The sequence below is a fragment of the Capricornis sumatraensis genome, chromosome 7, assembly GCF_032405125.1.
Source record: "Capricornis sumatraensis isolate serow.1 chromosome 7, serow.2, whole genome shotgun sequence".
NCBI classification, from domain to species: domain Eukaryota; kingdom Metazoa; phylum Chordata; class Mammalia; order Artiodactyla; family Bovidae; genus Capricornis; species Capricornis sumatraensis.
This window is the reverse complement of record NC_091075.1, coordinates 2,580,517-2,868,874: the sequence shown is the minus strand read 5'-3', so window position 1 is coordinate 2,868,874 and position 288,358 is coordinate 2,580,517. Positions and strand designations below refer to the sequence as shown.

Below are 288,358 nucleotides of genomic sequence, written 5' to 3'. Positions count from 1 at the left end.
ACTCAAATTCAAGAATGGGTGGACAAATTAGGAAATTCTGATGCACAGGCCCATCTCATTGCTCTAGCAGTGGTCATGTCCTCTCAATGACTGACACCAGGTAGAGAGGATAGTACCTATAAAATTCAGAAGGGTAGCTAGGTCTAGGGGAAGGAAACACTGAGAACAGGAAGGAGCAGAAAATGGATTTTGGAGATGATTATCGTGCTCTTTTTCTTGATTCAAGTACAGAGTACAGGTTTATTTCCTTCATAGTTCTGTCTCTCTCTCTCTGTGTTTTTTTTTTTTAATTTCTTTGTGTATTACATGTCATAATGAATATATGAAAAAAATATGTGAGATGCCTTAAAACCATACATAAGTTAGTGAAACTACCCAAGGCAGAGTGTAAGTTTAGATATGTCTTTAAAGAATTAACTTGAAAGCAAATTTAGCTATTTCCTATCTAGTCTTCATGTACAAATATCATAAGTGAATTATTTTTTAAATTCACAGTCAGTCTTAGAATCGCCTCTCTATATAACATAGCAACTGTTTCTTTAAGCTAATATATTTCTAACCACATAAGTCCCTATCAAGTCTCAGTGTGACCAACGGAATTGTCATTTTTCTCATAATTTTTCAGCTCATCATCTTTGAAATTTATAAAGTAAATAATTTGGGCTCTATGATTTGAAAGTTAATTAAGTTCTCTGATTTTCAAGTCCACTTTTACTTCCACATAGAGGTTTTAACACATTGAGGAGGGGAAATTAATTATACTTCTCTTCTGAAAACATCTTTTGGTACCAAATCCTTCATGTGGCCTTTTTCATCTCTGTGTTTCTCAGAGTGTAGATTAAGGGATTGAACATAGGAGAAATTATGGTATAAAAGAGAGAAAATATTTTGTCTTCAGGGAAAGTGGCAGGGTGTCTTACATAGACAAAGATTGATGGTCCAAAAAATAAGACAACCACAGTGATGTGAGACCCACAGGAAGAGAGGGCTTTGTGTCTTCTTCAGCTGAGTGACTTCTTAAGGTGAATAATAAAATGACATAGGACCCAAAGAAGAATACAGAGGTTACTAAGGCAACCATTCCTGAATTGGCAACCACAAGGGCACCAGTAACATATGTATCAGTACAGGCAACTTGCAACAAAAGAAAAATGTCACAATAGTAGTAGTCAGTTTCTTTGGGGCCACAGAAGGGCAAACTGATTATCATAGAGAACTGAGAAAAGGCATGGAGAGCCCCACCAACTCAAGCTGCCAGGATGAGGAGATTGCACCTTGTTCTGTTCATGATAATCATGTATTGGAGACGCTTGCAGATGACAACCTAGTCGTCAAAGGCCATGAGTGTAAGGATGCAGATTTCAATCATTCCTAAGAAGTGCAAGGAAAAGACGTGTAACATGCATTACCATAAGAGATGGTTTTTCTTCCCAGGAGCAGGTCACTGATCCGTTTAGGTGTCACACAAGAGGTATAGCAGATGTCCATAGAGGATAAGTGGCTGAGAAAATAGTACATTTGTTGGTGAAAAAAACGACCACATCGGATGAAGACAAGGATCAGAAGGTTTCCCACCAAGATGGCAATGTAACAAAATAAGAAGAACACAAAGCAAAATATTTGTATGTTTTGGTTGTAGGAAAGTCCCCCCAAAATAAATTCTGAGATGTTCCTCTGACTTTCTACATATTGTATGCTATCTGCAAATAATTGAGTATCTTTAAAAAATAAAATGAAAGAAAATATTTACAATATGATCACAATCATATAAAAGCTGCTAACAAGCCATTAAAGTTAATTTTAACAAATTACCAAAGCTTTTTAATAAATTAATGATATTATATTTTTCTTAGGAATCATAGATCATTTCTTCAGCATTGTTTTCAAATATTCTGTTACATAGGTAATAATAAAAAAAAAATATTAAATTTTCAAAATATAATTGTTTAGGCTTCCCAGGTGGCTCTAGAGGTAAAGAACCCATCTGCCAATGCAGAAGACACAAGAGACATGGGTTTGATCTTTGGGTCGATAATATCCCCTGTAGTAGGAAATGGCAACCCGATGCAGACTTCTTGCCTGGAAAATTCCATGGACAAAAGAACCTGGAGGGCTGTGAGTCCATGGGTCCACAGTGAGTCGATTGAGCACATGGTTTACAGTACAGAACAAGCATTACAGACATTCTTTGACTCATGGTGGTTCATGTTGCAACTTTATTGACTTTATGATAGTATGAGAATAGTAAGCATCAAGAAGAAACTCTACTTGAATTTTGATCTTTTCCCTGAGCTAGCTATAGGTGATATGATACTATGTTATAATGCTGGGCCTAAGCAGTGAGTCACAGTAGCCTCCAGTCAGCCTGGTGATTATATAGGTAAAGGACTGATGCACTTACAACCATTTCGTACCAGACAGCCATTTTGTTTTTCACTTTTAGTGAAGTGTTCAATAACTTACATGAGATAGGCTTTGTGTTAGAAATAGGCCTTGTGTTACATTGTTAAAAATAGGCGTTTTGTTAGATTGCTGTTGTTGTTCAATTGCTAAGTCATATCCAATTCATTAGGACCCCATGAACTTCAGCACTCCAGGCTCTCCTGTCCTTCACTATCTCCCTGAGTTTCCTCAAACTCATTTCCAGTGAGTCAGTGATGCCATCTGATCATCTCATCCTGTTTTCCCCTTTTTCTCTTGCCCTCAATCTTTCCCAGCATCAGAGACTTTTCCAGTGGGTTGGCTCTTTGCATTAGGGAGTCAAAGTATTAGAGATGATTTTGCTCAATTGCAGGCTAATGTAAGTATTCTGAGTATGTTTAAGGTAAGCTGGACTAAACTATGATGTCCAGTAGGTTAGATGTATTCAATTCACTTTCAACTTGTATTTTCAGGTTATGATGAATTTATTGGGATGTAATCTCATTGAACCTCATGAAGATCTGAACTATTTCCCAGAGATAAATTATACCATTATTACTTTTAACACTTAAACAACAGTGCTATTAATGCAATTTAATAAAGGACTTTTTTTACTTATACTTTTCAAATGTGTCCTTCAGAAAGGTAATTTTTTTTTTAATTACATGATGCTTCATTCCACTACCATGATATAGAACATTTTCGTGGATTTGTTTGTAGTCATATGATCATGGAATACAGTGCATGTAATAAAAGTCACCTAAATTCTGAGCTGTTGTGTTTAGGATTATAAGTGTTGTCCTTTGAAATATGAGTGAGGGTAGAGTAAGTACTGCGTATTAAACTTGGGAAACCAATCTTGCTAGCTATCTTATAAGACTAAAATTATTTGAAAATATAGTAAAATTGTCAGTGATTGACATTTTAAAAGAGAAAATTATATCTCATATTTAAATTTAATGTAAAATAATGATAAGGTGAATTTTATAGTCATTAAAATTAACAGTGCAAATAAAGAGATACACTAATTGAAATGAACAAATAATTTGAATTTGGTACTTGTGTTCTCTGCTGGAATAAATTATGGACAGCAAAAATCAGAAAATGATGTCACTTCGATGTAAATGTAAGGCAAACTTTGTGGTCAAGACATGCTCGGTTGTTTTCTGTTGCATGGCTTTTTAATGGATTTGCATGTAATATATTCTTTTTGATCAAGGTAGGACTTAACACTAAGGTGACAAAAAAATGTCCTACTGAGAACACACACTTCTCAGTTTTATTCCAGTCACTCATGAAGAATTAGGTAGTATGCAGGTAGTTGTTTACCTGACTCCTCTGTCAGATGTAGTAGCCATGCTGGGCTCCATAGGTAGATTTTTAATAATACATAACTTTTGATGTAACAAAATGAATAGGTTAACATGTTCACTATTTTCCAAATTGTGTAGCTGTATTGCTAGTGATATTTAATATTATCTTACCTGATAAACAGAGGTGGCTTTAAAGCACATTGCAAAATATGTTGAGAGTAATTCTTTTTTTGAACGTTAGCTCAATATCTTTGTCTACATTAAAAAGGGAAGTATCAACTTAATCATATTGTGTCATTATATCCCTAAGATGCTTTTTTTTAACATGAAGACATTATATCCATAGTCTCCTTTTTGTTAACATGAAGACAACAGGGTTGTATCTTTAAAATTATGTACCATTTATACCATATACTCCATAAAATGGCAATTTATACCATAAACTCCATAAAATTTAATGTTTTGTTATATCTTTAAGTGTATCATCACAATTGCAATTAATAACTAATTTATGAAAAAATATTATATTGCATTCCTTTGAGTGAAAGTACAAGAAACTAAAGTGCTTAAAATTTATTAAAAATAAATAAGTCTAATTATTATGTAGCCTAAAAGTACTCATCTAATTCAACCATATTAATTTCAGTATTGAATGAATTGATTTAAAATAAAGTAAGTGAATATCCCAAACCGAAGAACCAGTAAACTGTAGCATTTATAAACTAGATCTTCCAAGTCTTACTATGTATATCATTGCCTTCCACAGGAAAGGGGCACATATTAGAAAAGAAAGCAGTAAAGGAATTATCATTGTTTTCATCTCATGAAAGGTGACAGACTCCCAGATCACTTTAAAACATACTATGATAATTATAAGAATACATGCATGATGTAGCATGTCTGTGCTTTGAAATCACTTCACAACATCAAGCTTTCAATCTAAACACTACAGATATTAATGCTTTGATCTTATAAAAATAGGTTATCAGCTCTCTTGAAGGCACTAGCAGAATAATGATCTTCATGAAGGTTAAGACATTGAACACATAAGTGAAGAAAATAAAACATTATTAAGTCAAAAATCAAGTGATGATGCAAAAGCGATAAGGTCAAAATTAGATATGATGAAGATAACAAAATAAAATCGAGAACAAACCACTTTTATCCAAGCATTGGTAAACTTTTGATGTTAGAGAGAGGATATTGGTCATCTAGATGTTTCTGATATTCAGATGTTTAATATCAAGTGAAATAATGTAAACTGAAAGTTAATACTGTTTTGCTTCAGTATATATATGATATATATTTGTACTTTACATAGAAGAGGGCATTTAAATCTAAAAAGACCTTCCAGTTTAGATTGCATAATCAATCATTCTTTATGAATCTGGGCAATTGTCACACCTTATTCTTGATGCTTTATATGTTTTACTTTCTTTTACTATTTGTAATGCAATCTTAAGTATAAAAATGATTGTTTTGGATTTATTCATTCACACAAGTTGTTCTTAGTTGTATAGCACAATGTACTTTAAACATGAATTGCAACAACTGCACCTATGATATAGACACATCTTTCCAGGAAACAATGAGAAAAGAACACATGACTTTATAAAACAAAATCCATATATAACAATACTATATCTTTCCTTTACATTCTTCTTTCTCTGAATAAGGGCACAGACATACAGTTCAATGAAATCCCTTGAAATAAACAAAACCCAAACAAAACCCAAATTGAACTTCTGTTGGAAAATTAAAGTCAACTTGGCTATATCACTGGTTACTTGCAAAATGTCTTGATATTTAATTTTAAATAAGGAGTCCATTATTTCATGCTACCAATATTAAGTTAAAAAGTTAATTGCACCTGCTGTAGTACTGCTTAACTGTCCCATTCACCCTTCATGAGGTACTATCAGTGTCGTGAAACTATTCTTCAGGAAGTCAAGTATGTATGTATGTATGTATGTATGTATGTATGTATGTATGTATGTATAATCAGCCGGTGGCTAGCCGTACATTTGCTTAATCTGAGTCTGAAGAACCTAGACAATTCTAGGCAACTGATATTAAAAATATATATATATATAGGAGTTTCTTCAAATATTAGAGTTTGGAGGATCACTGACAATCTGAAAATGTCATCATTTTAAAATATATTATCCAAAGCACACATGCTGTTTGTAATATACTAGCAAAACAGAACTCATTTTAACACTTACTAAAATGTTTTATATACCACATCAGAATATATGCCCTTAAAGTAACACAGTTAATGCCAAATAGAGATGATGAGCCTAAAACAAGTACTGTAAAGATGATTACCTGCACATAATTTGCAGATGGTCTTCAAGTTAGTTTTAATTTATTCAGGAAAATGTCTTGGTCACACAACTACCCACCCCTCTCTTGCATTTACACAGTTTGCTAACCATTCACTAGCATTTACATATAGACTTAAAATTAAATGTAAGTCTAAAAAGCAGTGATTCAGACAAATCTAGATCAATTCTCTAAAAATATCTTCAAATATTGCTTGAATTTTCGGGAAGAAATATCCTACCATTATACAAAGTGAGTGGTGATTTGAATACCCCTGAAAACTATTCTGTGTTCACGGAGAAACATTTGTTCATTCCACAAGAAGGTGATCTAGGATTTTCAGTACTGATGACTCACCAACACCTGCTCATACTCAAGAGTAAATAAGAACTTTTTTGAAATATCTGCTAAGGCAGCATTCACATCCATGACTTCAGAGTCATCTTTTTGATGCCTGTGCCTGAAAGAAACTTGTTCTACACGAGCTAAATATAATCTGAGAGGAAGCCATAAGAATATTTTGACATAAAAAGTTAAAGAAATTGTTTTCCCAAAAGCATTTCTTAAAGATTCTAACCAAGGAACACTAATCAGTTGTCCAAGATTACATTTCACAGCCTTCTGGGAATTCTCAGAATATAAATGCATTTAACTTTTTGTGTTAGCCAAGCTCTGGGCACTGTCTCTAGAGGTCAGTACTGTTACTCAGATCCAAAGAAGCTCAGTAAATTCTGCCAGTTCTGTCTAATATCCTCCTGTGAAGAGCAGAAAGGAACCTAGGTAACCCTTTGGGAGCACCGAGTTTGCTTTGAAGAAGGCCTCTATTTCCAGACCAAAGAAGAAAAGAAGTTAAAGGAAAATCAGGTAGAGCTATTCAGAGTCCCAAAATTTTTTATGAACAAAAGGAGCATAAGATACATTTGAGTCAGTTAACAAATCAATCACCTGTCACTTCACTACTTTCTGGGACCAGCAGCAGCAACCAAAAACAATACAGTACCATGGCTGCAAGGAAGCATTGAGCTGTGAGAGACAAAGGAAAAAGAATAATCTGTGGGACTTCCCTGGAAGTTCACTGGTTAAGACTCTGTGCTGCCAATGCAGGAGACAGGGGTTCAATCCCTGATCAGGGAAATAAGATCCCACAAGTTTCATGGTGTGGCCAAAAATGAAAGTAAATAAATATTTAAGGAGAAGAATATTGTCAAAATAATTGAAATTAAAAACAAAGTTACTGTTCTTGTTGATAGGTTGGAATAAGCTCCACACTTGTTTACTGAAGTTTTAAATAGCTTAATGAAGTTAGAAACCAACAAAATATATGTATTTTTATTCTCATTACTATTGAGCACTTTCCATTCAGTAGTTTTAGTCCTGCAGGGTTTATACACTCAGAATCATCTGCACAAATGGACCCCAAGGGCAAAGAAGAAGTCAAAAGGAGTTTATGAAGTAGTTTTATATGAATTAAAATAAAAATAAAATATATCAAAGTCTATGCAATGCTGGTAAAGCATGAATTATAGGGAGATTTGTTGCACCAAACATCTATAATGGAAAAAAAAAAAAAAAGTATTCTCACATTTGTCCTCAATTTCTCTCTTAAAAGTAGAAAGAACAAATAAACAAAGAAATAAAGATCAAAGTGAAAAATCAATAAAAGTAAAGCACAAGAAAAAAGCAAAATCAGTTATTTGAGAAATACTCTAAAACTGATAACATCTAGCAAGTTGAATCAGGAGCAAAGGAGAAATGACACATATTATCAATATCAAAAGTGAAATATGATAGCACTATAAATATACAGATACAAAAATGCTAATAAGTAAATAATATAAGTAATTTTATGCCTAAAATTTCAACAATCTGGATAAAAATTTTAAAAATTAGCAGATGATTTGAAAAGACACTTCACCAAAAAAGATATTTGAATGTCAAATTAATGGGTGAAAATTTGCTTAACACCATTAGTTATTTATGAATGCAAATTAAAGCCATAATGAGATAGCAGTTCACCATTCTAATAATGGCTAAAATAGAGAAATGTGACGTATCAAGTATTGAAGAGCATCTTGAACACTCATAAACTTCTTGTGGGGAAGTAAACTGGTACAATCACTCACTTGGCAAACCAATACAATATTGTAAAGTAATTAGCCTCCAATTAAAATAAATAAATTTAAATTAAAAAAAATAAAGTAGCTTGCAGTTTCCTAAAATGTTAAGTGTGCATAAGACCAGCCATTTCACTCCTACATATTTACCTTTCAAGACTATATGCCAAATCAGTAACTTGTACGTGAATGAATGTAGCAGCATTATTTGTAATAGGCAAAAACTGGACCTAACCCAAATGTCTATCAGGAACACAGTGAAGAAACAAATTGTAAAATTTACTTTCATAGGATTTGCATTCATTTCCTCATCAATCAAAAGGGATGAACAATTGATGCATGCAACAATATGGATTAATCTGTAAATAATTATTATGAAAGAAACTAGGAAACACAGAATTTGTACTGTATGATTAAATGTATACAAATACCTAGAGAATGGAAACTTATCTATAGAGACAGAAAGCAAATCAACAGTTCCCAGAGAAAAGGGGTCCAGTAAAGGACAAGAGGGAAGGCTATGAGCACAAGGAAACTCTTTGGAGTGATGGACACTCATTATTTTGATTGTGGGGATGGTTTCAGAGGTGTATACATTTGTCAAAACTGATCAAATTGTGCAGTTTAAATATGTTCAACTTGTGATATGCCATTAGAAGTATTGAAAGTAACCTAAGATTGAGGGTTAGTAATTAAAGAATGAATATAGAGGAGATCTCTCCACAAAATTGGGAGTCAGCATTGGCACAATTCAAAATTGGAGCACGTTCTGTTGTAGCTGCAGCCAGAACTGCCGCCATCACAGAACAAGCAGGAAGTGTCTCTAGAGAGTAGAAAGGCTAAGGTTGGCCAGAGGATATGCAGAGAATGAATACAGAGAACAAGCTGGATACCGGGTGTCTGTGGTCTGAGGTGTGTATAAACTTTAAATAAACTAGAAAAACAACAACAACAACAACAACTTGGACCTAGACTGGAAGCTGTTGATTGGTGAATGCTCAGATAGAGCACATGGGTTGGAGCTTTGTCATGGACAGGCAGGCACAAGGCTGGGGATGCAAATGTCTGCTCCAATAGAGTCTAACGGTGCAGCAAGGTGATGGCCAAGTTTGTCCTGGGGGCTGTGAACTTGCTGAGAAACTGCACACTTGGAAACAGTTTCGGGAAGTGGAGAAGAAAACAAAACAAACAAATAATTAGTGGTAATAAGAGGACAATGGAGGATGAGATGGTTGGATGGCAAAATTGACGTGATGAAAATGAGTTTGAGTAAGCTCTGGGAGTCGGTGATGGACAGAGAACCCTGGTGTGTTGCACTCCATCAGGTTGCAAATGGTTGGACACAACTGAGTAATCATTTTAGTTCAGTCACTCAGTAGAGTCAGACTCTTTGCAATCCCATGGAATGAGGCACACCAGGCCTCCCTGTCCATCACCAACTCCCAGAGTCCACCCGAAACCATGTCCATTGAGTTGATGATGCCATTCAACCATCTCATCCTCTGTGGTCCCCTACTCATCCTGCCCTCAATCTTTCACAGCATCAGGGTCTTTTCAAACGAGTCAGCTCTTCACATCAGGTGGCCAAAGTATTGGAGTTTCAGCTTCAACATCAGTCCTTCCAATGAGCACCCAGGACTGATCTCCTTTAGAATGGACTGGTTGGATCTCCTTGCATTCTAAGGGACTCACAAGAGTCTTCTTCACAACCACAGTTCAAAAGCATCAATTCTTTGGCACTCAGCTCTCTTTGTAGTCCAACTCTCACATCCATACATGACCACTGGAAAAACCATAGCGTTGACTAGAAGGACCTTTGTTGGCAATGTAATGTATCTGCTTTTAATCTGCTGTCTAGGTAAGTCATAATTTTCCTTCCAAGGAATAAGTGTCTTTTAATTTCATGGCTGCAATCACCATCTGCAGTGATTTCAGAGCCCCCGAAAATGAAATCAGCCACTGTTTCCACTGTTTCCCCATCTATTTGCCAGGAAGTGATGGGATCGGATGCCATGATCTTCGTTTTCTGAATGTTGAGCTTTAAGCCAACTTTTTCGCTCTCCTCTTTCACCTTCATCAAAAGGCTATTTAGTTTTTCTTCACTTTCTGCCATAAGGGTGGTGTCATCTGCATATCTGAGGTTATTGATATTTCTCCCGGCAATCTTGATTCCAGCTTGTGTTTCTTCCAGCCCAGTGTTTCTCATGATGTAGTCTGCATAGAAGTTAAATAAGCAGGGTGACAATATACAGCCTTGACATACTCCTTTTCCTATTCGAAACCAGTCTATTGTTCCATGCCCAGTTCTAACTGTTGCTTCCTGACCTACATATAGGTTTCTCAAGAGGCAGGTCAGGTGGTCTGATATTCCCATCTCATTCAGAATTTTCCAGTTTATTGTGATCCACACAGTCAAAGGCTTTGGCATAGTCAATAAAGCAGAAATAGATGTTTTTCTGGAACTCTCTTGCTTTTTCCATGATCCAGCAGATGTTGGCAATTTGATCTCTGGTTCCTCTGCCTTTTCTAAAACCAGCTGTAACATCTAGAATTTCACGGTTCACACATTGCTGAAGCCTGGCTTGGAGAATTTTGAGCATTACTTTACTAGTGTGTGAGATGAGTGCAATTGTGTGGTAGTTTGAGTATTCTTTGGCATTGCCTTTCTTTGGGATTGGAATGAAAACTGACCTTTTCCAGTCCTGTGGCCACTGGTGAGTTTTCCCAATTTTCTGGCACATTGAGTGCAGCAGTTTCACAGCATCATCTTTCAGGATTTAAAATAGCTCAATTGGAATTCCATCACCTTCCCTAGCTTTGTTCGTAGTGATGCTTTCTAAGGCCCATTTGACCTCACATTCCAGGATGTCTGGCTCTAGATGAGTGATCACACCATCGTGATTATCTGGGTGATGAAGATGTTTTTTGTACAGTTCTTCTGTGTATTCTTGCCACCTCTTCTTAATATCTTCTGCTTCTTTTAGGTCCCTACCATTTCTCTCCTTTATTGAGCCCATCTTTGCCTAAAATATTCCCTTGGTATCTCTAATTTTCTTGAAGAGATCTCTTGTCTTTCCCACTCTGTTATTTTCTTCTGTTTCTTTGCATTGATTACTGAGGAAGGGTTTTGTATTTTTCCTTGTTATTCTTTGGAACTCTGCATTTAAATGGGTATATCCTTTCTTTTCTCTTTGCTTTTTGTTTCCCTTATTTTCACAGCTATTTGTAAGGCCTCCTTAGACAGCCATTTTGTTTTTGTGCATTTCTTTTTCATGGGGATGGTCTTGATCCCTGTCTCCTGTACAATGTCATGAACCTCCACCCATAGTTCATCAGGCACTCTGTCTGTCAGATCTAGTCCCTTATCTATTTCTCACTTCCACTCTATATTCATAAGGGATTTGATTTAGGTCATACCTGAATGGTCTAGTGGTTTTCTCCACTTTCTTTAATTTCTAACTATTTCACCAAACAGAGCTCAAAACTGAAAATTAATGTCTCCTTTATGAACTTGTGGTGGTTTAGTCACTCAGTTGGTCCCGACTCTTCCAACCACATAGACTGTAACCTGCCAGGCTCCTCTGTTTATGCAGTTTTCCAGGCAAGAATATTTGAGGGGTTGCCATTTTCTTCTCCAGGGAATGTTCCCAACCCAGGGATCCAAACCTGTATCTCCAGCATTGCAGGTGGTTTCTATACTGCTGAGCCACCAGAGAAGAGATTTATGACCTTACATGTTTTTTTCTTTTAATTTTCAATGTGTGTACAGAGAATATAAGCAATTTGACTTGTTCCTGAGTTTACATGTGAATGATTATGAAAATTCTCTTTAGCTTCATAGTTCACTTTGGGTTAGAGAAATTGACACTTGCATTTATTCATTTCAACACCTCTGACATTTATAAAGTGGACAATTTGTGTTCAAATCATTCTCAAAGCCATAGAACTCTATGATTCCAAGCACTCATTTACCCTTACATAAAGTTTTTAACATATAGAGTCCAGTTCAGTTCAGTCACTCAGTAATGTCCAACTCTTAATGATCCCATGAACCGCAGCATACCATGCCTCCCTGTCCATCACCAATTCCCAGAGTACACCCAAACCCAGGTCCATTGAGTCGGTGATGCTATCCAACCTTCTCATCCTCAGTCTTCCCCTTCTTCTTCCCTCAATCTTTCCCAGCATCAGGGTCTTTTCAGATGAGTCAGCTCTTCACATCACGTGGCCAAAGTATTAGAGTTTCAGCTTCACCATCAGTCCTTCCAATGAACACCCAGGACTGATTGAGTAGAAGAAATCAATTATGTTTTTCTTCTGAAAATATCTTTTGACAACAAACTTTTCTAATAGCCTTTTTCATTTCTGTGTTTCTCAGAGTGTAGATTAAGGGATTGAACATAGGAACAATGATAGTATAAAAGAGAGAAAATATTTTGTCCTCAGGGAAAGTGGGAGGTGGTCTGAGGTAGGCAAAGATTGAAGGACCAAAAAATAAGACAACCACAGTGATGTGAGACCCACAGGTAAACAGGGCTTTGAGCCTTCCTTCCAGCTGAGTGACTTCTTAAGGTGAATAATATAATGACATAGGACCCAAACAAGAGAACAGAGGCTACTAAGGCAACCATTCCTGAATTGGCAACCACAAGGACACTAGTGACATAGGTATCAGTACAGGAAACTTGCAGTAAAGGAAAAATGACACAATAGTAGTGGCGAATTTCCTTGGGACCACAGAAGGGCAAACAGATTATCAGAGAGAACTGAGAAAAGGCATGGGCAGCCCCACCAGCCCAAGCTGCCAGAATGAGGAGATTGCACCTTGTCCTGTTCATGATAATCATGTAGTAGAGAGGCTTACAGATAGGAAAGCAGTGGTCAAAGGCCGTGACTGTAAGGACAAAGACCTCGATGATGCCAAAAAGGTGCATGGTGAAGACCTGCAGAATGCAGTTGCCATAAGAGATGGTTTTCCTTCCCAGGAGCAGGTCACTGATCTGTTTGGGTGTCACACAACAGGTATTACAGACGTCCATGAAGGATAAGTGGCTGAGGAAATAATACATTGGTTGGTGAAAAAGGACACTGCATCGGATAGAGACAGGATCAGAAGATTTCCCACCAACAGCGCAACATAACAGAATAAGAAGAATACAAAGCAAAACATCTGTATATTCTGGTCAGAGGAAAGCTCCACAAAAGTGAATTCTGATACATTCCTCTGATTTTCCATATGGTGAATTTAATGTGTATTATTCAAAAATTGTTGAGTACCTGAAAGAAAAATCAGCACATGCATTTGGCTGAAACTCTTACAATAAAATTATAGCAAGTTTACTATAAAATTATAACCATTAACATATCATTGAAGTAAATTCATAAGGTATTTACTGGATTTGTTATGGGAAATTATAGACTTTTTTGCCCCACAGCTTCCTTTTGTATCAAAATATTCTATTCTATTGATGGAATTAAATATGTATTCTCTTAAGTATTCCTCAGTTTTTAAATTTAATGATTAACATATTGCTATTTCCTAAAGAAGAAAGGAACAATTATGGAGAAGGGAATGACTACCCATTCCTGTATTCTTCCCTAGAGAATCTCATGAGAAGAGGAGCCTGGCAGGCTGCAGTCCATAGGGTCACACAGAGTCGGACACACCTGAAGCGATTAAGCAGCAACAGCATAATATTTAGGGAAAAATAAATATTTATTTACTCATTTCTGGGTATGTGACATATTGATATATTAAACATGTGTTTTTTGGTATTATTTTATATAATGTTTCTTTCTCCAACAGGATATTGTCTACCGCCTGCATTTTCTTCATGCATAACTGCATAAACAAATTTATGACATCTTTTTCTGAATTTTGAAATGCTTAAGTGGACAATTTATTTGCAAAACAGCTTTTTTTTGCCACTAGTGAAAGAAACATAATCTTATAAGTCAAATAAGTCTTATAAGTCAAATAACTGGGATACATGATCATAAACACTGGAAGGCTGTCAATGATTGACATCCTAAAAATAACTGTAAAATATATGCCTCTCTTTTTTTAACCTTTAAGTGTTAAAGTCACTGCTTTTGTAGTAACCTGTACATTTGTTAAAATTAATGGTTTAATAAGTAAAGGAAAAAGAAAATTGCTTATAATTACACAGGTATGTTTAATTCCTGCAACTTTTATGTGTTTTATATATTTATATTTTACTGTTTAATCACTTAAATTCAGTAAAAGATGATGTTATAAAATGATAAAGCATACTTTATGGTCAGTAAGTATTCTACTATTATGTGTTGATTAAGTGAGGGATTGATTCATGAATCTGCTTGTATCACATTTCTGCATGATTTTTAAGACATAAAATATAGGAGTGGAAAAATATGCCCTACATACAGTAGAACTCATCTAAATGCTGCTCTCCACCATGGTAAATCCAGAAGGTATTCCTACCTTACTTCTAGATCAGGTGTGAAGACCATATACAGCCATCACAGACATATTTTTAAAATATATATTTTTTGTTGCAGAATTATATAGAAATTAACAACTTCATCATTAACTGCACTGTGTAGCTATATTACTGGTAATAGTTACAGTGATTTTAACTAGCGAATAGATAAGACAATAAAACACATTTGGTATCATCATAGTTTAATCTATTTAATTCCATGAGGAAGGAGTTTTTGATTTGGTCATATTATATCCTTAACATCTCTCCTTGCTAATCTCCATTTAAAATATATATTTATTTTAATTGGAGGTTAATTACTTTACAATGTTGTATCGGTTTTGCCATACATCAACATGAATCCGCCACAGGTATACACGTGTTCCACATCCTGAACCCCCCTTCCTCCTCTCTCCCCGTACCATCCCTCTGGGTCGTCCCAGTGCACCAGCCCCAAGCATCCAGTATCATGCATCGAACCTGGACTGGGAATTCATTTCATATATGATATTATACATGTTTCGATGCCATTCTCCCAAATCATCCCACCTTCTCCCCCTCCCACAGAGTACAAAAGACTGTTCTTTTGTGTCGCTTTTGCTGTCTCACATACAGGGTTATATCTACCATATATATGTGTTAGTATACTTTATTGGTGTTTTTCTTTCTGGCTTACTTCACTCTGAATAATAGGCTCTAGTTTCATCCACCTCATCATAACTGATTCAAACGTATTCTTTTGAATGGCTGAGTAATACTCCATTATGTATATGTACCACCACTTTCTTATCCATTCATCCACTGATGGACATCTAGGTTGCTTCTGCTAAGTCACTTCAGTCGTGTCCTACTCTGTGAGACCCCATAGACGGTAGCCTACCAAGTTCCCCCGTCCCTGGGATTCTCCAGGCAAGAACACTGGAGTGGGTTGTCATTTCCTTCTCCAGTGCATGAAAGTGAAAGGGAAGTCACTCAGTCGGGTATAACTCTTTGCGACCCCATGGACTGCAGCCCACCAGGCTCCTCTGCCCATGGGATTTTCCAGCCAAGAGTACTGGAGTGGGGTGCCATTGCCTTCTCCTGTTCTGGCTATTATAAACAGTCCTGCAATGAACATTGGGGTACACATGTCTCTTTCAATTCTGGTTTCCTTGGTGTGTATGCCCAGCAGTGGGATTGCCGGGTCATAAGGCAGTTCTATTTCCAGTTTTTTAAGGAATCTCCACACTGTTCTCCATAGTGGCTGTATTAGTTTGCATTCCCACCAACAGTGTAAGAGGGTTCCCTTTTCTCCACACCCTCTCCAGCATTAATTCCTTGTAGACTTTTGGATCGCAGCCATTCTGACTGGTGTGAAATGGTACCTCATAGTGGTTTTGATTTTTATTTCTCTGACAATGAGTGATGTTGAGCATCTTTTCATGTGTTTGTTAGGCATCTGTATGTCTTCTTTGGAGAAATGTCTATTTAGTTCTTTGGCCCATTTTTTGATAGGGTCTTTTTTTTGTTTTTTGTTTTGTTTTGTTTTGTTTTTTTCCTTTTTCTGGAATTGAGCTACAGGAGTTGCTTGTGTATTTTTGAGATTAGTTGTTTGTCAGTTACTTCATTTGCTATTATTTTCTACCACTCTGAAGACTGTCTTTTCACCTTGCTTATAGTTTCCTTTGTTGTGCAGAAGCTTTTAATTTTAATTAGGTCCCATTTGTTTATTTTTGCTTTTATTTCCAATATTCAGGGAGGTGGGTCATAGAGGATCCTGCTGTGATGTATGTCGAAGAGTGTTTTGCCTATGTTCTCCTCTAGGAGTTTTGTAATTTCTGGTCTTACGTTTAGATCTTTAATCCATTTTGAGTTTATTTTTGTGTATGGTGTTAGAAAGCGTTCTAGTTTCATTCTTTTACAAGTGGTTGACCAGTTTTCCAAGCGCCACTTGTTAAAGAGATTGTCTCTAATCCATTGTATATTCTTGCCTCCTTTGTCAAAGATAAGGTGTCCATAGGTGTGTGGATTTATCTCTGGGCTTTCTATTTTGTTCCATTGATCTATATTTCTGTCTTTGTGCCAGTACCATACTGTCTTAATGACTGCGGCTTTGTAGTAAAGCCTGAAGTCAGGCAGGTTGATCCCTCCAGTTCCATTCTTCTTTCTCAAGATTGCTTTGGTTATTTGAGGTTTTATGTATTTCCATACAAATTGTGAAATTATTTGTTCTAGCTCTGTGAAAAATACCGTTGGTAGCTTGATAGGGATTGCACTGCATCTATAGATTGCTTTGGGTAGTATACTCATTTTCAAGATATTGATTCTTCCGATCCATGAATATGGTACATTTCTACATCTATTAGTGTCCTCTTTGATTTCTTTCACCAGTGTTTTTATAGTTTTCTTTATATAGGTCTTTAGTTTCTTTGTGTAGATATATACCTAAGTATTTTATTCTTTTCATTGCAATGGTGAATGGAATTGTTTCCTTAATTTCTCTTTCTATTTTCTCATTATTAGTGTATAGGAGTGCAAGGGATATCTGTGTGTTGATTTTATATCCTGCAACTGTTCTATATTCATTGATTAGCTCTAGTAATTTTCTGGTGGAGTCTTTAGGGTTTTCTATGTAGAGGATCATGTCATCTGCAAACAGTGAGAGTTTTACTTCTTCTTTTCCAATCTGGATTCCTTTTATTTCTTTTTTCTGTTCTGATTGCTGTGGCCAAATCTTCCAGAGCTATGTTGAATAGTAGTGGTGAAAGTGGGCACCGTTGGCTTGTTCCTGACTTTAGGGGAAATGCTTTCAATTTTTCACCATTGAGGATAATGTTTGCTGTGGGTTTGTCATATATAGTTTTTATTATGTTGAGGTATGTTCCTTCTATTCCTGCTTTCTGGAGACTTTTTATCATAAATGGATGTTGAATTTTGTCAAAGGCTTTCCCTGCATCTATTGAGATAATCATATGGCTTTTATTTTTTGATTTGTTAATGTGGTGTTCTATATTAATTGAGTTGTGGATATTGAAGAATCTTTGCATCCCTGGGATAAAGCCCTCTTGGTCATGATGTATGATCTTTTTAATGTGCTGTTGGATTCTGATTACTAGAATTTTGTTAAGGCTTTTGGCATCTATGTTCATCAGTGTTATTGGCCTGTAGATTTCTTTTTTGGGGGCATCTTTGTCAGGTTTTGGTATTAGGGTGATGGTGGCCTCATAGAATGAGTTTGGAAGTTCACCTTCCTCTGCAATTTTCTGGAAGATTTTGAGTAAGATAGGTGTTAGCTTTTCTCTAAAATTTTGGTAGAATTCAGCTGTGAAGCCGTCTGGACCTGGGCTTTTGTTTGCTAGAAGATTCCTGATTACAGTTTCAATTTCCATGCTTGTGATGAGTCTTTCAAGATTTTCTATTTCTCCCTGGTTCAGTTTTGGAAAGTTGTACTTTTCTTTCTTTCTTTCTTTCTTTTTTAAATTTTCTAAGAATTTGTCCATTTCTCCCACGTTGTCCATTTTATTGGCATACACTTGCTGACAGTAGTCTCTTATGATCCTTTGTATTTCTGTGTTGTCTGATGTGATCTCTCCATTTTCATTTCTAATTTTGTTGATTTGATTTTTCTCCCTTTGTTTCTTGATGAGTCTGGCTAATGGTTTGTCAATTTTATTTATCCTCTCAAAGAACCAGCTTTTGGCTTTGTTAATTTTTGCTATGATCTCTTTTGTTTCTTCTGCATTTATTTCTGCCCTAATTTTTAAGATTTATTTCTTTCTACCAAGCCTGGGGTTCATCATTTCTTCCTTTTCTAGTTGCTTTAGGTGTAGAGTTAGGTTATTTTTTGACTTTTTTCTTGTTTCTTGAGGTATGCCTGTATTGTTATGAACTTTCCCCTTAGCATTGCTTTTACAATGTGCCACTGGTTCTGGGTTGTTGTGTTTTCAGTTTCATCCATTTCTATGCATATTTTGATTTCTTTTTTTATTTCTTCTGTGATTTGTTGGTTATTCAGCAGTGTGTTGTTCAGCCTCCATATGTTGGAAGTTTTAATATTTTTTCTCCAGTAATTGTCATCTAATCTTACTATATTGTGGTCAGAAAAGACACTTGGAATGATTTCTTTTTTTTTTTTTTTTCTTTTAATTTACCAAGGCTAGATTTATGGCCCAGGATGTGATCTATCCTGGAGAAGGTTTCATGTGCACTTGAGAAAAAGGTGTAACTCCTTGTTTTGGGGTGAAATGTCCTATAGATATCAATTAGGTCTAACTGGTCTATTGTATCATTTAAGGTTTGTGTTTCTTTGTTAATTTTCTTTTTAGTTGATCTATGCATAGATGTGAGTGGGGTATTAAAGTCTCCCACTAATATTCTGTTATTGTTACCTCCATTTTTTTAAAAAATGACAGCAGATCATTTTGTTAAAAATGAAGAGACAGCATGAGCTCTTCCACTGATCATGGTGGTTAAATAGCATGTATTAATGTTGTATGGTTCATTTTTAAAAATGTCACAATTATAGTCTTATGTTATGTCTATTATAGAGCAATAAAATGAAAACTTACATTTTAAATAAATTTAAGTACATTGTTATAAAGAAAACTATTAAATAAGAAGGAGCTTAGTAATTAGAATGGCTTAATCATGGGAACATGGTCCCTTTGTTTCATTACAAAAGAATCTGATAAAAATTAACTGAATGAATTTCCCAAATCAGAAGGTTAATAAACAGTAACTCATAGAAATAATCTGGTTTACAGTTAGACTGCTGATGCCTCTTCTGGATGGAAGAAGAACAGACAAGGAATCACAAAGGACAGCAGTGGTGGAATTATTTGAATCTATATTTCAAATTCTTTGCAATATAGATGACAGATGATATGGCAAGTCATTCTAAAAATACATCTTTGACGTTACAAGAATTAAGATGTAGATTAACTATGATTTCAAACCCATTTACAACATCTTTGCTTACAATTTTACCACAGTAGTTTTCAGTGTCCCAATTTGTACAGTTAAAGGATTAGCTATGTGCTGTTGATTGAATGCTGTTAAGGAAATTATGGTGAAATATCAAGTATTTCTACAGAGACTGCCAATAACAAAATTAATCTAATGAATAAATTGAGGGAATAAAATTATAGCCATGGAAAAATTAACCTTTCTTTGACTGAAGAAAAAATTTCAAAATGTTAAACTCATATTACATTTATGCTAGTATAAATAGTTTTTAATAAAGACAATAGCAAAATAATTAGAAAAGCTGAGGAATATAAAATAAAGAAGACAACTAATTACATTGATTAAAACTCTGTGCATAACAGTAAATTCCATCAAGATTGTCAAGCCCTTATATGTTTTCAACACACACATATTTGCCATTAGATGAAATAGTAGATCCTTATGCCTGGCCAATTTATTACCCAATTTTTCAATATTAGTGTTTGAATAAATGTTACCATTGTGTCAAATATTTATTTCTGAATTAGTGGAAGACAAACAACTGTCATCCTGCATAAGCTTAGAGACTGCCAATTTTACTCTCCAAAATTATTTTAAATATTTTGCTTTCCATAAAATTGTTATTAAGAACTTATAACAGGAACAAAGTGTACTCTTTTGAGATTCTTTGGGAAGGATGCTTAATCTACCTAAACTTCAGAATCCTTATATGTGAAACTGCAATACTGATATATTCTTAAAGATAATATTGAGACGTACATAAAATTATAATGTGAAGCTTCCTAGTATGGTACCTAGTGCATAACAACTAGATAGGATTCCTTTCCCTACCATTGACTTATCTTCACCAATTTCAATCAATCTAATTTATTTTAGGAAAATCATCATTTGATCTCTGTAGATTAGATGCTCAAAAGTCATAGCCGACATAAACATTGCAAAATTTTAATGTTATTTCCCCTACTTCAATTCAGCCTGCAATATACAATTAAGGCTAAACATCACCAAAGCATGTACTCTTATTGCTATACCACAATTAAATATAAAACCTTACAAAAACAGTTAAGGAGAACAAAAAGCAAATAGCATGCCATTAGCCTAATACAAGCAAAAACATCAGGATAATTTTTGAGTTGCCTTCAGGTTAGTTTCTAGTTCTTCAGGAAAATATCTGCTTGGTACATACTCCACTTTGGTAAGCGCTGTGCTAACACTTTTCAATCACATAAACCCAAAATAAAATGGGAGACTACAAATCCGTGATGCAAACAAAGTTATATTAATTCTCTGCAAATGTCTTCAGGATTGTTTTTCTGGGAGAAGCTTTGTTGTTTTGCAAAGGAAATCAAGAGTTAGATGCCCTTGAATCCATCCTGAACTCACAGAGAAATATGAATTCTTTCCACAGGGATGTGGTCTGGTCTTTTGATTAGACATAATTTGTTTACACCTGCTCTGAATTGCAAGTAAACCGGAGACATTTTTCTATACCTGCTAAAGCAATGTGCATATGCATTCTGTAGTAGCCACCTGCTTTACGTTTGTGCCTGGAGGAAATGATATCTGCAAGAACCAAATATAAATAGGGCATTATAAAAATTCATTCTTTGAAAGCTAGGGGCATTTGTTTTCCTAAAACTGTTTCTAAAGCAATCTTGCTATAATCACTAACCAGTTGTCCAATGTTATATTTCTCAGGTCTCCTGGGAATTTTCAGTCTGTAAATTTGCTCTTCACTTTGCTTTAGCAAGGCTCTGGGCACTGGGTCTCTAGAAGGTAGTATTCTTATTCAGACCTGAGGATGGTCAGAAAATTCTGCCATTTTTAGCTAATGCTCTTGTTTGAAAAGCAGGAGGGAGACTTAGTAGCCCTGAGGAAGCATGAGGTTTCTTTGGAGGAGGTCTCTACTTCTTGAGAGGGGAACAACAAAGAGAATCAAAGGGGAAACATACAGAGCTTGAATAATTTTTATGAACAAAGCAATATGGATACAGGAGTCACTTAATAAAAATACCAACCAGCTGGCACTCTATTCCTCTCAGTAGTAGGTTATTTACTGTCACATTTATTTCCATTTCTCAAATGGGAGATTGGGTTTTGCATATAAAAGGAAAAGAAAATAATGAAACCAAATGAACTTTCCTTTCCTTTTGGCAAAAGGGAAAAGATACACACACAACTATGAATCATCAGTTGGGAGTCAATATTACAGGTTATTACAATATATTGAATATAATTGCCTGTGCTATAATGAATTCTTATTGCTTCTCAGTTTTACATATATAGTTTGTATCTGTTAACCCCATACTCCTAATTTGTCCTCCCTCCCCTTTCTCTCTCCTTTGATAATCATGGGTTTGTTTTCTATTTCTGTAAGTCTGCTTGTGTTTTGTATATGATTCATTTGTATTGTTTATTAGATTCCACATTTAAGTGATATCATATCATAATTGTCTTTGATTTATTTCACTAAGCATAATACTCTCTAGGACTATCAATGTGGCTGAAAAAGGCAATATTTCATTCTTTCAAAATTATCATCAATCTGGAAAATTTTCAATAATCAGCACTTTAATTTTTTTTCTCATTGTTATCCAAACCTTAGAGTTTGATAAACACTGGTTTTTCACTTTTATTTTACTTCATTGATAATGAATAAAATATTCTCTATCTTCTTGTATTTCTAATTCTATGTTCTGGTAATTTGTTAATAACTGCATTTCTATTTACTGTTGCTTTCTTAAGATAAGATAAACTTCTTAAGATATTTACTGTTTCTTTCCTTTTTGTTTTATCCATCAAATTTCAAATTAAAATATTAGTTTTATTCAATTTTTTAAACACCCTGCAAAATTTTGAGATTCATATATCGTTTTGAAAATTATTATTTTTATATAATAAATATTTTTACATTATATTTTTGTCCAACGACCTCAATACAGAAAGTCATTGTGTGACATACTCTGCAATATCTATTTTCAATATAATTTTCCTCTATATTCAAGGTTATTTTTTTAAATGTGGTCATAACCTTTAGGAAAAAATTAAATATTTTCTCTTTTAGTTTGATTCTGAATTCAAGAATGTTTATCTCATTTATGCTATAATAGAAGTTCCTGGAAAGTTGTAATTGTCTATATTTTGTGTTTGTGTACATGTAAGTGTTTTTGTGTGCATTGCAAACCAGCATTAGCATTTGTTGTTGTTCAATTGCTCAATCATGTCCAACTCTTTGCGACCCCATGGACTGCTTCCCTGTCCTTCACTAACTCCTGGGGCTCACTCAAACTCATGTCCATTGAGTCTGTGATGCCGTAAAATCATCTCATCCTCTGTTGTTCCCTTCTCTTCCTGCCTTCAATCTTTCCCAACATCAGGATCTTTTCCAATGAGCCGGCTCTTTGCAGCAGGTGACCAAAGTATTGGAGCTTCAGTTTTAGCATCAGTCCTTCCAATGGATATTCAAGATTGCTTTCCTTTAGGATTGACTGGTTTGACTCCTTGCAGTCCGAGGATCTCTCATGTTCTCCAGCACCACAGTTTGAAGGCATCAATATTTGGTGCTCAGCTTTCTTTACTGTCCAGCTCTCACATCCTTACATGACTACTGGAAAACCAAAGCTTTGAACATACAGACCTTTGGCAAAGTAATATCTCTACTTTTTAATACAGTGTAGACTTGTCATTGCTTTTCTTTCAGGGAGCAAGTGTCTTTTAATTTCATGGCTGCAGTCACCATTCACAGTGATTTTGGAGCCCAAGAAAATAAAATTTGTCACAATTTCCATTGTTTCCTCATTTATTTGCCATGAAGTGATGGGACCGGATACCATGATCTTTGTTTTTTGTGTGTTGAGTTTTAAGCCAGCTTTTTCACTCTCCTTTTTCACCATTATCAAGAGGCTTTTTAATTCCTCTTCATTTTCTGTGCTAAGGGTGGCATCATCTGCTTATACCTTCTTTACCTGAAACCACTGCCCCTATTTAGAGGGCGTTGAAATGCATTTTTTCTTTTTACTCAGAATCTAAGTAAATAATTTTCCAGCTTTACTTATGATAAGCAACTCCATATCCTCTAGTAAATATCTTATTTGTAAATATTGCCCAGTGATGATTACCTAAATGTTAATCTTGTAAACATTACCTGACACTCCATTCTGGGAATTTTTCCTAAGCTCCATTGTACAAGCTAGCTTTCTAACAGTCTTATTCTTTATATCTGTGATTGATATCTTGATTGGCATTGATTAATATACCCCAGACCCCAGTAATGAATTATAAAAGAGTTAGAACTTTCACATATTTCTAAACTTCTTATTGGATCCACCTTAATGTCTTTCTAGTTACATTTAAAAATTTAATATATTTTAGTCTATCTCAGTAATATATTAGCAAAGATTATTAATACAAGGGTGTACCACTATCTTAAAATTTTAAGTATTAAAATTTACAATGTAAAACATATTAAAAAGAAACAATAGAAGACATATATACACCAAAAGCCATTCCAAAATGTTTAAAGCAGTACTACTCTTAATAGCTCTAAGTGAGAAATGACCCAAATGCCTAGCACCAAAAGAATGGATAAATTAATGGTCACATATTCATTCAATGAGATGCTGTAGATCAATGAAAGCAATCAGAGAAGTCAATACATAATGAATGAGTATTACAAAGACAATAATAGAGAACTGGATACAAGAGTATGATCTCTATTGCTATCTTTTCCATAGAATATAAAAATAGATACAAATTGATTTTAAAGATAAAAATAGTGATTTTGTGGGGAAATTGTAATTATACAGGGATACAAGGTGGAGTTCTGGTGTATTGATAATTTCTGACTCAATCTGGCTGCTGCTCAGTTTTTGAGCAGTTTGTTGAGCAATTTTTGAGCATGGTATTGCTCAGTTTTTGACCGTTCATGAACTATACATGAGTGATGTGCATGTATAGTCAAATAAAAGTTTGAAAATGGAAGGTAATGTCTTATTCAGTTTCTCAACATTTTAAGGCATATAATGTGCATGATTTATTTTATCTTTTTTCAATAGGATGCTAAATATGTGATGTAACTTTTTGTTTTTAATCACAGAGTCTGGCTAGTTTGCATAAACATAGTCCTTAATTGTTAAGACAGATGAAGGAGGGTGAGAATAAGAATAATGCTTAAAATTATGTAAGCTGCCAGTGTAAAAACATAGAACAGACAGGATATGCTGTTGTTGTTGTTGTTGTTGTTGTTGTTTTCACTTATCTCTCCAAGCAGAGGTGATGAGAATTGATCTTATTTGCAGCCATGGTCTCAGGGAACCTCGTCATTAAATGCAGAAAAGCTTCAGAAAATTTACTTTCTTTCCAGAAGTACATGAGGATGCCAAACTTTCCTCAAGGCATTACTCATCTCCGTGTTTCTCAGCATGTAGATCAGAGGCTTGAATATCCGGGCAATGATGGTGTAAAAAAGAGCAAACATTTTATCTTCTGGGAAAGTTGTGGCTGGTCTGATGTAAGTGAATGACTCAGGTGTGAAAAACAGGGCTACAACAGTGATATAAGAACTGCCAGTGGAGAGAGCTTTGCTGTGGCTCTCCACAGAATATGCCCTGATGATGAACAATATAAAAAAGTTAGACAGCATCAAGACAGTAAAAGTCACCAAAACAACTAGGCCTGAAACAGCAATAACTAATCTGAGCGCCGAAGAATTGATGCTTTTGAAGTGTGGTTTTGGAGAAGACTCTTGAGAGTCCCTTGGACTGCAAGGAGTCCATTCTAAAGGAGATCAGTCCTGAGTGTTCATTGGAAGGACTGATACTGAAGCTGAAACTCCAAATTCTTTGGCCACCTCATGCGAACAGTTGACTCGTTGGAAAAGACCCTGATGCTGGCAGGGATTGGGGGCAGAAGGAGAAGGGGATGACCGAGGATGAGATGGCTGAATGGCATCACCAACTCGATGGAGGTGAATTTGAGTAAACTCCGGGAGTTGGTGATAGATAGGGAGGCCTGGCGTGCTGGGATTCATGGGGTCGCAAAGAGTCAGACACGACTGAGAGACTGAACTGGAACTGGAAGAAACCTATCATGCCTGTATTTGAGCAGGCCAGTTTCAGCAAAGGCTACACATCACAGAAGTAGTGATCTACTACTGGGGCCACAGAAGGGTTAGAAGATGATGAGAAGAAACTGACTGGCAGAGTGTATAAATACCCCAGTACAGCAGGCAATGATAATGGCATTATACCTCTGCCTGCTCATGACGACGGTGTAGTGCAGGGGCTTGCAGATGACCATGTAATGGGCATAGGCCATCCCTGTGAGGATAAAGATCTCAATGCCTCCAAGAAATGCATGCTAAAGAGCTGTGCCATGCAGTTCCTATAGGAAATGATCTTCCTTTCTGCCAGTAAGTCAGTTATTAGCTTAAGTGTCACAGTAGATGTGGAGCAAAGGTCACAGAGTGAAAGGTAATTAAAGAAAAAATACATGGGTTGCTCAATGAGCTGACTGCAGGTGATAGAAATCATGATGAGCACATTTGCTATCTAAATAGCAATGTAGCAAAATAAAAATAAGATGAAGCGAAGGATTTCAGTGATCTTGTTTTTGGAAAGTCCCAAAAGAACAAATACAGTGACATTATTGCATTTTTTCCATGATTAGTGTAGATGGAACATATAAATCACCTGCAATAATTCATGAACCAATATTTAGAAATGCTTATTGAGAAGAGTAATGATCCTATGATTTTAAAGACACTAATTATTAACAGGTTTAATAGGACTCATTTACGTGTCTCTGAATAAAAATCAGGTAATCAAAATACTCTCTAATAAGAATCTGTATTAATATATACTTAATGATTTCTGTTAGTTCTTCTAGCAAATTGTGATCAGCATCTGTGTTAGTTGACACGAATGTCTTTTATCAATCCACAATAGAGTTTTTAATGCTTCTGAAAATATGACAGTGATTGGTTAACAATGTTCTCTGTCAAAAACTTTTAAAATAATGAATAATAAAAATAAACTAGGATAAATTCTTTTCAGATGTCTTCATGGTGTTGGCATTTTCATACTATATGTTTTCATAATCAACCTCATACTTGGCTTCTTGATCAATTTCTGTTTAGACTTCCTGTTCAATTCTTCCTATTATTGTTTAAGTTACATTGTTACCTACATGGTGAATAACTGCATTGTAATAGAGATAGAATTTTAAAATAAATAAAATTTGTTTCCATAGCAGAATTTTAAGAGCTTTTGCTAAATTAAAATAAACTAATTTTAGGAATTTGTTTAAAGACAAATTTATTGAGAAGTAGCTTTTGATCAGTCCCCAGATCAGACCATGGTTATTAGCCAGTAAATAGAAAGGCTGTTCATTTCAATTTGAATAAAATAATAATGTTGAATATACTACTGGCTTGAAGCATTCACTATATACTTCAAAAATGTCCTTTATCACGACTAAAGCATATTTAAGCATTTATATAATTTTAAATTTCTATCAAAAGGAAAATTAGGAATAATCTCAGAAAAGCCAATTCATCAATTTGAATTTATTACAAGTTTACTAAAAAATTTCCTTGAAGGTTTGCTGTCTTTTTATCCAGAAAGCTACAGCTATGCTTAATTTCTTACCTGATGTTCTTCCTTGATTCACTTTCCTCTTTGACATAGGAGTACTATGACTAACTTCATATCTTTTGATGTCTTTAAAAATAATGATTACAATCTAATCATTCATTATATTTTTGGGGTATCCCTCATTATATGTCTTAACTAAGACACTAAATTCAGACATAAATTTTGCAGGGTAGTTAATATATTTAATATTTTTTCTTTTTTTAAACCCCCAAGAAATATTCTTTAAAATTCAGATTGACTCTGGGTCAATTTTGATTACAGGTGAGAAAGATTAAAAAAAAAAAAAGCATAAAGTAGTGTACACATGGCAAGATGATTGTGTTGAAATAAATGTACACAAAAATAAATTATGTTCAGAGGTTAAATAATTTGTATATAATAACATATCTAGTATGCAGAAAACTAAGGTTTATAGCTTAAAATTTCTGACTCCATTGCCTGTTTTACAACGTTTCAAAAAAGATAAATAAAAAAAAAAAGCAAAGCAACAAGATAGATTTAACATTAACCCCACTTCACCCAACTCTGAAATTTGCATAGATTTCTTAAACCTTCTAGATAAAACTATGATGCCTTCTGAATCAATCATTGTTCCATTCTAGTCACAAAAACTTTAATTAAAAAAAATGTGTAAATGGAACACAGAACATAGTTAGGCTAAAGTCTCTATGAGAAACCACAAACCAAGTCAGCTCTGAATTGTCATAAATAAGCCTCTCAAAAATGTAACAATCATACAGTTCATCTTCTTCTGTAGGAAGCAATTTCATATTATTTCAAGTGTGAGCACTAAGTGCATCTCAACTCTTAACCATGCAAATAATAGGCAGGAGAAATGTATTTAGGAGCATGTCCTAACATTGCCACTTCTTATACTGTTAAGTTGAAAACACCTGGCTCTGTGAAATGAAGAAATTATCTTCATTGTTCTCATAGTCCTTTCCACTATTATGTCTTTTCAGAATAAAAATTAGCTTAATATTGCTTAATATTTTACTGACCTTCTCCCTTGAGATATAACAACATGTACTTTTTTATATATATGCAGTCATCCTGCAGTATTATTTTATGACTTTGATCTTATTTTTGCAGAATCTGTTATTCCACCCTCAGTTTACTCTCAAATCTTCCTTGAATTTCCTTATCCTTTAATAAAAAAATTTCCTAGGCTATAGAATTTACAATAAAGCATATTTTAAAAGCAACAGTCAATTAATATTTTCTTAACCCAGTAGTTAAAAACATATTGCAAGAAATACCACATGTTTATGGAAACTCCTGGCAAGGAAGAAAAAGACGTAATTTACTCATATTTTCCTCAGCACTTATTTTGAATCTATTCTTCTTGTATAGTTCTGTCCTGTCTTCATTGAAATGAAAGTCATCCTTTAACTGCTCAAGTGATTTCCTTTCAAGTTTCTAACTTGAATGCTACTGCTGAGTTTCATTTTCTAATTTCCCCCTATCTGTAAATAAATAGTACAACATTTACATAATCTTAGTAACTACTGTCCCCTAAACACCATCAAATCAAATAAATAATGGGGGTTTATTCCACAGAAAAAAGCTTGAGGGTAAGAAGAGTATTATTTTATCCAAAACTAATCAAATGGAGTTTTATAGACTCTGTGTTTATATTACCACATCATTCCTTAGGGGTTTAGGCAAAAATTCTGTAAAGTTTTAAGTAAACTTTATATCCTAAAGGTACCTATATTTCTTCCCAAAAGGTTGCTTACTTAGTTCAAGTTAATTATGTATATTGGGTTTCCCAGGTGGCTCAGTGGTAAAGAATCCACCTGCCAATGCAGGAGATGTAGGTTTGATTTCTGGGTCAGGAAGATCCCCTGGAGAAGGAAATGACAACCCAGTCCAGAATTCTTGCCTGGAAATCCCATGGAAAGAGGAGCTTAACAGGCTACAGTCCATGGGGTCGCAAAGATTCAGACATGGCTTAGCGACTAAACAGCAAAAATAATTATGTGTATGTTCCCAAATAATCCACTCACCAGTGTCCTTTTAGATCTAAGTTATCAGAGCAACTTATAGAACAACTTATAGAGCAACTTATAGTTATCAAGTTATAGAAGTGGACTATAAATGCCCTGCAAAAGAGGTAAACCTGCAGCAAGTTAGAATCCCTTAATGACTGAGATCTGTTATGTATGCAATTTGAGTTTCTTTTCTCCTTGCTGTTACATGAGGAAACCTGTAGTCAGAACTTCTGTTAAGAAATAATTTTCATCCATCCTCATGTAGTGTTTTCATCTTTGTCTCTAGAGGGGCAAAATGAATGTTCTTTAATGTACTTCCAGTTAAGGTGAATTTTTCTGGAAAATTACACATATATAGTACTTTCTTTCATATCTTTCTAGGTTTACAAAAAACTTATCAGACTAATTTGTCAACAGTGAAGTCGAGCATTGTGTAATTTTTCTCTCATAATTTTTCAACAGCTTTTCCTCTTTTTACATCTACATACAAAGCTAATGCTTGCTTCTGCTCTGCTCTGTGAGCCTCATTAATAATAGCAAATATTTACCATCTGTAAAGTACGAGCCAACTGATGAGATTTAGCTTATTAATCTTTATATCAACCCTAAGAGATAGATAATGCTTATCAGCTCCATTGCACAGATGAAGAAACTGGGGTGTAGAAAAGTATGTTAAGAAGTGATCCTCAAGAGATAGAAGTTACAGTAGTCTTTGATGATGATGATACAGAAAGCACTAAACCTAACTTTCCTCTTATTTTTTTTTCTTTTTTCATTATAGTATTCATTTTAATATAGTAGTGACTTAATTACTATAATCCAGATGATTTTTAGGCATATAAGCCTGATCACATCATCTCAAAATCCAACAAAATTAACTACATTTTCAATTCAATTTTTTTGTAAGTAGAATTGGTGTTTGTTTAGTAGCCATTTTTAATCTAGAAGTCCTATTTATGTCACTTTATAAAACAGTACTGGTGGAATAATTAATCTGTGAAATAACTTATTGTTCTCTGATTCCACATATATCTCATCTAGCTGTCCCTCACCCCAACTTTTTTGTTGTTGTTGTTAAGATGCAGAGAAGGCAATGGCAACCCACTCCAGTATTCTTGCCTGGAGAATCCCAGGGACAGGGGGAGCCTGGTGGGCTGCCGTCTATGAAGACACAGAGTCAGACACGACTGAAGTGACTTAGCAGCAGCAGCAACAGTTGTTACGATGTGATTAGAATGTTTAACACTAAGCTCTTCTTATAGCATTTTTCATCTTTATATCCCTCAGCACACAGATAAAGAGACTGAACACAGGAGCAATAATGATGCAGAGAGAGAAGAATACTAAATGAAACATGGTATGCTGGAATGAATATAAAGAAAATGTGAATGTAATTGCTACATCAAAGAGATATATGATTCCCATTCTCACTGCAGCATTATTCACAATAACCACAACATGAAACTACCTAAGTGTCCACTGTCAGAGGAATGGATAAAGAAAATGTGATATATGCATGTATGTGTATATGCATATATAAAAGAAAGAAATCTTACCATTTTAATGACATAGATGGAACTTGAGAGCATTATAATAAAAGAAGTAAGACAGACACAGAAAGACAAATATAATTTTACTTATATGTGAAATCTTAACAAAAAAAAAAAAAAAGAAAGAAAGAAAAGCAAACAAACCTGAATTCATAGATTCAGAGAATAGATTACTGATTGCCAGAGGTGGGTGGAAGGGGCATGACAAAATGTGTGAAGAGAGTCAAAAGGTCCAAAGTTGCAGTTATCAAATTTATTTATAAAATAGATAAATCCTTCCTGGATATGTGATGTATAGAATGATGGTTTTAGTTAATAATACTATATTTTACATTTGAAAGTTGCTAAGAAAGTAAATATTGGACATTACTATAACAAGAAAAAATTTCAAATTTGTCAGGTGATGAATGGCAATGGCTTATTTTGGTGATCACTTAAATATATATAAGATGTTATGCACTAAAAATTAATTATGTAGTTATATGTCAATATGCTTCAATTTGAAAAATGCTGTCAACCTATTACTCCTGACAGCCACTACAAGAAGTACTAAGTAATTTCTGTGAAATGTTTTCGTAAAGACTCAAGTCTCATTTAGTGGAATATGTGTTTAAAATTGTATCAGAAAATGTTTTTAGTGCTAGGTCAATACTGTTTCAAATAAGAATTTTGATCACTAATAAGGCTCTATAAATATAAATTCATACTATTAAGGGAAATATGACAATGAAAACAAGTACTTACCTTTTAAATATGACAATAAAGGTCCATCCAGTTAAGGCTGTGGTTTTTCCAGTAGTCATTATGGATGTGAGAGTTGGACTGTAAAGAAAACTGAGCACTGAAAAATTAATGCTTTTGAAGTGTGGTGTTTGAGAAGATTTTTGAGAGTCTTTTGGACTGCAAGTAGATCCAACTAGCCCATCCTAAAGGAAATCAAACCTGAATATTCATTGGAAGGACTGGTGCTGAAGCTGAAACTCCAATAGTTTGGCCACTTGATGTGAAGAACTGACTCATTTGAAAAGACCCTGATGCTGGGAAAGATTGGGGGTGGGAGAAGGGGATATCAGAGGACAAGATGGTTGGATGGCATCACTGACTCAATGGACATGAGTTTGAGTAAACTCTGGGAGTTGGTGATGGACAGGGAGGCCTGGTGTGCTGCAGTCCATGGGTTTGCAAAGAGTCTGACATGACTGAGGGTCTGAACTGAGCTGAACAGATAGTCCTTTGAAATGACTCTATTAATTAACTCAACTTCTATTTCACTGTAAGTGACAGTTTTGTTTGGTTCTGTTCAGCTTAGTAAGCACCATGCTAAGTCACTTCAGTCTTGTCCAACTCTATGTGACTCCATAGATGGCAGCCCACCAGGCTCCACCGTCCCTGGGATTCTCCAGGCCAGAAAACTGGAGTGGGCTGCCATTTATTTCTCGAATGCATGAAAGTGAAAAGTAAGCATCATTGAACGTGACTAAAATTAAATTTGGCGATTAAAAAAAAAAAAAAAACAACAATAACACAATTTCCCTAGTGGTACAGTGGATAGGAATCTGCCTGCCAAGGCAGGGTAGCTGGGCTCAATCCTTGGTATGGGACGATTTCACATGCTGCAGAGCAATCAAAGTCCCTATTCTATGACTATTGAACCCACAAGCCCCAGAGCTAGTGCTATACAGCAAGAGAAGTGACCACAATCAGAAGTCTGTGCACCCCAGCAAAGAGTAGCCATACTTACCATAACTGGAGAAAGCCAGGGTGCAGCAGTGAAGACCCAGTGCAGCAAAGTAAAAAAAAAAAATCATTGAAAATTTAAAAATATAGTAATGACAACAATAACACTTTCCTTAAACATTCTTGGATTTGAGATTGTTTATTTTTCTTTAGTTGTTGTTGCTGGCCACACTGCCAGTTTCAGGAATCTTTGTTCTCTGACCAGTGATTGAACTCAGGGACCCGACAGTGAAAATGCTGAGTATTAACCACTGGACTGCCAGTTTTGCCATTGTTTAATCACTAAGTCATTGGACTCCGTAGCCTCATGGACTGTAGCCCGCCAGGCTCCTCTGTCCATGAAATTTCCTAGGTAAGACTACTGGAGTGGGTTGCCATTTCCTTCTCTAGGGGTTCTTCCCAACCAACCCAGAGACTGAATCTGCATCTCCTGTTTGGCAGGTGGATTCTTTACCTGTGAGCCACCAGGGAATTCCCAAATCTGGAGATAATTTGATTATTTATTAGGAATTTTGGGGATGGTAAGTTGTGCAGTTCCTCTCTGCTTTAAAAAATAATACTTAATTTTACCTTTGTTATCATTTTTTCCATCCTTTATAATTCCCTGTGGGCTTCCCCGGTGCTGCCATTGGTAAAGAACCTGCTTGTCAATGCAGGAGATGCAAGAGACACAAGTTGATCCCTGAGTTGGTAAGTCCTCTGGAGGAGGGCATGGCAACTCATTCTACTATTCTTGCCTGGAGAATCCCATAGACAAACGAGCCTGGTCGACTATAGTCTATATGGTCACAAAGAGTCAGACACAACTGAAGCAACTTAGCACACGCATGCATACTTCCTTATATAGCATCTTTAGAATGATTGTGACTCTTGGAATTTTTACTTTTTATACAATTGTAAAGGTTACTTTCATTTACAAAGTCATGGCTATATTCTCCATGTTTTACAATACATACCTTAACCTATCTTGCATCCAATAGTTTATACATCCCATTCCTCCACCCCTATTTTGCCATCCCCCCAAAAAAGTAACTATTAGTTTTCTCTTTATATCTGTGAGTCTACTTTTTTATGCTATTTCACTAGTTTGTCATAGCTTTTAGATTTCACATTTAAGATATATCATAGAGTATTTATCTTTCTCTGTCTGATTTATTTCACTTAGCATAACGCCCTCCAAGTCTTTCCATGTTCCTGAAAGTGGTAATATATATCATTCTCTTTTTATGACTGAGTAGTATTCCTCTGTGCGTGTGTGTGTGTGTGTGTGTGTGTGTGTGTGTGTGCGCACAAGCACCACGTCTTCTTTATCAATTCATCTGGTAATAGACACTTAGGCTGCTTCCTTGGCAATTGTAATAATGCTGCTATTGAACACTGCTGTTGTTGTTCAGTTGCTAAGTCATGTCCAAGTATTTGCAACCATGTGAAATTCAGCACACCAGGCTTTCCTGTCTTTCACTGTCTCCCAGAGTTTGCTCAAATTCATGTCCCTTGAGTCAGTGATGCCATCCAGTCACCTCATCCTCTGGTGTCCACTTCTACTCCTGCCTTTAATCTTTCCCAGTATTAGGGTCTTTGCCAATGAGCTGACTCTTCATATCACATTCACATAGCCAAAGTATCGGTGCTTCAACATCAGGGTTGATCTCATGTAGAATTGACTGCTTTGATCTTCTTGCTGTGCAAGGGACTCTCAAGAGTCTTCTCGAACACCATATTTCAAAAGTATCAATTCATCAGCGTTCAGCTTTCTTTGGAAAAACTATAGCTTTGACTATATGGGTCATTGTTGGCAAAGTGATGTCTCTGGTTTTTAATAAGTTGTCTAGGTTGGTCATAGCTTTTCTTCCAGGGAGCAAGCATCTTTTAATTACATTTCATTTAAAAATGAGGTGAATATTTTTTTTTTCAATTAGTGTGTGTGATTTCTTTTATATATATATGGCAAATATCCTTTAATTTCATGGCTGCAGTCACCATTGCAGTGATTTTGAAGCCCAAGAAAATAAAATCTGTCAGTGTTTTCCATATACATATACATATATATATATATATATATATATACATATGTATATGTTTATGTATATAGATAATTGCTGGATCGTATGGTAGTTTTATTTTTAGTTTTACTGCATTTATACATTCTAAAGTATTTTCAATACTTTATTTTACTTTTCGTAAAAACCTGTTAGTGTTTTCTCTCTAATGATATTTGCTGTTCTTTTTTTTTTTTTTTTTTAAGATCGTTATTTAAATCCTATTAAGCATGCTCAAATGACTTTCATACAATTCTTTTCTGGTTTATCTATAAAATCTTTCTCAGAATTCTCTTCTTCATTCTAGTTTCAAGATAAGTTGATGTATCTATTTGACATAATGCATATTTTTAACTAATGAATTTTACTTTGTAAGGCAATTTTAGTTTTAGTTTGTAAGGAAATTTAGCAAAACCATATACCCTTATCCTCACACAAGGACAACCTCTCCCACTGCAGGGGTGTATTTTTACATTCAAAGGAATCCACATTGACACAACTTCATCACACAAAATTCACAGTTTACATTAGGGTTCATTATAGGTTTTATACAGTTTATGGGTTTTGACATACATCATGACATTAGCTTAGACACAAAATATATCATGGAAAATGCTAGCCTGGATGAAGCACAAGCTGTAATCAAGAATGCTGGGAGAAATATCAGTAACCTCAGATACACAGATGACACCACCCTTATGGCAGAAACCAAAGAGAAACTAAAGAATTTCCTGACGAAGGTGAAAGAGAAGAGTGAAAAAGTTGGCAAAAAATGAAGATCATGGCATATGGTCCCATCACTTCATGGCAAATAGATCAGGAAACAGTGAGATACTTTATTTTCTTGGGCTCCAAAATCAATGCAGATGGTGGCTGCAGCCATGAAATTAAAAGATTCTTACTCCTGGGAAGGAAAGGTTATGACCAAACTAGACAGCATATTAAAAAGCAGAGACATTACTTTGCCAACAAAGGTCTGTCTAGTCAAGGCTATGATTTTTCCCGTAGTCATGTATGGATGTTAGAGTCAGAATATAAAGAAAGATGACCGCCAAAGAATTGATGTTTTTGAACTGTGGTTTTGGAGAAGACTCTTGAGAGTCCCTTGGACTGCAGGGAGATCCAACCAGTCCATCCTAAAGGAAGTCAGTCCTGGGTGTTCATTGGAAGGACTGATTTGAGGCTGAAACTCGAATACTTTGGCCATCTGATGTGAAGAGCTGACTCATTGGAAAAGACCCTGATGCTGGGAAAGATTGAGGGCAGGCGGAAAAGGGGACAATAGAGGATGAGATAGTTGGATGGCATCACCGACTCAATGGACATGAGTTTGGGTAAACTCTGGGAGTTGTTGATGGACAGGGAAGCCTGGCATGCTGTGATTCATGGGGTCACAAAGAGTCTGACATGACTGAGCAACTGAACTGAGTGCATTTAAGTTTCTTGTAGTGATGAATAGTATTCCATTGTCTAGAAGTACCACAGTTTATCTATCCATCTACAGAAGGTCATCCTAGTTACCTACAAGATTTGACAATTAACAATAAAGTTGCTATTAATATCCATGTGCTACAAAAAATGCACTCATTTGTTTCTTTGTTTGATTTTAATTGGATATTATTTGTCTTTTGCTAGCTTTTCCCCCCTCATTGTAGTATGAAAGATCTTCGAGCACCAATCCAATCATGAGCCAATTACTTATCATTTTAGACAATTAAGGGTTTGTTAACACCTACAATTTTTTTATTAATCATTTCTGTAATTTTATGAGAAATGCTTTATATTCTGATCTATAGGTGGAAAATATTAATTGTGGTTTTAATCTTCCTGAATTACTGATTCTTAGTTTGTCTTTACTAGATTTTATTATTTTTTAATGTGAAGTCAAGTGACCATTTGGAAGCAAGTTAAAACTGAGTCTGCTATACTGATCTTTTGTGATATTACTGATTTCTGAATGCTAATAAAAGATATGCATGTGAATATTTTTTCACAAATCTATGGATATAATTTTATCTCATATTTCAACTTTTCTATTGCCATATAATATGAGCCACCATATGGTCTGGCCCAGAAGCCCAGAGTTTTTAAAATAAGCATACTTTAAAATATTTTTATCTTAATATTCAAGGATCAATATAGAATTGTCTTATTTGTTTTGAACCTTTTTTTTTTTTTTTCCCTTTCAGGTAACCATGTCTAAACCACCATAAAACTGCAAAAACTGATCAAACTTCCAGCTATTTTGGTATGCACAAATTTAGTACTGGTTTTGATTTTAAGTTTCTAAACTTCTGTTCTCAATAATTCCATTCAAATGATGATAGAATATAAAATCTATGAGATAATCTTTTTTTTTACATCAATCCCTTTTCTTTTATAAAAATTGCTTACATACAAGTTTCTTCACATTAATCATGTGCTTTCTTTGAAAATAACCTTTGACACCAAATTTTCCTCATAGCATTTTTCATCTCGGTATTTCTCAGTGTATAGATTAAAGGATTGAACACAGGGGCAATGATAGTGTAAAATAGTGCAAATACCTTATCCTCAGGGTAAGGTAAGAGGTCTAAGGTCTAAGGTAACCAAAGTTTGAAGGTACAAAAAATAAGATGACTACTGTAATATGAGACCCACAAGTAGAGAAGGCTTTGCATCTTCCCTCAGCTGAGTAATTTCTTAAGGTAAATAATATGATGACATAAGAAACTAATAAGACAGTAAAATTAAATAAGGAAACCATTCCTGAATTGGCAACCGGAAGGACACCAGTGATGTAGGTATCAGCACAAGCAATTTTAAACATAGGAAAGATATCACAAAAGTAGTGATCATTTTCATTAGAACCACGAAATGCAACTAGATTATCATTGATAACTGAGGAAAAAAATGGACAGCCCCACCAGGCCAAGTAGCCAAGACTAGAAGATTACATTTATCCTGTTCATGATAATCATATAGTGGAGAGGTTTACAAATGGCAATGTAGCAATCAAAAGCCATGGCAGTAAGAATGAAGACCTCAATACTGCCAAAAAAATGCATTGTAAAAATCTGTAACATGCAATTATCATAAGGAATGTTTTTTGTCCCCCCTAGTAGATCACCAATTAGTTTGGTTATAATACTAGAGGTATAGCAAATGTCTATGAATTATAAGTGACTGAGGAAATACTACATTGGTTGATTAAAAAGAGGACTGCCTAGAATGGACACAAGGATCAGAAGATTCCCTACCAACAGGATAACATAGCAGAATAAAAAGAGCACAAAGCAAAATGTTTGTATATTCTGGTCATAAGAAAGTCCCAAGAGGATGAATTCTGAGATGTTTCTCTGGTTTTCTATATATTTGAGTTTGTTATATATTATATACAAATGAATTAGGTATCTGAAAAAAAAATCAGAACAAACAAAACATAAATTTGGTGAAAATTAACAATATGAACACAAAATTATAGACTTTACTAAAAACTAGTTTGACATGAATGTAATATTATTCTCAACTTATTGAATTAACCTGCTTTATTTTTAATTGCTTTTTATTTTATAAATCTACTGTGGAAAATTTTTGTAATTGAAATAATTATTTTACTGAATTTTATTTTTTCAGTAATGATTTTAAATATTTAAATAATATTTTGAAAATCGAAACATATTTGACTATCAATTATATTATCTAGCTAACAAATATTTTTAATTGACCAAAGTAAAAAAGTGCTTTTCCACATATTTTAAATATGTATATATCTATATCAAATACATGAAATTGACCTTCCTTTTTCTAATATATTTGTCCAAATTCTCTGAATTATCTGGGACTGATTCATCAGGAAATGCAAATGTATTTAAGCATCCCGACCTAAACTGGAAAATTCTTACAGAGTGTGCTGTTTATGGCTTATTTGAGAAAATGTTGCAAATGAATCATGCTAAACCAGAGTGATTTCTATAATATTAGAAAGTTAAGAATGTTTGAGTACTACTCAGCATTAGAAAGAATGCATTTAATGATGGATATTGTGAAAAAAATAAGAAATCCATTTATCCTATTTATAATTCAAGTGAAAGGCAATTAAAAATATTACTGTCATTGAAATTTGTGATGGCAATCATTAAAGCATAGATGAAATAAACTGCACACATATTTTTGAATTTAGCATATGCCATGACTGTCACTAGAAACTGGGTATGTTTTATTTACAATCTAAAAAACTGGTGTAAATAAAAAGAAATAATACAGATGACAACTTTAGACAAACTTTGTGGTCAGATACACATGGTGGTATTTGAGGCATTGATATTAATAAATTAATTACTTCATAGTTATACATGTTATGTAACTAACACATACTGTTAAAGTCATTAAACTGAGCAAATAAAGGCTAGAGACAATTCACCATGAGTGTCTCACCCATTGATGATGAATCAGCTGTCCTAAGTAGGTTTGCAAAAGCTAGTACACCTACCTTAGTCTGCATCTGATGTTACAAACAAATCTGTGCCCCAGATGTCTACAAAGAATCCTTTCATAGCAAGGATATATTGAAACCATCAACTCTACTTGGAGAAGGAATTCATAGAGCCTAGACTCCATCTTAGCCCTATTCTTGCTGATCAATCTTGGCCACCTTGCCAATGAACTCTGGACTCTGTGCTTAGTGCCTATGGAAACTACAATAGAAGGATAAGACCCTCTCTGGTCAGGGGAATCTTGAAGATCACATCCAGGTTACTCATTGCCTAAGAGAAAACATACTCTAATCACCCTTGCCTCCGGAGAGGTTATAAATTATTTATGTATCTGTTGGAGTGTAATCTCAGGCTTATTAATTATTAACTGTTTGAACACCTAACACTTGATAAGACTTGAATAATGGGGTTATTGTGATTGTATGTACCCTTCCTTTGTTTTATGTAAGTCCCAAGGAAATTGAGGTGGTGGGTTCGGATATGTACACATGGGGTATAAAAGATTTTCACTAATGCTGGCCAGAGTCCTTGGCCAAGAGGAGACTCTGCCCTGGGCCTACTGGTGTATTAAACTGCACTCCACTATCTGCATTGTCCTTTTGAGTGAGTTTGTTTCCCAGAAAGCGTGGCTATAACATGGTCACTGTCAAAATCAATACCTATGTGTTTTACAGTCTTGGAAACTCTTATACATGCCATAGAATTAACAGGTAGACATTTAAAATATCTGTAATGTGGAACATCAACTCTATTTTAAACTATTCAAAAGTCTAAATTTTCAAAGGAGACATTTTCAGTTTGTTCCTACTTTAAGGGTAATTATCAACCACAGAATGTTTTCCAGTTAAACTTAATTAATGATAATTGAAAAATTTTATGTGGGATAGGATTCTATCTATCTTCAACTTATTGTTACTTAACTGATAAGAGGAAATAATTTTGATTTCCAGATATATTCATTTAGCTAAAACTATTTACTTAAAAAAAGCATTATATAAGTAGACTTTGAACAGTTTTAAAGATAGAATTCACTTCACTAATCTAAATCTCTGATTTTAAATAGAAGAGACTCAGGTCAAGAGAATTTGGGGACTTCCCTGGTGGTCCAGTGGTTAAGAATCTGTCTTCCAATGCAGGAGATGGGTTCATTCCTTGGTAAGGGAACCTAATGCTGCATAGCAACTAAGGCTTCCCACAGCTGCTACTGAACCTGCACACCATAGTGAGAGATACTTGTGTGCCTCAATGAAAAGATCCTGAATGCTGCAGCAAAGTTTACACTGACACAAATAAGATCTGATGTGGCCAAATAAAAAGATAGAAATAAAAATCAACTCTCATACTTTAAACAAACAAACAACAACAACAACAACAACAACAAAACAGAATCTAACTAACTTCTCAGTGTTGAAGAATAATATAATTACATAAGGAACAAATAAGAGAACAAAGGTAGATAAGGGGAAGCCATTCCTGAAGAAACAACCACTATGAATGTTCAGAGACAAATGTTCTGATTATTCCTCATCCGGGGCTTCATGTCATGCTTGAGAGCTGAGAGAAATGCAGGAAAACAGTGAAAGCACTCTTTTGAATTCTCATCTGAGTAGACAAAAACATGCATGGTGATGAGTTATTAGACACCAATTTGTTTTCTGAATATTTACATGTGTAAAGAGAATGGGATAGTTAATGCAAACATGTATTCCATATACATTATTTTTTAAACTGGAAATTTTTCCTGTAGTTATGTATGGGTGTGAGAGTTGACCCACAAAGAAGGCTGAGCACTGAAGAATTGATGCTTCTGAACTGTGATACTAGAGAAGACTTTTGAGAGTCCTTTGGATTGCAGGCGATCCAACCAGTCTATCCTAAAGGAAATCAGTACTGAATATTCATTGGAAGGACTGATATTGAAGCTGAGATTCCAATACTTTGGCCACCTCACGTGAAGAGCTGACTCCTTGGAAAAAAACCCTGATGCTGGGAAAGACTGAAGGCAGGAGGAGAAAGGGACAACAGAGAATGAGATGGTTGGATGTCATCACCGACTCTATGGACATGAGTTTGAGTAAGCTCCAGGAGCTGGTGATGGACAGGGAGGCCTGGCATGCTGCAGTCCATGGAGTTGCAGTTAGACTCTACTGAGTGATTGAATTAACTAACTAACTAATCTGATCTTACTATTAATTGAGGGGAAAAGGGAAAGGGAAAGCTCAGATGAGGAGAATTATTGTCATATAAACTGTGTCCTGACCACAGAGATATTAAGGAAAACTCCCAAGTAGAAATTTGTCAAAATGGATGAAATAAAGAGTATTCGGCAATCTCTGAATACACACAGCAGTGGTGACAGGGAAAGAGGCAGTGATGTTAAGGAATGGCTATAAACAAACAAACACAAAAACTGACCGGTGTCACCCTTGAGCTAACTGCTTACTCCTTTTAAACCTCATCTTATTCATCTTATACCTATGATATCATGCCAGAATTCAGATTTCTAATGAGGAGTGCATGAGGTGATTTGAAATAAACCAGTGACAATGTGATATTTAAAACAGATTTTCCTTTTACAGTCTTTCCTCTTTGTGTGATTGGTTTAGAAACACAGAATTGTCATGTACATTTATGCAAAGTCGAATGGAAAAATAAAGACAAAAATGAAAAAATTCACAACATGCATGTGACAACTATGATGAGGTAAACTTTAATTTTAGCTCTATGTTAGTGAAAACATTTAAGCTAGTTTAATAAGATTGTTTCTCATAAGGAATATTTAATTCTACTCACTAACCTAATTTTTTGGACTATAAAAATATTGTCATCAATTTACTTTACTCTTAGGTAGTATTGAATAAAAATTCTAGTGTCCTTTCTGTTACATAATTAGCATAAGGGTAAGAAGTGGGAAATAGATGGAGAAACAGTGGAAACAGTTTTCAGACTTTATTTTGGGGGCTCCAAAATCGCTGCAGATGATGACTGCAGCCATGAAATTAAAAGACACTACTTGGAAGGAAAGTTATAATGGACTTAGATAGCATATTCAAAAGCAGAGACATTACTTTGCCAACAAAGGTTTGTCTAGTCAAGGCTATGGTTTTTCCAGTGTTCATGTATGGATGTGAGAGTTGGAGTATAAAGAAAGCTGAGAGCTGAAGTATTGATGCTTTTGAACTGCGGTTTAGGAGAAGACTCTTGAGAATCCCTTGGACTGCAAGGAGATCCAACCAGTCCATACTAAAGGAGATTAGCCCTGGGATTTCTTTGGAAGGAATGATGCTAAAGCTGAAACTCCAGTACTTTGGCCACCTCATGCAAAGATTTGACTCATTGGAAAAGACTCTGATGCTGGGAGGGATTGGGGGCAGGAGGAAAAGGGGATGTCAGAGGATAAGATGGCTGGCTGGCATCACCGACTCGATGGACATGAGTTTGAGTGAACTCCAGGATTTGGTGATAGACAGGGAGTCCTTGCATGCTGCGATTCATGGGGTTGCAAAGAGTCAGACATGACTGAGCGACTGAACTAAACTGAACCGAGGAAGTTCTTAAACTTAAAACTTCCACTGCATACTCAAATTTTTCTTTAATGCATCAAAATGTAGCATGGTATAAACTTACCTTAGTTGATTCAGGTCAGACTAGTCTACTGTGAGATGCCAGATTTTGAAATTTTCACTACTGTAGATATTGAAGCATAATCTAGTATATGTCTTAATGGTAATATGAAGGAATGCATATAAACATAGAAATAGTGCAAAATGATATTCACTGCCAATTATTAGAAAATGTTTTAACTATGTATTATTTTAGTAAGAACCTTGTTTACATGTAATGCACCATTAAAATTAAGGCATCATAAATCATTTTATAGTAAACAAATTATCATATACTGCAAAAGAAATTACAGGCTTTAGAATGAAATTATATAGAACAAATACAAAGAAGATATAATTAGCCTAGCACATGTTTGATGGGGCTCAGGTAGTTAAGAATCCACCTGCAATGTGGGAGACCCGGGTTTGACCCCTAGGTCAGAAAGATACCTTGGAGAAGGGATGAAAACCCATTTCAGTATTCTTGCCTGGAGAATTCAATGGACAGAGGAGTCTGGCAGGCTATAGTCCTTGAGTTCACAAAGGGTCAGACAAGACTGAATGACTAACACTTGGACACTTTCCAAAATCCAGGTGCTATGAGTAATAAATTGCCAAAAGTTCTGAGTGGCTATCAGGTTTGTTTTAGTTTGATCAACAATTTTACTGTAGATGCCTACTTGGTCAATCCATCCTTAGGATCAAAAACTGCAATAAACTGTGATAAATTACATTTCATAAATAAATTATAAACTAATAATTCAGACACATCCAAATTAATTCTCTGCAAATATTTTGGAAATTTCAATACATCTCAAAAACTCTACAGGCTTGTAAGGGAAATGAACTGTTAGAACTACCGCGTACATCTTTATGCCCCCAGGAAAGCAGGCTAGGAAGTTCAAATGCCAATTGAACATCTCAATACTAATTCACTAAAAATAAACAAAAAAGTATGTTTAAATCCCTTCAAAAGCTAACACAGGTATTTAGGCCTTATTCATTGCATGCTTATGCCTGAAAAAATTTTGGTTCAAAAGAACAGATTATAAATGAAACTAACAACCATAAATTAACAGGTCCTTGAGAGCTCTAACTGATTATATCCCCAAAGGCATCTTCTAAACAGACCCAAGTCAAATGTTGTTGAGTCACTGTCCTTGGCAATGTCCTTGCTTCCAATGGGAGGAGGACTTTCCATACTTTATCTTGATTCAGACATTTTTTCCCAGGGGTCCTAAAAAGGCTACAGGCAAAACAGTTCAGGAAAACCTGACTGCTCTGCTCTTCCAGCTTTCTGAAGATTAGGAAGAAAACTGATATAGCATGTAATAGTACTAGGCTGGCTTTCAGGAAAATCTGAGCTGAGGTAGGGCAGAGAACCAATTACAGGAATTTTACATTCTAAGTATGGACCATTATCAAGATCCTAGCTGTGCAGAGTAGATAAATAAATACAATTGATGACCTTCAATATCATAACTGGTGCAAAATTATTTGTTTCAAGTGACCAATTTTGCCAGAATAGATTATTTGGGAATGGAAGATGAAAAAATAAAAGAGAAAAGCATAAACAGTCTCTTTCTAAAAAAAAAGAAAAAAGAAAAATTAGAGGAAGGAAATACTCAATATACAGCAAAACATGTATCCTGTTTCCTCTTCAGTTTTTTGTTTGTTTGTTTGTTTTTTCCCCTTGAAACGGAATATTTATAGGTTGTTTATTCAGTCTCATCCTCACACACTAAAGTTTGATTAGTCTCCCTCTGAAACAAACGCATAAGTATATACTTTTTCAGGCATTTAAAACTTAAGAAAATTGCAGTTTATAGTATCAGACTTGATACAATACTGCTAAGACCAAACTATTTAGCAAATTAATAATAGTAAAATAATTTATTGAGAGATTATTGGGTAGTTCATGTTCACTATTTTATTTAATATGAATGAGTGAGTAAAAGTCACTCAGCTGTGTCTAATTCTTTGCAACCCCATGGACTCTATAGTCCATAGAATTCTCCAGGCCAGAATTCTGGAGTGGGTGCCTTTCCCTTCTCCAGGGGATCTTCCTGACCCAGGGATCGAACCCAGGTCTCACACATTGCAGGAGGATTCTTTACCAATTGATCCACAAGGGAAGCCCTTTAATATGCATAAGAATGGATATTTTGACCTAAGTACTGTTAACTCTGCACTTCCCAGATGATGGCTCAGTGGCTTTTTTTGTTTGTTTGTTTTGTTTTTCCACAATGCCAATTCCATTATTTTATTCCTTCACACCACAAACATTTAACTCCCTTTCTGCAACCTGAATTTACAGAAGCACATTGCAAAGGAAAAACAGGCATTTTTTAATCCTCCAAAATGCATGTATGAAATATAACACAAACCCTAGTATTAATACACAAACAGGCTTAGCTGAAGCTTTATGGAAATTTCTTAAAATTAGCATGACAGTTTAAATATTTATGCCTCTAAAGGTTTGCACAATCTCTCACATGCTAGTAAAGTAATACTTATAATTCTCCAAGCCAGGCTTCAGCAATACATGAACCATGCAGTTCCAGATGTTCAAGCTGGTTTTAGAAAAGGCAGAGGAACCAGAGATCAAACTGCCAACATCTGCTGGATCATCATGAAAGCAAGAGAGTTCCAGGAAAAAAAAAAAAAAAAAACACACATCTGTTTCTGTTTTACTGACTATGCCAAAGCCTTTGATTGTATGGATCAGAATAAAGTGTGGAAAATTCTGAAGGAGATGTGAATGCCAGACCACCTGACCTGCCCCTTGAGAAATCTGTATGCAGGCCAAGAAGCAACAGTTAGAACTGGACATGGAACAACAGACTGGTTCCAAATAGGAAAAGCAGTATGTCAAGGCTGTATATTGTCACCCTGCTTATTTAACTTCTATGCAGAATACATCATGACAAACTCTGGGCTGGAGGAAGCACAAGCTGGAATCAAGATTGCTGGGAGAAATATCAATAACTTCAGATATGCAGATGACACCACCCTTATGGCAGAAAGTGAAGAAAAACTAAAGAGCGTCTTGATGAAAGTGAAAGAGGAGACTGGAATAGTTGGCTTAAAGCTCAACATTCAGAAAACTAAGATCATGGCATCTGGTCCCAGTACTTCATGGCAAATAAATGGGGAAACAGTGGAAGCAGTGGCTGACTTTGTTTTTCTGGGCTCCAAATCACTGCAGGTGGTGATTGCAGCCATAAAATTAAAAGATGCTTACTCCTTGGAAGGAAAGTTATGACCAACCTAAACAGCTTATTAAAGAGCAGAGATATTACTTTGCCAACAAAGGTCTGTCTAGTCAAGGCTATGGTTTTTCCAGTCCTGGTCCTTGCCCATGACCGCTGGCCTCAGAGACAGTCTCAGGGCAGATGGTGCTGCCTGCGTGCAAGAATCCCCAGTGCATGACTCAAATGACCCTGGCGCACACACTCGCCCCCCTGGGCACCCCGTGGCTCAGGATGGCCCCTCATGCCCACCCCCTCCATGCAGTCAGACCTTCCCCTTGCTTCACCTTGGGCCTCAGCCCCACATCAGACAAGCCCTGGGGCCCCCAGGCCCTGACCTGCGGGTTATGGCTGCCTCGAATTGTCTTTCCAGGGGCTCATCTTGAAAAAGAAGGATGGTGCCAGTTAGTGGCATCCGTGGCAGCCACGGCCTCCACAAGTGATGACTCAGCTCTCAGAATGCAGGCCACCCTGGGGTCGCCCTCACCCCTACTCCCCTCTGCACAGACCCCAGCCACACGACCATGAAAGGCTTGCCTTGGGCCTGGGGCTCGGCCCCTCCCATCAAGCCACGTCAACAGCCCCCTCCTTGACATTGCCAGATCTTCTTGGAGTGCCTCCTGCTTGCTTCCCCCTGCCCCCCCCCCAAAAAAAAAAAAAACAACTATGGATGTAAGAGTTGGACTATAAGAAAGGTGAGCACTGAAAAATTGATGCTTTTGAATTGTGATGTTGGAGAAGACTCTTGAGAGTCCCTTGGACTGCAAGGAGATCCAACGAGTCCATCCTAAAGGAGATTAGTCTTGAGTGTTCATTGGAAGGACTGATGCTGAAGCTGAAACTCCAGTACTTTGGCTGTCTGATGTGAAGAGCTGACTCACTTGAAAAGATGCTGATGCTCTGATGCGAACAGCAGATGCATTTGAAAAGACGCTGATGCTGGGAAAGATTGAGGGCAGGAGGAGAAGGGGACGACAGAGGATGAGATGGTTGGATGGCATCACCAACTCAATGGAACTGGGTTTGGGTGGACTCCAGAGTTGGTGATGGACAGGGAGGCCTGGCGTGCTGCAGTTCATGGGGTCGCAAAGAGTCAGACATGACTGAGTGACTGAACTGACTGAACTGTCTATACATAGTTATTTCAGAAGCAGTTAAGACATTTAATTAATTGTTGGATTAAAAAAAATCTTCAACAAAAAAGCTCTAACAATTGTGTGAAATTTAAGTTACTTACACTTAAACATTTAGGGTCATGATTCACAAAACTTAGAGCATATCATGATTTATTTATGAGTTTTGGAGAGAAGGTAAGTAGTATAAAGAATATTTCCCAGGTGAAATCTAGAATGAATGACTTTTAGAAGAATATCTGTAATATGCTTACCTGAAATTAGAGAAAAAGTAACAAAACAAAAACTGTAATACAGGAGATGCAGAAGTCAGGAGTTCGAACCCTGGGATGGGAAGATGCCCTGGAGGAAAAAATGAAAATCCACTCCAGTATTCTTGCCTGGGCAAATCCCATGGATGGAGTGAAGGAGGAAATAGACAGAACAGCTCCATCTTGAAAGCAGGACTCCATCTTGGGCCAGACTGTGGACTTTGGGCTGGATGCCCAGTATCTATGGAAAAGACATACCAACTGTAAAACAAGACCCCACCTCCCAACCCACCCCAATTGAAGAGCCCCAGGGCTCATACGTAGACTCTCCAATGCCTAAAAGAATGTCCTAATTATCTGTGTTACTGCATAAAATCATACATTCTATTATGCTTATTGGGATATGACCACAGGCCTATTGATAATTGTCCACTGTTAACTACCTAGGCTTAAGGCATATGAATCACACGTTAACTTTGTTTGTATCTTTCTTTTCATTTGTTCAGACTAGTTTCACGGAATTTGGGGGAGGTGGGTTTGGGCATGTACACTTAGGGTATATAAGGTTTTCACAAAACCTGGTTGGGGTCCTTGGCTAAGAGAAAACTCTGCCCTGGGCCCGCTGGTGTAATAAACTACACTCCACTATCTGCACTGTCCTTCTGAGTGAGTCTTTTTCCCAGACACCATGAAGAAGGAGCCTAAAAGGCTACAGTATATGGGGTCAAGAAGAGTCAGACACGACTGAGCACTCATACAGCACATGCTATTACCTCTATTATGCATATGAGACATCATAGTTTTTAGAGGTTAAATAACAAACTCAACAACCAGGATGCAACAGAATAAAGACCATGGGTATTTGTAAAGTTAATGCTTGCTTCTAGATTTGAAAAATCTAGTAACCCTGAGTAAATAAAATATCCTATCATTAAAAAGAAGTATGTTTTATAGTCAAAAATCTATAAGTATTAAGAATTGAGTTTCAGGAAGAGAAAAGCCAATTAAATCAAAACTATATGGAAATGAGGATATATAAAGTTACAAAATTAATGACATAATTGACAGTTCTAAGTAGAGAATACAAAATGCAAAGGTTTATTCTTGATAGAATTAATCACACAGAAAACTTTATTAAAATGAATTAAGAGAAAATAGAGAAAAAGGAGAAAAACAAACACAAATATTCAATGGAGAAATAGAACTCATATGTTTTTGAAAGTAGTATAAAATTGTACAAAAGTGTTGAAACAATTTGGCAATATCTGCACAAGCTCCATATGCTATGTTCCAACAATTCTGCTTCTAGATATTTATGATAATATGTAATTGAGTGACTAATTTCAAGGTGCCATCATTTAGATGCAGGTATATAATGTCATGAAATCATACCTGAGATTTGGGACACAATATGTTGCATGAGCATGTGGCTCACACTCAGAGCACCCAGGCCTTGTTATAATATGTTTCAAAGAGTAGATAAGCAAATAAACACAAAACAAGCTCAAATAAAATTAAATATCTTTAGACCTACAAGACCTTTTAGAACTAACACCCCCAAAAGATGTCCTTTTCATTATAGGGGACTGGAATGCAAAAGTAGGAAGTCAAGAAACACCTGGAGTAATAGGTAAATTTGGCCTTGGATAATAGAATGAAGCAGGGCAAAAGCTAATAGAGTTTTGCCAAGAGAACACACTGGTCATAACAAACACTGTCTTCCAACAACACAAGAGACAAGTCCACACATGAACATCACCAGATGGTCAACACCAAAATCAGATTGATTATATTCTTTGCAGCCAAAGATGGAGAAGCTCTATACAGTCAACAAAAACAAGACCAGGAGCTGACTGTGGCTCAGATCATGAACTCCTTATTGCCAAATTAGGACTTAAATTGAAGAAAGTGGGGAAAACCATTAGACCATTCAGGTTTGACCTAAATCAAATCCCTTATGATTATACAGTGGAAGTGAGAAATAGGTTTAAGGGACTAGATCTGATAGACAGAGTGCATGATGACCTATGGATGGAGGTTTGTGACCCTGTATAGGAGACACAGATCAAGACCATCCTCATGGAAAATAAACACAAAAAAGCAAAACGGCTGTCTGAGAAAGCCTTACAAATAGCTGCAAAAAGAAGAGAAGTGAAAATCAAGGGAGAAAGGGAAAGATATAAGCGTCTGAATGCAGAGTTCCAAAGAATAGCAAGGAGAGATAAGAAAGCTTTCCTCAGCAATCAGTGTAAAGAAATAGAGGAAAACAACAGAATGGAAAAGACTAGAGATCTCTTCAGGAAAATTAGCGATACCAAGGGAACATTTCATGCAAAGATGGGCTCGATAAAGGACAGAAATCGTATGAACCTAAAGGAAGCAGAATTATTAAGAAGAGGTGGCAAGAATACACAGAAGAACTGTACAAAAAAGAGTGCCACTACCCCAATAATCACGATGGTGTGATCACTCACCTAGAGCCAGACATCCTGGAATGTGAAGTCAGAAAGCATTACTACGAACAACGCTAGGGAAGGTGACGGAATTCCAGTGGAGCTATTTCAAATCCTGAAAGATGATGCTGTGAAAGGGCTGCACTCAATATGCCAGCAAATTTGGAAAACTCAGCAGTGGCCACAGGACTGGAAAAGGTCAGTTTTCATTCCAATCCCAAAGAAAGGCAATGCCAAAGAATGCTCAAACTACCACATAACTGCACTCATCTCACATGCTAATAAATACTCAAAACTCTCCAAGCCAGGCTTCAGCAATACATGAACCGTAAACTTCCAGATGTTCAAGCTGGTTTTAGAAAAGGCAGAGGAACAAGAGATCAAACTGCCAACATCTGCTGGATCATTGCAAAAGCAAGAGATTTCCAGAAAAACAAAACAAAACAAAAACAAAAACAACCATCTATTTCTTCTTTATTGACTATGCCAAAGCCTTTGACTGTGTGGATCATAACAAAGTGTGGAAAATTCTGAAGGAGATGTGAATACCAGATCACAAGACCTACCTTCTGCAAAACCTGTATGCAGGTCAGGAAGCAACAGTTAGAACTGGACATGGAAAACAGACTTGTTCCAAATAAGAAAAGCAGTACGTCAAGGCTGTATATTGTCACCCTGCTTATTTAACTTATATGCAGAGTACACCATGACAAACTCTGGGCTGGAATAAGCACAAGCTGAAATTAAGATTGCCGGGAGAAATATCAATAACTTCAGATATGCAGATGACACCATCCTTATGGCAGAAAGTGAAGAAGAACTGAAGAGCCTCTTGATGAAAGTGAAAGAGGAGAGCGAAAAAGTTGGCTTAAAGCTCAACATTCAGAAAACGAAGATCATGGCATCTTGGTCCCATCACTTCATGGGAAATAGATGGGAACAATGGAAACAGTGTCAGACTTTACTTTTCTGGGTTCCAAAATCATTGCAGATGATGATTGCAGCCATAAAATTAAAAGACGCTTACTCCTTGGAAGGAAAGTTGTGACAAACCTAAATAGCATATTCAAAAGCAGAGACATTACTTTGCCAACTAAGGTCCGTCTAGTCAAGGCTATGGTTTTTCCAGTGGTCATGTATGGATGTGAGAGTTGGACTGTGAAGATGGCTGAGCGCCAAAGAATTGATGCTTTTAAACTGTGGTGTTGGAGAAGACTCCTGAGAGTCCCTTGGACTGCAAGGAGATCCAACCAGTCCTTCCTAAAGGAGATCAGTTCTGGGTGTTCATTGGTAGAACTCATTTTGAAGCTGAAACTCCAATACTCTGGCCACCTGATGCAGAGAGCAGACTCATTTGAAAAGACTCTGATGCTGGGAAAGATTGAGGGCAGGAGGAAAATGGGACAGCAGAGGATGAGATGTTTGGATGGTATCACCGACTCAATGGACGTGGGTTTGGGTGGACTCCGGGTGTTGCTGATGGACAGGGAGCCCTGGCATGATGCAGCTAATGAGGTTGCAAGGAGTTGGACACGACTGAGCAACTGAACTGAACTGACCCTGTGTGTAATGGAGCCCCCTATGATGTACAGGGAAGGCTGACGTGCTGCAGTCCATGGAATCACAGAGTAGGACATTCCTGAGTGAATGAACTGAACTGATGATGGAGTCATTAATATTTGATTTCCATCCAACTGAAATCAGACAAGTACACTATCCTGGCCTCTCTTTGTGGCTGAACTCACTGTTGACCTCTTCCCTCATCTGTTTGTATAAAATAAACACATGGCATCTTCCATATAGCTCACACAACAATTTGCCAGTTCTGTGCAACTGTACCCCTTTATTTGTAAATCAGTTTGCGAAAATTTGTCTAGGTGACTTTTGAATGATATTCAAATAGGCCTTTATCTTATATTTCAATAAAATTTTGTCAGTTTTGATTGACAAATGAGAGAAGAATTTAGGTTTGTCTCTGTCAATTTTTCTGAAACAGCATAATTTATTCTCCTCTAGTGTAACTGCATCCAGAATAACTATATTGCTCTCCTCTAGTATAGTATAACTATAACCTATAACATTACTCTTATAGGATTAAAAAAAGCTCCAGAGGCATCCATACCATGACTCCTTTTTCTCATGATTTTCCTAGAGAGAGGTCAGTCTCAGTAATACAGAGATGCTTTGAAAATACTAATGTCCTGGATTTATGATTTTCTTGTATATTCTTGCCACATGTCTTTGGCTAAGAGATTAATCAACATATTAAGTTGTGGTCATATATTTTAGCCTCTGATCATGCATCTTAAAAGGTTAAATATTTAGAAAGATCACTCTATTAGTTTCCTATTGTTACTTTTAAAAATTTGCCACAAACTTGGTGGCCTATAACAATTCATAATTATTATCTTGGTAGCAAGAAGTCCAAAATGAGTCATGGGGCTTGAGACAGGGAATGGGCACAGCTCTTTCCTTCTGGAGATTCCAGGAACCGTTCATCCTTCTCTTTTTCCTGCTTCTGGTGGCTGCTGGCATTCCTTGACTTACAGCAGGCTCACTCCAGTCTCTGATGTATTGTCACATTTTCATCTCCTCTGTAACAAATCTCCCCCATCTTCTTCTTGTAAAGACCCTTATATTTTGTACTCAGATGATCTTCCTATCTCAAAGTACTTATCACAGCTTTAAAGTCCCTTTATAATAGAAGGTCACTCACAGATTCCAGAGTTTAGAGCCTGAGTGACTTTGGGAGCTATTATTCAGTCCCTCACAGTAATTCTCTAATTTTGTCCTGAGAAGACTTTGTAAGTATGTATGGATTTGTGTGTAGGCACATGAATGTATTTGTGTATTTATATTCTTACACTGTCATGCGTGTATTTATCTATCTTCTTCTTCCACCAAGATACACAAAGTATTGAAGAATGATACTCGTTATGAGGAAATAACCACTCCCGCCCCTCAGGACTTCGCTGCTGTTATAGTCTTCTACTGTATCTGCACTTATTTGAAAATTTTGTCTTCTGTTTGTATCATCTTCTCCATTTAATAAAGAGATGAAATTTGCTGCTTTCTTCTCTTTCCCACTTTTATTGAGGCATACTATTTTCTAGATTTATTAACTTATAACACTATACAATTTTAATGTGTACAATGGGATGATTTGATATACACATGTATTGGGAAACATTACAATAAAGTTAGTTAGCATATCTGTCCTCTCACATAGTTACTAATGTGTGTGTGGTGAGAGCGTTAAGATCAACTTTTTAGAAACTTTCAAGTATACACTAGAGTATTTTTTAACTACAGTCACCATGTTGTACATTGGGTCTTCAGAACTTATTGTCTTCTTTTTTTTTCTGAAAAGCTTATTTATTTATTTATTTTTAATTTATTTATTTTAATTGGAAGCTAGTTACTTTACAATATTGTGGTGGTTTTTGCCATACATTGACATGAATCAGCCATGGATGCACACACGTTCCCCATCCTGAACCTCCCTCCCACCTCCCTTCATCCTTCAGGGTCATCCCAGTGCACCAGCCCTGAGCACCCTGTCTCATGCATCGAACCTGGACTGGCAAACTTATTGTCTTATAACTGGAAGTTGCACCCTTAGACCAGTATCTCCCTGCTTCCCTCACTCCCTAACCCTTGCAAACCACCATTAAACTCTGTTTCTATGAGCTCATATTTTCTGATTCCATATATAAGTGAGATGACATGGCATTTGTCTTTCTTTGTCTTAGTTTATTTAGCATATTGCCCTCAAGATTCATCCATGTTGCTGAAAATGGCAGGATCTCCTTCTTTTCTATACCTGAATAATATTGTATATTATTATACATACTCATAAAATGCTTAATCCTTTCATTTGTCAATGGACACTTATGATACTTGTATGGCTTCCATGTCTTGACTATTGCAAATAATGCTGCAATGAATGTAGGGGTGCAGATATCTCTTCAAGATAAATTGATTTCATTTCTTTTGGACATGTACTCAGAAGTGAGATTACCAATCATACGGTAGTTGTATGTTCATTATTATGCACCATTTTCTATACAGTCACCAACAGTGCACCAAATTCTGTTTTCTCTTCACTAGTAGCAAATTTTCTCTCCTCTCCCTCTTTTTTTTAATTTTTTTGTCTTTCTGTTTAATGTTTGGATAATAACCATTCTTAAAAAGGTGTTGCTGCTGCTGAGTCGCTTCAGTCGTGTCCAACTCTATGCAACTCCATAGACGGCAGCCCACCAGGCTTCTCTGTCCCTGGGATTCTTCAGGCAAGAACACTGGAGTGGGTTGCCACTTCCTTCTCCAAAAGGTGTTAGTGATATTTCATTTGGTGTTTAATTTGTATTTCCCTAATTATCAGTGATGTTGAACATGTCTTCATGTATTTTTGGCTATGTGTATATTTTCTTTGGAAATAAGCTGCTTCTCTTCTGGAAAAAACATTTCATTATGATTATGTTGTAAATCAAGGTGACTCTGCCTTTTGGCTAAAACTTTAGTTTTTCCCATGAGTTAAATATTTCAGAGTACTAAACAAGCAGTTTCATTTTTTAATTTTCTAGAGCCTGCCTTTTTTCTTTACCAATATATCATTTGATAAGAACCATTTACCATTCACAGCTCTTCTAAATCTTCTACATGTGAAATGTTTAAATGGTTTTAGATTTACAACAGAGATTTTTGTCACACTGGTTATAAACAAGAAAACTAAATATGAAGACACGTTGTATTATCTACTCCAAACTCCCTGAACATCAAAAAGTAATTGCTTCCTAGAAAAAGATATTTTGGTACTTTTAATGATCTCCCTTGGGGAAGAAATAAAGAACACTGAGACTTTCCATTGTGACATTTCTTTCCCATTGAAGCACTGAGAGCTCAATCTAAAAAAAAAAAAAAATTGCTTATTTATTTTTTTTTTAGAACACTACATCACAGATCAAAGATCCTTTCATAACTTCCTGGCAGTTCAGTTCTATTCAGTTCATTGCCTCAGTTGTGTCCGACTCTTTCAATCCCATGAACCATGGCACACCAGGCCTCCCTGTCTATCACCAGCTCCTGAAGTTTACCCAAAGTTATGTCTATTGAGTAGGTGATGCCATCCAACCATCTCATCCTCTGTTGTCCCCTTTTCCTCCTGCACTCAATCCCTCCAAGCATCAGGGTCTTTTCCAATGAGTCAGCTCTTTGCTTGAGGTGACCAAAGTAATGGAGTTTCAACCGCAATATCAGTCCTTCCAATGCACACCCAGGACCTATCTCCTTTAGGATAGCAGTTCATTCCCTTCTTATTCCTTGGTGAGTAACTTAATCTATAATTTGGTTATTTTCACTCCCATGATATTGTTTATCTTGTAGTACCTATGTGAATATTTATAATCAAGATATATAGTATTCACTGTACTTTTGATTATAGATGAGATTGAATGATATTTATGCTAACTGGTATACTTTTCTAATGCAATAGTTTTAACTTGTACAGTATTTAATTGTGTGACTATATCATTTTTTAAAAATTTCCATTAAGGCTATTTTCATTTTTTGTTATTGCAATCTATATGCAGCTGAATGTTTCTGCATATCTTTTTGTGCATGTACATTTGAGTTTCTCCAGAGCAGTGATTTGCCATGATTTTTCATGTGATGACATACACAGAAAAAAAAATACCTGTTGGATACACAAGGAAAAACTGAAGATGATTTATTCCACATATTTTCTCAGTTTTATAACTTCTTTATTGTATTTTCCTATTTTGTCATCGATATTGTAATATTGATATTTACTAGATACTTATTGTAGATATTGATCTTCAGCATTTTAAACATATTTATGTTTTTTCTCTCATTCTGAGGCTTCTTTTTAATGTTTCCATGTGCTTCAATATAACATATTTTAATTCTAACATGGTACGTTTATTTTGATTTTTAATATTTACCTACACTGAATTCATAATTTGTTCATTACCTTAAGAGAGACCAACTTTTATAAGAACATTAGCATAACAAGTAAGTATAATTGCTTAAAGAGAGATTTTTACAGACTTTCTACAGGGCTTTTTACATATTTCAGACACATTTTCTTGTGAATCATACAATTTTTCTGGAACCTGAATAATTTTGAGGTGCTGTACTTCAGGAATAGGAATATGAGTGTCACTATTTCAAGCTTTCCAATAAGCACAATTATCACTTGGTAGGTGTCCCAAACTAGTTTAGTCAGAAATATGTGGAATGATCCAGTATCATTCTGGCTTTTAATTCAAGTTATAAACAAATTTCTCCAATTGTGGTGGACCAGAATCAACCTAATCAAAGATATGATTTATCAATTATATCTAGCACCCTACAAGTTTGAATTTCTGGATCCAAGTAATTCAAATGAACTAATATATCTAAAGTATTAACTACATTACTGAATAAACTCTTCAGATTTTCTGAAATCTGTATTACCTTATAAAGGGCAAGATCCCTAAATTGAGCATGACCAGTTTTAATAAACTACATTCAAGGTCTAATTATGAGACACTTTTGATAATGAAAGTGCCATTTCTGTGGTTCTGAAAACTGCAAGAGTCAAATGTTTATAGAAAATGCAACTACAACTAAATACTTAAAATTAGATAAAGAAATATATTTCAGGGTACAGTACTCAGCAATAGAAGCATTTACATAAGTATGGTTATGTTTTTATCTTTGAGTGTATTATTTATATTATTTTACCTTTTTAAATTTCATATGACAACTATATTCATTAAAGAGACATCACCTAGGTGAAGTGTTAATCACTCAGTAATATCCATCTCTTTGTGACCTCATGGACTATAGCCAGGTTACTCTGTCCAGGGGATTCTCCAGACAAGCATACTGGAAGGGGTTGCCATTTCCTTATCCAGGGGAACTTCTCAATCTGGGGATTGAACATGGGTCTTCTGCACTGCAGGAGGATTCTTTACCATCTGAGCCACCAGGGAAGCTCCCTTACCTAGGTGAGCACAGTACTAATTATTATGAATTATTATTATTATAAATCATTATTATTATTACTAATTATTATTTAGTCAGAAATTTTCATTTCTTTTCATCTTTTAGTCATCTGACAAGTATTCACTGAAGGCCAAACATGTTTCTAGGCAATTTTTTAGGCATTAAAGATATAATATACAATAATAATACCAGAAATTTCTGCTCTCTTGGAGTGTATACAAGGAGAAGGAAATAAGAAACAAATAAATTGTTGCATGTATTAAACATATCATCAATTTCTAGGAAAAATATAAATCAAGTTAAGGGAATAAGGAGTGATTATCTCATTATGTTAGGCTTTCAAAAAAGAACTTTCTTGGAAGGTGATAGTTGAATATGCACATACATGATTTAATCGAAATATATTTATTAATGCTGATTGAGTACTAAAATATTTTGTAGTCTATTAACTTCTTTACAAGGTGTTTCATGTTTTTGTATTTCAAGTATTATGTCAGTGAGTATATCAGTATGTATACTATATGTCAGTGAGTTCAGTGTGAGGATTAGTGTGGTATAAAAGAGGGCTTCCCAGGTGGCGCTAGTGATAAGGTACCTGCAGGAGAATAAGCGACTGGGGTTCAATCCCTGCATCCAGAAGATCCCCTGGAGGAGGGCATGGCTACCCACTCCAATATTCTTGCATGGAGAATCCCATGGGCTGAGGAGCCTGGAGGCTACAGTCCAGGGTCTCAAAGAGTCAGACACGAGTGGAGTGACTTAGCACACAGCATGTACATAATATATAGAGAAAGGATGATGATGTGTGGAAGGCACAGGTAGACAGGACTCTGTGATGTCCACAGGTAGAAAGTATCTTTAAAATAGTGACAGAAGGGAAAGCTAGGAAATAATGACTATGAACTTTCTTAGTTCATTGAATTGGCTAAAGTAAAACAAGATCTAAAAGGGCAGCAGATTATTCATATCAAATATGTTAACTATGATGGACTCACAGTAGGGAGTACAACTGAAAGGATGAGTGTAAGAAATAGTCTACGCTCAGCTGTAGCATCAGCCAAAAGGATGGAAAACAGCTTCTGGGGAACAATAGTTGTATAAAGTGCAGGTTTACAAACATCTAGGAAGCAATTATGTACCAACAATACTAAAAATGAGTGTTTTTTTTTTTTTTTTTAGAATTGTGTGTGGTTTAGGAGGAAAGAGAGAGAAGCAGAATTCACACACCCTCCTTCCTGTGTGTCTCTGTATATCTTTTTCTGTATCTTACAAGGACACTCATTAGATTTTGGGTTCACTTTAAGCTCATCTTAACTGTTACCTTAATTACATCTGCAAAGATCTTATTTTCAAATAAGGTGACATTTTGAGGTCTGGGTGACATGGATATTTGGGGGACATTATTCATCCACAGCACTTCCATGGTGGCTCAGAAGGTAAAGAATCTCCCTGAAATGCAGAAAACCCAGATTCAACCCTGGGTCAGGAAGATCCCTTGGAGAAGGCAATGGCTACCCACTCCATTATTGTTTCCTTGAGAATTCCATGGAGAGAGGACCCTGGCAGGCTATAGTCTTTGGGGTGGCAAATAGTCGGACATGACTGAACAACTCACAGTTTCACTTTTCATACACCTACAACACACATCATTTTACACATGTTATACAGCTATTTTATTTGACATTGAACTGAACAGAAACTAAAAGATCAAATAGGCAACTTATGACTCTAAATTTATGATCTAGAGAGTGGACTACATAATTTGAGTCATCATCTCTATAAGAATATTTAATCAACACTATGTAATAGATCAAATTTCTTTTGGACGTACAGATATTCAACCAAATTGTATTAGGTGATTAATTAATTTCCTGACACTCTCTTTCACAACTTTGTTCCTGAGGCTATAGATCAGAGGGTTCAGCATGGGACTCAGTTCAGTTCAGTTCAGTTGGTCAGTCGTGTCCGACTCTGAATCCCATGAATCACAGCACGTCAGACTGCCCTGTCCATCGCCAACGCCTGGAGTTCACTCAGGCTCACGTCCATCGAGTCAGTGATGCCATCCAGCCATCTCATCCTCGGTCGTCCCCTTCTCCTCCTGCCCCAAGCCCCTCCCAGCATCAGAGTATTTTCTAATGAGTCAACATTTCACGTGAGATGGCCAAAGTACTGGAGTTTCAGCTTTAGCATCATTCCTTTCAAAGAAATCCCAGGGCTGATCTCCTTCAGAATGGACTGGTTGGATCTCCTTGCAGTCCAAGGGACTCTCAAGAGTCTTCTCCAACACCACAGTTCAAAAGCACCAATTCTTCAGCGCTCAGCCTTCTTCACAGTTCAACTCTTACATCCATACATGACCACTAGGAAAACCATAGCCTTTACTAGATGGACCTTAGTTGGCAAAGTAATGTCTCTGCTTTTGAATGTGCTATCTAGTTTGGTCATAACTTTCCTTCCAAGGAGTAAGCATCTTTTAATTTCATGGCTGCAGTCACCATCTGCAGTGATTCTGGAGCCCCCCAAAATAAAGTCTGACACCGTTTCCACTATTTCCCCATCTATTTCCCAAGAAATGATGGGACCGGATACCATGACCTTTGTTTTCTGAATGTTGAGCTTTAAGCCAACTTCTTCACTCTCCTCGTTCACTTTCATCAAGAGGCTTTTTAGTTCCTCTTCACTTTCTGCCATAAGGGTGGTGTCATCTGCATATCTGAGTTTCTTGATATTTCTCCCGGCAATCTTGATTCCAGCTTCTGTTTCTTCCAGTCCAGCGTTTCTCATGATGTATTCTGCATAGAAGTTAAATAAGCAGGGTGATAATATACAGCCTTGACATACTCCATTTCCTATTTGGAACCAGTCTGTTGTTCCATGTCCAGTTCTAACTGCTGCTTCTTGGCCTGCATACAGATTTCTCAAGGGGTATGTCAGGTGATCTGGTATTCCCATCTATCTCAGAATTTTCCACAGTTTATTGTAATCCACACAGTCAAAGGCTTTGGCATAGTCAATAAAGCAGAAATAGATGTTTTTCTGGAACTCTCTTGCTTTTTCCATGATCCAGCAGATGTTGGGGATTTAATCTCTGGTTCCTCTGCCTTTTCTAAAACCAGCTTGAATGTCAGGGAGTTCACGGTTCATGTACTGCTGAAGCCTGGTTTGGAGAATTTTGATCATTATTTTACTAGCATGTGAGATGAGTACAATTGTGTGGTAGTTTGAGTATTCTTTGGCATTGCCTTTCTTTGGGATTGGAATGAAAACTGACCTTTCCAGTCCTGTGGCCACTGCTGAGTTTCCCAAATTTGCTGGCATATTGAGTGCAGCATTTTCACAGCATTATCTTTCAGGATTTGAAACAGCTCAACTGGAATTCCATCACCTCTGCTAACTTTGTTCCTAGTGATGCTTTCTAAGGACTCACCACTGTATAAAATATATAACCTACTTTGACCATGAGCCATGAGTTTTTGGAGCTGGCTACATGACAAAGAAACAACAGTCCCATGGAACATGGTGATGGCTGTCAGATGGGAGGCACAAGTAGAGAAGGCTTTTCGGCGAATCCCAGCAGAGGACTTTTTTATGATAGTGACAAAAATAGAAATGTAAGTAGTGAGGATAATTGCCAGGCTGCTCACCTCATTGAATATGGCAATGGCAAAATAGCTCTTGGCTGATGAAGGGATCAGAGCAGAAGATTGAGACAATGACAGAGAGCTCATAGAAGAAATTATTTATGATGTTAGACCCACAGAAGGATAATGTCTGGAGAGGACAGGTGAATGTTAGGGAGGAGACTACACCCCACGTACAGGGACCAGCCACTGACGATGCACAGAGCTCTGGGGACATGACCACTGTATAGAGTAGTGGCTTACAAATGGCCACAAATTGGTCATAGGCCATCAGTGCCAACATGAATGCCTCTGCCACTGCAAACATACAAGCTGAGAAGAATTGCATGATGCATCCTGTGAAAAGATGGTTCTAACTTCCACACCAAGTTATCCAAGAGTTTGGGTGTAACTGTGGTGGAAAGCAGAAATCAACAAAGGACAAGTGACTGCAAAAAATGTACATGGGGGTGTGGAGTTTGGGACTGATCCTGATGATGGTGATCATGCTCATGTTCCCCACTACGGTGACTGCATAGATGGTGAGGAAAACCAGAAACAAGGGAACCTGGAAGTCAGGATATTCTGAAAAGTCCAAGAGGGTGAACATGGTTACAGCACTCTGATTTCCTTCAGCAAACCACATATTTATTGTTGGAGAAAATCTGAAATAGTGATAATAAAATGGTAACAGTGATAATGATGACAGTCCATGGATATCACATTTGTTGTGTGGCAGATATTGTGCTAAAATATTGGTAAGTTTGTTTTGACCACTAAATAAGACTTATGAATTTCAAAACAACCATTCTCATATTTTACAAAAGGAAATGGTAGTATATATGAGTTAAGAAACTTGTTTGAATTAACACAGCCTGCTGCTGATGAGATAGGTTTGAAGTGACCATGAGTGACATAAATTGAATTTAATTTAGAGTCAGAGAGAAATATTTTCTATAGTGTCATAGAAAAACATGTTTTTCACAGTTCTATCATTCTGAAGGTCAGTGTTGTTTAATGGAAGTAACATAACAATAAATGAAATCATAGCACTCAAGTTTATTTTGAAAAGCAGGAGGAATAATATTTTTAGAGGCAGTAGTACTTCTATCATTATGTTCAAACTGAAGATCATCAAAAATGCAGAGGTCATGGGTCACCAAAAGAATTTTCATATTTTGGAAAACATAAATGTACATTGAAGGAAATAAAGCTCTATCTTCAAGTTTTCCACTGATTCCAGTTTTATGCTGAAATTATTGGCTTTGTGTTCAATGCATTGACCTGGTAAAGTAATGATGCCGTATTATAATTTGTAGTGCCCTCACTACTGTTTTCTTTCCTGTTTGACTGTTTATCATTTGTCTCACATATTGTCATTAATGCTGTTGATATAGTCTTTTAAATTATTTGATCAATATCTCTAACTTGCTATCAATATTTTAATATAATAAATTTATTAGGAATATTATAGCATTAGATGCTTATAGAATATCTGAATTACAGAGTAACTTAAAATATATTTTGCTCAGCTCTTCCACATTCTATACTGTTTCTCAAGAAAATCAAAAAATACAGTGATAAATACGAGTGGTTACATTACCACCTTCAAAACTTCTGGTGACAGGACTATTGAGTTTGATTAAAACTACCGGTGATAATCTTGCTTTGAGTCATACAATTATTTGTATAGATTATTTTGGGAAAACAATAGCATCTTGTACTGGTAAGCAGTTTACAACAACAGAAGCATATTTATTTAGCAAAGATTTTATAATAAGCTAACCAATAATAAGCACACATCTGAAATATTCAGATTAATAAAGACTATCAGTTCGACTGTCATAAACACAGATGCAATTTTAGTTTTGTCTGACCATGTGAAGAGAGAAATAATTAATTATTTCTTGAATACATTTATGGTACTTTTGACACTCAAAAAATGTATTTCCTATATGCAGAAAAGGGAATGGGTGGGAAGTGGAAAAGAGTTAGTGACAGACAGACTGGCACAATGAAAGGAGGAGTTGGAAACATCGATTTAAATTCAGTTTCAAGCTTTGGCATTTACTGTATGATCTTTGGTGAATCACTCAGATTTTATGAGCCTCAACTTCTTTATCAGTAATAGTGACATGATAAAGCTGAAACTCCAATACTTTGGCCACCTCATGAGAAGAGTTGACTCACTGGAAAAGACTGATGGTGAGAGGGATTGGGGGCAGGAGGAGAAGGGGACAACAGAGGATGAGATGGCTGGATGGCATCACTGACTCGATGAACGTGAATCTGAGTGAACTCTGGGAGTTGGTGATGGAGAGGGAGGCCTGGCGTGCTGCGATTCATGGGGTCGCAAAGAGTTGGACACGACTGAGCGACTGAACTGAACTGAATATATATTTTATAAGTGTATAAGTATTAAGTTAGAAAATGACATTAATATAATTAGCCCAAAGTCTGACAGTTATGGAGTTCAAAATATATACGTTTTCCCACCCTCATCCCATTTAATTCTTAACACTCTGAATAACTGTTATTATTTTTAAACACATATTATTTTAAACAATGTAAGAAACATGTCAAGGTCCAAAGTTGGCAGCAATAAAAATGAAGGAACAATTTGTAATGTTGAAGAATAGCTCAACTAATTTTTTTTTTTTCCCTGAATTTCCTCTTGGCCCTGTTCATGTTAATTCATCAATCACTACCCTTCAATAAATTGACTCCATTTCCCCTTTGTTTTATCATTATTATCTGACTTTTACTAATCATCTAATTTTAATCTCATGGTCACCTAGGCTCAGCCAACTTGCCTGCAGTGCTGCTACCCTGCATTGTGAGAAAATGAATTTCTTCTTTACTTGGTTACTCTTTTATGACAGTTTCTGACTCTTAAAAACTTTAATTTCTCCCTATTAACTAATTTCTCAAGTCTAAATTTCTCTGCTCAGCTTTACCTAAAGCGTTATCCTAGCTATATTCTTCAATTTTCAATCTTCTTTGAGCGCCAGTATTCTCAGATTATAATGCCTGTAATTTCCTCTTTTCTTACATACTGATACAGCACTTGAATAATATACCAAGCATTTCATGAAAATTGCTATCATAAGGACGATTTTCCCTTTCACTTCAACCATATTTCCTACACCCTTGACATACTTGTGGAAATTACTGTCAGAAAAATGAAATTGTATATTATGGTGTTTATTATTATTATATACATATGATTCTTACCATTTTTGACTCAATTTTGAGGTGTTGAGGAATTCTCAGGCATTATAATATTTTTTAAAATTTCATTGTGACTATTCTGCTAAGCACAGTGTGGATATCCTCAGAGCAAAAATCAAGATAATACCCCAGTGAAGGGGAAAGAGATCAAAGTTCAGCCTTCAGGAAAATGGACTCGGGAAACATCACCACACAAAAACTGACAAAGAGTGTCCACTGCTTCAGAGGTTTCAGGATCTGAGTTCCCCAAAGGAGAGAAAAGAAACACGATAGACCATCCCACCTGAAACCAACTCACCTGAAGATCCTGTTTCTACTATTAAATATCTCCAGGTGAGTTCCCACTCTGAATTCAAATATCATGTAAAATATTAAGGAGTTTGTCAATGTAGCAGGAGCCCACAAAAAATGTAATGGGACTGGAATATAATTCTTTTTTAATATCCAGAAAAACTAGGAGAAAGGAAGAGACAGAAAGAGAGAGAGAAAGAGAGAGAGAGAGAGAGAGAGAGAGAGAGAGAGAGAGAGAGAGAGATTTGGAAGCTGAATCTAATGCCTATAAACAAAATGTAAGGCTTATTTATGCTTCCATGACCATGGGGATTTAGATCCCAGAGAGTATTTTTTGAGCTATTACTTTTTATATCTGACATCCAGAAAATAACTTGAATGTTTTTCTATGTGGCAATTTGCAAGAATGTAATTTCCTTTAAATGACTAGAGCCTCAATACACTATTTCATGGATTTCTTAAAAAAAATATATAGAAAATAACATGGTGACTAAAATAAAACCTCAAATTAAAGATAAATAAGTGACTCATACAGAGATATTAATAACTGCTATTATATATATTTACGTTATGATTTTTCTGTCCCATTCTGTGTATGAAGTGCCATGTGTTTTGAGATGCATGAACAACACAAATTGGTCTCTGGTTTTATTGCCTAACCTAAATGAATATTATTCTCTGAAGAAACAGTGATGTTCTTTGCTGAAACTAAATTGTGTTTCCTTCTAAATATGAGCTATACACACCTCCAAGCTTCAGTTCAGTCGAGTTGCTCAGTCGTGTCCGACTCCATGCGACCCCATGAACTGCAGCACACCAGGTCTCCCTGTCCATCACCAACTTCCAGAGTTCACTCAAACTCATGAGTCATGAGTCGGTGACACCATCCAGCCATCTCATCCTCTGTCATCTCCTTCTCCTCCTGCCCCCAATCCCTCCGAGCATCAGAGTCTTTTCCAATGAGTCAACTCTTCCAATGAGGTGGCCAAAGTACTGGAATTTCAGCTTTACCATCATTCCTTCCAAAGAACAACAAGGGCTGATTTCCTTTATAATGGACCAGTTGGATCTCCTTGCAGTCCAAGGGACTCTCAACAGTCTTCTCCAACACCACAGTTCAAAAGCATCAATTCTTTGGCGCTCAGCCTTCTTCACAGTGCAACTCTCACATCCATACATGACCACTGCAAAAACCACAGCCTTGACTAGACGGACCTTTGTTGGCAAAGTAATGTCTCTGCTTTTGAATATGCTATCTAGATTGGTCATAACTTTCCTTCCAAGGAGTCACAATCTGCAGTGATTTTGGAGCCCCAAAAAATAAAGTCTGCCACTCTTTCCCCATTTATTTGCCATGAAGTGATGGGACGAGATGCCATGATGTTAGTTTTCTGAATGTTGAGCTTTAAGCCAACTTTTTCACTCTTCTCTTTCACTTTCATCAAGAGGCTTTTTAGTTCTTCTTCACTTTCCTCAATAAGGTCAGTGTCATATGCATATATGAGGTTATTGGTATTTCTCCCGGGAATCGTGATTTCAGCTTGTGCTTCATCAAGCCCAGCGTTTCTCATGATGTTTAATATGTATCTGCATAGAAGTTAAATAAGCAGGGTGACAATATACAGCCTTGACATATTACTTTTCCTATTTGGAACCAGTGTTTTTTTCCATGTTCAGTTCTAACTGTTGCTTCCTCTCAAGAGGCAGGTCAGGTGGTCTGGTATTCCCATCTCTTTCAGAATTTTCCACAGTTTATTGTGATCCACACAGTCAAAGGCTTTGGCATAGTCAATAAAGCAGAAATAGATGTTTTTCTGGAACTCTCTTGCTTTTTTGATGATCCAGCAGATGTTGGCAATTTGATCTTTGGCTCCTCTGCCTTTTCTAAAACCAGCTTGCACATCTGGAAGTTCACGGTTCATGTATTGCTGAAGCCTGGCTTGGAGAATTTTGGGCATTACTTTACTAGCATATGAGATGAGTGCAACTGTGCAGTAGTTTGAGAATTCTTTGGAATTGCCTTTCTTTGGGATTCGAATGAAAACTGACCTTTTCCAGTCCTGGGGCCACTGCTGAGTTTTCCAAATTTGCTGGCATATTGAGTGCAGCACTTTCACAGAATCATCTTTCAGGATTTGAAATAGCTCAACTGGAATTCCATCATCTCCACTATCTTTGTTCATAGTGCTGCTTTCTAAGGCCCACTTGACTTCACATTCTAGGATGTCTGGCTCTAAGTGAGTGATCACACCATCATGATTATCTTGGTTATGAAGATCTTTTTTGTACAGTTCTTCTGTGTATTCTTGCCACCTCTTCTTAATATCTTCTGCTTTTGTTATGTCCATACAATTTCTCTCCTTTCTCGAGGCCATTTTGCATCAAATTTTCCCTTGGTATCTCTAATTTTCTTGAAGAGATCTCTAGTCTTTCCCATTCTGTTGTTTTCCTCTATTTCTTTGCATTGATTGCTGAGAAAGGCTTTCTTATCTCTTCTTGCTATTCTTTGGAACTCTGTATTCAGATGCTTATATCTTTCCTTTTCTCCTTTGCTTTTCAGTTCTCTTCTTTCCACAGCTATTTGTAAGGCCTCCTCAGACAGCCATTTGGCTTTTTTACATTCCTTTTCCATGGAGATGGTCTTGATCCCTGTCTCCTGTACAATATCATGAACCTCATTCCATAGTTCATCAGGCACTCTATCAGATATAGGCCCTTAAATCTATTTCTCACTTCCCCTGTATAATCATAAGGGATTTGATTTAGGTCATACCATAATGGTTTAGTGGCTTTCCCTACTTCTTCAATTTAATCTGAATTTGGCAACAAGGAGTTCATGATCTGAGCCACAGTCAGCTCACGATCTTGTTTTTGCTGACTGTATAGAGCTTCTCCATCTTTGGGTGCAAATAATATAATCAATCTGATGATATGGTGTTGACCACCTGGTGATCTCCATGTGTAGAGTCTTCTCTTGTATTGCTGGAAGAAGGTGTTTGCTATGACCAGTGCGTTCTATTGGCAAAACTCCATTAGCCTTTGTCCTGCTTCATTGCATATTCCAAGGCCAAATTTGCCTGTTACTCCAGGAGTTTCTTCTTTTTTATTATTATTATTTTTTAAATTTTTATTTTTACTTAATTTTGCTATACAATACTGTATTGGTTTTGCCATACATTGACATGAACCAGCCACGGGTGTACATGAGTTCCCAATTCTGAACCCCCCTCCCACCTCCCACCCCATAGCATCTCTCTGGATCATCCCCATGCACCAGCCCCTTGATTTCCTACTTTTGGATTCCAGTCCCCTATAATGAAAAGGACATATTTTTTGGGGGTGTTAGTTCTAAAAGGTGTTGTGCGTCTTCATAGAACCATTCAACTTTAGCTTCCTTAGTGTTACTGGTTGTGGCATAGAGTTGGATTACTGTGATATTGAATGGTTTGCCTTGGAGACGAACAGAGATCATTCTGTCGTTTTAGAGATTGCATCCAAGTACTGTATTTCGGACTCTTTTGTTGGCCATGATGGCTATTCCATTTCTTCTAACGGATTCTTGCCCACAGTAGTAGATATAACGGTCATCTGAGTTAAATTCACCCATTCCAGTCCATTTTAGTTCACTGATTCCTAGAATGTCCATGTTCACTCTTGCCATCTCCTGTTTGACCACTTCCAGTTTGCCTTGACTTATGGGCCTAACATTCCAGATTCCTATGCAATATTGCTCTTTACCACATCAGACCTTGCTTCTATCACCAGTCATATCCACAACTGGGTATTGTTTTTGCTTTGGCTCCATCCCTTCATTCTTTCTGGAGTTATTTCTCCACTGATCTCCAGTAGCATATGGGGCACCTACAGACGTGGGGAGTGCCTCTTCCAGTACCCTATCATTTTGCCTTTGCATACTGCTTATATTAATACAATTAAATAATATAACCTCTTAAAAATGGCAAATGCATCTTGGAAACATGTTTAAGTCTCTAAAACCTGAGTGTCAATCAATCCACTGGTTTCACTACACTGAAATATCACACAGGTAGATCCAGTGACTTGCCTGGTGGCTCAGCAGTAAAAAACAAGTTGCCTGCAATGCAGGAGATGTAGTTTTTATCCCTGGGGTCAGGGAGAAACCCCGGAGAAGGAAATGGCTACCCCCTCCAGTATTCTGCCTGGGAAATACATTGGACAGAGGAGCCTGGTGGGCTGCCATCCATGCAGTTGCAAAAGATTTGGACATAACTTAGTGACTAAACAACAACAAATGCTGTCCCTAGCTTCTGAAAACCTGACTAACACTTGTCAGACTCTACCACGAAGCCATAACACACCAGAAGCTGTTTCCCACCAGGCACAGAATTATTGTACACAGCGTGATCTTGATCCAAAATCCCACAAGTCATCATGGCTATTCTTTCACTGAGGTAGGTTTGAGTTCCACAATGCATCTTCCCCCCCATCGCTGACACTTCTGTACCCTGGAGTAACTTTGGAGCCGATATCTACACTCTAGTCATCCAGAGTTAGCAACCTTTTTGGATATTAGTTTTCCATGCTGTACAACAAATTGCCACCAACTTAGAGACTTAAACTGCTATCACAGTTTCTGTAGCATAATAGTCTGGAAAGTGTTTGCATAACTTTATAAGATACTGCTAAACTATTTTAAAAGTTATTTAACCTTGTATTCTTATTTGAAATGCATAAGCATTCAACTTGTTCCACATTTTCACCAAGATCTGAAGCTCTTATTCACTTTAGCTATTCTAAGTAGGGTACAATAGTCTTTTCTTGTGGTTTAAGTTGTACTTTTAATAAGAATGGCATTGATGACTAATGATGCTTAGTATTTTTTCATGTGTTTATAGATGGTTTGTGTGTTTTGTTTTGTCAAATGTGTGCTCAGATAATTCATCAGACCTTTAAGTAGCTTTTTTTCTTGTTGTTTTGACTATAAAGTCTTCTCTGTACAGATAAAATAATTTATCAAATATAAGTTTTGCAAATATTTACTCACAATCTATAGCTTATATTTTCATTTATTAATGGTGTCGTTTATACTTAAGAAACTTTTACCAATTATTTTTAATGGTAATGAAGTTCCTTTTGTTGTTTTTTAAAGATCCATCATTTTTATGTTCATTAAAAAATTCTCACCCCAAGTTTTGAAAGATATTTTATTTTATGCTAAATTTTTTAGTTTTAATTTTTATGTCTACATCTATAATTCATTCATCTATGATTTCTTGAAAGTAAAGCCATGACAGACCTAGACAGTGTATATAGGATGCCTGGGGCTGGTGCACTGGCATGACCCAGAGAGATGGTACGAGGAGGGAGGTGGGAAGGGGCTTCAGGATGGGAAACACATGTACGCCCATGGTGGATTCATGTTGATGTGTGGCAGAACCAATGCAATATTGTAAAGTTAAAAAAAAAAATCCATAAAGCCAAGTCAGGTTAGAGCTTAAAAAATAAAAATAAATAAATAAATAAAAAGTACAGACATAACTTTGCTGACTAAGGTCTGTATAGTCAAAGCTATGGTCTTTTCAGTAGTCATGTTCACGTGTGAGGGTTGGGTCATAAAGAAGGCAGAGTGATGAAAAATTGTTAGTTTTGAATTGTGGTGCTAGAGACTTTTGAGAGTCCCTTGGACAGCAAGGGGATTAAACCAGTCAATCTCAAAAGAGATCAACAATGAATAGTAATTGGAAGGACTGATGCTGAAGCCGAAGCTCCAATACTTTGGCCATCAGATGAGAAGAACCGACTCATTAGAAAATAACCTGATGTTGGGGAAGGTTGAGGACAGGCAAAGGGGGAAACAGAGGATGAGATGGTTGGATAGCATCACTGACTCAATGGACATGAGTTTGAGCAAACTCTGGGAGATGGTGAAGGCTAGAGAAGCCTGATGAGCTGCAATCCATCAGGTGGCAAAGAGTTGGACACGACTTAGTACCTGAACAACAGCAACGATTCATTTTAGTTCATTCATGTTAATAGTTGTATGCTATGAAGTAAAAATAAGAGCTTACTCCTCCATGTGGATACTCAGTTATCTCAGCCTTGTTTATTGAAAATTATCATTTCTCTATTGAATTATAATAGCAGGTATTTTTGTAATTTAAATGACCAGAGACACTTGAGTCCATTTTGGTACCCTATTAGACTAATCTCCTATTGCCTTGATTACTGGAAAAGCTTTTGTAATAAAATAAGAATTTGAACATGGGGAAAGTAGAATGATATTTTAATTTTGTTTGTTGGTCAGCAGGCTTTATATTTCATGAATGGAAATTGACTTCTACCATTTATTATGCAATAATTATTAAATGATTCATTATAAACTACAATATGCTGAAACATTTGCTTAAGCCAGCTCTGGATTATGATTCCTAGTCTAGGGATTTATGTTTGGCTTGCACATATCTGATGAGCTGAGAATCAGTTTTTCTTTGAAAGGGAAAGTTGCTCAGTCATGTCCCACTCTTTGAGACCCCTTTGGAATTCTCCAGACCAGAATATTGGAGTGGATAGCCTTTCCTTCCAGAGTCCAACTCCAGCAGCCAGGGATTCAACCTGAAGGGGTGAGAGGTGTTGGTGAGAAACTGAGGCAGCCTCTCAGTTTTCTTGGACTGCCTATTTATTTCAAGCTTAAGATTCTCTTTTATACCTTTACAAAAGCATTAGGTCAGAGGTTTGACATTTTCAGTTCCCCCTCACCCAGATTTATTATCTCTATAAATCATTGTTGCCCTTCAAACAGAGTTCCTGCTTAAGCGGTTCTCTCAGAATAGTTTTTCCTTTAACTCATGATTACATTGTAACTTGTGCTTCAAATCTGGGCTGCATACCACAAACCTCAGCTTATTTCTTATCTTTCTAAGTCTTGTTTGCCCCTAGTATCCTGAGCTCACTAACTATTAAAAATACTTCCAGCTATTAGTATCTCTAAAATTCCTAACCTCTATAAGCTATAGTAAAATATGCTAACATTACAACGTTCCTTAAATCTTTAACTTCTAACTATTTCAATTATTTCTAAGCCCTAAATTCAGTAAACTCCTTTGCCCTAAACATTTTCCTCATAAATAGGCTTCAGATAGCAATCCCTTCCATGGCCTCAAGCTGCAGCCTATGTGTTCATCCTGGAACATTCTTTTGTAAAAGTCCTTAAACAAATGTCAATGATTAACTTTATGAATTATTCTCTGAACACAGCTGCAGAAGGCTTTGTGCCTTCTCATGCTCCTCTCAAGAGCAATAAGCACCTTAATATTCCTTTTCAGTCAACTCAGCCGAGAAGAGGAAAAAGCAAGTCAGAATTATAAGGCCTAACTCTTTCATCCTGGGTCTGTGCCTGCAGGACAAGGAGAGGGGGTTGGGGCCGTGACTCCATTTTGTCAGTAATACCTAACATGGCTTCTGACGTTTTCCCATCTCCAGGGGATCTTCCCAGCCCAGGGATCAACCCAGGTCTCCAGCATTGCAGGCAGGTTCTTTATCAGCTGATCTGCAAGGGAAGCCCTTTCTTTGGAAACACACATATAAAATTATACTCTTTATGGTAAAGAATTCATAAAGCAACTGTACTCCAATAATAAAATAAAATAAATTAATTAATTAATAACAGTCATTGAAAAGCTTTGATTAACAATTGCTCTTACTATTGTTGACATTTTTATTATCAATAGCAAAACATATGAAGTAAAATTGATTTTCATGGCTGTAAACTCTAACTGATAGTACCTGAATGTTTTCATAAAGTACGAGTTTGAAGCCTAAAAAAATGATAAAGAAACAGGGTTACCAGGGGCCAAGGGGGAAACAAAACCTAATAATTTTCATCAAGCTCTATTCTCCCTGCTGACTCCAAGTGTCTTCTTTTCTAGATTGCTGTCATGCGTGTCTAAACAGTGTAGTCTAAGACAACGTTTGGTCATTGAATGATTAGTATAATTGTGTTGTTGTTTGGTTACTCATATTTTATTGCTATTGGGTGTTCAGTTGATTAGTTGCCCTCCTGTCTTTAATTTTCCCAGACTTGTGTTTTGAAAAGGGAGTTATAGATAGTTTTATGCCTTCTTTGCATGAAACATGAACTTTCTCCTTAGTCATCCTTTTTATGATGTTCATGCCAACTGTCTAAGGCAGAAAAATAGTTTATTTCACCCTGTACCCATAAACTGTTAATAAATTTTGATTCACTCAATTTGTAAAACAATTTACAAATATTACAAAAAAAAACAGTCAAAATTTTGTTTGTTTTGGTTTATATGTTTTTTTTTTAAGTTTTACTTTATTTTCCTTTACAATACTGTATTAATTTTGCCATACATTGACATGAATCCACCGCGGGTTTTTTTTTTTTTTTAATTTTGCAATACTTTATTGGTTTTGCCATACATTGAATGGAATTGGAGGAATCAACCTGCCTGACTTCAGGCTCTACTACAAAGCCACAGTCATCAAGACAATATGGTACTGGCACAAAGACAGAAATATAGATCAATGGAACAAAATAGAAAGCCCAGAGATAAATCCACATACATATGGACAACTTATCTTTGACAAAGGGGGCAAGAATATACAATGGAGAAAAGACAATCTCTTTAACAAGTGGTGCTGGGAAAACTGGTCAACCACTTGTAAAAGAATGAAAGTAGATCACTTTCTAACACTATACACAAAAATAAACTAAAAACAGATTAAAGATCTAAATGTAAGACCAGAAACTATAAAACTTTAGAGGAGAACATAGACAAAACACTCTCTGACATAAATCACAGCAGGATCCTCTATGATCCACCTCCCAGAATACTGGAAATAAAAGCAAAAATAAACAAATGGAATCTAATTAAAATTAAAAGCTTCTGCACAACAAAGGTTTACATGTGTTTTGCAACTATTTTACTAAACATTGATGTATGTAACAATCAATAATCAACTACCAATAAAAAGTTGTCCTGCCATAGATATATTAACTAAAAGTTTATTTATTAAAAGATTTGAATCATCAATTGCACTACAAGAATGGAACAATCTGTAGCATAGTTAGTCAGCTTTTTTCAGAAATAGAATAATGAATGTAAGAATATTAGGGGGCATGACAAAGTGATTTTGTGGAAATTAATCTTATGAATGCATTTTTTACTTCTTTGTTCCCCAGGCTGTAGTTCAAGGGTTTCAGAATAGGAATAATGACTATGTAAAACACAGAAGTCACTTTGACTGTCAGCCCTATCTACCAGTAGGTCTTGTGGAGGCTGTGTGTTTGCACAAGGGCACCGGATAACAGTCGTTTTCTCTCCCCGAAGCTCGACAGGCTGTCACTACAGCCCCAGGAGCAAACCCAGCAGCAGCACCAGCAACCAAGACATGCTGCACAAAGCCCCGAAGAAGAAGGGCATCAAGTCCTCCATCAGCTGCTTGTTTACCAAAAAGGAAAAGGGCCGGCCTGGACACCCCCGCAAGGAGGGGTTACGACTAGGTGGGTGCTTCACTGTTCAGAGGGAGGAAGGCCTGCTGGCATGTCCCTTCTGTGTCTCCTCCATTGTCCCCACGAGGCTTCTGTCACTCACACTGGGGGTCCTCCTAGGAGCAGGAGTGGAGGAGGCATCTGTCTTCTTGGTGGGTCCGAGATGATAGGATGAGTTAATGAGTGGATGGGTGGATGGATGGATGGATTAGTGAGTGGGTAGATGGATGGGTTAGTGAGTGGATGGATGAATGAACATATGACTGGCTGCATGGGTGGATGAACGGGGCATGGAATGAATAAAACAGATGTTTATACTCCAGTGCTAGAAACATATTCTATGAAATTGATTGAGTATGAGCTGGGCAATGATTGTTTCCTCCAGAATAGTGACACGTGTTTGGAAACGGCCTAAGTGCTCATCAGTGAAGGGTGAGGTAAAATCTGTGGACACCCCACAAGGAACAGACCCCTTCCTTCCTGCCACTTTCTGCATCCACAGGAGCTCATCAGGGGTTCTTCCCATGCCCCCCACCACACCCCACCCCACAGCCACACAGGTCCTCCTGGGGTTTCCTCATCACACAGAGTTATCATCAGGCCCCTGTCTCGCTCAGCTTCATCTCCTTGAGGATAGGGTATGTCCCTGCCTCTTCAGCCACAAATTTGTTGAATGTCTTGTCTGTGCTGGGTGTGGGATTTCCAGGGGTAAGTAAAACAGATGTGGTCTGGAGCAGTTAGGTGACAAGAGAGAAAAAGGAGAAGGTGATTAAATGCTATCCCTATTATTAATAAATACAACGCTGACATGGATGGTACATTGATTATATATCAGATGCTGTGTGTGCCCCTTAGGAAGCAGGTGCTGCCACCTTCCAATTTACAGAGGAGGACACATGGTTAGGGAGTGGTGAGGGCAGGTTCACACCCACGTAGTGGGCCCAGGCACTTTGCCAAGCCCCAGCCACCTCTCTGGTAGATGCAACAGGAATGAGGTGGTTCTATGGCATCACTGATTCAATGGACATGAATTGGAGCAAACTCCAGGAGATAGTGAATGACAGGAAAGCCTGGAGTGCTGCAGTCCATGGAGTGGCAAAGAGTCGGACACACCTGAGTGACTTAACTAAAACCTGAGTATGTGCTAAAGTGCTTCACTCGTGTATGACTCTTTGAAACCCCAGGGACTGTAGCCCACTAGCTCCTCTGTCCACTCCAGGCAAGAATACTAGAGTGGGTTACCATGCCCTCCTCCAGGGTACCTTCTTGACCCAGGGATCAAACCCACATCTCTCATTATTTGTTGCAATGGCAAGCATGATCTTCACCGCTAGCACCACCTGGAAAGCCCCAGTGAACGCTGACAACTAGGAAATGCAGAAAATAAGGGCTGCTCCTAAGTTAAACTGGAAGAGCAGCAAGCACAGGTTGTAAAGAGGAAACCACATGATTAGCAACAACAGTGCTGACAGAAACAAGCCTGGATGCGTTCACCCACATAAAGAAAATATCTGTGCCATTCAGAAGAGGAGCCCATCAGCCCTTGGAGGGACAGTTGGAACCGGAATGAAAACTGAGGCCATGGTCACTAGTGCCCACCCACACAGCCCGAGTGGCGTGGTGTCATTCACCGGACTTCCTGCATCCACGAAGCTGCTGGTGGCAACATCTCTGAGTGCTAGGCTGGGCAGCATTCCTGAGTGAGCTAAGTCATCATTGCTCTCCTTCCAGTGCTGCTGCAGGGCCCTCTATGGGCGGCCAGCCTCATCCCCTGCCCTCCCACCCACTGGGGCCTGGCTGTCCCCCTTGGATCCTTTCAGCCCTTGAGTTTGGGTGTTCCCAGCCCTCTGCCACGCCAGACTGGGACGCAACTCAGTACTTGGGCTTGAGATATCGAGGAGACCATGATTCTGGAAGGGAACAGCCCTGGGGCCAGTGAGAGAGCAGGAGATCAAAGCCCCCACTGGGAGGAAGCAGAGCTGAGGAATGTGCCCACAGCCTCCACTGCCGCCTGTACAAGTGCCTTTGCCTCTGCTTGACCTGAAAAAAAAAAAAAAAAACCCTCAGCTGCTGCTGCTCTGCAGGTGATTCCTGAAGATGCACCTCCTGCAAGAGCTATTGTCCTGCTGCTCTGGGGCTGCCTGAGTGTGTTCAGGACCGTCAGACAAGTAGGGCTGCCACACGTCATACTGGAGGTGGGGGGCCTGATACTGGGGAAGGGTCTGAGGCTGGAGGAGGGTCTGATGCTGGGGAAATGTCTGATGCTGGACTAGGGCCTGATGCTAGGAGAAACATCTGATGCTGGGGGATGGCCTGATGCTGGACTAGTGTCTGATGCTGGGTGATGGCCTGATGCTGGAGGGAAGGTCTGATGATGGTGGACAGCCTGTTCCCAGATGTACACGGAGTGTAGGATAAATCTCTATGATAAATCATTTTTTCATACTTTCCTGACCACCTTGCTATGTTCTTTTTAACTTAAGGATAATTGCTGTGCAATATCAGTCTGATTTCTGCCATACATCAACATGAATTAGCCATAGGTGTACATGTGTCCTGTCCCTCTTGAATCTCCCTCCCACTTCCCCTTGCTACAATGTTGTTTCTATGGATATATGAATAATAAAGACTATTGACTAAAATATCATGAAAAGCTCCCACACACAAGCGTGCACACGCACACTCCCTAATGCAGCATTCGGGTCCACGTCAGGGTTGCTGTCGGCCACCCCACCCTGGGACTGACGGTGAGCCTTGACACCTGCACTTTGTTCCCACCCTCTGCCTGCTGCCCATGCCTCAGCAGCACAGGGGCCCTGTCCCCACAGATGGTGAAGTGATGGAACCTCTTTTCTCCAGAACCAAGGGCATGAACACACTGTCGGTCGTCCTTTGAGGACACCTATGCTTCTGCCTTCTGGCCTTTCCATTGTATCCATCTGTTTCTCTTAACAGAATGTCCTTGTGATGACACGGGCTCCTATTGCCAGCTCTGGTTTGTTCTTAGTGAGAGTACAGCTTACTCTCGGCACTCTTTATTGGCAGTGGGAAATTTTGCTTCAGTACTTTATTGAAATAAAGCAATAAATAATACTGTGATAAAAAATAGTTCAAAAGTAGACTGTACATACTTCACATATTCAGGAAGTCCACAAAAGATTAATAGGAAAATAGAACGGTAACAATGAATTGTACAAGTAAATTAAAGGCGGAACCCACATGTAAAGAGACATGCTGTCTCTGTCTACCGAGATACCAGCTGCATAATAAATATTCCACCATGATCTGAATGCATCTCTTGTTGGCTTTTTTAATGTGCCGCTGAAAAAGTAAAAGTTACATTTGCTACTTATACAATCCAGAATGGCTGTCATCACAATCTAAAAATGTATGCCTAGGTCCATTCTTTAAACATGTTTACAAACAGCTGTAAAAACGTGATTTACATAAAAATAAGGCCTTTGTCAGGACTGCACTATGCTGTCTGTCTGTAGGGGACATGGCACCTTCACCGTCCAATGCACCGGAGCCACAGCAGGTGCAGGGCATCACAATTGGTCCCCAAAGAGTCTCACCAGAGAGGAGGGATCCGGGTCTACAGAGACCAGGTTATGGGAGAGATTTTCATAGTCTTCTTCTAGTCATCCTTTCAGCCCAAATTTCATTAGAAGCTCACATTTAACACCCAGTACTTTTAAATCACTTCACGCTGCAGACAAAAAGCATTTCTTGCTAGAAAAGGTACAGTTTAGGTCAGTCGTTAAAACACAAAACACCTGGTTGAAATTAAGTTTGCTCATTTCAGAGTGATTGTTGGAGAGCTCAGTCACATTCTGGAAGGATAATGCACACCGTGTCATGACGATTTTACAATCGCAGGAAAACCCCTTCTCTCATGGCTTAACATTTAAAAATTAAACAGGAATAATTACAATAAGTGCATCATTTACAAAAGTCCTATATTTGTTCATAGGATTTACACAGACAAGCACTGCAGTACATTCATTTGAAAGACTAAAATCAGGTATCAGAACATGAATTGATATGAAAGGATATTTAAGCCTGATTATACAAGAAAAAGTAAGTAATTATATAAATGAAGTCATAAGTTTACATAAATATAAGAAAAATTAAATTCTAAACTATTTTCTTCTATGGTATTCATGAATTCATCACTAACTAAAAACCCTGTAATAAAATATCTTCTGGTCCATATAACAAATATTAACACAGTAAAGATTGCATTTAGTTAAAAATGTAGTTTTTGTCATATTCTGGATGCTGTATAATCACCTGTATAATTAGCGTGGGTAAACTGGAAACAAACACACAGATGAGTCAGTACTGGGATGGTGGCTGGTGCCCGAGCCCCTGCCCCTCCAGACATCCCCCACCCCATTCTGGGTTTCAGCTGCTTTGAGAATTCAGAGAAACATGGAGGACCAAGCAGATCAAGGCGATAACTCTGTGGCTGACTTTATTCTGACATATAGCTAAAAGCTGCTGGTAAAAAACTCAAAACCCAATCCAGCTTTCTAGCTGAGATGTGACTAGGACAGAGCAGACAGCCTCCTGCCCTCAGAGTGGCTCGAGCAGGGCTGGGCCCCCAGGCCGGACCCACCAGAGGACCACCCAGAGCAGCACCTGCAAGGGAGGGTGGCCCCTCAGTGGCGGCAGAAACCCACATGATGGTGCACCTCGGTGTGAAATGCTGGCCTCCGCACAGAGAGGCCCAGGGCAGGGCAGCCTCGTGAACCCTCACGCTCTGGGCTCTGTTCCCTCCGAGAGCGTGCACGCAGCACATGGCCGGCAGCACTGCCACTGTGGGAGGGACACCCATGTGCACGGACGCGAGGGAGCCTCAGGCCGTGCTCTGATCACTCCAGCGACAGCTGGGCGCCAAGGTCACATTCTCTGCACCTGAGGGCTCTCCCCACCGGCCTCCAGAGACCCACTGACCCTCCACTCCCAGGGTGTGGCCTCCATGCCTCCATGGGACTGTAGTGGAATCCAGCCTCTGCATGCCTGCCACTCTGCCTGGTCCCACGAGCGTGGGAGGAAGGGTGCAAACACCTTCCTTGCACTAACCTAATGCGCTTAGTCATGCAACATCACATGGGGCACGGGGACACACACTCACACCCGCAGCAGTGCCCACTCCTACTGAGGGTCTGGGGAAACTTCTAGAGGGTGGATGAGCCAGAGAGAGCGAGCCAGGGGTCTGCCACGTGACAGTCCCAGCCACCTGGGGGGGATGGTGGTCACACTAGAGCAGCAATGGCACATTTGATGACAGAAATGCCATCATGGGGACAGCTACTCCAGGTGAGCAGCTGCCAGTCTCTCCTTAGACCTCCAGACTCACAAGGCTGCTGGACCTCTCTTCCAGCCCTCAAGATTCAATCTGTGAGACTGGATGAGGGGAGGGACCAGCTGCTTGTGGGTCAGCGGCTGGGCACTGGTGGCCTGGAGCCCCACGATTGCTGTCCTGGGGGGCCAGGCCACTCTCCCCAGGCTGCTTTAGGGAAGGCCGAGCACGGGGCTGATCTAAGAAACCAGAAACTCAGTCTCAGCCTCCCTCGGAAATATCACCGCTGACGTTTTCTCATTACAACACAGGCTGTAGGGCCTAATGGGTGAGCCTGGACCCCCGCTCCAAGTTGACTAAGAAATCTCCGTAACGCCCTAGCAGAAACCCACTGCTCCCAATTCAACGTTTTCTGTCTTCCCCTGGGCCCACCAGGAACATATCTGATGAGTCGCTGGCCAGGATTTCAGAGAGGGCTGAAGACAGCAGGGGCTGCTGATGGAGAAGGCCACCCATCCAAGCCCTTCTGATTCTAGGAGCCCCAGACACTTGCTGCACTGTGACTTCAAAAGCCATAAAAACAACCCAGTTACACAATTTATGCCCTGCCTATCTCACACAGTTTGTAAAAGGTCAGATCCTGGACATCATATTCCCAACACCTCTTTCTAGGATTATTTCTGATTTATCTAAACTCTAATGTCTACGTCACCATGTGCATCTGACAGGGAAATGTTGGATTTTTAATGAGGAAAATGGAAAATATAAAAGCAAGCAGTTCGACTCTTCAATTGACTGAAAGCTAAGCTACAGTCAATATTTGTAAAAATGAGCTGCATGCTCCTTGGAAGAAAAATGCTGTTTAAAAAAGGAGAGAGTCACTGGGTTCCCCCCCACCCCGGTAAAGCATATTAGTGAGTTCTGGTGATGAGACAATGCAGCTTCCCCGTAAGTCCCCTTACTGAATGTGCCCAGCTTAGCACAGGCTTTACCTAAATGTACTTTGCTCTGTGAGAGCAAGTGAGAGCAAAGCTTATAAATCTACTCATGGGAAGGGCTAATAACAGGAAAAAAAAAATGGCACCAAAGAGACCCTCCAGGCCCCACTCCCATGGGGTAAGTGCACACTCCCTCTGGGAACCCCCAGTGTGGCTGGCACAGCTAACCAGGGAGAAAGGAGCCACTGAGATGCCCCTGTCATGGATGGGACACTGGGCGGCAGAGGGGGTGGGGGCGTTGGACACATGCACAAGGCATCTCCTGAGCCACAGAGCCTGACCCCAGCCCAGGCTGTCTGGCCATCTATCTTGACATCAAGTGGGGACACAGCGGCCCTGAGCATCCAGCCTGAACTAGCAGTGTTCTCTGGCAGAGTGACTGTCAGAGGGAAAACCAGAGCTGGGTTTGAAAGGACACCTCCTAGGATGGTGTACACTGCCTGGCTGAACTCGGGAGAGGACCTCTCCTGGCCTTAGCTTCTTCCTTTGCCCCATCGACTGACAGTGTGCAAGGGACCAACAATGGTGGAGATGAGGATGGGGGGAGGACAGGAAGGTGGATGCTGCTGTCACTGAATATGGACTCGGCCATCCTCCCAGTGTGGAGAGTCGTTGAGAGGCAGCTGTGTGGCCTGAAAGTGACACTACTATTTTATGAAAGAGCTCTTGAGCACTGCCGGCCACACACACATCTCTACAAGCATGGGGGTCAATCTAATGTTCTGAGAACACACACGAGTCTCATTTTATTAGTTGGAAGAATATGCTAATATTCAACCAGACAAGAATTTGAAAAAACAAAAACAAAAACAAAAAAACCTGACTGTTAAATGTTTATAAACAGATGTTAGGATTCACTGTAGAGCACTGACCCTTGGGCATGCAATGGCACTAAAGAGACCTGTAACCTGAGATGCAGGCCATTCCAGCTCATCTCCATTCTAGCCCAGGGCTGTGCACTATGCCTATCCTGTCACCTACTGTCCGGCTGCTTCTTCTTTGCCTGCATCGAAGGTGAGGGCAGAGAGGACAGAACCCAGAAGTTTGCAGGCAGAGTCTCTGCGCACGCAGCAGCTAAGCCACGGACATCCGTTGGTCTGAATGTTTTCCTCCAAGAAAGTGCCCTCCTAAAGCTTTTATCATTGTGCTTGGAAATTACAGGACAGAAAACAAGACATAATTTAAAACAAAGGACAAAAACAAAAAGCCACCAGCCATTTAAAATGGCTGAGTTTGCTACTGCACTTTTGTCCATGTATATTTGACCCCATTTGTGATGGCTGTGTGACTGATATGCCCAAACTGGGAACAGAGGAGCGTGACACAGGGTGGGGTAAGACACGTACTGGGACCCTGACTGGACCCTAACTGTACCACCCTGCCTAGCCAGGTGGATGTTCCTCCTGACAGTTAGCAGGTTTCACTTCTCATCGTGGAGAAATCACCTCCTGCTATATAATACAACACACTGTCATTTGCCATGGAAATATTTTCAAGCTGTAACCAGTTCTGTCTCACTCTGGGACACAGCCAATGGATGCTTCTTCAGGTGTCCGATTCTTCTTGTCAAACTCAAGTCTCGTTAAGGTCCAATGAAGAGAAGAACTATAGTGTGGGAGTGAATGAGTCATGGTTGTGTGTCAGGGGAAATTAGTGTTTTGTGTGTTTTCAATACACTTATGAAACAGTCCCCCAAAGCACACAGGCCCTAGAATAGGGTAAGGGCATCCAGTTGCTCCCGAAAACACAACTCACAGACACCATTCCTAAGCAGAAACCAACGTTTTAATATGAAATATTTTTGAGTGGGCTAAAACTTAAATAGCAAAAACAAACAAACAAACAAACAGACCCAACCCACCCTCTATCTTACTAGTGAAGACACTAGTTTTTTAATGGCTCATTTGTTGATAAAATTTTAAGAGCAAAGTTTAACTTGTAAGATAAATTTATCTCCACATTTAGAAGGGATACCCTGACTACGTGGCTCATACAAGTGTAGTAAAATGATTTCCATTAAGGCAACTTTAAAAATCATTAAGCTGAAAACTTACTTCATCAAAACTTCTGTCAGTTCCCGTGAAGGACCTGATGCCCTTCTTCGGGGCTTTGTGCAGTAAGTCCTGGCTGCTGGTGCTGCTGCTGGGGTTGCCCCTGGGGCCATCGAGAGCCTGTCAAGCTTCGGGGAGAGAAAATGACCTTTAACCAGCACCTTCATGCAAACACACACCCTCCACAAGACCTACTGATAGAAATGGGCACCCAGCAACACCTGTGCCTCAACCTCACAGCAGACAGTGGAGTCTCCCTCACCAACCACACTCTACACGAGCAACGCAGGCTCCCGGCCACAGATAACCACCCCGGGAAGCTGAAATTCTCTGCCTTGAGCTCTCCGCCTAGGAGGGCTTGACTCCAGGCCAGCTGGTGCAGAGGCGGCTCCGACCCTCCCTCAGGGTCACTGCTCGGCAGGTGACAATGCTCCAGGAGAAGACGAGCTCCCCTGCTCTGGGCATTTCCCCCCACCTCCCGCAGGGTGACCATCCCCAGCCATGACAGGAGAGCGACGGTCACCTTGCAGGGCTGCTGGTCAGGTCGCCCTCCATCGAGTGCTGCCTGGCCCAGGACGGGAGCTCAGCAGGTGGTGGTCTGAATGAGGACAGTGTCAGTCACAGGAGGGGACAGAGTCTCTTGAGAGAAGACCCCTGAGGAAAAGGGAGGGACCCTCAAGAGAGAACCCAAGAGGCACGGGGCGGTCACCGTCAGGAATGCACCCCAGGCCGAGCAGACCACTAGTAAGAGCAGGAAGAAAGCTCCCGCAGGAGTCAATCCGAAGAGACGAAGGTTTTCTAAAATAACTGAGGTCGCGGAATTCTTCTCCCCCAGCACCTGAAGTTCACCACTAAACAGGCACTGAACCCAGTGGGATTCCTTTACGATCATCCTTGCAACTCTTCCAGGACAGGAGGCACAGGGCTCCTGAAACTGACAATGAGGCACCCAGGCCCCTTACTTGTGGGCATTCCTGATGTCCTCGTGGCTGGCTGTGTGCAGCGCCCCAGTGTGCAGCTGGTCCAGCCAAAGGGACCGCAGCGAGGTAGGGGTCGAGGTTTCACATTCGATGGTGCTCTTGTCATCTCGCACCTCTTCCCATAAAGCTGTCACCTGAGTGAGAGAGGTAAGTGTAAACTTGGCTTACAACAGACCGTGTTGAAAAAGCAGTCTCACAGGATTTACATTATAACCAGAAACCTATTTCAAAATCTATTAGCTATGCTATCTGCCAAGTACAAAACAGACAAAAAACAAAACAAAACAAAACAAAACAAAACCTTGTTCTAGCTTAATGCCATCTTAAAGGACTGTCTTGCTCAAGAGAAACGGGGGCATAGGGCAGTAAGAGCATGTGACTGATTGCAAAGAGCCCGGAAGGAAGCCTCCCTGCAGCCGGGCTCCGCCCTCCCTGGCATCCAGCGACCAGATGGCCCCGCCAGGCAGGACAGCAGAGTGACACTGGAACCGTGAACCCTGCATGGCATGAACTGCCCCAATGCAAGGACTGTGCTCATAGCCAGATGTTGCTCAGAAGCACCACAGCTAGAGTAAGAAATCTCTCAGCAAAGTCGTCCAGACCTTTCTGTTTGAAGGAGAAAAGGACACAGCTTGTGTCACCCTCCAAGATCATTTGTAGTGATGATTCAGGTTGCTGGAACCCATTACAACAAGTGAAACACAGAAAAGGTACCGAACCTCTGCATGCGAACACCATGTGTCTGGCACATATTTCTTGGTAACACACAGACTGGGGGCTCCACACTAAAGTGCTTACACGCTGTTTGAGTGCAATTCACTCACTGTGGTTTACATAAAGCACCCCTAGGTCTTCACTAAGAGATGATCTTGTATCAACCTAGAGTGATTGAATAGGGAGGGAGATGGGAGGGAAGTTCCAAAGGGAGGGGATATATGGATACCTATGGCTGATTCATGTTGAGGTTTGACAGAAAAGAACAGAATTCTGTAAAGCAATTATCCTTCAATTTAAAAAATAAACTAATTTAAAAAAAATGATGATTTCTCCTGGATTTTTCTGCTGGTCCTGGGTGTGAAGACCGGAAAGACAGTGGTGGCAACTGTCTGGACCCTCAGGGTCCAGAGAGGTCTCAGTTATACATTTGGGTTTGTGGTTAAGCCAGGAGAGATTTTAGGAAACGTGCACAGCAAGTATTTTTATAAACAATGAGTATGTTGTTTTAACCAACTAACCTGTGCGTTTTTAGTGGGATTCTGTAAAGAACACAGATCCACTGCAGCCCCACAGGAGCTTGGTGACAACAAAGTAACTTAGTGCAAAATACAGCTGAACTCGTTTAACAGCAGCTGGATAAACTGTGCACCCTCTCCTGATCTCTAACAGCAGCCCTCAGAAAATGGAAGGCTAGAAATTGTCCACATGGAACTGAACAGGGATCAATCTCAAATTCCAGTTAAAATAATCATTTAAAAAAATCAGAAAGCAACAAAGAACAGAGCAGGGAAGTGACACACCTGGGTTGACTATGGACTCAATGGAAACAAACACCTGCCTCAAAGTCAGGGACCACGACCACGCCCCTTCCCCCAGGCCTCCTCCTGAGGAAGGCCTCAGGATCCCCAGCCTGGTGGTCCTCCCCCAGAATGGGAACCTGCCCCACCGGTGCCGACTTGTCCTCACTTAACAGGAGGGCAAAGCAGGCACAAAGTGGGTGAGTGGCACACCCAGGTCACCAACCCCAGGGTGACAGAGCTGCTCTGCTGTGCCCAGCAGAAGGGCTCCTGGGCACTGAGCCACCTGAACTGGAACATGGCTGCCCAAGTCCTGCGGGAAGCCCCAGGAGTGCTTGATCAGTGGGCTGGGAGCAGGAGAGGGACGAGGAAGGCCAGCCCTCAGGATACTGGACTCTAACAACAGGGGCTCATCCACGTGACCCGCAGGGAGAGGCAGCGAGCTCCCTCCTGATGCTCCCTCCATCAGGGATGCCATCATGGACACGAGAGCCCCTGGAGGAAACCGGGCTGGATGGCAACATGGTTAAGTGTTCAGCTCTGATCAGACCAGTCTGCACCGTGCTGCTTGGTGTGTGAGCCTGGGCACGATGCCTGGCCTCATTAAGCCTCAGTGTCCATGTCTGCTGAAATGGGATAACAGCAGCTTGGACCTCACCTAGGTGTCTGTGGGATGAGATGACAGACTCGGAAAGCACTCAACACGGTGCCTGGCGCACAGAGTCTCCTGCACACTGCTACCCCCATCATTAACTTGACTTCCCATAAATCTAACATCCATGGCTCTGATTCAATCATTAAAAAAAAAAAAAAAAACTGTAAGTGGAAATTTCATGGTGGTCCAGAGGTTAAGACTTGGCACTTTCACTGCCGGAACACCTGTCTGATTCTCAAATTCCAGTTAAAATAAGCATTAAAAAAAATCAGAAAACAACAAAGAACAAAGCAGGGAAGTGACACACCTGGGTTGACTATGGACTCAATGACTATGCCTCAAATTTGGGGACCACAGCCACGCCCCTTCCCCCCAGGCCTCCTCCTGAGGAAGGCCTCTGGGTCCCCAGCTTGGCCGCCCTCCCCCAGGATGGGAGCCACCCCACTGGGTGCCCACATGTCCTCACTTAACAGGAGGGCAAAGCAGGTGACACAGCAGACAAGTGGCACACCCAGGTCACCAACCCCAGGGTGATGGAGCTGCTCTGCTGTGCCCAGCAGAAGGGCTCCTGGGCACTGAGCTGCCTGAACTGGAGCATGGCTGCCCCAGTCCTGAGGGAGGGCCCCAGGAGTGCTTGATCAGTGGGCTGGGAGCGGGAGAGGGACGAGGAAGGCCAGCCCTCAGGGCACTGGACTCCAACAACAGGGGCTCATCCAAGTGACCCTAAGGGAGAGGCAGCGAGCTCCCTCCTGATGCTCCCTCCATCAGTGATGCTGTGATGGACATGAGAGCCTCTCCAGGAAAGCGGGCTGGACGGCACCATGGTTAAGTGTCCAGGCTCTGATCAGACCCGTCTGCACCACACTGCTGCGTGTGCGAGCCTGGGCAGAGTGCCCAACCTCTCTAAGCCTAGTGTCCATGTCTGCTGAATGGGGATAACAGCAGCCTGGACCTCACATGGGTGTCTGTGGGATTAGATGAAAGGCTTGGAAAGCACTCGACATGGTACCCGGTGCAGAGTCTCCTGCACACTGCTACCCACCATCATTAAATTGGCTTCCTGTAAATCTAACATCTATGGCTTTGATTCAGTCATTTCTTATAAGAAAACACCAAGCAGAGATTCCATGGTGGTCCAGAGGTTAAGACCTGGCACTTTCACTGTCAGGACACTGGTCTGATCCCTGGTTGGGGAACTAGGATCCCATAATCTGTGTAGCATGTAAAGAAAAATTTAAAAATAATAAATAATACTATGTCTATTATAAATAAGCATGAGATGATTCAAAGGAAAACAAATGGCAGAAAGGCAAACTGTTACAATTGTCCCAATGAATGACCTATTTCCAACAGAGCCATCAGCATATTTTAAGTGGTGGGTGAGTTTCATTACTTCCATTAAAATGTCAATTATTCACCAGTACATAAGCACAGAGTGTTCATTCGTGTTAAACATTAAGGACTCTTTAATTCTTCACAGAGAAAAAAGGCATGCTAAATTACTGAATAGTTTACCTTTCAATGCTGCTTCCTTAAATCACTAGGCTGATAGATGCATGCAAAGATGTGAAGAGAAACCAGATTTATTGTTAATTTGAAGTTGAAAATTAAAAAAAAATCATTATAGGCAAATACAGTAAAGCAAAATGATGGCAAACATATAAGTGAGATGAAGATTTAGAGAACATGTGACTGGTAACAGAACATTTTTTTTTGTTTGTTTTTTGACCACAGAAGTTAAATAAGCTATTGAAGATTTACTAGAGAAACACTATAAATTATTACTCAGGAAGATACAATTCTATTACAACATCATGATTTATTAAAGCACAGCATTCTGTACAACAAAGGGCTTTAACAGCTGTCTATTCTCAGCCAATCTCTATAAGTTAGTTTCTCTTAATAAAAACCATGTTATACTTTAAATTAGTAATTTAACTGATGAGGAAGTTACCATAATACCTATTTTAACATTGAACAAATCTAACCACCTATTGGACATTAATGTAAAATCATGACAACCTATTTTAACATTGAACAAATCTAACCACCTATTGGACATTAATGCAAAATCCTGACATATAATTTGATTTAAAACTTCTCAAAATAAATTCATTAAAGCAGGTTCCCTGTGAAAATATGTAAGAAAGAAAGCTTGCATAATAGCAGGTGCAATCTTTACATTTTATTAACCATAGAAGATAGTTTTTGAAAGAGTCTCATAGAAACATTAACTGTGCAAAAGCTGATGGGATTTACAGTCTTAAATATAAGCACCAACATAGAAAGGATATTGTGTCAAAAGTCCATTAATTCTACACTTAAGAGGATCGTTTCTTTATATAAGGATAATCTCATTTATGAATTACACATGATATGTAGTTTAGGATCCATCTACATTATGCTTGTAACTGCAGGCTGCTGCTGCTGCTGCTGCTGCTAAGTTGCTTCAGTTGTGTCTGATTCTGTGTGACCCCATAGACAACAGCCCACCAGGTTCCGCCATCCCTGGGATTCTCCAAGCAAGAAAGAACACTGGAGTGGGTCACCATTTCCTTCTCCAATGCATGAAAGTGAAAAGGAAAAGTGAAGTCACTCAGTCTTGTCCCGACTCTTTGTGACCCCATGGATTGCAGCCTCCCAGACTCCTCCATCCATGAGATTTTTCAGGCAAGAGTACTGGAGTGGGTTGCTTTGCCTTCTCCTGTAACTGCATAGTGATACCCTAATTCAGACTTACTGCTACGGGGAAAAATATTTAATGAGATATGAAGACAAAGCACAAACTCGACTAAGGGGACACACGCTGTGGACCACAGCACTGCTATGACCAGAGCAAGTGGGAGGTTGGGGGAGAGGAGATGGATGGGTAAACTACAGCCTTGGGGGCGGGGGGTAGGGGGGAGAGGAGGGGAGGCTCGGGTCTGGATTGACAATGACTAAACAGAGATCCAACCATCCCATCCTAAAGGAGATCAGTCCTGGGATTCATTGGAAGGACTGATGCTGAAGCTGAAACTCCAATACTTTGGCCACCTCATGCGAAGAGTTGACCCATTGGAAAAGACCCAGATGCTGGGAGGGATTGGGGGCAGAAGGAAAATTGGACGACAGTGGATGAGATGGCTAGATGGCATCTCTGACTCGATGGACATGAATTTGAGTGAACTCCTGGAGTTGGTGATGGACAGGGAGGCCTGGCGTGCTGTAATTCATGGGGTCACAAAGAGTCAGATATGACTGAGCGACTGAACTGAACTGAACTGAACTAAACAGACAACAGGATGAGACAGGAAATCGAAACCAGTGATGAAAGCAGACAAACCGTCAGAGAACTCCAACAACAAGGAAAACATATACAGAACTGTTCTTTTACAAATACTCAGAAAGAAATCAAGCAAGAAGCCACAGAGAAATGGTCAAATAATTTTAAATATCAACTAATTAGCCAATGATGCAAATTATAAAAACAGTGTGTCAAAAGACCACAAAATTGACTAGTTAACATTTCACATGCATCTAAAATGATTCACAGTTAATTTAATTATATGCTGACTAACAATGCAGCTAACATGAAATGGGTGGTAACAGAAAAAAGTGATAATACAAGACCAGTTACAAAGCAGAGTGTTGTACACATGATTTCATGGGGTTAAATAGCAATGCACTCACAAAACCTAAGCTAAACATGCAAGAAAGCTGGAACATGAGCTTTAGAGCCACACACTCTGTCACCAAATGCCCTAGGTCGTCATCCCATTTTTAGACTCAGAAGAGTGAGGAAGCCCGACTTCTTCCTGGGGCCCTGGGGTACCGGGCTTTTAACCTGGTTTCACATGCAGAGCTGGCCTGAGCATGCAGTCAGGCCCATCAGCAAGCTGACCAGTTTAGATTCTTGGTTTTGTTCCCACTGCATGCCCTGCACCCTGCAGCCAGGCATCCCCAATGGAAAATGTGCTGCATGTTTTTCACACACCATGAGAGCTGCCTATGGTTACTTTCACAAAGCTGTCTGCTCCCTGAGAACAGAAACTTCCCTGCAGCTGCTGTGCCCAGCACAGGCCAGGCCCAATGTTACAGAGGCAGGCTCTGGCTGAGTTCATGATGACACGCAAAGCTAGCAGTCCAAATATCATGACGTTTGTCTCTGTGTGATTATGGAATGATTAAAGACTAAGCAGTTTTAAAAAAATTTAGACCTCTGCGTGTAGCAAATATACCTGAGTTTCTCCTGGGTAAAAAGAGAAAAAACTAAGAGGGATGTGGCAGGGAGGAGGCAGACACATACCAGAGTCATAATGCCCAGCTTGTCTACTTCCCACACCGGGCTGTGGTGCCTCCTTTGGGGCATGGAGCGCACACTGCTGGGTGGGCAGGAGCCAGCAAGCGAGGAGGTGGGATACAAGTTGAGGGAGTTTAAGGATTTAAAATGAAGGAGGTTGCCTAAGCTCCCCCTGCCCACCCTGCTCTCAGTCTCCTCGGCTCGCTGCTCCGTGTTCTCCTTCTTGGATCAACCTAAGATAGAATAAAACCCGTCACGTGCCTTTGTCAGCAGAGAAATCTGTCTGGATAACATATTTGGGCTGGCATTCTGTAACACGATTAGCAAATTCCAGGAACAGCTGCTCAGCAAAACGCTTCGACTTTCCCTCTTTTGAATTTTCTCAAACTTAGAATAACTTATCATTGAGTCTTACAAACTGGCCCCTGATCATTCACGTTTGATTTGACTTATTTACTCTAACATTCTGATGGGGCGGCAACCCCTGGGTGGCGACTCTATCCCTGTGAGGAGATACCTGAAGTTGATAATCTTTACCTTCCCTTCCCTCTCAGGGCAGAGATGCATGTCAGTGCCTCAAGTCTTTTCCACTGGAAATTGGGAACTCTGTACAATCGAAACATTGATTCATGAACAAGCTGGAGTTTCTAAACACAAGTCTCCAGACCAGATGAAGTGCCTAGTTGATTTTTTTTTTTTTCCCTTAAGGTTGTATATGTACAAACTCATCACTTGATGAAGTTCTCCACCGGCTTTATGTGAGTTTCTGGATTCATGTCAATGTGCCGCATTAGCCAAGAATTCACGGTTACTGCTCTTCTCCCCTAATGTGTCATGGATGACTATATATAGCAGTTTAAATATACAATTATGCATTTAAAATGATTCTCTTAATAAAATACAAGATTCTTGCAGGTCGTAACCTCTCTGGTTTCACTTCTACTTCTATGTCCTGAAAGTTCTTCACTGGTGATAACAAGTTGATGGAGATAATTTACCATTTACATCAAGTCAACTTGTTGCATAAGGAAAAATCACTTTTACCTAACAACTTGCTGTAAAAATAAAAACATTAATATATAACTGTTCCATATTTCCTGTGGAGATGGAGAAAGACCATCTTTCTGAGCTTGCCTGTGCTCAAGCATGGCCCATAAAGCAGTCTGTCTCAGCGTCAAATGTGTAGGCGGCACCACCTGCATTTGCTGGTTGTGCCATTCAGGCCCTGCCTTTCCCCCAAGCACCCCGTGCTAGGCAAACAGGAATGGGAACCTTGGCCTGGGCTGACGTGATGAGAAGAGTCTGAGCAGCAGCTCTATCTGGTCCTGTGCAGGGTCACCAGCCTGCTGCCACTCTGGACGTGGATTCTGGACAGGGGAACAGCTATGTGGGTGTGGCATCAGGCAGGCCTTGGGGCCCACAGCCACCTGACTGCACCCAGACCCAAGGCCCCATGCTCACCACAAGGCTGGTCTTTTGATTCTATCATGTTTTGTAAACTGTTATAACTGCCAAGGTGGTGTCTAAAGAAAACATCTTAAATATATTTATGAGTTGAGAAAAACTCAAACACATGTCCTTGGGCTACTGTCTTACAACAAGCCAATATTCACACTGTATTAAGTTAAAAAGGAAAATGCAGATTTGAGTGGGAACTTTTCCAACCCCAAAACCCCAGCTTTTCTGTTCCAAGTGGCTTTTCACCAGAACGTGGGAGTCTCCGAGGGACACACAAGGGTGAACTCTCAGTGCTGGAAGGTGCACGGGCTGCAGGGGACACTGCCTCAGCAGCTCACCCACCTTAGGGCTCAGAGATGGGGAGGGACACCCCATAATGCGCCCCCCCCCAAAGTGCTGACACCACACTGTGGACCGAATGCCCTGGCTGACTGCGCTTTATAATCAAGGGCAATCTTGGAACTGAAAATTCTTGAAGCAGACCTGAAGTCAGTTTTCTTACTGTGGAACACTCAGGCTTCTCTAAGGAGAAGACAGCTCCTCAGAGAAACCGAGTTTCCGGGGAGCTGGGATCAGGTGCACCCACTGGATCTCTTTGTTGATGGCGTTCAGCTGCTCCCGAGGCATCAAAGTCAGAGTCTCGGCATTGGCCTGCCTGCTGGGCGACAGCTGAGTGTCCGAGCTGAAGAGAATGACCCTGTCGTCACTCGTCACTCGACAGGCCCTCGTCACTCTTGAATGCCTGGGCCACGTTGGCCAGCACACTGGCTTGCTGCGCACTCCCAGTCCTGTTCCTTCAGGGTCTGCACCTGGGCACGAGAGGACCATGTCTCATCAGCAACATTTTGAGCAGCTCAAGTCTATCAGGAACTGAACACAATTTTACATGGAAGCCCTAACTGGATAAATGGGCCATGCTTATGAGACACTGCCATCTCTTATGCGAGCAGTAATGAACAAACGGGCAGGAGGAGAATCCAGTTCCTAGATGGCCTGGTGACATTCAGGTCTTAGCGTGGATGGAAGGCAATCCTATGAGGTTGTTCACAAGGGTGGGCTGATGGAGGCAGAGACAAAAACTGAAAATTAAAAAAAAAAAATACACCCATGCTTCCATCAGCCAGGCTGAATGAAAATAAGAGAAAATAACCCTTCAGCTCTGCAGCCACTGGGTCCCCCTCACTGGTCATCACGGGTACCAGTTCACCAAGGAGTACTGTCCTCATAGGTTCCCAGCCCTCCGTTTCCCAGTCTGGTCTGAACACCCACAGACAGGAGCGAGCAGGGGCAACCAGGGGATGGGAAGGCCAGCCCCTCATGGCTCTCCTCTTGGGGCACAGCCCCTTGGGTTGTTTTGGGGGATGGCTCCTTGCACCGCAAGTGTGACTCTGTCATCAGAGACACACAGGAGAGTGCCCACGGGGCCCTGTGCTGCCCTCCTGCTCTCACACCTCACATCCTTCTCTCTGTAGTTCTCCCCCTGCCCCACTCTCACCCAGGTCCTGCCTTCTTTTCCCAGACATGACTTCAAAGCAACCAAGGGGTTCTGCCTTGCCGGTTCCCTATCCCCTGTGGCCAATGGCCTCACCCCCTGTCTTTGTCACGACCCCTCCCCAGACCTGGCCTACCCTCTTCGTTGGCTTCAGAACCACCTGCCATCATTCCTGCTCTGCTCCAGCGAACCAGCTGCCTATGGGTTCACTCCCATCAGCCTGGTCAGCATGTCCTCTCCCTTCTCTCGCCTTCAAATTGCACAAGGGGAATCAGCAGATTCCTCCTCCAGGGCTCCCTGTAGCGCCTACTGTGGGTCTCTGAAAGTTCCCTGGGAGCGGCCTATACTGCCCCCCTCCCCACCCAGTCTCCAGCCCTCTGCAAGCAGGCGGTGTGCCCTCCCTCACAAGGCAGCTCCCTGGGGGCTCGAAGATCCCATGTTACCAAGCCCCCTCCTCTCCTTGCCCTCCCCTAAGACCCCTCAGTATGTCTCTCCCTGGGCTCCAGGCCCCGCCCTCCCTGGGGTTATTGCTCAGTCCCTTGTGCCCCTTCTCAGCTTTGGAATGTGGGGTGCCCCACGGCTCTACCCTTGCACCCCATCTGTCTCCACCGGCACCTACCTGGTGACTTTACCGTGCTCATCCCTTTAAATGCCATTTATATGCCCACGACCCCAGGTCCACCCTGAGCTGAGTGAATCCTCTCCTGGATGCAGGCTGGAACACTCAGCTGCTCTCCTGACAAGTCCCCTGGACACACCATGGGCTTGTCCACCTCAACAGGGCTCTTAGCTCCCCACCCTGTCAGCCTTCCTCACCTCAGGAAACAGGCTCTGGCCTCGAGCTGCTCACGCCTGAGCCTGAGGTCCTCCCTGATACAGGCCGCTCTCTCCCTTGTCCCCGCTTATTGACACTACCCTTTTTCTATCTCCAAGTGGCTACTTCTCTTCCTGCCTTCGGGTTTCTGGTTCAAGGTCACCCTCCTGGAGTCACCTTGCTGGCCACCTTGTTCACAAACGATTGTCCCCTCCTCCTCGGACAACTTGGGCACTCTGGTCTCCTTTCCCTGCTCATCACTGTCCAACAGGCTGTGTGGGTTTAAAAATGGCTCCACAAATTCTTCCATCCTCCTCCCTTCAAGAGGCAGAGGGGGCAACTCCTGCTCAGCCCCTGAGCGAGGCAGGACTTCTCAGCTCACTCTCGCAAACAGAAGTGAAGGTGTGTGTCTTCCAAGACTGGGGCGTGCAAGGCCCCGGGGTACACCCCATGCTCTTGCTCTCAGAGAGAGTTCCAAGGAAAGCCAGGCAATGAAGAGGTCCACACGTTAGGGACCTGTGCCTGTCCCCAGCAACTAGGTGAGTCTGAAATCCTGCCATCCAGCCCTGGGGGGCCATCTCATGTCTGCATCCTCAGGAGGCCCTGAACCAGGCCCACCTGCTACAATGCACAGGGACTGTGGACTGTGAGCTGTTCACTGGGAAGTCACTAAGCTTTGCAGTGATTTGTTATGTAGTAGTGGATAAAGAACACACAGTTTTTAATTCAATGCTGGAGTCATACTTCTGACGACGTCTAGCACAGACTAGCTACTCACTGAATATGGAAGCTCAAAACATAGACATGTATGAAAAAATACATGCCATGAATGAGGTGAAAATATAAAGGCACTTAAACTTCCAATGTGAATTCTTCTCACTAAAAGATGATGGATATGTGTATCCACTTACTTGTAGGATACTTTCAAAACTGTGCTAATTTATACCGTGCTTGGCCTCACAGTAGGTCACAAGTTATCAAAACTGGTTCTTTTAAGAAAAAAAAAAAAAAAAAAAGCATGCCGTAAACTAAACTCTTAGCCAGAAAAAGGAAAATGGGAAGACATAAAGTGATCTATCAATGCTTTGCTCCAAACCCATCTCAGGACCACAGTGTGAGGGGGCAGGCGCCTCACGAGGTGCCCACCAGGGATGGGAAGGGGCCAAGGGTCCTTGTCTTAGATGGCTCATCACACAGTGCTGCCAGCTGGCCTTTCTGGGGGTACTGCAGCAGTGCCGTGCTGTTGGAGGAGTCTGCCAGCCAGTCTGCCACAGGGAACCTGAAGTCCGGGTTGCTGCCCAAGTGGGGTCAGCTGAAACACAAGGGAAAGAAGAGCACTGTTAGAAAAAAAGAAGCTCACTCTGTCAGTCAAGCCAGAGCCTGTCAATTTGGAAGATCGGCAATTTCACAGCAAAAGGGTCCCCGGGAGGGCACTGCCCTCCTGGCTCCAATAGCAACAGGCCTCCTGCTTTCCCACAAACACTCAGGGCTCAGCCCCACCAGCTGGAAAACTCCCGTGTGTGGGGAAAGCAGTGCTGAAGCGAGGGTGCGGAGCTGACTAGGACAGGATTAGCTGTCTGGGGTTGGGACGTCTGTAGTCCCCCCGGAGCCCACCGTCAGGTCCAGGGCGGGGCCTGCACCTGCTCTGCTTTCTCCTTGGCACCCCACCTCCCCTCTCGCCGCACCTGTTCTGACCTCCTTTTCCCATGTGAAGTCCATGGATCACAGTCACTTGTCTACCTGGAACACTGTCTGCACCACTCTCAGTGCTTCTAACGGCACCTCAGACAGCCTGCAGCAAGAAAGGCCTCAGACCCACAGCTCGGAGCTGAGCCACATTGGTGTCTCCCATCAAAAGCAGAGATGAGCGTGTCACCAGATTCTGGGCTGAACAAGGCTCAGGACAGATGCTCAGGCTCTGATCACTAAGGCCTGGGCCTGCCTGCGCCAGGAGTTCACCCAGCAGGGGCCTGCTGAGAGGCAGGGCAACCCCTCCTTGACTGTGATCCACTGCACTGCAGGACTGCCTGGGCTCTGCTCAGTCTTGTCTCTGGGAAAACGGTGGCGCCTTCACATGCAGGAGTCCCTAAACCAGGGAGACAGAGCCCTCCTCCGAGGACAGGACACCCCATACATCTGCAGAGTGGCCAGGGCCAACCACCAGCTCAGCCTGTTCAGGTTCACACGCTGCTCTGCTCAATGGTTTTGCGAGGAAAACTGTACTGCACAGGAGATGGAAGTCTGGAATCTCCCCGAACCACACCTGTATCCCTCTCATCTCCCCTCCCTCCTGACAGAACCACTCCTTTCTCTGCTCCACTTCTACCCAAGGGCCTGGGGCCAGAGCATACTTGGGAATTGGGTGGGAGGTATGACACGGTCCTGCCATGGGCTGCAGACCCTCGCAGATGCTCTGAGGGCCACAGAGGCCTCTGGGTTGGGTCGTCCCCCAACTATTACCTCCCAGTCCCCTCGCAGAGTGCAGCCTCCATCTCTCTCCCCCTTCTCACTCGAGGCACTTTCCTCCAGGAGAAGGTCTCAGAGACAAGGTGATCAATTGCACTGGGAGGTCCTGCCAAATACGCCAAACCTGCCCTGCCTGTGAGCCAGGTTTTCAGTACACACTCTCTCCCTCCTGAGACAGCATAGTGGCCCCCACCCAGCCCACACTGCCTGTAAGCCCCACTCCAAGGCCCCCCTGTGCTGCTAAGTTACTGCCATGACCCCTCAAGAACTGCCTCCTGGAGACAGCCCTCCCTTGCACCAGCCACTGTGGCCCACTGTCTTCAGAGCACAGTGGCCCCTCCTGCCCCGTGGCTGCTTCCTCTTCTCGTTTCTCACTCTCACTGACACACAGGGGACTGATGACCAGGTCCCAGGCTTCTCCATCTGAACCCCCTAACCATGCCAGGCCTTCGGGTCCCAGCACCAGCAGCACCCCCATCCTTACCCAGTCCCCCCAAGAGCAGTAGGCCATGTCCACCTCCTCTTCCTCCACTGTCTACACAGTCCTCCTCACATTCACCTCATCCACCCTGGGAGCAGGGGTTCTCCACCTCTGACAGCACCAGCCCCTCACCTTGGAGGAGCTCTGCCAGCAAGTCCGGCCATGTCCCCTATCCCTTCTGCAGGGCCTGTGCTCCCCTTGAACTCCACCCACCATGGATTCAGACACAGGGCCAGTTTCTGACTCTGCCTTTGTCTTGAATGATACCCCCTTACTCCAGAAGATGGCTGGGCAGGGGCCCTGGACCGCAAGGATCCCCTAAGCACACAAACGCATAAATATGCATATGGGCTCCAAATTGCCTCCTAACTCAGGATTCAAGCAGCAGTCGATTTCCTACACATAAATGAATGTCACCAGTTAAGCACTTTAATAACCTTTGCTTAAGTTTATCTCTCACTTGTGACCATATTCCATCAAGAAACCACAGAAACATTTAAATACTTAATAAGAATTACTGCCCCTATAAAACAAGTAAGGAAAAATCAGGATGCTCAGTAATCTGCTGGCCTCATTCACAAGCCAGGCGATTCCTCCCACTGCAGTCAACGGCAAGTCATGTCTCAGTCTCCATTCACATAAAAAAGACTACAGGTCATTAACCTTCTGCAACTCTTAAGAAACATCAGTGTCACAGTCTGTCAGGCCCCTCAAATGAATACACCAAATATCTGGTTGGCCCCCCACTTCCAAACCTCTGCCTGTGGTTGTGAATTTTGTCAATACTGGGACCACCACTTTTCCTGGTACCAAGTTCGACCCTAAGGATCAATGCTTGTCTCTTCCCTCTCGCTGGCCACAGGCTACAGGCTCCTTGAGGTCTAACCATGAGAGACACCCAGTCATACTGTCCACACACAAGACAGGCCCTTGTCACACTTGACAGTGCTGAGGGGAGCTGCCTGGGGGAGCAGCCTACCCGTGGTGGAGGGGAGCCCCTCACAGCCTTGTCTGGTCCAGTTCGGCTCTCAGGGTTTGAAAGTTTAGAATCAGCTGGTCCTACGAAACAGCAAATGACACAGCCTGCACCACTTGCTTTCTGGATGTAAAATGACTTGCATCAAAATGTGCATAACAGGTTACATTAGTAGTTATCAACTTTTAACATTTTAATTTTGAGAAAATGTTCTCTAAGAGTCCCACAGCAAATATAAACACTCAGAACAATATTAACCCTTATAAATCATAATGAGTAAGAAGTTCCATCTCAGGTGTAGCAAAGCTTCTGGAGGAAACATGGCAAGCTGTTAACAACGATGAAGTCTGGAGAGAGAAGCTGGACTTGGGGCGGGGGTTCGGGTGGCAGGGGACAGAACTTGCGCTATTGCCCTTGCTTCTCTCTTTGCTTTAAACTGGCACCATGGAGCTCACCTGCATTCATGGGCATTCCTCACATTAATTCTTCTACACCCCACTTCACTTCCTCACAGGGTAAAACAAGACAAATGGGCCAAGTTTCTGAGTCACTTGACTTAACCTGGCAGCTCTGTGCTGTCGGCCAAGGCAGTCACTTGCCTCATGCAGCACCTGAGTACATGAGACAGGCTGGTGCAAAGCTCGATATGGAAATCACACAGAAGAGTTCAAGACTCGTGGTGAAAGAAGGATGTCAAGCAGCCCACTGGTTTTTAGGAAAGTTTAGATTGTGTATGTGGCTCTTATTATCTTTCTGAAGAATAGCACTGTCCATCTGAAAGGCTCACGCTTTGTCTCAGCCTTCGGGTGAACCCAGAAAGGACTACTCAGAATTCTGAACCACACACAATGGCCACACACACTAAATCCACCTATAATGCAAACACATTCAATGTTCAAAACCAGAAATGCTATACTTGTTACAGCAGTGGATTAGCCATAAGGAAAATGTAACTTGACTTCCGCTAAGCATCTCTAGTGACTGTAACAACAAACCCAGCTCAATTCAGCTCTTAACAAATTTCTAAAGGATTTAGACATTTAAGTACCTTGTCGTTTTGCATTTCTTCTAATTGCTTTTTCGCATTTTCAACTTCCCATAGGAGAGAATTGTGAAAAAGATACACACACTGCTTTAGGGTCAGTTCTTACAGATGCTGCGTGGACTGTGGGATGGCTACTCTTCTGTTTGAAAGCATAAAGCGCCTTGGGAGAAGGGGCGGGCCTCGCGCCCAGAGTGAAGTGCCAGCACGAGGCCGTTTGACAACTTTTAGCACTAACTTATACACAACCATCTCCTCCTTCCCCGACTGATCTTTTAGGCACAAGAAGGCCAGGTCCCTGGGGTAAGTGAAACTGCTTTATACTTGCTTTCAGCTTTTGCAGTTCGGTGGTCACTCAGGAAACTGGTGCAGGTTTCACATGCCAAATTTAAACCTGAGACAAAGCTATCCCCACCTCAGGGCCAGCCCACAGGTCAGGGTGAAGTCAGAGGACAACCCTGTGTGGTCTCTAGTGAAGTGTATGTGTCATCTTGGGTTGTGTGGGGGGGAAATGTGCCACAGTACTTGCAGTGACCATGGGTCTCTCTCAGAAAAGCCGACATCAGGGATGATTCTGGGCCTTGTCTTTAGGGCACTAGTGCAGCTAGGCCATGTTTTCACCAAACCTGAATCAGACTGTTGCCCACTGAGCTGCTCTGATATAGGTTCTCAGACATTTTCCAAAGCAAATGAAAAGAGAGAAGGCTGGAGTTGGAATATAAGAATGCTTGCTTTTACTTGCTTCAATCTTTTCTATCATATTATATAAAAGATCCTGAACTAAACTTCTTAATTTGGCTGTATCAGGCCTTAGCTACATCACACAGGATTCCTTTGATGTGATTGCCGTGTGGTATGTGGGATCTTAGCTCCCCAAGCAGGCATCGAACCTGCATCCCTGACCATGCAAGGCAGACTCTCAACCACTGGACTGCCAGAAAAGCCCCATAAATAAACTTCTAAGAAAAAAATGAAGGGGTGAGGGTGGACCTAGAAGAAAGTTCTAGCACAGCAGCTGGTAACATCGCGGCCATTGGTGGATCCAGCTCACTGATGCTTTCTGTAAGGGTTGCAGGCACATATCTATTGTCTATTCCTTTACACACTGCCACGCTTATTGACTAGCATGAAATGCTGCTACTCGGTTATTCATAACCAGTAAAGGCATTCAATCTGGGGCCCTCTATGGGAACACTTTTCCAACTTCTGGCTTGGAGATTTCCCCCACACACAGACTGGGCCAGGCCAGGCCAGGCCATGCCAGATGTGCCTCTTTCTAAAGGGACTGTGGGGCTGGCTCATCTTACTCTCCAGAGCAGCCATTCTCTCCTTCAGATGAAGCTGAAGCCTCTCCTCTGATTTGGACAGAAGCTTATGCATGGTATCTGATAAGCATTTATTGTGTTCTTCATTCATTTTTTTCTCTCTGCCTTGCCTAAAACAAGAAAAACCCAAAACTCATAAACTTCAAGAGCAAGTACGGTCCTTCTTTTAAAAGCACCCTGTATGCAAGACAGCAAAGGAGACACAGATGTGTAGAGCGGACTTTTGGATTCAGAGAGGGAGAGGGAGAGGGTGGGATGATTTGGGAGAATGGCATTGAAACATGTATGCTATCATGTAAGAAACGAATCGCCAGTCTATGTCCAATGCAGGATACAGCATGCTTGGGGCTGGTGCATGGGGATGACCCAGAGAGATGTTATGGGGAGAGAGGTGGGAAGGGGATTCATGTTTGGGAACACATGTACACCCGTGGTGGATTCATGTCAATGTATGGCAAAACCAATACAGTATTGTAAAGTTAAATGAAGTAAAAATAAATAAAGAAATAAAGAAATAAAGAAATACATAAATAATAAAAGCACCGTGGAGCAGCGATGTGAGCAGCCTGTGCCCTGATTCCCTAGGAGGCCCCCTCCCATGGCCACCTCTGGTGGGCTCTTAGGAATCACCAGAGCAGACCGGTAAGTGCAGAGGGAGGCAGGGACTTCACTTGTCAAAGGTCACTCCCAATGCTTCTCTTTGACAGAGCACCTAGGAGACCTTAGTGTCACCAGCCATTACCTGTCACAGGGGATTGGGGAGCAAGCAGATTTACATTCAGAAACACGGAGACTTTAATGGGGATCAGCTTACACACACATTGGTAGAGGAATTTCCCAGTATATAAACAGAAGCTTGAGTCTGGATTAAGGGGCATATTCAGTTTATAAAGCAAAAGTTGAGAAAATCATTTTGGGATAAAAGCCAGTGGAAATAGACTTTCACATATTTTTCTTTACATGCAACATCACTTGAATTCTTTGTAACGATTGCTGTTGTTCAGTTACTCAGTCATGTCTGACTGTTTGTGACTCCATGGACTGCAGCACAGCAGGCTTCCCTGTCCTTCAGTATCTCCCAGAAGTTTCTCAAACTCACGTCCATAGAGTCTGTTTTACCATCCAACCATCTAGTCCTCTGTCGCACCTTCTCCTCCTGCCTTCAATTTTTCCCAGCATCAGGGTCTTTTCCAATGTGTCAGTACTTCGCATCAGGTGGCCAAAGTATTAAACCTTCAGCCTCAACATCAGTCCTTCCAATGAATATTCAGGACTGATTTCCTCTAGGATTGATTGGTTTGATCTCCATGCAGTCCAGGGGACTCTCAAGAGTCTTCTCCAACACCTCAGTTCAAAAGCAGCGATTCTTTGGTGCTCAGCCTTCTTTACGGTCCAACTCTTACATCCATACGTGATTACTGGAAAAAAACATAGCTTTAACTAGGTGTTCCTTTGATGACAAAGAAATGTCTCTACTTTTAATATGCTGTCTAGGTTGTTCATAGCTTTTCTGTCAATTATAATTCATATTCAGTTCAGTTCACTTGCTCAGTCGTGTCTGACTGTGCAACCCCATGGATTGCAGCATGCTAGGCTTCCCTGTCCATCACCAACTCCCAGAACTTGCTCAAACTCATGTCCATTGAGTTGGTGATGCTGTCCAACCATCTCATCCTCTGTCATCCACTCTATTCCTGCCTTCAATCTTTCCAGCATTAGGGTCTTTTCCAATATGAAAATTTGTATTAAAAATGAAATAATTACCTCAAGCAATTTTAAATGTAATAACAAGGTTGGCAAGTCTGTGTTTTATAAATTGAGCATCAATTTCATGGTTTAAAAAGCTGTTTTAAGACCTACTATATTAAAAAAAAATGGAGAGAAGACAAAAGAATGATCTATTTGAGATTGGCCCTGTGTTAGAAATTGCTGAGGCTAACTGATGGGTCATGGGTATTTATTATACTACTCCATCCACTTTGGGGCATGTTTGAAATTTTCCACCATAAAAAATTAAGCAAACAGGTCATTTTCTGTTAAAACAGAGTCTTCTCCAGCAACACAACTCGAAGGCATCAATTCTTCAGTGCTCAGCCTTCTTTATGGTCCAACTCTCACACCCATACGTGACTACTGGAAAAACCATAGCTTTGACTATGTGGACCTTTGTCAGCAAAGTGATGTCTCTACTTTTCAATATGCTGTCTAGGTTTGTCATAGCTTTCCAATGAGCAAGCATTTTTTAATCTCATGGCTGCAGTCACCATGTCTGCAGTGCTTTTTGAGCCCAAGGAAACAAAACCTGTCACAGCTTCCACAATAAAGCATTGGCATTCAAATATTTTTAAAACAAACCAAAAGTTTACTTTGAATTGGCTTAGTCATAAACAGCATCCCGATCTCAACAGCCTCTGAGCAGCACTTCTGAAAGTAAGGCAGTACACCCTGATGGGGAGGTATTGAGCTCTCTGCCTAAGCGGGGAGGGTGCCTCACCATTGGTCTCACAATGGGAGTCAGAATCACTGTCCCCCAGGATCCCACGTGTGAGACTCTGTGGTCCAGGCCCAAGAGCACAGGCATAGTGGGGACAGTACTGACGTGAGGCTGGACCTGGGATCCCCACTCCATTTCCTGTATTGACGTGTGGCCAGCCCTTCCAGGAAACCTCTCAGGACTTGGTGATGCGAGCCTCTACCATCACCCTTTCCTGACGCGCCTTCTGTCTCAGTGCAACTGTGGTTCTCCTCCTGTCTAGGAGCAGCCATCCTACACACATACTGTGTCTGGACCAGCAGTTTGGCATGTGGGACTCCAGCGCCACGTCCGAGGCAAGCATCACATTCAAGGCAAGCAGGCTCCACACCTGGATGCCATGCCTTCAGTTTCATGGGCCTCGGGCTGGCACCCACAGATTTGTCTGAGGGGCACTCGTGAGGTCCATCTGTATCCCAAGCAGCTCTCTGGACTTGCTGCTCAGAGCAACAAGCAGCCTGTTTGAAAATGGGGACACCCTGGCCTCTGCCCACTGCCTATGGGCTATCACCTCTGGCCCTGCTCCCGAGGAGGTGGGTGCCTGGATTAGCAGATGGGGCCACACACGCACACACTCGGAGGCAAAGATGGGAGCAGCGGAGAATGGCAGCAATGGCCCCTGCCCAAGCTGCGTCTGAACCCAGACGGAGCCTCCCTGTCAGCACACGCACCCACTGCAGCTCCTTGTTCTTCTCCTCCAGTTGGGCCTCCACCTGGCACAGCCTCTCCTCTGTGCTGCCATGTCTCTCTCCCGCCTATAGGTCAAGAACAGTATCAGCTCTGCTGGCAACTAACCTGTTCTGATGGCTCACGGGCTGTGATTGCAGGGGTGGCAAGTGGGCCATGGGGACCACGGGCCCCAGGTTGGCGGGGGGCATGCCCGCATGCCTGCTCACACAGCCTGCACAGCTTCTTGTGTGACACGTGGGTCAGGGAGGGTGCTGGTGCCTGGCTCATGAGAGGAGACGCACTCCCCCATGCCCTGGGCCCTGCACCCACGGCCACTGCACCCCCTCGTAGGACTGCCTGTGGCGAGCCAGCATGGGCAGCAGGCAGTGGCAAGTGTGGGACACACGAAGCACACGTTCTACATTCCTAATCTGGGAGGTAAGTTCGAACCGTTTAGTCTCCTTAGTGGCAGAGCTTCCTGAAGACAAAACGCCGAACTATAAGACTGACTGGGGAGGGACAGCAGAGATGCTAGAGGAAAGAAAGCAAGCCTTTAGAGGAAGATCACAGGTAGAAGGGCTCCCCCCTGGCGGCTGTTATTGACCCTGCTCTGGGAGGGTCTGTGAGCACCCAACACTGCTGGCCACCCGAGACAAGAGGGCCCCTCAGCCGCTCACTCAGCTCCAGGCAATGCACCCGACAGCTGCGCCAACACAGGACCACCAGACTCTCCATGCCCAGCCAGTGCCCACCAGCAGCGCGGGGCAACACCGTTCCCACCAGATGGATGGAGTGGCTGGCTGGATGGCAGTGGGGACGATGCTCCCAACAACGCCACATCCCTGGGACACAGCCTCTCACCCACGGGCTCCTGGGGATGGCGAGCTGGGAGTGGGTCCCTGGGTCTGCACATGCCCCTCTGTGACTTCTTCAACAAGTAAAGAAGTCTTCAATAAAGACTTAAAACTGTGTTCATTACAGAGCTATTTTGGCCATCTCTTAAACAAGAATGGGATTTTTCAAGGTCTCTGTCCTGCTAGGCTTTGAGTGGCTGACTGAACTTTGAGCAGCAGTGACTCGGAGCTGAAGAGTCCTGGGGACACACAGAACACAGGACAAAACTGGAGGGAAATTAATGTAGGGATGACACAGAAGCGGGCACTGTCTGACACTCAGGGAGTGCCCCCATCTCAGACGGGCGGCACAACCCCCATGTCTGCGCTCCTGTGTGGACTAAGCAGCATGGTCAGGGGCACAGAGGGACAGCATGGGAAAAGGCCCTCTCTGCGCCTGCCCAGAGAGCTCAGCCTCCACCTCAGGCAGCGTCTCCCTCTGCAGCATCTGCTGCAGCTTCTCCACCAGCTCCAGGCGCTCCTGCAACTGGCGGTTCTTATCCTCCGTCTCCAAAGGGAGAGCAGAGGATCAAAACAGGCCGAATGGTGTAGCCACTGCCATTTTAAGTAAGCTGAGACAAAACCTAAATGCACGTGTCTACTGGATTAGTTCTGTTTAGGAAGCTGCATCACAATAAATTTTCTCTCAGTGTTCCTGGGTTTGGTCTCAGTAAGCAGAACACCTCCTGTCAGAGTATTTGCTTTTCCTAGATGTTCCCCAAAGAAGTCTTAGAAAAAATTCTTATATATTAAAGAAGATCAGTTTTCTGTAGAATCTTATTCATTCTTATTGGCAAGTTAAGGGAAGAAAGGTTCAGTAGAGACCCTTCTTAAAACATCACTAGAATCATCATTTGAAGAGAACCCTACCGACCGCAGATGGCCATGGGCCTGTAAGCCAAAATATGGCTTTCATTTCCTCTGAAATACAGACCTGATTAGAGTGTGCCTGGTGAAATGCCAGTCAACTAATATTTGTAAATGTACGATTATTCTTTTAATAGATCTTCTTAATCTGAAAAACTTTCAATGTAGAACATTTAGACAAATTATTTTTTAAAAAAGAAAAAATAAATAACTTATCTATAAGTTCAGGTTCCTGAGAGGTTATCATTTGCTTCTAAGCAGCTTTCATATTTTTTCTCTGTGTGTATGACTCTATGTACATACATACACAAACAATACAATATGATTTAAAATCCTCAGAAAACAATAGCATATGGTATGTAGTATTTTCTGATCTGCCTTTTACAGCCATTATTTTGTATATGCTCTTAATTAGCATCCCACATCATACATTTCAATGGCTTTCTAGTATTTTATTTTTGTGGTGGGGACAATGATACACTTTGGCACACACCAGACTGACTCACTTTGTTTTGGAGAAGCCAGATTTGGGTTTCCTGGTTAAGTCCTGATTATCTGAGACCACATGGGAACAGGAGCAAGTAAGTCTCACCAAACCACAGGAAGGATAAACCCTAATCAGACCAGAGCTCTAACCTTGCCTTTTGTCACAGTGACCCAAGTTTCCAGCAGGCAGCCAGCTGCCATGAAGCTCCCTGCTGCTCTCTGCTCTTTCAGGAAAAATGCTAACAAGCCTACAGATTCAAGTCAAGTAAAACAAGAGTCAGGAGTGGAATTCCACAAAATAGTTAAACCAAGTCCCAAATAATTCAAACTTGTAAGTTGCAGTCACCCCCAATTAAAAAAAAAAATGTTATTTCCTTCCAGTACAGCTGATTTACCATGATGTACATCCACACTTATTAATGCAATATTTTAGGGTCATAAGAACATTACACTGGGACTTGATTTCCAACTTGGTAGTCACAGGAAAAGGTCTTTACATTCCTTCTTGAGCAATTCATTACTATAAAAATCAGACACAGTTCAGTAAAGCCCATTACCTGTTGATGCATAGAATCCTTATTGGCAATTTCATTTTCAAGTTTATCATTAAGGTCGTGCACAGAGGTGGCTTTGTGCTGTGCAGTGAGGTAACATTCCTCAAGGGTAGTGATGCTCTTTTCCATGTCCTCCTACTGGGCCATGGCTTACATCTGGCATTGCAGAGGAGAAAAAGTAAGCCATTATCATGGAACACTCCGATACACTTAAGAGTGAAAAAAAAAGCTGGACTAAATCCTAAGTTTCAAATCAAACATAAAGTTAGCATCCTCAAAATGTATACTATCATGTAAGAAATGAATCACCAGTCTATGTTTGATGCAGGATACAGGATGCTTGGGGCTGGTGCACAGGGATGATCCAGAGAGATGATATGGGGTGGGAGGTGGGAGAGGGTTCATGTTTGGGAACTCATGTACGCCCGCGGTGGATTCATGTCAATGTATGGCAAAACCAATACAGTATTGTAAAGTAAAATAAAGTAAAAATAAAAATTAAAAAACAAAAAAAAAAAGTGTTAGACATGGTGATTTTCTTGGACATAGGCCAAAACGTGCCTACCACAAATGTCACATCTGCCACGATTCGCACCGATATGTCTTTACATTCTGTCTGGCCACTCGGTTTACCAAGCTTCTTTTCTACATAATAAACCCAAACAGCAAACAAAAAGTATGCTAAACTACCCTGTTATTGCAAGAATTCCAGGAGGGAAGATCTCTGGCATGAAATCAGGACCTCTGTCTGCTACACCATACAGGCAGGCTTGACCCAGAACAGGGAGTGATCTTCAACAGACCCAACAGGGAGTTCTGAGGCTCATTTCCTCAGGTAAAAGTTGGGAAAATCTCATGCAATTTCCTCAAAATTAAAGTAAGAATATTAACAAGTGGAAACAGAAGTCAAAGTGTAACACAACTGTAAGCAGCCTTCTCAAGCAAGCCTAGTTCTAAAGCAGAGTTACACCACATGTATGAAATGCTCAAACCAGGACCAGAACTTGCTGCTGGTGTGACTCCTATCCGCCAGCTCAAAATCCATTTCAGGTCCCTCCCTGGTCACTAAGTAACCAATGTGGGCAAAATCCTAACATTAAAAGTGAAAGGTCTTAAAAACGCTTTTTCCAGAATTTTCTACATATTAAACTGCCACCTAATCTCCAAAGAGTAGTGTGAATAGGTTATACAAACATGTGTAAATGTTTCTGTTTTGAGTTCTCACACAGAATTACTCACACCAAGCTACTAAACAAGTACTCCTGCTGTACCACATGTTGGAGGGGTTCTGTCTGAGACAGTCTCATGGGGAAGGGTGGGGCATGGTGGGCACTATCTGTCTGCATACAAAGGAGAGGTGAGGCTCACAGGAGGAGGCCTGAACCCCAGCACTCTTCTGTTTTCACAGTTACCATTAGGTAGTTTCTCATAAGTCATGAAACCCGCAGACATGACCACCAGAAACATCACGCTTCCACATGGTCACACAGCTCGGGACTGAGGATCTGAGGGTGAGGAAATGCCACTCGACTTGTCTGCCCACTGATATCACTGTCACACATCCCTTCAAGGAGCGGAACCTCAGAAAACTAGAGATTGCCAAGCAAAGCTGCCTCAGCAGAGCCCACACAGCATGGTCCCATCTCTCCAAGAGAACGGGCTCCACAGACATCACCAGACTCGCCTGAGTGAATCAGAAGGAAATTTCAGCATCATCAGGAACACATTCAACAGGCAGGTGGCGGGGGAGGGGGGATGAACCAGGAGACTGGGGTTGACATATATACAGTACCGATACTATGTATAAAGTCAACGAGTAAGGACATAGTATACAGCATAGGGAAGTCTACTCAGTGCTCTGTGGTGAAGTAAATGGGCAGGAAATCTAAAAGAGAGGGATATATATATATATATATATATATATATATATATATATATATATATATATATATATATATATATATATATTATATGACTGATTCACTTTGCTGTATAGCAGAAATTGACAGCAGTGTAAAGCAACTGTACACCAATAAGTGAATGAATGGATGAATGAATTTTTAAAAAAGGAACACACTGGGCCCCCTAGAACTTGTAGAAATGAGGAGTCCACACCCAGAGGGCAGCACAACGCTAGGGCTGCACTCATGTTGGTCCACTGCCAACAGACCGCCTTGACCAGGCCTCTTCTGCCCCAGAAACCTTGATGCAGAGGCAGGGAGGCAGCCAGTCATGGTCTCACCAGTGCTCTGCTCTTGCTCACGCAGCCATCCCAAGGCTGAGATCACCAGGAGAAAAAGGAACCCACATTCCACCTCAGAACAACAGACACAGCCGCTGTCACTCACTTCATGGACATCCCGCTGCAGTTTCATGTTCACCTCCTCAGACTTGAGGAGGTCCTTCCTGGCCGTGTCCAGGTCCTCCTCCAGCTCCGTCACTTGGACAGAGAGGGCTGCCAGGCACTCCTTCATCTGGTTCTGCTCCTGTGACAGCTTGTCTACGAATTCCTGGAGCTTGATCACCTTAGCCAGGTCTTTCTCATGGCTTAGAGAGCCGTCGGAGGGTCTCTAAGGGGGAAAGGAAGCCTTAGACAGTCTTGTTTTGGGAGGGAGGGAACACAGCACTTCTGGGCAATTGGTGAGGTCAAAACTGCCTTCTGCACTCTGGGAGCTCACAGGAGCCTCATGGCCACTCAGACCTACATGGTGCACTGGTGAGAGGTCCCAACAGCCCCACACAGACTGGATGGTAAGATGAGAACCAGACAGAAAGTGAGACCAAGGACTTGCCTTTCCATTGGCGCTTGGCATGTTTTCTTGCTCATGATTTACATCAAGCACCCCATCCATTAGTATCTTTTCCTGGTTATTCTCTTTAGGAATCATCTGCTAAAACCAAAAAAAATTGAATCAGAGGAAAGAAATTAGGAAAGACAGCAAAACTCCACCTGGAAAAACTCAACTCTAAAACTGAAAATATAACATAAAAAGAAAATACATGGTGATGCTATCCATCCTGAATACAACCAGGTGATTAGAGTCAGAATTTGTCTTCTACTGGACAAAGGGGTACTTAAGAGATCCTGCAGGTCTGAGCCACAAGTCTAGTTTACTAGTTATTAAAATAACCCAGGTGGGCTTGTCCTCAATCAGAAAGATAAATAACATCTAATGTCCACCACTACAGCCTTCATACTTTTTTAAAATGAAAGGATACAAATGACAAACCCTTAACCGAAATTACACGATGACTGATCAAACTTACCTCTTTATGTGTAGCACATAATTCTTCTTCTAACAAACTACACCTTTTGATTGCTACTCATAATCGTTCTCTCAACTGAAATAAAAGGGGTTGAGTCACCGTGTGTTGATGTGTGTATATATGTTAATGCACGTCTGACTGTATACTCACCCTAATACATGGCTGCTGTAACAGAATACCTTTAATGTCTCTCATTGATCTTAACGTCAAGAAAATCTGCTTGTTAACAGCTTTAAATTCTAAGTTTGAGGGAACAAAATGTTATCCTAAATTAATTTTATTACCAAGTTTTTTAACTGCAAATTAATATACAGAATATAATAAATCTTGAGATATTTATGTCAACTAATACTTTTTAACTGGAGGCTTCCCAGGTGGCTCAGTGGTAAAGAATCTGCCTGCCATTGCAAGAGGCAGGTTTGATCCCTGGGTCGGGAAGATCCCCTGGCTTAGAAGATGGCCACCCACTCCAGTATTCTTGTCTAGGAAATCCCAAGAAGAGAGGAGCGTGGTGGGCTATAGTCCACAGGGTCACAAAGACTGGGACATGACTGAGCATATACACAGCCAACACTTTTTAACCATATAAAACTCTGACTTCTTATGGGAAAAAAATGTATTTACAAAAATTCAAGAAGCTCAAAAGTCAACTAGTTACATAAATACATGCCTCATCCACCTAACAAGGCAGCAAGTGTACAAATCCAGGACAGCCGGGTGGCTGGTACTTTCTCATCCAGGACCTTGTGGTGCTCGAACAGATTTCAGTGCCCTGAGCACCTCCACCTTACTGGTCATGCTGGCTGGGGACTGCACCTGCTGCTTGCCCGCCGTCATCCGGAGGGATGGCACATACCAGGAAACCAGGCACTTCAGGTGATCCAGCAGCAGGTGCACGGCAGGGCCAAAGGAACACCTTCAACTTCATATTTGAATTCAGGGCAGATAACCCCTCTCAGCCTCATGCTATAGCCGAAAACATGCTAAGACACATTGGAATCCTGCCAGTTCAGTCTAAAGTTAGAGTGGACTTCCCCAGTGGCCCAGTAGTTAAGACTCCACACTTCTGCATGGGTCATGAGTTTTAATCCCTGCTCGGGGAACTAAGATCCCACATAAAGTGTATCTTGGATAAAAATGTAAGTTGAGAGAACTCCCCCCTCAAATGTACTAAAATTACATTAGCTCTCACCATAAATTTGAAGCAAGGTATGAGAAACCCGAACTGATCCACCCTGGTCTGCTCAGTGGGAAGATGCAAAAAGTGACTTGAAAATCAGACAGACTTTAAAGACAACAACACGGAGTCCAGTGGTGATCCCTGCGGGGCAAATGTCAACACGTAAGAATCCCCCTACTGACCCTGGTGTTGCTCCTTTCCACTTTGAGCACAGCTATTTCTTCTTCTCTTTTAAGAAGCTGCTCCTTGCATATATTTAGTTCTTCAGTACGAGTTGGACACTCCTAGAAAACAGTTAAACGTGTAACTAAATGCAAACACAAATTTAAAATAGAGTGAGACTTTGAAGACTTGCCCTGACATGTCTCTCCAGGCTCCACACAAAGGATCTCCTTGCCCCTCCAGAGAAGAGGGGGTCCGCTGACACCAAGACCACACAGACCACCACAACTCAGACTGGCCTTAAGCCTCCACCTCGACCTGGCAGGCATGCAGCACGGGAGAACCCGGAATCCAAGCCTGCCTTCTCAAGAACGTCCAGGGACGTCTAAGAAACTTTCCTAAACATAAACCTAACAACAAAGTGGATAAAGAAATTCTTAAACAACACATAGGCAAGTGACCTAGAACCACTGGGGAGAGTGAAGAAAAAAGGTAAGGTCTACAAGGCCACCAGGCTTTGGAGTGTTCCTCTGGGGAAAAGACTGATGGGTCCCCAAGGCCATCTATTAGACTGACTCCACTGAAGTCACTCAGTTGTTCAATAAACTGGTTAAAATGTTAAATTCATGTTATATGTCCAGTTCAATTCAGTTGTTCAGTCGTGTCCAAAACTCTCTGCAACCACATTAATTGCAGCATGCCATGTCTCCCTGTCCCTCACTAACTCCTGGAGTTTACCCAAACTCATGTCAACGAGTCAGTGATGCCATCCAGCCATCTCATCCTCTGTCGTCCCCTTCTCCTCCTGCCCCTAATCCTTCCCAGGATAAGGGTCTTTTCCAGTGAGTCAACACTTCGCATGAGGTGGCCAAAGTATTGGAGCTTCAACTTCAACATCAGTCCTTCCAATGAACACCCAGGACTGATCTCCTTTAGGATGGACTGGTTGGATCTCCTTGCAGTCCAAGGGACTCTCAAGAGTCTTCTCCAACACTACAGTTCAAAAGCGTCAATAATTCAGTGCTCAGCTTTCCTCACAGTCCAACTCTCACATCCATATGTGACCACTGGAAAAACCATAGCCTTGACTAAACAGACCTTTGTTGGCAAAGTAATGTCTCTGCTTTTCAATATACTATCTAGGTTGGTCATAACTTTCCTTCCAAGGAGTAAGAGTCTTTAATTTCATGCCTGCAATCACCATCTGCAGTGATTTTGGAACCCAAAAAAATACAGTCTGACACTGTTTCCACTGTTTCCCCATCTATTTGCCAAGAAGTGATGGGACCAGATGCCATGATCTTAGTTTTCTGAATGTTGAGCTTTAAGCCAACTTTTTCACTCTCCTATCTAAGTTTCATCAAGAGGCTTTCTAGTTCCTCTTCATTCTCTGCCATAAGGATGGTTTCATCTTCATATCTGTTAGTTAGTTTAGTCGCTCAGTCATGTCTGACTCTTTGCAACACCATGAAGCGCAGCATGCCAGGCCTCCCTGTCCATCACCAACTCCCAGAGTTCACTAAGACTCACATCCATCGAGTCAGTGATGCCATCCAGCCATCTCATCCTCAGTCGTCCCCTTCTCCTCCTGCCCCCAATCCCTCCCAGCATCAAATTCTTTTCCAATGGGTCAACCCTTCTCATGAGGTGGCCAAAGTACTGAAGCTTCAGCTTTAGCATCATTCCTTCCAAAGAAATCCCATAGTTGATCTCCTTCAGAATGGACTGGTTGGATCTCCTTGCAGTCCAAGGAACTCTCAAGAGTCTTGTCCAACACCACAGTTCAAAAGCATCAATTCTTCTGTGCTCAGCCTTCTTCACAGTCCAACTCTCACAGTCATACATGACTACTTGAAAAGCCATATCTGAATATCTGAGGTTATTGATATTTCTTCCATTAATCTTGATTCCAGCTTGTGCTTCTTCCACTCCAGCTTTTCTCATGATGTACTCTGTGTATAAATTAAATAAGCAGGGTGACAATGTACAGCTTTGACATTCTCCTTTGCCTATTTGGAACCAGTGTGTTGTTTCATGTCCAGTTCTAACTGTTGCTTCCCTACCTGCATACAAGTTTTTCAAGAGGCAGGTCAGGTGGTCTGGTATTCCCATCTCTTTCAGATTTTTCCAGTTTATTGTGATCCACATATTCAAAGGCTTTGGCATAATCAATAAAACAGAAATATATGTTTTTTTCTGGAACTCTCTTGCCTTTTTGATGATCCATCGGATGTTTGCAATTTGATCTCTGGTTCCTCTGCCCTTTCTAGAACCAGTTTGAACATCAGGAAGTTCACAGTTCATGTATTGCTGAAGCCTGGCTTGGAGGATTTGAGCATTACTTTACTTGCATGTGAAATGAGTGCAATTGTGTGGCAGTTTGAGCATTCTTTGGAATTGCCTTTCTTTGGGATTCAAATGAAAACAGACCTTTTCCAGTCCTGTGGCCACTGCTGAGTTTTCCAAATTTGCTGGCATATTGAGTGCAGCACTTTCACAGCATCATCTTTCAGGGTTTGAAATAGCTCAACTGGAATTCCATCACCTCCACTAGCTTAGAATAGTGATGCTTTCTAAGGCCCAGTTGACTTCACATTCCAGGATGTCTGGCTCTAGATGAGTGATCACACCATCGTGATTATCTGGGTTGTGTATTTTACCACAATTTGCGTGCACCTGGGGTCATCCACGTGGTGAACTTGCTCAAACTGAACCACTGAGTCTTTCATTCTTCTATTTTTCTTAGCACAGATTAAAAACAAAACAAAACAAAACAAAACATCCTGGGCTACGTATCCCCTACTACACACTGAGTATTCAGCACCCAAAACAGTGCCCAGCACCTGTAAGAGGCATGTAGTAGATATTTGAAGCTATGAGGGTGTATGTTATACATGTAAGCAATAGGTACTCATCATTAAAATCTTGGACACACTGGTCTGTGCTTTGTAGGATAGAGAACATTAAGATGCTTAGCCTTACTGCTTCAAGGACTGACTCTCTAGCTCAATCTCATGCCCCAGAGACTCCTCCAGGTAGTGTTTCCCTTCTTGTGGGGCCTTCGCCTATCCTCCATGCAGCACCTGCACAACCTCGTACAAGGTCAACCTCCTGGGGTTGATCCTACCCACTAAGGCCAAAATGCCCTGGCAGCCAGGGCCCACAACCATGGAAACAAAATGAAACACAACCCCAATGCTTCATGGGGTGAGGACCAATCTGACCGGTCCAGCCCCCAGCTGCTCTCACCTCAGGCCACTCTGCTTCCAGGACATGGGCAAAGGCCAAGTTCTTCCTTGTCTTGGCCTTTGCCTTGGGGTTGCAGCACTGAAAAAGAGCTCACAGGCAGGCTTTTCTGTGACCCATCGTCACGAATGGGGGCAGCCCTCCACTCAGGAGCAACTGCTGTTTCACAGTCTCATACATCAGCGCCCGAGCTATCACCACCGATCTCACACTATGACAACCGTTATTCACACTACGGCCACTGCTCTCACATACACCACTTTCACTTCTGATCTCAAAAGCACCGCTCTCACATACCACTCTCACACACACCGCTCTCACACTATGACCACTGCTCTCACCCTATGACCACCAGCACCACTGTCTCAAGAAGAAATGGCACTAAGGCTCTGCCAGAAGCACATCTCCCAGGAGCCAGAAACCCAGAACCCACTCAGTCACAAGGGGCTCCGTGGTAACAGGGGGGCTGGGCTCAGGCCCACTGTCAAGGATGCAGAGGGGGGAGGGGCTGCCAAAAAGATGGCAGCTGACTGTGGGTGTGGGAGAAGGAAGGCCATGCCCACAGCTCACGCCCACCATCAAACATGACCTTGCAAGATACTGGGTCACAGTCGAACTGAACAGTTTAAACTGCTTCAGAAACCACCACTGCTAGGAATGAGCACGTCTTCTAAGTGGGCTTCTTCCCCCTCCAACACCTAAACAAGCCTCCAGTGAGGCTACTGAAGGGGCACCCCTGAACTCAAGGGTATCCCCAGAACCCACCCAGCTGAGGTGGACTCACCAAGCTAGCTGCCCCACACTCTCACCCTGAGCTCGGTCCTCCCTGACTGACTGTCTCACTCGAGCTCAACAAGGGCTTGACCAACCTCCCTCCAGGCACTTAAAATGAACCCACAGTGGGTACAGGGGTTCATTCAACCTGCTGCAAACTCACCCTCTTAACTTCGACCCTGGGCTGCCAGACGACTCTGCCCCATGGGGGCTGCATGGTGGAGGCTCAGGGGTGTCCCTGCCTTGAGCCATGACAGCCAGTGCCTTCCAGACCCCACCAGGTGCTGCCCCACCCTCCAACCCCAAGTCTCCCACCCATCTCTTGGCCCCACTCCTACCCTCGTGGCTCTCCACTCACCAGGGCACAGGCCACACCATCCCTGGATCAGCCAGGACCCCTGCTGTCACTTGAGGACCTCAGTCCCCAGGGTGCTTGGGGTTCTATATCCACCCATCTCAGCAATTACACACTCTGGGAGAGACAGAGTACAGTTTGGGGTCCCGCCCACTGTTCACCCTGTTCACATTCTCTTTTTTTAACATTATCTACTAGAGTTCTCTGATATCTCTTTTTAAAATCTCAACTGTTGCTTTCAAAGAGACTGAAAAATCACTGTGCTCAATTTTAAGAATAAAATCTTCATTTTCAACCTTAAAGTGAAACTGACTAAAAGAAGTCATTTTTTAAACTGAAAAAAAAAAACAAAAAAAAAAAACAAAGCCCACAATGTGATCATGTCACAGAATACAGGTCAGGTAACCCCTCCCTCCTCAGCCTTCTCCTCCACCACCAGCAGCCTGTCATCGCAAGGCCTGGGCTGGCAGGGTCAGGGGAAGAGGGCAGACCAGCTCCTCTGTCTCCAGGCCATGTGGGCTGCTTGCTCCACCTTCTTCCCAAGTTCACGTGGCACTGAAACAGCCCAGGCAAGCTGGGGATTCTGATCAGAAATACAACCGTGGGTACTAAGCAAGGACCCCTGGTTCTTGTTTTCCCTGGTATCAAATAAAGATGATCAATACAATTACTGTGACTGTTACATGTGGCTTCAGATGACTGAAGACACCCAGGGCACCCCCACTTCCAGTGACAGATGCAAGCAGCTTGTAGGTCAGCCTATCAAGAGCTAGAAATACATTTTAAAAGAGGTCCTTAGGCAGCCACAATAAAAAATTTCAAATGAAATGGAAGCCCAGTGAGGGAGTTGGAGACTGAGAGGGCCACTCCTTCCCTCGGGGCATCTGAACAAAGCTGACTCTGTGAAGAAAAGGCAGAGAAAAAGTCAAGAGGAGGGGGCTGGCTAACACAGCTCTGGATGGTTCCTTGGGCTTGGAAGACAAAAATTCGAGCACAGGCCAGACAAGACAGTCCGGATGTCAGAAAATGTACACAACACTCTGCCTAAACCAGCTAAGTGCTGAGTATCAGTCACCTCATGGTGCTCAGGAGACAGACGGTGGGTCAGGACCTGCCAAGAAGGAGGGGCCTGAGAGGCAGCCCAGGCTTCCAGACGGAGATTCAGGAAGGCTCCTCCCTGGGGTCGGGGGGAAGGTAGGTGAAGGCTGCTGAGACTGAGCTTACAAGGATCCTCCAGCCTCAAGGTCCTGAGGGACAGACAGCTCTGTGAAGAAGACAGCATCACCAGAACCTCTAGAGTTTTCCAAACATAATGTCCAACATGCAATGAAAAAAACAAAAGAGGTTGTAACAACCAACAGGACCAAGAAAAAGAGAACTGAACCAGATCCAGAGGTATCAGATGTATATCAACATATCAGAGGTATGCTAGAGGCATCAGGTGCAAACGTCACCTGTTCAAAAATATACTTGCAAAAGGAAAAAAAAATTCTGAGAACCAAAACCGGTTCCAGAACTTTACAATAACAGTGACTGAATTTAAAAACTCATTCTCTGGGCTTAACATCAAATTGGACGTAGCTGGAGAGAGGTTCAGTGAACTGAAGGATGGGTTAGTTAAAAAATATATATAAGAGGGAAAAAAGTATAGAATATTTTGAAGGAGCTCCTTGTTAAACTACGTTGTTAAAAACTATAAATGGGGACCCTCATGGAGAAACAGTGGAAACAGTGTCAGACTTTATTTTTGGGGGCTCCAAAATCACTGCAGATGGTGATTGGAGCCATGAAATTAAAAGATGCTTACTCCTTGGAAGAAAAGTTATGACCAAACTAGATAGCATATTCAAAAGCAGAGACATTACTTTGCTGACTAAGGTCTGCCTAGTCAAGGCTATGGTTTTTCCAGTAGTCATGTATGGATTTGAGAGTTGGACAGTGAAGAAGGCTGAGTGCTGAAGAATTGATGCTTTTGAACTGTGGTGTTGGACAAGACTCTTGAGAGTTCTTTGGACTGCAAGGAGATCCAACCAGTCCATTCTAAAGGAGATCAACCCTGGGGTTTCTTTGGATGGAATGATACTAAAGCTGAAACTCCAGTACTTTGGCCACCTCATGCGAAGAGTTGACTCGTTGGAAAAGCCTTTGATGCTGGGAGGGTTTGGGGGCAGGAGGAGAATGGGATGACCGAGGATGAGAAGGCTGGATGGCATCACTGATTCAATGGATGCAAGTCTGAGTGAACTCTGGGAGTTGGTGACGAACAGGGAGCCCTGCTGCAATTCATGGGCTCGCAAAGTGTCAGACACGACTGAGCGACTGAACTGAACTGAACTGAACTGAACTCATGGTGGAGAAAAGACAGAAAGGGGAAAAAGAAATACCTCCAGGGGTTGAAACTAAAGAGCTTCTTAATGAAAGTGAAAGAGGAGAGTGGAAAAGCTGGCATAAGACTCATATTGAAAAAATGGAGATCATGGCATCCAGCCCCATCACTTCATGGCAAATAAACAGGGAAATAATGGAAACAGTGACAGACTTTATTTTCTTGGGCTCCAAAATTACTGCAGATGGTGAAATTAAAAGTTGCTTGCTCCTTAGAAGGAAAGCTAGACAGCTTATTAAAAAACAGACATTACTTTGCCAACAAACGCTTATTGTGTCAAAGTTATGGTTTATCCAGTAATCATGTATGGATGTGAGTGTTGGCCCATGAAGTAGGCCGAATGCCAAAGAATCGATGCTTCTGAACTGGGGGGTTGGAGAAGACTCTTGAAAGCCCTGTAGACTGGTAAGAGATCCATCCAGTCAATCCTAAAGCAAATCAGACCTGAATATTAACTGGAAAGACTGATGCTGAAGCTCTAAGAATTTGGCCACCTGATGCGAAGAACTGACTCATTAGAAAAGAACCTGATGCTGGGGAAGACTGAAGGCAGGAGGAGAAGGGGACGACAGAGGATGAGATGGTTGGATGGCATCACCGACTCAATGGACATGAGCTTGAGCAAGCTCCGGGAGTTGGTGATGGACAGAGAAGCCTGGCATGCTGCAGTCCATGGGATTGGGTTGCAATGGCTCAGACACTGAGTGACTGAACTGACTGACAGGGACAGTAGCAAGAGTTGGTTCAAGAATCAGACCATTGACTCAAAAATGAAAACCACACATTGGTTTCAGTTTCTCTGCGGTGCCTAAGGCAAGAAGAAAATGTTCAAGCACTCAGAGGAAAAAGGGTGTGGCTTTTAATGGCACAACAACACCAAGAGCTGACTTTTCAAGAACAAGGAAGTCAGAAGATAATGGACTGGCATCTGTAAAATGCTGAAAAACAAATAACCACCAACCTGGAATTCTATGCCCAAGAAAAACACTCTTCAAAAGTGAAAGCAAAATAAGGACTTTTAGGCAAATGGAAATGAGACCACTCATCACACACAGACATGAACTAACAAAATATTGTGGAAAAAAAAAGTAGTCTCTGATGGAAATATAAAAAAAAACTAGTAAAGACCAACAACGAGGTAACTGTGAGGGTAAATACTAACTTTACAAAACAATGATGTTAATGCCAAAAATATATCTAACAATTTAAAGTGTAACAGTGACAAAGAGGAAACAGTCATGCCAAGGAAGCAGTAAAAGTACTAAGTTAGACTTGAATGTAAAACACACGCTGAATCTGCAAATGTATACCCAACAACCTGATAGGAGTACAGAACTAGAAAAACACTTCATACTTTTAAAAGAAGGCAAGAGAAAAGAACACAGAATAGGTGGGACAAACAGAAAACAAACAGTCACGTGGTATCTACACAATGAAATATCAGCATGATAAATAGAGCAAATACTCTCAAAAGATAAAGTGTCAAACTGATTACAATGAAAACTATACACTATTCACAGAGGTACATGTTAAGATGGAAGGTCTTTTAGAAAGCTCAAAGTAAGAGATATGCAGGCAAACAAGGACAGAAAACTGATGTGGCAATATCACTGGCAAATTGTGTCTAAAGAAAGAAGCATTACTAGAGATAAAAAGGAGCATCTCATACTGATACAAGTTCAATCTAGCAAGAAGATGAGGATTCTAAATTTGAATGTACCTGAAAGTGAAAGAGGAGAGTGAAAAAATTGGCTTAAAGCTCAACATTCAGAAAACAAAGATCATGGCATCTGGTCCCATCACTTCATGGGAAATAGATGGGAAAACAGTGGAAACAGTGTCAGACTTTATTTTTTGGGGCTCCAAAATCACTGCAGATGGTGACTGCAGTCATGAAATTAAAAGACACTTACTCCTTGGAAGAAAAGTTATGACCAAACTAGATAGCATATTCAAAAGCAGAGACAGTACTTTGCTGACTAAGGTCTGTCTAGTCAAGGCTATGGTTTTTCCAGTAGTCATGTATAGATGTGAAAGTTGGACTGTGAAGAAGGCTGAGCATCAGAGAATTGATGCTTTTGAACTGTGGTATTGGAGAAGACTCTTGAGAGTCCCTTGGACTGCAAGGAGATCCAACCAGTCCATTCTGAAGGAGATCAGCCCTGAGATTTCTTTGGAAGGAATGATGCTAAAGCTGAAACTCCAGTACTTTGGCCACCTCTTGCAAAGAGTTGACTCACTGGAAAAGACTTTGGTGCTGGGAGGGATTGGGGGCAGGAGGAGAAGTGTACGACAGAGGATAAGATGTCTGGATGGCATCATTGACTCGATGGACATGAATCTGAGTGAACTTGGGAGTTGGTGATGGACAGGGAGGCCTGGTGTGCTGTGATTCATGGGGTTGCAATGAGTCGGACAAGACTGAGTGACTGAACTGAAGTGAACTGAACTGAATAACATAACCTCAAAATATCAATACATAAAAACTGACAGAAATAGAAAAGGAGTAATAGTCAAGTTCATAATCGCAGTGGGAGATGTTAAAGACACATGTCAATGTATGGCAAAACCAATACAGCATTGTAAAGTAAAATAAAGTAAAAATAAAAATTTAAATTAAAAAAAAAAAGTAAAAAAAAAAAAAGACACATCTCTCATGGAACTGGGCTCCCTGGTATGTAGTCACCTGCAGCCATGAAGTACCTAAAATGTGGCTGGCTCTAAAATGAGATGTGCTGCAAACATGAAACACACACTGGATTTTAAGACATAGCATGAAAAAAAGAACATGAAATATTTCATTAGGTTTTATCATGCTGATTACACACTGAAATGATATATTTTGGTTGTGCTAAAATAAAATATATTACAGGTAATTTCACCTATTTCTGTTTTACTTAACGTGGCTACTGAAATCTGAATTACATGAGTGACAAACCTGATCTAACCGATACACATAGAACATTGCATTCCCATTGATACATATAATTTTCAAGAGCCCAGGGAGCATATAACAAAGTGAATATATATTGGGCCATTAGGAAAGCTCAAATTATTTCAAAGGACTGAAATAATGCAGGGTATACTTAGGAATTGCAACAGGCTGACGGTTTATGTGCCCTGAAAGTTCACCCAGCATGTGGTGATGATCCTAGGAGGTAGGCACTCTGGGCAGGGTCAGGTCAGGAAGGAATGAGCTTCCATGCTTCAAGGACAGGGAGAATCAGCAGGCAGTCTAGGAAGTAGGAAACAGGCTTCACCAGACGTGGCACCTGCTGGTGATCTTGATACTCCCCAGCCTCCAGGACTATAAGAAACAACTTTCTGTTGTTTATCAGCTAGTCTATGGTATTTATAACAGTAGCCCAAAAAGACAAAGACTGGCCTTTTCATGGAATTAAACTAGAACTTTAAAAAGGGTCATTAGAAAAACCTCCCCAAACATTGGGAAGTTAAATGACATATTGCTTGAAGAATTTCATGAATAATAATTTTAAAAAACACAAAGAAAATTAGAAAATACTTTTCCATAAAAGATAATGAAAATCTGGCTTATTCCACCTTGTGGGACGGAGTGAACTGTGTTTAGAGGGTAACTTAAAGCCTTAAACACATATATTGGAAAAGGAGGAAGGGTAAAAATCAATTAAGCGTCTATCTCTAGAAACCAGAAAAAAAGCAAAGCAAAAGAAACACAAGACAGATGGGAAAAAATGAGCAGAAAATAAGGAAACAGAAAGCAAATATGAAATTAAAAAAAAAAAAAAGCCAAAAGTTGGCTCTTTGAAAGGACGAATAAAACTAATAAACCCCTAGAGAGACTGATTAAGAAAAAGAGACAAAGCACAAATCACCAGTATCAAGGATTTTTAAAAAGGGAGACAACACATTTGGCAGATAAGACAGATATTATGAACCACAGTTCACTTACTAATTGGAGAGTCTGCTGGCCTCAATAAATTCCTAGTAGGGGGGAAATGCTTTACTTAAATAGACCCAAGAATACATACAAAATCAGAAAATTTTATTTGCATGAAAAAAATGACATCTGAAATTTAAAGATTCCCTACAGTGAAACCAACTGGTTTTGCCAATCAATTCTTCCAAAACTCTAGGAAAGAAAACAGTAATCTTACAGGAGTTCTCAGGGTAAACAAGGAACACCCTCCACCCTTGTTTTATAAGACTAGCATAACCCTGATACTAAAACCAAGAAGAAGTACAAGAAAGTAAAATTACAGACTGTGAGTATAGATGAAATAATCCTAAAGAAAACACTAACAAATAAAGTCCAACAGAAGGAGAATACATCAAGATCAGCTTGGAGTTGTTTTAGAATTGCAAAATTTTTTAAAAGTTTAATCACCACATAAGAGAAAAATCACCTGTTTCAAAATCTGCAGAAAATAAACAAGAAAATTAAATGTAATAATTTTAGTTCATGACTAAGAAAAAAACTCTTAGTAAATTAACAGAGAAGAATTTATATATTTTGATAAAAATATCTACAAAAAAGCTAATATCATGTGTGATGGTGAAATACTGAAAGCTTTTCCTCTGATAATGGGAAAGACACAAGGATACTTATTCTCACTAATACTGTTCACCACTGTACTCTGTACTGGAGATCCTAGTCTGTACAATAAGGCAAGAAAAAGAAAAGGGTTATCACAGTTGCAAAGGGGGAAAAAATAACTTATTTGCAGACATAATTGTGTACACATAAATAAATACAATTAGAATTATTTGAAATAAATGGATTTAGCAAGTGACTATAGAAAAGTCAATTCTATCTCTATCTATTAGGAATTTATAATGGCACTGAAAATATCAAGATATCTAATTAAACATGTGCAAGACATACAGCAAACTATAAACTTCTAAGATAAATTAAAGAAGATCTAAAAAATGGAGAGCTATCTATATTGTGTTCATGGATTATAAGAACAACATAAACAACACACACACACACAGAGTTAACCGTGTGAGGTGATGTGTATGTTGGGTAATCATTCCAAGATGTCTATGGGCATCAAGTCATCACAATGTAGACTTGAAATACACACAAACTGTTTCTGTCAATGACTCCTTAGTGAAGCTGGTGATCTAAAATCAGCGCCTGGCACCTGGTAGCTGGCAGGTGTGGGAACTCGGACTCATGTGCAGGCTGTACACACTCTTAATCACAGGTGAGACCTGAAGCAACCCAGCAACTCTCCATTTTTCTTTTTCTGTTTTTCTCTGTTCCCCTTGCCATTTGTGTTTAACAGATTCCCAGTATTGAGTGAGCAGCATCAATGCAACAATAATGTTTCCCCATCTAAAGCAGGAGCATGTAACACCAGCAGACTTCCCAATCACCCAGAGATAAGTGCAGTGCCCCATCACAACAGAAAGCAAAGAAACATGACATTACCCCCAGACAGAGCTGCCCGATGGCAGTAGGGACTATGGTCCACCAGACTTCCCAAGGGGACCCTCAGGGGCTTGGAGTCCATGCTGGGGCCCTCAGCTTGAGGCCACACTTTCCTTTCCACCATTCTGGGGGTCCTGGCAGAAGAAAGCCAGGCCACAGAAGGGGGATGATGTGCCTGGCCTGTGGGACTCAGGGGAGGACTGACTTGGGTCTGTGCTGGGCTCCACGTCCAGTCACCACTCTTGGAGTGTACAAAGTTCTTGGGATCATTGTAGGTTTTTGGCAAAAAGCAATGGAGCTGAAGTCACTTAGGATGGTTTTTAAGAAAAAATCCTCACTGGGGATTCACTCAGCACCAGCCTCGGCCCCTAATGAGATGCAGACTCCGGGTCATCCATGGCTCTGCCCGTAGACTGCCAGGCAAAGGGAGGCTCCTGGACTGTGGAGGAGCTGGAAGGCTTTAAGCAAATACTGAAAGTGTATTTGCTCCACTCATGACAAAGGTTGGAAGCAGGGACAAGCATAACAAAGGGTTATGAGCGTTCACTGAGTGTCCAAGGCTGGGAACAGATGATGAAGGGTCAATACACCCGGCCTTGAGGCGCTCGAAGGCTTCCTTCTGACCACCTGTTTCTGAGAGCAAGGACTGTTATTTCATGATAAGACACCCTTTAGAGTCTCACCAAAGCTATGTTATGGCTTGGGCGGTTGAACTCTATCTTATGCTTGAATGCTTTAATGTTTATCTGGAATGGCTACATGCAAAACAGCTTTATGCTCTATTCCCTGAAAATTATAAAACTACACAATTGGATAATAAACTTTGTCAGTCCACTAGAGACTGTCCCTGAGTGTCCTTTTCAGAGTGTGGTTCTCAGAGCCTTACAACTGGCACCCAACATGGGGGTCAAAGCAGCAGACTGATTTTGAAAAAGGGCCACACTCCTCCAGAAGCGAGGTAAGCAGGATGGGACATCAGTCAAGTAAAATTCCTTTTGTTCATCTCATGCATCATTTCTTGAAACAATATGGGGTTAATCTGCCTGAAGAGCAGTTAACTAGCTGTTACCAGACAGTGGTTGAATATATCCATGGTTTCCGGAGGAAGGAACCTTGGATTTACAAACTTGGACAAGAGCAAAGAATAATGTTTTAAAAGCTTATAGACAGGGGGTAAAAATCCCCCCACAATGGCGGGTAACTTGGTCTGTTTTATGGGCTGTTATGGAGCAATTAGATGGCTCAGGAGAAGATTTAGAGGTTGAAACTGTTTGATCCCTGCATGAATGTGAATTAGAAGAGAAAGATCTATCAGAGGTTTTAAATCAGAAAAATGTCATGCTAGAGCAGATTACAGACAAACAAGAGTCACAGATGCTGAAAGCAGTCAAACAATCAATTTTGCCAGAGGCCCCTGATCTGCCTTTACCTTGCTTTTCATGAGCTCATATTAACAAGCCTCTAACACCGGCCTTTCCACCCGCTGCAATGCTGTCCGCTGCTGCTACTGCTCCCCTATTTCCTATCATTGCTCCTCGGGACATGCCTCTTTGTGCATGGGCTTTTCCGGTCCAACTTAATAATCCTCAACCTGGACATAATCAATGACAATCACCGGAATTTGATTTGCTCACGCAATTCAAAAAGGCATGTACAATATATGGACCTACCTCACCCTACTGTATGGAATTTCTTAGGGGCTGGGTGGATGAATGGCTTCATGCAGATTTTTTTGCAGTTGCTAAAATGGTTATGACTCCACAACAGCTACTACAATGGCAAATGTGGGTCACAGATGAAGCCAAATTAATCTTGCTAGAACAGCAAAGCAGGGGAAATCCTCCTGGACTAAATTTTTAAATTCTCACTGGCACCAGAGCTATGGCTGAAACTTCTGCGCAATTAGAATTTGTGCAGCCGCCCATGTTATACTGGATTAAGGAAGTAGCTATCAGAACATGGGCTAAAATCGAGAGTTCCACCTCCGATGGATCTTTTGTGAAAATATTGCAGGGACCAACTGAAGAATATACTCAATTTATTGGTAAATTGAAGGAAACTATTGATCACAGTCTTAGGGATGCATCTTTGTGAGAAATCATTTTGAAACAACTGGCTTTTGATAATGCTAAGGAAGACTGTCAGGCTATTATCAGACCTATTAGGGAGCAAGGAGGAGTTATGGAATACTAGAAAGCATGCAGGAATGTGGGTACGATTCAATATAAAGCTAAAATAGCCACTTTAGAAACCTTAAATATTTCCCCAAAGTCTAAAGTTAAATGTTTTAACTACGGCAAGCCAGGACACATGTGGAAGCAGTGTCACTTGCCTCGACAAACAGGTCTTTCTCTTGACAAAGGAGGGGCTATTAAAACTAAGCCCCCCGGGCTCTGCCCAAGATGTTGGCTGAGTGAATGCTGCTCCAGATTTGATAAACAAGGTGATGCTTTACCCATTCAGACACCTCCTTCGGGAAACTAGAACAGGGGCTCTTCTCTACCCTCATTAAACAAGGAGGACAACCAAATATTACTGAATTAACAGCGGCTACCAGACATAGCACATGTGTAGACATTCCTGCTCCCCGAGATATGGAATTATTAATGGTAAATAATCCTATGAAAATCTTAACTGGATATTTTGGCCCTATACTAAAAAATACTGTAGGCCTTCTGTTGGGAGGAAGCAGCAGCACCATGAGTGGGATAATTGTACATACTGGGATCATTGATGAAGATTACACGGATGAAATTGTAGTAATGTTACATGTGACTCATAATTTGTATTTACAAAAGGGTGACAGATTTGCTCAGCTATTGCTATTACCTTATGTGCCCCCACTTAACAGAAAAGCAGACACCAGAACAGGTGGCTTTGGGAGTACCAACATTACTGCAGCCCTTTCTACTGTTATAAAAGAAATCAATAGGCCCATGTTAAAATTAAAATCAGAGGAAGAACTTTTGAAGGAATGTTAGACACTGGGGCGGATATTTCCATCATAAGAACAGAGGAATGGCCTTTGGATTGGCCTGCAGTTTTAGCCTCACACCAGTTGGTGGGAATAGGAACTGCAGATGCAGCTCAAACTTATGTTAGTTCATCTTAGTTACAAGCCCTGGGCCCTGATCAATTAGTTGCTTACATTAAACCGTACATTGCCCCATTACCATTAAGTTTGTGGGGAAGAGACTTTCTACAACAAGCTCAAGCAACTATACAATTGAATGAAACTTTTTTCTTAGGGGTCACTGAGATAAAGCCACTGAAGTTAGAATGGAAGTCTGATAAACCTATCTGGACAGCTCAGTGGCCCCTATCAAAAGAGAAACTGTCCGCTTTGCATACTTTGGTGGCTGAACTATTACAACAAAATAGAATAGAAACTACTCAATCACCATGGAACTCACCAGTTTTTGTCATTAAAAAGAAATCAGGTAAATGGAGAATGCTAACAGATTTAAGGAATATTAACACTATAATGATTCCTAAGGGAACATTAGAAACAGGACTCCCAAGCCCTGCTATGGTCGCTAAGCACTGGGCTATTATAATTATTGATTTACAAGATTGCTTTTTCAATATGCCTTTACATCCAGATGACAGGCAAAGTTTTGCCTTCTCAATACCTTCTATTAATAATCAATCCCCTGCTCAATGGTATCAATGGAAGAGCCTGCCCCAAGGTATGATGAACTCCCCTATGGTCTGTCAATTCATTGTTGATAAAATTTTGCAGCCCATCAGACAGCAATTCCCTGAGGCGTATCTCATTCATTACATGAATGACATTTTATTGGCTTCTCCCTCAGAATCTCAATTAAGTTTATTAGGTAATGAGGTCATAACTAATTTAACTAATCATGGGCTACTAATAGCAGAAGATAAATTGCAGCACCATTCCCCTTTTAAATATCTTGGATCTCTTGTGGACCACTCTACTGTAAAGCCACAGAAACTTTCTATTAGAAGGGATAATTTACAAACACTGAAAGATTTCCAGAAACTTCTTGGGGATATTAATTGGCTACGACCTACCTTGGGAATTCCCACATATGCTTTACAAAACTTATTCAAATTATTAGAAGGTTCCTCTGATTTGAATAGTCCCCAACAACTTACCCCTGAAGCTGAGGAAGAATTACAATTGGTAGAACAGAGAATTCAACAAACATTTGTTTACCGTATTAATTACAATTCCCCTTTTCAGATATATGTCTTTGGTACTAAGATATATCCTACTGCCATTATAGTGCAGGATAATCACCCTATTGAATGGTTATATCTCCATTTCAAACAGACTAAATGCACTGTTTCCTATATAGACTTGACAGGGAAATTTCTTGCACTGTCTCGATTGTGTGCTAAAACTGGATATGACCCTACTCAGATTTACCTACCTTGACAAAAACAGAAATTGATAATGCTCTCCAGGTGTCTACTACCATTCAGATAGCCCTTGCTGATTATTCAGGGGAATTATTGGCCAACACACCTAAAGGAAAATTATGGAATTTCTTACAAAATACTTCTTTTATCATCAACAATATTGTTTCTGAACACCCTCTCATGAATGCACCTAATTATTTTATAGATGGAAATAAGGCAGGATGGGCAGCCATAATAGGTCCCAACCTGCAAAAGAAAATTAAAAGTCCTTATCAATCCGTTCAAAAAACAGAATTATTTGCATTATAATTGTTTACTTACTCTAATAAAAACCCCATTGAATGTTTTAACTGATTCTTGCTACGTGGCACATTTTTTCCCATCTTTTGTAACCGCTCATTTTATATCCAATGAAAATGATCTTATACATTTGTTCTTATTGATTCAGCAAGAAATAAGAGCTAGACTCCATCCCTTCTTTATTATTCACATTCTTGCTCATTCCCATTTACCAGGACCCCTCAGTTTAGGCAATGATTTGACTGATTGTCTCATCGCCCCTATATTTTCTTCCCCTGAACAGGAACATCAGCTCTTCCATACTAACGCTAATACACTACATGTTCAATATAAGATACCGTTACAAATGGCTAGAAAAATTGTTCGGAACTGTGCTACATGTGCCCCCTTTCATTTAACCACTAGTCCCAAGGGACTAATCCTAGAGGCTTACAAGCAAATGAATTATGGCAGGCTGATTTTACACATTACAGACTGCCCCCTTTTAAATTGTTATTTGTAGTCATAGATACCTTTTCCGGCTTCATTTGGGCAGTTCCTTCCACTGCTGAGACTCCTAAAGCTGCCATCACAGCTCTTCTGCAATGTTTTTCAGTGATGGGGTTCCCTGCCTCCATCAAAATGGACAATGGTCCTGCTTTAACAGCCAATGCTTTTAATGATTTCATGCATCAGTGGGGTATTTGCCATCTTACTGGCATCCCATACAACCCCCAAGGTCAAGCCATCATTGAACCTGCCCACCATACACTCAAGCTCATTCTTAATAAACAAAACAGGTGGAATAAACTAAGGGGTCCCTATGGACCTAAAGCCATTTTTCCTATAGCCCTTTTAACAATCAGTTATTTTAATTTGCCTCTACACAGTCAGGAAACATGAGCAGAGTGACATTTTTCTGATTCACCCTCGCGTATGCCTGAACAAACTGCTGTTTGGGTTAAATGTCTTGATCAATGGCAGCCAGGAACACTTAAGTTCATAGGTTATGTAGAAAGCCAATAAAGTTCCAGACAAGGAGCTTGCACCATCTACATTAGGCCACCGGCGCCCGTTTGAATATCGGATCTTAAAAGCGGGACAAGTAAGTAGACATAGTGAGCCTCCACGCCCCAGATGGGAATTCAGCCTGAAATTAGAGTAAAGAGGAGACACGGGGGAAACCAGTCCAGCGACTGGCTCTCCTTCTATTGTCCTTCAAGGCCTTTTATACTTTTGATTATACATAGAGATCAATGGGTAATATAAAATTATGTAGCATTCGCAGCCCAGACTCTTTCTGTATATCTTTTTGTATACAAAAGGTCTCAGGTGATTCACATTATCTTCTGGCCAAGAGGCTTGTTAACACATTTTGGCTCTCTTCCTTAATGAATGTTAATTTCGTTTTCCCTGAAGTGTTTTTCTTTAATCTACATCTCCTTAAAGCGCTAAAGTTACATCTCTATAGAACAAAGGCGCAGTGGGTTATAACAAAGAAGGTACTTAACTCAAAGATCTAATGTTGCTAATACAAGGTCTACTACTTGTTTTTGTATATACCAACTATATCTAAAAATAAAGGATATGAAAATTTGGCAGCAAGCATTGGCTCAACAAATGAAACCTTTAATCAGTCCTATTCTAAAGATTTTGACTCTTCGGAAGCCCCTACATTCCTAGGATGTTTTAAGCTTCCTGTTCCTCCTGCGGTCAGGAGGCCTCAAACAATCACATGTGAAGCTGTAGGAGTCCTGCAGGCAGGCTAGAAAGCCATCAGAGGGGTTTTTGGATTGAAACACTCTTTCAAATGCAGAAGACTAAAGCCCTGAATTGACTTTTTCCAGAGAATGTCAGAAGAGTGGAAAAGCAGAGCACAAAAACCAGCAGATTTTTGTTGGGGTACATGCTTAGGAATTTTCAGAGGGGCCCCTGAAGTCTGAGCATGCCTTGCGTATGTCAGCTTCCTTCCTCATGACCTTGTCACGGGCGGGATTCCTCACACTGGCTCCCGGCACCTCATGGACTCTTTGTGAATTTCTCAGAATCACAAGAAATTAATAACACCTGCCAATAGTATAATGTTTCAGCACCACGTTTTAACAGAACACAAACAGGACTTTGGCATCAACGTGATGAACTTCTGAACTGGTACAATGGAGATCTTTCACCTCCCAGAACCCAGAAAATCAGTCCAGTCCTGTGGCCTGAACACTGGCATCTTTGGAAAATTCCTGCTTCTTTGTCTCGGTTTAGGGTCTCATATGCTTATGCACATGTTTCCATCCCACAAAATTATACTATTGAGTATAATTATACTGGTTATGTTCGTGCTTTGTAAATGTGCCCTATCTTTTTGCTATTGGACAATTTAGGAGTAATGGCTCAATTCTGTCCTGTACTGAGTGTCGTTTGTATACTTTTTTAAAATCATAGTGTGCCAATTAATGCTACTAAAGACAGTGTTTTTTTAGTCCAGCAAAGGACTGATTTGTGGGTTCCAGTTAAGATTTCTGAACCTTGGTCAGATTTCATGTTGTTGTCTTTTGTTCTGAGAGAATCCCTAAAAAGAAGCAAATGCTTTATTGGCTGGATTATAGGTGCCATAGTGGGTATTATTTCAGTTGTAACTGTTTTTACAGTTTCTGGAATGGCATTGTACAATTCTATTCAAAATCATGATTTCATTACTGCTGGAAGAAGGATTCTCATGACCTCTGGGCCTGGCAAGCTCAGATAGATCAACAAATACAAACATGCTTAGATGAACTACAAGCTGTCCTTATGTATGTGAGGGATAATCTGCATGCTTTACAGATACAGTTGAAGTTGCGGTGTCACTGGAATTTTACTACTTTCTGTTTGACTGATATGCCATACAATGCCACTGAATATCCTTGGGAACAAATAAAGTTACATCTTTTAGGTTTGAAATCAAACACTAGTCTAGACATAGAGAAACTGAAGAAAAAAATCACGTCTACCTTCAGCAGCATTCCCCTTGTGTTATATAACACTGACTTCTATAATACACTATCTGCTAGTACTTCCTTTTTAAATCCAAAAAATTGGGTACCCCATACGATGGCTTCTTATGTGCTGATCTGTTTATTGTTTGTTATTGTTCTTATAGGATTCTGAATGTTATGTGCTCGAGCCTCCGTCGCCCAAAAAGCGGGAGTAACCATGGCTGCAGCAGTCCTTGCTCTTGAGGAAAAAGGGAAAAAATGTGGAGGAGCTGGAAGGCTTTAAGCAAATACTGAAAATGTATTTGCTCCACTCATGAAGAAGGTTGGAAGCTGGGACGAGCAAAACAAAGGGTAATGAGCGTTTACTGAGCGCCCAAGGCTGGGAACAGGTGACGAAGGGTCAATACACCCAGCCTTGAGGTGCTCAAAGGCTTCCTTCTGACCACCTGTTTCTGAGAGCAAGGACTGTTGTTTCATGATAAGACTCCCTTTAGAGTCTCGTCAAAGCTATGTTATGGCTTGGGCAGTGGAAACTGTATTTTATACTTGAATGCTTTAATGTTTATCTGGAATGGCTACGTGCAAAACAGCCTTATGCTCTATTCCCTGAAAAGTATAAAACTACACAATTGGATAATAAACTTTGTCAGTCCACTAGAGGCTGTCCCTGAGTGTCCTTTTCAGAGTGTGGTTCTCTGAGTCTTACACTGGACACTGGGTGCCACGTGGGGTTCTTCCCCCACTTTGAATGAAGTATTGCAGCCCCCAGGATAAACCCAGCCCACGCCTCCACCTCTGATGATGAGGCATCCATGCCTCCCACGACCGGAGGATCCAGCCTTTCCCGGGGCCTCTGTGTCACTGCACAGGCCTTGTCCATGCAGCCCCAGCAGGCAGGGTGAGTCCTGTGCTGAGCCTCCTGGCTCGCTGGCCTCACTTCCCACATTGGGGCCAAGCAGGGGCACTGCGTGTCCACTGAACGATTGGATAAGGGCCCCTAATAATGATGATGATGACGAGGAGGAGGAGGAGGAGGAGGAAGAGGAGGTGAAGGTGGCTGAGATCCAAATGTCAGTCCCTGATTCAGGCATCTGTGCATATTAACTTATTTAACCTCATGACAAGACAGTGTGTGTGTGTGGGAGGGGGGGGCGAGTCCTGCCACTGTTCTCACCTTGGAGCCAGCAAGTTCTCTCTCAGTGTCCAGGTGTGGCTGCAGACACTGTCCACAGACTGGACAGCTTTAACACAAATACATTTCCTCCCAGTTCTGGAGTCAGAAACCTGTGATCAAGGTGTAGGTAGGGCTGAGCTCCCCTCCAGAGGCTCCAGGGGAGGGTCCCTCTGGCCTGGTCAAGCCCTTGGGGGACCCCAGACCTCCCTGGGCTTGTGGCCACATCACCCTGACCACACAAACCTTCTTCCCTGGGTGGCTCTGTGCCTCAGAGCACTCTCTCTTCTTTTCCAAGGGCACCCATCATCGGATTTAGGGTCCACATGCATCCCGGGTGATCTGGTGCAGAGGTCAGAAACTTACTTCCATCTGCCGAGAACTTTCATTGGAATAAGGCCACCTTTGCAGGCTGCAGAAGGATGGACGGCTTTCAGAACCACCACTCAGCCCACCACACTTGTCATGAGGCCACAGGGCAGAGCCTTACTGGGCTTGGTTCAGGGAGCTTCGAAGAAGCAGGGCTCCAGGACCTCAGTCCTGGGGCTGCCTCAAGAACACACTTAGGATCAGGACACTCGGGCACAGGGATCAGATGGGCAGGGCTCAGAGGTGTGCTGGTGGGTGTGGAGCTCACCTGCAGGGAGCCTAAAGCCTGACGTGACAGCCCAGGGCTAGGAGACACCGAGTATGGTTTGGAAATGGACATATCCCAGCACAGATGAGTGGAGGCAGGCCCAAAGGCTCAGGCCAAGGGAGCCCAGATCTTTCTGCTGCCCTGAGGGGGCAGGTTAGATGGGCACAGGAGGGAGCCGTGGTTTAAGTGACCTGGGCCGGAGTCCTGGTGTGCTGCTGTGTTGTCTCTGGTAAGTGACTCATCCTCTCTGAGCCCACTGGAGAAGGGCTCGGTGGTGCCGGGGAAACAACACATGCATATTGGAACTGGGAGAAAAATCTTCATCACTTATTGGTACAGCTCGATCTTTTCTGGAGGCCATAACCAATGTCTTTATGTTTGATGTTCATTTCAAAGTCAATAAGTTTTTAAAAAAGATGTGTGGTGAAGGATTTAATTGGACTTGGAAAAGCTCTTCTTTCTCCTTTGTGAGCATGGCCATTCCATTATCATATGAGCAATAATGATATATGACTGAGTATGCACATCACCAGTGAGAATTTCCCGAGTGCCAGACTCTAAGTTCAGTACTTTACGATAACCCAGTGATGTAATGACTTGTTTCCCAGGTGGTTCAGCAGAAAAGAACCCACCAGCCAATGTAGGAGATGCAGGAGAATTGGGTTCAATCCCTTGATCGGGAAGATACCCTGGAGGAGAAAATGACAAACCATTTAAGTATTCTTGCCTGAAAAATTCCACAGATAGAGGATCTTAGGGGCTACAGTTCACAGGACTGCAAAGAATTTGACATGAATGAGCCACTGAACATGCACACAGTCGTGTAAATACTGTTGTTATCTCTGTTTGACAAATGATGAAGCTTCGTTGTTGTTGTTGTTGTTAAGTCATCAGATTTTGTCTGATTCTTTGTGACCCCACGGACTATACACTCCATGGAATTCTCTAGGCCAGAACACTGGAGTGGGTAGTGTTTCCCTTTTCCATGGGATTTCCCTGGTGGCAAAGATGGTAAAGCATCTTCCTCCAATGTGGGAGACCTGGGTTTGATCCCTGGGTCAGTTAGACCCCCTGGAGAAGGAAATAGCAACCTACTCCAGTACTCTTGCCTGGAAAAATCCATGGACGGAGGAGCCTGGTAGGATATAGTCCATGAGATCACAAAGAGTCGGACACGACTGAGTGACTTCACTTGAACCACATATTGTAAGACTAAACTTGAGAATTCTTGTTTTTTATTTCATTTCAAATAGCCTTTGGGTATCTGAAAAGACAGTGTGAGTACTTTCAAGATGTCTTCTGCAAAACAAAGCCCTTTCAGGATATGTAGTCATAATATCCAGGTAGGCATTGCTGTTGTAAGTGTCACATCTCAGCCAGAAGGCAAATCTGAGCTCTTCCTCTGGCAGAAACAAATTCACAAAACAAGCCAAGAAAGAGAGCTGGGAAAACAAACCACACCAACAAGTGGAAAAGCTTTCCTCATGAGACAAACCTAGAAAAAAACAATATCCTTGTGGCCCAAAAACCCTCTTGAAAATGAATGTTCAGTAAGGAAGAGAGGAAACATGTCAAGTTCCAAGGAGAGGCAATGCCCATGGCCAGTGTAATTTAGAGGTGGCCTGACCACTCGATGAAGTCACACACCAATGTAAACCCTTTGCAGACAGCAGTGATGGTCATCCACATAGTAAGCGGTTAGTCTGGTGACAATCTGCCCTGGGCTCCAGTAAGGAAGCAGACCTGGTTCTCTTCCTCTGCCCCTACACCATACACTCATGAAGGCAGCTCAGGTGCTATTGTGCCCTGCCTCTCTGGCTCATCCATGAGCTGTAACCACCTCCAGGGAAGGACTCCACCTTCTCTTTTCTGTGTGCCATGAACCTGCACACAGTGGACCTTCAGAACCTCAGGAGACTCACCCTACCCCCACTAGAGCCAGACCCTCCCCAGGCATTAAAACAGCTGTGGAGTCACTTTGGCTCAAGCCCTAGTTATGGATCCGTTTATACACAGATTCCTGCCTGTCAGATCTGAGGTTTGGGTTCATTGTCAGCTCTGTCCCTCCTGTAGCAGCCAGGTGGGCCACAATGCAGACAAAGGAGCTCATGAGCTGAGTTTCAAGGGAGGCATTGAAAGGACAGTGATGGATGCAACCTGTTGCAAACTGAAGGAGGGTCCCTGCATGTCTCAGAAAAGGGCTCTGGTGTGCAGGTGTGGAGGAGGGCCCCCACGGTGCAAAGGAAAGAAAGGTACTCAGGAGAAATTTCTCTTGGCTTCTGCTGTAGCAGCTCCAGTTGGTAGCTTGTGAGCAGTTGACAGCCAATGTGGTCACATAAGCGTGACTCTCATTCCTTCACAAAGCAAGAGAAAGGGGGCAGGGTGTGGGAGTACTTGGAGGGTGTGGTGGGGTGGATGGAGGAATGTGTCCTTCCTCTCTCCAGTGCAAATTGCTTTTTTGAGTTTCAGAGCTTCCAGAAGGCAGTTACCAAGTCAGGTCCCCACCATATCCAGTGTGGGCTGGTTGCCTCAGCCCCTGTCACATGGACAAGCCACACCATAGGGCTTCCCTGAGTTCTAACAGCAGAATCTGGGGGTTTTCTAGGTATACACTTCCTTGCTGTAGCTGTGTTACCCCCTTCTTTGAACCCCAGTTTTGTCCTCTAGAAAAAGGACATTTATTGCTACCTTAGCAGGTTGCTACCTTAAACCCATGAAGACTAATTAGGGTAATCCTACAATGAATACCTGGCCTTAAGAGATACTGGGCTCCCCTGATAGCTCAGCTGGTAAAGAATCCTCCTTCCATGCAGGAGACCCTGGTTTGATTCTTGGGTCAGGAATGCTGATCCGCTACAGAAGGGACAGGCTTCCCACTGCAGTATTCTTGGGCTTCTCTTGTGGCTCACCTGGTAAAGAATCTGCCTGCAATGCAGGAAACCTGGGTCCAATCCCTGGACTGGGACACGACGGAGGGACTTTCATTTCACTATCAAGAGATATGACCTGAATCCAGATTAAACTGCAGTCTCCCAGTGTCATCTGGCATTTCTTCCCTTAAGCCAGCATAAACCCACGCAGGCGCATTTCCAGGGTTTCCACTTAGCCAGCTGGACAGAAAACCCAGGGTGGTTCAAACAAGCTGACAGACAAGCAGGATAGGACTCAAGGGCAGATAGGACTCAAGTCTCAGGTTGAGCTCTGGGACCACAGCAGGAACTGGTGCTTTCAAACCCTGGGCTCAGCAGTGCCCTCTTTCTCAGGCCAGTGGCTCTGCCCTGATGGGCGCGGGAAGGCCACCAACTGCCCCAGGCTGACATCATGCCCTTCCCACTTCTGTAGCCTGATCTCACCCAGCTCCACCCCTTCCGAACCAGAGCTCCTCTTCCCTTGATTCCAGCATGAGGACTGGCCCTGGGTCTCAACTGGTCAGCGTCCCAGTCCTGAGCCAATCACGGTTCCAAGGAAGATAGAACACACCGATTGGCCAGGTCCAGGTCATGTTACCATACTCTCCAGGACCCGTGTGAGCTGCTAACCCTGTGTCCAGGATGGAGACAGTGCAATGCCCCCAGAGCAGGACTGAGAGTCCAGTAACTGCATCTGTGTGCTCAGTGTCCTGGGACGTGCCTGCACATCCTCTCTACACACCACTTTGTCCCCTCTGCAGACAAAATATTCATAACACACATTTTCCCTTCCCAAGAGCTGTTTCACGTACCCACATTCAAGGGAGCAAGACCTCCTTTTGGAAGGTAGGTTTGGAGATTCTCTCTTAAACTCTGGGCTTGTTTCTTGTATCGTGTTAGAGTAATTTATTCGGTCTAAAAACCCCCACTGAGCACCACCACATGCTGCTTTGCCTACTTAGGATTCTTAGCTGTTCTGAGTAGAGGGCATGGCCTAGGGGCCTCCCAAAGGGATTGAGTTTTGTCCAAGGAAACACCTGAGAGTCTGAATCACTGAATCACTTTGCTGTGCACCTTAAACAAATTTTTGTAAATCATCAATACCTCAATTTAAAGAAAAGATGTTCCCTCATCAAAAATGGTTTGAAATTTTGTAAAGTTTTTCCTTCAGTTGTTGGTTTTTGTATGTGCCTAATTGGTTTGGTGGTGTTTTTTGAGGTAGGGATCCAACTTACCTTCCCACATGGATACCAAAGTGTCCCAGTGGGATGATTCCTTTGTCCTTTCTCCTGGAAATGTCCTTTCTGCGTTTATACATTAAGAAGCTTTTTTTTTTTTTTAAATGCTGAGTATCAAGAACTTCAGATCTTTGGAAATTTGTACAGCACCCCAGAGGCATGTTTCCATTTCTGTGTCTTCTCTTCGCATTTCACCATTGCCAGTTTCTAGTATACACAAGTACCCTCAGAGGGTTCTCTATAGTGAACCGTGTATGTTTCTGTGAGGACAGAGGATGTGAGCATGGAGAAGGGTCTGAGTCCATAGCGACCGTGTGACCATGCTCAGCAACCCCAATATTAAGTCTGGCTAAGACTTCCTAAGGCAAGGCCTGTGTTCCTTCCTTTTGGTGTCTGGATACACAAAAACAATGTTGGTGGATTGGGACTTGGGTCCCTGGGTCCAGCAGTGTAGAGATATACCCATAGCCTGCTTTTCCATTATATTTTCCTTCAGTGAGCTCTGCTGAGCTGATGTGGAGATATTTCTGCTAAAGGATTCAGAGGTAGTTAATCCTTCTGCTTCACATCCCCTGCCTCATCTGTAATTCTGTCATTTTTTTTAATATAGATAAATCTCAATGTTGTTATTCCTTGTGTCATTCTGAATCTCAGGCACCTGTGGTTTAATAGACCTCCAAGTCCCAAGAGCTCTTTGCCTGGTGGAGTCATGGGGAACTCAGGGAGCAGCACCACATCACACTGGAGACTGGACCAGAGAGAAGGTTCTTGCCAGGAAGGCTCCATCCCTGCTGTGGGGGGTTCAGGGTTCACATCTGATTGTGCAACCCCCAGGCCCTTGGTGCAGGAACAACTCTGAGATCTGGAAAGGAGGTGGCTTCCCTCCCTGACACAGAACTATTGTTTTATTTTTTTGTCCTCATCCTTGTCCAGTCCCATTTGGCTCCCAGGCTCTACACTTGACCCTTACCCACAGGATCAGGAGAACCCAGTTCTAGAGGACTTTCATACAAGGAGAGGCTTCCAGAGACACTCCAACCCCCAGGCCTAAATAAGCATTTCCTTGGAGTTTCACAGCCCTGGGAGGAGATACTGGGTTTATGTCCATTTTACAGTTGAATATGTTGAGCTTCAGATCATTGTGTGATTTGCCCTGGGTCACTCTGCAGGTCAGTGGGTAAGGTGGGATTTGAATCCAGACTCTAAGTCTTGGAGCCCATGACTGTACAGGTGTTTCTGCTCCTCAGTTAAATTTATTTATTTTTTTGATGCATTTGTATATGATACTGTTCTGTTCTCTCTGATGGTTCATATCCTGCTACATTCCTGGGTTTATTAGTTTTAATACTTGTTACTTGATGGAGTTTTTATGGTTTCATATAAATCCTGTCATAATCAAATAGTGGCAGTGTAACTTCATTTGTTCCAATGGGAATGCTCTTATTTCCTTTTCTTGCCTAGTATTCTGGGTAGGACACTTGCACTACTATGTTGAACAAGATTGGTGAGAGTGGGCATACTTGTACTATTCCTGATCTTCTAGGAAAATCTTTCACCTCTTTACCACTGAGTTGGATGCTACCTGTGGGCTTGTCTTATATACCCTTTAGGATGTTCCATGTATAACCACTGTATTGAGAGATTGTACCAAAATTGATGTTAAACTTTGTCAAAAGGTTTTTCTGCAATTATTGAGAAGATCACATGATTTCATCCTTAAATTTGCTCATATATTGTATCACAGTGATTGATGTGCAGATAATAAATCATGCTTGGAGGCAGAGAATAAATTCTATTTGATCATAGTGTATAATTCTTTTAATGTATCTTCAATTTGGCTTGCTAATATTCTTTTGAGGATTTTTACATCCGTGTACACCAGGGTCAGTGTTCTCTGGTGGTTCATATGGTAAAGAATCAGCATGCAATGCGAGAGACCTAGGTTTGATCACTGAGTCAGGAAGATCTCCTCAAGAAAGGAATCGCTACACACTCCAATATTGTTGTCTGGAAAATTCTGTGGACAGAGGACCTGGTGGGCTATAGTCCATGAGTCACAAATAACTGGATATGACTGAGTTATTCACACTTATAAGAGTGATTCTTGACATTCTTAATATCTAAATTTAAGATTTTCAGTTCAGTTCAGTTCAGTCGCTCAGTCTTGTCCGACTCTTTGCAACCCCATGAATTGCAGCACCCCAGGCCTCCCTGTCCATCACCTTCTCCCCGAGTTCACTCAGACTCATGTCCATTGAGTCCGTGATGCCATCCAGCCATCTCATCCTCTGTCGTCCCCTTCTCCTCCTGCCCCCAATCCCTCCCAATATCAGAGATTTTTTTCAATGAGTCAACTCTTCTCATGAAGTGGCCAAAGTATTGGAGTTTCAGCTTTAGCATCATTCCTTCCAAAGAAATCCCAGGGTTGATATCCTTCAGAATGGACTGGTTGGATCTCCTTGCAGTCCAAGGGACTCTCAGGAGTCTTGTACAACACCACAGTTCAAAAGCATCAATTCTCTGGTGCTCAGCCTTCTTCACAGTCCAACTCTCACATCCATACATGACCACTAGGAAAAACCATAGCCTTGACTAGATGGACCTTAGTCGGCAAAGTAATGTCTCTGGTTTTGAATATGCTATCTAGTTTGGGTCATAACTTTTCTTCCAAGGAGTAAGCGTCTATTAATTTCATGGCTGCAGTCACCATCTGCAGTGATTCTGGAGCCCAGAAAAATAAAATCTGACACCGTTTCCACTGTTTCCCCATCTATTTCCCATGAAGTGATGGGACCAGATGCCATGATCTTCGTTTTCTGAATGTTGAGCTTTAAGCCAACTTTTTCACTCTCCTCTTTCACTTTCATCAAGAGGCTTTTTAGCTCCTCTTCACTTTCTGCCATAAGGGTGGTGTCATCTGCATATCTGAGTTTCTTGATATTTCTCCTGGCAATCTTGATTCCAGCTTGTGTTTCTTCCAGTGCAGCGTTTCTCATGATGTATTCTGCATAGAAGTTAAATAAGCAGGGTGACAATATACAGCCTTTACGTACTCCTTTTCCCATTTGGAACCAGTCTGTTGTTCCATGTTCAGTTCTAACTGTTGCTTCCTGGCCTGCGTACAGATTTCTCAAGAGTCAAAAAATACAGTCTAAGGCAATACTGTCAAAAGTCCAAGAGTCCTTAAAAGTAAATGACAATAAGGCATAACATATGAAAGCAAGAAAGACTCCACATAATTAATTTTTCATAAGAATTTTAGATCTTCAGGGAAATTCTCATTGAACTGAATTAAAATGCGAGCTTTAGTTTAAAGGAAACCTTTTGCGGTATTATGTTTCTATGTTGAGGCTGAAATTTTATTATTTATGTATGAGATATTAAGCAATACTGTGTAGCTATTAAAATCATATTTTTAAAACATTTAATAACATTTATAAGCACTTATAGTGGAAAAATAGCTAGGAATAGATGATCCCATATAGCTTTAGATGACAGTACAGATGTATTGAATGAAAGTTTTCAGATTGTATTTGTTTATTTTTAATTGAAGGATAACTGCTTTACAATGTTTGGTTGATTTTCCTCATACAACAACACGAATAGGTCATAAATATATTATCCACTCTTTGGTGAGCCTCCCTCCCACTTCCCACTATCTCACCCTCTAGGTTGTCACAGAGCACCATGCTGGGCTCCCTATGTTATATACCAACTTCCCACTAGCTAGCTATTTTACTTATGGTAGTTGCTATGTTTCAATGATACTCTCTCAATTTGTCCCACCCTCTCCTTCTCCAGCTGAGTTCACAAGGCCTTCTTCTACATCTGTGTATCTATTTCTTCAAATATTCACCAGTACCATTTCACAAGATTCCTTGTGTATGCATTAACGTACTATGTTTGTTTTCCTCTTTCTGACTTACTTCACTCTGTATCACAGTTTCTAGGTTCCTCCACCTCAGTTAAACTGACTCGTATTTGTTCCTTTTCATGGCTGAGTAATATTTCATTGTGTATATGTTCCACAACTTCTTTATCCATTGTTCTCTTGATAGACATTAGGTTGCTTCCATGCCCTGGCTATTTTAAATAGTGCTTCAATGGACATTGGTGTATGTATGTCTTTTTAGACGTATGGTTATCTCAGGTATATGGCCAGTAGGGGATTGTTGCATCATGTGGTAGTTTTATTCCTACTATTTTAAGAAACCTACATTCCTTCTCCATAGTGGCTGTATCCATTTACATGTCTACAAACAGTGCAAGAGGGTTTACTTTCTTCCATGCCCTGTCCAGCATTTATTATTGTAGAATTGTTGATGATGGCCATTCTGACTGGTGTAAGGTGACACCTCATATAATTTTGATAAGCATTTCCTTAATAATGAGTGATGTGGAGCATCTTTGTATGTGTTTGATGGCCTTCTTAATGTCTTCTTTGAAGAAGTTTGTTCACGTCTTCTGCTCATTTTTCACTTGTTTGTTTTTTTTCTGATTTGAGGCTTGATGATCTACTTGTGTACTTTGTAGATAATCCTTTGTCAATTGCTTCGTTTACAATTATTTTCTCCTATTCTGAGGGTTGTCTTTTCATCTTGTTTATAGTTTTCTTTGCTGCTTAAATACTTTGAAGTTTCTCTAGGTGCCACTTTTTTTTTTTTAATTTTTGTTTTTATTTCAGTCATTCTCAGAGGTGGATCAAAGAGGATCTTGCTGTGGTAAATGTCAAACAGTGTTCTGCCTGTTTTCCTCTTAGAATTTTATAGTTTCTGGCCTTACTTTTAGTCTTTAATCCATTGTGAATTATTTTTGTGTATAATGTGAAGAAGTGTTCTAATTTCATTCTTTTACATGTAGTTGTCCAGTTTCCCAGCACCACTCACTGAAGAGGTTCTCTTTTCTGTCCTTTCTCCATTCTGTATTCTTGCCTCCCTTGTCAAAGAAAAGGTGCCTATAGGAGTGTGGGTTTATCTCACAGCTTTGTCTCTTGTTCCATTGCTCTATGTTTATGTTTTTGTGCCTGTACCATACCGTCTTGGTAGTATAGTCTGAAGTTAGAAAGGTTGATTCCTCCAGTTCCACATTTCTTTCCAAGGTTACTTTGGCCTTTCCAGGTCTTTTGTTTCCCCCATATAAATTGTAAAATTATTAGTCCTAGTTTTTTTTTTTTTTTTTTTAATGTCATTGGTTGTTTTGTAGGGATGAATTGAATCTGCAGATTGGTTTGGGTAGTATAGTCATTTTCACAACGTTGATTTCTTTCAGTTCAAGAACATGACATATCTTTCTATCTGTTTCTTTCATCTTTGCTATCTTTCATCATACAACCTGTCTTTCTGCATACATGTGTTTTGTCTGTTTAGGTCTGTTTGTCCTAGTTTTTGGAGAAGAAAATGGCAACCCACTCCAGTATTCTTGCCTGGTAAATCCCAAGGATGGAGGAGCCTAATAGGCTACAGTCTAGGGGGTCCCGAATAGTTGGAGATGACTGAGCGATTTTACTTTCACGTTTCACTTTCATGCATTGGAGAAGGAAATGACAACCTACTCCAGTGTTCTTGCCTGGAGAATCCCAGGGTCGGGGGAGCCTGGTAGGCTCCCATCTATAGGGTTGCACAGAGTCTGACACTACTGACGCGACTTAGCAGCAGCAGCATTCCTAGCTATGCTATTCTTGTTGCAGTGGGGAATGACACTGTTTCCTTTGTTTTTCTTTCTGATTTTTCTTGTTGTGCTATAAGTATACAAAGGATTTTTGTGTATAAATTTTGTATCCTGGGCTTTGCTAAATTCACTGATTAGCTCTAGTAATTTTCTTATTCTATCTTTAGGGTCTTCTGTGAATAGAAACAGGTCATCTGCAATCAATGAGAGATGGACTTCTTTTCCAATATGCATTCTTTCTTGTTTTCTTCTCTGATTGCTGTGTCTATGACATACAAAACTATATTGATTAACAGGAATGAGAGTGGGCACCATGGTCTTGATCCTGATCTTAAAAGAAATGCTTAAATTTTGACACCATTGAGAATAATGTTTGCTGAAAGATTTTCCTACATCCTATATGACCTTTATTATGTTGAGGTAGGTTTATTCCATACCCATTTATGGGATGCTTTTTAAGTCATAAACTGGTGTTTAATTTTGTAAAAACCTTTCCTTGCATCAATCAAGATTATCATATGGTTTTTATCTTTCAATTTGTTAATATAGTGTGTCACATTGTTTGATTTGCAGATAGTGAAAAATCTTTGCATCCCTGGGGTAAACCCCACTTGAACTTGGTGTATGATCCTTTTCATGTGTTTTTGTTTTGTTTCTGCTAGAATTTTCTCCAAGATTTTTGCATTGATGTTCATCAGTGATGTTAGTCTGTAATTGTCTTTTCTATGTGGCATTTCTGCTTCATTTCGGTTCATGGTGATGGTGGTCTCACAGAATAAATTGAGAATGCTCCTTCCTCCACATTTTTCTGGAACAGTTTGACCAGCATAGGTATTATCACATCTCTACCGTTTGAGAACATTCATCTGTGAAGTCCTAGGCATTTGTTTGTTGGAGACTTTTGATCACAGATAGTAGTGCTTGTAATTGATGTGTTCATATTTAGAGCCTGTGATTAGTGTTAGTGCTTGATTTATTCATACTTTCTATTTCTTCTTGGTTCAGTCTTAGAAGATTGTACTTTTCTAAGAATTTGTCCATTTGTTCCAGGTTATCCATTTTATTGTTATGCAGTTGTTTCTAATGGTCTCTTATGATCCTTTCTCTTTCTGTGTTGTCTGTTGTAATGTCTCCTTTTTCATTTCGAGTTCATTTGAGTGGGCTGTCTTCTATGGGGTTGCATAGAGTCAGACATGACTGAAGCAACTTAACAGTAGCAGCAGCATATAAGGCTCAGTGACCCCGAGCTTTCCCAGATGTGGGATTTTTAGTGCTAAAACCAGGACAACCCTTGGCAAACCAGGATCCCGGTCACCCTAGTTCTGTGTATCGTCTTCCTCAATCCTGATTGCTCCCCCTTGTCTGCCCCACCCCGTGTTTACTCTCCAATATTCCTCATCCTCCGTTTCTGCTTGCACATCACTTCTGCAGCCCCCAGGGAGTGGTTTACTCATCCCATCTAGGCACTCTCTGGGAAAGATTGAGGGCAGAAGGAGAAGGGGACAACAGAGGATGAGATGGTTGGATGGCATCACTGACTCAATGGAGATGAGTTTGGGTAAACTCCGGGAGCTGGCAATGGACAGGGAGACCTGGCGTGCTGCGGTTCATGGGGTCACAAAGAGTCGGACATGACTGAGCGACTGAGCTGAACTGAACTGAGGTGCTCTGGGGCTTCCCAGAGGCGCTGAACAGAAAGTGACAGTGTTAGTTGCCCAGTCATGTCCTGACTCTTTTGCGACCCCATAGACTGTACCTTGTTAGACTCTTCTGTCCATGGAACTCCCAGGCAAGAATATTGGCACCCATGCCCTCCTCCAGGAGATCTTGCTGACCTGGGTATAAAACCCAGGTCACCTGCATTGCAGATGAAATCTTTACCATCTGAGCCATCAGGGGAGCTAGTGGAAAATAACCTGCTGCCAGTTCAGGAGACCCAAGAGACGTGGGTTCGATCTCTGGGTATGGAGAAGGAAATGGCAACCCACTCTGGTATTCTTGGCTGGAGAAACCCATGGATAGAGAAGCCTGGTGGGCTAGAGTCCAAGGGGTCTCAAAGAGATATGTGGGAGAGGGAGAGGGTGGAGTTATTTGGGAGAATGGCATTGAAACATGTATAATATCATATAAGAAACAAATCGTCAGTCCAGGTTTGATGCATGATACAGGATGCTCAGGGCTGGTGCACTGGGATGACCCAGAGGGGTGCTACGGGGAGGGAAGTGGAAGTGGGGTTCAGGATTAGGAACACGTGTACACCCATGAAGGATTCATGTTGAGGTATGGCAAAACCAATACAATATTGTAAATTATTAGCATCCATTTAAAATGAATAAATTTAAATTTAAAAAAAAATCCAAACATGACCAAGTGACATAGCACAAATTCTCAGGCTCTCTTTGTAGTGACCCCTGTGTTCTAACAGTTTCTCTGTCTCTTTTCAAGTTATAAACTCATTAAAGACTGAGACAGTTTTTTTTTTTTTTTCTTCAACCTATAATCTCAGAGCCTAGCAGAGATTCTGGTACACAGTAGGTGTGCAATGAAGTTTTCTTGATTTAATGACTATCAGTATCAACATATCAAGTGTCATCTATTTCATATCACTATATGAATGGGATGTTATGGATTGAATGTTTGTGTCCCTCCCAAAACTCATATGTTGAAGTCTTAACCCCCAGAGCGGCTGTATCTGGACGTGAGGCCTTTAGGGAAATGCATGAGTGTGTGCTAAATTGCTCAGTCGTCTGCAACTCTGTGACCCCATGGACTGTAGCCTGCCAGGCTCCTCTGTCCATGGGATTTTCCAGGCAAAGATACTGGAGTGGGTTGTTATTTCCTCCTCCAGGGGATCTTCCTGACTCAGGGATCAAGCCTGTGTCCCAGTGCAGGGGGTCTGGGTTAGATCCCTGGTCAAGAAACTAGATTCTACATGCCTTAACTAAGCCCTGGTGTGGCCAAATATATATATATATTTTTTTTTTAAATTCAAGTAACATTAAATTCAACACTATACTTTAAAAACAGCATTGCAGATTGAGCCTATTCCTGTTACAGTCACTCTATCTATGTAGCTCTCTATCCATCCTTCTATCTGTATTTGTTAAAATGGTGTTCACCAACTGTGGATATTTGTAGTATTTCTGTGATCACAAAATCAGGATGATTAGAACTTAGGTTAAAAAAAAAAAAAAGACGAGACACCAAGAGATCAGCCTTTCTCCCCCTCCCTCCATCCCCTTGCTTTTCCCTCCTGCAAACTCACCCAGGAAAGACCATGTGAGCACACACTGAAAAGAAACTCCCAAAGGGAGCTCTCAGCATATAACCATCCTGTCAACATTGGGTCTCAGTCTTCCAGCCTCCAGAGTGATGAGAAAACAAATTTCTGTTGTCAAAGCCACCAGCCTATGGTACTTTATTATGGCAGCCCCAGCGGGATAACACAGGGGATGTACCCAGTTCATATAACCATGGTGTGACCATTAATGGATATGGTCACAAGGCACCCTCCTGAAGCAGAGAGCTGCTTTCTATTCCAAAACAGTTCCAATAATACTTCCCATTCCATTTTAAGAACATCAGTGCTCAACATGACAAAATTGACAAACCTAGTTTTCTATAATTCTGCTTTACTTCTGCAAACAAGTATCTTAGAATCGTAACTTCTGGGACTGGAAATTATTACATGAATATGCGGTTCAGTTTTGAATGTATGACTAATTTTTTTTTTGTAGTTAAGTAGCATTTCCTGTTTTCCAATGACACTTTAAAGTCCATTTATGTTACCTGAGTATGCATAATTAATTCCTCCTTTGCAAATGTCTTTGTTTTCTCCACTGAGCTGGCAATTCTCCATTGTCCCACTCAAATCCTACCATTTCCCTCCCACCCCTGGCCACACTTGTCAGTCCGTTCCCTACCTCAAAGCCTGACATCTACAAGCTGCAACCCCCAGGCTTTGCTGTTCTCAGTGCCTCTTTCTCGGTTCTTGACCAAAGGGAAGCACTATCAGAGTGTGAAGGCAGGAGTATGAAGGGCGGGGAGAGAGGGGTGGGTCTTCTCCCTCTCTCTCTGCCAGAGCCTGGTCTCCACCATGGGGGCCTTCCTTTGTCATATAGCACCCATGCTGGGCAGCCCCTCCCCTATGACCACAGCTCTGAATGGGTTCTAGGAATAGCACACCCTTTCTCTTTTGTTTCTCCAGGCTCAAGGATGATAGAGGCTTCTGCTGTTAATAGTTTCCAGTGGCTTCTCCATTCGTCTTGATTCTCTTTACCTTGCCCACAGTGTGAGTTAAGGGTTGACTGTAACCATTGCCCCCCCATTCCTATGTTGTAGTTCTAACCCCCAGGACCTCAGAATGTGACTGTCTTAGGAGAGTGTCTTCAAAAAGGTAATTAAAGTTAAACAAAGTCATACAGGTGGACCCTAATCCAATCTGACTTGTGTCCATATAATAAGAAGCCCAGATGGCACTAGTGGTAAAGAACCCGCCTGCCAATGCAGGAGACATAAGAGATATGGGTTCGATTCCTGGGCCTGGAAGATCACCTTGGAGGAGGGCATGGCAACCCACTCCAGTATTCCTGCCTGGAGAATCCCATGGACAGAGGAGACTGGCAGGCTACAGTCCATGGTGCGCCAAAGAGTCGGACATGACTGAGCAACTTAACATATACACAGTAAGAGAAGATTAGGACATCGACAAGCAGAGAAGGAAGACAGTCTGTGGGGGAAGGCAGCCGTCTGCAAGGCAAGGAAAGAGGCCTCAAAAGAAATCAACCCTGCCCACATCTTAATCTTGGACTTCCTAGCCTCCAGAAAATAAATGTCTGTTGTTTTCAAGCCACTCATCAATGGTGGTGGTGGTTTAGTCACTCAGTCATGTTCAACTCTTTGTGACCCTGTGGGCTGTAGCCCACCAGTCTCCTCTGTCCATGGGATTTCTCAGGCAAGAATCCTGAAGTGGGTGCCATTTCCTTCTCCAGGGCATCTTTCCAACCCAGGGATCAAACCCAAGTATCCTGCATTGCATGCTGTTTCTTTACCTCTGAGACATCAGGAAATACCACTTATCAATGGTATTTTTGTTTCAGCAGCCTAAAGAGACTAATACTTTGTTACAGCAGCCCCAGCAAACTATGACACCACGGTTAATCGTCCCATCACTAAACCGCTTGTGGAAGTGCTGGTTATATCCTTCTCAGACCTGGTCTCACACAGCTGACCTCACCAAGGACACTATCATATGTTCCTTTATCGACACCATGGTATCTATCATCACATTCCTAAGTTTATAAATATGTCAAAGTTTGTGCTATGAATACCTGTTCCTGAAATACTGCAGGACTTTCTTTCACAGTAAGGTTCCTAAGTCATTTCTAAGCGAGGAGCCAAGTGACATCCAAGTCTCTGTGTAGAGCATCTTGTTGTCTTAGGAAAAATCTTTTCACATTTTTTTACATCAGCTGCTGCTGGAAGGCCTGGGGTGATGACTGAAGTCCAGAGAGTCTCTGGAGATGCTGTGTGAGAGTTTTTGTTGCTGCTTCAGTGGCTGGGAGGCCCAGTGGCTGGTGAGGAAGCCAAGCAAGGTGAGCGGGAACGTGTAGGGAGGCCCTGGGTTCTGCATTTAAGGAGCTCTAGGTAGGAAAAAAGATACCTCTAGAGTGAGAGTTGTTAGAAAAGCAGGAAAAGCTATCTAATTCAGCTTATTTAAGGAATATAAAGGGCTTCCTTAGTGACTCAGTGGTAAAGGATCCACCTGCCAAGTAGGAGATGTGGGTTTAATTCCTGTGTTGGGAAAATCCCTGGGAGAAAGGAATGGCAACCCACTCCAGTATTCTTGCCCAGAGAATTCCATGGACAGAGGAGACTGGATGGCTACAGTCCACAGGGTTGCAAAAGAGCTGGACACAACCTACTTACTAATCAACGACAAAGTAGTATAAAACAATTTTATAAAATCATAGGACGGGATGGGATTTATTGAGATGTCTCAGTTTTACCACCTTCCCCCTCATGCAACCCTTCAAGTATTGAGTTACTCTTAATAAATATATTTCTTTGTCTCCAAAGCACTTTCACAACCATATTTCATTTAAGCCTCAAGGAAATTGTGTAAGGTAGATAGGGAGCTATTAATGTTTCCATTTTACAAATAAATGAAACTGAAGAACAGGTAGTTGAAATGCCAGAGTTCAAGGAGCTAAAAGGTGTTAGGGTTGGGCCTGGAGACTCCTGATCCTGAGACCAGGTGGGTATTGATAGAGTTCCCATTGTTTACACTCCCTGCTAATCTGGGCATGCACACAAAAGACTGATGTCACAGGTGGACATTCCATCCAAAACTCACAGTGAGGAAGGACTTCTCAAACATCTGGCCATGAGCAGAAAAGGCAGAGGAAGGGAGAGAGCGAGAGAAAGACATGATACGAGCTGAGTTTACAGGGAACAAGTGGGGGTACATGAATTTGTATCTCGGACCCGACTGGGCAGAGCAACACAGGAGAGCAAGCAAACGTACAGAGGCTGGGCCTCTCTGAACACGGTCCCCCTCCCTACTCCATATTCAGCTGGTAGGTCCCAGGAGTCAGGTCATCCATTACCTCCCTCTAATGTTCTGATGGATATGTTTGTAACACACAGGGTTTCCATTAGTCTGAGGAAAATCCTACTTTAGGCTTTCACTGAATCAGAAATTGCTTCAGCTATGACTGCTGTCTCCAGTGAACTGGGTCCGTTTTTCTCCACAGAGATGCCCCACACAGGCTGCTCTTGCCTGTACCCTCCACCTGCCTGTCTCTCTCTATATTTATTTTTTAATTGGAAGATAATTGCCTTACAATGTTGTGATTCTCTCTGCCATACATCAATGTTAATCAGTCATAATGATATATATATATATATTGGAGAAGGCAATGACACCCTACTCCAGTACTCTTGCCTGGAAAATCTCATGGACGGAGGAGCCTGATAGGCTGCAATCCATGGGTTGCGAAGAGTTGGACACGACTGAGCAACTTCACTTTCACTTTTCACTTTGATGGATTGGAGAAGGAAATGGCAACCCACTCCAGTGTTCTTGCCTGGAGAATACCAAGGACAGCAGAGCCTGATGGACTGCTGTCTATGGGGTTACACAGAGTCGGACACCACTGAAGCAACTTAGCAGCATATGTATATATGCATATATATCCTCCTACCCTCTTGAATCTCCCTCCCCCTGTATTCTACCCCTCTAGGTCATCACAGAGCTCCAGGTTGTGTTCCCTGTGCTATATAGCAGCCTCCCACAAGTTACAAGGATACATGGGGCTTCCTTGGTGGTTCAAATGGTAAAGAATCTGCCTGCAATGAAGGAGACTCGGTTTGATCCCTGGATTGGGAAGATCTCCTGGAGAAGGGAATGGCAACCCACTCCAGTATTTTTGCCTGGGAAATCCCATGGACAGAGGAACCTGGCAGGGTGCAGTCCATGGGGTCTCAAAGAGTCAGACATATCTGAGTGACTTTGAGAGTGAGTGAGTGTATATACATCAATGCTACTTTCTCAATTTGTCCTAGCCTCTACTTCCTCTGTCAAGTCCACAAGTCCATTCCCTACATCTGTGTCTCCATTTCTTCTCTGTAAAGAGGTTCATCAATACTGTTTTCCTAGATTATGTATATATGTGTGGTGCATGCATGCTAAGTTGCTTTGCTCATGACTTTGGTCATACAGACCCCATAGACTGTAGCCTGCCATAATGCATATCATACATGCATTAATATACAATATTTGTTTTTTTCTTTCTGACTTACTCACCAGCTCTCTTTACTCCTTCTCTACATCTATCCTTGGAGGCCCACCTTCTCCAAGAAGCTTGAGTGTTTAAACTCTCAGGGATTTTTGTCTGAGCTGCATTCCTGAAGCCATTATCATGCAGACCCCCAAACCCAGCACTGAACATATGCTTTTCAGGACTCATTGTTCTCTGATGAGATGTCAGCTCCAGGAGAAGCAAGCTGGAATCCCACACCCTACTGAATCTATGATCCTGCTAGTAGATCCATGCATGTTACTGTGACTTTTCTGAGAAGGAGTAGGCAAAATTAGGGTTAAACACAGCCAGTCATTGGAATCTAAGAGGAAAGGGGGAAGGAGTGGGAATTAATTGTCTTCTCGTGTTGGAAGTTTTCAGTGTTGTTTCAAGAGCCACGCACAGTAAGCATTTTCATGTTGCTCTAAGATTAGCACAAGGTGAGAGAACAAATAGAAGCCTTCCTTTGTGCTATTTTAGGAACAAGGGAAATAAAATAATACCTTCCAAATGGAGGAACGGCCTAGCTTTCTGTGACACAAGAATGGGCTCGTAACACCTCAGCTGTAACAGATTCAAATGGAATTCTATTACAGGGCAAAGAATATTTATCACTGTATTTGAGGAACCCTTTCTCCTAAGTCCCCACAGGGGGGGATCCACAGGCCCAGCCAAGCTCCTCTCAAGCTCTCCTTTTCCACCTTGGCTGGTCCCAGGGACTCCCCTGCCCCACCACGTCTCCTTTTGGTAATTGTCACCACCTCCCCAAACTGTCAAGTTTCTCACCCCTTCCTGAGGGGCTAAGGAAGCTGGTCTCTTTATGCCCACCTGTTGGACTGCACCTCACAAGCCTACAAAACTTGCATTTGCCCAGCTTTAAGACAGAAGAAAGCCTGTATTGGGCAACAGAGGGCTTACCTGGTGGCTCAGTGGTGAAGAATCCACTAGCAATGCAGGAGACACAGGAGATGGGGATTCAGTCCCTGGGCCAGGAAGATACCCTGGAGAAGGGAATGGCAAACCGTCTCCATTGTTCTTGACTGGGGAATCCCATTAACAGAGGAGCCTGCTGGTCTAAAGCCCATAAGGTTGCAAAGAGTCAGACATGACTGAAGTGACTTATCATGCACACATCCATCAAGCAACAGAGACATCAGTGGTTTGACAGATGGGGAGCTTCTGTGTCTGAAGCAAAGTCTTGGAGCAACACCCTCCCCCTGACCCTGTGCATCAGACACCTTCAGGACGTGGCAGCATTCTTTGCTCCTGGTGGAGGGGGAGATTGCCAGTTATAGGGGAGTTAATATCAGATGGGCTCATCGATTACCAGGGAAACCAATAGAAGGGCACACCCTTCACCACCACTTTGATAAGAACAATCACTAGCTGGGGCCCAAGGCAAGTATGTAGGAAGGTCAGACTAAATGTAAATGAAGCGGGCACTGATCTGGCAAGGGATGGACAGAGAGCAAGGGAACAGCCATCTTGAGTGAGTTGGTCAGCTGCCACCCTTCCTGGTTGTCCCTGAGTAAAAGCTTGCAGACCCTCTTCATTTTAAGACTTTAATGCCCATCATGACAAGAGGAAAGACAAAATATGGGGAATTGCATGTGTGTGTGTGTGTCCAGTGGCTAAGTCATGTCTGACTCTTTGCAACCCTGTGGATTGTAACCCGCCAGGGTCCTCTGTCCATGAAACTTTACAGACAAGAATACTGGAGTGGGTTGTCATTTCCTCCTCCAGGGGATCTTCTCGACCCAGAGATCAAACCTGTATCTCCTGTGAATTTTTTACGCCTTGAGCCACCTGGGAAGCCTGAGGAAATATACAAAGGGTAGAAATCTGACAGTCTAGGGTTTGGTCCAGAGCATCTGATGATCTGGTTGAAATAACTGGAAAATTCTTTTATCTCAACATTGGGTGTTGTAAGAAGATAGGGGAGGGGGGTCCCTGGAGAAAGAGAATAAAGCATGACTTCATTTTGGTCCAAGACATTTTGTGCTCTAAGCCTGGCCACAATGCTTGCCCTTAAACAGGTCTCAGTCATTAATGTTCTTAAGGGAAGAAAGGACTGCAGGAACAAAGGGAAAGCAGTCAAGAAACAATGGGTCTAGGACTCCCCTGGTGGTCCAGTAGCTAAGACTCCGAGCTCCCAATAAAAAGGGGCTGGGGTTCCATCCCTGGTCAGGGAAGTAGATCATGTATGCCACAACTAAGAGTTTGCACGCCCCAACTAATGATCCTGCATGCTGTATGATGTGGTCATAAAAAAAAAAAAAAGGCCCACAGTAAAAAAATATATACCTTATTTTTTTTTTTTAATAGAGAAAAAGAGGTGAGCAAGAAATAATCAACATAGCAAAAGGCCTGTTTTTGTTCTTCATTTGTCTTTAGCTCTGGGGTAAAACTGTCAGTTATAGTGGAAAGACTAAGCAGAAAATTCTAGCTAGGGTTTTGAAATTTAAGTCCAAGATTATATGATGGCATCATTCAGCCTCTCAAATAGGTGACACAAAGTTGGGATGTGCCATCAAAAGTGCACAAGACATAGAATTCCTATGGTTCTTTGTTAGTAGGGACTATAAATTTACATTTCAAAGCATCCATGTCTGAAAACATTGGCTTCTAATGTAGTTTGCTGTAAGAAGCCGAACTATTTAATACAAAGGGTTATACACGTGCAATACGTATAGACTACATATGCACACATATATATATTTTTAAGAATTTTTTCGATGTGTACCATTTTTAAAGTTGTTTATTGAATTTGTTACAATTCTGCTTCTGTTTTTGTTTTTGTTTATGAGCAGTGAGGCATGTGGGATCTTGGTTCCCCTATCAGCGATTCAATCTGCAGCCCCTGCATTGAAAGGCACAGTCTTAACCACGGCACCACCAGGGAAGTATCTTTTGTTTAACTCTTAAGTAAAAACAAGAAGCCATTTACCCCCAGTCTAAATATTCAGGGAAAGAAGCAAGTAGAATTACTCCTGTTGGAAATGCCATATTAATTATGCATAGCATGATCAAACAAGAGGCCACGAGACAGAACAAGTAGACTATGCTCTTTCAGAGGTAAAAGAGAAATGAAAAGATGCTAAGTCGTGGTCCTTCCTGAGAATTTATTTTGCCCCCAGAATTCTTAGCAATTAGGTATTTTCATCTTGGAGGTATCAGAGTCAGAGGGGGACACACAGCACCAAATCCACTGGACAGAGTTCAACACACAGTATTCTACCTGGGGGCGTGGAATCAAAAACCCAGAACTGAGAAAGAGTCATGCACAGACACAAGATTTATGGAGGCCATGCAGGGAAATAAAATATGTGGGTTACATGTCATATCACTTTGGATATAACCATTTTTCACACAGCAGAAACTGTGAAAGAGAAGACAAAGGAGAAAGACACAGAAAAGTGGGGAGGAGCCTTCCCTGTTGGTCCAGCAGTTAAGAATCTGCCTTCCAATGCAGGGGACGAGCGTTTGATCCCTGGTGGGGGAACTAAGATCCCACAAGCCACAGGGCAACTAAGTTTGCAAGTCACAACTACTAAGCCCAGGAGCCACATCTAGAGAGAAGGCCATGTCCCACAATGAAAGATCCCACATGCTGAAATTAAGACAAACCATAGCCAAAAAATAATTAAAAATATTTAAAAAAAGAAAAGTGGGAAATAAAGGTAAAATCAGGAAACAGAATGTTGAGCCTCCTCCTGGACACCTGGCTGACCCCTCACCAGCAACTCAGCAGCCACTCAGCATCAGCACTCTCTCAGCATCCCTGCTGTCTCCACAGTGATTTAATGTGATTCTAATGGATGTGACTATTTCATGAACACTTCCTGGAGCTGGGCACTAACTCCATTAGTTAGTTGTTGCTAACTCTTTTCCAGATGAGAAAACAGTGCTTCTGAAATTGTTAACAACTTGTCCCAAATCACAGAGTTACTAAAATTGTGGGATCAGGCATTGAACCTAGGCTGTTTCAGGCCCAAGTGTGTGCTCTTGGTGGGCAAAGTAACAAATAAGATGCTGTTTAATGGAGAAGATCGTGAACATATATTGAATACTTAATATATACCTGGCATGTGATCCTCACAACAATCCTGCAAGGGAACTATCATTCCCATTTCATAGATTAAGAAATTGAGGCTCAGTGCTCACTTTGGCAGCACATATACTTAAATTGGAATGATACAAAGATTAGCATGGCCCCTGCTCAAGGATGATATGTGAATTGGTGAAGCATTTCATGTTTTTATGGCAGAAACCATCACAACATTGTAAAGTGATTTTAACCCTGTATGCGAGACAGCAAAAGAAACACAAATGTATAGAACAGTTTTTTGGACTCTGGGAAAAGGAGAGGGAGAAGGTGGGATGATTTGGGAGAATGACATTGAAACATGTATAATATCATATATGAAAAGAATCGCAAGTCCAGGTTCGATGCATGATACTGGATGCTTGGGGCTGATGCACTGGGACGACCCAGAGGGATGGTATGGGGAGGGAGGAGGGAGGGGGGTTCAGGATGGGGAACACGTGTGTACCTGTGGCGGATTCTTGTTGATGTATGGGAAAGCCAATACAATATTGTAAAGTAATTAACCTCCAATTACAATAAATAAATTTATATTAAAAAATAAAGTTTAAAAAGTATGAATAAAACAGGGAATTTTTTTTTTTAATTGAGGCTCAGAGAGGTTAAGTAACTTATCTAAAGTTGCACTGCTTAGTAAAAAAGCCACGGTCTGGGGCACTTCACCTTCTCTCAGTGTCTATGCTGAGAGTTTTGTACTTTCTCTCTGAAATAAATCCTGTTTGCTTGCTACCATTAAAAAAAAAAAAAAAAAGGCCAGGTATCTCAGACTGCAAAGCCCATATTCTATTAAATATATATATATATATATATATATGTATATATATGTATATATATATATATATATATATATATATATATATATATATATATATATATATATATATATATATATATAGTTGTTTTGCTCCTAAATTTTATTTATTTATTTGGCTTCTTCAGGTCTTCACTGTGGCATGTAGAATCTAGTTTCCTGACCAGGAATCAAACCCAGGCCCCCTACATTGGGACTACAGTGTCTTAGCCACTGGACCACCAGGGAAGTCCCCCATATTCTTTCTTATTCTTTCTTCCAAATGGAATTCTCAGGAAGTTCATGGATTGAACCAAGTAATTAAAAATCTTTCTAGATAGTTTTAGTTCTGCATATCCAAACCAAACACTTAGTGTATTTGTCAGAATTTGAAAAAAAGTCTATTAAAGACTGCTTGCAAGAAAACCACTGTATAAACTATGTTTTATAAATTATTCTGTTTTAATTAATTAGGTTTTCTAAAATTTGAAGAAAAAAAAAAGGAGACAGAAACCAGTTTTTAATGATTTAGAATTAGGATTCATGAATACACTGGATTCTTTTTTGGTACTGGGAGAAAGCAGAGAGTAAATGTGGTGGGAAACTATGAGGGTCCCGAGATTCATACTTTAGCCTGAAAGAGACATTAAAGAGGTATTTCAGGACTTCCCTGGTGGCCCAGTGGCTAAGACTCTGTGCTTCCAGTGCAAGGGATGTGGATTTGATCCCTGGTCAGGGAACTAGATCCCACATGCCCTTCCTTGTGGAAGGAAGATTGAAGATCTTCTGTGCTGCAATTAAGACCTGGTACAGTGAAATAAATACTTAATAAATAAAATAAATATTTAAAAGAAACATCAATTATTAAAAAAAAAAAAAGATGCAATTTCAACTTATTTTAGAAATAGCTTGAGTGTCTGCTAGTCAACAGTAGAGCTAAGGCCAGAACCTGGTGTTTCACAATTCTTAAACCATTGTGGGTTTTTTTGCCTTTTTTTTTTTTTTTAGACATGAACCATACTCCTTTCTCCTCTCTTAATTCAGATAGGGGAAAAAAAAAAGTGAGAAAGCTTAAAGACTATTAAAAAAAAACAATCAGGACATTAAGAATCAAGTTATCCTGGAAGACGGTCAAGATGGTAACCACAGAGGCTGGAGTTAAAGGTGGGGGGGAGCACCAGGCGAGATAAGGTCTTATCTAAAGCAATGAGAGTAAGCAGGCAATTAGCAGCTTTTGTTACTTGTATCTAGTTGAACACTGTGAACAGAAAGCTTTTTTAAATCCTTGGCTAAATCAAAACCTGGAAAGTGAGGACTTCTAACATTCAAGAAAAATAGCTGAACACGAGACAAAAAGGTACTTTTTTTTTTTTTTTTAGTATACTTAACTTGGTAGGAAAAAGGAAAGAAAAAGAAAAAAAAAAAAAAAAGATGTCAGCTTAGCTGGGTCCCAATTCCAGCCCTGGAAAGCCCAAAGCCCAGCCCTCTTAGTTTTAGTTTTAAGGATAATAATTTTTCCCTCCCTTGGCCAAGTTCAGTGTGTAGGATTTTAGTTCCCTTACCAAGGATCAAAACTTCACCTCATGGAAGTGTGAAGTCTTAACCACTGGACTGCCAGGGAAGTCCCACCCTCCCCACCTTGTTTTTTGTAAATAGTCCTAAAGGGCTTTCTTGGTGTCTAGACTACTGAGATGTTGCTTCCGTGTGTAAATTGAGTACAATTTCCTAACGAGATGGAAGACAGGCTTTACATCCCAAATTGTTCTTTATTGACTATTCCAAAGCATTTGAGTGTGTGAATCACAATAAACCATAGAAATTCTGAAAGAAATGGGAATACCAGACCACCTGACCTACCTCTTGAGAAATCTATGTGCAGGTCAGGAAGCAATAGTTAAAACTGGACATGGAACAACAGACTGGTTCCAAATAGGAAAAGGAGTACATCAAGGCTGTATATTGTCACCTTGCTTATTTAAATTATATGCAGATTACATCATGAGAAACACTAGGCTGGAAGAAGCAAAAGCTGGAATCAAGACTGCTGGGAGAAATATCAATAACCTCAGATACGCAGATGACACCACCCTTATGGCAGAGAGTAAAGAGAAACTAAAAAACTTCTTGATGAAAGTGAAAGAGGAGAGTGAAAAAGATGGTTTAAAGCTCAACATTCAGAAAATGAAGATCATGGCATCTGGTCCCATCACTTCATGGAAAATAGTTAGGAAAACAGTGGAAACAGTGTCACACTTTATGTTTTGATTCCCGTTGCACCTCAAGAGGAGGCGGTCTCAACTTGAAACTCGAGAGGAACTCCAGGGGTCGTGCCACAATTCAAAAAGACCCCGATGTCCCAATCCACTCCAGATATACCTGATTCTCCTGCACTGACTCGACTGTAACCCGGAGTATCCACTCAAAACACAACGGCAGGTGTGACAGCTCTGTGGCACCTAGAGAGAAAGCCACAGATCCCTAAGTCAACTCGACAGGAAGCCTGAGACTACTTTTACAGCTCGAGAGGAAAGTGGACTTCCTTTTCGCCATACGAGAGAAGGCCAGACTCCCCTGTTGAAACTCCATAGGAACCCCAAAATCCATGTTAACACTCGAGAGGAGCCATGAAATTCCGGCCTTAATTCGAGATGAGGACCTAGTCCCCTGCACCGACTGGAGAGGAATCCTGAGAGAACTCTCGCAACTCACATGGAGACTTGACTTTACTGAGGCTACAAGAGAGGGTCCCTGAGGTCCCCGTCGTAACTAGAGAGGAACCCCATGTTTCTTGCTGAAACTTGAGAAAAACCAGGAGATTCTACATTCAACGCAAGATGAGGCCATTTTTCGCTGTGGTGTCTCGTCAAAAATCCCACCTTCCCTCATGAGCCTTGAAAGAGTCCCTGACACCCTTGGTGCAACTGAAGAATTTCCCAGACATACCCGTCTCCACCCAAGAGGAACACCGAGTGTCCCGCCACAACTAAGAAGAGCCCCATGTTTCCCTCCTCATCATGAGATGAAGGTACATTTTCCTGCTTCGTTGGGAAAGGAATCCCAGCATTCCCATTGGACCTCAAGAGGAGGCAATCTCAACTTGAAACTTGAAAGGAACTCCAGTGGTCATACCAAAATTCATGAAGACCCCAATGTGCCAATCCACTCCAGATAAAATTATATCATTGCACTGACTCGAATGTCATCTTGAGTATAGACTCAAAACATGATGGCAGTTGTGACAGCCCTGTGGCACCTCAAGAAAAACCCACAGATCCCTATGTCAACTCGACAGGAAGCCTGACACTACTTTAACGGCTCGAGAGGAAAACTGACTTGATGTCTCCACACAAGACGAGGCCTGACTCCCCTGTTGAAACTCCATAGGAACCTCTAGATCCATGTCAGCACTGAAGAGGAACCCTGAGGTTCCAGCCTCAACTCTAGATGAGGATCTAGCACCCGGCACCAACTTGAGAGGAATCCTGAGAGGCCCCTCGCAACTCTCATGGAGACTTGACTTTCCTGAGGCAGCACAAGTGGGTCCCTGAGTTCCCCGTTGTAACTGGAGAGGAACCCCACGTTTCTTGCCATAACTCGAGAAAATCCAGGAGATTCTCCCCTCCAGGTGAGATGAGGCCCTTTTTCGCTGCAGCTTCTCGAGAGAAACCCCACCTTTCCTCTTGAGCCTCAAAAGATTCCTTAAAACTCTTGATGCAACTCAGGAACTTCCCTGACATATTAGTCTCCACTCAAAAGGAACACCAAGTGTCCCACCACAACTCAAAAGAGCCCCATTTCCCCCCCCTCGTCTCGAGATGACAGTCCACTTCCCTGCTTCGTGGAAAGGAATCCCGGCTTTCCCATCACACCTGAAGAGGAGGTGGTCTCAAGTTGAAACTCGAGAGGAACTCCAGGGGTCATGCCAAAATTCATGAAGACCCTGATGTCCCAAACCACTCCAGATAAAACTAATTCCTCTGCACTCACTCGACTGTCACTCTGAGTATCGACTCCAAACAGGATGGCAGGTGTGACAGCCCTGTGGCACCTCTAGAGAAAGCCACCGATCCTTATGTCAACTCGACATGAAGCCTGAAACTACTTTTACAGCTCGAGACGAAAGCGGACTTCCACATCTCCATACAAGATGAGGCCTGACTCCCCAGTTGAAACTCCATAGGAAACCCGAGATCCATGTCACCACTGGAGAGGAAACCTGAGGTTCCGGCCTCAACTCCAGATGATGCTTGGGCCCCAGCACCGACTGGAGAGGAATCCTGAGAGGCCCCTCCCAACTCACATGGAGACTTGGCTTTCCTGAGGCAACAGGAACAGGTCCCAGAGGTCCCCATTGTAACTAGAGAGGAACCCCAAGTTTCCTGCCACAACTCGAGAAAAACCAGGAGATTATCTCCTCCTGTGAGATGAGGCCCTTTTCCGCTGCGGCATCTCGAGAGAAATCCCTCACTCCCTCTTGAGCCTCGAAAGCATTCTTTACACTCTTGATTTAACTCAAAAAGTAACCTGACATACCCGTCTCCATTCAAGAGCAACACCGACTTTAGCACGACACCTCACCAAGAGCTCCGTTTTACCCTCCTCGTCTCGAGATGAGGGTCCATTTCCCTGCTTGGTCAGGAAAGGTAACCCACCATACCCGTCACACCTCAAGAGGATGTGGTATCAAATGGAAACTCGAGATTAACTCCAGGGGTCGTGACACAATTCCAAAAGAACCCAATGTTCCAATCCACCCCAGAGATACCTGATTCCTGTGCACTGACTAGACTGTCACCCCGAGTATCGACTCAAAACACAATGGCAGGTGTGACAGGCCTGTGGCACCTCGAGAGAAAGCCACAGATACGTAGGTCAACTCGACAGGAAGCCTGAAACTATTGTTACAGTTCGCGAGGAAAGCACACTTGCATGTCTCCACATGAGACGATGCCTGGCTCCCTTGTTGAAACTCCATAGGAACCCTGAGATCAATGTCAGCACTGGAGAGGAACCCTGAGGTTCTGGCCTCTGCTCCAGATAATGAACTAGGATCGGCATGGACTGGAGAGGAATCCCATAAGGACCTTTGCAATTCGCATGGAGACTGAACTTTCCTGAGGCCACACAAGTGGGTCCCTGAGGTACCCATCGTAACTCGAGAGCAACCTCACGTTTCCTGCCGCAAATTAAGAAAAGCCAGGAGATTCTCCCCTCAACACGAGTTGAGGCCCTTTTCCGCTTCAGAGTTTCGAGAGAAATCCCACCCGAAAGAATCCTTGACACCCTTCATCCAAAAGACCACCATGGCCAAATCCACTTCAGATACACCTGATTCCCCTGCACTGACTCAACTGTCACAGCGAGTATCTACTCAAAACACAAAGGCACCTGTGACAGCCCTGTGGCACCTTGAGAGAAAGCCACCGATCCCTATGTCAACATGACTGGAAGACTGATACTGCTGTTACCGCTCGAGAGGAAAGCAGACTTGCATATCTCCACATGAGATGAGGCCTGACTCCCCTTTGGAATCTCCATAGGAACCACGAGATCCATGTGAGCACTGGAGAGGAAACCTGAGGCTCTGGTTAGCTCCAGATGAGGGCCTTGGACCCCACACTGACTGGAGAGGAATCCTGAGCGGCCCCTCGCAACTGGCATGGAGACTGGACTTTCCTGAGGCAACACGAGCGGGTCCCTGAGGTCCCCTTGGTAAATCGAGAAGAACCCCAAGTTTCTTGCTGCAACTCGAGAAAAAAAACAATGATTCTCCCCTCAGCGCAAGATGAGGCCGTTTTCCAATGCAGGGACTCAAGAAAAATTCCACCTCCCCTCTTGAGCTTCTAGAGGGTCCTTGACACCCTCGATGCAACTCTAGAAGTTCCCCACCATCCCCGTCTCCACTCAAGTGGAACACCAAGAATCACGCCACAACTCGAGAAGACCCCAGTTTTTTCCTCCTCATCTCAGTATGAGGGTCCATTTCCCTAATTCTTCAGGAAAGAAATCCTGGCGTTCCCATCTCACCTGAAGAAGAGGCGGTCTCCACTTGAAAGTTGAGAGGAAAGCCAGGGGTCGTGCCAACATTCCAAAATATCCCGATGTCCCAGTCCACTCAAGATACACCTGATTACCCTGCACTGAGTAGACTGTCACCCCGTGTATCGAGTCAAAACACAATGGCACGTGTGACAGCCCTGTGGCACCTTGAGAGAAAGCCACCGATCCCTATGCCAACTCGACAGTAAGCCTGACACTACTGTTACAACTCGAGAAGAAAGCAAAAATCCATGTATCCACACAAGACGAGGTCTGACTCCCCTGTAGAAACTCCAGAGGAACATCAAGATCCATGTCAGCACTGAATAGGAACCCTGAGGTTCCGGCCTCCATTTCAGATGAGGAGCTAGGACCCGGCACCAACTGGAGAGGAATCCCGAGAGCCCCTCACAACTTGCATGGAGACTGAACTTTCCTTAGGCAACACGAGTGCATCCCTGAGGTCTCTGTCATATGTTGAGAAGAACACCAAGTTTCCTGCCACAACTCCAGAAAAACCAGGAGATTCTCCCTTCAGTGCGAGATGAGGCCCTTTTCCACTGTGGTGTCTCGAGAGAAATCCCACCTTCCCTCTAGACCCTAAAAAGGGTCCTTGACACCCTTGAGGCAACTCAAGAAGTTCCCCAACATACCTGTCTCCACTCGAGAAGAATACCGACAGTCCAGCCACAACTCAAAAAGAGCCCCGGTTTTCCCTCCTCATCTCGAGATGAGGGTCTATTTCCCCGCTTTATTGGGAAAGGAATCAAAGCATTCACGTCACACTTCAAGAGGAGGCGGTCTCAACTTGACACTCGAGAGGAACTCCAGGGGTTCGGCCACAATTCCAAAAGACCCCAGTGTACCAATCCACTCCAGATACAACTGCCTCCCCTGCACTGACTTGACGGTCACCACGAGGATCGCCTCAAAACACGATGGCATGTGTGAAAGCCCTGTGGCAACTCGAGAGAGCCACAAATCCCTATGTAAACTCGACAGGAAGCCTGACAGTACAGTTACAGCTCGAGAGAAACGTGGACTTGCATGTTTCCACATGAGACGAGGCCTGACTCCCCTTTTGAAACTCCATGGGAACCCCGAGATCCATGTGGGCACTGGAGAGGAAACCCGAAGTTATGACCTCAGCTCCAGATGAGGGCATAGGACCCAGCATCTACTGGAGAGGAATCCCGAGAGGACCCTCACACCTCGCAAGCTGACTGGGCTTTCCTGAGGCAACACGAGCTGGTCCCTCAGGTCCCCATTGTAAGTTGAGAGGAACTCCATATTTCCTGCCACAACTCGAGAAAAACCAGCAGATTCTCCCCTCCACGTGAGATGAGGACCCTTTCCCCTGTGGTGTCTCGAGAGAAATCCCACATTCCCTCTTGAGCCTCGAAAGGGTCTTGCCACTCTTGATGCAACTCAATAAGTTCCCCGACATACCCGTCTCCACTTTAAAGGAACACCGAGGGTACCACTACAACACGAAAAGACCCCATTTTTTTCCCTCCTCATCTCAGGATGAGGGTCCATTTCCCTGATTCGTCTGGAAAGGAATCCTGGCGTTCCCATCACACCTCAAAAAGAGGCGGTCTCCACTTGAAAGTCTAGAGGAAAGCCAGGGGTCGTGCCACCATTCCAAAAGATCCTGATGTCCCAATCCACTCAAGATACACCTGATTCCCCTGCACTGACTAGACTGTCACCACGCATATCGAGTAAAACCACAACGGCAGGTGTGACAGCTCTGGCACCTCAAGAGAAAGCCACAGATCCCTATGTCAACTCGACAGGAAGCCTGACACTACTGTTACAGCTCGAGAGGAAAGTGGACTTGCATGTCTGCACACAAGATGAGGCCTGACTCCCCTCTTGAAACTCCATAGGAATCTCGAGATCCATGACAGCACTGGAGTGGAACACTGAAGTTCTGGCCTCAACTCCAGATGAGGACCTAGGACTCGAGAGGAACCCTGAGGGTCCTGCCACAACTCGAGAAGAGCCGCGTTTTTCCCTCCTCATTTCAAGATCAGGGTCAATTTCCCTGCTTATTCGGAAAAGTAATCCCGGCTTTCCAGTAGCACCTCAAGAGGGGGCGGTTTCAACCTGAAAGTCGAGGGGAACACCAGGGATCTTGCCACCATTCCAAAAGACCCTAATTGCTGGGAGCCAGCATGGGAGATACCACCCATGTCAAGTTCTTGCGGAGATACCTGACGGGGCTTGTTGGGTCAGGTCTCAAGGGGTCCTCTGCCTGAGCGTCTACCCCGAAACCAAAATCTGTCTGTTTACTGTCTGCTATACTATATTCTTCTGACATTACAGGGGTTATCCCCAACCACCTTTCTCTGAAAAATGTTAACTTAGAGCTGCAACTGGTCTCCTGCATATGAAAGGAGTGTCTCAGCTCAAATCCCTCTGGTGGCTCTCTAACTTGCCTAACAGGTTCCCCCAGACTTTTCCAACTTGTGAATTGTTTACAGCCCCTCAACTGCGAGAGGCATGGAGCTTAAAGCATCTTAAAGATATAGAGCTTTTTCTCCAGTGGTGGATTCATGTCAATGTATGGCAAAGCCAATACAGTATTGTAAAGTAAAATAAAGTAAAAATAAAAATTAAAAAAATAAATTAAAAAATAAAATATTAAAAAAAAATAAAGATATGGAGCTTTTTCTAAAAAGCTAGAAAGTATATTGGTGACGGGTTTCAATGTTGAGTCAATGACTGTCGCCAGGCTCCCATATTCTTTATCTTTTAGGCACCTGAAGGATATTAACCAATGTAATTGGGATATAGAAAAGGAATAGAGTAATTTTAATGTTAGCAACACTGGACTTTTGAGTTAGTGAATTTGCTCTTTGTTATAAATCACTGTACTCCTCTTTCCTTGTTATAAATTGTTGTGTCCTTGCTATGTAAGAATGTAACTTTATTTAGTGCTTTCTGTGAGTGGCACCAGACTTTGGGAAGAACAACACTATTAAGACAAATAAGTTTTCTGGCTGACAGACCCTTATCAGAAAAGGGCCATAAAATGCTAATTGGCCTTCTGGCCAGAAGACAATGTAAATCACCTAAGACTTGTGTATACAGCTGGGTATGCAGAGAGAAAGCCTGGTCTCAATAAGAGTCAGGGCTGCTGACACTGCATGATTTTGTATTATCCATTGATCTCTATGTACAACCAAAAGTATAAAGAGCCTTTCTGGACAATAAGAGTTTGGTCAGTCACTGGAAAGACTGGTTTCCCCCTTATCGACTCTCTCTCTCTCTTTCTCCCTCATCCTGCCTCTCCTTTTCAGGCTGCATTTCCATCTGGGGCGTGGAGGCTCACCATGTATACTTACTTGTCCTGGCTTCTAAGACCGACGCGAGAGGGAGCCCAAGGCGGGGCACCCTCCGCTATTCAGGCAGGTGCTGTTGGCCTACATAGATGGTGCAAACCTCTTGTCTCAGGGTTTTATTAGCTCTCCACGTAACCCATGTTATTCACCCTTTTTTCTCCACTAATTTTCCTACTATATTATTTTATCCTAATCTTTATATTTCTAAATAAATAATTTTTTCAAAGATGTCCCTTCGAATTCCCTGGATCCATCGAGGCCGGACCCAGGCACCTGATGTTCCAATCCACTCCAGTTACATATGTTTCCCATGCACTGATTCGACTGTTACCGAGTATTGATTCAAAACATGATGGCACGTGTGACAACTCTGTGGCACCAAGAGAGAAAGCCAAAGATCCCTTGGTCAATTAGACATGAAGCCTGAAACTGCTGTTACAGCTTGAGAGGAAAGCGGACTTGCATGTCTCCACATGAGATGGGCCCTGACTCCCCTGTTGAAACTCCATAGTTACCCCGAGATACAGGTCAGTACTGGAGAGTAACCCTGAGGTCCGGCCTCAGCTCCAGATGAGGACCTAAGACCCAGCAACGACTGAAGAGAAATCCTGAGAGGTTCCTCGCAACTCGCATGGAGAATCGACTTTGCTGAGGCAAAAGAAGCCAGTCCCTGAGGTCCCCATCTTAAGTCGAGAGGAACCCCACGTTTGCTGCCGCAACTTGAGAAAAACAAGGTAATTCTCCCCTCAATGCGAGATGAGGTCCTTTTCCACTGCAGTGTCTCAAGAGAAATCCCAACTTCCCTCTTGAGCCTCAAAAGGGTCCTTGACACTCATGAGGCAACTCAAGAAATTCCCCAACATACCCTTCTCCACTCGAGAGGAACACTGAGGGTCCCACCACAACTCAAGAAGAGCCCCGGTTTTCCCTCCTCATCTCGAGATGAGGGTCCATTTCCCTGCTTCATTGGGAAAGGAATCCTGGTGTTCCTGTAGCACCTCAAGAGGAGGCAGTCTCAAGTTGACACATGAGAGGAACTACAGTGATCATGTTACTATTCCCAAAGTCCCCGATATCTCAATCCACTCCAGATACACCTGACTCCCCTGCACTGACTCAACGGTCATGCCGAGGATCGACTCAAAATACAATGGCAGGTGTGGCAGCCCTGTGGCACCTCCAGAGAAAGCCACCAATCCCTATGGCAACTCAACAGGAAGCATGACGCTGATTTTCCAGCTTGAGAGGAGAACGGACTTGCATGTCTCCACACGAGACGAGGCCTGACTCCCCTGTGGAAACTCCAGAGGAACCCTGAGATCCATGTCGGCACTGGAGAGGAAACCTGATGTTCTGGTCTCAACTCCAGATGAGGACCTCGGCCTCAGCAGTGACTGGAGAGGAATCCTGAGAGGCCCTTCCCACTCGCATGGAGACTGGACTTTCCTGAAGCCACCATGAGTGGGTCACTGAGGTCCCTGTTGTAACTCGAGAGGAACCCCAAGTTTGTTGTCACAACTCGAGAAAAACCAGGAGATTCTCCCCTCAATGCGAGATGAGGTCCTTTTCCACTGTGGCGTCTCGAGAGAAATCCCACCTTCTTTCTTGAGCCTAAAAAGCGTCTTTGACACCTTTGAGGCAACTCAAGTACTTCCCTGACATACCCATCTCCACTCGAGAGGAACACTGAGGGTCCCGCCACAACTCAAGAAGAGCCCCTGTTTTCCCTCCTCATCTAGTGATGAGGGTGCATTTCCCTGCTTTGTTTGGAAGGAATCCTGGCATTCCTGTCACAGCTCAAGAGGAGGCGCTCTCAACAGGAAAAGCGAGAGGAACACCAAGGTTCCTGCCATAACTAGAGATGAGCCCCGTTTTTCCCTCCTCATCTCAAGATGAGGATCCTTTCCCCTGCTTCGTCAGGAAAGGAATCCTGGAGTTCCTGTCACATCTCAAGAGGAGGTGGTTACCACTTGTAAGTAGAGAGGAACTCCAGGGATCGTGCCAAAATTCTAGAAGACCCTGATGTTCAAATCCACTCCAGATACAGCTGATTTCCCTGCACTGACTTGACTGTCACCCCGAGGATCAACTCATAATATGATGGCACGTGTGACAGCCCTGTGGCTCCTCAGGAAAAAGCCACAGATTCCTAGGTCAACTCGACAGGAATCCTGACACTACTGTTACAGCTCAAGACAAAATAGGGCTTGCATGCCTCCACATGAGAGGAGGCCTGACTCCCCAGTTTAACCTACATAGGAACCTTAAGATCCATGTCACCACTGGAGAGGAACACTGAGGTTCCGGCCTCAGCTCCAGATGAAGACCTAGGACCCGGCACCGACTGGAGAGGAATCCCGAGAGGTCCCTTGCAACTAGCTTGGAGACTGGACTTTCCTGAGGCAACACGAGCTGGTCCCTCAGGTCCCCGTGGTAAGTGGAGAGGAAAACCAAGTTTCCTGCCGCCACTCAAGAAAAACCAGGAAATTGTCCATTCAACGCGATATGAGTCCCTTTTCCCCTGCGGCATCTCAAGAGAAATCCCACCTTCCCTCTTGAGTGTTGAAAGGGTCCTTTAACACCCTGGATGCAACTCAAGAAGTTCCATAACATACCCGTCTCCACTAGAGAGGAACACCGAGAATACCGCCACAACTCGAGAAGAGCCCCGTTTTTCCTTCCTTATCTCGAGATGAGCATCCATTTCTCTGATTTGTCTGGAAAGGAACCCGGGTGTTCCTGTCGCACCTCAAGAGGAGCCGGTCTCTACTTGAAACTCGAGAGGAACTCCAGGGGTCTTGCCACCATTCCAAAAGACCCCTATGTGTCGATCCACTCCAGATATAACTGATTCCTCTGCACTGACTCGACTGTCACACGGAGGATAGACTCACAACACGATGGCACTTGTGATAGCCCTGTAGCACCTAGAGAGAAAGACACAGATACCTAGGTCAACTCGACAGGAAGCCTGTCATTACTATTACAGCTCGAGATGAAAGTGGACGAGAACTGACTCCCCTCTTGAAACTCCATAGGAACCTCGAGATCCATGTCAGCACTGGAAAGGAAACCTGAGGATCCGGCCTCAGCTACACATGAGGACGTAGGACCCAGCACTGACTGCAGAGGGATCCTGAGCTGCCCCTTGGAACTCACATGGAGGTTGAACTTTCCTGAGGCAACATGAGTGCATCCATGAGGTCCCCATTCTAACTAGAGAGGAACCCCAAGTTTCCTGCCGCAACTCGAGAAAAACCAGGAGATTCTCCCCTCAACGTGAAATGAGGCCCTTTTTCTCTGCAACGTCTTGAAAGAAATCCCTCCTTCCCTCTTGAGCCTAGAAAGCATCCTTTACCCCCTTGAGGCAACTCAAGAAGTTCCCCGACATAGCCATCTTCACTTGAGAGGAACACCAAGGGTCCCGTCTCCACTCAAGAAGGGCCCCGGTTTTCCCTCCTCATCTCGAGATGAGGGTCCATTTCCCTTTTTCATTGGGAAAGAAATCACGGCATTCCAGTCGCACCCCAAGGGAGGGTGGTCTCAACTTGACACTCGAGAAGAACTCCAGGGGTCATGCCACCATTCGAAAAGACCCCGATGTCCCAACAAAAGACCCTGATGTCCCAACCAAAGACCCCGATGTCCCAATCCACTCCAGATACAGCTGACTCCCCTGCAATGACTCGACGGTCACCCTGAGGATCGAGTCAAAACACGATGGCAGGTGTGACAGCCCTGTGGCACCTCGAGGAAAGCCACCGATCCCTATGTCAACTTGACAGGAAGACTGAAACTGCTTTTCCAGCTCGAAAGGAGAGCGGACTTGCATGTCTCCACACAAGACAAGGTCTGACTCCCCTGTGGAATCTCCAGAGGAACCCCGAGATCCATGTGGGCACTGGAGATGAACCCTGAGTTTCCAGCCTCAAATCCAGATGAGGACCTCAGCCCCAGCAGCGACTGGAGAGGAATCCCAAGAGCCCCTCACAATTCGCATAAAGGCTGGACTTTCCTGAGGCCACACAAGCGGGTCCCTGACGTTCCTGTCATAACCTGAGAGGAACCCCAAGTTTTCTACTGCAACTTGAGAAAACCAGGAGATTCTCACCTCAATGCTAGATGAGGCCCTTTTCCGTTACAGCATTATGAGAGAAATCCCTCCTTCCTTCCTGAGCCTCGAAAGGGTCCTTGGCACTCTTGAGGCAACTCAAGAAGTTCCCCGACATATCCGTCTCCACTCGAGAGGAACACCGAGGGTCCCGCCACAACTCAAGAAGAGCCCCGGTTTTCCCTCCTCATTTCGAGATGAGGGTCCATTTTTCTGCTTCGTCGGAAAATGAATTACGGCATTCCTGTCGCACCTCAAGAGGAGGCGATCTCAAATTGACACTCAAGAGGAACTCCAGTGGTCGTGCCACATTCCAAAAGAGCCTGATGTCCCAATCCACTCCAGATACACCTAATTCCCCTGCTCTGACTCTGCAGTCACTCTAGGGATTGACTCGAAACATGAAGGCAGTTATGACAGCCCTGTGGCACCTTGACAGAAAGCCACTTATCCCTATGTTTACTCGACAGGATGCATGACATTGCTTTTCCATTTCAAAAGAAAGTGAACTTACTGGGAGCCCACACAGGAGATCCCACCCACGACAAGGTAATGAGAAGTGGCCTGATGGGCAAGACAAGTCAGGCCTCAGGGGTTCCCCCTGGATTTTTCTGAACGTCTACCCACAAAAAACAGAGTCTGCCTGCCTTAATGTACTGTGCTTTTCAAATTTTCTGACACTCTCTAGAAAAAGCTAACTTAGGGCTTCAGTCTTCTGCATTTGAAAGGAATGTTTCAGCTCAAACCCTTCTGATGGCTCTCTATCTAGCCTAACAGGTTCCCATGGACTTTTTACCACTTGTGAATAGTTTACAGCCCTCCAGCCACCAGAGGCACAAAGCTTAAAGCATCTTAAAGGTACAGAGCCTTTTCTAAAGAGCTAAAAATCATATTGGTGATGGGTTTTCGCTGTTGACTCAATGACTGCTGCCAGGCCTCCATATTCTTTACCTTTTAGGCACCTGGGAGGGTATCAGTCAATGTAATCGGGATGCAGAAATACTCATATAGTAGTTTTGATGGTAGCAACACTTGACTTTTGAGTTAATTACTTTTCTCTTTATAAATCACTGCACTCCTTTTCATTGTTATAAATTGTTGTATCTTTGCTATGTAAGAATGTAACTTTATTTAGTGCTTTCTGAGAGTGTCACCAGACTTTGGGAAAAACAACACAAATTAGTCTTCTCGTTGACAGACCCTGATCAGAAAAGGGAAGTAAAATGTTAATTGACCTTCTGGCCAGAAGATGATGTAAATCACCTAAGACTTGTGTAAGCAACTAAGTAGGCAGAGAAAAAGCCTGGTCTGGAAAAGAGTCAGGGCTGTTGACACTACATAATTTTATAGTATCCATTAATCTCTATGTACAAAAAAAAAAAAGGTATAAAAGGCCTTTACAACAATAGTGGATGGGCTAGTCACTGGAATGGTTTCCCTCGTGTGGTCTATTCACCTTCTATGCTTTTCTGGCTGAATTCCCATCTGGGGCGTGGAGGCTTGCCATGTATACTTACTTGCCCTGGCTTCTGAGATCCATGTGAGAGGGAGCCCAAGGTGGGGCACCCCGTGCTATTCAAGAGGATGCCGGTGGCCTAACATGGATGGTGCAAGTTCCTTGTCTGGAACTTTATTGGCTTTCCACATAAACCAAGTTATTCAGCCTCTTTTCTCCACTAAATTTTCCTACTATACTATTTCTTCCTAATCTAATTTTATATCTCTATATAAATAAGTCTTTCCTCGCCACACTGTCTCTGCTTCAAATTACCCTGGATCCACTGGGACTGGACCCCGGCATGGAATTGCATGTCTCCACACGAGATGAGGCCTAACTCTTTTGGAAGTTCCAGAGGAGCCCCGAGATCCATGTCAGCACTGGAGAGGAAACCAGAGGTTCTAGCCTCAACTCCAGATGAGGATCTCAGCCCTGGAAGCGACTGGAGAAGAATCTTGAGAGGCCCCTCGCAACTCACATGTAGATGGGACTTTCCTGAGGCCACATGACCGGGTCCCTGTGTACCTCGTCGAAACTTGAGAGGACCCCAAGTTTGCTGCCACAACTCAAGAAAAACCAGGAGATTCTTGAGGCAACTCAAGAAGTTCTCTGACACACCCGGCTCCACTCGAGAGGAGCACCGAGGATCCTGCGACAACTCAAGAAGAGCCCCGGTTTTCCCTCCTCATATCAAGATGAGGGTTCATTTCCCTGCTTCGTCGGGAAAGGAATCTTGGCGTTCCCTTCGCACCTCAAGAGGAGGTAGTCTCAACTCGACACTCGAGAGGAACTCCAGAGGTCATGCCACCATTCCAAAAGACCCCAGTGTCCCAGTTCACTCCAGATAAACCTGACTGCCTTGCACTGACTCAACGGTTACCACAAGGATCGACTCAAAACACGATGGCAGGAGTGACAGCCCTGTGGCACCTCGAGAGAAAGCCACTGATCAAATTTTAACCTGACAGGAAACCTGACACTGCTTTTCCAGCTCGAGAGGAGAGAGGATTTGCATGTCTCCACACGAGACAAGGCCTGACTCCTATGGGGAAACTCCAGAGGAACTCCAATATCCATGTCGGCATTGGAGAGGAAACCAGAGATTCCGGCCTCAACTCCAGATGAGGACCTTGGCCCCGGCAGCGACTGCAGAGGAATCCTGAAAGGCCCCTCGCACCTCTCATGGAGACTGGACTTTTCTGAGTCCCCCACGAGTGGGTCCCTGAGGTTCCCGCCGTAACAGGAGAAGGACCCCAAGTTTGCTGCCACAACTCGAGAAAAAACAGGCGATTCTCCCCTCAACATGACGTGAGACCCTTTTCCGCTGCTGTGTCATGAGAGTAATCCCAACTTTCCTCCTGTGCCTCGAAAGTGTCCTTGACACCCTTGAGACAACTCAAGAAGTTCCCTGATGTACCCTTCTTGAATCGAGAGGAACACCGATGGGCTCACCACAACAAAATAAGAGCCACGGTTTCACCTCCTCCTGTTGAGAGGAGGATCCATTTCCCTGCTTTGTCAGGGAAAGGAATCCCGTCATTCCCGTCCCACCTCAAGAGGAGGCGGTCTCAACTTGACACTCGAGAGGAACTCCAGGGTTTGTACCACCATTTCAAAAGACCCCGATGTCCCAATGCACTCCAGATACACCTGACTCCCCTGCAACTGACTCGACAGTCACCCAAGGACCGACTCAAAACACGATGGCGGGTGAGACTGCACTGTGGCACCTCGAGAGAAAGCCACCGATCCCTATGGCAACCCGACAGGAAGCCTGACATTGCTTTTGCAGCTTGAGAGGAGAGCGGACGTGCAAGTGTCCACACGAGATGAGGCCTGACTCCCCTGTGGAAACCCCAGAGGAACCCTGAGATCCATGTCGGCATGGGAGAGGAACCTGGAGATTCCGGCCTCAACTCCAGATGAGGACCATGGCCTGGGAACTGACTTCAGAGGAATCCCAAGAGGCCCCTCGTACCTAGCATGGAGACTGGACTTTCCTGAGGCCCCCACGAGCGGGTCCCTGAGATCCCTGTCGTAACTTGGGAGGGACAAGTTTTCTTCGGCAACTTGAGAAAAACCAGGAGATTCTCTCCTCAATGCGAGATGATGCCCTTTTCCACTAGGCATCTCAAGAGAAATCCCACCTTCCCTCTTGAGCCCCAAAAGGGTCCCTGGTACTCTTGAGGCAACTCAAGAAGTTCCCCAACGTACCCGTATCCACTTGAGAGGAACACCGAGGGTCCCGCCACAACTCAATAAGAGCCCCGGGTTCCCCTCCTCCTCCCGAGAGGAGGGGCCTTTTCCCTGCTTCGTCGGGGAAAGGAATCCCGTCGTTCCCGTCGCACCTCAAAAAGAGGCAGTCTCAACTTGACACTGGATAGGAACTCCAGGGATCGTGCCAACATTTCAAAAGACCCCAATGTCCCAAGCAGTCCAAATACACCTGACTCTGCTGCAACTGACTCGACAGTCACCCCAAGGACCGACTCAAAATGCGATTGCGGGTGACAGCCCTGTGGCACCTCGAGAGAAAGCCACCGATCCCTATGTCAACCCGGCATGAAGCCTGATATTGCTTTTCCAGCTCGAGAGGAGAGCGGACATGCATAACTCAACATGAGATGAGGTCTGACTCCCCTGCGGAAATCCCAGTGGAACCCCTGGGTCCATGTCGGCAAGGGAGAGGAAACCAGAGGTCCCGGCCTCAACTCCAGATAAGGACCTCAGCCCCAGCATTGACTGCAGAGGAATCCTGAGAGGCCCCTCGAACCTTGCATGGAGACTGGACATTCCTGAGTCCCCCACGAGAGGATCCCTGAGGTCCCCATCGTAACAGGGGAAGGACCCCAAGTTTGCTGCCGCAACTCTAGAAAAACCAGGAGATTCTCCCCTCAATGCGAGATGAGCCCCGTTTCTGCTGCGGCGTCTCGAGAGAATTCTCACCTTCCCTCTTGAACTTCAAATGGGTCCTTGACACCCTTGAGGCAACTCAAAAAGTTCCCTGACATACTCGTCTCCACTTGAGAGGAAGACCAAGAGACCTGTCACAACTCAAGAAGAGCCCCGGTTTTCCCTCCTCCTCCTGAGAGGAGGGTCCATTTCCCTGCTCCATTGGGGAAAGGAATCCCAGCATTCCCGTCGCACCTCAAGAGGAGACGGTCTCAACTTGACACTCGAGGGGAACTTCAGGGGTCATGCCACCATTTCAAAAGACCCCAATTTCTCAATGCACTCTAGATACACCTGACTCCCCTGTAACTGACTTGATAGTTACCCCGAGGACTGACTCAAAACAGGATGGCGTTTGTGACAGCCCTGTGGCACCTCAAGAGAAAGCCACTGATCCCTATGTCAACCCGATAGGAAGTCTAACACTGTTTTCCAGCTCGAGAGGAGAGACGATGTGCATGTCTCGACACGAGACGAGGCCTGACTCCCCTATGGAAACCCCAGAGGATCCCCAAGATCCATGTTGGAATGGGAGAGGAACCCTGAGGTTCCGGCTTCAACTCCAGATGAGGACCTTGGCCCTGGCAGCGACTGCAGAGGAATCCCGAGAGGCTCTTCGCACCTCGCATCGAGACTGGACGTTCCTGAGGCCCCCACAAGTGGGTTTTTGAGGTCCCTGTAATAACTTGAGAGGGACCCTAAGTTTGCTGAGGCAACTTGAGAAAAATCAGGAGATTCTTCCCCTGACACGAGATGAGGCCCTTTTCTGCTGCGGCGTCTCGAGTGAAATCCCACCTTCGATCTTGAGCCTCGAAAGGCTCCTTGACACCCTTGGGGCAACTCTAGAATTTCCCAAACGTACCAGTCTCCACTCGAGAGGAACACCGATGGTCCCGCAACAACTCAACAAGAGCCCCGATTTCCCCAACTCCTCCCGAGAGGAGGGTCCATTTCCTTTCTTCGTCAGTTAAGGAATCCCGGCATTACCCTCGCACTTCAAGAAGAGGTGGTCTCACTTGAAAATCGAGAGGAACTCAGGGGTCGTGCCACCATTTCAAAAGAACCCGATGTCCCAATGCACTCCAGATACACCTGAGTCATCTGCAACTGACTCGACGGTCACCCCAAGGACCGACTCAAAACACAATGGCGGGTGTGACAGACAGCCCTGTGGCACCTGGAGAGAAAGCCACCGATCCCTATGTCAACCCGACAGGAAGACTGACACTGCTTTTCCAGCTTGAGAGGAGAGCGGACGTGCATGTCTCCACACGAGACGAGATCTGACTCCCCTGTTGAAATCCCAGAGAAACCCCGAGATCCAGTCAGCACGGGAGAGGAAACAGGAGATTCCAGCCTCAATTCCAGATGAGGACCTCGTCCTTGGCAGCGACTGCAGGGGAATCCTGAGAGGCCTCTCGGATCTCACATGGAGACTGGACGTTCCTGAGGCCAGCACAAGCAGGTCCCTGAGGTCCACGTCGTAACTTGAGAGGGACCCAAAGTTGCTGCCGCAACTCGAGAAAAACCAGGAGATGCTCCCCACAACGCGAGAGGAGGCCCTTTTCTGCTGAGGCATCACGAGAGAAATCCCATCTTCCCTTTTGAGGCTCGAAAGGTCCTTGACAACCTTGAGGCAACTCAAGAAGTTCCCTGACATCCCCATCTGCACTTGAGAGGAACACCAAGGGTGACACAACAACTCAGAAGAGCCCCGGTTCTCCCTCCTCATCCCGAGAGGAGGGTCCGTTTCCTTGCTTCGTTGGGGAGGGAATCCCGGTGTTCCCGTCGCACCTCAAGTGGCAGAGGTCTCCACGTTCCACTCAAGAAGAACTCCAGTTGTCAAGTCACCATTTCAAAAGACCCCCAATATCCCAGTGCACTCCAGACACACCTGACTCCTGTGCAGTGACATGATGGTCACCCAGATGACCGACTGAAAACACGATGGCAGGTGTGACAGCCTTGATTCGCCTCAAGAGAAAGCCACGAATCCCTATGGTCAACCCGACAGGAAGCCTGATCCTGCTTTTCCGGCTCGAGAGGAGAGCAGACTTGCATGGCTCCACACGAGACGAGGCCTGACTTCCCTTTGGATGCCCCAGAGGAACCCCGAGATCCATGTCGGCTCTGGAAAGGAATCCTTAGGTTCCGGCCTCAACTCCAGATGAGGATCTCGGCCCCGGCAGCACCTGCAGAGGAATCCTGAGGGCCCCCTCGCGACTCGCGTGGAGACTGGACCTCCCTGAGGCCCCACGATCGGGTCTCTGAAGTCCCCATCACAACTCGAGAGGAACCCCACCACAACCCGAGAAAAACCAGGAGATTTTTCTCTCAATGCAAGCTGAGGCCCTTTTCCACTGCGGCATCTCGAGCAAAATCCCACCTTCCCTCCTGAGCCCCAAAATGGTCCTTGACACCCTTGAGACAACTCAAGAGGTTCCCTGACATCCCCGTCTGCACTCGAGAGGAACACCGAGGGTCCCGCCAAAACTCAAGAAGAGCCCCGGTTCTCCCTCCTCATCCTGAGAGGAGGGTTCGTTTCCCTGCTTCATCGCAGAGGGAATCCCGGCATTCCTGTCGCACCTCAAGAGGAGGCGGTCTCCACTTGATGCTCCTGAGGAACTCCAGGGGTCGTGCCACCATTTCAAAAGAGCCCCGATGTCCCAGTTCACTCCATACACACCTGACTCCCCTGCACTGACTCGATGGTAACCCCGAGGACCGATTCAGAACATGATGGCAGGTTTGACAGCCCTGGGGCACCACGAGAGAAAGACACCGATACCTACAGTCAACCCGACCGGAAGCCTGACCCTGCTTTTCCAGCTTGAGAGGAGAGCAGACTTGCATGGCTCCACACGAGATGAGGCTTGACTCCCCTGTGCACGACCCAGTGCAACCCCGAGGTCCATGTCGGTCCTGCAAGGAAACCTGAGCTTTCTGGCCTCAACTCCAGATGAGGACCTCGGCCCCGGCTGTGACTGCACAGGAATCCTGAGGGGCTCCTCGTGACTCGCGTGGAGACTGGACATCCCCGAGGCCCCATGATCGGGTCCCTGACGTCCCCGTCATAAGTCGAAAAGAACCCCGCCTCAACTCGAGAAAAAACAGGAGATTCTCCCCTCAAAGTGTCCGAGGCTCTTTTCCCCTGCAGTGTCTCGAGAGAAATCCCACCTTCCCTCTTGAGACCCAAAAAGGGTCCTTGACACCATTGAGGCAAATTGAGAAGTTACCCAACATGTCTGTCTTCACTCAAGAGGAACACCAAGGGACCCACCACAACTCAAGAAGAGCCCCGGTTCTCCTTCCTTATCCTCAGGGGAGGGTCCGTTTTCTTGCTTCATTGTGGAGGGAATCCTGGCATCCCGTCACACCTCAAGAGGAGGTGGTCTCCACTTGACACTCGAGAGGAACTCCAGGGGTCGTGCCACCATTTCAAAAGATCACCGATATCCCAGCGCACTCCAGACACACCTGACTCCCCTGCACTGACTAGATGGTCACCCCAAGGACCGTCTCAAAACACGATGGCAGTTGTGACAGCCCTGTGGCATCTCAAGAGAAAACCACTGATCACTATGGTCAGCCCAACAAGAAGTCAGAAACTGCCTTTTCGGCTCAAGAGGAGAGCGGACTTGCATGGCTCCACACAAGACGAGGCCTGACTCCACTGTGGACTTCCCAGAGGAGCCCTGAGATCCATGTCGGCCCTGGAGAGGAACCCTGAGGTTCCAGCCTTGACTCCAGAGGAGAACCTCTCCCCAGCAGCGATTGCAGAGGAATCCCGAGGGGCTCTCGCCAATTGAGTGAAGACTGGACCTCCCTGAGGCTCCACGAATGGGTCCCTAAGGTCCCCGTTATAATTCAAGAGGAACCCCTCCGCCACTCGATAAAAACAGGAGATTATCCCCTCAAAGCGAGCTGAGGCCCTTTTCTGCTGTGGCCTCTCGAGAGAAATCCCAGCTTCCCTCCTGAGCCCCGAAAGAGTCCTTGACACCATTGAGGCAACTCAAGAAATTCCCCGACATCCCCGTCTGCACTCGAGAGGAACACCGAGGGTCCCACCACAACTCAAGAAGTGCCCCTGTTCTCCATCCTCATCCCGAGAGGAGGGTCCATTTCCCTGCTTCGTCAGGGAGGGAATCCCAGCATTCCCATCGCATCTCAAGAGAAGGCAGTCTCCACTTGACGCTCGAGAGGAACTCCAGGGGTCGTGCCATCACTTCAAAAGACCCCCGATGTCCCAGTGCACTCCAGACACACTTGACTACCCTGCACTGACTCGATGGTAACCCCGAGGACCGACTCAAAACATGATGGCAGGTGTGACAGCACTGTGGCGCCTTGAGAGAAAGACACCGATCCCTATGGTTAAACCGACAGGAAGCCTGACACTGATTTTCCTGCTCGAGAGGAGAGTGGACTTGCATGGCTCCACACGAGCCGAGGCCCTGACTCCCCTGTGGATGCTGCAGAGGAACCCCGAGATCCATGTCGGCCCTGGAGAGGAACCCGGAGTTTCCGGCCTCAACTCCAGATGAGGACCTCGGCCCCAGCAGTGACTGCAGACAAATCTCAAGAGCCCCCTCGTGACTCGAGGGGAGACTGGACCTCCCTGAGGCCCCACGAGCGGGTCCCTGAGGTCCCCATCATAACTCGAGAGGAACCCCGCCGAAACTCGAGAAACACCAGAAGATTCTCCCCTCCACCCAAGCTGAGGCCCTTTTCCACTGCGATGTCTCCAGAGAAATCCCACCTTCACTCTTGAACCCTGAAAGGGTCCTTGAACCCTTGAGGCAACTCAAGAAGTTCCCCGACATCCCTGTCTGCACTCGAGAGGAACACCAAGGATCCTGCCACAACTCAAGAAGATCCCCGGTTCTCCCCCTTCATCCCAAGAGGAGGGTCCATTTCCCTGCTTCGTCTGGGAGGGAATCCCGGCATTCCCATCGCACCTCAAGAGGAGGCGATCTCCACTTGACGTTCGAGAGGAACTCCAGGGGTCGTGCCACCATTTCAAAAGATCACCGATGTACCAGCGCACTCCAGACACACCTGACTCCCCTGAACTGACTCGACAGTCACCTCGAGGACCGACTCAAAACACAATGGCAGGTGAGGCCGCCATGTGGCACCTCGAGAGAAAGCCACTGATCCCTATGGTCAACCCAACAGGAAGCCTGACTTCCTCTGGGGTTTGGACGCTCCAGAGGAAACCCAAGGTCCATGTCGGCCCTGGAGAGGAAACCTGATGTTCCGGCCTCAACTTCAGATGAGGACCTCGGCCCCGGCTGCAACTACAGAGGAATTCTGAGGGGCCCCTCATGATTCGGTGGAGACGGGACCTCCCTGAGGCCCCACGAGTGGATCCCTGAGGTCCCCGTCATAACTCGAGAGGAACCCTGCCGCACCTCGAGAAACACCAGAAGATTCTCCCCTCGATGCGAGCTGAGGCCACTTTCCTCTGGGGCATCTCGAGATAAATACCACCTTCCCTCTTTAGCCCAGAAATGTTCCTTGACACCCTTGAGGCAACTCAAGAAGTTCTTCGACATCCCCGTCTCCACTCGAGAGGAACACCGAGGGTCCCACCGCAACTCAAGAAGAGCCCTGGTTCTCCATCCTCATCCTGAGATGAGGTCCATTTCTCTGCTTCATTGCAGAGGGAATCCTGGCGTTCCCGTTGCACCTCAAGAGGAGGCGGTCTCCACTTGACACTTGAGAGGAAATCCAGGGGTCGTGCCACCATTTCAGAAGACCCCCGATGTCCCAGTGCACTCTAGAAACACCTGACTCCCTTGCACTAATTTGACGGTCACCCCACGGACCGACTCAAAACAAGATGGCAGGTGTGACAGCCCTGTGGCACCTCGAAGGAAAGCCGCAAATCCCTGTGTCACCTTGAGATGAAGCCTGAAACTGCAGCTACAGCTGGGGAGGAAAGCAGAGGTGCATGTCCTGCTCGAGACGAGGCCTGACTCCCCTGTGGAGACTCCAGAGGAACCCCAAAATCCATGTCAGCACTGGAGAGGAAACGTAAGGTTCTGGCCTCGGCTCCAGACCAGGACTTAGGACCCGGCACTGAAGGGAGAGGATTCCAGAGAGGCCCATTGCAACTGGCATGGAGCCTGGCCTTTCCTGAGGCCACACGAGCGGGTCCCTGAGGTCCCCATCGTAACTCGAGAGGAACCTGTCTCAACTCGAGAAAAAACCAGGAAGTTCTCCCGTCCAAGTGAGATGAGGCCATTTTCTGATGGGGCGTCATGAGGGAAATCACACCTTCCCTCCTGATCCTAGAAAGGATCCTTCACACTGTTGCTGCAACTAAATAAGTTCCCCGACATACTCGTCTCCACTTGAGAGGAACACCGAGAGTCCCGCCACAACTCAAGAGGAGTCCCGTTTCCCCCTCCTCAGATCGAGATGAGGGTTCCTTTCCCTGACTGGTCAGGAAAGGATTCCCGGCTTTCCTGTCCCATCTGAAGTGGAGGCGCTCTCCACAGGAAAGTCGAGAGGAACTCCAGGGTTCATGCCACCATTCCAAAATATCCCCAAATGTCTCAGTCCACCCCAGATGAATCAGATTTCCTGGAACTGCCTGGACTGTCACCCCGAGTATCAACTCACAACACTGTGGCACGTGTGACATCCCCATGGCACCTTGAGGGAAGCCACAGATCCCTGTGTCAACTCGCAGGAAGCCTGACACTGTTGCTACAGCTCGGGAGGAAAGCGGACATGCATGTTTCCACTCGAGATGAGACTTGACTCCCCTGTGGAGACTCCAGAGGAACCCCAAAATCCATGTCAGCCCTGGAGTGGAAACCTCAGGGTCCGGCCTGAGCTCCAGGTGAGGACTTAGGACCCAACACCGACTGGAGAGGAATCCCGAGAGGCCCCTCGCAACTCGCATGGACACTGGTCTTTCCTGAGGCCACAGGAGTGGTTCCCTGAGGTCCCTGTTGTAACTCGAGAGGGACCTGCAGCAACTCGAGAAAAATCAGAAGATCTCCCATCCAGGCGAGATGAGGAACTTTTCCGCTGCGGTGTCTTGAGGGAAATCACACCTTTCCTCTTGGACGTTGAAAAGATCCTTCACACACTTGCTGCAACTCAAGAAGTTCCCCAAAATACCTGACTCCACTCGAGAGGAACACCGAGGGTCCCGACATGACTCAAGAAGAGACCCACTGTCTGCTCCTCAGCTCTAGATGAAGGTTCCTTTCTCTGCTTCGTTGGGAAAGGATTCGCAGCATTCCCGTCGCATCTCAGGAGGAGGCACCATCACCCGAAAGCTGAGAGGAATACCAGCGATCGTGCCAACATTTCAAAAGACTCCCATATGTCTCAGTTCACACCAGATGGACCTGATTTCCCTGCACTGCCTCGACTGTCACCACGAATATCGACTCACACCATGGCGGCACATGTTACAGCCCTGTGCACATTGAGGGAAAGCCACAGATCCCTGTGTCAACTTGACAGGAAGCGTGATACTGCTGTTATAGCTCTGGAGGAAAGGGGACGTGCATGTCTCCACTCGAGACGAGGCCTGACTCCCCTGTGGAGATTCCACAGGAACTCCAATATCCTTGTCAGCACTGGAGAGGAAACCTCAGGTTTCAGACTCATTTCCAGATGAGGACTTCGGACCTGGCACCGACAGGAGAGGAATCCCAAGAGGCCCCTTGCAACCCGCATGGAGACTAGCCTTTCCTGAGGCCACACGAGCCAGTCCCTAAGGCCCCCATCGTAACTCGATAGGAGCTGCCGCAACTCTAGAAAAACCAGGAGATTCTCCCCTCCTGGTGAGATGAGGCCCTTTTCCGCTGTGGCATCATGAGGGAAATCACACCTTCCCTCTTGGACCTCGAAAGGGTCCTTCACACACTTACGGCAACTCAAGATGGACTAGAACAAATAATTTCAAGATTTGTATGGAAATACATAAAACCTCAAATAGCCAAAGCAATCTTGAGAAAGAAGAATGGAACTGGAGGAATCAACTTGCCTGACTTCAGGCTCTACTACAAAGCCACAGTCATCAAGACAGTATGGTACTGGCACGAAGACAGAAATATAGATCAATGGAACAAAATAGAAAGCCCAGAGATATATCCACACACATATGGACACCTCATCTTTGACAAAGGAGGCAAGAATATACAATGGAATAAAGACAATCTCTTTACCAAGTGGTGCTGGGAAACCTGGTCAACCAATTGTAAAAAAATGAAACTAGATCACTTTTTAACACCACACACAAAATTAAACTCAAAATGGATTAAAGATCTAAACGTAAGACAAGAAACTATAAAACTCCAACAGGAGAACATAGTCAAAACACTCTCTGACATAAATCACAGCAGGATGCTCTAAGGCCCGCCCCCAGAAAACTGGAAATAAAAGCAAAAATAATCAAATTGGATCTAATTAACGTTAAAAGCTTCTGCACAACAAAGGAAAATATAAGCAAGGTGAAAAGACAGCCTTCTGAGTGGGAGGAAGTAATAGCAACTGAAGCAACTGACAAACAACTAATCTCCAAAATATACAAGCAACTTATGCAGCTCAATTCCAGAAAAATAAACGACCCAATCAAAAAATGGGCCAGAAAACTAAATAGACATTTCTCCAAAGAAGACATACGGATGGCTAACAAACACATGAAAACATGCTCCACGTCACTCATTATTAGAGAAATGCAAATCAAGACCACAATGAGGTACCACTTCACACCAGTCAGAATGGCTGCAACCCAAATGTCTGCAACCAATAAATGCTGGAGAGGGTGTGGAGAAAAGGGAACCCTCTTACACTGTTGGTGGGAATAAAATCTAGTACAACCACTATGGAGAACAGTGTGGAGATTCCTTAAAATTTGCAAATAGAACTGCCTTATGACCCAGCAACCCCACTGCTGGGCATATACACCGAGGAAACCAGAATAGAACGAGACTCATGTCCCCCAATGTTCATCGCAGCACTGTTTATAATAGCCAGGACATGGAAACAACCTAGCTGTCCATCAACAGATGAATGGATAAGAAAGCTGTAGTACATATACACAATGGAGTATTACTCAGCCTTAAAAATAATACATTTGAATCAGTTCTAATGAGATGGATGAAACTGGAGCTGATAATACAGAGTGAAGTAAGCCAGAAAGAAAAACACCAATACAGTATACTAACCCATATATATGGACTTTAGAAAGATGGTAATGATGACCATGTATGGAACACAGCAAAAGAGACACAGACGTGTAGAGCAGAATTTTAGACTCTGAGGGAGAGGGAGAGGGTGGGATGATTTGGAAGAATGGCATTGAAATATGTATACTACCATGTAATAAATGAATCGCCAGTCTATGTTCGATGCAGGATGCAGGATGTTTGGGTCTGGTGCACGTGGATGATCCACAAGGATGATGTGGGATGGGACGTGGGAGGGGGGTTCATGTTTGGGAGCTCATGTACACCCTTGGAGGATTCATGTCAATGTATGCCAGAACCCATACAGTGCTGTAAAGTAAAATGAAGTAATAATAATAATTAAAAAAAGAAGTTCCCCGACATACCCGTTCCATTCGAGAGGAACACCGAGGGTCCCACCACAATTCAAAAGGAGCCCCGTTGTCCCTCCTCAGCCCGAGATGAGGGTTCCATTCCCCGATTCGTTGGGAAAGGATTCCCAGCGTTCTGGTCGCATCTTAGGAGGCGCTCTCAACAGGAATTTCCAAAAGAACTCCAGGGATCATGCCACCATTCCAAAAGACCCCCAAATGTTTCAACCCACTCCAGATGAACCTGATTCCCCTGCAATGCATCGACTGTCACCCCCAGTATCGACTCACACTATGGTGGCACATGTGACAGCCCTGTGGCACCTACAGTTAAAGCCGCAGATCCCAGTGTTAACTCGCTGGGGAGGCTGAAACTGCTGCTACAGCTCGGGAGGAAAGCGGACGTGCATGTCTCCACTCGAGACGAGGCCTGACTCCCATGTGGAGACTCCAGAAGAACCCCAAGATCCATGTCAGCACGGAGACGTAGCCTCAGGGTCCAACCTGAGCTCCAGACGAGGACTTAGGACCTGGCACCGACTGAAGAGGAATCCTGAGAGGCCCCTCGCAAATCTCATTGAGACTGGCCTTTCTTTAAGCCACACGAGCGGTTCCCTGAGGTCCCCATCATAACGTGAGAGGGACCTGCCACAACTCGAGAAAAACCAGGAGATTCTCCCCTCCAGGAGAGATGAGGCCCTTTACCGTTGTGGCATCTCAAGGGAAATCACACCTTCCCTCTTGGACCTCGAAAGGGTCCTCCCCTCAATCCCCTGCTGCAACTCAAGAAGGACTAGGACAAATAATTTCAAGATTTGTATGGAAATACATAAAATCTCGAATAGCCAAAGCAATCTTGAGAAAGAAGAATGGAACTGGAGGAATCAACTTGCCTGACTTCAGACTTTACTACAAAGCCACAGTCATCAAAACAGTATGGTACTGGCACAAAGAAACAAATATAGATCAATGGAACAAAATAGAAAGCCCAGAGATAAATCCACACACATATGGACACCTTAACTTTGACAAATGAGGCAAGAATATACAATGGAGTAAAGACAATTTCTTTAGCAAGTGGTGCTGTGAAAACTAGTCAACCACTTGTAAAAGGAAGAAACTAGATCACTTTCTTACACCACACACAAATATAAACACAAAATGGATTAAAGATCTAAATGTAAGACCAGAAACTATAAAATTCCTAGAGGATAACAGGCAAAACACTCTCCGACAAATATCACAGCAGGATCCTCTATATCCTCTCCCTAGAATACTGAAAATAAAAGGAAAAATAAACAAATGGGATCTAATTAAAATTAAAAGCTTCTGCACAACAAAGGAAAATATAAGCAAGGAAAAAAGCAGTATTCTGATTGGGAGAAAATAATAGCAAATGAAGCAACTGACAAACAGCTAATCTTCAAAATATACAAGCAACTTATGCAGCTTAATTCCAAAAAAAATAAATGACCCAATCGAAAAATGGGCCAAAGAACTAAATAGACATTTCTAAAAGAAGACATATGGATGACAAACAAACACATTAAAAGATGCTCCATGTCACTCATTATTAGAGGAATTCAAATCAAGACCACAATGAGGTACCACTTCACAGCAGTAAGAAATGCTGCAATCCAAAAGACTGTAACCAATAAATGCTGGAGAGGGTGTGGAGATAAGGGAACCCTCTTACACTGTGGATGAGAATGAAATCTAATACAGCTACTATGGAGAACAGTGTGGAGATTCCTCAAAAAATTGCAAACAGAACTGCCTTATGACCCAGCAATGCCACTGCTGGGCATACACACTGAGGAAACCAGAATAGAAAGAGACACATGTACCCCAATGTTTATCGCAGCACTGTTTTTAATAGCCAGGACATGGAAACAACCTAGATGTCCATCAGCAGATGAATGGATAAGAAAGCTGTGGTACATATACACAATGGAGTATTACTCAGCTATGAAAAATAATACATTTGAATCAGTTCTAATGAGATGGATGAAACTGGAGCCGTTTATACAGAGTGAAGTAAGCCAGAAAGAAAAACACCAATACAGTATGCTAACGCATATATATGGAATTTAGAAAGATGGTAATGATGACCATGTATGGAACACAGCAAAAGAGATACAGATGTGTAGAGCAGACTTTTCGACTCTGAGGCAGAGGAAGAGGGTGGAATGATTTGGGAGAATGGCATTGAAACATGTATACTGTCATGTAAGAAAAGAATCGCCAGTCTATGTTTGATCAAGATGCAGGATGCTTGGGACTGGTGCACGGGGATGATCCGGATGGATGATGTGGGGTGTGAGGTGGGAGGGCGGTTCATGTTTGGTAGCTCGTGTACACCTGGGGCGGATTCATGTCAATGTATGCCAGAACCAATAGAGTGCTATAAATTAAAATGAAGTAAAAAAATAATAATAATAAAAAAGAAGTTCCCCTACATACCCTTCTCCACTGGAGAGGATCACCGAGGGTCCCGTCACAAGACAAGAGGAGCCCCGTTGTTCCATCCTCAGCTCAAGATGAGGATTCCTTTCTCTGCTTCGTCTGGAAAGGAATCCCGGCTTTCCCGTTGCATCTCAGGAGGAGGTGCTCTCAGCAGGTAAGTCGAGAGGAAATCCACGGGTCCTGCCACCATTCCAAAAGACCCCCAAATGTCTCAGTCTACTCCAGACGAACCTGATTTCCCTGCACTGCCTTGACTGTCACCCAGAGGATCGACTCACAACACAGTGGCACCTGTGATAACCCTGTGGCACATCGAGGGAAAGCCACAGATCCCTGTGTCAAATCGCCAGGAAGCCTGACACTGCTGCTACAGCTTGGGAGGAAAGCGGACGTGCATGTCTCCACTCAAGACAAGGCCTGAGTTCCCTGTGGACACTCCAGAGGAACCGCAAGACCCATGTCAGCACTGGAGAGGAAACCTGAGAGTCTGGCCTCATCTCCAGACAGGAATTAGGACCTGGAACCAACTGGAGAGGATTCCCTAGAGGCCCCTTGCAACTCGCATGGAGACTGGCCTTTCCTGAGGCCACACGAGCGGGTCCCTTAGATCCCCATCGGAACTCGAAAGAGACCTGCAGCAACTCCAGAAAAATCAGGAGATTCTCCCCTCCAGGCGAGATGAGGCCCTTTTCTGCTGCGGCATCTAGAGGAATATCACACCTTCCCTCTTGGACCTTGAAAGAGTCCTTCACACCCTTTCTCCAACTCAAGAAGTTCCCCAACAACACGTCCCCACTCAAGAGGAACATCGAGAGTCCCGCCACAACTCAAGAGGAGCCGCGTTGTCCCCTCCTCAGTTCGTGATGAGGGTTCTTTTGCCTGCTTCGTAGGGAAAGGATTCCTGGCATTCCCAGTGCATCTCAGGAACACAGGCTCTCAGCAGGAAAGTCTAGAGGAACTCCAAATGTCATTCCACTATTCCAAAAGACCCCCAAATGTCTCAGTCCACTCCAGATGAACCTGATTTCCCTGCACAGCCTCAACTGTCACCCAGAGTATCGACTCAAACCACGGTGGCACGTGTGACAGCCCTGTGGCACCTTGAGGGAAAGCCACAGATCCCTCTGTCAACTCGACGGGAAGCCTGACACTGCTACTTCAGCTTGGGAGGAAAGTGGATGTCCATGTCTCCACTCCAGACGAGGCCTGAGTCCCCTGTGGAGACTCCAGAGTAACTCCAAGATCCATGTCAGCACTGGAGAGGAAACCTCAGGTTGTGTCCTCACCTCCAGACGAGGACTTAAGACCTGGCACCGACTGGAGAGGAATCCCGAAAGGCCCCTCGCAACTCGCATGGAGACTGGCCTTTTCTGAGGCCAGACGAGTGGTCCCTGATGTCTCCATCGAAACTCCAGTGGCACCTGCCACAACTCAAGAAAAACCAAGAGATTCTCCCCTCCAGGCGAGATGAGGCCTTTTTCCACTGCAGCATCTCAGGGGAAATCACACCACCCCTCTTGGACCTTAAAAGGGTCCTTCACACCCTTGCTGCAACTCAAGATGGACTAGAACAAATAATTTCAAGATTTGTATGGAAACACAAAAAACCTCGAATAGCCAAAGTAATCTTTAGAAAGAAGAATGTAATTTGAGGAATCAACTTGCCAGACTTTAGGCTCTACTACAAAGCCATAGTCATCAAGACAGTATGGTACTGGCACAAAGACAGAAACATAGATCAATGGAACAAAATAGAAAGCCCAGAGATAAATCCACACACATATGGACACCTCATCTTTGACAAAGGAAGCAAGAATATACAATGGAATAAAGACAATCTCTTTACCAAATGGTGCTGGGAAACCTGGTCAACCACTTGTAAAAGAATGAAACCACATCACTTTGTAACACCACAAACAAAAATAAACTCAAAATGGATTAAAGATCTAAACGTAAGACCAAAAACTATAAAATTCCTAGTGGAGAACATAGGCAAAACACTCTCTGACATATATCACAGCAGGATCCTCTATGTTCCACCTCCCAGAATACTGGAAATAAAAGCAAAAATAAATAAATTGGATCTAATTAAAATTAAAAGCTTCTGCACAACAAAGGAAAATATAAGCAAGGTGAAAAGACAGCCTTCTGAGTGGGAGAAAATAAGAGCAAATGAAGCAACTGACAAACAACTAATCTCAAAAATATACAAGCAACTTATGCAGCTCAATTCCAGAAAAATAAACGACCCAATCAAAAAATGGGCCAGAGAACTAAATAGACATTTCTCCATAGAAGACATATGGCTGGCTAACAAACACATGTAAAGATCCTCCACGTCACTCATTATTAGAGAAATGCAAATCAACACTACAATGAGTTATCACATCACACCAGTCAGAATGGCTTCGATCTAAAAGTCTGCAACCAATAAATGCTGGAGAGGGTGTGGAGAAAAGGGAACCCTCTTACAATGTTGATGGGAATGCAAACTAGTACAGTCACTATGGAGAACAGTGTGGAGATTCCTTAAAAAATTACATATAGAATTGCCTTATGACCCAGCAATCCCACTGCTGGGCATACACACCGATTAAACCAGAATAGAAAGAGATCCATGTACCCCAATGTTCATCACAGCACTGTTTATAACAGCCAGGGCATGCAAACAACCTAGATGTCCATCAGCAGATGAATGGATAAGAAAGCTGTGGTACATATACACAATGGAGTATTACTCAGCTATTAAAAAGAATACATTTCAATCAGTTATAATGAGATGGATGAAACCGGAGCCGATTATACAGAGGGAAGTAAGCCAGAAAGAAAAACACCAATACAGTATACAAACACATATATGAAATTTAGAAAGATGGTAATGATGACCATGTATGCAACACAGCTAGAGAGACACAGATGTGTAGAGCAGATGTTTAGACTCTGAGGGAGAGTGAGAAGGTGGGATTATTTGGGAGAATGGCATTGAAACATGTATTCTATCATGTAAGAAACGATTCACCAGTCTACGTTCGATCAGGATGCAGGATGCTTGGGGCTGGTGCACGGGGATGATCCAGAAGAATGATGTGGGGAGGGAGGTGGGAGGGGGGTTCATGTTTGGGAGCACATGTACACCCGTGGCAGATTCATGTCAATGTATGCCAGAACCAACACAGTTGCTGTAAAGTAAAATGAAGTAAAAGTAATAATAATAAAAAAGAATTTCCCCGACTTACCCGTCTCCACTCGAGAGGAATACCGAGGGTCACACCACAATTTAAGAGGAGCACAGCTTCCCCTTCTCAGCCCAAGATGAGGGTTCCTTTTCCTGCTTCATTGGGAAAGCATTCCTGGCGTTCTTGTCGCATCTTAGGAGGCGCTCTCAACAGGAAAATCAAAAGGAACTCCAGGGAACGTGCCTCCATAACAAAAGACCCCCAAAAGTCTCAGTCCACTCCAGATGAACATGATTTCCCTGCACTGCCTTGTATGTAACCCCGAGTATCAACTCACACTACGGTGGCATGTGTGACAGCCCTGTGGCAGCACAAGGGAAAGCCGCAGATCCCTGTGTCAACTAGCCGAGGAGACTGACACTGCTGCTACAGCTCGGGAGGAAAGCAGACGCGCATGTCTTCACTCGAGACGAGGCCTGACTCCCATGTGGAGACTCCAGAGGAATCCCAAGATCCATGTCAGCACTGGAGAGGAAACCTTAGGTTCTGGACTCAGCTCCAGATGAGGACTTAGGACATGGCACCGACTGGAGAGGATCCGAGAAACCCCTTGCAAAATGCATGGAGACTGGTCTTTCCTGAGGCCACACGAGCGGGTCCCTGAGGTCCCTGTAGTAACTCGAGAGGGCCCTGCCATAGCTCGAGAAAAACCAGAAGATTCTCCCCTCCAGGCAGATGAAGTCCTTTAACGCTGAGACAGCTCGAGGGAATTCACACCTTCCCTCTTGGATTTCGGAAGGGTCCTTCACACCTTTGCTGCAACTCAAGAAGGACTAGAACAAATAATTTCAAGATATTTATAGAAATACAAAAAAACCTCGAATAGCCAAAGCAATCTTGAGAAAGAAGAATGGAACTGGAGGATTCTACTTGCCTGACTTCAGGGTCTACTACAAAGCCACAGTCAACAAGACAGTATGGTAGTGGCACGAAGACAGAAATATAGACCAATCGAACAAAATAGAAAGGCCAGAGATAAATCCACACACATATGGACACCTTATCTTTGACAAACGAGACAAGAATATACAATGGAGTAAGGACAATTTCTTTAGCAAGTGGTGCTGTGAAAACTGGTCAACCACTTGTAAAAGAATGAAACTAGATCACTTTCTTACAACACACACACACACACACACACACACAACTCAAAATGAATAGAAGATCTAAATGAAAGACCAGAAATTATAAAACTCCTAGAGGAGAATGTAGGCAAAACACTCTCCAACATAAATCACAGCAGGATCCTCTATGGTCCGCCTCCCAGAATACTGAAAATAAAAGGAAAAATAAATAAATGGGATTTGATTAAAATTAAAAGCTTCTGCACAACAAAGGAAAATAAAGCAAGGTGAAAAGACAGCCTTCTGAGTGGGAGAAAATAAAAGCAAATGAAGCAACTGAAAAACAACTAATCTCCAAAATATACAAGCAACTTATGCAGCTCAATTCCAGAAAAATAAACGACCCAATCAAAAAATGGGCAAAAGAACTAAATAGACATTTCTCCAAAGAAGACATACAGCTGGCTAACAAACACATGTAAAGATCCTCCATGTCACCCATCACTAGAGAAATGCAAATCAAGACCACAATGAGGTACCACTTCACACCAGTCAGAATGGCTGCAATCCAACAATCTGCAACCAATAAATGCTGGAGAGGGTGTGGAGAAAAGGGAACCCTCTTACACTATTGGTGGGAATGCAATCTAGTACAGTCACTATGGAGAACAGTGTGGAGATTTCTTAAAATATTGCAAATAGGACTGCCTTATGACCCAGCAACCCCACTGCTGGGAATATACACCAAGGAAACCAGAATAGAAAGAGACTCATGTACCCCAATGTTCATCGCAGCACTGTCTATAATAGCCAGGACATGGAAACAACCTAGATGTCCATCAGCAGATGAATGGATAAGAAAGCTGTGGTACATATACACAATGGAGTATTACTCAGCTATGAAAAATAATACATTTGAATCAGTTCTAATGAGATGGGGGAAACTGGAGCTGATTATACAGAGTGAAGTAACCCAGAAAGAAAAACACCAATATAGTATACTAACACATATATATGGAATTTAGAAAGATGGTAATGATGACCATGTATGCAACACAGCAAAAGAGACACAGATGTGTAGAGCAGACGTTTAGACTCTGAGGGAGAGGGAGAGGGTGGGATGATTTGGGGCAATGGCATTGAAACCTATATACTATCATGTAAGAAATGAATCGCCAGTCTATGTTCGATCAGGATACAGGATGCTTGGGGATGGTGCACAGGACTGATCTGGAAGGATGATGTGGGGTGGGAGGTGGGAGGAGGGTTCATGTTTGTGAGCTCATGTACACCCGTGGCGGATTCATGTCAATGTATGCCAGAACCAATAGAGTGCTGTAAAGTAAAATGAGTAAAAATAATAATAATAAAAAAAGAAGTTCCCCGACATACCCATCTCCACTCGAGAGGAACACGGAGAGTCCCGACACAATTCAAGAGAAGTCCCGTTGTCCCCTCCTCAGCTCGAGATTAGGATTCCTTTCCATGCTTCATTGGGGAAGGATTCCCGGCATTCCCGGAACATCTCAGGAGGAGGGGCTCTCAGCCAGAAAGTCGAGAGGAAATCCAGGGGTCATGCCACCATTCCAAAAACCCCCAAAAGTCTCAGTACACTCTAGATGAACCTGATTTCCCTGCACTGCCTCGACTGCCATCCAGAGTATCGACTCACACCACAGTGGCACGTGTGATAGTCCTGTGGCACCTTGAGGGAAAGCCACAGATCCCTGTGTCAACTCGCCAGGAAGCCTGACACTGCTGCTTCAGCTCAGGAGGAAAGTGGACGTGCATGTCTCCACTCCAGACGCAGCCTGAATCCCCTGTGGAGACTCCAGAGGAACCCCAAAATCCATGTCAGCACTGGAGAGGAAACCTCATGTTCTGGCCTCAGCTCCAGATGACGACGGAGGACCTGGCACCAACTGGAGAGGAATCACGAGAGGCCCCTTGCAACTCGAATGGACACTGGCCTTTCCTGAGGCCACACAAGCGGTTCTCTGAGGTCCCCATCATAACTCGAGAGGGACCTGCCGCAACTCGAGAAAAACCAGGAGATTCTCCCCTCCAGGGGAGATGAAGCCCTTTTCTGTTGCGGCATCTCCGGGGAGATCATACCTTCCCTCATGGACCTCAAAAGGGTCCTTCATACCCTTGCTGCAACTCAAGAAGTTCCTCGACATGCCCATCTCCACACGTGAGGAACACTGAGGGTCTCGCCACTACACAAGAGGAGCCCTATTGTCCCCTCCTCAGTTCGAGATGAGATTTCCTTTCCCTGCTTCATTGGAAAAGGATTCCCGGTGTTCCCGTCGCATCTCAGGAGGAGAGGATCTCAACATCAAATTCGAAGGGAACTCCATATGTCGTGCCACCATTCAAAAAGACCACCAAATGTCTCAGTCCACTCCAGATGAACCTTATTTCCCTGCAATGCCTCGACTGTCAATGAGAGTATCGAATGAAACCATGGTGGTACATGTGACAGCCCTGTGGCACCTTGAGGGAAATCTGCAGCCAATTGTATCAAGTTGCCAAGAAGGTTGACACTGCTGCTACAGCCTGGGAGGAATGGGGACATGCATGTCTCCACTCGAAATGAGGTCTGACTCCCTTGTGGAGACTTCAGAGAACCCCAAGATACCTGTCAGCTCTGGAGAGGAAACCTCAGGTTCTGGCATCAGCTTAAAATGAGGACTTAGGACCCGGCACCGACTGGAGAGGAATCCCGAGAGGCCCCTCGCAAATTGCATGGAAACTGGCATTTGCTGAGGCCACATGAGCGGGTCCCTGAGGTCCCCGTCATAACTCTAGAGAGACATGCCACAACTCCAGAAAACCCAAGAGATTCTCCCCTCCAGGCGAGATGAGGCCCTTTTCCTCTGCGGCATCTCGAAGGAAATCACATCTTCCTTCTTGGGACTCGAAAGGGTCCTTCACACCCCTTCTGCAACTCAGAAGGAGTAGAACAAATAATTTTAAGATTGATATGGAAATAAAAAAGCCTCAAATAGCCAAACAATATTGAGAAAGAAGAATAGAACTGGAGTAATCAACTTGCCTGGCTTCAGGCTCTACTACAAAGCCACAGTCATCAAGACTGTACGGTACTGGCACAAAGACAGAAATATAGATCAATGGAACAAAATAGAAAGCCCAGAGATAAATCCACACACATATGGACACCTGATCTTTGACAAAGGAGGCAAGAATATACAATGGAGTAAAGACAATCTCTTTAGCAAGTGGGGAAAACTGGTCAACCACTTGTAAAAGAATGAAACTAGATCACTTTTTAACACCACACACAAAAATAAACTCAAAATGGATTAAGGATCTAAACGTAAGACAAGAAACTATAAAGAACATAGGCAAAACACTCTCTGACATAAATCACAGCAGGATCCCCTTTGATCCGCCTCCCAGAGTACTGAAAATAAGAGGAAAAATAAACAAATGAGATCTAATTAAAATTAAAAGCTTCTGCACAACAAAGGAAAATGTAAGCAAGGTGAAAAGACAGTCTTCTGAGTGGGAGAAAATAACAGCAAATGAAGCAACTGACAAACAACTAATCTCCAAAATATACCAGCAACTTATGCAGCTCAATTCCAGAAAAATAAACGACCCAATCAAAAAATGGGCCAAAGAACTAAATAGACATTTCTCCAAAGAAGACATACGGATGGCTAACAAACACATGAAAACATGCTCCACGTCACTCATTATTAGAGAAATGGAAATCAAGACCACAATGAGGTACTACTTCACACCAGTCAGAATGGCTGCGATCCAAAAGTCTGCAACCAATAAATGCTGGAGAGGGTGTGGAGAAAAAGAAACCCTCTTACACTGTTGGTGGGAATGCAATCTAGTACAGTCACTATGGAGAACAGTGTGGAGATTTCTTAAAATATTGCAAATAGGACTGCCTTATGACCCAACAACCCCACTGCTGGGCATATACACCAAGGAAACCAGAATAGAAAGAGACTCATGTACCCCAATGTTTATCGCAGCACTGTCTATAATAGCCAGGACATGGAAACAACCTAGCTGTCCATCAGCAGATGAATGGATAAGAAAGCTCTGGTACATATATACACAATTACTCAGCTATGAAAAATAATACATTTGAATCAGTTCTAATGAGATGGATGAAACTGGAGCTGATTATACAGAGTGAAGTAAGCCAGAAAGAAAAACACCAATATAGTATACTAACACATATATATGGAATTTAGAAAGATGGTAATGATGACCATGTATGCAACACAGCAAAAGAGACACAGATGTGTAGAGCAGACTTTTAGACTCTGAGGGAGAGGGAGAGGGTGGGATGATCTGGGAGAATGGCATTGAAACATTTACACAATCATGTAAGAAATGAATCACCAGTCTATGTTCGATCAGGATACAGGATGCTTGGGGATGGTGCACGGGGATGATCCAGAAGGATGATGTGGGATAGGAGGTGGGAGGGGGGTTCATCTTTGAGAGCTCATGTACACCCGTGGCGGATTCATGTTAATGTATGCCAGAACCAATAGAGTGCTGTAAAGTAAAATGATGTAAAAATAATAATAAAGAAAAGAAGTTCTCTGACACACCCTTCTCCACTCGAGAGAAACACGGAGGGTCCTGCCACAATTCAAGAGGAGCCCCGGTGTCCCCTCCTCAGCTCGAGATGGGGGTTCCTTTCTCTGCTTCGTTGGGAAAGGACCGTCGCATCTCAGGAGGAGGGGCTCTCAGCAGGAAAGTGGAGAAGAACTCCAGGTGTGGTGCACCATTCCAAAAGACCCCCAAAAGTCTCAGTCCACTCCAGATGAACCTGATTTCCCTGCACTGCCTCGACTGTCACCCAGAGTATCGACCCACACCACAGTGGCATTTGTGATAGCCCTGTGGCACCTGGAGGGAAAGACACAGATCCCTGTATCATCTCACCAGGACGCCTGACACTGCTGCTTCAGCTCGGGAGGAAAGTGGGAGTGCATGTCTCCACTCAAGACGAGGCCTGGCTCCCCTGTGGAGACTCCAGAGGAACATCAACATCCATGTCAGCACTGGAGAGGAAACCTCAGGTTCTGGCCTCAGCTCCAGATGACGATGGAGGACACGGCACCAACTGGAGAGGAAACCGGAGAGGCCCCTCGCAACTCGGATGGACACTGGCCTTTTCTGAAGCCACACGAGTGGGTTCCTGATGTCTTCATCTTAACTCTAGTGGGACCTGCCGCAATTCCAGAAAGACCAGGAGATTCTCTCCTTCAGGAGAGATGAGGCCCTTTTCCGCTGTGGTGTATGGAGGGAAATCACATCTTCCCTCTTGGACCTGGAATGGGTCATTCACACACTTGCTGCAACTCAAGAAGTTCCCCGAAATACCCGTCTCCATTTTAGAGGAACACCGAGGGTTCCTCCACAATTCAAGAGGAGCCCCATTGTCCCCTCCTCAGTTCGAGAAGAGGGCTCCTTTGCCTGCTTCGTAGGGAAAGGATTCCTGGCATTCCCGTCACATTTCAGGAGGAGGCACTCTCACCTGGAAAGGCGAGAGGCACTCCAGGTGTTGTGTCACCATTCCAAAAGATCCCCAAATGTCTCAGTCCACTATAGATGAAACCGAGTCCTTGCAATGCCTCGAATGTCACCCCGAGTATTGACTCACAGTACGGTGGCACGTGTGACAGCCCTGTGGCACCACGAGGGAAAGCCAAAGATCCCCGTGTCAACTCGACGGGAAGCCTGACAGTGCTGCTACAGCTCGGGAGGAAAGCGGACATGCATGTCTCCACTGGATACGAGGCCTGACTCCCATGTGGAGACTCCAGAGGAACCCCAAGATCCATGTCAGCACTGGAGAGGAAATCTCAGGTTCCAGCCTCAGGTCCAAGTGAGGACTTCGGACCAGGCACCAACTGGAGAGGAATCCTGAGAGGGCTCTCGCAAATCACATGGAGACTGGCTTTTCCTGAGGCCACACGAACGGGTCCCTGAGGTCCCCATCGTAACTAGAGAGGGACCTGCAGCAACTCGAGAAAAACCAGGAGATTCTCCCCTCCAGGCGAGATGAGGCACTTTTCTGCTGTGGTGTCTTGAGGGAAATCAAACCTTCCCTCTCGGACCTTGAAAGAGTCCTTCATACACTAGCTGCAACTCAAGAAGTTCCCCGAAATACCCGACTCCACTTGAGATGAACACCGAGGGTCCCGGCACGAGTCAAGAGGAGCCCCACTGTATCCTCCTCAGCTCGAGATGAGGGTTCCTTTCCCTGCTTCGTCGGGAAAGGATTCCCAGCATTTCCGTCACATGTCAGGGGGAGGCGCTCTCACCGGACAGTCAAGAGGAACTCCAGGGGTCGTGCCAACGTTTCAAAAGATGTCCAAAAGTCTCAGTTCATTCCAGATGAACCTGATTTCCCTGCACTGCCTCGACTGTAACCCAGAGTATCTTCTCACACTATGGTGGCACGTGTGACAGCCCTGTGGCACCTCGAGGGAAAGCCACAGATCCCTGTGTTAACTAGCCAGGAAGCGTGATACTGCTGTTACAGCTCTGGAAGAAAGGGGATGTGCATGTCTCCACTCGAGACGAGGCCTGACTCCCATGTGGAGACTCGAGAGGAACTCCAAGATCCTTGTCAGCACTGGAGAGGAAATCTCACATTCCGGCCTCATTTCCAGATGAGGACTTAGGTCCTGGCACAGACTGGAGAGGAATCTCGAGAGGCCCCTCGCAACTCAAATGGGACTGGCTTTCCTCAGGCCACAGGAGTGGGTCCCTGAGGTACCCGTCGTAAATGGAGAAGAACCTGGCGCACTCAAGAAAAACCAGGATGTTCTCCCCTCCAGGCTAGATGAGGCCCTTTTTCACTGCGGCGTCTAGAGAGAAATCACACCTTTCCTCTTGAACCTTGAAAGGATCCTTCACACCCTTGCGGCAACTCAACAAGTTCCCCGACATACCAGTCTCCACTCACGACAAACAGCGAGTGTCATGCCACAAATCAAGAGGAGCACCATTTCCCCTTCCCCAGCTTGAAATGAGGGTTCTTTCCCTGCTTCATCAGGAAAGGATTCCCGGCGAACCTGTCACAACTCAAAAGGACACGCTCTCCAGAGGAAGGTCAAGAGGAACTCCAGGAGTCGTGCCACCATTCCAAAAAACCCCAATATGTCTCAGTCCACTCCAGATGAACCTGATTTCCAAGCACTGCCTCGACTGTCACGCTGAGTATCGACTCACACCACGGTGGCACCTGTGACAGTCCTGCGGCATGTCGAGAGAAAGCCACAGATCCCTTGTCAACTCGCAGGGAAGACTGACACTGTTGCTACCGTGCCGGAGGAAAGTGGACATGTAGGTCTCCAGTCGGGACGAGGCCTGACTCCCTTTTGGAGATCCCAGAAGAAACCCAAGATCCATGTCAGCAATGGACAGGAAACCTCAGGTTCCGGCCTCTGTTCCAGACAAGGACTAAGGACCCGGCACCGGCTGGAGAGGAATTCCAAGAGGCTTATCGCAACTTGCATGGAGACTGCCTTTCCTGAGGCCACACGTGTGGGTCCATGAGGTCCCCGTCGTAACTCAAGAGGGACCTGCTGCAACTCGATAAAAACAAGGATATGCTCCCCTTTCCCGCTGTGGGGGTCTCAAACAAAATCACACTTTCCCTCTGGAACCGTGAAAGTGTCCTTTACAGCCTTGCTGCAACTCAAGAAGTTCCACATAATACCCGTCTCCACTCAAGAGAGGAACCCCGAGGTTCCCGCCACAACTCAAGAGGAAACTCATTCTGCCCTTCTCAGGTCTAGATGAGTCCCGGTGATCTTATCGCAACTCAGGAAGAGGCGCTCTCCCCACGAAAGTGGAGAGGAAGTCCAGGGGTCGTGTCACCACTCCAAATGACCCCCAAAAGTCTCAGTCCACTCGAGATGAAACTGATTTCCCTGCACTGCCTCGACTGTCACCCCGAGTATCGACTCACACTATGGTAGCACGTGTACCAGCCCTGTGGCACCTCGAGAGAAAGACACAAATACCTGTATCAAATCAACGGGAAGCCTGACAACGCTGCTACAGCTCGGGAGGAAAGCAGACGTGCATGTCTCCACTTAAGACGAGGACTGACTCCCCTGTGGAGACTCCCAAGGAACACACACATCCATGGCAGCACTGGAGAGGAAAACTCACGTTCCATCCTAAGCTCCAAATGAGGACTTAGGAGCTGGCACCGACTGGAGAGGAATCCCTAGAAGCCCCTCGCAACTCTCATGCAGAGTAACCTTTACAGAGTCCACACAAGCGTATCCCGAGGTCCCCATCATAACTCGAGAAGGACCTGCCACAACTCGAGAAAAACACGGAGATTCTCCCCTCCAGGCGACATGAGTTTATTTGCTGCTGCGGCATGTAGAGGGAAATCACAGCTACCTCTTGGACCTTGAAATGATCCTTCACACCCTTGCTGCAACTGAATAAGTTCCCGACATACTCGTTTCCACTCGAGAGGAACACCGAGGGTCCCGCCACCATTCAAGAGGAGTTGTGTTGTCCCTCCTGAGCTCGAGGTGAGGGTTCCTTTCCCTGCTTCTTTGGGAAAGGATTCCCAGCATTTCTGATGCATCTCAAGAGGAGGCGCTCTCCACAGAAAGCCGAGTGGAACTCCAGGTTTCGTGACACAATTCTAACAGACCCTCAAATATCTCAGTTCACTCTAGATGAACCTAATTTCCCTGCACTGTCTCTACTGGCACCCCGAGTATTGACTCACACCACAGTGGCATGGGTGACAGGCCTTGGCATATCAAGCAAAAGCCTCAGATACCTGTGTCTAGTCGCCAAAAGCCTGACACCTCTGCTACCACTCCGGAGGAAAGCGGATATGCATGTCTCCACTCTAGAAGAGGACTGACTCCCCTTTGGAGAATTCAGAGGAACGCCAAGATCAATGTCAGCACTGGACAGGAAACCTCAGGTTCCTGCCTCCGTTCCAGAAAAGTACTATGGACCTGGCACCGACTGGAGGTGAATTCCAAGAGGCCCAATGCAACTTGCATGGAGACTGGCCTTTAGTAGGCCACACGAGCGGGACCCTGATGTCCCTGTCGTAACTGGAGAGGGACCTGCCACAACTCGATAATAACCAGGAGATTCTCCCCTGCAGACAAGATGAGAACCTTTCCCGCTGCTGCGTTTCGAGCAAAATCACACCTTCCCTCTGGAACCTTGAAAGGTTCCTTTACAGCCTTGCTGCAACTCAAGAAGCTCCCTGACATACACATCTCCACTTGAGAGAGGAACACTGAGGTTCCTGACACAAGACAAGAGGAAACCTGCTCTCCCCTCCTCAGCTCGAGATGAGGATTCCTTTCCCTGCTTCGTCGGGAAAGGTTTCCCACGTTCCCGTCGCAAATCAGGAGGGGACAATCTCCACAGGAAAGTCGAGAACTGTATGGTTCATGTCACCTTTCCAATAGACCCCCAAGTGTCTCAGTCATCTCCAGATGAACCTGATTTCCCAGGGACTTCTTCGACTGTCACCCCGAGTATCGACTCACACCATGGTAGCACCTGCAACAGACCTGTGGCACCTCAAGAGAAAGGCAGACATACCTTTGTCAACCCGACGGGAAGCCTGACAACGCTGCTACAGCTCAGAAGGAAAGCAGACGTGCATGTCTCCACTTGAGACGAGGACTGACTCCCCTGTGGAGACTCCCAAGGAACACAAACATCCATGTCAGCGCTGGAAAGGAAAACTCATGTTCCGTCCTAAGCTCCAAATGAGATCTTAGGACCTGGCACCGACTGGAGAGGAATCCCGAGAATCCCCTTGCACCTCACATGGGGAGTGGCCTTTCCTGAGTCCACAGGAGTGGATCCCTGAGGTCCTCGTCCTAACTCGAGAAGGACCTGCCGCAACTCGCAAAAAACTCTAAGATTCTCCCCTCCAGGAGACATGAGATCCTTTGCCACTGCGGCGTGTAGAGGAAAATCACAGCTAGGTCTTGGACCTCGAAATGGTCCTTCACACCCTCGCTGCAACTCAAGAATTACCCGACATACGCATTTCCACTCGAGAGGAACACCGAGGGTGCCGCCACGATTCAAGAGGTGTTGCGTTGTCCCTCCTCAACTCAAGGTGAGGGGTCCTTTCCGTGCTTCGTTGGGAAAGGATTCCCGGCGTTTCTGATGCATCTCAAGAGGAGGCACTATCAACAGGAATTCGAGAGGAACTCCAGGTTACCGGACACAAATCTAACAGACCCTCAACTATCTCAGTCCACTCCAGATGAACCTAATTTCCCTGCACTGTCTCAACTGGCAACCCGAATATCGACTCACACCACAGTGGCACGGGTGACAGGCCAGTGGCACATAATGGGAAAGCCACAGATCCCTGTGTCTACTCGTCGAAAGTCTGACACCTCTGCTACCTCTCGGGAGGAAGTGGACGTGCATGTATCTACCCGAGACGAGGCCTGACTCCCCTATGGAGAGAGCAGTGGAATCTCAAGATCCATGTCAGCACTGGAGACGGAAACTCAGTTTCTGATCTCAGGTGTAAACGAGGAGTTTGGACCAAGCACCGACTGGAGAGGAATCCCGAGAGGCCCCTCACAACTGGCATGGAGACTGGCATTTTCTGAAGCCACACGAACGGGTCCCCATCGTAACTGGAGAGGAACCTCTTCAACTCGAGAAAAACCGGGTGATTCTCCCCGCCAGGCTTAATGAGGCCCTTTTCCACTATGGTGTCTCGAGTTAAATCACACCTTTCCTCTTGGACCTCGACATCGTCTTTCACATCCTTGCTGCTACTCAAGAAGTACCCCGACAAACCCATCTCCACTCAAGAGGAACAAAGAGAGTTCTGCCACAACTCAAGAGGAGCCCCGTTGTCCCCTCCTCAGCTTGTGATTAATATTCCTTTCCCTGCTTCATTGGGAAGGTTTCCTGGCATTCCCTTCCCATCTCAGGAGGAGGTGGTATCAACAGGAAAGACTATATGTATTCCAAGCGTCATGCCACCATTCCCAAAGAACACCAAATTTCTCAGTCCACTCCAGATGAACCTGATTTCCCTGCACTTCCTTGACTGTCACCCCGAGTATCGACTCACACCACGGTAGCTCGTGTAACAGCCCTGTGGCACCTCGAGAGAAAGACACAGATTCCTGTGTCAACTCGATGGGGAGCCTGACAACGCTGCTACTGCTCGGGAGGAAAGCAGACGTGCATGTCTTCACTTGAGACGAGGACTGCCTCCCCTGTGGAGACTCCCAAGGGACACAAACATCCATGGCAGCACTGCAGAGGAAAACTCACGTTCCGTCCCAGATCCAACGAGGACTTAGGACCTGGCACCGACTAGAGAGGAATCCCGAGAAGCCCCTCGCAACTTGCATGCGGAGTAACCTTTCCTGAGTACACACGGGCGGATCCCTGAGTTCCCGTCATAACGGCAGAAGGACCTGCTGCAACTTGGGAAAACCCTGGAGATTCTCCCCTCCAGGCGACATGAGTTCCTTTCCCTCTGGGGCATGTAGAGGGAAATCACAGCTACCTCCTGGACCTCGAAATGGTCCATCACACCCTTGCTGCAACTCAAGAAGTACCCGACATACTCGTTTCCACTCGAAAGGAACACCGAGGGTCCCGCCACCATTCAAGAGGAGTCATGTTGTCCCTCCTCAGCTCTAAAGTGAGGGTTCCTTTCCCTGCTTCATTGGGAAAGGATTCCCAGCATTTATGATGCATCTCAAGAGGAGGCGCTCTCCCCAGGAAGTCGAGTGGAACATCAGGTTTCGTGACACAATTCTAAAAGATCATCAAATGTCTCAGTCCACTCCAGGTGAACCTAATTTCCCTGCACTGTCTCTACTGGCACGCCAGTATCGACCTACACCACAGTGGCACGGGTGACAGGCTAGTGGCACATCAAGGGAAAGACAGATCCCTGTGTCTACTCGCCGAAATTCTGACACCTCTGTTACTGATCGGGAGGAAATGGACGTGCATGTATCTAACCGAGACGAGGCCTGACTCCACTATGGAGAGACCAGAGGAACCCCAAGATCCATGACACCACGGGACAGGAAACCTCAGGTTCCGGCCTCAGCTCCAGATGAGGACTAAGGACCCAGAACCGACCGGAGTGGAATTCTAAGATGGCCATCGCACCTTGCATGGAGACTGGCCTGTCCTGAGGCCACACGAGTGAGTCCCTGAGGTCCCCAACATAACTCGAGAGGGACCTGTCGTAACTCGATAAAAACCAGCAGATGCACCCCTCCAGACCAGATGATGTCCTTTCCAGCTGTGGCGTCTCGAGCAAAATCACACCTTCCCTCTGGAACCTTGAAAGGGACCTTTAAAGCCTTGCTGCAAATCAAGACCTTCATGACATGCCCGTCTCCACTCGAGAGAGGTTTGCAACACAATTCAAGAGGAAACCCGTTCTCCACTCCTGAGCTCGAGATGAGGGTTCCTTTCTCTGCTGTGTCAGGAAAGGATTCCCGGCGTTCCTGTCACAACTCAGGAGGAGACGCTCTCCCCAGGAAAGTCTAGAGGAACTCCAGGGATCCTGTCACCATACCAAAAGACCACAAATGTCTCAGTCCAATCCAGATGAACCTGATTTCCCTGCACTGGCTTGAATGGCATGCCGAGTATCGATTCACACCACGGTGGCACGGGTGACAGGCTAGTGGCACATCAAGTGAAGGCCACAGATCCCTGTGTCCAGTCGCCTAAACCCTGACAACTCTGCTACCACTCAGGAGGATAGTGCATGTGCATGTCTCCACTCGAGAAGAGGACTGACTCCCCTCTGGATACTCCAGAGGAACGCCAAGGTCAATGTCAGCACTGGACAGGAAACCTAAGGTTCCTACCTCATTTCCAGACGAGGACTATGGACCCGGCACTGACTGGAGGTAAATTGCAAGAGGTCCATCGCAACTTGCATGGAGACTGGCCTTTCCTAGGCCACACGAGCGGGTCCCTTGTGTCCCTGTCATAACTCGAGAGGCACCTGCTGCAACTCCATAATAACCAGGAAATTCTCCCCTGCAGATGACATGAGAGCCTTTTCCACTGCAGCGTCTCGAGCAAAATCACACCTGCCCTCTGGAACCTGGAAAGGGACCTTTACAGCCTTGCTGCAACTCAAAAAGCTCCCTGACATACCCATCTCCACTTGAGAGAGGAACACCGAGGTTCCCGCCATAAGGCAGGAGGAAACCCGCTTTCCCCTCCTCAGCTCGAGATGAGGATTCCTTACCCTGCTTCATTGGAAATGGTTCCAGTGTTCCCGTGGCAACTCAGGAGAAGGCACTGTCCACAGGAAAGTCGAGAACTGCACGATTCGTGTCACCATTCCAAAGACCCCCAAATGTGTCCGGCCAGTCCAGATGAACCCTATTTCCCTGCACTTCCTCGACTGTCACCCCGAGTATCGACTCACACCATGGTAGCTCATGTAACAGCCCTGTGGCACCTCGAGAGAAAGACAAAGATACCTGTGTCAACTCGACGGGAAGTCTAACAACACTGCTACCGCTTGGGAGGAAAGCAGACGTGCATTTCTCCACTTGAGACGGGGACTGATCCCCCTGTGGAGACTCCCGAGGAACCCAAACATCCATGTCAGCACTGGAAAAGAAACTCACCTTCGGTCCTAAGCTCCAAATGAGGACTAAGGACCTGGCACCGACTGGAGAGGAATCCCGAGAAGCCCCTTGCACCTCGCATGGGGAGTGGCCTTTCCTGAATCCACACGAGCGGATCCCTGAGCTTCCCGTCATAACTCGAGAAGGACCTGCCGCAACTCGCGAAAAACCTGGAGAGTCTCCCCTCCAAGCGTCATGAGTTCCTTTCCCACTGCGGCGTGTAGGGGGAAATCACAGCTACCTCTTGGACCTCGAAATAGTCATTCATACCCTTGCTGCAACTCAAGAAGTACCTGACATACTCGTTTCCACTGCAGAGGAACACCAAGGTTCCCGCCACCATTCAAGAGGAGTCAAGTTGTCCCTCCTCAGCTCGAGGTGAGGGTTACTTTCCCTGTTTCTGATGCATCTCAAGAGGAGGCACGCTCCACAGGAAATCGAGAGGAATTCCAGGTTTTGTGACACAATTCTAAAAGACCCTCAAAAGTCTCAGTCCACTCCAGATGAATCTAATTTCCCTGCACTGTCTCTCCTGGTACCCCGAGTATCAACTCATACCACAGTGGCATGGGACACAGGCCAGTGGCAGATAAAGGAAAGCCACAGATCCCTGTGTCTACTCGCCGAAATTCTGACACCTGTGCTACCCCTCCGGAGGAAACCTACGTGCATGTATCTACCCGAGACGAGGCCTGACTCCCCTATGGAGAGACCAGAGGAACCCCAAGATCCATGTCAACACTGGAGACGAAACCTTAGGTTCTGATCTCAGGTGTTAACGAGTAGTTTTGACCCAGCACCGACTGGAGAGGAATCCCGAGAGGCCCCTCTCTACTGGCATGGAGACTGGCCTTTCCTGAGGCCACATGAGCGGTTTCCTGAGGTCCCCATCGTAACTCGAGAGGAACTGCTTCAACTCGAGAAAAACCGGGTGATTCTCCCCTCCAGGCTTGATGAGGCCCTTTTCCAGTATGGTGTCTCGAGTTAAATCACACCTTCCCTCTTGGACCTCGAAAGGGTCCTTCACATCCTTGCTGCTACTCAAGAAGTACCCCGACAAACCCATCTCCACTCAAGAGGAACAAAGAGAGTTCTGCCACAACTCAAGAGGAGCCCCGTTGTCCCCTCCTCAGCTTGGAATGAATATTCCCTTCCCTGCTTCATTGGGGAAGGTTTCCTGGAGTTCCCTTCCCAGCTCAGGAGGATGTGGTATTAACAGGAAAGGCTATAGGTATTTCAAACGTCGTGCCACCATTTCCAAAAACACCAAATATCTCAGTCCACTCCAGATGAACCTGATTTCCCTGCACTTCCTCGACTGTCACCCCGAGTATCGACTCACAAAACGACAGCAGGTGTAACAGCCCTGTGGCACCTCGAGAGAAAGACGCAGATACCTGTGTCAACTCGACGGGAACCCTGACATTGCTGCTACAGCTTGAGAGGAAAGCAGATGCGCATGTCTCCACTTGAGACGAGGACTGACTCCCCTCTGCAGACTCCCAAGGAACACAAACATCCATGGAAGTACTGGAGAGGAAAACTCACCTTCCATCCGAAACTACAAAGGAGGACTTAGAAACTGTCAATGACTGGAGAGAAATCCCGAGAAGCCCTTTGCAGCTCACATGCAGAGTAACCTTTCCTGAGTTCACAGGAGCATATCCCTGAGTTTCCTGTCGTAACTCTAGAAGGACCTGCGGCAACTCGCGAAAAACTTGGGGATTCTCCCCTCCAGGCGACATGAATTCCATTCCCGCAGCGGCATGTAGAGGGAAATGAGAGCTACCTCTTGGACCTCTATAGGGTCTTTCGCACCCTAGCTGCAACCCAAGAAGTACCCGACATACGCGTTTCCACTCGAGAGGAACACCGAGGGTCCCGCCACTATTCAAGAGAAGTTGCATTGTCCCTCTTCAGCTCGAGGTGAGGGTTCCTTTCCCTGCTTCGTTGGGAAAGGATTGCTGGCGTTTCTCATGCATCTCAAGAGGAGGTGCTCTCCACAGGAAGTCGAGTGGAACTCCAGGTTTCATGACACAATTCCAAAACACCATCAAATGTCTCAGTCCACTCCAGATGAACCTAATTTCCCTGCACTGTCTCTACTGGCACCCCGAGTATCGACTCACACCACAGTGGCACGGGTGACAGGCTAGTGGCACATTAAGGGAAAGCCACAGATCCCGGTGTACTCGCCAAAAGTCTGGTACCTCTGCTACCACTCGGGAGGAAATGGACGTGCATGTATCTACCCGAGACGAGGCCTGAATCCCCTATGGAGAGACCAGAGGAACCCCAAGATCCATGTCAGCACTGGACAGGAAACCTCAGGTTCCGGCCTCAGCTCTAGACGAGGACTAAGAACCCGGAACCGACTGGAGAGGAATTCCAAGAGGCCCATCGCAACTTGCATGGAGACTGGCCTTTCCTGAGGCCACACGAGCCCGTCCCTAAGGTCCCCGACATAACTCGAGAGGGACCTGTCATAACCCGACAAAAACCAGGAGATGCTCCCCTCCAGACAAGATGAGGCCCTTTCTTGCTGCTGCATCTTAAGCAAAATCACACCTTCCCTCTGGAACCTTGAAAGGGACCTTTACAGCCGTGATGCAATTCAAGAAGTTCCCTGACATGCCGGTCTCCACTCGAGAGAGGTTCCCAACACAGCTCAAGAGGAAACCCGTTCTCCACTCCTGAGCTCAAATGAGGGTTCCTTTCTCTGCTTCATCGGGAAAGGATTCCCGGCTTTCCTATCGTAACTCAGGAGGAGGCGCTCTCCAGGGGTCCTGTCACCATTTCAAAAGACCCCCAAATGTATCAGTCCAATCCAGATGAACCTGATTTCCCTGCACTGGGTCTAATGGTGCCACGAGTTTCGACTCACACCATGGTGCCACGGGTGACAGGCCAGTGGCACATCAAGTGAAGGCCACAGGCCCCTATGTCTATTTGGCTAAAGCCTGACATCTCTGCTACCGCTCGGGAGGAAAGCGCATGTGCATGTCTCCACTCGAGAAGAGGACTGACTCCCCTGTGGAGACTCCAGAGGAAATCCAAGATCAACGTCAGCACTGGACAGGAAACCTCAGGTTCGGGCCTCCAATCCAGATGAGGACTATGGACCCGGCACCGACTGGAGGTGTATTCCAAGAGGCCCATTGCAACTTGCATGGAGACTGTCCTTTCCTAGGCCACACGAGCAGGTCCCTGATGTCCCTGTCATAACTCGAGAGGGATCTGCCACAACTCCATAATAACGAGGAGATTCTCCCCTGCAGACGAGATGAGACCCTTTGCCGCTGTGGTGTCAGAAGCAAAATCACTCCTTCCCTCTGGAACATTGAAAGGTTCCTTTACAGCCTTGCTGCAACTCAAGAAGTTCCCTAACATACACATCTCCACTTGAGAGAGGAACACCGAGGTTCACACCACAAGGAAAGAGGAAATCTGCTCTCCCCTCCTCAGCTCGAGATCCAGATTCCTTTCCCTGCTTCATTGGGAAAGGTTTCCGGCATTCCCGTTGCAACTCAGGAGGAGGAAATTTCCACAGGAAAATCGAGAAGAACTGCATGGTTCGTGTCACCATTCCAAAAGACCCCTAAATGTCTCAGTCCACTCCAGATGAACCTGATTTCCTGCACTTCCTCGACTGTCACCCCGAGTATCGACTCACACCATGGTTGCACGTGGAACAGCCCTGTGACACCTTGAGAGAAAAACACAGATACCTGTGTCAACTCGACAGGAAGTCTGACAACGCTGCTACAGTTCGGGAGGAAAGCAAACGAGCATGTCTTCACTTGAGACGAGGACTGACTCCCCTGTGGAGACTCCCAAGGAACACAAACATCTATGGCAGCACTGGAGAGGAAAACTCACATTTTGTCTGAAGCTCCAAACAAGGACTTGGGACCTGGCACCGACTGGAGAGGAATCCCGAGAAGCCTCTCGCAACTCGTATACGCAGTAACCATTCCTGAGTCCACACGAGCGGATCCCTGATTTCCCCGTCATAACTTGAGAAGGACCTGCCACAACTCGGGAATAACTCAGAGATTCTCCTCTCCAGGCAACATTAGTTCCTTTGCCACTGTGGTGTGCAGAGGGAAATCACAGCTACCTCCAGGACCTCGAAATGGTCCTTCACACCCTTGCTGCAACTCAGGAAGTACCCGACATACTCTTTTCCCCTCGAGAGGAACACTGAGGGTCCCGCCACCATTCAAGAGGAGTGGCGTTTTCCCTCCCCAGCTCGAGGTGAGGGTTCCTTTCCCTGATTCGTTGGGAAAGGATTTCCAGCATTTCTGATGCATCTCAAGAGGAGACGCTCTCCACACGACGTCTAGCAGAACTCCAGGTTCGTGACACAAATCTAAAAGACCATCAAATGTCTCAGTCCACTCCAGATGAACCTAATTTCCCTGCACTGTCTCTACTGGCAACCCGAGTATCCACTCACACCACAGTGGCATGGGTAACAGGCCAGTGACACATGAAGGGAAGGACACAGATCCCTGTGTTTACTCATCGAAAGTCTGACACCTCTGCTACCACTCGGGAGGAAATGGACGTGCATGTATCTACCCGAGGCGAGGCCTGACTCCCCTATGGAGAGACCAGAGGAACCCCAAGATCCATGTCAGCACTGGACAGGAAACCTCAGGTTCCTGCCTCAGTTCCAAAGGAGGACTATGGACCCGGCACCTACTGGAGGTGAATTCCAAGAGGCCCATCACAACTTGCATGGAGACTGGCCTTTCCTAGGCGACAAGAGCAGGTCCCTGATGTCCCCGTCGAAACTCTAGAGGGACCTGCCACAACTCGACAATAACTAGGACATTCTCCGCTGTAGACGAGATGTGATCTTTTCCCACTGTGGCGTCTTGAGCAAAATCACACCTTCCCTCTGGAACATTGAAAGGCAACTTTACAGCATTGCTGCAACTCAAGAAGTTCCCTGACATGGCCGTCTCCACTCAAGAGAGGTTCCCAACACAACTCAAGGGGAAACCCTTTCACCACTCCTGACCTCGAGATGAGGGTTCCTTTCCCTGCTTCGTCGAGAAAGGATTACCAGCGTTCCTGTCACAACTCAGGAGGAGGCGCTCTCCACAGGAAAGTCGAGAGGAACTTCAGGGGTCCTGTCACCATTCCAAAAGACCCCCAAATATCTCAGTCCAATCCAGATGAACCTGATTTCCCTGCACTGGCTCTAATGGTACCCCAAGTATCGACTCACACCATGGTGCCATGGGTGACAGGACAGTGGCACATCAAGCGAAAGCCACAGATCCCTGTGTCTAGTCGCCTAAAGCCTGACACCTCTGCTACCACACGCGAGGAAAGCAAATGTGCTAATCTCCACTCGAGAAGAGGACTGACTCTCCTGTGGAGACTCCAGAGGAAAGCCAAGATCATGTCAGCACTGGACAGGAAACCTCAGGTTACTGCCTCAGTTCCAGACGAGGACTATGGACCCGGCACTGACTGGAGGTGGAATCCAAGAGGCCCATCGCAACTTGCATGGAGACTGGCCTTTCCAAGGCCACACGAGCAGGTCCCTGATATCCCCATTGTAACTCGAGAGGGACCTGCCACAACTCGATAATAACCAGGAGATTCTCCCTTGCAGGCAAGATGAGACCCTTTCCCGCGGCGTTGTCTCGAGCAAAATCACACCTTCCGTCTGGATCCTTGAAAGGGACCTTTACAGCCTTGCTGCAACTCAAGAAGTTCCCTGACATGGCCGTCTCCACTTGAGAGAGGTTCGCAAAACAACTCAAGAGGAAAACCTTTCTCCATTCCTGAGCTCGAGATGAGGGTTCCTTTCCCTGCTTCGTCGGGTAAGGTTCCCGGCATTCCTGTCCCAACTCAGGAGGAGGCGCTCTCCACAGAAAAGTCGAGAGGAACTCCAGGGGTCCTGTCACTATTCCGAAAGACCCCCAAATGTCTCAGTCCAATCCAGATGAACCTAATTTCCCTGCACTGTCTCTACTGGCATTCCGAGTATCGACTCACACCACAGTGGCACGGGTGACAGGCCAGTGGCACATCAAGGGAAAGCCACAGATTCCTGTGTCTACTCACCGAAAGTCTGACCCCTCTGCTACCACTCGGGAGGAAACAGACTTGCATATATCTCCTTGAGACGAGGCCTGACTCCCCTATGGAGATACCAGTGGAATCCCAAGATATATGTCAGCACTGGAGACGAACCCTCAGGTTCTGATCTCAGGTGTAACCGAGAAGTTTGGACCCAGCACCGCCTGGAGAGGAATCCCGAGAGGCCCCTCAAAATTGGCATGGCGATTGGCCTTTCCAGAAGCCACACGAGCTGGTCCCTGAGTTCCCCGTCGTAACTCGAGAGAAACTGCTTCAACTCGAGAAAAACCAGGTGATTCTCCCCTCCAGGCTTGATGAGGCCCTTTTCCACTATGGTGTCTCGAGTTAAATCACACCTTCCCTCTTGGACCACGAAAGGGTCCTTCACATCCTTGCTGCTACTCAAGAAGTACCCCGAGATACCCGTCTTCACGCAAGAGGAACTAAGAGAGATCTGCCACAACTCAAGAGGAGTCCCGTTGTCCCCTCCTCAGCTTGTGATTAATATTCCTTTCCCTGCTTCATTGGGGAAGGTTTCCTGGAGTTCCCTTCCCATGTCAGGAGGAGGTGGTATCAACAGGAAAGACTATAGGTATTCCAAGCGTCATCCAACCATTCCCAAAGAACACCAAAAGTCTCAGTCCACTCCAGATGAAACTGATTTCCCTGCACTGTCTCTACTGGCACCACGAGTATAGACTTATACCACAGTGGCACGGGAGACACGGCAGTGGCACATGCAGGGAAAGCCACAGATCCCTGTGTCTTCTCGCCGAAAGTCTGTCACCTCTGCTACCGCTTGGGAGGATACGGACGTGCATGTATCTACTCAGATGGGGCCTGACTCCCCTATGGAGAGACCCGAGGAACCACAAGATCCATGTCAGCACTGGACAGGAAACCTCAGGTTCCGGCCTCAGCTCCAGACGAGGACAAAGGAACCAGAACCGACTGGAAAGGAATTCCAAGTGGCCCTTGGGAACTTGCATGGAGACTGGCTTTTCCTGAGGCCACACGAGTGGTTACCTGATGTCCCGTAGTAACTCGAGAGGGATCTGCCACAACTCGAAAATAATCAGGACATCATGAACTTGATTTCACTGCCCTTCCTCGACTGTCACCCTGAGCATCGACTCACACCACGGTAGCACGTGTAACAGCCCTGTGGCACCTCGAGAAAGACACAGATACCTGTGTCAACTCGACGGGAAGCCTGACAACGCTGCTACAGCTCGGGAGGAAAGCAGACATGAATGTCTCCACTTGAGATGAGGACTGACTCCCCTGTGGAGACTCCCAAGGAACACAAACATCCATGGCAGCACTGGAGAGGAAAACCCACCTTCTGTCTGAAGCTACAACCGAGGACTTGGGACCTGGCACCAACTGGAGAGAAATGCCTAGAAGCCCCTCGCAACTCGCATCCAGAGTAACATTTACTGAGTACACACGAGTGAATCCCTGAGTTCCCCGTTGTAACTCGAGAAGGACCAGCCGTAACACAGGAAAAACACGGAGATTCTCCCCTCCAGGCGACATGAGTTCCTTTCCCACTGTGGCGTGTAGAGGGAAATAAAAGCTATCTCTTACATCATGAAATGGTCCTTCCCACCCTTGCTGCAAATGAAGAAGTGCCCGACATACGCGTTTCCACTCGAGAGGAACACAGAGGGTCCCGCCATCATTCAAGAGGAGTGGCCTTGTCCCTCCTCAGCTCGAGGTGAGGGTTCCTTTCCCTGCTTTGTTGGGAAAGGATTCCAGGCGTTTCTGATGCATCTGAAGAGGAGGCGCTCTCCACAGGAAGTCGAGAGGAACTCCAGGTTTCGTGACACAATTCTAAAAGACCCTCAAATGTCTCATTCCATTCCAGATGAACCTAATTTCCCTGCACTGTCTCTACTGGCACCCCGAGACACAGATCCCTGTGTCTACTCGCTGAAATTCTGACACCTCTGCTACCGCTCAAGAGGAAGCGGACGTGCATGTATCTACCCGAGACGAGGCCTGACTCCCCGATGGAGAAACCAGAGGAACCCCAAGATCCATGTCAGCACTGGACAGGAAACCTCAGGTTCCGGCCTCAACTCCAGACGAGGACTAAGGACCCGGAACCAACTGGAGAGGAATTCCAAGAGGCCCATCGCAACTTGCATGGAGACTGGCCTTTCCTGAGGCCACACGAGCCCGTCCCTAAGGTCCCCATTATAACGTGAGACGGACCTGTCACAACCCGACAAAAACCAGGAGATGCTCCCCTCCAGACGAGATGAGGCCCTTTCCCACTGTGGCATCTCAAGCAAAATCACACCTTCCCTCTGGAACCTTGAAAGGGACCTTTACAGCCTTGCTGCCACTCAAGAAGTTCCCCAACATGCCAGTCTCCACTCGAGAGAGGTTCCCAACACAACTCAAGAGGAAACCCATTCTCCACTCCTGAGCGCGAGATGAGGGTTCCTTTCTCTGCTTCTTTGGGAATGGATTCCTGGCGTTCCTGTTCCAACTCAGGAGGAGGCGCTCTCCACAGGAAAGTAGAGAGGAACTCCAGAGGCCCTGTAACCATTCCAAAAGACCCCAAATGTCTCAGTCCAATTCAGATGAACCTGATTTACCTGCACTAGTTCTAATGACACCCCAAGTATCGACTCACAGCATTGTGCCATGGGTGACAGGCCAGTGGCACATCAAGTGAAAGCCACAGATCCCTGCATCTAGTTGTCTAAAGTCTGACACCTCTGCTGCCACTCCTGAGGAAAGTGGAGGTGCATGTCTCCACTCAAGAAGAGGACTGACTCCCCTATAGAGAGACCAGAGGAACCCCAAGATGCATGTCAGCACTGGAGATGAAACCTCAGGTTCTGATCTCAGGTGTAAACGAGGAGTTTGGACCCAGCACTGACTGGTGAGGAAACCGGAGAGGACCCTCACAACTGGCATGCAGACTGAACTTTCCTGAAGCCACATGAGCGGGTCCCTGAGGTCCCCGTCGTAACTCGAGAAGAACTGATTCAACTCGAGAGAAACCGGGTGATTCTCCCCTCCAGGCTTGATGCGGCCCTTTTCCGCTATGGTGTCTCGAGTTAAATCACATCCTCTCTCTTGCACCTCGAAAGCGTCCTTCACATCCTTGCTATATTCAAGAAGTACCCCGAAATACCCGTCTCCACTCAAGAGGAACAAAGAGAGTTCCGCCACAACTCAAGCGAGCCCCGTTGTCCCCTCCTCAGCTTGGGATGAATATTCCTTTCCCTGCTTCGTTGGGGAAGGTTTCCTGGAGTTCCCTTCCCATCTCAGGAGGAGGTGGTATCAACAGGAAAGGCTATAGGTATTCGAAGCGTTGTGCCACCATTCCCAAAGGACACCAAATGACTCAGTCCACTCCAGATGAACCTGATTTCCCTGCACTTCCTCGACTGTAACACCGAGTATCGACTCACACCACGGTAGCACATGTAACAGCCCTGTGGCACCTCGAGAGAAAGACACAGATACCTGGGTCAACTCGACGGGAAGCCTGACAACGCTGCTACAGTTCGGGAGGAAAGCAAACGAGCATGTCTTCACTTGAGACGAGGACTGACTCCCCTGTGGAGACTCCCAAGGAACACAAACATCTATGGCAGCACTGGAGAGGAAAACTCACGTTTTGTCCGAAGCTCCAAACAAGGACTTGGGACCTGGCACCGACTGGAGAGGAATCCCGAGAAGCCTCTCGCAACTCGTATACGCAGTAACCATTCCTGAGTCCACACGAGCGGATCCCTGATTACCCCGTCATAACTTGAGAAGGACCTGCCACAACTCGGGAATAACTCAGAGATTCTCCTCTCCAGGCAACATTAGTTCCTTTGCCACTGTGGTGTGCAGAGGGAAATCACAGCTACCTCCAGGACCTCGAAATGGTCCTTCACACCCTTGCTGCAACTCAGGAAGTACCCGACATACTCTTTTCCCCTCGAGAGGAACACCGAGGGTCCCGCCACCATTCAAGAGGTGTTGCGTTGTCCCTCCTCAGCTCGAGGTGAGGGTTCCTTTCCTGCTTCGTTGGGAAAGGATTACCAGCATTGCTGAGGCATCTCAAGAGGAGCACTCTAGACAGGAATTCGAGAGGAACTCTAGGTTTCATGACAAATTTCTAAAGGGCCATCAAATGTCTCAGTCCACTCCAGATGAACCTAATTTCCCTGCACTGTCTCTACTGGGACCCCGAGTATCGACTCACACCATGGAGGCACGGGTGACAGGCCAGTGGCACATAAAGGGAAAGCCACAGATCCCTGTGTCTAGTCGCCTAAAGCCTGACACCTCTGCTACCGCTTGTGAGGAAAGCAGATGTGCATGTCTCGACTCGAGTAGAGGAATGACTCCCCTGTGAAGAGTCCAGAGGAACGCCAAGATCAATGTCAGCACTGGACAGGAAACCCCAGGTTCCTGCCTCAGTTCCAGACTAGGACTATGGACCCAGCACCGACTGGAGGTGAATTCCAAGAGGCCCATCACAACTTGCATGGAGACTGGCTTCCCTGAGGCCAAACGAGTGGGTCCCTGATGTCCCTGTCGTAACTCCAGAGCGACCTGCTGCAACTCCATAATTACCAGGAGTTTCTCCCCTGTAGAGGAGATGAGTCCATTTACAGCCTAGCTGCAACTCAAGAATCTCCCAGACATATCCATCTCCACTTGAGAGAGGAACACCGAGGTTCACACCACAAGGAAAGAGGAAACCCGCTCTCACCTCCTCAGCTCGAGATGAGGATTCCTTTCCCTGCTTCGTGGGGAAAGGTTTCCGGCATTCCCGTCGCAACTCAGGAGGAGGCTCTGTCCACAGGAAAGTCGAGAAGAACTGCATGGTTCGTGTCACCATTCCAAAAGACCCCCAAATGTCTCAGTCCACTTCAGATGAACCTGATTTCCCTGCACTTCCTGGACTGTCACCCCGAGTATCGACTCACACCATGGTAGCACGTGTAACAGCCCTGTGGCACCTCGAGAGAAAGACACAGATACCTGTGTCAACTCGACGGGAAGCCTGACATGCTGCTACAGCTCGGGAGGAAAGCAGACGTTCATGTGTCAGCGTGAGACGAGTACTGACTCCTCTGTGGAGACTCCTAAGCAACACAAACTTCATAGCAGCACTGGAGAGGAAAACTCACGTTCCGTCTGAAGCTCCAAACAATACTTAGGTCTTGGCACCGACAGGAGAGGAATTCCGAGAAGCCCCTCACAACTCAAATGCAGAGTAACCTTTCCTGAGTCCACACGACTGGATCCCTGAGGTCCCTGTCGTAATAAGAGAAGGACCTGCCACAACTCGCAAAAAATACGGAGATTCTCCCCTCCAGGCGAAATGAGTTCCTTTCCCACTGCGGTGTGTAGAGTGAAATCACAGCTACCCCTAGACCACGAAATGGTCCTTCGCACCCTTGCTGCAACTCGAGAAATACCCGACATACTCGTTTCCACTCGAGAGGATCACCAAGGGTCCCGCCACCATTCAAGAGGAGTCGGGTTGTACCTCCTCAGCTCGAGGTGAGGGTTCCTTTCCCTGCATTGTTGGGAAAGGATTCCTGGCATTTCTGATGCATCTCAAGAGGAGGCACTCTCTACAGGATGTCGAGAGGAACTCTAGGTTCATGAAATAATTCTAAAAGGCCATCAAATGTCTCAGTCCACTCCAGATGAACCTAATTTCCCTGCACTGTCTCTACTGGCACCACGAGTATCGACTCACACCACAATGGCAAGGGTGACAGGCCAGTGGCACATCAAGGGAAAGCCACAAATCCCTGTGTCTACTCGACGAAAGTCTGGTACCTCTGCTACCGCTCAGGAGGAAACGGACGTGCATGTATCTCCTCGAGACCAGGCCTGACTCCCCTATGGAGAGACCAGAGGAACCCCAAGATCCATGTCAGCAATGGACAGGCAACCTCAGGTTCTGGCCTCAGCTCCAGACGAGGACTAAGGACCTGGTACCGACTGGAGAGGAATTCCAAGAGGCTCCTCACAACTGATATGGACTCTGGCCTTTCCTGAGGCCACACGAGCGGGTCCCTGATGTCCCTGTCGTATTTTGAGATGGACTGGCGGCATCTTGAGAATACAAGGAGATCCTCCCCTCCAGGCGAGATGAGGCCCTTTCCCGCTGCAGCGTCTCGCGGGAAATCACATCTTCCCTCTCGGAGCTCTAAAGGGTCCTTCACACCCTTGCTGCAACTCAAGAAGTTCCCTGACACACCCATCACCACTTGAGAGGAACATCGAGGATCCCACCATAACTCAAGAAGAGCCCCATTGTCCCCTCCTCACCTTGAGATGAGGATTCCTTTCCCTGCTTCATCAGGAAAGTATTCCCGGCGTTCCTGTCATAGCTCAGGAGGAAGCGCCTTCAAGAGGTAAGTCGACAGGATCTCCAGGAGTCGTGTCCCCATTCCAAAAGACCCCCAGATGTCTCAGTCCACTCCAGATGAACCTGGTTTCCATGCACTGCCTCAATTGTCACCCCGAGTATCGACTAACACCACGGTGGCAAGTGTGACAGCCCTTGGGACATCGAGGGAAAGCCACAGATCCCTGTGTCAACTCTCCGGGAAGACTGACACTGTTGCTACTGATCGTATTGAAAGCGGATGTGCAGGTCTCCAGCCGGGATGAGGTATGAATCCCCTGTGGAGACCCCAGAGGAAACCCAAGATCCATGTCAGCACTGGACAGGAAACCTCATGTTCCGGCCTCAGTTCCAGACATGGACTAAGGACCCAACACTGACTGGAGAGGAATTCCAAAAGGTCCATCACAACTTGCATGGAGACTCACTTTTCCTGAGGCCACATGTGCGGGTCCCTGAGGTTTCTGTCATAACTCGAGCGACCTGCTGCAACTCGAGAAAAACCAGGGGATTCTCCCCTCCATGAGAGATGAGGCTCTTTTTCACTGTGGCGTCTCAACTCACACCATGGTGGCACAGGTGACAGGCCAGTGGCACATCAAGGGAAAACCACAGATATCTGTTTCTACTTGCTGAAAACCTGACACTGCTGCTACAGCTCGGGATGAAATGGATGTCCATGTCTCTACTCGAGACGAGGCCTGACTCCCCTGTGGAGACTCCAGGGAACCCCAAGATCCATGTCAGCACTGGACACGAAACCTCAGGTTCGGATCTCAGCTGTAGATGCGGACTTTGGACCCACCACCGACTGGAGAGGGATCCCGAGAGGCCCCTCACAACTGGCATGGAGACAGGATTTTCCTGAGGCCACCCAAGTGGTTCCTGGAGGTCCCCAACGTAACTCAAGAGGGACAGCCTCTACTCGAGAAAAACCAGGGGATTCTCCCCTCCAGGCTTGATGAGGCCCTTTTCCACAGTGGTGTCTCAAGGGAAATCACAGCTTCCCTCTTGGACCTCAAAAGGGTACTTCACACCCTTGCTGCTACTCAATAAGTACCCCGACATACTCGTCTCCACTGGAGAGGAACACAGAGCATCCCGCCACAAATCAAGAGGAGCCCAGCTGTCCCCTCCTCAGCTCGAGAAGAGGGTTCCTTTCCCTGCTTCATCGGGAAAGGTTTCCTGGAGTTCCCGTCGGATCTCAGGAGGAGGTGGTAACAACAGGAAAGTCGGGAGTAAATCAAAGGTTCGTGCCACTATTTGAAAAACTACCAAATGTCTCTCTCCACTCCAGATGAACCTGATTTCCCTGCACGGCCACGACTGTCACTGTGAGTATCGACTCACACCACGGTGGCACTTGGTACCTCCCTGTGGCACCTCAGGGTAAGCCACAGATCCTTGTGTCAATGTGCTGGGAAGCCTGACACTGCTGTTACCGCTCGGGAGGAAAGCAAACATGCATGTCTCCACTCGAAACTTGTTCTGACTCTCCTGTGGGGAATCTGGAGGAACCCCACGTTTCATGTCAGCACTGGTGAGGAAAACTCAGGTTTCGGCCTCAGCTCCATACGAGGACTTAGGACTCGGCACTGCCTCAGAGGAATCCTGAGAGAACCCTCCCAACTCCCATGGAAACTGGCCTTTCCTGAGGCCACACGAGCGGGTCCTTGAGTTCCCCATAGTAACTCGAGAGGGACCTGCCCCAACTCGAGAAAAACCGGGAGCTTCTCCCCTCCAGGAGAGATGAGGCACTTTTCCCCTGCAGTGTCTCGAGGGAAATGTCATCTCCACTTTGGACCTCAAAAGGGTCACTCACACCCTTGCTGCAACTCAAGACGTTCCCCGACCTACCTGTCTCCACAAAAGAGAAACCCCGAGGGTCCCGCCACAAAACCAGAGGAGCCCCGTTTCCCCCTCCACATTTCGAATGAGGGTTGCTTTCCGTGATTCATCAGGAAAGGCTTCCCTGTGTACCTGTAGAATCTCAGGAGGAGGTGCTCCAAACAGGAAACTCGGGAGGAACTCCAGGGGTCCTGCCACCATTTCAACAGATGCCCAAATGTCTCAGTACTCTCCAGATTAACCTGGTTTCCCTGCACTGCCTCGATTGTCACCCCGAGTATCGACTAACACCACGGGGGCACGTATGACAGCCCTGTGGCACCTAAAGGGAAAGCCACAGATCCCTGTATCAAAATGCCGGGAAGCCTGATACAGCTGCTACCGCATGGGTGGAAAGCAGACGTGCATGAGTCTACTTGAGACAAGGACTAACTCGCCTTTGGATAGTCCAGAGGAACCCGAAGATGCATGTCAGCACTGGAGAGGAAACCACAGTTTCCGACCTCAGCTCCAGACGAGGATTTAGGACCCGGCACTAACTGGAGAGGAATCATGTGAGTCCCCTAGCAACTCGCATGGAGACTGGCTTTTCCTGAGGCCACAGAAGCTGGTCCCTGTTGTCCTGTCATAACTCAGAGGGACCTGCCGCAACTTGAGAAAAACAAGGAGGTTCTCCCCTCTAGGCGAGATGAGGCACTTTCCCGCTGCGGCATACCAAGGAAAATCACACATTCCCTGTTGGACCTCAAAAGGGTCCTTCACACCCTTCCTGCAACTCAGGACGTTCCTTGACATACAACTCTCCACTCGAGAGGAACATCGAGGGTCCCACCACAACTCAAGAGAAGCCCTGTTCTCCCCTCCTCAGCTCGAGATGAGGGTTCCTTTCCCTGCTTCATCGGGAAAGGATTCCCTGTGTTCCTGTCCCATCTCGGGAGGAGGCTTTCTCAACAGGAATGTCGAGAAGAACTCCAGGGGTCATGCCACAATTCCAAAAGAACCCAAAATGTCTCAGTCCACTCCAGATAAACCTGAATCCCTGCAGTGACTCGACTGTCACCCCCAGAATCGACTTACACAACGGTGGCACTTTTGACAGTCCTGTGGCACCTCGAGGAAAAGACACTGATCCCTGAGTCAATTCACCGGGAAGCGTGACACTGATGCTTCCACACGGGAGGAAAGTGGACTTGCATGTCTCCACACAAAACGAGGCCTGACTCCCCTGTGGAGACTCCAGAGGAACCCCAAGATCCATGTCAGCACTGGAGAAGAGACCTCAGGTTCTGGCCTCATCTCCAGACAAGGACTTAGCAGCAGGCACCTACTGGAGAGGAATCCCGAGAGTCCCCTAGCAACTCGCATGGAGACTGGCCATTCCTGAGGCCACACGAGCGGGTCCCTGATGTTCCCGTGTTAACTCGAGGGGGACCTGCCGCAACTCGAGAAAAACCAGGAGATTCTCCCCTCCAGGCGAGATGAGGCCCTTTTCCACTGTGGTGTCAGGACGGAAATCCCACCTTCCCTCTTGGACCTCGAACGGGTCTTTCACAACCTTGCTGCAACTCATGAAGTTCCCTGATATACCTGTCTCCACTCGAGAGGAACACCGAGGGTCCCGCCACAACTCAAGAGGAGCCACGTTGTCCCCTTTTGAGCTCGAGATGAGGGTTCCTTTCCCTGCTTCATTGGGAAAGGATCCCCACCATTCCCGTTGCATCTCAAGAGGAGGTACTCTCAACAGGAAAGTCAAGAGGCACTGCAGGGGTCATGCCCTCATGCCCAAAAGCCCCCAGATGTCTCAGTCCACTCCAGATGAACATGGTTTTCCTGCACTGCCTCGATTGTCACCCCGAGTATCGACTAACACCACGGGGGCACGTGTGACAGCCCTGTGGCACCTAGAGGGAAAGCCACAGATCTTGTATCAACACGCCAGAAACCTGACACTGCTGCTACCACTCGGGCGGAAAGCAGACGTGCATGAGTCCACACGAGACGAGGACTAACTCCCCTTTGAATACTCCAGAGTAACCCGAAGATGCATGTCGGCACTGGAGAGGAAACCGCAGGTTCTGACCTCAGCTCGAGACAAGGACTTAGGACCCGGCACTGACTGGAGAGGAATCCCGAGAGTCCCCTAGCAACTTGCATGGAGACTGGCCTTTCCTGAGGCCACACGAGCAGCTCCCAGAATTCACCGTCTTAACTATAGAGGGACATGCCACAACACGAGGAAAACCAGATTCTCGCCTCCAGGCGAGATGAGGTGCTTTTCCGCTGCGGCGTCTTGAGGAAAATCTCATGTTCCCTCATGGATCTCAAAAGGGAAATTCACATCCTTTCTGCAAGTCAAGAAATTCCCAAACATACCCGTCTGCACTCGAGAGGATCACCAAGGATCCCGCCACAACTCAAGAAGTGCCCCGTTGTCTCCTCCTCAGCTCGAGATGAAGCTTCCTTTCCCTGCTTCATCAGGAAAGGATTCCCGGTGTTCCTGTCACATCTCAGGAGGAGGCGCTCTCAACAGGAAAGTCGAGAGGAACTCCAGGGGTCATGCCACCATTTCAAAAGACCCCCAACTGTCTCAGTCCACACCAGATAAACCTGATTTCCATGCACTGCCTCGACTGTCACTCCAAGTATCGACTTACACCACAGTGGCACGTGTGAGAGCCCTGTGGCCCCTCAAGAGAAAGCTACAGGTCCCTGTGTAAACTAGATGGGAAGAATGACACTGCTGCTACAACTCGGGGGGAAAGCGGAAGTGCATATCTCCACTCGAGATGAGGCCTGACTCCCCTGAGGAACCTCCAGAGGGACACCAAGATCCATGTCATCACTGGAGAAGAAACCTCAGGTTCTGGCCTGAGCTCCAAACAAGGACTTAGCAGCTGGCACTGACTGGAGAGGAATGTCAAGAGTTCCGTAGCAACTCTCATGAAGACTGGCCTTTCCTGAGGCTACATGAGCGGGTCCTTGAGATCCCCAACGTAACTCGAGAGGGACCTACCACATCTCGAGAAAAATTAGGAGATTCTCCCCTCCAGGTGAGATGAGGCACTTTTCCACTGTGGAGTCTCGAGGGAAATCACACCTTCCCTCTTGGACCTCAAAAGGTTCCTTCACACACTTGCTGCAACTCATGAAGTTCCCTGACATACCCATCTCCACTCCAGAAGAACACTGAGGATCCCATAAAAACTCAAGTGGAGCCCCGTTGTCCCCTCCTCACCTCGAGATGAAGGATCCTTTCCCTGCTTCGTCAGGATTGATTCCCGCAGTTCCCATCGCATCTGAGGAGGAGGCACTCTCAACAGGAAATTCGAGAGGAACTCCAGGGGTAGCACCACCATTTCAAAAGACCCCCAAATGTCTCAGTCCACTCCAGATGAACCTGCTTTTCCTGCATTGCCTCAACTCTCACCCCGAGTATTGACTCATACCACGGTGGCATGTGAGACAGCCCAGTGGCCCCTCGAGGGAAAGCTACAGATCCCCGTGTCAACTAGACTTGAAGACCGGCACTGCTGACACCGCTCAGGAGGAAAGTGGACGTCCATGTCTCCAATTGAGACGAGGCCCTACTCCCCTGTGGAGACTCCAGTGGAACCCCAGTATCCATGTTAGCACTGAAGAGGAAACCTCAGGTTCTGGCCTTAGCTCCAGACGAGAACTTAGGACCCGGCACCTACTGGAGAGGAATCCTAAGAGTCCCCTAGCAACTCGCATGGAGACTGGCCTTTCTTGAGGCCACACGAGCAGGTCCCTGAGGTCCCCATCGTAACTCGAGAGGGACCTGCCACAACTCAAGAAAAACCAGGAAATTATCCTCTCCATTCGAGATGAGGCCCTTTTCCGCTGTGGTGTCTCGAGGGAAATCACACCTTCCCTCTTGGACCTTGAAAGGCTCCTTCACATCCTTGCTGCAACTCAAGAAGTTTCCTGACACACACGTCTCCACTCGAGACGAACACCAAGGGTCCTGCCACAACACAAGAGGAGCCCCGTTTTCCCCTCCTCAGCTCGAAATGAGGGTTCCTTTCCCTGCTTCGTCGGAAAATGATTCGCTGCATTCCCGTCGCATCTCAGGAGGAGGCACTCTCAACAGGAAAATTTAGAGGCACTTCAGGTGTCATACCACTGCCAGGATTCAGCCCCGTTGGATACAGGAAATCGAAATGTGGACAGTGTTGGCCAGGAAAAACTTATTTATTTATTAATATAAGATTAGATTAGAGAGAAATAGTGTAGTACGAAAATTAACTGGAGAAAGAATGTGGAATATCTTGGTTTGCGTGGGAAGGCAATAAAGTTCCAGACAAGGAGCTTGCACCATCTACTTTAGGTCTCCGGCGTCCTCTTGAATATCAGGGGCTGCCCCGCCTTGGGCTCTCCCTCACGTGGATCTTAAAAGCCGGGACATGTATGTATACATGGTGAGCCTCCACGCCCCAGATGAGAATTCAGCCAGAAATCAGAGAGGAGACGGGGGACACCAGTCCAGTGACTGGCCCATTTTCTATTGTTCAGAAGGCCTTTTATACTTTTTGATTATACCTAGAGATCAGTGGGTAACACAAACTTATTCAGCGTTGGCAGCCCAGACTCTTATCAAAACCAGGCTTTTCTCTCTGCATACCTAGTTGTATACACAAGTCTTAGGTAATTTACATCATCTTCTGGCCAAAAGGGCCAATTAACATTTTCCAGCCTTTTTTCTGATAAGGGTTTGTCAACCAGAAAACTTATTTGTGTTTATCTTCCCAAAGTCTGGTGCCACTCTCAGAAAGCACTAAATAAAGTTACATTCTTACATAGCAAGGACACAAGAGGAGTGCAGTGATACATAACAAAGAGAAAAGTAATTAACTCAAAAGTCTAGAGTTGCTAACATCAAAACTATTATATATCATTTCGATATCCCGTTTACATTGATTAACATCCTCCCAGGTGACTAAAAGATAAAGAATATGGAGGCCGACAGCAATCATAGAGTCAACAGTGAAATTCTGTCACCAATATGATTTTTAGCTCTTAGAAAAGGCTATATATCTTAAGATGCTTTAGGCTCTGTGCCTCTTTTGGTTGGGGGGCTGTAAGCAATTCACAAGCTTTAAGAGGTTCGGGGGACCTGTTAGGCAAGCTAGAGAGCTATCCGAGGGGTTTTAAGTGAAACATCCCTTTCAAATGCAGAAGACTAAAGCCCTGATTTGATTTTTTCCAGAGAATATTAGAAGAGTGGAAAAGCAGGCAGATTCTTAATTTTTGGGAGGTGGATGCTCAGGAAATTCCAGGGGGAAAACCTGAGGTCTGATTAGCCTTGCCATCAGAGCTCTGCTGCATGAACTTGTCACGGATGGAATTCTTTACGCTGGCTCCCGGCATGTCACCATTCCAGACCACCAAAAGTCTCAGTCCACTCCAGATGAACCTGATTTCCATGCACTGCCTCGACTGTCACACCGAGTATCGACTCACACCACGGTGGCACGTGTGACAGCCCTGTGACAGCTCGAGGGAAACCCACAGATCCCTGTGTCAACTCGCCGGGAAGCCTGAAACTGCTGCTACAGCTCGGGAGGAAAGTGGAAGTGCATGTCTCCACTTGAGATGAGGCATGACTTCCCTGTGGAGACTTCAGAGGAAACTCAAGATCCATGTCAGCATGGGAGAGGAAACCTTAGGTTGTGGCTTGAGCTCCAGACAAGGACTTAGGACCCGGCACCGACTGGAGAGGAATCTCGCGAGGCCCCTCACAACTCGCATGAAGACTGGCCTTTCCTGAGGACACACGAGCAGGTCTGTGAGGTCCCCGTCGGAACTCGAGAGGGACCTGCCCCAAATCGAGGAAAACCAGGAGATTCTCCCTTCCAGCTGAGATGAGTCCATTTTCCTCTTTGGCGTCTTGAGGGAAATCACACCTTCCCTCTTGGACCTCGAAAGGGTCCTTCACACCCTTGCTGCAACTCAAGAAGTTCCCCGACATACCCGTCTCAACTCGAGAGGAACACTGAGGGTCCCGCCCCAACTCAAGATGAGCCCCGTTGTCCATTCTTCAGTTCGAGATGAGAGTTTCTTTCCCTGCTTCGTCTGGAGAGGTATACCGGCGTTTCCATCGCATCTCAGGAGAAGGCACTCTAAACAAGAAGTGGAGAGCAACCCCAGGGGTCGTGCCACCATTCCAAAAGACCCCCAAATGTCTCAGTCCACTCCAGATGAATCTGATTTCCCTGCACTTCCTCCTCTGTCACAACGAGTATCAACTCACACCCCGGTGGCACGGGTGACAGCCCAGTGGAACCTCGAGGGAAAACCACAGATAAATGTGTCAATTCAACAGGAAGCCTGACACTGCTGCTACAGCTCGGGAGGAAAGCGGACATGAATGTCTCCGCTAGAAACGAGGCCTACCTCCCCTATAGAGACTCCAGAGGAAACACAAGATTCATGTCAGCACTGGAGAGGAAGCCTCAGGTTCTGGCCTGAGCTCCAGATGAGGACTTAGAACCTGGCACCAACCGGAGAGGAATCGCGAGAGGACCCTTGCAACTCGCATGGAGATTGGCCTTTCCTGAGGCCACACGAGCGGGTCCCTGAGGTCCTCGTCGGAACTCAAGAGGGACCTGCCGCAACTCGAGGAAAACCAGGAAACGCTCACCTCCAGGTGAGATGAGGCCCTTTTTTGCTGCGGCGTCTTGAGGGAAATCACACCTTCCCTCTTGGACCTTGAAAGGGTCCTTCACACCCTTGCTGCAACTCAAGAAGTTCCCCGACATACCCATCTCCACTCGAGAGGAACACCGAGGATCCCTCCAACATCAAGCGGAGTCCCGTTTCCGCCTCGTAGCTCGAGATGAGGTTTCCTTTCCCTGCTTTGTCAAGAAAGGATTCCCAGCATTCCCGTCACATCTCAAGAAGAGGCGCTCTCAACAGGAAAGTTGAGAGGAACTCCAGGGATCGTGCCAGCATTCCAAAAGACCCCCAAATGTCTCAGTCCAATCCAGAGGAACCTGATTTCCCTGCAATGCCTCGACTGTCACCCCGAGTATAGACTCACACCATGGCGGCACGTGTGAATGTCATGTGACACCTCAAGGGAAAGCCAGAGATCCCTGTGTCAACTCGTCGGGAAGACTGACACTGCTGCTACAGCTTGGGAGGAAAGCGGAAGTGTAAGTCTCCAGTGGAGAAGAGGCCTGACTTCCCTTTGGAGACTTCAGAGGAACACCAAGATAGATGTCAGCACTGGAGAGGAAAACTCAAGTTCTGACCTCAGCTCCAGACGAGGACTTAGGCCCGGCACCGACTGGATAGGAATCCCGAGAGGGCACTCGCAACTCACATGGAGACTGGATTTTCCTGAGACCACACAAGCGGGTCCCTGAGGTATCCACTGTAACTCGAGATGGACCTGATGCATCTCGAGAAAAACTAGAGACTCTCCCCTCCAGACAAGATGAGGCCTTTTTCCACTGCAGCGTTTCAACGGAAAAACAAACAAACAAACAAACAAACAAACAAACAAACCTTGCCTCTTGGACCTCAAAAGTTTCCTTCAAGCCCTTGTTGCAACTCAAGAAGTTGCCCGACATACCCATCTCCACTCAAGAGGAACACCGAGGGACCCACCCCAACTCAAGAGGAGCCCTGTTGTCCCCTCCTCAGTTCGAGATGAGGGTTCCTTTCCCTGCTTCGTCGGGAAAGGATTCCGGCCTTCCATTCGCACCTCAAGAGGAGGCACTCTCAACAGGAAAGTCGGTTATGAACTCTAGAGGCCCTGCCACCATTCCAAAAGACCCCCAAATGTCTCAGTCCACTCCAGAGCAACCTGATTTCCCTGCACTGCCTCGACTGTCACCCCGAGTATTGACTGACACCACGGTGGCACGTGTGACAGCCCTGTGGCACCTAGAGGGAAAGCCACAGATCAATGTGTCAACACAACGGGAAGCCTGACACTGCTGCTACAGCTCGAGAGGAAAGCAGACGTGCATATCTCCACTTGAGATGAGGCCTGATTCCCCTGTGGAGACTCCAGAGGAAACCCAAGATTCATGTCAGCACCAGAGAGAAAACCTCAGGTTCTGGCCTGAGCTCCAGACGAGGACTTAGGACCTGGCACTGATGGAGAGGAATCCCAAGAGAGCCCTCACAACTCGAATGGAGACTGGCATGTCCTGAGGCCATGCAAGCGGGTCCCTGAGGTCCCTGTCTTAACTCCAGTGGGACCTGCTGCAACTCCAGTAAAACCAGGATATTTTCTCCTCCAGGCGAGATGAGACCCTTTTCTGCTGCCGGGTCTCGAGGGAAATCACGCTTTCCCTCTTGGACCTCAAATGAGTCTTTTACACCCTTACTGCAACTCAAGAAGCTCCCCGACATACCCGTCTCAACTCGAGAGTAACACCGAGGGTCCCGCCACAACTCAAGATGAGCCCCGTTGACCCCTCCTCAGCTCAAGATGAGGGTTCCTTTCCATGCTTCATGGGAAAAGATTTCTGGCGTACCCGTGGCATCTCAGGAGGAGGTGCTCTCAACAGGAAAGTCGAGTGCAACTCCAGGTACATGCCACCATTTTAAAAGACGGCCAAATACATCAGTCTAACCCAGATGAACCTAATTTCCATGCACTGCCTGGACTGTCACCCCAAGTATCGACTCACACCACGGTGGCAGGTGTGAGAGCCCTGTGACACCATGAAGGAAAGCCACAGATCCTTGTGCCAACTCGACAGGAAGCCTGACACTGCTGCTCCAACTTGGGAGAAAAGAGAACGTGCAAGGCTCCGCTCCAGACGAGGCCTGACTCCCCTGTGAATCCTCCAGAGGAACCCAAAATCCATGTTCACATTGGAGAGGAAACCTCATGTTCAGGCCTCAGCTCCAGATGAGGAGTTACGACCCAAGCCCCAACTGGAGAGGAATCCCAAGAGGCCCCTCGCAACTCACAAGGAGACTGGCCTTTCCTGAGGGCACAAAAGCGGGTTGATGAGGTCCCCTTCGTAACTCAAGAGGGACCTGCTGAAACTCGAGAAAAACCAGGAGACGCTCACCTCCAGGTGAGATGAGGCCCTTTTTTGCTGCGGCGTCTTGAGGGAAATCACACCTTCCCTCTTGGACCTCAAATGAGTCTTTTACACCCTTACTGCAACTCAAGAAGCTCCCCGACATACCCGTCTCAAATTGAGAGTAACACAGAGGGTCCCGCCACAACTCAAGATGAGCCCCGTTGACCCCTCCTCAGCTCGAGATGAGGGTTCCTTTCCATGCTTCATGGGAAAGGATTCCTGGCGTACCCGTGACATCTCAGGAGGAGCCACTCTCAACAGGAAAGTCGAATGCAACTCCAGGGACATGCCACCATTTTAAAAGACCACCAAATATCTCAGTCTAACCCAGCTGAACCTGATTTCCGTGCACTGCCTGGACTGTGCCTCCAAGTATCTACTCACACCACGGTGGCAGGTGTGAGAGCCCTGTGACACCACGAAGGAAAGCCACAGATCCTTGTGCCAACTCGATGGGAAGCCTGACACTGCTGCTCCAACTTGGGAGAAAAGAGAACGTGCAAGGCTCCACTCCAGACGAGGCCTGACTCCCCTGTGAATCCTCCAGAGGAACCCGAAATCCATGTTCACATTGGAGAGGAAACCTCATGTTCAGGCCTCAGCTCCAGATGAGGAGTTACGACCCAGCCCCAACTGGAGAGGAATCCCGTGAGGCTCCTCGCAACTCACAAGGAGAGTGGCTTTTCCTGAGGGCACAAGAGCGGGTTGATGAGGTCCCCTTCGTAACTCGAGAGGGACCTGCCGAAACTCGAGAAAAACCAGGAGACGCTCACCTCCAGGTGAGATGAGGCCCTTTTTTGCTGCGGCGTCTTTAGGGAAATCACACCTTCCCTCTTGGACCTTGAAAGGGTCCTTCACACCCTTGCTGCAACTCAAGAAGCTCCACTACATACCATCTCCACTCGAGAGGAACACCGAGGGTCTGCCACAACTCAAGAGGAGCCCTGTTGTCCCCTCGTCACCTCGTGATGAGAGTTCCTTTCATTGCTTCTTGGGGAAAGAATTCCCAGTGTTCTGGTCCCATCTCAGAAGGAGGCCCTCTCAACAGGAAAGTCTAGAGAAACTCCAGGGTCGTGCCACCATTTTAAAGCCCTCCATAATCCTCAGTCCACTCCAGGTGAACATGATTTGCCTGCATTTTCCCGACTGTCACCCCTAGTATCGACTCACACCACGGTGGCACGTGTGACAGTGCTGTGGGAATGCCTAGAGGGAAAGCCACAGATCCCTGTGTCAAAGCAATGGGAAGCCTGACACTGCTGGTACAGCTGGGGAGGATAGAGGGCATACATGTCTCCAGTCGAGACGAGGCCTGACTCCCCTGTGGAGACTCTAGAGGAACCACAGGATCCATGTCAGGACTGGAGAGGAAACCTCAGGTTCCTGCCGTGGCTCTCAACCAGGACTTAGGACCCGGCACCGACTGGAGAAGAATCCCAAGAGGGCCCTAGCATTCTCATGGAGACTGGCCTTTCCTGAGGCCCCACTAGCGGGTCACTGAAATCTCCGTCGTAACTCGAGAGGAAACTACCACAACTCCAGAAAAACCAGGATGTTCTCCCCTCCAGGTGAGATGAGGCCCTTTTTCTCGCATGGAGACAGACCTTTCCTGAGGCCACACAAGCGGGTCCCTGAGGTCCCACTCATAACTCGAGAGGTATCGACATCAACTTGAGAAAAAGCAGGAGGTTCTCCACTTCAGGCTATATGAGGCCCATTTCCGCTGCTGCGTCTCGAGGGAATCACACCTTCCCTCTTGAATCAGGAAAGGGTCCTTCACAACCTTGCTGTAACTCAAGAATTCCCGACTAACCCATCTACACTCGAGAGGAATACCGAGGGTCACTCCAAACTCAAGAGGAGCCCCGTTGTCCCCTTGTCACCTCGAGATAAGTGTTCCTTTCCCTGCTTCTTGGGGAAAGAATTCCCGGCGTTCATGTCACATTTCAAGAGGAGGCGCTCTCCACAGGAAAGTTGAGAGGAATTCTATGGGTCGTGCTAAGATTCCAAAAGACACCCAAAGGTCTCTGTCCACTCCAGAGGAACCTCATTTCCCTGCATTGCCTCGACTGTCACCCTGAGTATCGACTCACACCATGGTGGCACATGTGACAGCCCTGTGGGCAAGCCTCCAGGGAAAGCAGCAGATCCCTGTGTGAAGTCAACGGAAAGCCTGATACTGCTGCAACACCTCAGAAGGAAAACAGACGTGCATGTGTCCACTGGAGACGAGGCCCCACCCCTCTTTGGAGACTCCAGGGGAACCCCAAATTCCATGTCATCACTGGAGAGTAAAACACAGGTTCCGGTTTTGGCTCCAGACGAGGACTTAGGACCCGGCACTGACTGGAGAGACGCTCCTCGCAACTCACATAGAGACTGGCCTTTCCTGAGGCCCCACGAGCTGGTCACTTAAATATCCGTTGTAACTCGAGAGGAAACTGCCAAAACTCCAGAAAAACCAGGATGTTCTTCCCTCCAGGCGAGATGAGGCCCTTTTCAACTGGGGCATCTCGAGGGAAATCACAGCTTCCCTCTTGAACCTCAAAAGGGTCCTTCACACCATTGCTGCAACTCAAGAAGTTCTGTAACATATCCATCTCCACTTGAGATGAACACTGAGGGTCGTGCCAAACTAAAGAAGAGCCCTGTTTCCCTCTCTTTTGCTCGAGATGAGGGTTCCTTTTCCTGCTTCGTCGGGAAAGGATTCCCGGCATTCCCGTCGCATCTCAAGAGGAGGCGATCACAACAAGAAAGTTGAGAAGAACTCCAGAGTTCGTGCCACCATTCCAGACGACCCTCAAATGTCTCAGGCCACTCCAGAGGAACCTGATTTCCCTCCAATGCCTCGACTCTCACCCCGAGTATTGATTCACACCACGGTGGCACGTGTGAAAGCCTTGTCATAAAGCCTCTAGGGAAAGCCACAGATCCCTGTATCAACGCGACAGGAAGCCTGACACTGCTGCTACAGCTTGGGAGGAAAGCAGACGTGCATGTCTCCACACGAGAAGAGATCTGACTCCCCTGTGGAGTCTCCAGAGGAACCCCAAGAATCAGGTCAGCACTGGAGAGGAAAACTCAGGTTCAAGCCTCGGCTCCAAACGAGGACTCAGACCCGGGAGCGACTGGAGAGAAATCCCGAGAGGCCCCTTGCAACTCGCATGGAGACTGGCCTTTCTGAGGCCACACGAGAAGGTCCCTGAGGTCCCGTTGTAACTCGAGTGGAAACTGCCGCAACTCGAGAAAGACAAGGAGGTTCTACCCTCCAAGCGAGATGTGGCCCTTTTCTGATGCGGCATCTCAAGGGAAATCACACCTTTGCTCTTGAACGTCGAAAGGGTCCTTCACACTCATGCTGCAACTCAAGAAATTCAGCGACATATCCGTCTCCACTCTGGAGGAAAACCGAGTTTCCCGCCAAACTCAAGAGGGGCCCCGTTTCCCTCTCCTCTTCTCGATATAAGGGTTCCTTTCACTGCTTCATTGGGAAAAGATTCCAGGCGTTTGTGTCGTATCTCAACAGGAGGAGCTCTCCAAAGTAAAGTCGAGAGGAACTCCTGGTATCATGCCACCATTCCAAAAGACCCCCAAATGTCGCAGGCCACTCCAGAGGAACTGATTTCACTGCCCTGCCTCGACTGTCACCCAAAATATCAACTCACACCACAGTGGCACATGTTACAGACCTGTGGGAAAGCCTCGAGGCAAAAAACAGATCCCTGAGTCAACTGGACTTGAAGCCTGACACTGCTGCTACAGCTCGGGAAGAAAGCGGACATGCATGTCTCCACTCGACATGAGGCCTTACTCCCCTGTGGAGACTCCAGCAGAACACCAAGATCATGCCAGCACTGGAGAGGAAATCTTCGGTTCCGGCCTCGGCTCCAGACAAGGTCTTAATACCTGGCACTAACTAGAGAGAAATTCCAAGAGGCCTTTCGCAACTCACATGGAGACTGGCCTTTCCTGAGGTCACAAGAGTGGGTCCCTGAGTCCCCGTCGTAAATCGATGGGAACCTGCAACAACTCGAGAAAAACCAGGATGTTCTCCCCACCAGGTGAGATGAGGCCCTTTTCCGCTCTGGCGTCTCGAGGGAAATCACACCATCCCTCTTGAACCTCGAAAGGGTCCTTCACACCCTTGCAGCAATTCAAGAAGTTCCCCGACATACCAGTCTGCATTCGAGAAGAACACCAAGAGCCGGCCACAACTCAAGTGGAACCCAGTTCCCCTTCCTCCGGTCGAGACGAGGGTTCCTTTCCCGAATTCGTTGGGAAGGGATTCCTGGCGTTCCATCGCATCTCAAGAGGAGGCACTCTCAACAGGAAAGTCAACAGGAACTCCAAGGGTCGTGCCACCATTCCAAAAGACCCTCAAATATCTCAGTGTATTCCAGAGGAACCTGATTACCCTGCACTGCCTCGACTGTCACCACGAGTATCCACTCACACCACGGTGGCACATGTGACAGCCCTGCGGAAAAGCCTCGAGGGAAAGACACAGATCCCTGTGTCAAATCGACGGGAAGCCTGACACTACTGCTACAGCTCGGGAGGAAACCGGACGTGCATGTCTCCACTCGATTCGAGGCCTCACTCGGCTGTGGAGAATCCAGAGGGGTCCAAGGTCCATGTAAAGACTGGTTAGGAAACTTCAGGTTCCGGCCTGGGCTCCCTACGAGGACTTAGGCCCCGGCAACGACTGGAGAGGAATCCCAAGAGGCCCCTCGCAACTTGCATGGAGACTGGTCTTTCCTGAGACCACACGAGCCAATCCCTGAGGTCCCCTTTATAACTCAAGAGGAACCTACTGCAACTCGGGAAAATCCAGGAGGTTCTCCCCTCCAGGCGAGATGAGGCCCATTTCTGCAGTGGCATCTTGAGGGAAATCACACCTTCCCTCTTGAACGTCGAAAGGGTCCTTCACACCCTTGCAACAGCTCAAGAAGTTCCCCGACATACCCATCTCCACTTGAGAGGAACACAGATTGTCCCACCACAAGTCAAGAGAAGCTTTTCCCCCTCCTCTGCTCGAAATGAGGGTTCCTTTCAGTGATTTGTCAGGAAAGGATTCCCTGCCTTCCTGTTGCATCTCAAGTGGAGGCACTCTCCACAGGAAAGTAAAGAGGAACTCTAGTGGTCGTCCTACCATTCCAAAAGACCCTCAAATGTCTCAGTCTACTCCAGAAGAACCTGATTTCCCTGCACTGCCTTGACTGTCACCATGAGTATCGACTCACACCATGGTGGCATGTGTGACAGACCTGTTGGATAGCCTCGAGGGAAAGAGACAGGTCCTTGTGTCAACTCGACAGGAAGCCTGAGACTGCTGCTACAGTTCGGGAGGAAAACTGACGTGCATGTCTCCACTCGAGACGAGGCCTGACTTCATTGTGTAGACACCAAAGGTATTCTAGATCCATGTCAAGACTGGATAGGAATCCTCAGGTTCCTGCCTGGGCTCCAAATGACCACTCAGGACCCAGCACCAAATGCAGAGGAATCTTGAGAGGAGCCTCCCAACACACATGGAGACTGCATTTCCTGAGGCCACATGAGCTGGTCCCTGAGGTCCCGGTCATAATTAGAGAGGAACCTGTCCAAATCGAGAAAAGCCAAGAGGGTCTCCCCTCCAGGTGAGATGAGGCCCTTTTCTGCTGTGGCATCTCGAGGGAAATCACCCCTTCCTTCTTGAACCTCAAACGGTTCCTTCACACCCTTGCTGCAACTCAAGAATTTCCCCGACATACACGTCTCCAATCGAGAGGAACACCGAGGGTTCCGCCAAACTCAAGAGGAGCCCCGTTTCCCCCTCCTCCACTCGAGATGATGGTTCCTTTCACCGCTTCTTCGGGAAAGGTTTCCCAGCGTTGCTGTCACATCTCAAGAGGAGGCGCTCTCAACAGGAAAGTTGAGAAGAACCCCAGGTGTCGTGCACCACTTCAGAAGACCCCCAAATGACATAAGACGACTCCAGAGGAACCTGATTTCCCTGCACTGCCTCGACTGTCACCAGAGTATCAACTCATGCAGCGGTGGCAGGTGTGACAGCCCTGTGGGAAAGCCTCGAGGGAAAGCCACAGATCCCTGTGTCAACTCGATGGGAGGCCTGACACTGCTGCTACAGCTCGGGAGGAAAGCAGACGTACATGTCTCAACTCGAGATGAGGCCTGATTCACTTGTGTAGACTACAGAGGAAAGCCAAGATCCATCTCAGCACTGGAGAAGAAACCTCAAGTTCCGCCCTCGGCTCCGACGAGAACATAGGACCTGGCAGTGACTAGAGAGGAATCCCGAGAGGCCCCTCGCAACTCGCATGGAGACTGGCCTTACCTGAGGCCACAAGAGCGGGTTCCTGAGGTCCCCTTCGTAACTCGAGAGGAACCTGCCACAACTCAAGAAAAATCAGGAGGTTCTCCCCTCCAGGTGAGTTGAGACCCTTATCTACTGTGGTGTCTCAAGGGAAATCACACCTTCCCTCTTGATCAGGGAAAGGGATCTTGACACCCTTTCTGCAACTCAAGAATTTCCCTGACATACCCGTCTACAAACAAGAGGAACACCGAGATCTGGCCATATCTCAAGAGGAACCCTGTTCCCCTTCCTCCACTCGAGACAAGGGTCCCTTTCCCTACTTGGTCGGGAAAGGATTCCCAGTGTTCCATCGCATCTCAAGAGGAAGCACTCTCAACAGGAAAGTTTAGAGGAACTCCAAGGATCATGCCACCATTACAAAAGACCCTCAAATGTCTCAGTCTACTCCAGAGGAACCTGACTACCCTGCACTGCCTCGACTGTCACCACGAGTATCGACTCACACCATGGTGGCACATGTGACAGCCCTGTGGGAAAGCCTCGAGGGAAAGCCACAGATCCTTGTGTCAACTCAACGGACAGCCTAACACTGCTGCTACAGCTCAGGAGGAAACCGGACGTGCATGTCTCCACTGGAGACGAGGACTGATTCCCCTGTGGAGACTCCAGAAGTACCCCAAGATCCATGTCAGCACTGGAGAGGAATCCTCAGGTTCCTCCCTCGGGTCCAGATGAGGACTTAGGACCCAGCACCGACTGGAGAGGAATCCCAAATGGCCACTCGCAACTCGCATGGAGTCTGGCCTTTCCTGAGGCCACACGAGCGGGTCCCTGAGATCCCAGTAGTATCTCGAAAGGAACCTGCCCTTACTCGAAAATAACCAGGAGGTTCTCCCCTCCAGGCGAGATGAGGTTCTTTTCCGTTGTGGCTTCTCGAGGGAAATCACACCTTCCCTCTTGAACCCTGAAAGGGTCCTTCACACCCTTGGTGCAACTCAATAAGTTCCCTAACATATCCGTCTCCACTTGAGAGGAACACAAAGGCCTCACTCCCCTGTGGAGACTCCAGAGGGATCCAAGATCCATGTTAAGACTGCATAGAAAACTTCAGGTTCCGGCCTGGGCTCCATAGGAGGACTTAGGACCTGGCACCCACTGGAGAGGAATTCTGAAAGGCCCCTCGCAACGCGTATGGAGACTGGCTTTTCCTGAGGCCCCACGAGCTGGTCCCTGAAGTCCCCGTCATAACTTGAGAGGAACCTGTCGCAACTCAAAAAAATCCAGGAAGTTCTCCCCTTCAGGCGAGATGAGGCCCAATTCCGCAGCAACATCTTGAAGCAAATCACACCCTCCCTTTTGAACGTCGAAAGGGTCCTCCACACCCTTTCATCACCTCAAGAATTTCCCGAGAGGCCCCTTGAAACTCGCATGGAGACTGGAATTTCCTGAGGCCACAAGAGTGGGTCCCTGAGGTTCCAATCGTAAATCGAGAGGAAGCTGCCGCAACTGGAGAAAAACCAGGAGGTTCTGCCCTCCAGGCGAGATGAGGCCCTTTTCTGCTGCAGCTATTCGAGGGATATCACACCTTCCCTCTTGTACCTCGAAAGCATCCTTCACACACTTGGTGCAAATCAAGAAGTTCCCCGACATACCAGTCTGGACTCGAGAGAAACACCAAGAGTCCCGCCAAAGTCAAAGGAGCCCGGTTTCCACCTCCTCCACTCGAGATGACGGTTCCTTTCCCTGCTTCTTCAGGAATGGTTTCCCGGCATTCCAATCGCATTTCAAGAGGATGCGCCCTCAACAGGAAAGTCCAGAGGAACTCCAGGGGTCATGCGCCCATTCCAAAAGACCGCCAAAATTCTAAGTCCATACCAGAGGAAACATATTTCCATGCACTGCCTCGACTGTCACACGAGTATCGACTCACACCACACTGACAAATGTGACAGCCCTGTGGGAAAGCCTCGAAGGAAAGACCAAACTCCCTGTGTCAACTCGACAGAAAGACTGACACTGCTGCTGCAGCTCGGGAGGAAAGTGGACGTGCATGTCTCCACTGGAGACGAGGACTGACTCCCCTGTGGAGACTCCAGAAGTACCCCAAGATCCATGTCAGCACTGGAGAGGAATCCTCAGGTTCCTCCCTCGGGTCCAGACGAGGACTTAGGACCCAGCACCGACTGGAGAGGAATCCCAAAAGGCCACTCGCAACTCGCATGGAGTCTGGCCTTTCCTGAGGCCACACGAGCAGGTCCCTGAGATCCCAGTAGTGTCCCGAAAGGAACCTGCCCTTATTTGAAAATAACCAGGAGGTTCTCCCCTTCAGGCGAGATGAGGTTCTTTTCCGTTGTGGCTTCTTGAGGGAAATCACACCTTCCCTCTTGAACCTCGAAAGGGTCCTTCACACCCTTGGTGCAACTCAATAAGTTCCCCAACATATCCGTCTCCACTTGAGAGGAACACAAAGGCCCCGACAAACTCAAGAGGAGTCCCATTTCCCCCTCCTCCGCTCGAGATGAGGGTTCCTTTCACTGCTTCATCGGGAAAGGATTCCCGGCGTTGATGTCACATCTCAAGAGGAGTCACTCTCAACAGGAAAGTCGAGTGGAACTCCAGAGGTCATGCCCCCATTCTAAAAAGACAGCATATGTCTCAATCCAATCCAGATGAACCTGATTTCCCTGCACTGCCTCGACTGTCATCCCGAGTATCGACTCATACAAAGGTGGCACGTGTGACAGCCCTGTGGGAGAGCATGAAGGAAACCCACAGATCCCTTTGTCAACTGGACAAGAGCCTGACACTACTTTTACAGCTCAGGAGGAAAGTGGACATACATGTCTCAACTCGAGACAAGGCCTTATTCCCCTTTGGAGACTCCAGAGGAACCCCAAGATCCATGTCAGCAATGGAGAGGAAGCCTCAGGTTCCAGCCTCAGCTCCAGACGAGAACTTCGGACCCGGCAGCGACTAGAGGGGAATTCTGAAAGGCCCCTCGCAACTCGCATGGAGACTGGCTTTTCCTGAAGCCACACGAGAGGGTTCCTGAGATCCCCATCGAAACTCGGGAGGAACCTGATGCAACTCGAGAAAATCCAGGAGGTTCTCCCCACCAGGCGAGATGAGGCCCATTTCGGATGAGGCATCTTGAGGAAATCAAATCTTCCCTCTTGAACCTGGAAAGGGTCCTTCACACACTTGCTGCAACTCAAGAAGTTCCCCGACATACTCGGCTCCACTGGAGAGGAACACCGAGTGTCCCACCAAACTCAAGAGGAGCCCCATTTTCCCTCCTCCGCTGGGGATGAGGGTTCCTTTTCCTGCTTCGTTGGGAAAGGATTCCCGGCGTTCTAGTCTCATCTCAAGAGGAGGCGCTATCAACAGGAATGTCGAGAGGAAATCTAGGGGTCGTGCACCTTCCAAAAGACCCCAAATGTCTCAGTCCACTCCAGGGAACCTGATTGCCCTGCACTTCTTCGACTGTCACCCTGAGTTTCGACTAATACAAAGGTGTCACGTGTGACAGCCCTGTGGGAAAGCCTCGAGGAAAAGCCACAGATGCCTGTGTCAACTCGATGGGAAGCGTGACACTGCTGCTACAGCTCGGGAGGAAAGTGGACGTTCATGTCTCCACTCGATAAGAGGTCTGATTCCCCTGTGGAGACACCAGAGAAACGATAAGATCCATATTAGCCCTGTAGAGGAAAACTCAGGTTCTGGCGTCGGCTCCAGACTAGGACTGAGGACCTGGAACCGACTGGAGAGGAATCCCAAGAGGCCCCTCGCAACTCGCATGGAGACTGGAATTTCCTGAGGCCACATGAGCGGGTCCCTGTGGTCCGCGTCGTAACTTGAGAGGAAGCTGATGAAAATCGAGAAAAACCAGGAGGTTCTGCCCTCCAGGCAAGATGAGGCCCTTTTCCACTGTGGCATCTGGCGAGAAATTGACGTTCCTTTTGAACCTCGAAAGGGTCCCTCACACACTTGTTGAAACTTAAGAAGTTCACCGACATACCCGACTCCACTCGAAGGAATCCCGAGTGTCTCGCCAAACTTAATAGGAGACGCATTTCCCCCTCTTCCAATCGAGATGATGGTTCCTTCACCTGTTTTGTTAGGAAAGCATTCCTGGTGTTCCCGTCGCAAAACAAGAGAAGGTGATCTAAATAGGAAATTCGAAAAGGAACTCCAGGGGTCGTGCCACCATTTCAAAAGACCCCTAAATATCTCAGTCCACTCCAGAGGACTCTGAGTTACCTGCACTGCCGCGACCTTCAAACCGAGGGTCGACTAACACCCCGGTCGACTAACACCACGGTGGCACGTGTGACAGCCCTGTGGGAAAGCCTCGTGGGAAAGCCTCGAGGGAAAGCCACATATCCCTATATAAACGCGATGAGAAGCGTGACACTGCTGCTACAGATTGGGAGGAAAGCGGACGTGCATGTCCCCACTCGAGAAGAGGATTGACTCCCCTGTGTAGACTCCAGAAATACCCCAGATCCATGTCAGCACTGGAGACGAATCCACAGGTTCTGGCCCCGATTCCACACATGGTCTTAGGGCCCAGCATCGACTGGAGAGGAATCCCATGAGGCCCCCTAGCAACTCCCATGGAGACGGGCCTTTCTTTAGGCCACAAGAGCGGGTCCCTCAGATCCCTGTCGTAACTCGAGAGGCACCTGCCGCAACTTGAGAAAATCCAGGAGGTTCTCCCCTCCAGGCGAGATGAGGCCCATTTCCGCTGAGGCGTCTCCAGGCTAATCACACCTTCCCTCTTGAACTTCGAAGGGGTCCTTCACACCCTTGCTGCAACTCAAGAAGTTCCCCGACATACCCGTCTCCACTCGAGAGGAATAACCAGGGTCACGCCCAAATCAAGAGGAGCCCCATTTCCGCCTCAAAGCTCGAGATGAGGGATCCTTTCCCTGCTTCGCCGGGAAAGAATTCCCAGCGTTCCCGTCGCAACTCAAGAGCAGGTGCTCTCAACAGGAAAGGCGAGAGGAACTCCAGGGTTGTGGCACCATTCCAAGAGTCCCCCAGATGTCTCAGTCCATTCCAGAGGAACCTGTTTTCCCTGCACTGCCTCGACTTTCACGCCAAAGATCAACTCACACCACGGTGGCACGTGGGACAGCTCTGTGGGAAAATCTCGTGGGAAAGCCTTGAGGGAAAGCCACAGATCCCTTGATGCACCCGACGGGAAGAGTGACACTGCTGCTACAGCTCGGGAGGAAAGCGCACGTGCATGCCCCCATTTGAGACGACGACTGACTCCCCTGTGGAGACGCCAGAAGTACCCCAAGATCCATGTCAGCACTGGGGAGGAAACCTCAGGTTCCGGCCCCGATTCCACACAAGGTCTTAGGCACCGGCATCGACTGAAGAGGAATCTCGAGGAGCCCCCTAGCAACTCGCGAGGGGAATGGTATTTCCTGAGGCCACGAGACCAGGTCCCTGAGGTCCCCGTCGTAACTCGAGAGCACCTGCCACAACTTGAGAAAATCCAGGAGGATCTCCCCTACAGGCGGGATGAGGCCCATTTCTGCTGAGGCATCTCGAGGCTAATCACACCGAATCTCTGGAACTTCGAGAGGATCCTTCACAACCTTACTGCAACTCAAGAAGTTCCCCGACATACCCGTCTCCTCTCGAGAGATAGTACGAGGGTCCCGGCAACATCCAGAGGAGCCTCGATTCCGCCTCATAGCTAGGAAGAGTGATCATTTCCCTGCTTCATCGGGAAAGAATTCACGGGGTTCCCGTCGCATCTCAAGTGGAGGCGCTCTCAACAGGAAAGGCGAAAGGAACTCAAGGGTCGTGCGACCATTCCAAGAGTCCCCAAGATATTTCAGTCCATTGCAGAGGAACCGGTTTGCCCTGCACTGACACGACTTTCACGGCGAGGATCGACTCACACCACGGTGGGACGTGGGACAGTCCTGTGTTAAAGCCTCGAGGAAAGCCTCCAGGAAAAGCCACAGATCCCTTGATCCACGTGACGGGAAGCGTGACACTGCTGCTACAGCTCGGGAGGAAAGCGGACGTGCATGCCCCCAATCGAGACCACGACAGAGTTCCCTGTGGAGACTCCAGAAGTACCCCAAGATCCGTGTCAGCACTGGAGAGGAATAATCAGGTTCTGGCCCTGACTCCACACAAGGTCTTAGGCCCCAGCATCGACTGGAGAGGAATCTCGAGAGGCCCCCTGGCAACTCGCATGGGGACTGTCCTTTCCTGCGGCCAGAAGAGCATGTCCCTGAGGTCCCCGTCTTAACTCTAGTGCATTTGCCCCAATCGAGAAAATCCAGGAGGTTTTCCCCTCCATGACAGATGAGGCCCATTTACGGTGTGGCGTCTCGAGGCTAATCACACCTAAACTCTGGAACTTCGAAAGGGTCCTTCACACCCTTGCTGCAACTCAAGAAGTTCCCCAACATCTGCGTCTCCACTGGAGAGGAAGCGCGAGGGTCTCGCCCACATCCAGAAGAGCACCGTTTCCGCCTTGTAGATCGAGATGAGGGATCTTTTCCCTGCTTCTTCGGGAAAGATTTCCCGGCCGTCCCGTCGCATTTCAAGAGGAGGCGCTATTCAACAGGAAAGGCGAAAGGAACTCAAAGGTCATTCCACCGTTCCAAGAGTCCCCCAGATGTCTCAGTCCATTCCAGAGGAACCTGTTTTCCCTGCACTGCCTCGACTTTCCCGCCGAGGATCGACTCTCACCACGGTGACACGTGGAACGGCATTGTGGGAAAGCCTCGTGGGAAAGCCTTGAGGGAAAGACTCAGATCCCTTGATCGACACAATGGGAAGCATGACACAGCTGCTATAGCTCAGGAGGAAAGCGGACGTCAGCCCTCATTCGAGACGATGACTGACTCCCCTGTGGAGACTCCAGAAGTACCCCAAGATCCATGTCAGCCCTGGAGTGTAATCCTCAGGTTCCAGCAACGATTCCACACAAGGCCTTAAGCCCTGGCATCAAATGGAGAGGAATCCCGAGAGGCCCCCTAGCAACTCGCATGGGGACTGGCATTTCCTTAGACCACCAGAGCGGGTCCCTGAGGTCCCCATCGTAACTCGAGAGCACCTGCCTCAACTCGAGAAAATCCAGGAGGTTCTACCCTCCAGGCGACATGAGGCCCATTACCCCTGAGGCATCTCGAGGCTAATCACACCCTACCTCTGGAACTTCGAAAGGGTCCTTCGCAACCTTGCTGCAACTCAAGAAGTTCCCCGACATACCCGTCTCCATTCGAGAGGAAGCACGAGGGTCCCGCCCACATCCAGAGGAGCCCCGTTTCCTCCTCGTAGCTCGAGATGAGGGATCCATTCCCTGCTTCATCAGGAAAGATTTCCGGGCGTTGCCGTCGCATCTCAGGAGGAGGCGCTCTCCACAGGAAAGGCGATAGGAACTCCAGGGTCGTGCCACAATTCCAAGAGTCCCCCGATGTCTCATTCTATTTCAGAAGAACCTGTTTTCCCTGCACTGCCTCGATTTTCACGCCGAGGAACCACTCACACCACGGTGGCACGTGGGGCAGCCCTGTGGGAAGCCTCATGGGAAAGCCACAGATCCCTCGTTCCACGCGACGGGAAGCATGTCAAAGCTGCGATAGCTCGGGAGGAAAGTGCACCTGCATGCCCCAACTCGAGACGAAGACTGATTCCACTGTGGAGACTCCAGAAATACCCCAAGATGCATGTCAGCACTGGAGAATAATCTTTATTTTCCGGCCCCGACTCCACACAAGGTCTTAGGCCCCGGCATCATCTGGAGAGGAATCCTGAAAGGCCCCCTAGCAACTCGCATGGGGACTGGCCTTTCCTGAGGCCACCAGAGTGGGTCCCTGTGGTCCCCGTCGTAACTCGGGAGCACCTGCCGCAACTAGAGAAAATCCAGGAGGTTCTCCCCTCCAGGCGACATGAGGCCCATTTCTACTGAGGCGTCACGAGGCTAACCACACCTAAACTCTGGAACTTCGAAAGGGTCCTTCACACCCTTGCTGCTAGTCAGGAAGTTCCCCGACATACCCGTCTCCACTGGAGAGGAAGCACGAGGGTCCCGCCCACATCCAGAGGAGCCCCGTTTCCGCCCCGTAGCTCGAGATGAGGGATCCTTTCCTTGCTTCGTCGGGAAAGAATTCCCCGCAGTCCCGTCGCATCTCAAGAGGAAGTTCTCTCAACAGGAAAGGCGAGGGATACTCCAGGGTCGTATCACCATTCCAAGAGTCCCCCAATGTCTCAGTCCATTCCAGAGGAACCTGTTTTCCCTGAAGTGCCTCGACTTTCACGCCGAGCATCAACTCACACTACGGTGTTACGTGTTAGAGCCCTGTGGGAAAGCCTCGTGGGAAAGCCTGGAGGGAAAGCCTCAGATCCCTTGATCCACGTGATGGGAAGTGAGAAACTGCTGCTACAGCTCTGTAGGAATGCGCACGTGCATGCCCCTACTCCTGACCAGGACTGACTCCCCTGTGGAGACTCCAGAAGAACCCCAAGATCAATGTCAAGACTGGAGAGTAATCCTGAGGCTCCAGACCCGGTTCCACACAAGGTCTTAGGCCCCGGCATGGATGGGAGGGAATCCCTAGAGTCCCCCTAGCAACTCGCATGGGGATTGGCCTTTCCTGAAGCCACCAGAGCAGGTCCCTGAGATCCCCGTGGTAACTTGCGAGCACCTGCCGCAACTCGAGAAAATCCAGGAGGTTCTCCACTCCAGGCTACATCAGGACCATTTCCGCTGAGGAGTCTCGAGGCTAATCACATCTAACCTCTGGAACTTCGAAAGGGTCCTTCACATCCTTGCTGCAAATCAAGAGGTTCCCCGACATACCTGTCTCCAATCGAGAGGAAGCACGAGGGTCACGCCCACATCCAGAGGAGCACCGGTACCGTCTCGTAGCTTCAGATGAGGCATCCTTTCCCTGCTTCGTTGGGAAAAATTCCCTGGGTTCCCGTCGCATCTCAAAAGAGGGCACTCTCAACAGGAAAGGCGAGTGGAACTCCAGGGCCATGCCACCATTCCAGTAGTCCGCTAGAGGTCTCAGTCCTTTCCAAAGGAAACTGTTTTCCCTGCACTGCCTCGACTTTCACGCTGAGGATCGACTCACACCAAGGTGGCACGTGGGAGAGCCCTGTGGGAAAGCCTCGTGGGAAAGACTGGAGGGAAAGCTAAAGATCCCTTGATCCATGGGATGGTAAGCCTGACACTGGTGCTACAGCTCGGGAGGAAAGAGCACGTACACGACCCCACTCGAGACGAGGACTGACTCCCCTGGGGAGACTCAAAAGTATCCCAAGATCAATTTCAGTACTGGAGAGGAATCCTCAGGTTCCAGGCCTGACTCCACACAAGGTCTTAAGCCCCGGCATCGACGGAGAGGAATCTCTAGAGGCCCCCTAGCAACTCACATGGGGACTGGCCTTTCCTGAGGCAAACAGACAGGGTCCCTGAGGTCCCCGTCGTAACTTGAGAACACCTGCCGAAACTCGAAAAAATCCAGGAGGTTCGACTCTCCAGGCGAGATGAGGCCCATTTCCGCAGAGGCGTCTCGAAGCTAATCACACTTAACATCGGGAACTTCGAAAGGGTCCTTCACACCCTTGATGCAAGTCAAGAAGTTCACCGCCATACCCGTCTCCACTCAAGAGGAAGCACGAGGGTCCCGCCCGCATGCAGAGGAGCCCTGTTTCCGCCTTGTAGCTCAAGATGTGGGATCCTTTCCCTGCTTCATCGGGAAAGAATTCCCGGGGTTCCCATGACATCTCAAGTGGATGCGCTCTCAACAGGAAAGGCGAGAGGATCTCCAGGGTCGTGCCACCAATCCAAGAGTTCCCGAGAGGTCAGTCCTTTCCAGAAATACCTGTATTCCCTGCACTGCCTCGACTTTCACGCCGAGGATCGACTCACACCACGGTGGCACGTGGGACAGCCCTCTGGGAAAGCCTTGTGGGAAAGCAGCAGATCCCTTGATCCACGTGACGGGAAGCGTGACACTGCTGCTACAGCTCGGGAGGAAAGCGCACGTGCATTCCCCCACTCGAGACGAGGACTGATTCCCCTGAGGATACTTCAGAAGTACCCTAGGATCCATGTCAGTACTGGAGGGTAATCCTCAGGTTCCGGACCGGACTCCACACAAGGTCTTAGGCCCCAGCATCGACGGGAGAGGAATACGGTGATGCCCCCCTGCAACTCGCATGGGGAATGGCCTTTCCTGAGGCCAACAGAACGGATCCCTGAGGTCCCCGTCGTAACTCGAGAACACCTGCCGCAATTCGAGAAAATCCAGGAGGTTCTCCCCTCCAGGCAAGATGAGGCCCATTTCCGCTGAGGCGTCTCGAGGCTAATCACACCTAAACTCTGGAACTTCAAAAGGGTCCTTCACGCCCTTGCTACAACTCAAGAAGTCCCCCGACATACCCATCTCCACTCGAGAGGAACAAGAGGTTCCCGCCCACATCCAGAGGAGCCCCGTTTTCGCCTCAAAGCTCAAGATGAGGGATCCATTCCCTGCTTCGTCGAGAAAGAATTCCTGGTGTTCCCGTCGCATCTCAAGAGGAGTCACTCTCAACAGGAAAGGCGAGAGGAACTCCAGGGTCGTGCCACCATTCCAAGAGTCCCCCAGATATCTCAGTCCATTCCAGAGGAACCTGTTTTCCCTGCACTGGCTCATCTTTCACGCTGAGGATCGACTCACACCACAGTCTCACTTGGGCAGCCCTGTGGGATATCCTCGTGGGAAAGCCTCGAGGGAAAGCCACAGATCCCTTGATCCACGTGACGCAAAGCGTGACACTGCTGCTACAGCTCGGGAGGAAAGAGCACGTGCACGACCCCACTCGAGACGAGGACTGACTCCCCTGGGGAGACTCAAAAGTACCCCAAGATAAATTTCAGTACTGGAGAGGAATCGTCAGGTTCCAGGCCTGACTCCACACAAGGTCTTAGGCCCCGGCATTGACAGGAGAGGAATCTCTAAAGGCCCGCTAGCAACTCACAAGGGGACTGGCCTTTCCTGAGGCAACCAGACCGGGTCCCTGAGGTCCCCGTCGTAACTCAAGAACACCTGCCGCAATGCGAGAAAATCCAGGATGTTCTAACATCCAGGCGAGATGAGGCCCATTTCCGCAGAGGCATCTTGAGGCGAATCACACCTAACCTGTTGAACTTCAAAAGGGTCCTTCACACACTTGCTGCAACTCAAGAAATCCCCCGACATACCCGTCTCCACTCGAGAGGAACACGAACATCCCGCCCACATCCAGAGTAGCCCCGTTTTCACCTCGAAGCTCGAGATGAGGGATCCTTTCCCTGCTTCGTCGGGAAAGAATTCCCGGCATTCCCGTCGCATCTCAAGAGGAGGTGCTCTCAGCAGGAAAGGCGAGACGAACTCCAGGGTCGTACCACCATTTCAAGAGTCCTCCAGATGTCTCAGTCCATTGCAGAGGAACCTTTTTACCCTGCACTGGCTCGTCTTTCATGCCGAGGATGGACTCACACCACGGTGACACGTGGGACCGCACTGTGGGAAAGCCTCGGGGGAAAGCCTCGAGGGAAAGCCACAGATCCCTTAATCCTCGCGACGGGAAGCGTGACACTGCTGCTACCGCTCGGGAGGAAAGTGCACGTGCATGCCCCCACTCAAGACGAGGGCTGACTCCCCAGGGGAGACTCCGGAAGTGCCCAAAGATCCATGTCAGCACCGGAGAGGAATCCTCAGGTTCTGGCTCTGACTCCACACAAGGGCTTAGCCCCGGCATCCACGGGAGAGGAATCTCGAGAGGACCCCTAGCAACACGAATGGGGACTGGCCTTTATTGAGGCCACCAGAGCGGGTCCCTGATGTCCCTGTCGTAACTCGAGAACACCTGCCCCAACTCGAGAATATCCAGGAAGTTCTCCCCTCCAGGCGAGATGAGGCCCATTTCCGCCTAGGCATCTCAAGGCTAATCACACATAACCTCTGGAACTTCGAAAGGGTCCTTCACACCCTTGCTGCAACTCAAGAAGGTCCCCGTCATGCCCGTCTCCACTCGAGAGGATGCACGAGGGTCCCACCCACATCCAGAGGAGCCCCGTTTCCACCTCGTAGCTCAAGATGAGGGATCCTTTCCCTGCTTCGTCAGGAAAGAATTCCCGGCGTTCCAGTCGCATCTCAAGAGGATGTGCTCTCAACCGGAAAGGCGAGAGGAACTCCAGTGTCATGCCACCATTCCAAGAGTCCTCCATATGTGTTATCCCATTCCAGAGGAACTGTTTTTCCCTGCACTGGCTCCTCTTTCATGGCGAGGATCAACTCACACCATGGTGGCACGTGGGACAGCCGTCTGGGAAAGCCTCGTGGGACAGCCTTAAGGCAAAGCCACAGATCCCTTTGTCCACCTGACGGGAAGCGTGACACTGCTGCTACAGATCGGGAGGAAAGCACACGTGCATTCCCCCAGACGAGAAGTGGCTTGACTCCCTGGGGAGACTCCAGAAGTAACCGAAGATCCATGTCAGCACCGGAGAGGAGTCCTCAGGTTCCAGCCGCGACTCAACACAAGGTCTTAGGCCCCGGCATCGATGGGAGAGGAACCCCGAGAGGCGCCCTAGCAACTCGCATGGGGACTGGCCTTTCCTGGGGCCACCAGTGCGGGTTTCTGAGGTCCCCGTCGTAACACGGAACACCTGCCGCAACTCGAGAATATCCAGGAAGTTCTCCCCTCCAGGCTAGATTAGGCCCCTTTAGGCTGAGGCGTCTCGAGGCTAATCACACATAGCCTCTGGAATTTCGAAAGGGTCCTTCACACACTTGCTGCAACTCAAGAAGTACCCCGACATACTTGTCTCCACTTGAGAGGAAGCACGAGGGTCCGCCCACATCCAGAGGAGCCCCGTTTCCGCCTCATAGCTCGAGATGAGGGATCCTTTCCCTGCTTTGTCGGGAAAGAATTCCCGGCGATACCGTCGCATCTCAAGAGGAGGCACTCTCAACAGGAAAGGCCAGAGGAACTCCAGGGTCGTGCCACCATTTCAAGAGTCCCCCAGATGTCTCAGTCCATTCCAGAGGAACCTGTTTACCCTGCACTGCCTCGACTTTCACGGTAAAGATCGACTCACACCACGGTGGCACGTGGGACAGCCCTGTGGGAAAGCCTCGTGGAAAAGCCTCGAGGGAAAGGCACGGATCCCTTGATCCACGTGACGGGAAGAGTGACACTGCTGCTACAGCTCGGGAGGAAAGAGCACGTGCACGACCCCACTCGAGACGAGGACTGACTCCCCTGGGGAGACTCAAAAGTACCCCAAGATCAATTTCAGTACTGGAGAGGAATCCTCAGGTTCCGGGCCTGACTCCACACAAGGTCTTAGTCCCCGGCATCGACGGGAGAGGAATCTCTAGAGGCCCCCTAGCAACTCACATGGGGACTGGCTTTTCCTGAGGCAACCAGACAGGGTCCCTGAGGTCCCAGTCGTAACTCGAGAACACCTGCCGCAATGCGAGAAAATCCAGGATGTTCTACCGTCCAGGTGATATGAGGCCCATTTCCGCAGAGATGTCTCGAGGCTAATCACACTTAACCTCGGGAACTTCGAAAGGGTCCTTCACACCCTTGATGCAACTCAAGAAGTTCCCCAACATACCCCTCTCCACTCGAGAGGAAGCATGAGGGTCCCGCCCGCATGCAGAGGAGCCCTGTTTCCGCCCCGTAGCTCGAGATGAGGGTTCCTTTCCCTGCCTCTTCGCGAAAGAATTCCCGGGGTTCTCATTGCATCTCAAGTGGATGAGCTCTCAACAGGATAGGCGAGAGGATCTCAAGGGTCGTGCCACCATTCCAAGAGTCCCCGAGAGGTCTCAGACCTTTCCAGAAGAACCTGTATTCCCTGAACTGCCTCGACTTTCTCGCCGAGTATCGACTCACACCATGGTGGCACATGGGACAGCCCTCTGGGAAAGCCTTGTGGGAAAGCAGCAGATCCCTTGATCCACGTGACAGGAAGCGTGACACTGCTGCTACAGCTCGGGAGGAAAGGGCACCTGCATGCCCCCACTCGAGACGAGGACTGATTCCCCTGAGGATACTTAAGAAGTACCCTAGGATCCATGTCAGTACGGGAGGGGAATCCTCAGTTTCCGGCCCGGACTCCACACAAGGTCTTAGGCCCCTGGATCGACGGGAGAGAAATCCCGAGGTGCCCCTGAGTAACTCGCATGGGGACAGGCCTTTCCTGAGGCCAACAGAGCGGATCCCTGAGGTCCCCGTCGTAACTCGAGAACACCTGCGGCAACTCGAGAAAATCCTGGAGGTTCTCCCCTCCAGGCGAGATGTGGCCCATTTCCGCTGAGGTGTCTCCAGGCTAATCACACCTAACCTCTGGAAATTCGAAAGGGTGCTTCACATCCTTGTTGTAACTCAAGAAGTACCCCGACATACCCGTCTCCACTCGAGAGGAAGCACGAGGGTCCCGCCCACATCCAGAGGAGCCCCGTTTCCGCCTCGTAGCTCGAGATGAGGGATCCTTTCCTTGCTTCGTCGGGAAAGAATTCCCGGCCTTCCCCTCGAATCTGAAGAGGAGCTGCGCTCAACAGGAAAGGTGAGAGGAACTCGAGGGTCGTGCGACCATTCCGAGTCCCCCAGATTTCTCAGTCCATTCCAGATTAAACTCTCTGTTCTGCACTGCTTCCACTTTCACACCGAGGATCTACTGACATCACGGTGGCACGTGGGACAGCCCTGTGGGAAATCCTCGTGGGAAAGCCTCCAGGGAAAGCCACAGATCCCTTGATCCACGCAACGGGAAGCGTGAAACTGGTGCCACTGCTCGGGAGGAAAGCGAACAGCCAAGCCCCCACTCGAGACGACGACTGACTCCCCTGTGGAGACTCCAGAAGTGCCCCATCATTCATGTCAGCACTGGCGAGGAATCCTCAGAATTCGGCCCCGATTCCACACAGGTTTTAGGCCCCGGCATCAAGTGGAGAGGAATCCCGCAGGCCTCCTAGCAACTCATATGGTGACTGGCCTTTCCTGAGGCCACCAGAGCGGGTCCCTGAGGTCCCCATCGTAACTCGAGAGTACCTGCCACAACTCGAGAAAATCCAGTGCCGGGAGCCAGTGGGAGGAATCCCGCCTGTGACAAGGTCACCAGGAAGGAAGCTACATACGCAAGGCGTGCTCAGGCTTCAGGGACCCCTCTGGAAATTCCGAAGCATGTACCCCAACAAAAATCTGCCGGCTTTTGTGCTCTGCTTTTCCACTCTTCTGACATTTTCTGGAAAAAGTCAATTTAGGGCTTGAGTCTTCTACATTTGAAAGAGTGTTTCAATCCAGAAAACCCCTCTGATGGCTTTATAGCCTGACTGCAGGACTCTTACAGCTGCACATGTGATTGTTTGAGGCCTCCTAACCGGAGGAGGCACAGGAAGCTTAAAACATCCTAGGAATGTAGGGGCTTCCGAAGAGTCAAAATCTTAAGAATAGGACTGATTAAAGGTTTCATTTGTAGAGTCAATGCTTGCTGTCAAATATTCATATCCTTTATTTTTAGATATAGTTTGTATATAGAAAAACAAGTAGTAGAACTTGTATTAGCAACATTAGAACTTTGAGTTAAGTACCTTCTTTGTTATAACCCACTGCACCTTTGTTCCATGGAGATGCAACTTTAGCGCTTTTAAGGAGATGCAGATTAAAGAACAACACTTCAGGGGAAACAACATTAACATTCATTAAGGAAGAGAGCCAAAAAGTGTTAACAAGCCTCTTGGCCAGAAGATAATGTCAATCGCCTGAGACCTTTTGTATACAAAATGATGTATAGAAAGAGCCTGGGCTGCGAACGCTACATAATTATGGGTTAGCCATTGATCTCCATGTTTTATCAAAAGTATAAAAGGCCTTCTGAACAATAAAGGAGCGGACCAGCTTCTCGGACCAGATTTTTGAACTGGGCTCTCGGCCTGGTTTCTTGAGAATCTGGCTCCCCACGTATCTTTCTCACTCTCTTTTTCTCTTCCTTTCCTTCTCTGATCTTTACTTTAATTTCAGGCTGATTCTCCACCTGGGGCACGGAGGCTCGCCAGGTCTACTTACTTGCCCTTGCTGTTAAGACTCGCACGAAAGGGAGCTTAACGCGAGGCATCCTTAGATATTCACGTAGGCGCCGGTGCCCCAACGTAGATGGTGCAAATTCCTTGTCTGGAATTTTATTGGTTTTACGCATAAACCAAGCTCTTCAGCCCTCTTCCTCCACTTAATCTTCTTACTACACTATAGTTTCTTTATCTAATCTTATATTGATGATTAAACAAGTCTTTCCACACCAACGCCGTCCACCCTTCAAATTCCCTGGATCCACCGGGGCTGGACCCCGGCAATCCAGGAGGTTCTCCCCTCCAGGCGAGATGAGGCCCATTTTCGCTGAGGCGTCTCGAGGCTAATCACACCTAACCTCTGGAACTTCGAAAGGGTCCTTCACACCCTTGCTGCAACTCAAAAAGTTCCGTAACATACCGGTCTCCACTGGCGAGGAAGCACGAGGGACCCACCCACATCCAGAGGAGCTCCGTTTCCGCATCTTTGCTCGAGATGAGGGATCCTTTCCCTGCTTCATCTGGAAAGAATTCCTGGCGTTCTGGTCACATCTCAAGAGGAGGCGTGCTCAACAGGAATGGTGGGAGGAACTCCAGCATCATGCCTCCATCTGAGTCCCCCAGATGTCTCAGTCAATTCCAGAGAAACCTGTTTTCCCTTGACTGCCTCGACTTTCACGATGAGGATCGACCTACACCACGGTGGCATGTGGGATAGCCCTGTGGGAAATCCTCGTGGGAAAGCCTCGAGGGAAGGCCACAGATCCCTTGATCCACGCGACGGGAAGCGTGAGACTGCTGCTACAGCTCAGGAGGAAAGCGGACGTGCATGCCCCCACCCGAGAAGATGACTTACTCCCCTGTGTAGACTCCAGAATTACCCAAGATTCATGTCAGCACTGGAGAGGAATCTTCAGGTTCCAGTCCCAAGTCCACACAAGGTCTTAGGCCACGGCTTCGACTGGAGAGGAATCATGAGGGTCCCCCTAGCAACAAGCACGGGTACTGGCCTTTCCTGAGGCCACCAGAGGGGGTCCCTGAGGTCCCCGTAGTAACTGGAGAGCACCTGCCGCATCTCGAGAAAATCCAGGAGGTTCTCCCCTCCAGGCGAGATGAGGACCATTTCCACTGACACCGCTCGAGGCTAATCACACCTAAAATCTGGAACTTCGAAAGGGTCCTTCACACCCTTGCTACACCTCACGAAGTTCCCCGAAATACTCGTCTCCACTCGAGAGGAAGCACGAGTGTCCCGCCCACATCAAGAGGAGCCCCGTTGCCGCCTCAGAGCTCGAGATGAAGGATCCTTTCACTGCTTCGTCGGGAAAGAATTCCCGGCCTTCCTGTCGAATCTGAAGAGCAGGGGCGCTCAACAGGAAAGGTGAGAGTAACTCCAGGGTCGTGCGACCATTCTGAGTCCCCCAGATTTCTCAGTCCATTCCAGAGGAAACTCTTTGTTCTGCACTGCCTCCACTTTCACGCCGAGGATCGACTGACACCACGGTGGCACGTGGGACAGTCCTGTGGGAAATCCTCGTGGGAAAGCCTCGAGGGAAAGCCACAGATCCCTTGATCCACGCAAGGGGAAGCTTGAAACTAGTGCCACTGCTCGGGAGGAAAGCGGACGGGCAAGCCGCCACTCGAGACGACGACTGACGCCCCTGTGGATACTCCAGAAGTGCCCCATCATCCATGTCATCACTGGCGAGGAATCCTCAGGTTTTGGCCCCCACTCCACACAGGTTTTAGGCCCTGGCATCGACTGGAGAGGAATCCCGCAGGCCTCCTAGCAACTCGTATGGGGACTGGCCTTTCCTGAGGCCACCAGAGCGGGTCCCTGAGGTCCCCGTCGTAACTCGAGAGTACCTGCCACAACTCGAGAATATCCAGTGCCGGGAGCCAGTGGGAGGAATCCCGCCCGTGACAAGGTCATCAGGAAGGAAGCTACATACACAAGGCATGCTCAGGCTTCAGGGACCCCTCTGGAAATTCCTAAGCATGTACCCCAACAAAAATCTGCCGGATTTTGTGCTCTGCTTTTCCACTCTTCTGACATTTTCTGGAAAAAGTCAATTTAGGGCTTTAGTCTTCTTCTTTTGAAAGAGTGTTTCAATCCTAAAAACCCCTCTGATGGCTTTCTATCCTGCCTGCAGGACTCCTACAGCTGCACATGTGATTGTTTGAGGCCTCCTGACCGCAGGAGGCACAGGAAGCTTAAAACATCCTAGGAATGTAGGGGCTTCCGAAGAGTCAAAATCTTTAGAATAGGACTGATTAAAGGTTTCATTTGTTGAGTCAATGCTTGCTGCCAAATTTTCATATCCTTTGTGTTTAGATATAGTTGGTATATAGAAAAACAAGTAGTAGACCTTGTATTAGCAACATTAGATCTTTGAGTTAAGTACCTTCTTGGTTATAACCTACTGCGCCTTTGTTCTATAGAGATGCAACTTTAGCGCTTTTAAGGAGATGCAGATTAAAGAAAAACACTTCAAGGGAAACAAAATTAGCATTCATTAAGGAAGAGAGCCAAAAAGTGTTAACAAGCCTCTTGGCCAGAAGATAATGTAAATCACCTGAGAACTTTTGTATACAAAGCGATGTATAGATAGAATCTGGGCTGCGAACGCTACATAATTTTGTGTTACCCATTGATCTCCATGTTTTATCAAAAGTATAAAAGGCCTTCTGAACAATAAAGGAGCGGACCAGCTTTTTGGACCAGCTTCTCGGACCAGATTCTCGAACTGGGCTCTCGGCCTGGTTTCTTGAGAATCTGGCTCCCCCCGTGTCTTTCTCTCTCTCTTCTTCTCTCCCTTTCCCTCTCTGCTCTTTACTTTGTTTTCAGGCTGAATCTCCACCTGGGGCGCGGAGGCCAGCCAGGTCTACTTATTTGTCCTGGCTGTTAAGACCCGCGCGAAAGGGCACTTAAGGGGAGGCATCCTTATATACTCACGTGGGCGCTGGTGCCCCAACGTAGATGGTGAAAATTACTTGTCTGGAATTTTATTGGTCTTCCACGTAAACCAAGCTCTTCAGCCCTCTTCCTCCACTTAATCTTCTTACTACACTATAGTTGCTTAATCAAATCTTATATTGATGAATAAACAAGTCTTTCCATGCCAACGCCGTCCACCCTTCAAATTCCCTGGATCCACCAGGGCTGGACCCCGGCAATCCAGGAGGTTCTCCCCTCCAGGCGAGATGAGGCCCATTTTCGCTGAGGCGTCTTGAAGCTAATCACACCTAACCTCTGGAACTTCGAAAGGCCCCTTCACACCCTTGCTGCAACTCAAAAGTTCCGTAACATACCGGTCTCCACTGGCGAGGAAGCACGAGGGACCCACCCACATCCAGAGGAGCCCCGTTTCCGCATCTTTGCTCGAGATGAGGTATCCTTTCCCTGCTTCTTCTGGAAAGAATTCCCGGCGTTCTGGTCGCATCTCAAGAGGAGGCGTGCTCAACAGGAAAGGTGAGAGGAACTCCAGCATCGTGCCTCCATCCGAGTCCCCCAGATGTCTCAGTCAATTCCAGAGGAACCTGTTTTCGCTGCACTGCCTCGACTTTCATGACGAGGATTGAACTACAGCACGGTGGCATGTGGGACAGCCCTGTGGGAAATCCTCGTGGAAAAGCCTCGAGGGAAAGCCACTGATCCCTTGATCCACGCAATGGGAAGCGTGAAACTGGTGCCACTGCTCGGGAGGAAAGCGGATGGGCAAGCCCCCACTCGAGATGACGACTGACTCCCCTGTGTAGACTCCAGAATTACCCAAGATTCATGTCAGCACTGGAGACGAATCCTCAGGTTCCGGTCCCGAGTCCACACAAGGTCTTAGGCCCCGGCCTCGACTGGAGAGGAATCACAAGGGGCCCCCTAGCAACTCGCACGGGTACTGGCCTTTCCTGAGGCCACCAGAGCGGGTCCCTGAGGTCCCCATAGTAACTGGAGAGCACCTGCCGCATCTCGAGAAAATCCAGGAGGTTCTCCCCTCCAGGCGAGATGAGGACCATTTCCACTGACGCCGCTCGAGGCTAATCACACCTAAAATCTGGAACTTCGAAATGGTCCTTCACACCCTTGCTGCACCTCACGAAGTTCCCCGAAATACCCGTCTCCACTCGAGAGGAAGCCCGAGGGTCCCGCCCACATCCAGAGGAGCCCCGTTGCCATCTCGGAGCTCGAGATGAAGGATCCTTTCACTGCTTCGTCGGGAAAGAATTCCCGGGATTCCCGTCGAATCTGAAGAGGAGGCTCGCTCAACAGAAAGGTGAGAGGAACTCGAGGGTCGTGCGACCATTCCGAGTCCCCCAGATTTCTCAGTCCATTCCAGAGGAAACACTTTGTTCAGCACTGCCTCCACTTTCATGCCGAGGATCGACTGACACCACGGTGGCACGTGGGACAGTCCTGTGGGAAATCCTCGTGGGAAAGCCTCCAGGGAAAGCCACAGATACCTTGACCCACGCAAGGGGAAGCTTGAAACTGGTGCCACTGCTGGGGAGGAAAGCGGACAGGCAAGCCCCCACTCGAGACGACGACTGACTCCCCTGTGGAGACTCCAGAAGTGCCCCATCATCCATGTCAGCACTGGCGAGGAATCCTCAGGTTTCGGCCCCGACTCCACACAGGTTTTAGGCCCCGGCATCGACTGGAGAGGAATCCCGCAGGCCTCCTAGCAACTCGTATGGGGACTGGCCTTTCCTGAGGCCACCAGAGCGAGTCCCTTAGGTCCCGGTCGTAACTCGAGAGTACCAGCCACAAAACGAGAAAATCCAGTGCCGGGAGCCAGTGTGAGGAATCCCGCCCGTGACAAGGTCATCAGGAAGGAAGCTACATACGCAAGGCGTGCTCAGACTTCAAGGACCCCTCTGGAAATTCCTAAGCATGTACCCCAACAAAAATATGCTGGATTCCGAGCTCTGCTTTTCGACTCTTCTGACATTTTCTGGAAAAAGTCAATTTAGGGCTTTAGTTTTCTACTTGTGAAAGAGTGTTTCAATTCTAACAACCCCTCTGATGGCTTTCTATCCTGCCTGCAGGACTCGTACAGCTGCGCATGAGATTGTTTGAGGCCTGCTGACCACAGGAGGCAAAGGAAGCTTAAAACATCCTAGGAATGTAGGGGCTTCCGAAGAGTCAAAATCTTTAGAATAGGACTGATTAAAGGTTTCATTTGTTGAGTCAATGCTTGCTGCCAAATTTTCATATCCTTTGTGTTTAGATATAGTTGGTATATAGAAAAACAAGTAGTAGACCTTGTATTAGCAATATTAGATCTTTGAGTTAAGTACATACATTGTTATAACCCACTGCACCTTTGTTCTATAGAGATGCAAATTTAGCGCTTTAAGGAGATGCAGATTAAAGAAAAACACTTCAGGGGTAACAAAATTAACATTCATTAAGAAAGAGAGCCAAAAAGTGTTAACAATCCTCTTGGCCAGAAGATAATGTCAATCATCTGAGACCTTTTGTATACAAAATGATGTATAGAAAGAGTCTGGGCTGCAAACGCTATATAATTTTGTGTTACCCATTGATCTTCATGTTTAATCAAGAGTATAAAAGGCCTTCTGAACAATAAAGGAGCGGACCAGGTTCTCGGATCCGCTTCTCGGACCAGATTCTCGAACTGGGCTCTCGACCTGGTTTCCTGGGAATCTGGCTCCCCCGGTGTCTTTCTCTCTCTCTTCTTGTCTCCCTTTCCCTCTCTGCTCTTTAATTTGTTTTCAGGCTGAATCTCCACCTGGGGCGCGGAGGCTCGCCAGGTCTACTTACTTGCCCTGGCTGTTAAGACCTGCGGGAAAGGGAGCTTAAGGCGAGGCACCCTTAGATATTCAAGTGGGTGCCGATGACCCAACTTAGATGGTGCAAATTCCTTGTCTGGAATTTTATTGGTCTCCCGCATAAACCAAGCTCTTCAGCCCTCTTCCTCCACTTAATCTTCTTACTACACTATAGTTGCTTAATCTAATCTTATATTGATGAATAAACAAGTCTTTCCACGCCAACGCCGTCCACCCTTCAAATTCCCTGGATCCACCGGGGCTGGAGCCCGGCAATCCAGGAGGTTCTCCCCTCCAGGGGAGAGATGAGGCCCATTTTCGCTGAGGCGTCTCGAGGCTAATCTCACCTAACCTCTGGAACTTCGAAAGGGTCCTTCACACCCTTGCTGCAACTCAAAAAGTTCCGTTACATACCGGTCTCCACTGGCGAGGAATCACGAGGGACCAGCCCAAATCCAGAGGAGCCCCGTTTCCGCATCTCTGCTCGAGATGAGGGATCCTTTCCCTGTTTCTTCTGGAAAGAATTCCCGGGGTTCTGGTCGCATCTTAATTGGAGACGTGCTCAACAGGAAAGGTGAGAGGAACTTCAGCATCGTGCCTCCATCCGAGTCCCCCAGATGTCTCAGTCAATTCCAGAGGAATCTGTTTTCCCTGAACTGCCTTGACTTTCACACGAGGATCGACCTACACCACGATGGCATTTGGGACAGCCCTGTGGGAAATCCTCGTGGGAAAGCCTCGAGGAAAGGCCACAGAACACTTGATCCACATGACGGGAAGCATGAGATTGCTGCTACAGCTCGGGAGGAAAGCGGACGTGTATGCCCCCACTCGAGACGATGGCTGACTCCCCTGAGGAGACTCCAGAATTGCCCAAGATTCATGTTAGCCCTGGAGAGGAATCCTCAGGTTCTGGCCCCGACTCCTCTCAAGGTCTTAGGCCCGGCACTGACTGGAGAGGAATCCCGCTGGTCCCCCGAGCCACTCGCATGGGGATTGGCCTTTCCTGAGACCACCAGAGCGGGTCCCTGAGGTCCCCGTCGTAATTCGTGACCACCTGCCATTACTAGATAACATCCAGTATGTTCTCTCCTCCAGGAGAGATGAGGCCTTTTTACGCTGAGGCGTCTCGAGGCTAATCACACCTAACCTCTGGAACTTCGAAAGTGTCCTTCACACCCTTTCTGCAACTCAAGAAGTTCCCCGACATACCCGTCTCCCCTCGAGAGGAAGCACGAGGATCCCGCTCACATCCAGAGGAGCCCCGATTCCACCTCGTAGCTTGAGATGAGGGATCCTTTCCCTGCTTCCTCGGGAAAGAATTCCCGGCGTTCTGGTCGCATCTGAACAAGAGGCACGCTCAACAGGAAAGGCAAGAGTAACTCCAAGGTCGTGTCACCATCCGAGTCCCCCAGATGTCTCAGTTCATTCCAGAGGCACTTTTCTTCCCCGCACTACCAAGACTTTCTTGCTGAGGATCGAGTCACATCACCTTGGAACTTGGGACAGCCCTGTGGGAAATCCTCCTGGGAAAGCCTCGAGGGAAGACTACAGATCCCTTGATCCACGCGACGGGAAGCGTGAGACTGCTGCTACAGCTCTGGAGGATAGCGGACGTGCATGCCCCCACTCGAGACGACGACTGACTCCCCTGTGTAGACTCCAGAGTTACCCAAGATTCATGTCAGCACTGGAGAGGAATCCTCAGGTTCCGGTCCCGAGTCCACACAAGGTCTTAGGCCCCGGCCTCGACTGGAGAGGAATCCCGAGGGGCCCTCAACAACTCGCACAGGTACTGGCCTTTCCTGAGGCCCCCAGAGTGGGTCCCTGAGGTCCCCGTAGTAACTGGAGAGCACCTGCCGCATCTCGAGAAAATCCAGGAGGTTCTGCGCTCCAGGTGAAATGAGGCCCATTTCCGCTGACACCGCTCGAGGCTAATCACACCTAAAATCTGGAACTTCGAAAGGGTCCTTCACACCCTTGCTGCACCTCACGAAGTTCCCCGAAATACCCGTCTCCACTCGAGAGGAAGCCCGAGGGTCCCGCCCACATCCAGAGGAGCCCCGTTGCCGCCTCGAAGCTCGAGATGAGGGATCCTTTCGCTGATTCCTCGGGAAAGAATTCCCGGCTTTCCCGTCGAATCTCAAGAGGAGGCGCGCTCAACAGGAAAGTTGAGAGGAACTCCAGGGTCGCGCGACCATTCCGCATCCCCCAGATTTCTCAGTCCATTCCAGAGGAACCTCTTTTTTCTGCACTGCCTCGACTTTCACGCCGAGGATCCACTAACACCACGGTGGCACATGGGACAGCCCTGTGGGAAATCCTCTTGGGAAAGCCTCGAGGGAAAGCCACAGATCCCTTGATCCACGCAACGGGAAGCGTGACACTGGTGCCACTGCTTGGGAGGAAACGGGACGGGCAAGCCCCCACTCGAGACGACGACCTACTCCCCTGTGGAGACTCCAGAAGTGCCCCATCATCCATGTCAGCACTGGCGAGGAATCCTCAGGTTTTGGCCCCGACTCCACAGGTTTTAGGCCCCAGCATCGACTGGGGAGGAATCCCGCGGGCTTCCTAGCATCTCATATGGGGACTGGCTTTTCCTGAGGCCACCAGAGCGGGTCCCTGAGGTCCCCGTCGTAACTCGAGAGTACCTGCCACAACTCGAGAATATCCAGTGCCGGGAGCCAGTGTGAGGAATCCCGCCTGTGATAAGGATACCAGGAAGGATGCTACATACGCAAGGCATGCTCAGACTTCAGGGACCCCTCTGGAAATTCCTAAGCATGTACCCCAACAAAAATCTGCCGGCTTTTGTGCTCTGCTTTTCCACTCTTCTGACATTTTCTGAACAAAGTCGATTTCGGGCTTTAGTCTTCTACATTTGAGAGAGTGTTTCAATCCAAATCTCCTCTGATGGCTTTCTATCCTGCCTGCAGGACTCGTAGAGCTGCACATGTGATTGTTTGAGGCCTCCTGACCGCAGGAGGCACAGGATGCTTAAAACATCCAAGGAATGTAGGGGCTTCCGAAGAGTCAAAATCTTTAGAAAAGGACTGATTAAAGGTTTCAATTGTTGAGTCAATGCTTGCTGCCAAATTTTCATATCCTATGTTTGTAGATATAGTTGGTATATAGAAAAACAAGTAGTAGACCTTGTATTAGCAACATTAGATCTTTGAGTTAAGTACCTTCTTTGTTAGAACCCACTGTGCCTTTGTTCTATAGAGATGCAAATTTAGCGCTTTAAGGAGATGCAGATTAAAGAAAAACACTTCAGGGGAAACAAAATTAACATTCATTAAGGAACAGAGCCAAAAAGTGTTTAACAAAACTCTTGGCCAGAAGATAATGTCAATCACCTGAGACCTTTTGTATACAAAATGATGTATAGAAAGAGTCTGGGCTGCAAACGCTATATAATTTTGTGTTATCCATTGATCTCCATGTTTTATCAAAAGTATAAAAAGCCTTCTGAACAATAAAGGAGTGGACCAGGTTCTCGGACCCGCTTCTCGAACCAGATTCTCGAACTGGGCTCTCGGCCTGGTTTCCTGGGAATCTGGCTCCCCCCGTGTATTTCTCTCTCTCTTCTTGTCTCCCTTTCCCTCTCTGCTCTTTACTTTGTTTTCAGGCTGAATCTCCACCTGGGGCGCAGAGGCTCGCCAGGTCTACTTACTTGCCCTGGCTGTTAAGACCCACGGGAAAGGGAGCTTAAGGCGAGGCACCCTTAGATATTCAAGTGGGTTCCGATGCCCCAATGTAGATGGTGCAAATTCCTTGTCTGGAATTTTATTGGTCTTCCGCATAAACCAAGCTATTCAGCCCTCTTCCTCCACTTAATCTTCTTACTACACTATAGTTGCTTAATCTAATCTTATATTGATGAATAAACAAGTCTTTCCACGCCAACGCCGTCCACCCTTCAAATTCCCTGGATCCACCGGGGCTGGACCCCGGCAATCCAGGAGGTTCTCCCCTTCAGGGGAGAGATGAGGCCATTTTCGCTGAGGCATCTTGAGGCTAATCTCACCTAACCTCTGGAACTTCGAAAGGGTCCTTCACACCCTTGCTGCAACTCAAAAAGTTCCGTAACATACCGGTCTCCACTGGCGAGGAATCACGAGGGGCCAGCCCAAATCCAGCGGAACCCTGTTTCCACATCTCTGCTCGAGATGAGGGATCCTTTCCCTGTTTCTTCTGGAAAGAATTCCCGGGGTTCTGGTCGCATCTCAATTGGAGACGTGCTCAACAGGAAAGGTGAGAGGAACTTCAGCATCATGCCTCCATCCGAGTCCCCCAGATGTCTCAGTCAATTCCAGAGGAATCTGTTTTCCCTGCACTGCCTCGACTTTCACACGAGGATCGACCTACACCACGATGGCATTTGGGTCAGCCCTGTGGGAAATCCTCGTGGGAAAGCCTCGAGGGAAGGCCACAGATCTCTAGATCCACACGACGGGAAGCATGAGACTGCTACTACAGCCCGGGAGAAAAGTGGACATGTATGCCCCCACTAGAGATGACGACTTACTCCCCTGAGGAGACTCCAGAATTGCCCAAGATTCATGTTAGCCTTGGAAAGGAATCCTCAGGTTCTGGCCCCGACTCCTCTCAAGGTCTTAGGCCCGGCACTGACTGGAGAGGAATCTCGATGTTCCCCCGAGCTACTCGCATGGGGATTGGCCTTTCCTGAGACTACCAGAGTGGATCCCTGATGTCCGCATCGTAATTCGTGACCTCCTGCCACAACTCGAGAACATCCAGAATGTTCTCTCCTCCAGGCGTGATGAGGCCCTTTTCCGCTGAGGCGTCTCGAGGCTAATCACACCTAACCTCTGGAACTTCGAAAGGGTCCTTCACACCCTTGCTGCAACTCAAGAAGTTCCCCGACATACCCGTCTCCCCTCGAGAGGAAGCACGAGGATGCCGCTCACATCCAGAGGAGCCCCGATTCCACCTCATAGCTTGAGATGAGGGATCCTTTCCCTGCTTCGTCGGGAAAGAATTCCCGGCGTTCTGGTCGCATCTGAACAGGAGGCGCGCTCAACAGGAAAGGCGAGAGTAACTCCAAGGTCGTGTCACCATCCGAGTCCCCCAGATGTCTCAGTCCATTCCAGAGGCACCTTTCTTCCCCGCACTGCCAAGACTTTCTTGCCGAGGATCGAGTCACATCACGGTGGAACGTTGGACAGCCCTGTGGGAAATCCTGGTGGGAAAGCCTCGCGGGAAGACCACAGATCCCTTGATCCAAGCGATGGGAAGCGTGAGACTGCTGCTACAGCTCGGGAGGAAAGCGGACGTGCATGCCCCCACTCGAGACGACGACTGAATCCCCTGTGTAGACTCCAGAGTTACCCAAGATTCATGTCAGCACTGGAGAGGAATCCTCAGGTTGCGGTCCCGAGTCCACACAAGGTCTTAGGCCCCGGCCTCGACTGGAGAGGAATCCCGGGGGGCCCCCTAGCAACTCGCACGGGTACTGGCCTTTCCTGAGGCCACCAGAGCGGGTCCCTGAGGTCCCCGTAGTAACTGGAGAGCACTTGCCGCATCTCGAAGAAATCCAGGAGGTTCTCCCCTCCAGGCGAGATGAGGCCCATTTCCACTGACGCCGCTGGAGGCTAATCACACCTAAAATCTGGAACATCGAAAGGGTCCTTCACACCCTTGCTGCACCTCACGAAGTTCCCCGAAATATCCGTCTCCACTCGAGAGGAAGCCCGAGGGTCCCGCCCACATCCAGAGGAGCCCCGTTGCCGCCTCGTAGCTCGAGATGAGGGATCCTTTCGCTGCTTCGTCGGGAAAGAATTCCCCGCCTTCCCGTCGAATCTCAAGAGGAGGCACGCTCAACAGGAAAGGTGAGAGGAACTCCAGGGTCGTGCGACCATTCCGCGTCCCCCAGATTTCTCAATCCATTCCAGAGGAACCTCTTTTTTCTGCACTGCCTCGACTTTCACGCCGAGGATCGACTGACACCACGGTTGCACGTGGGACAGCCCTGTGGGAAGTCCTCATGGGAAAGCCTCGCGGGAAAGCCACAGATCCCTTGATCCACGCAACGGGAAGCGTGACACTGGTGCCACTGCTTGGGAGGAAACGGGACGGGCAAGCCCCCACTCGAGATGACGACCTACTCCCCTGTGGAGACTCCAGAAATGCCCCATCATCCATGTCAGCACTGGCGAGGAATCCTCAGGTTTCGGCCCCGACTCCACAGGTTTTAGGCCCCGGCATCGACTGGGGAGGAATCCCGCGGGCTTCCTAGCATCTCATATGGGGACTGGCTTTTCCTGAGGCCACCAGAGCGGGTCCCTGAGGTCCCCGTCGTAACTCGAGAGTACCTGCCACAACTCGAGAATATCCAGTGCCGGGAGCCAGTGTGAGGAACCCCGCCCGTGACAAGGTCACCAGGAAGAAAGCTACATACGCAAGGCATGCTCAGACTTCAGGGACCCCTCTGGAAATTCCTAAGCATGTGCCCCAACAAAAATCTGCCGGCTTTTGTGCTCTGCTATTCCACTCTTCTGACATTTTCTGGACAAAGTCGATTTAGGGCTTTAGTCCTCTACATTTGAACGAGTGTTTCAATCCAAAAACTCCTCTGATGGCTTTCTAGCCTGCCTGCAGGACTCGTACAGCTGCGCATGTGATTGTTTGAGGCCTCCTGACCGCAGGAGGCACAGGAAGCTTAAAACATCCAAGGAATGTAGGGGCTTCCGAAGAGTCAAAATCTTTAGAAAAGGACTGATTAAAGGTTTCAATTGTTGAGTCAATGCTTGCTGCCAAATTTTCATATCCTTTGTTTGTAGATATAGTTGTATATAGAAAAAACAAGTAGTAGACCTTGTATTAGCAACATTAGAACTTTGAGTTAAGTACCTTCTTTGTTAGAACCCACTGCGCCTTTGTTCTATAGAGATGCAAATTTAGCGCTTTAAGGAGATGCAGATTAAAGAAAAACACTTCAGGGGAAACAAAATTAACATTCACTAAGGAAGAGAGCCAAAAAGTGTTAACAAGCCTCTTGGACAGAAGATAATGTCAATCACCTGAGACCTTTTGTATACAAAATGATGTATAGAAAGAGTCTGGGCTGCAAACGCTATATAATTTTGTGTTACCCATTGATCTCCATGTTTTATCAAAAGTATAAAAGGCCTTCTGAACAATAAAGGAGCGGACCAGGTTCTCAGACCCGCTTCTCGGACCAGATTCTCGAACTGGGCTCTCGGCCTGGTTTCCTGGGAATCTGGCTCCCCCCGTGTCTTTCTCTCTCTCTTCTTGTCTCCCTTTCCCTCTCTGCTCTTTACTTTGTTTTCAGGCTGAATCTCCACCTGGGGCGCGGAGGCTCGCCAGGTCTACTTACTTGCCCTGGCTGTTAAGACCTGCGGGAAAGGGAGCTTAAGGCGAGGCACCCTTAGATATTCAAGTGGGTGCCGATGCCCCAACGTAGATGGTGCAAATTCCTTGTCTGGAATTTTATTGGTCTTCCGCATAAACCAAGCTATTCAGCCCTCTTCCTCCACTTAATCTTCTTACTACACTATAGTTGCTTAATCTAATCTTATATTGATGAATAAACAAGTCTTTCCACGCCAACGCCGTCCACCCTTCAAATTCCCTGGATCCACCGGGGCTGGAGCCCGGCAATCCAGGAGGTTCTCCCCTCCAGGGGAGAGATGAGGCCCATTTTCACTGAGGCGTCTCGAGGCTAATCTCACCTAACCTCTGGTACTTCGAAAGGGTCCTTCACACCCTTGCTGCAACTCAAAAAGTTCCGTTACATACCGCTCTCTACTGGCGAGGAATCACGAGGGACCAGCCCAAATCCAGAGGAGCCCCGTTTCCACATCTCTGCTCGAGATGAGGGATCCTTTCCCTGTTTCTTCTGGAAAGAATTCCCGGGGTTCTGGTCGCACATCAATTGGAGACGTGCTCAACAGGAAAGGTGAGAGGAACTTCAGCATCATGCCTCCATCCGAGTCCCCCAGATGTCTCAGTCAATTCCAGAGGAATCTGTTTTCCCTGCACTGCCTTGACTTTCACATGAGGATCGACCTACAGCACGATGGCATTTGGGACAGCCCTGTGGGAAATCCTCGTGGGAAAGCCTCGAGGGAAGGCCACAGATCCCTTGATCCACGCGACGGGAAGCTTGACACTGCTGCTACAGCTCGGGAGGAAAGCGGACGTGTATGCCCCCACTCGAGACGACGACTGACTCCCCAGAGGAGACTCCAGAGTTACCCAAGATTCATGTTAGCCCTGGAGAGGAATTCTCAGGTTCTGGCCCCGACTCCTCTCAAGGTCTTAGGCCCATCATCGCCTGGAGAGGACTCCCGTTGGTCCCCCGAGCCACTCGTATGGGGATTGCCCTTTCCTGAGATCACCAGGGCGGGTCCCTGAGGTTCCAGTCGTAATTCGTGACCACCTGCCATAACTCGAGAACATCCAGAATGTTCTCTCCTCCAGGCGAGATGAGGCCCTTTTCCGCTGAGACGTCTCGAGGCTAATCACACCAAACCTCTGGAGCATCGAAAGGGTCCTTCACACCCTTGCTGCAACTCAAGAAGTTCCCCGACATACCCGTCTCCCCTCGGGAGGAAGCACGAGGATCCCGCTCACATCCAGAGGAGCCCCGATTCCAACTCGTAGCTTAAGATGAGGGATTCTTTCCCTGCTCCTTCGGGAAAGAATTCCTGGCGTTCTGGTTGCATCTGAACGGGAAGCGCGCTCAACAGGAAAGGCGAGAGTATCTCCAAGGTCGTGTCATCATCCGAGTCCCCCAGATGTCTCAGTCCATTCCAGAGGCACCTTTTTTCCCTGCATTGCCAAGACTTTCTTGCGGAGGATCGAGTCACATCACGGTGTAATGTGGGACAGCCCTGTGGGAAATCCTGGTGGGAAAGCCTCGAGGGAAGACCACAGATCCCTTGATCCACGCGACGGGAAGCGTGACACTGCTGCTACAGCTCGGGAGGAAAGCGGATGTGTATGCCCCCACTCGAGACGACGACTGACTCCCCTGTGAAGACTCCAGAGTTACCCAAGATTCATGTCAGCACTGGAGAGGAATCTTCAGGTTCCGGTCCCGAGTCCACACAAGGTCTTAGGCCCCGGCCTCGACTGGAGAGGAATCCCGAGGGGCCCCCTAGCAACTCGCACGGGTACTGGCCTTTCCTGAGGCCACCAGAGCGGGTCCCTGAGGTCCCCATAGTAACTGGAGAGCACCTGCCGTATCTCCAGGAAATCCAGGAGGTTCTCCCCTCCAGGCGAAATGAGGCCCATTTTCGCTGACGTCACTAGAGGCTAATCACACCTAAACTCTGGAACATCGAAAGGGTCCTTCACATCTTTGCAGCACTTCACGAAGTTCCCCGAAATACCCGTCTCCACTCGAGAGGAAGCCCGAGGGTCCCGCCCACATCCAGAGGAGCCCCGTTGCCGCCTCGTAGCTCGAGATGAGGGATCCTTTCGCTGCTTTGTCGGGAAAGAATTCCCGGCCTTCCCGTCGAATCTCAAGAGGAGGCGCGCTCAACAGGAAAGATGAGAGGAACTCCAGGGTTGTGCGACCATTCCGCGTCCCCCAGATTTCTCAATCCATTCCAGAGGAACCTCTTTTTTCTGCACTGCCTCGACTTTCACGCCGAGGATCGACTGACACCATGGTGGCACGTGGGACAGCCCTGTGGGAAATCCTCGTGGGAAAGCCTCGCGGGAAAGCCACAGATCCATTGATCCACGCAACGGGAAGCGTGACACTGGTGTCACTGCTTGGGAGGAAACGGGACGGGCAAGCCCCCACTCGAGACGACGACCTACTCCCCTGTGGAGATTCCAGAAATGCCCCATCATCCATGTCAGCACTGGCGAGGAATCCTCAGGTTTCGGCCCCGACTCCACAGGTTTTAGGCCCCGGCATCGACTGGGGAGGAATCCCGCGGGCTTCTTAGCATCTCATATGGGGACTGGCTTTTCCTGAGGCCACCAGAGCGGGTCCCTGAGGTCCCCGTCGTAACTCGAGAGTACCTGCCACAACTCGAGAATATCCAGTGCCGGGAGCCAGTGTGAGGAATCCCGCCCGTGACAAGGTCATCAGGAAGGAAGCTAAATATGAAAGGCATGCTCAGACTTCAGGGACCCCTCTAGAAATTCCTAAGCATGTGCCCCAACAAAAATCTGCCGGCTTTTGTGCTCTGCTTTTCCACTCTTCTGACATTTTCTGGACAAAGTCGATTTAGGACTTTAGTCTTCTATATTTCAAAGAGTGTTTCAATCCAAAAACTCCTCTGATGCCTTTCTATCCTGCATGCAGGACTCGTACAGCTGCGCATGTGATTGTTTGAGGCCTCCTGACCGCAGGAGGCACAGGAAGCTTAAAGCATCCTAGTAATGTAGGGGCTTCCGAAGAGTCAAAATCTTTAGAATAGGAGTGATTAAAGGTTTCAATTGTTGAGTCAATGCTTGCTGCCAAATTTTCGTATCCTTTGCTTTTAGATATAGTTGGTATATAGAAAAACAAGTAGTAGACCTTGTATTAGCAACATTAGATCTTTGAGTTAAGTACCTTCTTTGTTATATCCCACTGCGCCTTTGTTCAATAGAGATGCAACTTTAGCGCCTTAAGGAGATGCAGATTAAAGAAAAACACTTCAGGGGAAACAAAATTAACATTCATTAAGGAAGAGAGCCAAAAAGTGTTAACAAGCCTCTTGGCCAGAAGATAATGTCAATCACCTGAGACCTTTTGTATACAAAATGATGTATAGAAAGAGTCTGGGCTGCAAACGCTATATAATTTTGTGTTACCCATTGATCTCCATGTTTTATCAAAAGTATAAAAGGCCGTCTGAACAATAAAGGAGCGGACCAGGTTCTCAGACCCGCTTCTCGGACCAGATTCTCGAACTGGGCTCTCGGCCTGGTTTCCTGGGAATCTGGCTCCCCCCGTGTCTTTCTCTCTCTCTTCTTGTCTCCCTTTCCCTCTCTGCTCTTTACTTTGTTTTCAGGCTGAATCTCCACCTGGGGCGCGGAGGCTCACCAGGTCTACTTACTTGCCCTGGCTGTTAAGACCCAAGGGAAAGGGAGCTTAAGGCGAGGCACCCTTAGATATTTAAGTGGGTGCCGATGCCCCAACGTAGATGGTGCAAATTCCTTGTCTGGAATTTTATTGGTCTTCCGCATAAACCAAGCTATTCAGCCCTCTTCCTCCACTTAATCTTCTTACTACACTATAGTTGCTTAATCTAATCTTATATTGATGAATACACAAGTCTTTCCATGCCAATGCCGTCCACCCTTCAAATTCCCTGGATCCACCGGGGCTGGACCCCGGCAATCCAGGAGGTTCTCCCCTCCAGGCGAGATGAGGCCCATTTTCGCTGAGGCGTCTCGAGGCTAATCTCACCTAACCTCTGGAACTTCGAAAGGGTCCTTCACACCCTTGCTGCAACTCAAAAAGTTCCGTAACATACCGGTCTCTACTGGTGAGGAATCACGAGGGACCAGCCCAAATCCAGAGGAGCCCCATTTCCACATCTCTGCTCGAGATGAGGGATCATTTCCCTGTTTCTTCTGGAAAGAATTCCTGGGGTTCTGGTCGCATCTCAATTGGAGACGTGCTCCACAGGAAAGGTGAAAGGAACTTCAGCATCGTGCCTCCATCCGAGTCCCCCAGATGTCTCAGTCAATTCCAGAGGAATCTGTTTTCCCTGCACTCCCTCGGCTTTCACACGAGGATCGACCTACACCACGATGGCATTTGGGACAGCGCTGTGGGAAATTCTTGTGGTAAAGCCTCGAGGGAAGGCCACAGATGCCTTGATCCACGCGACGGGAATCATGAGACTGCTGCTACAACTCGGGAGGAAAGCGGACGTGTATGCCCCCACTCGAGACGATGACTTACTCCCATTAGGAGAGTGCAGAATTACCCAGGATTCATGTCAGCACTGGAGAGGAATCCTCAGGTTCTGGCCCCAACTACTCTCAAGGTCTAAGGCCCGGTATCGACTGGAGAGGAATCCCAATGTTCCCCCGAGCAACTCGCATGGGGTTGGCCTTTTCTGAGGCCACCAGAGCGGGTCACTGAGGTCTACGTCATAACTCGTGAGCACCTGCCGCAACTCGAGAACATCCAGGAGGTTCTCCCCTCCAAGTGAGATGAGGCCCATTTCTGCTGAGGCGTCTCGAGGCTAATCACATCTAACCTCTGGAACTTCGAAAGGGTCATTCACACCCTTGCTGCAACTCAAGAAGTTTCCCGACGTACCCGTCTCCACTCAAGAGGAAGCACGAGGATCCCACTCACCTCCAGAGGAGCCCCGATTCCACCTCGTAGCTTGAGATGTGGGATCCTTTCCCTGTTTCTTCGGGAAAGTATTCCCGACGTTCTGGTCGCATCTCAAGAGGATGTGTGCTCAACAGGAACGGCGAGAGGAACTCCAGGTTCGTGTCACCATCCCAGTCCCCCAGATGTCTTAGTCCATTCCAGAGGCACCTTTTTACCCTGCACTGCCAAGACTTTGTCGCCGAGGATCGAGTCACATCACGGTGGAACGTGGGACAGCCCTGTGGGAAATCCTCGTGGGAAAGCCTCGAGGGAAGACCACAGTTCCCGTGATCCATGCAACGGTAAGCATGAGACTGCTGCTACAGCTAGGGAGGAAAGGGGAGGTGCATGCCTCCACTCGAGACGACGAGGGACTCCCCTGTGTAGACTCCAGAATCACCCCAGATTCATGTCAGCACTGGAGAGGAATCCTCAGGTTCCAGTCCCAACTCCACACAAGGTCTTAGGCCCTGGACTCGACTGGAGAGGAATCCCGAGGGGCCCCCTAGCAACTTGCAGGGGTACTGGCCTTTCCTGAGGCCACCAGAGTGTGTCCCTGAGGTTCCCTTCGTAAAAGGAGAGCACCTGCCACATCTCGAGAAAATCCATGAGGTTCTGCCCTCCAGGCAAGATGAGGCCCATTTCCGCTGACGCCGCTCGAGGCTAATCACACCTAAACTCTGGAACTTCGAAAGGATCCTTCACACCATTGCTGCACCTCACGAAGTTCCCCGAAATACCTGCCTCCACTCGAGAGGAATCCCGAGGGTCCCGCCCACATCCAGAGGAGCCCCGTTGCCGCCTCATAGCTCGACATGAGGGATCCTTTCGCTGCTTCGTCGGGAAAGAATTCCCGGCCTTCCCGTTGAATCTGAAGTGGAGGCGCGCTCAACAGGAAACGTGAGAGTAACTTCAGGGTTGTGCGACCATTCTGAGTCCCCCAGATTTCTCAGTCTATTCCAGAGGAACCTCTTTTTTCTGCACTGCCTCGACTTTCACCCCGAGGATAGACTGACACCACGGTGGCACGTGGGACAGCCCTGTGGGAAATCCTCATGGGAAAGCCTCGAGGGAAAGCCACAGATCCCTTGATCCACGAAACGGGAAGCGTAAAACTGGTGCCACTGATCGGGAGGAAAGCGGACGGGTAAGCCCCCACTCGAGACGACGTCTGACTCCCCGGTGGAGACTCCAGAAGTGCCCCATCATCCATGTCAGCACTGGCGAGGAATCCTCAGGTTTCAGCCCCGACTCCACACAGGTTTTAGGCCCCCGAATCGACTGGAGAGGAATCTCGTCGGCCTCCTAGCAACTCGTATGGGGACTGGCCTTTCCTGAGGCCACCAGATCGGTTCCCTGAGGTCTCAATCGTAACTCGAGAGTACCTGCCACAACTCGAGAAAATCCAGTGCCAGGAGCCAGTGTGAGGAATGCCGCCCGTGACAAGCTCATCAGGAAGGAAGCTATATACGCAAGGCGAGCTCAGACTTCAGGGATCCCTCTGGAAATTCCTAAGCATGTACTCCAACAAAAATCTGCAAATTTTGTGCTCTGCTTTTCCACTCTTCTTACATTTTCTAGAAGAAGTAAATTTAGGGCTTGAGTCTTCTACATTTGAAAGAGTGTTTCAATCCAACAAACCCCTCTGATGGCTTTCTAGCCTGCCTGCAGGACTCGTACAGCTGTGCATGTGATTGTTTGAGGCCTCCTGACCGCAGGAGGCACAGGAAGCTTAAAATGTCCAAGGAATGTAGCGGCTTCCAAAGAGTCACAATCTTTAGAATAGGACTGATTAAAGGTTTCAATTGTTGAGTCAATGCTTGCTGCCAAATTTTCATATCCTTTGTTTGTAGATATAGTTGGTATATAGAAAAACAAGTAGTAGACCTTGTATTAGCAACATTAGATCTTTGAGTTAAGAACCTTCTTTGTTATAACCCACTGTGCCTTTGTTCTATAGAGATGCAACTTTAGCGCTTTAAGGAGATGCAGATTAAAGAAAAACACTTCAGGGGAAACAAAATTAACATTCACTAAGGAAGAGAGCCAAAAAGTGTTAACAAGCCTCTTGGACAGAAGATAATGTCAATCACCTGAGACCTTTTGTATACAAAATGATGTATAGAAAGTGTCTGGGCTGCGAACACTATATAATTTTGTCTTGCCCATTGATCTCCATGTTTTATCAAAACTATAAAAGGCCTTCTGAACAATAAAGGAGCGGACCAGGTTCTCAGACCCGTTTCTCAGACCAGATTCTCGAACTGGGCTCTCGGCCTGGTTTCCTGGGAATCTGGCTCCCCCCGTGTCTTTCTCTCTCTCTTCTTGTCTCCCTTTCCCTCTCTGCTCTTTACTTTGTTTTCAGGCTGAATCTCCACCTGGGGCGCAGAGGCTCGCCAGGTCTACTTACTTGCCCTGGCTGTTAAGACCCACGGGAAAGGGAGCTTAAGGCGAGGCACCCTTAGATATTCAAGTGGGTGCCGATGCCCCAACGTAGATGGTGCAAATTCCTTGTCTGGAATTTTATTGGTCTTCCGCATAAACCAAGCTATTCAGCCCTCTTCCTCCACTTAATCTTCTTACTACACTATAGTTTCTTAATCTAATCTTATATTGATGAATAAACAAGTCTTTCCACACCAACGCCATCCACCCTTCAAATTCCCTGGATCCACCGGGGCTGGACCCCGGCAATCCAAGAGTTTCTTCCCTCCAGGCGAGATGAGGCCCATTTTCGCTGAGGCGTCTCGAGGCTAATCACACCTAACCTCTGGAACGTCGAAAGGGTCATTCACACCCTTGCTGCAACTGAAGAAGTTCCCCGACATGCCCGTCTCCCCTCGAGAGGAAGCACGAGGATCCCACTCACCTCCAGAGGAGCTCCGATTCCACCTCGTAGCTTGAGATGTGGGATCCTTTCCCTGTTTCTTCTGGAAAGTATTCCCGACATTCTGGTCGCATCTCAAGAGGATGTGTGCTCAACAGGAACGGCGAGAGGAACTCCAGGTTCGTGTCACCATCCAAGTCCCCCAGATGTCTTAGTCCATTCCAGAGGCACCTTTTTACCCCGCACTGCCAAGACTTTGTCGCCGAGGATCGAGTCACATCACGGTGGAACGTGGGACAGCCCTGTGGGAAATCCCCGTGGGAAAGCCTCGCGGGAAGACCACAGATCCCTTGATCCACGCAAGGGTAAGTGTGAGACTGCTACTACAGCTCGGGAGGAAAGGGGAGGTGCATGCCTCCACTCGAGACGACGACGGACTCCCCTGTGTAGACTCCAGAATCACCCAAGATTCATGTCAGCACTGGAGAGGAATCCTCAGGTTCCTGTCCCGACTCCACACAAATTCTTAGGCCCTGGACTCGACTGGAGAGGAATCCCGAGGGGCCCCCTAGCAACTCGCACGGGTACTGGCCTTTCCTGAGGCCACCAGAGGGGGTCCCTGAGGTCCCCGTAGTAACTGGAGAGCACCTGCCGCATCTTGAGGAAATCCAGGAGGTTCTCCCCTCCAGGCGAGATGAGGCCCATTTACGCTAACGCCGCTCGAGGCTAATCACACCTAAACTCTGGAACTTCGAAAGGGTCCTTCACACCATTGCTGCACCACAGGAAGTTCCCCGAAATACCCGTCTCCACTCGAGAGGAAGCCCGAGTGTCCCGCCCACATCCAGAGGAGCCCCGTTGCCGCCTCGTAGCTCGAGATGAGGGATCCTTTCCCTGCTTTGTCGGGAAAGAATTCCCGGCCTTCCTGTCGAGTCTCAAGAGGAGGCGGGCTCAACAGGAAATGTGAGAGGAACTTCAGGGTTGTGCGACCATTCCGAGTCCCCCAGATTTCTCAGTCCATTCCAGAGGAACCTCTTTTTTCTGCACTGCCTCGACTTTCACGCCAAGGATCGACTGACACTGCGGTGGCACGTGGGACAGACCTGTGGGAAATCCTCGTGGGAAAGCCTCAAGGGAAAGCCACAGATCCCTTGATCCACACAACGGGAAGCGTGAAACTGGTGCCACTGCTGGGGAGGAAAGCGGACGGGCAAGGTCCCACTCGAGACGACGACTGACTCCCCTGTGGAGACTCCAGAAGTGCCCCATCATCCATGTCAGCACTGGCGAGGAATCCTCAGTTTTCAGCCCCGACTCCACACAGGTTTTAGGCGCCTGTATCGACTGGAGAGGAATCTCGCCGGCCTCCTAGCAACTCGTATGGGGACTGGCCTTTCCTTAGGCCACCAGAGCGGGTCCCTGAGGTCCCCATCGTAACTCGAGAGTACCTGCCACAACTGGAGAATATCCAGTGCCGGGAGCCAGTGTGAGGAATCCCGCCCGTGACAAGCTCATCAGGAAGGAAGCTACATACGCCAGGCGTGCTCAGACTTCAGGAACCCCTCTGAAAAGTCCTAAGCATGTACTCCAACAAAAATCTGCCGGCTTTTGTGCTCTGCTTTTCCACTCTTCTGACATTTTCTGGAAAAAGTAAATTTAAGGCTTTAGTCTTCTTCATTTGAAAGAGTGTTTCAATTCAGAAAACCCCTCTGATGTCTTTCTAGCCTGCCTGCAGGACTCATAGAACTGCACATGTGATTGTTTGAGGCCTCCTGACCGCAGGAGGCACATGAAGCTTAAAACATCCTATGAATGGAGGGGCTTCCGAAGAGTCAAAATCTTTAGAATAGGACTGATTAAAAGTTTCATTTGTTGAGTCAATGCTTGCTGCCAAATTTTCATATCCTTTGTGTTTAGATATAGTTGGTATATAGAAAAACAAGTAGTAGACCTTGTATTAGCAACATTAGATCCATGAGTTAAGTACCTTCTTTGTTATAACCCACTGCGCCTTTGTTCTATAGAGATGCAACTTTAGCGTTTTTAAGGAGATGAAGATTAAAGAAAAACACTTCAGGGGAAACCAAGTTAATATTCATTAAAGAAGAGAGCCAAAAAGTTTTAACAAGCCTCTAGACCAGAAGATAATGTCAATCACCTGAGTTCTTTTGTATACAAAATGATGTATAGAAAGTCTCTGGGGTGAGAACGCTACATAAATTGTGTTACCCAATGATCTCCATGTTTTATTAAAAGGATAAAAGGACTTCTGAACAATAAAGGAGCAGACCAGCTTCTCGAACCAGCTTCTAGGACCAGATTTTCGAACTGGGCTCTCGGCCTGGTTTACTGGGACTCTGGCTCCCCCTGTGTCTTTCTGTCTCTCTTCTTCTCTCCCTTTCCCTCTCTGCTCTTTAATTTCAGGCTGAATCTCAACCTGGGCCATGGAGGCTCGCCAGGTCTACTTAATTGCCCTGGCTTTTAAGACCCGCGCGAAAGGGAGCTTAAGGCGAGGCACCCTTAGGTATTCAAGTGGGCGCCAGTGCCCCAACGTAGATGGTGCAAATTCCTTGTCTGGAATTTTATTGGTCTTTTGCGTAAACCGAGTTATTCAGCACTCTTCCTCCACTTAATCTCGTTACACACTATAGTTTCTTAATCTAATCTTATATTGATGAATAAACAAGTCTTTCCATGCCAAGGCCGACCACCTTCAAATTCCCTGTATCCACCGGGGCTGGACCCCGGCAATCCAGGAGGTTCTCCCCTCCAGGCGAGATGAGGCCCATTTCCGCAGACGCCGCTCGAGGCTAATCACACCTAAACTCCGGAACTTCGATAGGGTCCTTCACACCCTTGCTGCACCTCACGAAGTTCTCTGAAATACCCGTCTGCACTCGAGAGGAAGAACGAGGGTCCCGCCCACATCCAGAGGAGCCCCGTTTCCGCCTCATAGCTCGAGATGAGGGATCCTTTCCCTGCTACATTGGGAAAGAATTCCCGGCGTTCCCGTCGCAACTCAAGAGGAGGCACTCTCAACAGGAAAGGCGAGAGGAACTCCAGGGTGGTGCCATCATTTCAAGAATCCCCCAGATGTCTCAGTCCGTTCCAGAGGAACCTGTTTTCCCTGAACTGGCTCTTCTATCAGGCCGAGGATCGATTCACACCACGGTGGCACGTGGGACAGCCCTGTGGGAAAGCCTCGTGGGAAATCCTCGAGGGAAAGCCACCGATCCCTTGATCCACGTGATGGCAAGCATAACACTGCTGCTATAGCTAGGAGGAAAGCTCACCAGCATGTCTCCACTCAAGACCAGGACTGACTCCCCTGGGGAGCCTCCAGAAGTATCCCAAGATCCATGTCAGCACTGGAGAGAAATCTTCAGTTTCCGGCCCCGACTCCACACAAGGTCTTAGGACCCAGCATGGATTGAAGAGGAATCCTGAGAGGCTCCTTTGCAACTCGCATGAGGACTGGCCTTTTCTGAGGCCACAAGAGCCGGTCCCTGAAGTCCCCGTTGTAACTCAAGAGAAAATGCCGCAACTGGAGAAAATCCAGGAAGTGCTCACCTCCAGGCAGATGAGGCCCATTTCCGCTGAGGCGTCTCGAGGCTAATCAAACCTAACCTCTGGAACTTTGAAAGGGTCTTTCCCACCCTTGCTTCAACTTAAGAAGTTCCCCGACATACCCGTCTCCACTCCAGAGGAAACACGAGGGTCCCGCCCATATCCAGAGGAGCCCCGTTTCCGCCTCGTAGGTCGAGATGAGGGATCCTTTCCCTGCTTCGTCGGGAAAGAATTCCCGGCGTTCCCGTCGCATCTCAAGAGGAGGCCCTCTCAACAAGAAAGGCGAGAGGAACTTCAGGGTCGTGCCACCATTCCAAGAGTCCCCCGATGTCTCAGTCCATTCCAGAGGAAACTCTTTTCCCTGCACTGGCTCGTCTTTCACGCCGAGGATCAGCTCACACCACGGTGGCACGTGGGACAGCCCTGAGGGAAAGCGTCCTGGGAAAGCGCTGAGGGAAAGCCACAGATCTTTTGGTCCACATGACGGAAGCCTGACACTCCTGCTACAGCTCGGAAGGAAAGCGAACATGCATGCCCCCAATCAAGACAAGGACTGACTACCCTGGGGAGACTCCAGAAGTACCCCAAGATCCATATCAGCGCTGGAGAGGAATCGTCAGTTTCCGGCCCCGACTTCACACAAGGTCTTGGGCCCCGGCATCGACGGGAGAGGAATCCGGAGAGGCCCCCTAGCAACTCGCATGGGGACTGGCCTTTCCTGATGCCACTAGTGGGGGTCCCTGAGGTCCCCGACGTAACTCAAGAACACCTGCCGCAACTCGAGAAAATCCAGGAGGTTCTCCCCTCCAGGCGAGATGAGGCCCATTTCCGCTGACGCCACTGGAGGCTAATCACACCTAACCTCTGGAACTTCGATAGGGTCCTTCACACCCTTGCTGAACCTCACGAAGTTCCCCGAAATACCCGTCTGCACTCGAGAGGAAGAACGAGGGTCCCGCCCACATCCAGAGGAGCCCCGTTTCCGCCTCATAGCTCGAGATGATGGATCCTTTCCCTGCTTTGTCCGAAAAGAATTCCCAGCGTTCCCGTCGCAACTAAAGAGGAGGCACTCTCAACAGGAAAGGCGAGAGGAACTCCAGGGTCGTGCCACCATTCCAGAAGTGCCCCAGATGTCTCAGTCCTTTCCAGAGGAACCTGCTTTCCCTGAACTGGCTCTTCTATCAGGCCGAGGATCGACTCACACCAAGGTGGCAAGTGGGACAGCCCTGTGGGAAAGCCTCGTGGGAAAGCCTCGAGGGAAAGCCACAGATCCCTTGATCCACTCAACAGGAAGCGTGACACTGCTGCTACAGCTCGGGAGGAAACCCCACGTGCATAGCCCCACTCGATACGAGCACTGACTTTCCTGGGGAGGCTACAGAAGTACTCCAAGATCCATGTCAGCACCTGAGAGGAATCCTCAGGTCCGGCCCCGATTCCACACAAGGTCTTAGGCCCCGGCATAGATGGGAGAGGAATCCCGAGATGTCCCCTAGCAACTCGCATGGGGACTGGCCTTTCCTGAGGCCACCAGAGCCAGTCCCTGAAGTCCTCGTCGTAACTTAATAACAACTGCCCAACTCGAGAAAATCCATGAGGTTCTCCCCTCCAGGAGAGATGAGGACCATTTTCGCTGAGGTGTCTCGAGTCTAATCACACCTAACCTCTGGATCTTCGAAAGGGTCGTTCACACCATTGCTGCAACTCAAGAAGTTCCCCGACATACCCGTCTCCACTCGAGAGGAAGCACGAGGGTCCCGCCCATATCCAGAGGAGCCCCGTTTCCGCCTCGTAGGTCGAGATGAGGGATCCTTTCCCTGCTTCGTCGGGAAAGAATTCCCGGCGTTCCCGTCACATCTCAAGTGGAGGCGCTCTCAACATGAAAGGCGAGAAGCACTCCAGGGTCGTGCTACCATTCCAGGAGTCCCCCGATATCTCAGTCCACTCCAGAGGAACTTCTTTTCCCTGCACTGTCTCGTCTTTCACGCCGAGGATCAATTCACACCACGGTGGCAGGTGGGACAGCCCTCAGGGAAAGCGTCCTGGGAAGGCCTCGAGGGAAAGCCACAGATCTCTTGATCCACGTGACGGGAAGCGTGACACTGCTGATACAGCTCGGGAGGAAAGCGCATGTGCATGCCCCCACTCAAGACAAGGAATAATTCCCCTGGGGAGACTCCAGAAGTACCCAAAGATCCATATCAGCACTGGAGAGGAATCCTCAGGTTCTGGCCACGACTCCACACAAAGTCTTAGGCCAAGGCATCGACGGAAGAGGAATCCCGAAGTCCCCCTAGCAATTCGCACGGGGAATGGCTTTTCGTGAGGCCACTAGTGCGGGTTCCTGAGGTCCCCGTCAAAAGTCAAGAACACCTTCCGCAACTGGAGAAAATCAGGAAGTTCTCCCCTCCATGCAAGATGAGGCCCATTTTCACTGAGGCTTCTCGAGGCTAATCACACCTAACCTCTGAAACTTCGAAAGGGTCCTTCACACCCTTGCTGCAACTCAAGAAGTTCCCCGACATACCCGTCTCCACTCAAGAGGAAGCACGAGGGTCCCGCCCACATCCAGAGGAGCCCTGTTTCCGCCTCGTAGCTCGAGATGAGGGATCCTTTCCCTGCTTCGTCGGGAAAGAATTCCCGGCGTTGTTGTCGCATCTCAAGAGGAGGCGCTCTCAAAAGGAAAGGCGAGAGGAACTCCACGGTCGTGCCACCATTCCAAGAGTCCCCCAAATGTCTCAGTTCATTCCAGAGGAACCTCTTATCCCTGCACTGGCTCGTCTTTCACGCCGAGTATCAACTCACACCACGGTGGCACGTGGGACAGCCCTGAGGGAAAGCGTCCTGGGAAAGCCTCGAGGGAAAGTCTCAGATCTCTTGGTCCACGTGACGGGAAGCCTGACACTCCTGCTACAGCTCGGGAGGAAAGCGTACGTGCATGCCCCAAATCAAGACGAGGACTGACTCCCCTGGGGAGATTCCAGAAGTAAACCAAGTTCCATATCAGCACAGGAGAGGAATTCACAGGTTACGGCCCCGACTCCACACAAGGACTTCGGCCCCGGCATTGACAGGAGATGAATCCCGAGAGGACTCCTAGCAAATGGCATGGGGACTGGCCTTTCCTGAAGCCACCAGAGCGGGTCCCTGTGGTCCCCATCGTAATTCGAGAACACCTGCCGCAACTCGAGAAAATCCTGGATGTTATCCCTTCCATGCGAGGTGAGGCCCATTTCCGCTGAGGCGTCTCGAGGCTAATCACACATAACCTCTGGAACTTCAAAAGGGTCCTTCACACCCTTGCTGCAACTAAGAAGTTCCCCGACATACCCGTCTCCACTCGAGAGGAAGCAGGAGGATCCCACCCACATCCAAAGGAGCCCCGTTTACGCCTCATAGCTTGAGATGAGGGATCCTTTCCCTGCTTCATCGGGAAAGAATTCCCGGCATTCAAGTCGCATCTCAAGAGGAGGCGCTCTCAACTGGATAGGCGAGAGGATCTCCAGGGTTGTGCTACTATTCCAAAGGTCCCCCGATATTCCAGTCCATTCCAGAGGAACTTCTTTTCCCTGCAATGTCTCGTCTTTCACGCCGAGGATCAACTCACACCACGGTGGCACGTGGGACAGCCCTGAGGGAAAGCGTCCTGGGAAATCTTCGAGGGAAAGCCAGAGATCCCTTGTTCCAGGTGACCGGAAGCGTGACAGTGCTGCTACAGCTCGGGAGGAAAGTGCATGTGCATGCCCCCACTCAAGACAAGGGCTGACTCCCCTAGGGAGATTCCAGAAGTACCCCAAGTACCATATCAGCACAGAAGAGGAATCCTCAGGTTCCGGCCACGACTCCACACAAAGTCTTAGGCCCCGGAATCGACGGAAGAGGAATCCCTAAGTCCCCCTAGCAACTCGCATGGCGACTGGCCTTTCCTGAGGCCACCAGTGCGAGTCCCTGAGGTCCCCGTCGAAACTCGAGAACACCTGCCACAACTGGAGAAAATCAGGATGTTCTCCCCTCCAGGCGAGATGAGGCCTATTTCCGTTGAGGCGTCTCGAGGCAAATCACACATAACGTCTGAAACTTCGAAAGGGTCCTTCAAACCCTTGCTGCAACTCAAGAAGTTCCCCGACATGCCCGTCTCCCCTCGAGAGGAAGCACTAGGATCCCGCTCACATCCAGAGGAGCCCCGATTCCACGTCATAGCTTGAGATGTGGGATCCTTTCCCTGCTTCTTCGGGAAAGTATTCCCGGCGTTCTGGTCACATCTCAAGAGGATGCGTGCTCAACAGGAAAGGCGAGAGGAACTCCAGGGTCGTGTCAGCATCCGAGTCCCCCAGATGTCTCAGTCCATTCCAGAGGCAACTTTTTTCCCCGCACTGCCAAGACTCTCTCTGAGGATTGAGTCACATCACGGTGGAACGTGGGACAGCCCTGTGGGAAATCCTCGTGGGAAAGCTTCGAGGGAAGACCACAGATCCCTTGATCCACGCGACGGGGAGCGTGACACTGCTGCTACAGCTCGGGAGGAAAGCGGACGTGCATTCCCCCACTCGAGATGACGACTGACTCCCCTGTGTAGACTCCAGAATTACCCAAGATTCATGTCACCACTGGAGAGGAATCCACAGGATCTGGTCGGAAGTGCACACAAGGTCTTAGGCCCTGGCCTCGACTGGAGAGGAATCCCGAGGGGCCCCCTAGCAACTCGCACGGGTACTGGCCTTTCCTGAGGCCACCAGAGCGGGTCCCTGAGGTCCCCGTAGTAACTGCAGAGCACCTGCCGCATCTCGAGAAAATCCAGGAGGTTCTCCCCTCCAGGCGAGATAAGGCCCATTTCCGCTGACGCCGCTCGAGGCTAATCACACCTAAACTCTGGAACTTCGAAAGGGTCCTTCACACCATTGCTGCACCTCAGGAAGTTCCCCGAAATACCCGTCTCCACTCGAGAGGAAGCCTGAGTGTCCCGCCCACATCCAGAGGAGCCCCGTTGCCACCTCGTAGCTCGAGATGAGGGATCCTTTCCCTGCTTCGTCGGGAAAGAATTCCCGGCTTTCCTGTCGAATCTCAAGAGGAGGTACGCTCAACAGGAAAAGTGAGAGGAACTTCAGGGTTGTGCGACCATTCCGAGTCCCCCAGATTTCTCAGTCCATTCCAGAGGAAACTTTTTTCTGCACTGCCTCGACTTTCACGCTGAGGATCGACTGACACCACGGTGGCACGTGGGACAGCCCTGTTGGAAATCCTCGTGGGAAAGCCTCGAGGGAAAGCCACAGATCCCTTGATCCACGCAACCGGAAGCGTGAAACTGGTGCCACTGCTGGGGAGGAAAGCGGACGGGCAAGCCCCCACTCGAGACGACCACTGACTCCCCTGTGGAGACTCCAGAAGTGCCCCATCATCCATGTCAGCACTGGCGAGGAATCCTCAGTTTTCAGCCCCGACTCCACACAGGTTTTAGGCCCCTGTATCTACTGGAGAGGTATCTCGCCGGCCTCCTAGCAACTCGTATGGGGACTGGCCTTTCCTGAGGCCACAAGAGCGGGTCCCTGAGGTCCCCGTTGTAACTCGAGAGTACCTGCCACTGCCACAACTCGAGAAAATCCTGTGCCAGGAGCCAGTGTGAGGAATCCCGCCCGTGACAAGCTCATCAGGAAGGAAGCTACATACGCCAGGTGTGCTCAGACTTCAGGGACCCCTCTGGAAAATCCTAAGCATGTACTCCAACAAAAATCTGCCGGCTTTTGTGCTCTGCTTTTCCACTATTCTGACATTTTCTGGTAAAAGTAAATTTAGGGCTTTTGTCTTCTACATTTGAAAGAGTGTTTCAATCCAAAAAACCCCTCTGATGGCTTTCGAGCCTGCCTGCAGGACTCGTCGAGCTGCACATGTGATTGTTTGAGGCCTCCTGACCGCAGGAGGCACAGGAAGCTTAAAACATCCTAGGAATGTAGGGGCTTCCGAAGAGTCAAAATCTTTAGAATAGGACTGATTAAAGGTTTCATTTGTTGAGTCAATGCTTGCTGCCAAATTTTCATATCCTTTGTTTGTAGATATAGTTGGTATATAGAAAAACAAGTAGTAGACCTTGTATTAGCAACATTAGATCCTTGAGTTAAGTACCTTCTTTGTTATACCCCACTGCGCCTTTGTTCTATAGAGATGCAACTTTAGCGTTTTTAAGGAGATGAAGATTAAAGAAAAACACTTCAGGGGAAACCATATTAATATTCATTAAGGAAGAGAGCCAAAATGTTTTAACAAGCCTCTTGACCAGAAGATAATGTCAATCACCTGAGTTCTTTTGTATACAAAATGATGTATAGAAAGTCTCTGGGGTGAGAACACTACATAATTTTGTGTTACCCATTGATCTCCATGTTTATTAAAAGGATAAAAGGCCTTCTGAACAATAAAGGAGCAGACCAGCTTCTCAAACCAGCTTCTCGGACCAGATTCTCGAACTGGGCTCTCGGCCTGGTTTCCTGGGACTCTGGCTCCCCCGGTGTCTTTCTGTCTCTCTTCTTCTCTCCCTTTCCTTCTCTGCTCTTTACTTTAATTTCAGGCTGAATCTCAACCTGGGCCATGGAGGCTCGCCAGGTCTACTTAATTGCCCTGGCTTTTAAGACCCGCGCGAAAGGGAGCTTAAGGCGAGGCACCCTTAGGTATTCAAGTGGGCGCCGGTGCCCCAACGTAGATGGTGCAAATTCCTTGTCTGGAATTTTATTGGTCTTCCACCTAAACCAAGCTATTCAGCCCTCTTCCTCAACTTAATCTACTTACTACACTATAGTTTCTTAATCTAATCTTATATTGATGAATAAACAAGTCTTTCCGTGCCAAGGCTGACCACCTTGAAATTCCCTGGATCCACCGGGGCTGGACCCCGGAAATCCAGGAGGTTCTCCCCTCCAGGCGAGATGAGGACCATTTCCGCTGATGCCGCTCGAGGCTAATCACACCTAAACTCTGGAACTTCGATAGGGCCTTCACACCCTTGCTGCACCTCATGAAGTTCCCTGAAATACCCGTCTGCACTCGAGAGGAAGAACGAGGGTCCCGCCCACATCCAGAGGAGCCCCGTTTCCGCCTCATAGCTCGAGATGAGGGATCCTTTCCCTGCTTTGTAGGGAAAGAATTCCCGGCGTTCCCATCGCAACTCAAGAGGAGGCGCTCTCAACAGGAAAGGTGAGAGGAACTCCAGGGTCGTGCCATCATTCCAAGAGTCCCCAGATGTCTCAGTCCGTTCCAGAAAAACCTGTTTTCCCTGAACTGGCTCCTCTATCAGGCCGAGGATCGATTCACACCACGGTTGCACATGGGACAGCCCTGTGGGAAAGCCTCATGGGAAAGCCTCGAGGGAAAGTGACAGATCCCTTGATCCACGTGACGGCAGGCATAACACTGCTGCTATGGCTAGGAGGAAAGCTCACCAGCATGTCTCCACTCGAGACCAGGACTGACTCCCCTGGGGAGCCTCCAGAAGTACCCCAAGTTCCATATCAGCACAGGAGAGGAATCCTCAGGTTCCGGCCCCGATTCCACACAAGGACTTCCGCCCCGGCATCGACAGGAGAGGAATCCCAAGAGGCCCCCTAGCAACTCGCATGGGGACTGGCCTTTCCTGAGGCCACCAGTGCGGGTTCCTGAGGTCCCCGTTGTAACTCGAGAACACCTGACACAACTCGAGAAAATCCAGGAAATTCTCCCCTCCAGGCGAGATGTGGCCCATTTCCGCTGAGGCGTCTCGAGGCCCATCACACCTATGCTCTGGAACTCCGAAAGGGTCCTTCACCCCCTTGCTGCAACTCAAGAAGTTCCCCGACATACCCCTCTCCACTCGAGAGGAAGCACGAGGATCCCGCCCACATCCATAGGAGCCCGTTTCCGCCTAGTAGGTCGAGATGAGGGATCCTTTCCCTGCTTTGTCGGGAAAGAATTCCCAGCGATCCCGTCACAACTCAAGAGGAAGCGCTCTCAACAGGAAAGGCGAGAAGAACTTCATGGTCGTGTCACCATTTCAAGAGTCCCCCGATGTCTCAGTCCATTCCAGACGAACATATTTTCCCTGCACTGGCTCTTCTTTCATGACGAGGATCAACTCACACCACGGTGGCACGTGGGACAGCCCTGAGGGAAAGCGTCCTGGGAAAGCCACGAGGGAAAGCCACAGATCTCTTGGTTCACGTGACGGGAAGCGTGACACAGCTAGAGAGGAAAGCGCACGTGCATGCCCCCAATCAAGACGAGGACAGACTCCCCTGTGGAGACTTCAGAAGTACCCCAAGATCCATATCAGCACTGGAGAGGAATACTCAGGTTCCAGCCCCGACTCCACACAAAGTCTTAGGCCCCGGCATTGACGGTAGAGGAATCTCGAAGTTCCCCTAGCAACTCGCATGGGACTGGCCTTTCCTGAGGACACCATTGCGGGTCCCTGAGGTCCCGGTTATTAGTCGAGAACACCTGCCGCAACTGGAGAAAATCCAGGAAGTTCTCCCCTCCGTGCGAGATGAGGCCCATTTCCGCTGAGGCATCTTGAGGCTAATCACACCTAACCTCTGGAACGTCGAAAGGGTCCTTCACACCATTGCTGCAATTCAAGAAGTTCCCCACCATACCAGTCTCCACTCGAGAGGAAGCACGACGGTCCCGCCCACATCCAGAGGAGCCCCGTTTCCACCTCATTGATCGAGATGAGCGATTCTTTCCCTACTTCGTCGGGAAAGAATTCCCGGCGTTCCCCTTGCATCTCAAAAGGTGGAGCTCTATATAGGAAAGGCGAGAGGCACTCCAGGATCTTGCCAACATTCCAATATTCCCCGAGATGTCTCAGGCCATTCCAGAGGAACCTCTTTTCCCTGCACTGGCTCATCTTTCACGCTGAGGATCGATACTCACACAACGGTGGCAAGTGGGACAGTCCTGTGAGAAAGCCTCGAGGGAAAACCACAGATCCTTTGATCCATGCGACGGGAAGTGTGACATTGCTGCTACAGCCTGGAAGGAAAGCGCGCGTGCATGCCCCCACTCGAGACGAGGCCTGTCTCCCCTGGGGAGACTCCACAAGTACCCCAAGATCCATGTCTGCACCGGAGAGGATTCCTCTGGTTCCGGCCCTGACTCCACACAAGGTTTTTGGCCCCGGTATCGACAGGAGAGGAATCCCGAGAGGCCCCCTAGCAAATCGATGGGGACTGGCCTTTCCTGAGGCCACCAGGGCGGGTCCATGAGGTCCCCGTCGTAATTCGAGAACACCTGCAGCAACTCGAGATAATCCAGAAAGTTCTCCCTTCCAGGCGAGATGAGGCCTATTTCCGATGATGCGCCTGGAGACTAATGACACCTAACTTCTGGAACTTCGACAGGGTCTTTCACACCCTTGCTGCAACTCAAGAAGTTCACCGTCATACCCATCTCCACTCGAGAGGAAGCACGATGGTCCCTCCTACATCCAGAGGTGCCCCGTTTCCACCTCGTAGCTTGAGATGAGGGATCCTTTCCCTGCTTTCAACAGGAATGAATTCCCGGGGTTGCGGTCGCATCTCAAGGGGAGGCACTCTCAACAGGAAAGGCGAGAGGAACTCGATGGTCGTACCACTATTCCAAGAGTCCCCCAGATGTCTCAGTCCATTCCAGAGGAACCTCTTTTCCCTGCACTGGCTCATCTTTCACGCCGAGGATCGACTCACACCACGGTGGCACGTGGGACAGCCCTGTGGGAAAGCCTCGAGGGAAAGACTCGAGGGAAAACCACAGATCCTTTGATCCACGCCTCGGGAAGCATGGCATTGCTGCTACAGCCTGGAAGGAAAGCGCACGTGCATGCCCCCACTTGAGACGAGGCCTGACTCCCCTGGCGAGACTGCAGAAGTATCCCAAGATCTATGTCACCACCGGAAAGGAATCCTCAGGTTCCGGCCCTGATTGCACACAAGGTTTTAGGCCCCGGTATCCACGGGAGAGGAATTCCGAGAGGCCCCCTAGCAACTTGCATGGGGACTGGCCTTTCCTGAATCCACAAGGGCGGGTCCCTGAGGTCCCCGTCGTTACTCGAGAACACCTGCCGCAACTCGAAAAAATCCAGGAAGTTTTCCCTTCCAGGCCAGATGAGGCCTATTTCCAATGAGGCGCCTGGAGATTAACGACACCTAACCTCTGGATCTTCGAAAGAGTCTTTCACACCCTTGCTGCAACTCAAGAAGTTCACTGCCATACCCGTCTCCACTCGAGAGGAAGCACGATGGTCCCGCCCACACCCAGAAGAGCCCTGTTTCCCACTCGTAGCTCGAGATGAGGGATCATTTCCCTGCTTTCAACGGGAAAGAATTCCCGGCGTTCCCGACGTATCTCAAGAGGAGGCACTCTAAACAGGAAAGGCGAGAGGAACTCCATGGTCGTACCACCATTCCAAGAGTCCCCCAGATGTCTCAGTCCATACCAGAGGAAACTCTTTTCCCTGCACTGGCTCATCTTTCACGCCGAGAATCGACACACACGACGGTGGCACGTGGGACGGCCCTGTGGGAGATCCTCGAGGGAAAGCCTCGAGGGAAAACCACAGATCCTTTGATCCACATGACGGGAAGCGTGACTTTGATGGTACAGCCTGGAAGGAAAGCGCACGTGCATGCCCCCACTCGAGACGAGGATTGACTCACCTGGGGAGACTCCAGAAGTACCCCCAAGATCCATGTCAGCACCGGAGAGGAATCCTCAGGTTCCGGCCCTGACTACACACAAGGTTTTTGGCCCCGGTAACGACGGGAGAGGAATCCCGAGAGGCCACCTAGCAACTCGCATGGGGACAAACCTTTCCTGAGGCCACCAGGGCGGGTCCCTGAGGTCCCCGTCGTAGCTCGAGAAGACCTGCCGCAACTCGAGAAAATCCAGGAAGTTCTCCCTTCCAGGCGAGATGAGGCCTATATCCGATGAGGCGCCTAGAGACGAATGACACCTAACCTCTGGAACTTCGTAAGGATCTTTCACACCCTTGCTGCAACTCAAGAAGTTCACCACCATACACGTCTCCACTCGAGAAGAGCACAATTGTCCCGCCCACATCCAGAGGAGCCCCGTTTCCCCGTCGTAGATCGAGATTAAGGATCCTTTCCATGCTTTCAAATGGAATGATTTCCCGGTGTTCCAGTCGCATCTCAAGAGGAGGCACTCTCAACAGGAAAGGTGAGAGGAACTCCATGGTCGTACCACCATTCCAAGAGTCCCCAAGATGTCTCAGTCGATTACAGAGGAACCACTTTTCCCTGCACTGGCTCATCTTTCACGCCGAGGATCGATTCACACCACGGTGGCAAGTGGGACAGCCCGGGGGAAAGCCTCGAGGGAAAGCCTCGAGGGAAAACCTCAGATCCTTGATTCCACGCGACGGGAAGTGAGACATTGCTGCTACAGCCTGGAAGGAAAGTGCACGTGCATGCCCCCATTCGAGACGAGGCCTGACTTCCCTGGGGAGACTCCAGAAGTACTCCTGGATCCATGTCAGCACCGGAGAGGAATCCTCAGGTTCCGGCACTGACTCCACACAGGTTTTTGGCCCCAGTATCGATGGGAGAGGAATCCCGAGAGGCCTCCTAGCAACTCGTATGGGGAATGGCTTTTCCTGAGGCCACCAGGGCGGGTCTCTGAGGTCCCCGTCGTAACTCGAGAACACCTGCCGCAACTCGAGAAAATCCAGGAAGTTCTCCCTTCCAGGCGAGATAAGGCCTATTTCCAATGAGGCGCCTGGAGACTAATGAGACCTAACATCTGGAAACTAGAAAAGGTTTTTCACACCCTTGCTGCAACTCAGGAAGGTCACCACCATACCCGTCTCCACTCGAGAGGAAGCACATTGGTCCCGCCCACATCGAGAGGAGCCCCGTTTCCCCCTCGATTCTCGAGATGAGGGTTCCTTTCCCGGCTTTCAAAGGGAAAGAATTCCCGGCGTTGCCGTCCCATCTCAAGAGGAGGCACTCTCAACAGGAAAGGCGAGAGGAACTCCATGGTCGTACCACCAATCCAAGAGTCCCCCAGATGTCTCAGTCCATTCCAGAGGAAGCTTTTTTCCCTGCACTGGCTTATCTTTCATGCCGAGGATCGACTCACACCACAGTGGCATGTGGGACAGCCCTGTGGAAAGCCTCGAGGGAAAACCACAGATCCTTTGATCCACGCGACGGGAAGCGTGAAATTGCTGCTACAGCCTGGAAGGAAAGCACACGTGTATGCCCCCACTCGAGACGAGGCCTGACTCCCCTGGGGAGACTCCAGAAGTACCCCAAGATCGATGTCAGCACCGGAGAGGAATCCTCAGTTTCCGGCCCTGACTCCACACAAGGTTTTTGGCCCCAGTATCGCCGGAAGAGGAATCCCAAGAGACCCTCTAACAAATCGCCTGGGGACTGGTCTTTCCTGAATCCACCAAGGCGGGTCACTGAGGACCCCGTCATAACTCGCGGACACCTGTCGCAACTCGAGAAAATCCAGGAAGTTCTCCCTTCAGGCGAGATCAGGCATGTTTCTGATGAGGCGCCTGGAGACTAATTTCACCTAACTTCTGGAACTTCGGAAGTGTCCTTCACACTCTTGCAGCAGCTCAAGAAGTTCACCGACATACCCGTCTACTCTCGAGAGGAAGCACAATGGTTCCGCCCACATCCAGAGGTACCCCGTTTACACCTCGTAGCTCGAGATGAGGGATCTTTTCCCTGCTTTTAACAGAAAAGAATTCCCGGCGTTCCCGTCGCATCTCAAGAGGAGGCACTCTCCACAGGAAAGGCGAGAGGAACTCCATGGTCGTACCACCATTTCAAGAGTCCCCCAGATGTCTCAGTCCATTCCAGAGGAAGTTCTTTTCAATGCACTGGCTTCTTTCATGCCGAGAATCGACCCACCACGGTGGCACCTGGGACAGCCCTGTGGGAATGCCTCGAGGGATAGCCTCGAGGGAAATCGACAGATCCTTTGATTCACGTGACGGGAAACGTGACATTGCTGCTAAAGCCTGGAAGGAAAGCGCACGTGCACGCCCCCCTTCGAGACGAGGCCTGACTCCCCTTTGAAGACTCCAGAAGTACCCCAAAGATCCAAGTCAGCACCGGACGGGAATCCTCAGGTTCTGGCCCTGACTCCACACAAGGTTTTCGGCCCCGGTATCGACGGGAGAGGAATCCCGAGAGGCCCCCTATCAACTCGCATGGGGACTTGCCTCTCCTGAGGCCACCAGGCCGGTTCCCTGAGGTCCCCGTCGTAACTCGAGAACACCGGCCGCAACTCGAGAAAATCCAGGAAGTTCTGCCTTCCAGGCGAGATGAGGCCTATTTCCGATGAGGCGTCTGGAGACGAATGACACCTAACCTCTGGAACTTCGAAAGGGTCTTTCACACCCTTGCTGCAACTCAAGAAGTTCACCGCCATACCCGTCTCCACTAGAGTGGAAGCACGATGGTCCCAACCACATCCAGAGGAGCCCCGTTTCCCCCTCGTAGCTAGACATGAGGGATCCTTTCCCTGCTTTCAACGGGAATGAATTCCCGGTGTTCCCATCGCATCTCAAGAGGAGGCACTCTCAAAAGGAAAGGCGAGAGGAACTCCATGGTGGTACCAACATTCCAAGAGTCCCCCAGATGTCTCAGTCCATTCCAGAGGAACCTCTTTGCCCTGCACTGGTTCATCTTTCACGCCGAGGATCGACTCACACCACGGTGGCACGTGCAACAGCCCTGTGGGAAAGCCTCGAGGGAAAGCCTCGAGGGAAAACCACAGATCCTTTGATCCACGCGTCGGGAAGCGTGACATTGCTGCTACAGCCTGGAAGGAAAGCGCACGTGCATGCCCCCACGCGAGACGAGGCCTGACTCCCCTCTGGAGACTCCAGAAGTACCCAAAGATCCATGTCAGCCTCTGAGAGGAATCCTCGGTTCCCGCCCTGACTCCACACAAGGTTTTTGGCCCCGGTATCGACGGGAGAGGAATCCCGAGAGGCCCCCTAGCAACTCACATGGGGACTGGCCTCTCCTGAGGCCACCAGGGCTGGTCCCTGAGGTCCCCGTCGTAACTCGAGAACACCTGCCGCAACTCGAGAAAATCCAGGAAGTTCTCCCTTCCAGGCGAGATGAGGCCTATTTCCGATGAGGCCTCTGGAGACTAATGACACCTAACCTCTGGAACTTCGAAAGGGTCTTTCACACCCTTGCTGCAACTCAAGAAGTTCACCGCCATACCCGCCTCCATTCCAGAGGAAGCCCGATGGTCCCGCCCACATCCAGAGGAGCCCCGTTTCCCCCTCGGTGCTCGAGATGAGGGATCCTTTCCCTGCTTTCAACGGGAAAAAATTCCCGGCTTTCCCGTCGCATCTCAAGAGGAGGCACTCTCAACAGGAAAGGCGAGAGGAACTCCATGGTCGTACCACCATTCCAAGAGTCCCCCAGATGTCTCAGTCCATTCCAGAGGAACCTCTTTGCCCTGCACTGGCTCATCTTTCACGCCGGGGATCAACTCACACCACGGTGGCACGTGGAACAGCCCTGTGGGAAAGCCTCGAGGGAAAGCCTCGAGGGAAAACCACAGATCCTTTGATCCACGCCACGGGAAGCGTGACATTGCTGCTACAGCCTGGAAGGAAAGCGCACGTGCATGCCCCCACTCGAGACGAGGCCTGACTCACCTGGGGAGACTCCAGAAGTACCCACAGATCCATGTCAGCCCCTGAGAGGAATCCTCGGTTCCGGCCCTGACTCCACACAAGGTTTTTGGCCCCGGTATCGACGGGAGAGGAATCCCGAGAGGCCCCCTAGCACCTCGCATGGGGACTGGCCTCTCCTGAGGCCACCAGGGCGGGTCCCTGAGGTCCCCTTCGTAACTCGAGAACACCTGCCGCAACTCGAGAAAATCCAGGAAGTTCTCCCTTCCAGACGAGATGAGGCCTATTTCCGATGAGGCGTCTGGAGACTAATGACACCTAACCTCTGGAACTTCGAAAGGGTCTTTCACACCCTTGCTGCAACTCAAGAAGTTCACCGCCATACCCGTCTCCACTCGAGAGGAAGCACGATGGTCCCGCCCACATCCAGAGGAGCCCCGTTTCCCCCTCATAGCTCGAGATGAGGGATCCTTTCCCTGCTTTCAACGGGAAAGAATTCCCGGCGTTCCCGTCGCATCTCAAGAGGAGGCACTCTCAACAGGAAAGCGAGAGGAACCCCATGGTCGTACCACCATTCCAAGAGTCCCCCAGATGTTTCAGTCCATTCCAGAGGAACCTCTTTGCCCTGCACTGGCTCATCATTCACGCCGAGGATCGACTCACACCACGGTGGCACGTGGGACAGCCCTGTGGGAAAGCCTCGAGGGAAAGCCTCGAGGGAAAACCACAGATCCTTTGATCCACGCGACGGGAAGCGTGACATTGCTGCTACAGCCTGGAAGGAAAGCGCACGTGCATGCCCCCACGCGAGACGAGGCCTCACTCCCCTCTGGAGACTCCAGAAGTACCCAAAGATCCATGTCAGCCCCTGAGAGGAATCCTCGGTTCCGGCCCTGACTCCACACAAGGTTTTTGGCCCCGGTATCGATGGGAGAGGAATCCCGAGAGTCCCCTAAGCAACTCGTATGGGGCCTGGCCTCTCCTGAGGCCACCAGGGCGGGTCCCTGAGGTCCCCGTCGTAACTCGAGAACACCTGCCGCAACTCGAGAAAATCCAGGAAGTTCTCCCTTCCAGGCGAGATGAGGCCTATTTCCGATGAGGGGTCTGGAGACTAATGACACCTAACCTCTGGAACTTCGAAAGGGTCTTTCACACCCTTGCTGCAACTCAAGAAGTTCACCGCCATACCCTCCTCCATTCGAGAGGAAGCACGATGGTCCCGCCCACATCCAGAGTAGCCCCGTTTCCCCCTCGGTGCTCGAGATGAGGGATCCTTTCCCTGCTTTCAACGGGAAAGAATTCCCGGCGTTCCCGTCGCATCTCAAGAGGAGGCACTCTCAACAGGAAAGGCGAGAGGAACTCCATGGTCGTACCACCATTCCAAGAGTCCCCCAGATGTCTCAGTCCATTCCAGAGGAACCTCTTTGCCCTGCACTGGCTCATCTTTCACGCCGAGGATCGATTCATACCACGGTGGCACGTAGGACAGCC

The 288,358-nt window shown here is 46.1% G+C and overlaps 1 non-coding gene and 6 pseudogenes across 1 annotated transcript; 1 reads left to right on the top strand and 6 right to left on the bottom strand.

Moving 5' to 3' along the window:
- Positions 1–797: 797 nt before the first annotated feature.
- LOC138082227 (olfactory receptor 4P4-like) lies at positions 798–2,207 on the bottom strand (annotated as a pseudogene).
- A 10,266-nt stretch (positions 2,208–12,473) lies between these two features.
- LOC138082433 (olfactory receptor 4P4-like) lies at positions 12,474–13,409 on the bottom strand (annotated as a pseudogene).
- Positions 13,410–24,925: 11,516 nt separating this feature from the next.
- Positions 24,926–26,228, bottom strand: LOC138082351 (olfactory receptor 4P4-like; annotated as a pseudogene).
- A 10,733-nt stretch (positions 26,229–36,961) lies between these two features.
- On the bottom strand, positions 36,962–46,293 carry LOC138082226 (olfactory receptor 4P4-like; annotated as a pseudogene).
- A 13,848-nt stretch (positions 46,294–60,141) lies between these two features.
- On the bottom strand, positions 60,142–60,992 carry LOC138082225 (olfactory receptor 5D13-like; annotated as a pseudogene).
- Positions 60,993–77,936: 16,944 nt separating this feature from the next.
- Positions 77,937–248,840, bottom strand: LOC138082224 (liprin-alpha-1-like; annotated as a pseudogene).
- LOC138082500 (U6 spliceosomal RNA) lies at positions 153,209–153,312 on the top strand. The gene has a single exon (XR_011145127.1). It is a non-coding gene; the product is annotated as a U6 spliceosomal RNA (small nuclear RNA).
- Positions 248,841–288,358: the final 39,518 nt, after the last annotated feature.